The sequence below is a fragment of the Anopheles arabiensis genome, chromosome 3 (assembly GCF_016920715.1).
Source record: "Anopheles arabiensis isolate DONGOLA chromosome 3, AaraD3, whole genome shotgun sequence".
Taxonomy (NCBI): Eukaryota; Metazoa; Arthropoda; class Insecta; order Diptera; family Culicidae; genus Anopheles; species Anopheles arabiensis.
The window spans coordinates 9,802,571-10,062,500 of record NC_053518.1 but is presented as its reverse complement, the minus strand read 5'-3'; the positions used below and the strand labels follow the sequence as shown (position 1 = coordinate 10,062,500).

The following is a 259,930-nucleotide window of genomic DNA, read 5'->3' as shown; positions in this document are numbered from 1 at the left end:
GCAGCTTTGCTCCCTGGCAAACAAAGGGAAACACAAGTACGTGAGCACGTAAACAGACACACGCAGGATGATGAAATATGGACTCGGTTACATCAACATCAAAACACTCGATTGGTGATGGGAGAAACTACGTCGTGGACCAGGGGCCAGGTTTCAGGTGATTTATGAGCAAACACACATCGTTCCTGCTTACCTGAGGTGTCGCTGAAGCCATTCAATAGCAAATTTCGGCAATGTTTGGTAGAAAATATCAACAAAAGAATGTATTTGTTGGCGAATCTTTTCCGCTCTGTTATGTTGTGCGCAGCCGATGGTTGCGATTTGTTTCTTATCGCATGCACGATTTGACGTTTGCGAACAGCAGTGCACAGTGGGCTTGGATTGTGGTGTTTATTTTGCAGAAAATAGTGTTTTATTGTAGCTAAAAATTATGAAAATTACAGGAGATTTAAAGAACATCAAATTTTAACTGATTTTCAGCCGAAAATTAAACCAAAAGCCATACTAGATCTCGTGAAACAAAATCATCGCCAACCCGCAATGGGGAAAAAACATCGCAACACATCGCACACTGCAGTGTTTGACATTTAACGCTGTCACTGTCGGTGCCGTGTTGTCCTTTTTTTCTGTGCCGTCTGTGCGTGAGCCCCGTCGGTAATTTAGTGTTTTTCTCCCTCGGAGTTTGGTGCTTTTGGTGTTGCTGTTTTGCATAAACCCTCCTTGGTATTTCCCGTTTTATCGCCAAAAGTGTGGCATAGTCCTAGCGGCCTTCGAAAATGGTGGACTACGGCAAGCAGTTCATGCTGTACCTGATGGACGAGAAGTGCTACGATAATTACTTCGTAGAGTTCGACCTGCTCGATGGTACGTAATATCGTGTGTGTGTGCCCTTGCAATCTTTCGCGCTAACCTTTGAACCCTCCCATCCTTTGCAGGTGACTGTTTCCGGGCGCTGCTCAGCAAGGGCCTAGGGCTCGGCATCATCGCCGGCTCGGTGCTGGTAAAGGTGCCCCAGATTACGAAGATTCTCGCCAACAAGTCGGCCCGCGGCATCAGCCTGTTCAGCGTGCTGCTGGACCTGTTCGCCATCACGATCCACATGGCGTACAGCTTCGTGAACGGGTTTCCGTTCAGTGCCTGGGGCGATACGGCCTTCCTCGCCCTGCAGACGGCCATCATTGCCATGATGGTGCTGTTCTACGGTGGTTCTACCGTGCTTGCCGGTGCCTTTACCGTCACCTATTCGGCGCTAGTGTACGTACTGATGGGTGGGCTGACCCCACTGAACTATCTGCTCATTGCGCAAGGGTTCAACGTGCCGATACTGCTGCTCGGGAAGCTGTCGCAGGCATTCACCAACTATCGCAACGGTAGCACCGGGCAGCTATCGGCGGTAACGTGCTTTATGCTGCTGGCCGGTTCGCTCGCCCGCATCTTCACCTCGATCCAGGAGACGGGCGATCAGATGATGATCATCACGTACGGTTCGTCCTCGTTCGCCAACCTGGTCATTGCGCTGCAGATGCTGTACTACTGGAACGCGTCGGACAAGCAGCAGAAGAAGAAGAAGGCGGCTGCTCCCGCCACCGCCGCCGCCGCTGCCCCCGCAGCGACCAAAAAACCAAAAGCGAAGAGCAAGAAGACCGACTAAGGGCGTGCGGCTCGTCACAGCGGCTTCGTTTCGGGGGCGCCTGTCCTCGGACTAGTCACAACGAGAGAGGGGAGGGTAACTTTCCTCCTTTCGTCACATTTTCTATTTCAAAAGTTCAATTTGTTCTTCTCCGTCAATTATGCCGGTTTCCACATTTCTTACTCGACCAGCGTGTGTGTGTGTGTGTGCGTTTAATTTAAGTCAGGAAAGTTTAGAGCGAGAGAGAAAGCGAAAAACGTTAACATTTCCAAGCTCTGCAAAAGACTATTTTAAAATGACAAGTACGAGTACGGCGGAGAGAGAGAGAGGCTGCTAAGTAATGCAAAAAGTAAAAAAAACCGAGCGTTTGTAGTAAAATAAATTACCAATAATACTCCAAAAGCTCTTGCGTTTGTAAAATGCTAACACTTTTACTGATAAAAACCTTCAACTCATTTGCTTTCATCGGCAAAATGTTCCGCCAACTTCGCTAACGCACGGTACCGGTGTGAGATTTCGTTCTTCTTTGGCTTCGGCAGCTCGGCGTACGTTTGGTCGTACCCGGTCGGCTGGAAGACGGGATCCCAGCCGAAATCGCGCGGCCCCCTTGGTGCCACAATGTTTCCCTCGGTACGGCCCTGGAACAGTATCACCTCACCGTCCGGCCGGTCCGTGTAGGCGAAGGTACACACGGCCTGGGCGGACTTGTCCTCCCAACCGTCGAGCAGCTTATGCAATCCTTCCGGGCCGAGCTTGTCGAGGAACCACTTGATGTAGGGACCTGCCGGGAAGTTTAAATTGGCCGTTAAAGTCTAACAAACATGTTATGAGGGAATCGTTTTCCTTACCCGGCAGTCCTTTCAGTGCGTTAAAGCACAAGCAGGTATCTTCCACCATTACTGGCCCCTTAACCTGGCGGGCCGCTTCCAAGCACTTTAGCTTGCAGATGTCATCGATTTCACCCTGCAGCTCCGGGAGGTCCAGCTTTACGGCGACAATTTCCCGCGGGAAGCGTGCCCCTAGGATGGCACGCACCTCTTCCAGCTTCTTGGCATTTCCGGTAACGAACGAGATCGGTCTTGCCATCGTGTTGCGGTGGTGCTGAAAAGCCGGCTGCACGAAGAAAAGGGAAGGCGTTCTATGAAAGTAACGAGTATTCATAGGATTTTGGGTAAGGAATGTGATGAGAACACCGAAGGCAATTGATTTTGTTAATGATTGTACTCGTAAAAGCAGTAATTACACGAAGAAATGAATAAAGTGTGGAAATTGATAACCTACCGTCTTTTGAATGTAAACAAACAACAGTGCGGCCAGAAAGGCTCCCTCGCCAAATTCAACGCTGGTCTGACAGCAAGTCGAGCAGTAACGGATTCGAGCAGCTTCCGGATCGAACAATTTGGCGCAATTTTGCATTGCAAACATGGCACGTGTTTTTACATTTTTTCCAAAAATGCTTCTAAAAAATTATTTCACATGCGATTCAATAAATTTAATGTCACCGTTCAATGTTTATGTCACTTTGCCACACAGTGTATCTCGTCCAGTGTGTTTGGCCGCACGGGAGGGAAATTACTTATCACCTTTCATTGGAAAGATAACACCCTCAATAATTGATAACGCGGCGAGGAGGGGGGGCGAGGGTGGGGGCACAGCCTAGTGGTGAGATATCGTGCGAATCTCAGCCCAGTCTCTGGTACAGTCACAGGCGATTGATTGAATCGAAGCCAGTGCATTAGGTACCGGCGGTAGAAGGTGATAGGCAGTTGCTCGTTACCTTTTCTTCCCTCTGTGCAAACGCGTTGATTCGTTGGCAGCGTAGTGAATTTGTGAAGAATTTCGTAAAAAATCGTTAAAAAGTGTCCGGATCCGGATGTAGATTGACGTACTTACAATTTTATTACACCGTGCAATTAGTGCTGATACGAATAGATCGCGTAAGAAGCAGTAGGAAGAAGCACAACACGCATACTGGTGACGTTGCAACTTTCTCGTCATTTTGTTTTACGATTCGATGACGAATTCAGGAAGTGTGTGTTGAGAAGTAGAGTTGAGAAGGAATAGCAACAGCACCACAAAACGACTTTGTCACGATGGATACTAAAGAGGAGCTTGTAAGTATTGAGTTCCATTTCCCCACACACACACACCCACATACCCACCTTCCCCACTCTTGTGTGTGATGCCAGCTGTGTAAGGTGTTACATTCCACCGGAGCTTAGTCATTGATAACGCGTGCACGAGCGGGCCGACAAATCAAGGATAAGACGAACGGTCTGTGCGCCATCGCGGCGCAACGTGTCGAGCCTGTCGAGCGCACTTCCGTCTAGCTGGCGGTTGCGGGTGGATGCGGGTCCGTCAGTATCGCTGATGACTAGCCGCGATACAGGTGCCCCCTCGGCGTTACCTCGTCCCTTGTGATAGTGTGTTACCTCGTTGATCGTTGATAAGTGAACCGTTGGGTTGATTGTGCGTGGAGACAGTGGTGCGTCCCAACTTTGCAGGGAGAGCATGCGGCGCGATATGGTACTTGAAGTGCATCGCCTTTGATAGGAAGAGAAACATGGGTCTATTATGAGTTGATTGGCATGGGCGAACGTGTCCTTCTCTAATTATGTTATGAAATGGAACGTGGAAGAATCGATTTCACTCCACGGGTGTTGACTTTGTGGTGTGGGCATGTGGTGTGGCTATCGTGCCGTGGTGGTCTTATCGAACCGTTTTTCGAGGGGAGGTGACAATGGAGTTGAAAAAAAACGACTGTAATTTGAGTGAAATTTAAGTCCAGTTTTAGCTGGTAAACCACCGATCCCATCGGTTAATCTTGTCTGTTTCGATAAGGATTAAGGCGGAGTGGAGCAAGGGAGTGTGTTGGTAGCATAAAACAAAAGCTCCAGAAGTATCTGTTCCGTAATCAGCCTACCCCGCGGTGTTTGTATGGAATAACATCAGACCTTGAATTAACTAAAGAAAGCTAATTTATTTTACTCTAAACTAGCACACGCAGCTGATCGAACTTGATCGAGTGAACCCGGATCTTCCGACCCCCATCGGAAGCCGATTAGATAAATCCTTCCTTGGGAGTTTATTGTCTTACCCCTAAAATAAAGAGTCTGTTATTGTTTACCAATTACCAATCTAACGTTTAATCGTCTCTTTATCTTGCAGGGCGAATGGGTCTGGATTCAGCCCAAGCAGAAGCATGAGTTCGAGCTGCCGTACGCGGGCCGCGTGCTTCGTACGCACGAGGGCCGCACGCTGGTGGCGAACGACGATGGGGAAGAGTTCTGGGTGAAGGACGCCGAGGTAAGCAAAGCTATCCTGTTTTGAGCACAACCAATTCTCACACAACAACCCATCCATCGCCCCAGATAATCAAACCGATGCACGTGACGTCACAGAAGACCGTGCACGACATGATAACGCTCGGCGACCTCCAGGAGTACGCCATACTGCGTAATCTCATCGTGCGCTACCGGCAGAAGCAGATTTATGTAGGTCAATCAGTGTTTTTGGTGTGTCCGTTTGGTCCGCTTTATTGTTTGTTTGTTTGTTTTGCTCCTCCACCCCGGTAGACGTACACGGGCAGCATGCTGGTTGCGATAAACCCGTACGAGATACTGCCGATCTACACCTACGCCGAGATCAATCTGTATCGCGACCGGAAGCTGGGTGAGTTGCCACCGCACATCTTCGCGATTGGTGACAGTGCGTACCAGGAGATGAGGCGCGAGCAGCGCGATCAGTGCATCGTGATCAGCGGTGAGTCGGGCGCTGGGAAGACGGAAAGCACCAAGCTGATCCTGCAGTATCTGGCCGCCACGAGCGGGAAGCATTCGTGGATCGAGCAGCAGATCATCGAGTCGAACCCGATCCTGGAAGCGTTTGGGAATGCGAAAACGATGCGCAACGATAATTCGTCCCGGTTCGGCAAGTACATCGATGTGCACTTTACGGCGGAGGGCGTGATTGGGGGGGCTCGGATTGAGCAGTACCTGTTGGAGAAGTCACGCATTGTGCGGCAGAATAGGGGCGAGCGGAACTATCACATCTTTTACTCGATGCTGGCGGGGCTGTCGAAGGATGAACGGAAGGCGCTCGATTTGGAGGATGCGCCGAAGGCGTACGCTTATCTTACCAGTGGGCAGACGTTGCTTTGTGAGGGCCGGAACGATGCGAAAGAGTTTGCGGATGTACGGTCGGCGATGAAGGTGCTGGCGTTCGATGATGAGGAGATTCGGTCGATACTGCGCCTGCTGGCGGCCATCCTGCACATGGGCAACGTGAAGTATAAGGCGACGGTGGTGCAAAACATTGATGCGGTGGAGATTAGTGATACGGTGAATGTGGGCCGAGTGGCGGTGCTGCTCGGTGTGTCCAAGGCGCAGCTGCTGAGTGCGCTGACGCGCCGGACGATCCTGGCACATGGCGAGCGGGTCGTGTCGCAGCTTTCGAAGGATCAGGCACTGGAGGCGAGGGATGCGTTTGTGAAGGCGATCTACGGGAAGCTGTTCATCACGATCGTGGACAAGATCAACCGGGCGATCTACAAGCCGTCGGGCAGGGGTAAGCTGTCGATCGGTGTGCTGGACATCTTCGGGTTCGAGCAGTTCGAGGTGAACAGCTTCGAGCAGCTGTGCATCAACTATGCGAACGAGAACTTGCAGCAGTTCTTCGTGAAGCACATCTTCAAGGTGAGAATAGGGCGGGAGGTCTTTTAAGAGGACTCTAGCGCACTCTTGAACTTCCTCTTGCAGATGGAGCAAGCGGAGTACGCACGGGAAGGCATCAACTGGACCACGATCGACTTTATCGACAATCAGGAAATTCTGGACATGATCGGCATGAAGTCGCTCAACCTTATGTCGCTGATCGACGAAGAGACGCGCTTCCCGAAGGGCACCGATCTGACCATGCTCTCGAAGCTACACTCAACGCACGGCACGAAATCGGTCTACGTGAAACCGAAGTATGATAAGGACGCAGCGTTCGGCATACAGCACTTTGCGGGCGTCGTGTTCTACCGGGTGGATGGCTTTCTGGAGAAAAATCGCGACTCGTTCAGTGCCGACCTGAAGGAGCTAGTGACGAAGAGCACCAACGACTATCTGGTGGCACTGTTCGGGACGGATGACTCGCTGGACACGACCAAGCGGTCGATTACGCTGTCGCTGCAGTTCAGGAATTCGCTTGACTCGCTGATGCGTACGCTTTCCTCCTGCCATCCGTACTTCATCCGCTGCATCAAGCCGAACGATATAAAGAGGCCAAAGGTAAGGGGTTTAGGAGGCAGCTTCAGATTTTCCAGGAACTTGTGCCCCGATATCTTCTACTAATGTGTGATTATGTTTCGTTTTTTTGTTGTGTGTTTAGATCATCGATAAGGCTCTGTGTGTACGGCAGCTCCGTTACTCGGGCATGATGGAAACGGCAAAGATAAGAAAGGCTGGATACGCCGTCCGACACACGTACCGTGAGTTTGTGCAGCGGTATCGTCACCTCGTGGCTGGCATTGGTCCCGCCCACAAGGTGGACTGTGTGCAGGCGGCGAAGGATATCTGCGCCAAGGTGCTCGTCCCTATACCGGACGACTATCAGTTCGGCATGACGAAGGTGTTCCTGAAGGAAAGCCACGACTATCTGCTCGAATCGGAACGATCGCGTGTGTATCTACACTACGTGGTGCTGATTCAGCGCGCCCTGCGTAAGGTACTGTTCTGGAGGTATTTGCGCCGCTACCGCCAGGCAGCGATCACGATCCAGAAGCACTGGCGAGCCCGTGGCTACCGTGCGGAGTACTTGATCATGCGCAACGGCTACCGGCGACTACAATCGGTCATCAAATCGCGCACCCAAACGTACGCTTTCGGACGGCTGCGGGAAGCGATGGTACAACTGCAAGCCCAGTGCCGTGGGTATCTAACGCGCCGCAATCTACGCGATCGTATCACCTACCGAGCGCGGCGCATGAACGAAATCATTGCGCTGCAGCGCACCGAGGAGCTACAGTTCCGCAAGTCGGGCAATGCGCGCTGGCAGGAGGACGCCGAACACAACTACTGGCTGCGGGTGGATGAGCTTAACAAGGAGATGGCGGAGCCGCCACCACCACCACCAGCACCGCCAATTATGGTGGTGGTGCAGCCGCAGCCGAGCATTAACGTGGAGGAGGACAACAAGATCGTGGACGATGTGTTCGGGTTTCTGGAAGGTACTACGAGCCCCGAGCCGGTACCGAAGCGGAAACCATCGCTAGCCGTAAGCAAAATGCGCCAGTATTTCGAAGAGAAGAGTCGCAACAAAAAGATCATCCCCACGAAGCTTCTGTCCCGTCCGGTTAACTATTACGAATCATCTAGGCTATGAAACGGGGGCTCCACATCGAATAATCGGTCATAATCGGCATTCAAACAAGCTCTCCTAAGCACACACGCACACACTCACACACATTGTTGTAGATCCCTTCACTCGAAATAGGCTAACAGTTAGTGGTCATACAACCTCGCACAGCCCGGCACAATCACGCCCACAGCTCAAACACACAGTCAGCAATGCACCAACGACAATTAGATGTTATTTTGTAAATAAATCAGTCACACTTAATCTCCCATCGCATTACAAACACCTTCGTCTCGAACAACACAAACAATGTATTAAATCCGTCTAGTACAGCAAGTATTATTAGCAGCTAAAAGCAATACACCTTGTTCCTGTTTTCGAATGTACATACATAAAAAAGAGCTCAGCTGTTTCCAGTTTCAAGATTCAAGAGATTCATTATGAGTAAGACGTGTCGTGCAGGTTGTAATGTATGTGAGACGACGCCAATCTGAAGCGCGTCAGTCACAAGCGCCGATTGATCGTCGACTGCCCCGGCGGAGAGCTGCCCAGACGGTTTGACGGATAGCCTATCCGTCCAGGGTCTGCAACGATATCGCGCCTCTTATCGCGCGTAAGCCCTGCCGTTAGCTTACATGACAACTCCTACACGCACTCGTCAAGATAGTCAGTTTAGCGTGGTGGCCAAGTCCACAATTACTATGATTGATCAGATTGACGTGTTAGCCCCTTGCTTTGCAACCACGGACGACCATTTATGGTGGCGAAATTCCGCACACGCGACGCACGTTTCCGCGTTCCGTGGAAGTATTGAGCGGCACGCTCAAAATTGAAGACATGTTGTAAATTCTGTAGATTAAAGATAGCATAAGATCATAAACAAACAAACACACGCAACACATACATACATTTATATAGGCATAGAGTCAAAGAGTTGTACATATATACACACACCAAAAATTCGAATAGAAGTACACAATCGCGTTGAGTTTGCTCACTAACATCGATGACACAATGCACACTTGTAACACACATCATCATCAGATAACACAACCATTTCCATTTCATTTCTTACTCCACGTGTATATAGCACATAACATAGTTTCTTTTCTTCGATCTACTGGTAAAGCCGCAACCTCGGGCAGGCTTGAGCTACAAACACTAATACGCTTGTTGTGTCCGTCCTATGCGTCCATGTGCTAGGGTGCTGACCAGCCAGAAGGAACGGATCAGCAGCAGCAACAACAAACGGTTTCTTATCGGGAGGATTTATCCGACTACAACTTTTCCAAATTTGCGGCCACCTACTTTGCGAACAATGCGTCTTATCAGTTCAGCAAGCGCAAGCTTAAATCCTCCCTGCTCGATCTGTACAGCACGGCCGATGTGATATCCGCCCAGGTGAGACACGCGTTGTGGATTGGTCTAGACTAGGGAAGAAGAAAGTGGAGTCATTAATTAACTTTGATTTGGTTTTGTATTCTCCCTGCCCCCTAAAAGGCTCTTTGGATCACGATTCTACGCTTCATGGGTGATATGGCGGACGCAAAGTACGAAGATGAAAGTGACGACTCCAAGCTGAAGCCTGTGATGCAGCGTGTTACCGTCACGTTGGGGCGCAATTTTGCCAAGACGAAGGACTTCCAGGCATTCCAGGAAACGCTGTCCGAGCATGATCGTAAGATGATCCACCGGACGTTGAAGAAGAAGTCGAAAATCCCCGCTGAGCTGAAGTCGATCGTGGAGAACACGGAGGAAATTACGGACTATCAGGAGTTTCTGAACAGTCGCAGCAACAATCTGGACAAGCTGCACTTTATCATTGGGCATGGCATTTTGAACAAGAACTTGCGTGATGAGATTTACTGCCAGATCTGTAAGCAGCTTACCAACAACCCAACGGCCACTTCGCATGCAAAGGGATGGATCTTGCTCTCCCTGTGTGTGGGTTGTTTCCCACCGTCGGAACGGTTTGAGAAGTATCTACGATCGTTCATAAGGGACGGTCCCGAGTTGTATGCCCCATACTGTGAGCTACGGCTTGATCGTACCCTGAAGAATGGAACACGCCGACAACCTCCATCGCTGCTGGAGCTACAAGCAACTAAAACGAAACGACCGATCAATGTCGGTGTGATCCTGATGGATGGTAGCAACCGTACGCTGGAGACCGACTCCGCCACAACGGCCGGTGAGCTGTGCGAGAAGGTGAGCGAGCTGGTGGGATTGAAAGATTGCTTCGGCTTTTCGATCTTCATCACAATGCAGGACAAGGTACTGTCGCTGCAGAGTGGTCGTGAGTTCTTGATGGACGCGATCTCCAACTGTGAGCAGTACGCGAAAGAGCAGGGGCAGAGTGAGCGAGCGGCCGATTGGAAGATCTTCTTCCGCAAGGAACTATTCGCCCCGTGGCACGATCCTGCCCTTGATCCCATTGCAACGGAGCTGATATATGCGCAGATTGTGCGTGGCTTGAATTTGGGAGAGCTTGTCAGCAATTCGGACAAGGATTTGGCGATGCTTGCCGCGCTGCAGTACTACGCAGAGTATGGAAGTGAGATGAGCACGAAAACACTGCAGGAGAGACTGAAGGATTTTCTGCCGAAAAGTGTACTGAGAGCGGAGACAACTCCACGCTGGATGCAGATGATTGAGAGTGCGTTCAAGAAGAGTCGGTGTGTGAAGGAGTTCCTGCAGCGCGGTGTTGCCAAGGAGGACATTGTGCTGTTTGCGAAGATCACATGGGGTATGATGTTTTCGCGCTTCTTCGAGGCGGTTCAGTGCAGTGGTCCATCACTAGCAGCGGCAAACGTGATCATTGCGGTGAACTGGTCCGGGGTATTCTTTGTGGATGAACAGGAGCAAGTGCTTGTGGAGCTGTCCTATCCGGAGGTGGTGCACATTAGCTGTGAGGAAGATGGGGAGACGGAAGTAGGCACATTGTATATTGGGACGATTCAGGGCGAGGAGTTTAGCTTCAAAACGTTCGACGCGAAGGTAGTGGCGGAGTTGGTGAACTTCCTGCTGGACGGGTTGAAGAAGCGCAGCATCTATGCGATCGTGGTGCAGTCGTACAAATCGGACACAACAGACGATACGGTGCTGACGCTGCTGAAGGGTGATCTGATAACGCTCGGGCAAGGGTTCACCGGTGAGTCGTTGATGGCTGAGGAGGCTACTTGGGGGTATGGGGAGAGCAATGGCAAGTCGGGCTACTTCCCAACGGAATCGATCTACATTCTACCAACGATTTTGCCTCCTTCGGGTGTTGTGCTGAACTTCTACAAGGTAACGTTTGATTGTGGGCTATTGTAGTCGGGTTTTTGTTAACATATGCTACTCCTTACAGAAAGAGAATGCGATAAAGAGCAAGAAACATGCTGGTCCTATTTACAACACCATTCAGCGGAAGAAGATGCACACTTTGCAGCAGTTCGCGTCGAATCACTTCCGAGCTCCGATTGCGTGAGTTTAGAAGATTTATATTTATTTTGAAGAATTTTTCATCTATTTGCTCTCCTTTTCCTAGGATTGTGTCCTCTTCAACAAGCATCACTAGTGTGCGCAGGACGACAGTTGAAGAGCTCTGGAAGCACACGAGGGATCCAATGAAGGCGCCACTGATTGAACGTCTTCAAAACGATCGTGCCAAGTGCGATACTGCTGTTATGATTTTCACCCTGATTTTGAAGGTAAGTGCGTTAAGATGTCTTTACTTTAAGACACTTATTGATTTGTCCTTCCAACTTCTTCCTCTAGTACATGGGCGACTTGCCAAAAAGCCGCGAACCGATCGATGTCGCCAAAATATTCAACCCGGCAATGTCTGACGACTTGCTTCGCGATGAAGTTTACTGTCAAATGATGCGCCAGCTGACCGAAAACAAGATCCAAATCAGTGAAGAACGTGGCTGGGATCTGCTGTGGCTTGCGACGGGTGTAATGCTCCCGAGCCAACCGCTCCAGAAGGAACTGTTTCTGTTCCTGCGCACCCGCAAGCATCCGATCGCGATCGATTGTTTGCAGCGGTTGCAGAAAACGATCAAGCTGGGCGCCCGGAAGTATCCGCCGTACATCGTCGAGGTGGAAGCGATACGCTACCGTACGGTGGAGATCTACCACAAGGTTTACTTCCCGGACGATACGGACGAAGCGTTCCAGATCGAGTCGTGCACCAAGACGAAGGATTTGATACAGACTATTACCCGCCGGTTAGAGCTAAAGTCCTGCGAAGGGTTCAGTCTGTTCATCAAGGTGATGGACAAGGTACTGTCCGTGCCGGAGGATTACTTTGTGTTTGATTTCATCTACGAACTGTTGGAGTGGTTGCGCGAGACCCATCCATCGCGCACCAACGACAACCGCATCCAGTGTGAGTATCAGCTGTTCTTCATGAAGAAACTGTGGCTCGCCGTAGTGCCGGGGCGTGATCGCAATGCGGACGAGATATTCCACTTCCACCAGGAGGTGCCGAAGGTGCTGCAAGGCTACTATCAACTCACCAAGGAGCAGGTGGTGGATCTGGCAGCGTACATCTTCTGGGCACAGTATGAAGTGTCCGATCTGGCATTGCTAAGCAAGAGCTTCCACGACTTCCTGCCCATACTGATAGCGAAGGATGCGGAACGGCTGCAGAAGGTAGATCACTGGAAGCGTGATATCGGTGCGAAGATTGACTCCGTCAAGGGAATCACCGTGAGCGAGGCGAAGCTAGCCTTCTTGAAGATCATGCAGCAATTCCCAATGTTCGGCTCAACGTTCTTCGTGGTAAACCAAGCGACTGATCAGAACCTACCAGCGATGCTGCTGATAGCGATCAATCGCACCGGTTTTCATCTGATCGATCCACACACAAAGGAGGTGCTGCAGAGCTACAGCTACACCGAGCTAAACTTCTGGAGCTCGGGCAATACGTACTTCCACGTGAAGTTTGGCAGCTTGATGGGATCGACCAAGCTGCTGCTAGAAACGAAGCAAGGGTACAAGATGGATGAACTACTGGCGTCCTACATACGCCACTTTAAAGCGCAAGCTCAACGAAACTAGCGCACCGCAAGCGAACCAGTCGCAAAGCATGGAGAGGGAAAGAGGGAAAGATATGTAAACCGTTTTAAGTTTAGTTGTATTGCTTTATTGGAATAGGGAAATAAAAACAGGCAGTGCCGTTTAGACGTATCCAAGGGTCTTGGCTTCGGCCACGAAGGCAATGATGCCGTTGAGCGTTTCTTCCGCGTTCGGGATGATCTGGTTAGCGGGAAGAACGAATCCGGTTGCTCCGGTGTCGCGGAACTCGAAGGTGAATCCGAGCTTGGTACCGTGCACTCCGACAAAGTAGTCGACCGTGCTTCCAGAGGTGGTATCTGTGAACAGAAGAGGTAAGAAGTGCATCATTAAACTCCATTTCCATTTTAAAATGAAAGTAAAATACTTACACAGCACACTGGCACTGTTGCCATAGGTATAGCGCGTTCCATAGGTAGCCTCGATCGCGGCAGCCGTAACAGCGGCAATACGCTGCAGATCGGCATTGTTCGAAGGGAGAGGAGCACCACTGAATCCGAACGGAGTCAGCAGGTACTGGCCGTAAGAGTGGAACGAGAACTGGATGTTGATTTTGTCCGCAATCGTCGCGTAGTAGTCAGCCATGGCTTTCGTTTCCGGCTCGGAGAAGGCGGTCAATCCGGCAAACGTGTCCGAGCAGGGGACGGATGAAGCTCCACCGGCTTGAGAAAGGGAAAGAGATATAACTTGAGATGTCTCCGCAAATGAGTCATATGAGTTGCTATGCACTTACTCATCCACATGTAGTCAAAGTTGCGGTTAGGATCAGCACCAACGCAGAGTGCATTGACTGGCTGACGAGTCTTGCGCCATTGACGGTTCTGTTGAGAAGAACAGTAGGTTACAATCAACATCTTCCATACGTTATCACAACCCTAACACTACTCACCGTGGTCTTGCTGTAGGTCAAACCATCAGGATTAGCGACCATGATGAAGTACCAATCGTAGTTCTGGGCCAAGTTCTGCACGGCAGCGTTGCTCGACGTAACCAGCTCGTTCAGCAGCCACGTAGCAGTAGCGGACGAGATCCACTCGCGAGCGTGAATGTTAGCCTCAATGAAGATACCCGGATTGCCGGCCTTGTGCGACAGCTTGATCGCCTTCAGATCACGTCCCTCGAACGATTTGCCGTACACCGAACCGGACAGAATGGTAGGATTCTGCGCGACCATCTGATCCATCCAGGCGTAGATCTCATCCACGGTGTAGTAGTCGGTCCAGCCGAAGGTGGCGCGCGTACTGCGCATCGGACGTTCGTTGTCGATCACTCTATGAAATGAGGTCAGTCAAAGATTAACATATAGTTGTCACAACAAATATATTCAATTCTTACTTCTGGAAGTCTTCAATCTGCAGGCGTGTCTTCAGTGCAAGCGCCACCGAGAGCTCCTCGAAGTGGGCAAACTTGTGCGGCGGCACCACGATGCTCAGGCGCATGTTGGTCTGCACCGGGGATTCCCAGAAGCTGTACCCATCGGGATTCAGCTCCAGATGCTGGAGCGTCTTCAGCTGCCGTTCCGTCTCGATCGACACCTCATACACGCGGTAGTTGTCGAACCGTGCCTGTTCGGCCGAACCGCCCCAGGCAATGGCGGCCACCAGCAGCAACGTTAGCTTGAACCACATCCTTTCCGTCTTTGCGTATTGAACGAAACGATAGCGGTGCGTACACAATCAGGCCGCTTTTATAGGCAATCGACTATCAGCGGCGTTGGAGTATGTTCCATTGGGGGCTCGGATACGATAATGATTAAAGATCATCGGGACGGGGGAAAAACAAAGCATTAGCCTATCATCCCCAAGAGATAGGATTAAGTGACGCAGAACGCCCATTGGCTGGGGAATGATTTGGCAACAAAATTTTCGTACGAAAAGAGATAGTACTTGAGGCAGGTGATTGGGCAGGCTATTGGAAAGTCCCTGTGCTGATAAGACGCTGGTTGTGGATTGAGAGTAGTATCATTGAATCAAGATAATTTCTATTCAATTCGGTCCCATTCAAGCTTCCGTGACGTGCGAATAGTGAAACGAAAAAAGTGGTCCGCCGTAACAAACAATTCTTATCAAATCGGTATGGCTATTGCTTTGTCAGTAGTCCCCAAATCAGCAGGTATATCGAACATAACAAAGACTCGTTAGTAAACATAAATGAAAGTCATTATCAGCGTCCATGACATAATGAATGCAAATCGGCCACCGTGATAAGATGAAGCAGTTACAAAACTTAGATAATGTGGTAAACTTTTCAATTTATTGTTTCCTAAGCGAACAGGACCTCGGTCACTGTATCAATATTGCACATCCATTTCACATGTAGCCCAGAATCTTCGCCTCATCGATCATGCTGGCAATGCCTTCGAGCAGCTCCTCAGCGTTCGGCACGATTTGATCTGCAGGCAGAATGAAGCCAAACTCTACCTGATCGCGCAGCTCGTACGTGTAGCTCAGCGGGATACCAGCGATGGCAAACGCCCAATCCACGGAAATACCCGATGCAACATCTGTGAAATTGGATTTTGTTTTTCAAAAAGACATATAAGTGATTTCATGTCAGTTGGAGTTGGAATGCGTCAACCTACACAGCACATCGGCGGTCGTTCCGACGCGGTAGGGTTTGTTGTACAGCTTGTACATATCAACCGAGGCACGCTGTCCGATCTGCATCAGATCTTGATAGTTGTAGGCGCGTGGTGCATTGTTGTACCCGAAAGGAAGTAGTATATACTGACCGCGCGAGTGAATTGACAGCGCAAGTTTCACGTTTGCGGCAATCGATCGTACGAAAGTGGTGAGATTGCTCACTTCAACTTCTGACTCCGGCGCCGGGCCGGAGTAAGTGTCGGAGCAGGGCGTCGTAGAAGTTCCGCCATCTGTAAGGTGGAGAGTGTCGAAAGGTCAGAGGTTATCTAGTATTTTCGTTTTTCATATATAGCACATACTGTTCCATTGGAAGTTGAAGTTGCGATTAGGATCAGTTCCGTAGCACAGCAGATTGTGTTGGGTTCGGGTTTTGCGCCACAGGCGTTCCTGGAAATGATCTTCATATAGCACGTGTAAGCCTCATTTTCCTACAACCTCTCTTACCGTGGTATGCGTGTACACAAACCCATCCGGATTCGCCACAGGCACAATGAACCAGTCATAATTTTCCGCAATATAACGCACACGAGCATCCTCGGACGTGAGCAGCTCGTTCAGTAGCCACGTAACGGTAGCCGAAGTGATCCATTCGCGGGCGTGAATGTTCGCATCGATAAAGATGCCCTGATTGCCCGCCTTGTACGACAGCTTGATCACCTTCATGTCACGCTTCTCGTACGTTTGCCCAATGGTTTCCACCGACAGGACGGTACTGTACTGTGCCACCATCTCGTCCAGCCAGGCGTAGATCTCTTCGAGGGTGTGATAGTCGGTCCAGCCGAAACCTTCCGCCTTTCTGCGAGCGGGACGCTCCTGATCAAGGATTCTAAAGAGAAAGAGAGTATTTTGAAGATGCAGAATTCCATTTGCAAAGTAAATTGACATCGACATTACTGTTTCAGGTTGCCAGTGATGAGGCTATTCGTGATGCCATGCTGTCGGAAGAGTCTTTGCGCATTCACTACCTCACTGGGTGGAATGACAACTTCAACACTCTTGTTCACACTCGATGGAAAGTCCAGAAAGGTGTACTGAAATCGCAACGGAAAGAAATGTGCCCATTTTACTTCTTGTATACAAAACGAACTCTGAATAGTACACACCCCATTGGGAAGGGACTCCAGGTGTTGCAGCACCGCCAGCTGTTTCTCCGAAGCAATGTCAACCCTATACACTGCATAGTTTTCGTAGCTAAGCTTGCCGTGAGCGCAAGCTACCAACGTCACTGCGCAAACTAGCGCTAGACCCACGAACCGTTCCGTTACCATCGTTACCTGTTGCGGCAATAAATGAACACTACCGTACGTACCGTTCAAGCAATCGGCAAGAAGCTTTGCATTTTTATTGCATCTTATCAAAAATAGGGGGAGGGCACTGACAATTGCAAATAAAACCTCTTAGCCCTGTTTATCTATGCTGACAGGCAGTCAGAAGTCATAAAAACGCAAACCCACTCATGTGTTTGATTGATGGAGCAGTCATTTGTCTAGTGTGCACTTCAGGATCGCTGGAAGTAGCCCATTGTTTTGGCTTTGGCCAGCATCGCTATCAGAGCATCGAGCGTTTCCTCGGCGTTCGGAATTATCTGGTCCGCGGGCAGCACAAACCCGTACGCACCATTATCGCGGAACTCGAAGCACATCGACAGCGGGGTTTTGTGATAACCGTGCGCCCAATCGGTGGTCGATCCGGAGTCGACATCTGAAATGAAGCGGTCGGATGGAGCTGTGAAAGGTCCTGCAAGCTAAAGCTGTTGTTAATAAAACTTACACAGCACATCCGCAATGGTACCGTAGGTGTACGGTGTGTTGTAACGCTTGGAAAATCCGATCGCAGCCGCTTCCGCTATTTCAAGCTGATCGGAATAGTTGTCCGGATAGTCGGCATCTTGGTAACCGTAAGGCAGCAGGATGTACTGCCCGTACGAGTGGAACTGCAGATGCAGCTCAATCCGATCGACGATCGTTTCGTAGTACTCCATCATGTTACGTGTTTCCACTTCCGAGGCGGGAGACGGTCCCGCGTAGATATCATTGCACGCTACCTGCGAGGCACCACCTTCCATCCAGTGGTACGGGAAGTTACGATTCAGATCAACCCCCGGGCAGAGGATGTTGTGGGGGTAGCGATTCTTGCGCCACAATCGATTCGTCGTCTTGGTGTAGTGGAATCCGTCCGGATTGGCGACGGGCAGAATGTACCAATCGTAGGACGTGAGGAGCTCCTGTACTGCCGGGTCGGAGGACGTGAGCAGCTCATTCAACAGCCACGTGGTCGTAGCGGAGGTGATCCACTCACGAGCGTGAATGTTCGACTCGATAAAGATGCCAGGATTTCCGGCCTGATGGGACAGCTTCACCACCTTCATCTCACGACCTTCGTACGATTGCCCAATGCTCTGGACGGTAAGAATGGAAGAGTACTTAACTGCCAATTCATCGATCCAGTTGTAAATGGCATCGAGCGTTTGATACTCTTCCCAACCGAACTCATCGCTGCGTTTGTTCTTTGCGGGAGGGTTTTCCGCATCCAGAATCGCTTGGAAGTTGGTTGTGGCCAAGTGTGAGGAAAGGTGCGCATTCTTCGCAAGTTGAAGGTAGTCCAGCAGCTTTCGTGGAGAAACGAGCACACTCACATTCATACCCACTTGTGTGGGAGAGTCTAGAAATATGAGCTGTATAGAGTTTAACATTAAATATGCGATCGTTTCCTTTTATGATCGCACCCTTACCTGATCATTCTGAAGCTCCACATTCTGCAGAACCTTCAACTGCTCTTGATCTGTGATCGCAACCCGAAACAGGTGGAAGTTGTCGTACCGTACTAGCTCACCGGATGCAACACCCAGCACGAGCAGCACGAGAAAACTGCTACACTGTGATCGCATACTGGAACGAATTGTTTGAAAATCATCCCACCCAACTGCTTCTTATATACATATCCACACACCTGCCCAATTATCTGACAGCGAAAGCGTTTCCCCGAGTTAACAAAGTCTTCCCACGCCTTCGTTATCATCTTTCCATTATTCAACAAGATACTGTTTATATACTTAGACGACAATTTACGACCCTGCTGACGATGCGTAAAGTCGTTTATGTTGAGTCTGGTGGCAGAAATCACGCCCCGACACATGTTCAGAGCGATCGTAACCTTCTCCTACCTTCCCTGATTATCAGTGACAAGAAATCGCCTACTGAACGCCGCTTATCAATAGTGCATTATTGACATACATTGAATAAAACATTGCGTACGGCTCCTGAAAGCGGAAAGAGTGATTCAGTGAGCCCGAAACATTGTGTAATCAATGAGCAAACGTGAGTATGTGTTTTTTATTGTTATTATTATATATCACGCTAATCTAATCTGTTACTATAGATCGTTCACAATGTACCGCAAATCACCGATTACACCGTTAAGTGTCCGAGCTCCTTTCCCTTGCGGCAGAAGGCTACCAGCCCGTCCAGCACCTCCATCGCGTTCGGGATGATCTGGTCCGGGGGCAGGATGAATCCGTGGTAGCCATTATCGCGGAACTCGAAAGTGGCAGCGACCGGCGTGCCGTGCGTACCGTGCGCCCAGTCCGGCGAAGAGCCCGATGCAATATCTGTGAAGGAAGAAGGATGGGGTGAGCTTAGGGCTTAAGACTTTGAACAGGATCTCCCCGAGATATGCTATCACACTTACACAACACATCAGCCGTAGTGCCGAACTCGTACGGCGTGCCGTAACGATTGTAAATAGCAACAGCGGCCGCCTCACCCATCTCCATCATGTCGTAGTAGTTTTCGGAGTACTCCGCATTCTGATGACCGTACGGGAACAGGATGTACTGACCGTACGAATGGAACGACAGGTAAGCCTTCACCTTATCCTTCACGCTCACGAAGTAGTTCATGATGTGTTGCGTTTCGATTTCCGAACCAGCTTCCGGTCCAGCGTACGTGTCCGTGCAAGGGACGGCCGAGGCACCACCCTCTGTGGAGAAGGAAAACAATCCACCGTTAAGTATTCACTCTTCTTTTCACCAGCTTCACCCATCACTTACCCATCCAATGTCCGGGGAAGTTACGGTTCATGTCTACACCGTAGCACAGCACATTGTGCGGGTAACGGTTCTTGCGCCACAGCCGGTTGGTGGTCTTGGTGTAGTTGAAACCATCCGGATTAACCACCGGCAGTATGTACCAGTCATAGTTCTCTGCCAACTCACGCACCTCCGGTGCAGTGGACGTAAGGAACTCATTGATCAACCACGTCACAGTGGCAGATGTGATCCACTCACGGGCATGAATGTTTGACTCAATAAAGATACCTGGATTACCTTCCTTGTACGAAATCTTTACCGCCTTAATATCACGATCCTCGTACGACTTGCCGACCGTTTGCACCGACACGATCGCAGGGAACTCGGCCACCTTCTCATCGAGCCAGCTGTAGATTTCGTCCAGCGTTTGATACTCCTTCCAATCGAAAGCACGTCGCGATCGTTTCGGGCTTTCTTGATCGATGACCCTAATGAAGGTGTATTTCAAAATAAGGATACCACGTAAGAGAATATCACCAAAAATGAACGTTCGAAACATACTCTTGGAGATTCGATATACGCAAACGGTTCTTGAGCGCAAGCTGGTTGCTCATCTCTTCAAACTCGGCGTACTTGTGCGGTGGCACCACAATGTTCAACTTCATGTTCGTCTGCACAGGGGACTCCCAAAAGAGGTACTGAAAAATAACAGGAAATGCAACCCGAAATGTAACTACACAGACCTCTCTTTGTAACTCTGCTTTAGACACTCACTCCATCGGGATAGCGTTCCAGATACTGGAGCGCTTCGAGCTGCGTTCGATCAGCGATCGACACTTCGTACACGCGGTAGTTATCGTACCGGACTTGCTCCCCCTGAAGCAATCCGGTAGCACAGCAAAGCAGCAGCAAAACGGTTTTAACGATCATTTCGAAAGAAACGCACGACAGAATAGAAACCGATTGGAAGGCGTGAAACCTTCCTTTTATAGGTGAAACGGAATGGAGCCACCGTAAGTGTTTTACGGCTGAGGGAAGCGATAACGCGTGGTTATCGTAAGAAGCTGCCTACGCAGTGGGGGGTCTTATCGGAGGTGATAGAGTGATCAGCATGATTGGGGGATTTAGCAATAGAATACGACTGTCAATCAACGGCGAGCTGGGTGTATAGATGTGTCGAAAGGTTGTATTCTACAAGGTTTGAACACCGAAGGCAATTACATTGAAAAGTTCATTTATTTCGAGACACTTGAAATTGAATTACAATGGCAGTTTACATTATTTTCCCTACTGCAGCTTACACGTAGCACTGGCCATAGAAGGCAACGTTTTCCGTTTTGGGGGTTTCGATCTTCACCTGGTATCCGTCGTACGTCACGTAGAGGGACACGTTCGGTACGGCAAAGACGATCGTATCGTAAACGTAGTAGTACTTGAACGGATACACATCCGTGCTGCCGTGCTCGAGGGCGTACATCAGCTCGCTGTCGACGGTGAAGGTGTACTTCTTGGTACCTTCTTCGTACTGCTTGCCGAACAGGGGCTGAACCACAACGCTGTGACCGTTTAGGACGAGTTTGAAGGCCTTCGAGAAGGAGAAGAATTTCATGATCGCTGAAGCTCAATTTCATGCATCTTTCATCAGGTTTGCTGTACTTACAACATGCTTCTTCTCCATTTTCTGCACATAAACGGCCCAGGTGTAGGTCGTGGGATGATCGGAAGCGTACAGAACCCACTCGTTGTACACCGGTTCCTTGGCGGCGGTGTAGTGATAGGGAGCATACTCGTACACCGGGTTAACGACGCAGCTGTCCACGTATCCGAACGACTTCATCACTTCGAAGTACCTTCAGCAAACACATAAAAAACGTAAGAACAAAAGCTGTTTCAATCAAACCACTCCATACTTACTTGGTGAACACGGTGCTGTCGGGCTGGAACACCCAAACCCAATCGTAGTACGGTACATGCTCGAATGCGACCGTTTCGTAAGCCGACTTTACCACAACATCCACGATCGGATACGTATAGTACATTGGGTACTCAACCTCCACCACGAATCGGTTCTCCGGCACAAAGTGGAACTGCTCCACCTCGGGGTAGTACGACGGCACGACATGCTTCACCCAGAACCAGAACGGCTTAACAAACTCTACGTACGCCGGGTACACGTGCTTGTAGTCGACGGTGTACAGATACTTGCGGACGGTGTTGTACAGCTCGGCACACTCGTACGTAACCGGTGCGGAGTAGTCCTCGAACATGGGCAGCACGCGCGGCACACACTGTTGGTAGTAGTAGGTCGGCACGGTATGGTACGATGGCAGAATGTACGAGGTGAAGTTCTTCTGCACCTCCGACGGCACACCGGTCCATTCGATCGACACCACCATATCGTCCTTCACGCACTTGTGATCGTACGAGTAGCCGTGGAAGTACGACAGCTTACCAGTGACCGACTCCGGCACGACATCCTTCACCCAGTCGAGGCAGATGTTCATGTTCTTCTCGCCCGGCGTTTGGCGCGTTACCTGCATGTTGATCGTCTTGAAGTACGTACCATGCTCGTGCGTGTAGTACACGTTCACGTCCCAGTGGTTCACGACCACATCGGTCTTCTTGAACACGGCCGTGAACTTGACGTACTGGCGGTAGTCCGGGGTGGTCCACAGCTTGTGCGGCAGTACCTCACTGTCAACCTTGAACGTGAACTCGACCTTATCGAACGCGTACACCTTGCACGGGTTAACGTACCCAACGACACCGTGGCTGATCGGGGTCGGTGGCAGCACGGTCGTGTAGAACCAGGTGAGATACTTCGTCACAAAGTCAAACACGGTAACGTGCTCCAGGTCGTGGAACAGCTCCGAGGTGAAGACGTCGGTAAGCGATTTGTAGTACTTGACGGTCGGTGGCACCTCCACGTCAAAGACGGACAGGTAGAAGTGGAGACCGGTGTACTTGGAGTGTGCCTCGTACAGGACGACATCCTTCTTCTTGGGTGCCGGGACGGCCGTCACCGTTTCGTAGTGGAAGCAGGTGGGGCAGGTCGACTTCAGGTAGTCCACCTCCGTGTCGGGGCGGGCGTACACTTGCGTCTTGACGTGCGACTTGAAGCCGACCACGTTGAACGCTTCGTTGGCGTGCTTGCTCCACACGAGCTTGAACGAGTTCTGCTGGAAGTTGAAGATGACATCGAACACAAGCGGAACGTTGAAATCAAACGCCTGAACACGGCGCGCTCCCTGCCAGGTAAGGGCGAATGGATTGTACACCGACACACCGTAGTAACCGTGAGCCCACATGCGGAAGAAGCTGCTCACGGTAAGCGTCACCTCGTTAGCGTTGGTCGTCGAGGGCACCACCACGTTGTACTTGAACTGCGAGACGACTGGCAGCTTCAGGTTAATCTTCGCCGGCACACCATCGTACGTGGGCGTGTACAGCTCAACCTCGGCCACATTCAGCACCGTCGTGAACTGGTACTGCAGCGTCTTCAGGATAGTCAGATAGGTGTACGTGTAGAACTGCTTGATCGTTTCCTCGTTGAAGTACTTCGTGTACACCACCTTGCCGTTCGCCATGAACGTAAACTCCACATGCACCGGGACGTTTTCGTGGTTCTTCGTGATCGGTTCGTTGATCGTTTTCGGATCGACGTTGAACAGCTTGGGCCACACCAGCGACAGCGGATTGTGCACACCCTCGAACTTGACGTACACCGAGTACAGATCGTACACGCGATCCATCACGTACGGGGCGAAGCTAACGTAGAACTGGTTCACCTTGTTGTACTTCACATCCGCGATCATGTTACCGCGAATGATGCTGCCAACCTTCTGCTCCGGATCGACGTAGTCGTAGAAGAACGACTTCGTCTCGACGGCCGCATCGTAGTGCACAAACTCCGTGACAACGTGCTGCAGGTAGTGGTAGAAGTCCGTACCGAAGTAAACGTCCGAGTTGACCAAGCTACGCACGGTCGTGACAAAGTACGAGTACAGATGCACATTCTTTTCCATCTTCATGAACGCAACCAGCTTCGTAAAGTAGTGCACATCCTCCATGGAAACAATCACCTTGACGGCGGCCACACGCAGCTCCACCGGCAGCGTATCATCAACGACGATCGGGAACACAACCTCAAACAGTGCGTCATGCTCGTGTTCCATGATTTCCATCAGCGCGTAGATCACGTGCACCTGCAGGTGGCGATCGTATGCCAGCTCCAGCACCTGTTCGCCCTTGACCAGCGGCACCAGCAGCTCACCGACCGTACCGAGCTGAATGTTCTTCAAACCGTGCAGCCACACCAGCTGCTCCTCGAACGTTTTCGCTTCCTTCAGATGTTTGTAGTACACCTTGATGTACTTCTCGATCTCCGTTGAGTAGTGATCGTGCTGGAACGTTTTGTACACCATCGTACCGAACGAAAGGATGGCAGCGTGCGCAACATCGGGCTTGACGTAGTTCGGGAAGTTCATGAACTCCTCGACACTGTGCAGCAACTCGACGGAGGGAGCGCGCACATTGACACCGAGCGAGAACAGCATGCCGGAAGCGACCGAATCCTTCACCTTGTGGTTCTTCACCATATCCATCACGAACTGGACGGCGTACTTGGTGCCAACGGACGGCAACACCTTGTAGAAGATGTCGACGGCCATCAGATCCTTCGGGGTGGTTGATTTCGTGAGCACCGTCCAGAACTGAGCGTAGTTTTCGACGGTGAACGGTTTCAGCGACTCGATGATGCGCGTGATCACGATGCCGTGCTTCGTGTCCGTTTGCTGGTGCGTGATCGGGGTTTCCTGTTGGTGATGAGATGGTGTTTTTGGAGGTGTTGTGGAACATATTCAGCCTCAAAAGGTAACTGAAACTCTTACCTGCAGATACTGGACAGCTTCGTACAGCATGGCCTGGACCTTGGGACCAACGGTGGAGATGTCAACCACGGGCGTGAAGGTGGCGAGCGTAGGATAAGTCTCCTCAAACACAGACTCCGACGTCTCGTAGTGGACATAGTGGTACATCTGAGAAGAAGCAGACAATGTTCTTAATACTGGACACTTCACGATCACTTTCTGTATAGTTTGCTACATACAGGGAAGCTCGAGAACTCGTACTGCTTGGTCGGGGCAACCGCCTGCACGTACTTCACCTTCTGCTCCGTCTTGACGTACTGCTTCTGTCCCTCAACGGTGAACGGTTGCACATACTTGATGCTTTCGGAGTGTGCCTTCAGCACGTACACGCCGTGCTTGCCGTACTGCACCTCGTACTCCACCACCGGCAGTACCGAGTTCCAGGTGGTCCAGTTGTGGAACGCTTGGTGCGATTCCACGTTCGAGTACATGACGTGCGGCAGATGGGTGAACGTTTCATAGTCTGGAGTCTTAACAATCTTGACCGTCTCGTAGTGCAGCGGGTTCACTGCGTACGTTACATTCACCTTACCATAGACCGATTCCTCCGTCTCGGTAAAGACGAACGGTTTGGCGAGCGTTTTCGCTGGGATCTTGTTCACCGGCAGCTGCAGCATACCGGCTACACCCTTCTTGAGGTTAACGCTCCACAGCACGTCCGTCTTGGTGGTGAACACTTCCTGCACCATGCCGAACTTGTCGTACGTCACGTAGAACGGCTGCACAAAGGGTTCAGCCTGCTTGGCGTACTGGGTGTAGTTAGCGTCCGTTGGCTCAACCGGCAGCGGAAGGTGACCGGTGTACAGGAACACCTTCGGTTGGTCAAAGTACACGAACGTACCATTGCCGGAGGGATCTGTGAAGTTTTAGAGCGTCAGCCTGTGTCAGTCTTTTCTAGGGAATTAAAATGGTGAAAGGACAGCTAAGCTCAACTAACCTGGGCGGACATGCATGAAAGCCTTAACACGGTACATGGAACCGTACTCCGGCTCAACCACACCGGTCGTCACATCCAGCTCATACTCGTACACGTACTCCTGTGCGTCGGTACCGACGAAGACACTTTTCACGGTACTTCCCTGTGCCCAGCTGGTAGCCGCCACAAGGGCAAAGGCTGCAAACAAACGATACCAATATTAACATCAAGAACACACCCATTTCTTGTTCACCTCAAAACTCACCTAACACTAACCACTTCATCACACACTGTTTCTCACACACTGCTCGCTTGAGTTTGCGGGTCGGTTCGGGTTTCCTTACGAACGTCCACCAAAGGACGCTAGCCAGCCAACTGCTACCGGGAACGGTGCGAAGTGCGTCTTTTAAGGCGTTCGCTTATCACGGATTCCACTGTTTACCTTACCGGAGTCGCTCGCTCGATGCTTAATATGCACCGGGTCATCTCGGGGTGCAGGATGCATTCGATTGTTGAAACATAACACCAACAAAACGCCCTCCAGATAATAAGTCGGGCAAGGGAAGTGCATCCATCGCGCTAGCCAGTACCAGGTAATGATAACTTTGGATGCAAACAGTGCTCCGATTGTGCGTTGTTATGCGGAATCGGGGAAGTAAAATGATCTAGAAACATTAAAACGAATCTGGTTGAATGACCTCGCGTAACATTGTTGCTAGATTCGTTTTAAGGGCAATCTTATTACTGGATTCTGTATTTTTTTTGGAACGGCAGTTGTTAAGGTACCAGGAACGTCGATTTAAAATTATACGCAATGGAAAAATACATTGTATGTAGAATAAATAATGAACACGATCGTTCTACAAAGTCGTTGGGTGAATGTTGATCGTGCGGGTGATAATAACGGCTGGCTTGTATGCAAGCTGGTCAATTCAAAGTGTGAGTTGTACAGTGACGATCCTAAGTATAGAATTTTGCATCTAAATGTACAGCTCAGTTGAATGAAATTATCTCCTACAGCACACTCGCTAGCCAACCGTCCTTGGGCGAACAATCTTGCACGATTGCATAACGCGATCGCGAAGGCAAGACCCCTTCGCGCTATGACTCTTTCGCGCGCTGAGATCAGTTTCCGTTCTTAACCCGTAGCGTGCGGATCGTGCGCAATGGCTTCGAATGCGGTTTTTGCGATGCTGCTTCTCGTCGTCTTAGTCGTGTGGGGGATTCCCCGAGATTGTGCCGGTCAAAGGTGAGTCAGCCGGGGTGGGCCGATAGTGAAATAAACTTGAACACGAGTGTGTGGGGGTTTTTATTATTTAGGTACGCAATGCTTGCCCCTCGCACGGTGCGGCCTCACACCGCCTATGAACTGATGGTGAGCAATTTAGGATCTGGAACGGAGCAATTTATGTACGAAATTGTCACTGCAAATGATACGGTTGTTGGAGCAACATCTGTGGAGGTGAAGCCGAAGGAGCTGCGGAAGGTTGAAGTATCTGTAAGTGTATTAAATGAAGAGTTAAATTCATCTCTAAGGAGTGTTATTCATGATTACCTCTTACCTGTAATAGCTTAATAGTTTGAAGGAAGGGCATTACCAGCTCAAGGTTTGGGAAAAGCAAAAGCAAACCTTACTAAACACAACTTCACTGGAACGCATCGACCGGAGCTATTTGGTGCTGTTTCAGACTGATAAGCCTGCATACAAACCGGGCGATAGGGTGCAGTTTCGCGTGCTGTTCCTGCTGCCGGACACCAAACCGGTGGGGCAAAGTGTTAGGCCAACGATCTTCATCGCCGATCCAGACCGGGTTCGCATGAAACAGTGGAACGGTGTGTCGCTTTCGAGCGGCGTTTTCGAGGGAAGCTTTCAGCTGGCTGAGGACACATCGTTTGGCCGGTGGATAATCACTGCCTCCGTGAATGAGCAGATTTACAAAGATACGTTCAGTGTAGAGGAGTACACACTGCCACTGTACAGGGTGCAGGTGCAAAGCATACCGAAGGCATACTTTCAATGTGACGAACCTAAAATGTCTCTCAAGTTGAGCGCGTCTTTCGTGCACGGAGGATCAGTGCGGGGCAATGCGACGGTTGTCGTGCGGGCCAATTACAACAATTATCCGTCCCAGACAAAGGAAGTGGCACGCAAAGAACTCTTCATCAACGGAACAGCTATTGTGGACTTTCCAACGGACGTCGTTGCCAAATCCTGTGACGAAGAGCGTAACGTTTGGTTCGATGTGATCGTTACCGAGAGTTCGACGGGCGTTAGCTACAATACGACCTGCTCCTACACGGTACACAATGCTGGAGGTGTCACAATGGAGGTGCTCGATGGCAACGAAGTATTCTATCCGGGGCTGGCGATGCGATTAATGGTGAAGCTTGCAACGATTGATGAGAAACCGCTTGTGAATCAACCTGTTACAGTTCGCTACAAAGTGCTCGACGAAGATCGGAATGACATTGACGAAGTGGCGCCAAGTATATTGTCGCTGCAGACAAACGCAAACGGAGTCTTCAGGGTTGCAATCAATACGACTACGAGCACGGCAGAAGTTACTGTGGAGGGTGTGTATAGGAATCATATTTTCCCTCTCGTCTTCGCGTATCCTATGTACGAGGAAAGGAGTCTTGAATATCTTGCAATAACTACACGCCAGGCATAGTACGTAAACGAGTGGACGTTAACTGTGTCGAGCACGATAAACCAACTAAGATCTGTTTATTTTCAGCTGTATCGTCCGTCGAAACATCACGGTGGATGTGCATTCAAACGTTAAGGTTGATCGTATCTACTACGTTGGCTACTGCCATGGTAAAGTATGTGCAAGTGGTGTTCAGAAATCGGCCACTCGGGTCAATACTCATCATCTGACGCTAACATCAAGCCCGCAGATGGCACCACAGATGAAGTTGTTAGCGTTCGCCGTCAAGGAGGATGGAAAGATATTGAGTTCTTCGATCATTATAAGATTTTTGTCCTCCAGTAGCAGTGCGGTAAGTTGATGCATGCCTTAAGTCGTTACTTTAATATTGCAGTGAGCATTACAGAAGATCTTCTTTAGCTTAACGTTACAGAACATTTGATGGAACCAAACTCGGATAGGTACTCCTTCAATATACTCGCGGAAAAGAACGCCTTTGTTGGTTTGTTGGGCGTTGATGAGCGTATAAAGCAAAGAACTAGCTCAAACAATGATATAACTCAACAAAAGTGGGAAAAAATGTTGCAATCTCTAGAAGGGACATTGGGCACATGGTCATCGTATGATAGTTTTGGGGTAAGTTATGTTTTCTGAACATGCAAAAGTACATTTCTATTGGAATTCATTGCTTTCTTCGAATCAAAAATAGAGTGTTGGAGTTACGCTGCTGACGGATGGGTATCTTCCAGATGGTAATATTGTGGAAAAGCGGTTTAAGCATGGTTGTAATGTAGCTATCTTCTTCCAGTTGGATTCATTCCACACTCTTTTGGTGAGCTGGCACGAACTACTTCAACCCTGGACGAGGATGACAGTGTTAGAGAAGACTTTCCTGAAACGTGGCTGTGGGAATCGATAAAAGCGAAGAAGTAGGATCCTTACACAGTGATATCCATTGAAACACTGTCCGTTTAATTTTTTTTTTCATCCAACAGTGGCCAAACATCCATCGAAAAATCACTTCCCGACACCATAACGACCTGGGTGGTGAGCGGTTTTTCCGTTGGTCCCGCTAATGGATTGCAGATCTTGAAGAAGCCGCTTCAAATCAAATCACAAAAGCGAATCTTCGTACAGCTTCACATGCCACCATCGATCAAACGGTTCGAAGAGGTCAGCGTTCACTGTCTCGTTCACAATTATGGGAAAGCGATCAACGTGTCGTTGGAGGTGCGTCCTACGATGAAAGTAACGCCTCTTTACCTTGCACAAGGAGCAACGGAAAATGTACGAGTTAGTGTCAGTTCAAGCAGTGTTGGTGTACTCACGTTAGAGGTATTTCTTCGCGATTCGAAGGGAAAAGTGCTAGATTCGGTGCGACAATCGATTCCAGTTCGTCCTGAAGGATTAATACGTACCGTGGAAGATGTCCGGGTGCTAGACTTTCCTCAACAGAGCAAGTTAACGTTCAATCTAGCGTTACCTGCGATTGAACAGAATCTTGATGTAAATTACAGAGAGGTTACTCTTTCGGTCGTAGGTAAGAAGGCTTTACATCAAAAAAATTTGAATGCAGGATAAACATAATTGTCTGTCTCTTCAGGAACATTCCTTAATCTGAACATGTTTGATTTGGAGCACATGGTTCGATCGTCACATGGCAACGGGGAAGAGACCTTACTCTTCCTCCAGACAACGATGGCTGTTTACGATTATTTGAAAAGGGCTAACCTGTTATCACCCGATACGAAGAAAAAGCTTTTTTCGTACATGGATGTTGGCTACCAGCAGCTTTCTAGATATCGGTTGGATGATGGATCATTTAGTATGTTTGGAAATTTGCACGAGTGCGGTGGTGTCTGGTTTACGGCGAGCACCGTTCAAGCTCTCGGAAAGCTAATCATGTACGAAGCTATTCCAGTAGAAATTGATTTCCTAAATGATGGAATAAACTGGCTCATCCTGCAAAGCGGCGAGGATGGTAGTTTCAATGAAAGCTGCCCGATCGCACACCCCCACATACAGCGTACCGGAGGAAAGGAGCTATCACTTGCGAGTAGCGTTATGTTTGCATTTGTTGGAAAGGAGTTTTCAAGGGAATATAAACAATTCATCAACAAAACGATCTCCCTACTACTAGCCGCTCCTATTAATGATGTCTACTTATTGGCAAAAACGACCTATCTACTTACACTTATAAACCACCCAGACAGTGCAAGAATGCTTGCGAAGCTTAACTCGCTGGCTATTGTGGATGGAAAGTATCGCTACTGGAGTGTCTCGGGAGGCGATCCTCGATCGTCTCCGGAAAAGCGCGACCAAGAAGCAACTGCTTATGCGCTTCTTGCTAACATCAAACGAAACGCTATCAATCACGAAGAAATGATACGCATTGCCCAATGGCTTCAAAAGCACACATTCGCCGGTGATCGTTCTGTAGCTTCATTGGAGAGGATCGTCGCATTAGAAGCACTCGCAGCGTTGGCACATAAAATCCCCACCACCATGCCCAACATGTACATCGAGGCAGGAGGGCACAAGTTTGAAATTAATGCAACCAACAGAGAATTGTTACAAACTGTACAGCTTCCCCAGGGCACAACCGGTGTGCGTGTATCAGCGAGAGGTACGGGTTTGGTGTTGATGAAGCTGTCCGTTCGGTATAGTTTGGCGAGTAAAAATGCAACAAGAACCGAACCGAGTAACGTATCAAATAGTGAGAAGATTGGGGTGAACATTAAGAAGAGACAGGTTGAAAATCATAAGCTAGCGTTATACCTTTGCTTTACCCTGCTTAAGCCACTCCTGTTTTACGAGCCAGAACTTTGGAAGGTTGAAGTAGATTTCCCCACTGGGTACGAGATAGAAGGACAGGAGGAGCATTACCATAATGGTACTGAAGTGAGTTTCTTCTGATTGAAGGGGACAAAAACCACGTAAATTCATATAATTTTATTTTTCTTTCTTACTAGAGTGCTATTGTGCTGGAAAATAAATCTCACCTAGAGCTCGTCTGGAACGTTAGGCAGGTGTCGCAAGTTTGCTATCCAATTGTAGCAATAGCTCGTTGGAGCTTCGTCGATATTGTAACAGGGTTGCTTTATTTGACCTCGTTTGATACAAAAGGTAAGTAAAGTTGATGGATAATTTAAGCAAAGATGATAATCATTTATTTTAATAATTTATTTCAGATACTGTAGCTGTCTACGCCTTCTAATCGAGTAACTTTTTACTATTCTCTGTAAAAAAACACAGCAAAAAATGTAAAATTAATAAAAATCGATATTCCTAATGTTTTTTTTTTTTTTTGAGAAATGCAATCCAGAGCAAGATGTAACATTTCCACCCAAACTTAACTGCGCGTAATTTCAAGGTCATGTTTTGTTTACATCGCCACCGCACCGGCAACAATGAGAGCATCCGTGAGTTCCACGTCTCACTCGCGAGAGTGAGTTCGCGAGGGAGAACGTTTCGCGCGATTGCGCACACGATTGCGCGTATAAACACGGCACGCTTACAACAAACCAGCGGCCCTTAGTATGCGAGAGGTTGTATGTTTTGATTCTGTCGATGCTAACGTGATGGCACCAACATTTTTATGCACCCGGTTTCGGTTCGCTTACACAAACATACACACATCACCCGAGTATGCCCGATGGAGCTCGAAAGAGTGATGATAAATAAAAGCATACCGCAGCTCTCGCGGCTCATTCGTGCGCTAGGCTGTGTGGCGTGAAACAGTAAAGTGACCTTCATCTTTTGTATCACAATTTGTTGAGGATTTTTTTTTGGCATTTATTGTGCGTTGTATTTATTCGAAGCAAAGTTTAGAATGTTTTCTAAGGGCGGTGGAATGCGTTTCGGTGGTGAAGTGAAGCGTACAGTGCCTGATCCGAAAGATCACAAAGATGGGTAAGAAGAGCGGGTGATCCACAATCGTGAAAATTCCTGTCGCTTTAATTTTTTTTTGGGGGAGCGTTTTGGTGATGTCAGCACATCTGGCAGTTATATGGCGGGTGGGGTGTATTTTTGCGGATGAGTCACTCACATCGCGCTAGAAAGGCGTTAGAGTGTGCTTATTGTTTATTTAGGAAATGGTTTACATTTAGCTCCGATATTGGAGATAATGATTTAACGATGTCTGTTTCTGAAACGGTGCTATAATATTTTCACTCTTTTCGCACAGCCATTACTCAATCATTGGGGCTAGAATTCTACGTCCAAACTCCGTGTACCGGTGTGTGGTGTCAACTTTCGATACAAAGGTAGCGATTGTGTTTCGCATCTCGATCGCTGCGAAAGACAAACCAATTGCAACGGAAGAGATCACACTGAACAGCAATGAGTCACGCTTGATTAGCTTTACGGTGAGTGATTAGGGGTAGAATGTTAATTATTGGCCTATGATCCAACAATTATTTCTCTTCCCATCCCGATCCAGATTGACAGTATTCCCGAGGAAGAGTATGAGCTGGTTGCGGAAGGTCTTTCCGGTTTGGAATTTAAAACAAAGAGCCGTTTGGACTTTGATAACAAATTTTGTTCGGTGTTGATTCAGACTGATAAGTCGGTGTACAAACCGGGCGATACGGTTCGATACCGGGTGCTGGTGCTGGACCGGTGCATGAAGCCGCTACCGGCGGGAGACAGCGGGATGATGGTTTACATACGCGACGGCAAGGGCAACCGGATCAAGCAGTGGAGCAACGCGTCGCTCGGTGAGTGCGGAGTGTTCCAAGCGGAACTCACACTTTCGACCGAGCCGGTGCTGGGCGAGTGGACCATCAATGTGGAGGTGGTTGGATTGGTAAGCAACGAGCACAATGAGACCAGTTCGTAGTTTAGCTAATTGTTGATTCTTTTACAGAAAGAGTCCAAAACGTTCGATGTGGATGAGTACGTACTTCCCACGTACGAGGTGACGGTGGAATCCCCAGGCTACACGTTCCTCGACGATGAGCTGCTAAAGGTAGTCGTCAACTCGAAGTACACCTACGGAAAGCCGGTGGCTGGAGAATTGACCGTTTCCGTAAAGCTCGCCTCCTCAATGTGCTTCAGACGCGAGCCAACTGAAACCAGCATCTGCCAGAAGGTGTTACCGATCGATGGCAAGACGGATGTCGAATTCAACCTGAAAGAGATCCTTTCTAGCAAAACGTACATTCGGGAGCTTACGATCGAGGCGGAGGTTTGCGAAACACTGACCGGGCGCACTCAAAAAGGTTCTACCACGGTACAGTTGCACGACGAACGCTATCAAGTGCGTATGATTGAAGAGTCGAGCTATTTCCCAGGACTACCGTACAATGCCTGGATACAGGTGACGAACCTTGACGGTAGTCCAGTGCAGGACGGGGCAAAGGAGGTTGAGATAGTGTTGAGGAATTATAACATCGATTTGCATAAGCAGTCCTCTACGCTTGATGATAAAGGAATGGCACAGCTGAATGTAAAGCTGGACGAGCTAGACTTTGATTATGTCAGCGTGGAGGTGAAATACCGTGGGAAGGATTATTATGTGCAAGGCATCACGAAACCTCGAGATTACGAGGAAGCATTGATGAGAGTGCGGCTTTCGGAGAAAGAGTAAGTGATAGTGAATAAGCATAAGGATATACACATAATTTACTTTCTTATTCATTGTTTCAGACCAACAGCTGGGAAGGACCTAACCTTTGATGTCGCATGCACAAAACCACTACAATGTGTGTCCTATTCTTTGCTGGCACGGGGAGAGCTGCTGGCAGGTGGAGCAGTAAAGGGCAGCGAGGCGAGCACAACAATCAGTATTACTATACCTTCTACATTTGCCATGGTGCCTCGGGCAAAGCTGCTGGTACATTACATCTCCAGTGCAGGCTACATCGTGAGCAGCTATGACACCGTTGAGTTTAAGCGGGTGTTTGAAAATCAGGTATGAGTTGGTATGAAAGATCATGAGCAGACTTTCTTCACTAAATGGACAATATCTTTTTGTTTTAGATACAATTGACTCTTTCAAAGGATGAGTTGAAACCGGTAGAAACGCTAGACATCGATATACGGACGGAGAAAGACTCTTTCGTTGGTCTGCTTGCGGTCGATCAGAGCGTGCTGCTTCTAAAGTCTGGCAATGACATCAGCCGCGATGAGGTGGTGCAGCAGTTGGAAATGTATGAGTCGGCACAGAATTATCACTGGGATGCTTATAGTACATCAGACTGTCAGGTACTGGTTTATATAAAAAAAAACATTAATGATAAGAGAATAATTATGATCGTGTTCATCCCATTTATAGTCCGTTGGAGCTGTTCTTCTTTCCAATAGGTTCATTCCACGAGGTAAGGTTGAAGAGGAATGTTTTGAGTAGAATGTATCTTTAAAAGAATCTATTTTACAGATATATTTCCACAAGCTCGACTTTTTGCCTGCAGCACAAGTGCCGGGGGATTTGGAGCTGCTCCAATGATGGCAGCATGCAAGATGAAAGGAGTGATAATGGAAAGTGAAATGGCTACGGCGCCTGTTAATGAACCCACTGTTCGCTCCAAGTTTCCCGAAACGTGGATATGGGAGAGTATTTCGAAATGGTAGGTGATAAATTTCCACTTTTGCAATAGTTCAACTTATTCATGTAATGTCCTTTTGTCCTTTAAAACAGCAAAGAAATGGAGAGCATTAGAAAAATCGTCCCAGACACGATAACGTCCTGGATCATTACCGGATTTTCACTGAGCAAGAGCCACGGTCTGGGGCTGGTGGACAACCCATCGAAAGTGAACGTATTTATGCCCTTTTTCCTATCGATCGATCTGCCGTATTCGGTAAAGCTGGGAGAAACTATCCGTATACCTGTGGTAGTATTCAATTACATGGATGAAGATCAACTGGCGGATGTGATCTTCTATAATAATGATGACGAGTTCGAATTTGTTTCTGATACTAAGGATCAAAAAGGTAATTAATAGACTTTTTTTAAAGGCGATTAAGTACTCTTATCTCTTTGATGTCTCGTTTTTGGAACAGAAAAACATCGCCAAGAACAAATAACAGTACCACGCGGTACAGGCAAAACGCTTACCTTCGTACTAAAACCAACCAAGGTGGGACATGTCACGCTGAAGATTACTGCCAAGTGTGCCCTGGCCGGGGATGGCATCGAGCGCCAACTGCTCGTTGAACCGGAAGGTCTACCGCAGTACATCAACAAGGCGCTTCTCGTCGATCTACGCTTAGTGAAAGAGATCAAACAACCGTTTGAAGTGGAAATTCCAGTCGATGCCGTTCCCGACTCGACCAACGTAGAAGTGTCCGTAATTGGCGATGTGCTGGGATCATCGATCGAGAATCTTGACTCGCTGATACGCATGCCGTTCGGGTGTGGTGAGCAGAATATGCTCAACTTTGTCCCGTGTATCGTAGTGTTGGATTATCTGAAAGCTTGCAAGCGTCTGACGGTGGAAATTGAGAGCAAAGCGAAGCGGTGCATGGAGATAGGCTATCAGCGAGAGCTGACCTACAAGCACCAGGACGGTTCATTCAGCGCGTTCGGCGAGAGTGATAAGAGCGGCAGCACCTGGCTGACAGCGTTTGTGGCGAAATCGTTCCAACAGGCAGCGAAGCATATGACCATTGAGGAGGATGTGATTGATAGTGCGCTCGGGTGGCTCAGTAAGGTTCAGACAGCCGATGGAGCTTTCCCGGAAGTTGGAACGATTTGCCACAAGGATATGCAAGGAGGTGCAGGGTCAGGGATCGCTTTGACCGCATACACCGTTATTGCCTTCTTGGAGAATCCGAAGCTGGGGGAGAAGTACAAAGCATCGGTTGATAAGGCTCTGACGTACGTGAAGGAACACATCAGCGAGCTAGATGATGTGTATGCACACGCCTTAGCTGCATACGCACTGCAAATTGCTGATCATCCACTTAAAAACGAAGTGTACGCTAGTCTGCTATCAAAATCGAATAAGCAAGGCGACATCCAATGGTGGAGCAAAGAGATTCCAGAGAAGAACGATTCCAACTGTTGTTGGTGGTACCGGCCATGTTCGGTCAACGTGGAGATGAGTGCATACGGGCTATTGGCAACACTGGAAGCATCCAGCGCTGGACTGGAAGGTTTACCGATCATGAAGTGGTTGGTTTCCCAGCGCAACGATAAGGGTGGGTTCGAGTCAACGCAGGACACAGTCGTTGGCTTGCAGGCTCTTTCGAAGATGGCTGCTCAACTCTCCTCCTCCGAGGCGGACATGTCCCTCAAGGTGATCATCACGGGCGAACAGGAGAAGTGTCTACAGGTTAATGGGGGGAATATTTTGGTGCTGCAAAAGCATGAGCTTGCTGCAAACACGCGAAAGCTTGAGATGATCGCTACCGGTACGGGTTGTGCATTGTTCCAGCTGTCGTACAAGTATAACATAAAGGATGTGGATAACAGTCCTCGTTTTACGCTTAAGCCCGAAGCGAAGCAAGGATCGATCAAGAGCTGCATCGATCTGTCCATTACTACGAGCTTTATTCCGAAGGAGGATCAAGCCGTTTCTAACATGGCCGTTATGGAGGTGGACATGCCGAGTGGGTTCATCGTTGAGAGTGACACACTGAAGCAGCTCAAGCAACATGAGATGGTTAAGGTAAGAAGAAAATAATTTAAACAAAAACAGATTTTTAACTTTCATCATCTCAATACAGAAAGTGGAAACAAAACGCAGCGACACAACGGTGGTACTGTACTTTGACAACATTGGAGAGGAAGCTGTGCATCTTCAAATGTCCGCGTTCCAGAAGCATGAGGTGGAGAACGCTAAACCGGCAAATGTGATCATATACGATTACTACGACAATAGTAAGTGTTTTGACGAAAGCTGTACCATAATCGCTGGCTGCTCAAATAAATATTACTCATATTCCAGCTCGCTGTGCTCGATCGTTCTACGAGATCGCTGTTTAATCAGCTGGAAGTGCCTACCGAACAGGAAACCCGCCATCTCGGGAAGATGTATTAATGTCGTGTTATTGGAAAATAAATTGTTACACCAATTTAAATACAAACGCACAATAAAAAAGCGCTTCTAACAACAATGCAAAAATGTCGTATTTCATACGCTTATCTTTCGATGACTTCAGAACAGTAATCAAACAAAGCTTCTCGGAAAGCGACCCCAACTTCCTGGTGGTCTCACACTTAAAAACAGTTCGATCGCGTACAAACATTCGCTCTGTTTACCGACCCAAAGCTACGTACGTACGTGAGCGTCATTCGTGGGTTGGGGAGATGGGGGGAAAAATTCTCATTCCACCCTTGGATTGGGATTTCCCGTCCACTTTCGTGAGTGTACTCTCCGTTGATAGATTGCATTTGAACGCTTCATAAATCCCCGAACTCTCGCGAGCAAGCAGATGGCTGATAATTGGGATGAATTAGAGATGCTTCAAGCTGGTGGATGCTGTTGAAGCATTTGGAGAGTGCGATCATGACCGGCGCCCCTCGCTCCTCCACCCCACTCCGGGGTTAGAATGAGATGCGAAGTTATCAAGCCGTGACGGGTTTGTTTTTGAAGCGGAGCTGGCGAGTTTTTCTTCGGATTTTGTTGGTTGTCGTGTTGTTTTGTTTTGAGTTTTTTTTGGTAAATAAAAACAAGTTTCTGGAGGAGCTGGTTGAGCCGGTTTTGATGATCGAGCCGGTGTTTTTTGTCCGTGTCCATGTATTGGTGCGTTCTTGGGGGATGAATTAACCCTTGGAAGCGTTGACTGAAGATGATCGAGTGTGGAAAGCAGAAAACATTCGTTATAGGTAATAAAAATTCAAGAAAGGATAAAGCGAAATTGGCAGCTCCAAAGACACTGTTGTGTAAGAGGTGTTTATTAAACATTGCCCTTAAGGTACTGAGGATCTACCGTACCTACCGCGATGCAACAGGAGACCGGTTCCGATGCAAGCCCGGACGTACACACATACACACGCATAGACGGATGAAAGTGCGTGATCACACAACATCGTTCAGCCGAAGATCGCGATCTCGCGTTCGGCCAAGTCGGGTCCCGTGGAGTGAGAGCAGCGGTTTGGAGCTTTGCGTATAAAGCCTAACGACCGAACAGGTTGCAGGTTTAGTTCGTGCTCCACTACCGAACCGATCGGTGCCAGGGGTGACGCTGTGCATCAGTGATTTTTTCTATTGTAGGTGTGTTTGTTTGTGGCTCTTATGTGAATGTGTGTGTGTCTATTTGTACTTGATCACACCCCCGCGACATTGTGATCTTGTGCCGCGCAACCCCCCAAACCGACCCCTTTCCAGCTAATCTGTTCCCATCTCGCTCTACCTGTTTCCGTACCGTGTGCTGCGACGCAGCGCACTACAACTTCCTATTGTGATGGCCCTGCTCGTAGTGAACTCATTAGCGGGACAGTTAAAGAGTGCACCGTTTTTTTTTTTTAGTTCATTGTTGTTCAATTTTCGCAAATTGTGCGGGGAATTACCGTGCGTTATTTGTTGCGGTTTCTCACTAATCGTATTTTTATTCCCTAACAGCGCTTGTGATTGTTGTGTGTTAACAGTAGTAGCTTCGTAGAACTGATTTCGTTTGCCCAATACCGTTGGCACAGTGCACAAAGGAAAGCCTGATTTGTGTCGCGAGAAGCTAAGGCTTAAGGTCGCATAGCGTTATGCGACGTTCAACGATGTTCGCATCGAAGAAGGACCCGGCGATCCGGATCCTGTCGACATCGTCTTCGTCGCTGCTGGCAGTGTGCCTGGTGCTGAGTGTAGTGCTTGTACCAGCGGTGCAGTGTGAGGGGTTAGTATGCAAATTGGTGATTTATTTGTTTAGCATTTCAGTCAACAGAAGATTTAGAATTTAAGACGCGAATGAAGATCGGTCAACGTTTCGGTCGAGAAGATTCGTTCGAAACACTGCACTCCGCAGATGGTTGCGTGTGTCGTCGGCATAAAAAGCCATGGGGACGGTGACGAAATCGTTGCAGAAAGTGGTCGAACCGCTTTTTGTCTCCACCATACGATCGTCGAGACACGACGCGAGGCGACACAGTGGAGGACGTGTGTCTTCCGTTTTTGGTCAGGAAGCACAAACAACCTCTGCTGATTCAAGCGACTTGGAGCTGTTGTCGTTCGTATAGTGACCATTCTGCTGTTAGGTTAGAGTTTGAAGAGTGACTGACACACACTCATACAGACACACATACCGTGCGTCGGTGTACAACTGGAAGCGATCGCGGGCAGTTTATGCGTAGGACACGATCTTGGGGTTGTTGGGCTCATTGTTTACCTTCCTCGTTGGTGACGCATTCTTGTGAGTGTGTGTGTGTGTGTGCGTGTCAGTGTGTTCGGTACTGGAGCATGCAAACACCAACCTACACGAATCGCCGTGAGGTCATTACTTATTCCAGTCAGCGTTCCGATCGTGTGTATCGACGAATATGTCTCTTTTTTATTCAGGTGACGACTCATAGCAAAAAGCGCAGAATAGTTCGTTCCCTACAAAAACGAGCAATGCCACTAAAAAGTAAAACCTTTCCAGCAACACAATACATCATCTTCAAAATTCTGGAAATCCCAAAACATAAAGCATTGCAGAAGAATGAAACGGCAAAAGAAGACCACCGCACGAACCCATCCCAGGCTCCAATCGGACACGTTGCGTGACCTTGACTCATCCGCAGCTGCGATCGCCATGGCGAGCGAATCTTCGCAAGCGAGCTCACTCGGAAATAACCTCACCCGTTTTGGTGAAGGTCATTCTTTCCGTAACGCCCTGCTGTAGCTGAGATTACATAAGCGTGAAGCGTCCCGAGCATTGGCGAACAGCGTATAGCGCATGAAAGCCTGCGATCTGACTGACCATCGTACTCCAAACAGCTGCAAAGAAGCGTTGAACCACCGTGAGGTACGATCCGCGTTACCTCCACCAAAGCAGAGGCCCCGATAATGGAAGCTGATTAGCAAACGGGGGAGCAACAGAACACAAAAAAGAGGAGAAGGAATAAATAAAGTTTCCACTCGATGTTGCTCGTTCGCATCAAAACACAGCCATTAGGCTGCTGATCAGCTTTGGAGGTATTTTGGAGGCCTTCAAATATACACGAATCAAATAATACATCGTACCCGGGTACGAGTACACTGATTCTAGGGTGTGATGCATCGACAATTGCAGTTGGCATGTTTTGGCTCCTTTTATGGAGCTGTTATTTCTCTTCTAATGACCCTACTGGATGCGTTTAATGTACGCTCAGGTAGGGGAACCGAACAATAAGCTGCAGATGATGTCACTATTTTTAACAATCGAACGTTAACTAGAGTGTTTGTTGGGAAATGATGCGTTCTTCGTGCATCGGCGCTGATTTGCTTTACGTGTTTAGAATTTTAGCACCAGGAAGTGCAACAACAAACACATTAATGCATTAGAAGATGAGGTCGGTTTTATTGCGTCAGATTAGCTCACCCAGTGAAGCGTGTGGGAAAACGTGCTCCACCCTGGGTACGCTAACTGAAAAGGTATCACAAACGATTTGGTGGGATTTTTGCTGTTGTTATCACTAACGTTAAATCTAGAATGGGCGTGATACTTTCTACCACATTCGACCGGATATTAGACTTCGTATCCTGCCTAATGGGTATAATTTACGATTTACACGTGATTGGTAGATTGCCTGACACATTTGTTTAATTGCACCTTGTACAGCGAGTGCCACTCGAGCTAATCGAATTGTTTTATGTTTATTTTGTTCCTTTTCCCATCTCATCAGCCACTACTCGATCGTGGGTGCGAAACTGCTCCGGCCTAACTCCGAGTACCATGTAGCGGTAACGAACCAGGATGTGAGCGAACCGATCCGTTTCAGCCTTGCCATTACGGATGCAAGCAGCGTGATCGCCAAACAGGAGATTACGCTGAACACCGGTGAAACGCGGCTCGTACCGTTCGCTGTAAGTATATGCCCCCCTCGGGTTTCCATCCACTCGGGCAGGGTGCAGGTTGCTCGTTGCAGCTGTAGAATTGTTTTTAATTTCCCTTTATTGTGACACGCTTAGATTGGTGATATTTCCGAGTCGTCGTACAAGCTGGTCGCCGAAGGGTTATCGGGCCTAACCTTTAAGAACGAAACCGATTTGGAGTATCAGCAGAAGAGCTTCTCGGTATTTGTGCAAACGGACAAATCCATCTACAAGCCGGGCGATACGGTGCGGTTCCGTGTGCTGGTACTCGACCCGAACACCAAACCCCTCCAGAAGGCGGACAACATTAGCGTGCACATTAACGACGCTAAAGCGAACCGCATCAAGCAGTGGAAGGAGGGCAAGCTGGTGAAGGGTGTGTTCGAGTCGGAGCTGACCCTCTCGACCGCCCCGGTGCTGGGCGCGTGGACCATCAACGTGGAAGTGCTGGGATCGGTACGTATAGCGCCCCAATTTCTGAAAGTCAGGCAGTGTTGTGACCTGGTATTGTATTTTTTTTACTTTACCAGAAACACAACAAAGTTTTTGAGGTGGATGAGTATGTGTTGCCGAAGTTTGAGGTTACGGTTGAGTCGCCCGGCATCACCACGTTCAAGGATGGTAAGGTGAAGGCGATCATTCGCTCGAAGTACACGTACGGCAAGCCGGTGAAGGGTGAGGCAACCGTGTCGGTCAGTCCCGAGTTCCAGTTCCATTACGTGCAGCCGTTCGCTAAGGATGTGATCACGCGCAAGGTGATCCCGATCGATGGCAAGGGTTCGGTTGAGTTCGATCTGCGCGAGGATATCCATCTGGAGGGTGATTACTCGCGTAACATCGTCATTGAGGCGGTGGTGGAGGAAGAGCTAACTGGACGGAAACAGAACGCCTCCGCCAAGGTGATGATCTACGATCGTCGCTACAAGATGGAGCTGGTAAAGTCGGACGATAACTTCAAGCCTGGGCTGCCGTACACGGCGTGGCTGAAGGTGTCCTACCAGGATGGTGCGCCAGTGCAGGACCAAACGAATCCGGTCGAAGTAAAGCAGTCTTCGTTCGAAAGCACCACATCGGTGCAGAACTACACGCTCGATCAGAACGGTATGGCAAAGCTAGAGATCAACACCGAGGTGAACAGCTCGTACATCAACGTGGTCGGTGTGTATCTGGGCCAGGAGTTTTATCTGCACGGCATTTCGAAGGCCGAATCGGACGTGGATTCGTACATTCGCGCTCAGGTGCTGACGGAGATGCCGCTGGTCGGTAAGGATGTGCTGGTGGAGGTGACCTCGACCAGCCCGATGAAGTACTTCACCTACCAGCTGCTCGGACGAGGAGATGTGCTGCTGAGTAATACGATCGCTGTGCCGGAAAGCAAAACGCAGTCGTTCAAATTCCCCGCCACCTTTGCGATGGTACCGAGGGCCAAGCTGGTTGTATACTATATTGCCCCGAACGGGGATATGGTCAGCGACAGCAAGGTGATCACCTTTGACAGTGAGCTGCAAAACTTTGTAAGTGATCGCGAGAGTCCCCTTCGTAGTTCAAGGTCAAGGCGTAGCGTTGTAATGGTAGGTTTACATTTTGATTTCTAGATGAAAGTAAGCCTCTCGAAGGAGCAGTCGAAACCGGGTCAGGATGTGGAGATCAGCATCAGCACCAATCCGGACTCGTACGTCGGACTGCTCGGTGTCGATCAGAGCGTGCTGCTGCTCAAGAGCGGTAACGATATTACCAAGCAGCAGGTGTTTAGCGAGCTGGAGAAGTACGAGGAGCGCTCGTACGGGTTCTATCGCAGGAAGAAGCGTTTCGCATGGAATCCGCATGCTGAACATCGGGATTTTAGTGTGAGTAGTGGAGCAGGGAGTTTGAGAATCGATTTTAGTTGTAACCAAAACTGAATTAATTACAGACCGTCGGTGCATTTGTGATGTCGAACGCGAATGACCCTCCCCGTAAGTATGAACAAATATACTAGAAATCGTTATTCCATCTTTCGAACAGGTAAAATCTCAGAGCGGCTACAGGCGTTAAACAATTTGATTGCTTAACGATCATAGAATAGCACTCATTAGAGTTGATTGAGTGTTTTTAGGCACTGAGCAGTCAAGGTGATAGGATCCACTTACTACGAATGATCACAAATGACTGCTTCCCCTTCGCAGAAATCCATCCAGTGTTCTTTAGCTTACCTGCACTTGCTGCCCCGCCAGGAGTCATAATCACTTCTGCAAGACCTTTTGTCGCCGCCACGGCACTATCAGCTAGCTCGCCTGTGGCGAGTGATCCAATCGTTGTTAGGCGAACATTCCCAGAGTCATGGATATGGGAAAGTGATGAAGGGTTTGTACTGCTGCTGCTGTTACTGCTGCCGTCGCTTTACCTTCAATGTGGCAATCCGTCTTTCATGCGTAGAATTTGCGTTCAATATAACCTTCCTCCTTCTTCTACGTCTTCTGTTCATGCTTGGTAGGCAGTATCGTAACTATGGGTAATCGATCTATGTTCCATCAATTTCATACGCCAGTAAGACCCATCGTTTTCTCCTCTCGCGGTTCCATTTGATTGGAACGTGTTCAAAAGGGACATGATCGTGCGCACTTGACGGCTAAATTCTCGGCTTGCTTATCACAGGGTCGGCCGTTTTGCGCTGCTGTGACGACACAGACGATTTGCTCGATATACGCGTGGCCGAGGAGGACAGAATTGGTAGTGCACTGGAGTACGCACCGAGCACGTTAAGCTCTGCCCCAATCAGTGAGGGGCCAGTGGTTCGGAAAAGCTTTCCCGAATCATGGATATGGCACACGATCGCCAGGTTTGTCCTCGTACTCGTACTTTTGCGACTTACTGTACTGTGCAAAGAAAGCAACTAACATAACCACTTTCGGAGAATGGAATGGTTTTTAAACCAAGCCTTTTGGATTCAGGAATTCAACAGGTTGAGCGAATCGGAAATGGTGGATTTACACAGGCTTAGAGACTGACCCATCTTTCCCCTTCATCTTCATACACAACGGTACCATTGTATTCCATTTTGCAGGTTAAAAGGAAAACAAAAACACACACACATTTTGCAGGAGCTAAAATCAAAACTTGTAGTTGAAGGTTCGGGACTTGTCGCGTTGTTTGTTCGTTGGTTTAATGTTCAAGTAATGTTGTCGTACGTTTTTATTATTTTATCATTCAACTAAGCATTGATCTTCCCAGAGCTCGCGTTTCCGGAAGCCATTGCGTTTGCCTCTCCTTCCCTGGGCGCCAGCGCGGGCATACCGAGTGCTGATGGTCCCACCGTAAGGAAAGATTTTCCGGAATCGTGGATTTGGTATAGCGCGGCCGAGGAAGGGTGCGTACTTTCTTTTTGTTGGTGGTGTTTTTTGTTTGTATTGTTATTATTTTGATTTCGATTTGTTTTCCTTCCATTGCTAGTACCTTCTCTATCCTCTATCTCTTTTTTGTATGGTGGAAGATTTAGTAAAACGATTGTGCTATTAATGTGTTTAATATTGTGTAATTATTTGTGAGTAGCGCAAGTGGACCAAAAGGTATAGGAATAGAGTGGACATAGTTTCTTAATAGCAACCACACTTACCATCGATTTGTACAGTATAGTATGTTAACGTAGATTTGTCATTAATTTGTAAAATTTTCGTGAAAAAGCTTCAGCATTTTAGCGACCTAAGTACGTTTTACAAAAGGCTGATCCCTTGATAATGAAGTAAAATGCACTACTAGGCAACATACTCTTCTTGGGTTCGAGTCTTGGTGGTTCATGGCCTCCTCATAAATAAGATTTCTCACAGATAATCATTGCCGAACGTTATGAGGGTCTGTTGTATTATGAGATGAACCAACGATCACTGAAAGCTCGATTCCATCCACAGGAACAATAAAGCTGATTAGAACTCAGTTTCATCGTAGGCGTCTAATGTCCCGTGTAAATGTGCACCATAGACAGTATTTTCGTAGAGGTCCAGTGCCCCGTACAAAGCTGCACCATGAGGGCGTTCTTGCGCACGCTTCGTTGCAAAAGTATGAACCAACTGTCCTTCCCAGAAAATCCTTCCCAGAATGTTGGCTTTGGAGTAGCATTGCAGCTATAAAGTTTGTAAATTTTTTTTCTCCAACTTTTTGATAATTCGGAACAATCATACCGTTACACCATAGTATCATACTGGGAAAATGTTTCGTTCTACAAAATATCTACTAATAATCAAATACATTCCAATGGAGATATGTGTTCTGTATAAGTTGTCTACGCTCAGCCTAAATTTCCGAGAAGACGTTAGCTCATACATCTGTATCTGGAAATACTAATTCCCATGAGAAATGAAAAGTTGTTGTGTATTACAGAGTCCACACAACAAGAGTAAAAGGGAAGTCGAAGCCTCGCACAGGTCTTCTTCCCGCACATATAGCGCTGAGACTAAAACCGGGATTAGGCGCCGCTTCCCAAATGAACGAACCTGTCGTCCGGAAATCTTTCCCAGAGACCTGGATCTGGAGTAGCTTTCCAGCTCTCGGGTTTGTGCAGTTGTGTTTCTCTATCTTATCTACTCTTTGTCCGTATTGAATATGATCATGCAACCCTTCAGGCAACGGAATGTCCACTAACACTCAAACTTATTCAAATGCAGACGATTCTTTACTGTGCGAGATGCCAGCATGTCCTTTTTCCATGTTATGTGCTAGTGATGTTTCCAAGCTTTATCTTAACCCCATCTCTCGATCGCCGTCTACTCTTCGCGCAGAGTATTACATGCCATTCCATAGGGCGGGAATGGAAGGAGTACCGATGGTGCAAATGGCTGCCATTCCAGTCGCAGATGTATATTTTGCGGAATCGGAGGTTGATTCTGGCCCTCCAGCATCACCGGCACTGGTGACTCGCAAAGAGTTTCCCGAAACGTGGCTGTGGCAAACGATCGCTTCGGCAAGGTGGGCTATGCGTTACATTTCATTAAAGTTTTGTTTTCCTTTACTGTTTGCTTGACACTTCACTCGTGATGTAGGGAGGGGTATGGGTAGTTCAGCGCATGGTTTTGTAAGATAAACGCAACTCTTTGATCGTAAGACGGGAGAATGATCCTCTCTGGGCACTGGTTCTTATCATCTGCACGCGATTATTCTTCTCTGCACTCGACACTATTCTACTTCCAGGCTTTGTAGATTTCAAATTCGGTAGTCCTGACTCTCTCCATACCTTCTAGAAGTGGAAACCAGTTGTTCGCTTAATCAACTTATTCTTAGCTCTATTTCTTGATCATCGTGTCCTCTTCGCACAGGTCCTTTCGTATTGTACTTCCATCGGGCGGGCCTTCCTGGTATGATGATGCCGCTGGCAGCTAGTGCAAGCGTTGTGACACGAGTTGCTCCAGTAGCAAAATTTGGTGCAGGCGCCTTTGCTCCTGTACAATCGGCACCGGTTCGCAAAGAGTTCCCCGAAACGTGGCTGTGGCAAACGATCGCTCCAGCAAGGTGGGCTATGCGCTGTTCTTTTCTTTGTCTGCCGATTTCCCTTTCCTCACCAATTGCTTAACATTCCACTCGTTCAAGGCAAGGCCGTGCATGACTACGTGGGTCAGCTAACATGTTGTGTTCGTAAATCAGGAGAGCTGTTCCTGTTTGTTTTGTGCATCATTTGTTGTACTAAACTAAATTATATACAAATCATTCGCTACTGTGACTCTGATACAGTCTCTCAAAACAAGTGTCCAGCGTTTTTGTCCTCAAATTCTCTGGACTTGTATATTAGCATATGCCCTAAAAAGGGAGCTTTTTTATAGCGCAATCGTTTCCACACTATGTGAATGTTGCGTAGTCGCTACGATTAATCACAACTACGTTTCTCGATCACCATGGTCGTCACTCTTTGCACAGAGCGTTTCAGATATGTCTCGCTAATGATGCCCATGGCAGCTTTTGGGACCAGTATCAGTCTACGATCCGGTCCAGTTACAAGGCCTTTTAGCGGGCTCGCGGCACCGGGAAGGGCACCGGTCCGTGCTTCCGCACCTGCTCCAGTTCGTAAAGAGTTCCCCGAAACGTGGCTATGGCAAACGATCGCTCCAGCAAGGTGCGTTACCTTTCTTTGCATATCGGTTTACCTTTTCCTCGTCGTTTGCTTGACATTACACTCGTGCTGTAAGGGATCAAGCCGTGCATGATGATGTGAGACAGCTAATACTTTGTGTTCGTAAATCAGGGGAATGTTTGTGGTTATGTTTTGGATCATTATTTGTACTAAACCTGTTACCACAGCCAGTAGTTATAAACACATCATTCGTGAACGATTCTCATGCAGTCCCCCCAATCGTGCTGATGCCGATGGCAGCTATGGGATATACTGTAACATCTGCCGTTGTAAAAAGGCCTTTCAGTAGGCCTCGCGTTTTAGCACCTGCTCCAGTTCGTAAAGAGTTCCCCGAAACCTGGCTGTGGCAAACGATCTCAAGGTGGGCTATGCGCGTTTCCTTTCTCTGCACTCCAGTATATCTACCTTCACTTTTTATTGGTAAAAAAGAATAGTTTTTATGTGTCCTATCATTGCCCCACGCTATCAACACCTTGCACTTCCAGTTGTATTTCTTTGGATTGGGCCACCATGTAGGATTTTATGTTGTTGTATCTAACTATTTGCAGAAAAGCATTATTATCTTGAAAACATGTTCTTCCTGGGGTCGGCAGTGAGTGCAGGAATCGATGTAGCCAGGCCAGAAATGATCTCGTTTGATCGCGCGTCTGATGCGATTCCTGCAATGCCAGCTGAGGCTCCGGTAACCATCCGGAGAGACTTTGTCGAAACGTGGCTCTGGCTGTCGAGTGTCAGGTTCGTTTCCAAGCTTTCACTGTAGATTCTTTGTTGTAGAGTTTGTTAGCTGTTGTCCCACGATTTAGTACGGTTCGTACGGGGTCCTCGTTTTCTATCATGGATGTGCATGTACTCGTACTCCGTAATCGATCGAAATCATACCGTATACTCGTCCATTAAAACATACCACTTGTGTCGTCAATGTAAATGTGTCTATATATGTGTGTGTGTTTGTCTTCAAAACCAGTGCCGTTAGCTCCCATCCAAGAGAATCCTTTCTTGTATAACACCATGAACAATAAGCCAAATGCAGTGGGAGTGGCACCCGCCTTCCGACAGGCCCAACGATTTGGTGGGTCACACTTTCCCGCTATTCTGCCTATCTGCCTGCGCACATCTGTAAGAAAAACATTTCCCGACCGTTGGCTCTGGGAAGGTGAAGACTCTGGGTATGTACTTTAGAGCTATTGGCGCGTGATCGCTTTCGTTTGGACGAGTTTTGGGGGGGGTGGGCTGTTTGCAGTGTGATCTTGATGGGGCGGAAACAATCGAAACAAAACTAAAATCCGGTTCCATGATTCTATTCCAGGTTGTTCGCTCATTCTTCGCAAAGCATTATCAATAATCAAACTTCTTTCATATCGGTTTTTGTTAAAGATTTTATTGTGGACAACATTTCGAATCGTTTTTATGCGGCTAGACCCATAGCGCTTAGTGCGTTTGCTAAAGGCACTGCCCCAGTGGTGAAGTTGAGCTATGATTCGGGCAGCCCTGCTCCTGCTACGGTTGTGCCGGTGCGCAAAGAGTTCCCCGAGACATGGCTCTGGCAGACCATAGCTGCTGAAAGGTTCGAGAAGTCCTTTTTGCTTTTCTTTTCTTCTTTCTGTAGCCAACACTTTCGAGTTGGGGAGGAAGTAGTAGTCCTTGTAGCTTGACGAGTAGTTGAGGCCCCGGTTTTGTAGAGTAATCCTGTGTGTTTCGTCTGTGTTGGGTTGTTTGTTTAGTCTGTACTGCAGCAGATACGATATAAGATGTCATCTTAAAGGTGTATGGAATATTGCAAAACACTAAGAAGGATGTAATGATGGCGCACCGAGTATTTCTCATACATGCATTCACAACATCCGGCACAACGTATTCCTCTTTCGACGATCTACTCTATCCCTCTCACTTTCTCTCTCCTTCTGAGCAAAGAACTGTCTGCGATGTGTTGCCAATTGGGGACCTGCCCAGCGCTTTTCACTCCGCCCCAAACGTTATTGAAGTTTACCATTTCCATCAATCCTCACCCCATTTCACCATCTTTCCTATTCCCATTGGATTCAAACATACTTCCAGCCAACAATACGTTGCCCGAGGTACCGATCTATAAGTTTCACCGCGCACCGAACGGTACCGTGCTGTACACGACGATCGAAAAGCCACGTGCGCAGAAGCAACACCACGTGCTGGTAACGAACACGCGGCCCCCGTTGGCCGGTCCGTTCGCGTTCAGTCGCATTCCGCGACCGCACCGTGACATTCCGCGCCTCTTCCTGTCGCAGGAAATTCAAAACACTTGGCTTTTTGACAATACCTACTCCGGGTAAATATTCTGATTCACGGTGGCAGCCGCTCCCAACCACAACAATGTTTTTGTTTTGTAACCAATCTAAAAAAAAAGCAACAACCTCCCACTGCTAAACAGCTGCAGTTGTGCTAGTGAGCTGTGCTTGCGAACAGTTGTACTACTCATTAACAATGCTACTATTACCATGGTTACGAGCTAACTGGACGCCGGCCGTGTGTGTGGACGCCTTCTCTCGGTTTGCTCGCAACGAAGATGTTTGTGTGGAGATTTGGGTACGATCAGGTCGTCAAGATTTTCTGCTGACACCCTTAACTCACCACAGCGAGACGTCAGGATCGTCTTCACCCCAAAAAGCACAAACTTTAATGTTTCACCAACGTTTTGAAGTTTTGTTGAAATTTGTCACAGGTTTTTCTGGCTGGAGTTTATTAAAAAACACACACACGTTCATCATGCTTCTTGGAAATGCGTTACGAAATTCATTACATAAATGCGGTGAGGCCTAACTCGGTGGGGAGATATTCATCCTTCTCATAATACCATTGGGTTTCTTCATGTAATACTAACCTCACGATTGGGGCCATTGAGAGTGTGCTTGGTAATGCGGTGGAATGGGCTTTGCTTGTATTGTGCTTCCCCGGATAACCCGTTTTAAACTCCTAACTCTTGCCATATATTTCCCTGCTACCACTGCTAAATGTCGCTACTTTCCCCCTCAAAAAAACAGCTTCAGTGGAGAGAAGACGCTGCAGAAGAAGGTCCCCGATACGATCACGTCCTGGATCATTACTGGCTTTTCGGTGAATCCAATCTACGGGCTGGGCCTTACGCAGCAGCCTCGCAAGCTGAACGTGTTCCTGCCATTCTTCGTCTCAACGAACCTGCCGTACTCGGTCAAGCGGGGCGAGGTGGTCGCCATTCCGATCGTTGTGTTTAACTACATGGAGGATGATCAGACGGCCGAAGTGGTGCTGCACAACGATGAGCAGGAGTTTGATTTTGCTGACGTGGAGAATGAAGTTGTTGAGTCGAACAGTAAGTTCAAATCCTTATTGAATCCTCATCTCTCATGTGTCTTACGTTGTTGCTCTTCTTTATTTTCGTAGAAGTTGAACTGTTCCGTCAGAAGCGACTGGACATTGCCTCAAACACCGGCAAATCGGTCTCGTTCATGGTGAAACCGAAGAAGCTTGGCCACATCACGATCAAGGTAACGGCGAAAACGAAGATCGCCGGTGATGCGGTTGAGCGTCAGCTGCTGGTCGAACCGGAAGGTCTGCCCCAGTTCATCAACAAGGCCGCCTTTATTGATCTGCGCGCAGCACCAGAACTGACCAAGACGTTCGAGGTGGAAATCCCCAAGAACGCTGTCCCAGACTCGACCCGCATTGAGGTGGCCGTGATTGGCGATGTGATGGGCTCGACCATACAGAACCTGGACTCGCTGATCCGCATGCCGTACGGTTGCGGCGAGCAGAACATGCTCAACTTTGTGCCGAACATTGTCGTGCTGGACTACCTGAAGGCAACCAACAAGCTGACGGCCAACATCGAGGCCAAGGCGAAGAAGTTCATGGAGGCGGGCTATCAGCGGGAGCTGAGCTACAAGCACCGTGACGGTTCGTTCAGTGCGTTCGGTGAGAACGATAAGAGCGGCAGCACCTGGCTGACGGCGTTCGTTGCGCGATCGTTCAAGCAGGCGGCCAATCACATCACGATCGATGAGGGCGTGATCGACAAATCGCTGGAATGGTTGAGCGATCATCAGGCACCGAACGGTAGCTTCCCGGAGGTGGGTGTCGTATCGCACAAGGACATGCAGGGCGGATCCGGCTCGGGTGTCGCCCTTACCGCGTACACACTGATCGCTTTCCTGGAGAACATTAACCTGGTGGATAAGTACAAGAACACGATCAACAAGGCGATCGACTACGTGTACCGCAACACGGAATCGCTGGACGATACGTACGCGCTGGCACTGGCAGCGTACGCACTCCAGCTTGCCGATCACTCGTCGAAGGGGCTCATCCTGAGCAAGCTGGACACGAAGGCAACGACCGACAGTGATTCGAAGTGGTGGCACAAACCGATCCCCGAGACGGAACAGAAGAACCCGTGGTACAGCCGACCCAACTCGGTGAACGTCGAGATGAGTGCGTACGGTATGTTGGCCTTCCTGGAGGCTGGTCTCGACACGGACGCCCTGCCGATCATGAAGTGGCTGATTGGGCAGCGTAACGACAAGGGTGGCTTCCAGTCGACGCAGGACACGGTCGTGGGGCTGCAGGCACTCGCCAAGCTGGCCGCCAAGATCACATCGCCCAACAATGACGTCACGCTGACGGCAAAGATCAATGAAAATCAGGAAAAGCGCATGACGGTAAACGCGGAGAATGGTATGATCCTGCAGAAGTTTGAGCTACCGTCGGCTGCCCGCAACATCGAGATTCAGGCCACGGGCAGCGGCTTTGCCGTGGTGCAGCTGTCCTACAAGTACAACATGAACGTGACCGGCGAGTGGCCACGGTTTGTGCTCGATCCGCAGGTGAACGCGAACACCAATCCGGACTATCTGCATCTGTCGGTGTGTGCGAGCTTTGTACCGTCGGCCGGACAGAACGTGTCGAACATGGCTGTGATGGAGGTGGGCTTCCCGAGCGGGTTTACCGCGGACTCGGATACGCTGCCGTCGTTGGAAAATATGCCATTCATTAAGGTAAGGATTTATTGCCGAGTGATCGCTGATTGAGTTTGAAGCTTTGAAATACGTTTTTTGTATACAATTTCCTCCCCAACAGAAAGTGGAAACTAAGGACGGTGACACGACGGTAGTGCTGTACTTCGACAGCTTGGATCAGCGCGAGCTCTGTCCAACGATCTCCGCCTTCCGGACGCACAAGGTAGCCAAGCAGAAGCCGGCACCGGTTGTAATCTACGATTATTATGACAATTGTAAGTCTTTTTAATTACAAAAACTTCCATTAGACTTTCATTATCGTTAATCAATCATCTGGAATGTCTTTTACCCACACACACACACACACAAAACCAGCTCGTATCGCCCGTCAGTTCTACGACGGACCGAAGGCCTCCCTGTGCGACATCTGCGAAAACGAGGACTGCGGCGAGGCGTGCAGCATCCGATCGCAGAAGCAACGCTCGTCGGACAGTCCCAGCCGCCAGCCGACGGTGGAAGGCACCATGCAGAGCGGCAGTCAAACGGTGCGCGTCAGCTTTTTCACATTCCTCCTGGCAACGCTGCTAGTGCGGATGTTCCACTAGCGGTCGTGGCAGTGCTACGAGATAAGAATAACTTAGAAACCGCACCGACGAGCTCGCCGATTTCGGATTCGCGATTGGGGTGGTTGTTACCAACGGTAATGATGGGAAGCAGGGATGGTACAGTTGCTTTTTTTTTACTAGCAAAAAGACTGTCGAACGAGTGACGTGACTACAACAAAAAACACTACAAAAAAGAAGGCGAGAAATAAAAGGAAATGAAATAATCTTACTAAACATATTAACAGTATCCTCTTTTATTCATTATCAACAGACGTCCGACGTTGGTTTTGTTGGTTTGATAGATTAAAATTAATGTCATTGGCAACGTTGCGCAATTTGATGGAATGTGGCACAATTATTGATTTATTCTGCAGTGTGCGTCCGTAATTGGGCTACCCTCGTTAATCAATGCTCCAAACGTCACTAATTAATTCTTGGCTAGGGCAGGCTATAATAAGAACACAACCGCCAACGGTATTCAATTGTTTCGCCTGACCTACTCAATCTTACGGCCGACCCGGAACCCGAGCTTGTGCGGAGTGGTACGTCGTAGAGCAGGCGATAAACGATGCCGTTCGTACGGGCAGGAAGAAACTACTCAAACAGGCTCCTATCACCAACCATTTTGGGGATTGTTTCAGGTTCCAGGGAGAGTGTACTATGAACCGTGGCTTGGGAGGCTGCAAGATCTTCCTGCTCGCTGTACCTTGGCTTGCCTTGTAGTGTGCTTAAGCTAATCCGTTTCCCTTCAACATTACTCAAATACTGTCGCATCGGAGGTTTTTTTAATTTAAAGCTCTACTACCATGCTTCAGGAGACGCGGGTGCGCTCCCGCACGCTTGTTAATGAGAAACAGAGATGGGACAGATAGAGAAGGGACGAAATAATGCAAATAAATAATCAGTAGAGCATGAAACCGAGCGTTTCAGTTTCGGGCTTGCGATCATGGAAATGGGAGGGAAGGTAAAGAGATAGAGAGAAACATAAGGGAGGAAATGCAAGGGGAAAATGTCCTAATCGGGAAGGTTTGTAAGGGTAAGCTTTCCCACACATCGGTAGATGCACTCGTTCGGGGGCAGTTCTCCAATTTCGTACAGCTTCAGCGACTTGATCGCCATTGCAGAGTGGCCCGCGTTGAGGAAAGCGATCGTAGCATCACGTCCAGCATTCTCCACCAGCACATCATGTCCACCGGGGTGCTGTAGATAAGGAGTAGAAAAGATTAAGTCAGTAAGATAGAACCTGAGGGGACTCGGCTCCGTATTGATCAGTTCGTTGACGCGAGAGAGATTATGTCACTATGTTAGGTAGCGGCTACCCCCCCTGCGGTGCAGATTGGCATCATCTTCTGATAACGTGCCACACGCACCGACTCCCTTTATCAAGTCCATCGCATACTTGCTATGACGTGCCATGGTTCAGGTGCAGGGGGGTTTATTCGCTCTCTCTTTCTGAACAAAAAAAAAAAACACGCTGCACCAAAATCACGATACCTCCAGCACAGTGGCAGACACGATAAAAGATTATCTACAACGTTCGTAAATCAAGTCCTGTCCCTGTTGGTACGTGGCTAGCATCTGTTACTCTCCATCAAGTACCAACTTAGCTACCGAGACAAGTTCTCCAGTAGGTCTCGTAAGACATCTTTTGGTCCCAGATATCAGAAAGACGAGTTGGTACGAAAGCTCTGTCATGCTTGACCTTTTTTTGCTGTGTTGCTCCTTTTTTGGGGATATCAACGAACCATTTGCTTTGAAGATTATCTGAGCACATAAAACACACGCGCTGTAAATATTTGCCGTCTCCTGCAAACACACCCCGCGTGCAGCGTTGTGTGAAAGTCTCCGCATTCGCAATGAACTTGAGAAGCTTGAAGCCAGAGTCTACGTTAGAGCGCGCAAACATGCTGAGCTAGATGTCCGTTGAGAAATTGAATTCCGGAACTGAGTCACGCACTTCCAGTTATGGACACCACACTCTCTTATACATTTCAATGTCTAATCTTCACATCATTCACCCCCGATCTCCTTATCTAACACACGTTCTAGTATAGTGTCAACGAACTAGTTCAAGGTACGCATATCCAAGATCTAAGTGTAACATCAACACATGGACATAGCGTTTGCTGCTTACCAATCGGAGGAAATTCGTAATATCGTACACTCGATCGTACAGCACGATCCAGCAATCGTCGTAGCAATCGTGATAAGCCACCTCGCTGAGCGAAATCACGGGCCGCAGTCGCTGCTGGAGGTTGTTGTTACTATCGGTCCCCGGGACTTTCGTCAGCCGAAGGGCAGCCATTGCTAGCTGCAGTATGGTGGCTGATTGATTGGCGCCCTCGATCGGGCTCTGCACCTGGGCGTCCACGGTGGACATTTTGGCTGCGTAAAGTTTGTTCTTCTTTTTCTAATAAAATCTCACAACTAAGTAGGCACTTCTTGCAGAAGCACACACACACATACACACGCACACGAACAAGTCACAGAGTAGGCAGTGTATAGTAGTAGTTTTGTGCACTCGCTACCAAGGGAGCGAACCGTTTCGAAGCAAACACAGTACGAGACTAAACGCTGTCAAGCGTTTGCGGGGCAGTTTATACAGCGCACGGCAGTGGTACCGCACGGCACTCACACACAGCGTCACAGTTTTTCGTTGGCGTTTGCGTTTCACTACGTCATCGGTGTGGTGGTTTCGGTACCGCACGGTACGTCAGTGTTTTGGCCTCCTGGGGCCCTCCGTGACAGGGGCAGAGACGTCGCAATAGGCGATCGTGCAATCGCTGCTGCTATCTGCTACTGCTGCGCCCTATGCAGCATCTAGGATCGATCTTGTAAGCAAAAACATTGGTAATCAGTAGCAAAATGGAAGGGAAAGATGAAGCAGGGAGGGATTTGTTTGTTTAGGTCTTTTCTGGTGGGCCCGTTTCTGGACCGCCAGATAGGTTTGATGTTGTTGCAGTGATGCGATCGTTTGTGTTTTCTAAGCAGGACAAACACATAGGCCGCAGTTTGTGTGTTATCATTTGCACAGATAAGGATCAAATGAGCTTGACATGATTCATGGGTCCCAAGCCGGCCAGACGATTTTTTGGGAGCTGCGAAAACACATGTAATCTAATTCGCAGGTTTTAGCAAGAAGGCAGAGGCATTTCAAACGAGATAACGAGCTACTGAACCGTGGATCTAGAAGGAGCACTGGGACAGGTTTTTCTCATGCTTCCAGACATTACTATCAGAGCAGTTAGCTGTTGAGATTAAGAATATTGGACTTCCGAATTTGGCGAGCGAAAAACGGTCGAGGTCAGTCCCGCGGAACGGTCCATCTCAATCGCTTATCACCGTCCAATGGCCAAGCGGCAGACTACACTCACTGCAGTTGATTGGATGGCACTTGTACCAAATTCATTATGCAATTCATGATTAATAATCCTGGCAAGTAGGAAACCGCTGCCAAAAACCGGTATACGGTTACTGTCCCATCCAGCGCGATTATCATCGAGTTTTGAGTTCGCCATGGGGTGTGGTTAAAGACTAATTAGCATGGTCCTTGCCGCTGCCTCTGCCTAGTCCTAGGCCCCCAGTTTTAACAGCAAATTCCGAGGAATGTGTTCCACTTTCCATTACGATGGTACGATGGTGGCGGAGAGTGTCTGGAGGTCAATACACCCCGGCACAGTTAGGCCATGTAATGAGGGTTTGTGGAGAGAGCGACCTAAGGGAGAGGGGGAATGCTGCCCAGATCGATGGGACAGTTGTAGGTATTCCGATACCTCGTGCCACGACTCAACTCTCACTAAGCCGCAGCTCAACCTGGATATGGCGCGACTGAGGGGAAGACGCCCATGCTGCTGATGTAAGCCTGTTGGACTTCCTCTACGTTGGAGCTGTGTGTAGGCTGTGCATTTTGGTAACACGAGAACAATTTGTCTGGCGACGGAGTGTGACGTCGACCGCAATTCTGAAGTGACGTTTCACGGCCGACGGCTTCACTGCACGCGATTCATTTTCTCGCTCTCACTTGCCCCTCCCTGTTCAGGTGCTCTGCCTGGTTGCTTTCTATTTCAGCCTGTTCTACCCCGGCAACATGCGTAAGGATTCGTTCGGCAAATAATAAAACCACAGTGTCTCTTTATTCGCATAAATTAAAGTTACTTCGAGAGTATTCCCGAGCATTCCATATCAGGCGATTGCATGTTGAATTATTTGGTCTGATTTGAGGATTTTTGCTGGCAGTTGAGTTCAAAAGTAGAACTCACAGCAACAACAAAAAACAGAATCAGGACAAACCTCTCCTCTTCTAACTCCCTGTGAATCACGACCGACATTTTCTCCGCATGGTTGCGAATTAAATATATGCTAGCAGAGGCGGCACGCGCTTTTTTTGTGCGCCTCCCCAGTTGGCTTATGTTGGCCGCCGGTAAAGTAGTCCGCAACGCAATCACCGCACTGGCGTAGGGCCGCGTTGATAATAATAAAAATAACTCGCCACACGCGTTCGGATTAGCGTGGCGTTGCGCCAATAAAAGAATTTGAGTATTGAGTATGCACACAAAAAATGCCGTTACGGATTGTGCCAGATTAGTGTAATTGTTCTGGAATAAATTGAAATTAAGCTTGTGTGTGTGTGTGGTTGTGTGTGGGCCAAGGCTGGAATTTCATCATTTTGTGTAAAACTTGAAGGCTGGCTTCCTCCTTGTGAAACATGCCGCCACGGCGGGGCAAATGCAAAACTAAAACGCACATCACACGTGATCGATTCCGTCAGTAAAAATGTGTTGCGTTGCGCATCCAGAACGGTGAATAACAACGTGCTTTTATGGATGTTTTTAATAAGACGTTATTTTTCGGTAACTATGAACGATGGCGATGATAATGATTACCTTGAACGCTGTTTTCCACGTGACAATTCACATCACAGAGTTGCTCGGTTTTATTCGTTTTGCGCAAAACAACCGCGCGATCGATTTGAAATTGATCAACGGGAATATATACACATCCTGACATTCGTAACCGCGCGATGATTCCGTGTCGCGTGTGCTCCCGCGGGAAAAGCTAATCTCTCGCGCCGATCGCTCAGAGCCCTTTGCCTTTTCGGCTATTAATAATGGTTCGTTGCTAGTGTATTTACTGCAAATAGGTTTATGGGTTGTTGCTGGTGTTTTGTGCCGGTGCATGCAACTCGAAACGATCGGTGCTGCTTGATAGTGCTGGAAACAAGCTTCCTATTATTTAGCAACGGACAATTATTTCATCAGATTTTTCAGATCCCCGTTAAACCCAGGCAGGCACGTGGTGCGATGATGATTGTAACGGTCGGGGGTGTGAAAAAAATGTGCTCTGAAGATGAAAACAGATGACTACAATGTGGAATTCAGAGCAGAGCATGCTGTGCTTTGGCAGCAAATAGGTTTTTTTTTTGCAGAATGACGTTGGGAAACTTGGAATATAGGGAATAGAGACCCTAGGAAGGTTGAGAAGGGAGGAAATTGCTATAGGGTACCAAACTGAGATTTAATTTCAATTTAACCACGATACTTTCTAACAATATCGTTGATAGCCTTGTTATAAATAGTTTGTTTTAGTATTTGAACAAATCACACCTTAAAGGGATGCAAGGGAAGTTTGAGACAGCATTTTGTTCGTGCGAAAAATTGCGACCAAGAAGTTTGCGACCAAGAAGTTTGCGACCAAGAAGTTTGCGACCAAGAAGTTTGCGACCAAGAAGTTTGCGACCAAGAAGTTTGCGACCAAGAAGTTTGCGACCAAGAAGTTTGCGACCAAGAAGTTTGCGACCAAGAAGTTTGCGACCAAGAAGTTTGTTACCAAGAAATTTGCGACCAAGAAATTTGCGACCAAGACATCTACACTAAGTTTTTGAAGTACTTGGGAACTGAGGAACTGTGTACGGGGAGCTTGTTCCATTAGAGGTTTGAACCCATGACGGGCATGTTGTTACGACGTGCTTCACGAATGTACAATAGTCCCCGAGATACATGGCACCTCTTATACGCGGATTCGTAGATACGCGGTCTTCTAAATTTGACAGTTCTTTGAGTAAATTGTACTGATTTGACACATCAATTGTAAAACGCCAAATAATTCTCTTTTGATCGAATGTTAAAAACCATTTCAAAAGGTTTAAAACAATTATATACAGCCATAATCATATCAAATAATTAATTAATGTTAAATTACTGGGGGCGGTTCCGTGGTACAGTCGTCAACTCGAACGACTTAACGTCATGGGTTCAAACCTAGAATGGACCGTACCCCCGTTATTGGTGGGAGCTCCGAATCGGATCTACCCGATTCCGTGTTCGGAATTAATTCCTGAGCCGATTCCGATGCTGGAATCGATTCCGATTCCGGAGTCGATTCCGGAGCCGATTCCGATTCCGGAGTCGATTCCGGAGCCGATTCCGGAGCCGTTTCCAGAGCTGATTCCGGAGCCGATTCCGGAGACGATTCCGGAACCGATTTTGATTCCGTAGTCGATTACGGAACCGATTCCGAATCCGAAGTCGATTACGGAACCGATTCCGAATCCTGAGTCGATTCCGGAATCAAGTATAGAGCCGATTCCGGAACCAATTCCGGAGTCGGTTTCGATTCTGGAGTCGATTCCAGAATAGATTCCGTAAACTGATTCCAAACCTATTATCCGGAATCGATTCCAGAAAACTGCGGAGCTAGCCGGAATCGATTCCGATAAAAACTTCATTTTTCCCATAACTACCCCCCGTAGCAAAGATTGACTATCTGGTTGCGTGGTCATGAATCAAGTCTCGAAAGCCTGTACAGGTCGGCATGTCCGTGTACGACGTTACGCTAAATAGAAGAAGAAGAATTAATTAATGTGAAAAATGTGTGAGTAAAATAAAAGAAAAATAAAAGAAATAGTAAAAACTGCCCTATAATTATATCCGGTTTTAGTCTAATTCAACATAAAACCACAATTAGCTCACGCAGACACATTTGCTCCCATTCCCATAATCAACGCTTCAACATACGCTCGCTGTGTGTGGACTGCGCTTAACCATCATCACACTGCAGATCCGTCACCTGTATGAGTGTGTGTGTACGTGCTCGTGTTTGCAAAGAACCAAACGCACGGAAACTGCGTCTGCACTGGAAAAGTCGGAAAAAATCGAATTTCCCGCGACAAACAAAGCAAAGTGCGGTGTGGTATGCATTGTGCCTGACCAGGGAAATTACCGTGACCGGATGAGCTGTGTAGAATAATCGCCAACGCTGCACAATTGGGCACGTTTCTGTCCAGCTGCTACTGCACACCGATGTTGGTTCAGTTTGTGTGTTTGTGGGGTGTAGTTGCTGTGTAGTGCGTCGAGCGAACTTCCGGACACTGATATTCTAGCACCGCATTTCTTTGTCGGGAATCGTACCGCAAGTGCAGCTCATAATGCAGCTCCGTGCGTTGTAGAATCGGAAACAGCGAGAAAAGGAAACAAGCAGAGAAGCCAGCAGGAGCACACAAGACACTCTCGGTTCCCCTCTCCAGTGTATGCTATCATTCATACAGTACACACTAGGAATCATGAGCAGCCTGGGCAACGGCAACAATCAGCACAACATCAACAGCAACACCGGAAGCAGCCAAAACTCGGCCGCAGAAGGCACGATGGAGCGTGGAAGGTAGGATGGAAATCAAAGCAATCCGCGTTTTCCTTCTCAAACCATCGGCCTGGAGACGAAAGTTGATGTTATCGATTTTCTGCCCTCTGTGTTTGCATGCGTGTGTGTGTGTGGTGCGAGAAAGTATGAGAGTGTGTTAGTGAGATGCGAGGCAATGTTTTGTTTACATTTTTCCGTTCTTCGTGTATCCAGAATAGAGGAGATTCGAGAAGAAAAAAACACTAGCTCAAGGATAGCGAACCAATTATGAAATGATTATTTAACACCATTGCGCTTCTCCCTCCTTCCAGCTGCATCCTGGTGCGTTATGCAAGCCAAAACTCGCTGGACGAAAGCTCCCAGAAGCAGCTGCCACGGTCGAACGGGAAGGAGAAAACGACCGGAGCGTACCGTAACAACATCCACACGCAGCGCTCGTTCGAGGCCATGAACATGATGCGAGAGTACGTAACCCAATTCCCACGCGACATCTGCCACCTTGTTCAGACCTCAGCCTGCTGCCCTGGCATAACGCGTTTTTCCCATTCATTTTGCATTTATTTGCACCTTTCCAGACAAAACCTGCTGTGCGATGTGGTGCTGGTGGCGGAAGGGATCGAAATCCCGGCGCACAAAATGGTGCTGGCCTCGTGCAGTCCCTACTTCTACGCCATGTTTACCGGGTTCGAGGAGAGCCGGCAGGATCGGATCACGCTGCAGGGGGTGGATCCGCGCGCCTTGCAGCTGCTGATCGAGTACGTGTACCGGGCGGTGGTGGAGGTCACGGAGGACAATGTGCAGATACTGCTGACGGCGGCCAACCTGCTGCAGCTGACCGATGTGCGCGATGCGTGCTGCGACTATCTGCAGACGCAGCTCGATCCGAGCAACTGCCTGGGGATACGCGATTTTGCCGACATCCACGGCTGTATCGATCTGCTCAACTATGCGGAAACGTACATCGAGCAGCATTTCTCGTGAGTTTCAGAGTTGGAGTTGCAGTAGGGCGGGAAGGAATGTAATTAAAATGACCATATTGATGCTTAATTCGCAGGGAAGTGGTACAGTTTGATGAGTTTCTCAATCTCACCAGTGACCAAGTGGCACATCTGATCAAGAGCGACCGTTTGTCAGTTCCTACGGAGGAGAAGGTACGGGCAGGCGTTTTGCTTTCTCTTTTAAAACCCCCTTTTCTAATACCATGCTTCTAATCATCCTCTCCAAAAGGTGTATGAATGTGTCATCACTTGGATACAGTACGATGTGAGCGGGCGCCAGCACCATCTGGCCGACCTGATGGAGCACGTCCGGCTGCCCCTGCTCTCCCAGGACTATCTCGTGCAGTACGTCGAGAAGGAGCAGCTCATGAAGGGCGACCTCCAGTGCAAGGACTACATCATCGAGGCGCTCAAGTATCATCTGCTGAAAGGCGAGCAGAAAACGTGCTTCAAAACACCCCGCACCATACCCCGGCAGCCGGTCGGTCTGCCAAAAGTGCTGCTCGTGATCGGTGGCCAAGCGCCGAAAGCCATCCGCTCGGTTGAGTGTTACGATCTGCGGGAGGAAAAGTGGTACCAGGTGGCGGAAATGCCCACGCGCCGTTGCCGGGCGGGACTGGCCGTACTGGGCGACAAGGTGTACGCGGTCGGCGGGTTTAACGGTTCGCTGCGCGTCAAAACGGTCGACGTGTACGATCCGGTGCTGGACCAGTGGACCACCAGCCACAACATGGAGGCGCGCCGCTCGACGCTGGGCGTCGCAGTGCTCAACCACTGCATCTACGCGGTCGGCGGGTTCGACGGCTCGACCGGGCTCAGCTCGGCGGAAATGTTCGACCCGAAGCGGCAGGAGTGGCGCCTGATCGCTTCCATGTCGACGCGCCGCAGCTCGGTCGGGGTCGGGGTGGTGAACGGGCTGCTGTACGCCGTTGGGGGGTACGATGGTGCCTCCCGGCAATGTCTCGCGTCGGTCGAACGGTACAACCCGTCCACCGACACCTGGACGCAGATTGCGGAAATGTCGGCCCGACGCAGCGGGGCGGGCGTGGGCGTGCTGGACAACATTCTGTACGCGGTGGGCGGTCACGATGGGCCGCTGGTGCGCAAATCGGTCGAAGCGTACGATCCGGCGACGAACACGTGGCGCCCGGTCGGTGATATGGCGTTCTGCCGGCGCAATGCTGGCGTGGTGGCGCACAACGGAATGCTTTACGTGGTCGGCGGGGACGACGGGCTGTCGAATCTGGCGTCGGTCGAGGTGTACAGCCCGGAAACGGACAGCTGGCGCATCCTGCCGTCGTCGATGAGCATCGGCCGCAGCTACGCCGGTGTGGCAATGATAGATAAGCCCTTGTGAAGCGAGCAGCAGGGCGCACGGGCCGCCACCAAACAATCCTTCTCCTCCCATCACCACACCACCACCACCACCTACACCCGGTACGCGAACTGTGCAGCCCTGCAGAATGAAGCGGCGAGTTTACCGGCCGCCGGGGCCAACGACGACGAGAACAGCCAGGCGGAAGGGCTCAACCCGGAACCGGCCATGAACAATGCGCCAAACGGCAACAGTGTGCACTACGAGAACATTTACGAATCGATAGAACAGTTTGCTCCCTTGAACGGTGGTGGAGGTGGGGCGGGAGTCGGTGGTAACGGTGCCCCTGCGGGTATCCCTGCTGTCTCGAATCCGGCGCCGCAACACGTGGCAGCCAATCAACCACAGCCCGGTCCGTCGGGGCGTTCGCTGAACGGCGGTGCTGCTGCATGCATTCCGCCCCCACCACCCAGCATGCTGCACAGCATGCAGCAGCTTTACCACCCGATGGCGTACCGGAACGAGCTGTACGATCGAACTGCCGGCTATGATGTGCCACGGGGCCGACCGGCTCCAAGCTACTACCAGAATCAACCGCCCGTGGCCGGCTCCTCCAATGGCCGGTATGCTAACCTTCACCTGGATCTGAACCGTGTCCGCTATCCGGTCGGCTCGGCCGCGCCGCAGCAACCGCGACCGCCCCGGCAGCGTAGCTTCGACGACACCGAATCGTACCATTACTATCGCTGCCACAGCCAATCGAACGGCGTCGCCAAGTGCGACAATTTGTACGAGCGCGTAAGAGAGGAACCGGCCTACCAGAATACGGGCTCGTTTGCACCGGCGGCGAACCGGGCGGCGGGTCTTTTCGGGCGGTTCGATGTGATCGGGCACGGCGTTGGGCGCATCGAGCGCCATCTGAGCTCGTCCTGTGGTAACATCGATCACTACAGCCTGGGCGGACACTATGCGGTGCTTGGCCACAGTCATCTCGGTACGGTGGGCCACATACGGCTAAACCAACCGGGAGCCAATGGACCAGGGAGTGTGGTAGGAGGTCCAGCAGGCACTAATGCCCCCTACTGTGCGAACGGCACCGCGAATGCGCAGCCAAACGCAACCAAGGACTCGTCGTCGGTGAACGTGAAGAGCTTTTTCAGCTGTCTCGGGGGCGAAAACTCCCAATCGATGAACAATCTCAACAAACCGTCCACCGCGAATGGAGCGGCGGGTGGCAGTGTGAACGCGGCGAACGGGAACGACAGTACGCTGGCAGGTGCAGCTGGAGGCGCAGGAGGAGCATCGTCGGGAGGAGCTTCGGGAGGAACCGGTGGACAGGGTGGAAGCATTATGGGTGGATTGGCGAGTGCCGCAGCTGTTGGTGTGAGTGGTGTGGGCACGGGCGGCACGTTGGGAGGCAAATCAACCGGTGCCATCCCGAAGATAAGCCGAAAGTCGAAACAATCGCAACAATCCGCTGTCCAGGAGCCGACTGCCAACGTTCCCGCGCCACCGTCACTCGCTTCCGTGGGTGGCTTACCACCCCCCGACCTTCCCGCGGCCGATCCAATGTACGCGAACGGAGTGGGCGGGCGTGTAACCAAACCGTCCCTGCAGTGGCTGCTGGTGAACAAGTGGCTCCCGCTGTGGGTCGGTCAAACGCCGCCGGATTACAAGTTTATCGATTTTAACTTTATGTTCTCGCGCAACTGTGACGGCTGCTCGACCGCCGGTGGATCCCACGGGCAGCAGCAGCAGCAAGAAATTGTACGTTATGGAGCGATTGATCAGGCCGATTATATTCCCCCGGCACGCGAGTACCCCACAATGACGGGCAGCTACCCGCGAGTGCTGCGCAATACGCCCCAGCTAGCGCGATTGCGCGAGCACGAGTATGAGAACGTGCCACTGAACGATGGTCCGGGTGCAAGGGGGTCGGCACCACGTGCCGGCCCTGCGCTGCAACCGGTGCGAGCCCGCTCGGAAAGTCCTAGCCGCGTCGGAACGGATCCACTGCGCAGCTGGGCGTTTAACTTCGAGAACAACACCTTCCGTCCAGCACGCAGCCCGGCGCTATCGGTGGGCCCCTCTGGAAGTGGCACAAATGGGACGCCTAAACCGCGCGAAGTACGCCGCATTACCGATGGAACGTTCGGTGTGCGCGATCTTCAACGGCAACCGGACGGCGAGAAACCGGGCCCGAGTGGATTGGCCGGCAAGTTTGCTGCTGCTGCTGCTGGTGTGAAGCGTGCAACCGAACCGGACCGTGAAGATGGCCGGCTATCGTCAGCATCTTCCTCGTCCGATTCAGACAACTTTGCGATCGAATCGCTTGCTGCAGAATCCGGCGGACAGCCGGACGAGGAGGAAGAAGAGGATGGTAGCACCCGGTCGGCAGAGCTGCTGCGCGTGGAGAACGGTGCCCGTGGCGGCGGAGGAAGCAACTCTACGGAGAAGGAGAACGCTGGCAGCTCATCGAACGAAACGTCCGACTCGCTGAACTATGACGGGCCGGAACCGGAAGCAGCAGATCGGTCCCTTTCCGAGGATGAGGACGAGCAGGCAGCCTGCTGCGGTGCGGTGGTGATCGTGGAGGAAGAAGCGCCCGAAAATACCGTATCAGAATAAGGGGGGGGGGGGGAAGGGACACAATTTACACATGACAATTTACAACAAAAAAGTGTGGTCATAAGAGAGAAAGAGAGAGAGAGAGAGAGAGGGAGAAGGAGAAGGATAGTGCAGTTATTTCTCCAGTTTAGCATTTTAAGTGTAGGCCTAATTTTACATTGTTTACTACTCTTCCTGTGATTACTAATATGCGCGCCCCTGCGTGCGTGCGTGCGTGCGTGCGTGTCTCGGAGAGGCTCTAGAAGAAATTTTTACAAAAGGAACACTCCTTCACCCCCTTTGATATCTCCTGCAATTCAAGCAACTACTGTGTTACACTTACTTGCTCAATATTTATTAACTTTCTTGTTCGCTGTTTCGCCTTGTGCACGGCAGCATGTTCTTTACCTTCGAATCTTAATTTATTGGCGCTCAGAAAGGTTCCTCCTGGTTTTTTTTCTCTCGCAATAGTGATATTTCCCAATTCCTTTGAAAAACGAAACAAACGCGTGTCGGAAAGGGCAGAACGCAATACAATAATGCAAAATTACACTGTTACCTACTTGAGGGGAAAAAACACACACTAAATGTCGATTTTAACCGTTGTAGCATATAGTAAGTAAATTCCAACCTATACACATACATCTAAAACGTACAGCAGTGAGTGAGAACCGATTCGAAAAGGAAATCTGGACCCCTTAGCACGGTGAGTTTTAGGCAGTTAGTGAGTGTTTACAAGATTACACGCATCCGAGGAGTGGCCGTTTAGATAGTTTGGTAATTTGGTGTTTGCAAATGGATACGAGAAGACTGGATGAAACTAAAGAGAGTTGGCAAAAGTCATTCCAGCAAGCGGTACGGTGTGGTAGGCGTTTACGATTCATTCCCGAATTTAACTGTAATGTGGCAACGAAAAAGGCAACGCAAAGGAAAGCAAAAAACAAAGAAGAAGAAGAAGAAGAAGAAGAAGAAAACACAAAATTCAGTAACAATTGTGGCAGGTACAAAATGAAAATAGACAAAGACAAATAACGTTCAAACGAAAGCAAAAAAACCAATACATATTATGGCTACCTAGCGTTACATGTAACGCCCCAGTGTAACGCATTTGCACATCAGAACAATTTGAAGCAACAAAATTAACAAAAAAGGATTAATTATATGAGATACGCAAAACAGGAAGCATGTAATGTGTAGGAACAATGTTACATGTTCGTTATTTTAGGAAGCGCACACAACATTACGCGCACAGTAGCGTCTATTCTTGATAACACTCCTATATTTACACGATCAACAACACACACACGTGTCCCCAACTAATCCCATTTTTTCATGTTGATGGACATAGCGCCAGCGAAAATGGCCAATGTGTCCAAGTCACACACACACACACACACACTGTACTTGTGGGTGCGTGCGTGTGTGTGCCTGTTCGTTCGCATGTATGCATTTCGATATATTATCTCTTGTAGGAAGTGTTGAGATTAAATTATAATAAAAAACAACTGTGAAATGTGATTTAACGGTAAAGTGCGGTGCGGTTCGATCGTTCATTTGAAATGTAGCTCTTGTAGCGAGAAATGGGTTGAAATTTATTTATGCTTGTTTGCCGTTTGCGATCGATCGAGACTTGCAGGGGTTTTCAGGGGGTTTTCTCATACTTGTGGGGTACCTTGATGATTCTTTCTTACATCAAATGAACTTTATCTTGAAAGGAATTGGACTTTATGGCACCCTTTTTGGACAAATGCAATAGGAATTTTGCAAAGAGTTTGTCCAATAGGGTGCCATAGAGTTCATATCCCATTGGAAAGAGTCAAACAAGTATCCCACAGTTATGAGAGCCCCCTGAAAACCCCTGTATTACCTATGACGATGGTTTAGTGAATAGTGACGCCGACGGTGCAATAAATTTACATCGATAATTGATTGCGCCACCGCACGGAGTGTAGTAATACGTTGTGCCGACACGACCGTCACAAGAATACGATTAAACTCTCCCACGTCTCTTACGTGCAGCGCAATGGTCGTCGATCGTTGTGCGCGATCGCCTGGAAAATGGATCAGCGCGAACAGCAAACGGATCCAAATTCCAGCAGGATATATCTGGCCAGTGTTTCGTCCGAAATTAATCACATCCCGGACGTACGTAAGAAGTGCTGTGGCCGCTGTGTAGTACCTTGTCGTATGCTATTGCCTGTTTTATTTGCATTCCATAAAGGGGGGAGGGAGGGGGCATAATAAAATAATGGACTCATTGCTGTGTGACAAGTTAATTTAGAAAAACGGATTTTGATTGATAGCACAAAAGCTAACACCAATTTTGGCGCCATGCCAGCCGTTTCCCGCGGCGTTTGTGGTGTTGCGTTACTCGCATTTTGTGGATTTCTGTTCTGTGTACACTACCAGGATGTGGAGTGCCGCTTCCGTGTCTGGTCGGCTGGTCAGAGAATTTGTGCGTTACTTTTTAATCGATTTTTATTCCTTTCGTTCTCATTTATTTCGTTCGCTTTTCGTTTCAGCACAATGGACGACAAAGTCGGTTCGATGTGGACAAAAAAAACGGAAGCGATATCCTTCCGCCATCTAAATCGGTTCACGGTTACAACAGCAAAGGCAATGAAGGTAAAAGGGGTAAACAGCAGGGAAGTAAATGTTTAGAGCAAATCAGTTTAAAATCGTTAATCTAATTTAAGCTCGTTGCACAGGTGCGATTGTTTTAATGCCCGCCTCGATGTTGGAATGAAGCCCATAACGCCGTTTAATGCCCATAAAACTTCACCCAAAACAGGGCGGATAATCGCCCTCCCCCCGGGTGCAGGTTTTTACGAGCGCAACGCGAGTTCTGCCATCAAGCGTTAGGCTGGTTTGTTCCATAATTTGCCCACAATAACCATCAAACGGAACGACTGTACGTTCGGTAAATACAAATTAGCTCGCGAGCGAGGTGTGGCACCGCGCCGTGGTGGCCGTCTGATCGTATGGCACTTTTTTTTTACTTTTAATCCGGCAGCCACCAGACAATCTAGTAGACGCAGTGTTGCAGCCAAGCGGCGGCTCATAATCGTTATGATTAATCAAATCTAGAACCTGATCGTGGTGGTCACTCGAGCGGATCATGTATGATCGATAGATTGCGGCCGGATTGGAGCGCCGAATCCGTATCAATCCCAGCGGGTGGTCCGTTCGTTTCTGTTCGGTTTACCCGACAAGTGATCGGTGTAGATTAGATGGCGGCGTTGGCCTGTCCCCGTCTAGGGTCCTTCACAGCCTTGGAGGGAATAGAACGGGGACGACAATCTTTAAACACCCGTTTCCCGGTATTATTTTGTGACATTTAGACAGCCGTTACAGTGTTGCACAGGGGCCAAACAGTTAAGAGCGTTGAGCGGGTTCACCTCAACATAACGCTTCAAGGAGGTCGCCCCACAGCGAAGGTCTCGCGTACACACTTGCCGCAAGGTGGTAGTCAGTGTGTGTGTGTGTGTGTGTGTGTGTGTGTGTGTGTGTGTGTGTGTGTGTGTGTGGCGATTCTAGGGCTCATTTGCCTTACCCCCGCCCGTCTGAAAAGGCCCAAAGAATAAGTCCACCCCGTTAACCCCCCTCTGGGAAGGGTACAAAGAAACAGAAACAGAAAGGCATTGCTCTCAATTGCCTCGTTTTGTATACTTTGCATTGCGCACCGCTTGTAGTAATGGTTTTGCAAACATTGCAAGGGCCTTCGAAAAATGTTCGAACGGTTGCGTTTTTTTTTTGTTTTGCGTCGAGTTTTGAAAGTACTTCGAACTCTCGGCTCGGCTCATTAAAAACAAATCAACCGTCACCATAAATCACACGGCCCGAGCGTCGCGTGAAGAAATGTCAACAGTTTTAGGGTACTGGCTGTAGGTGCCCAGCGCTTGCCAAGGGAGCAGAAGGGCTTGATGCATCTGTAGAAGTTGTGACGGACAATTCCAGCTACATTGTTGCTAGCCCCGATGCTGCTAACGCTCTGGAACGGTGAACGATTGCTAGAGAGTAAATCAAACCAAAAAAAAAAAAGCTCGTTTGCAAAACATCAATGAAACCAACTAGCAGCCGTTTCCAGCGTTGACCTTGAACTCTGGAATGCGTGGAATGCCGATATCAGGCATGTGTTTGATCCCTGTCCCCCACTCGTCCTCGTCTGCCCAGTTTGATCGATGAATTTGCGCGGGCGCGATCGCTTGGAAGAAGCGACAACCAAATAAAAACCGGATCGAAACGAAAGCGGCGATGGATGCAAGCTGTCTAAGCTCTAAGCAGCTTCTTCGCGCGAAGGTAAGCAAACTCGACTTGGAAATCGATTCACCGATTCAACGGTCCAGGGGGTTGTAGATCCTTGTTGTTGAGAGAGTTTTCGCGCGCAAAAGAAAAAAAACCCACCGAAAAAGTTCGTTGGTGCTTGAGTGAAGCCCTTTAACCCAACAACCCTTGTGATGTTTGTATTAATCATCAGCTTTACATCATCACCTTTAATGCCGTCACGGTTATGACGTATTGGTTCGTCACAATAGACGTGTCAGTTGTTCGATGATGCGCGGTACAAATCAATTATTCCCAGATCCCCTCCCATCCGGCAGAGCGCGCTTTTGGGATCTTCCCGCGATACGGATCTGATTAGTTCTATTTATAATGTTGCTTCCTTGCCGCCGATCGATGTCCGCTTCCGGTTCTGATCGCTTGCCCTGCCCAGCGTCTGACTCGCGCAATTGGTTTCGCGTCACATTCCGCCGTTTCGCCGATCCGTCATGCAAATGAGGGGCCGTTTTGAAAACAGTTTAAGCTCGCGCAAAGCTCTCTTTTCACCGATCGCGATCGCTCTCCGTTGCTCTTCGCTTCATTGAGATTGAAATGGTTTCGATAGGGGGGTTGGTGATTTTAGTTTTTTTTTTATTTAATTCGATTATGGCGGCTAAATTTTGGCATGGCATTGCATTCGATTATAAAATATTGATTTTGTCCCAAACCATTACATTGGAATAAATTGATCGATTTTTCAACCTAATTTCCTAGTAGTGCATTCTAATGTGAATTTTCGTCTAAAAATGTTCCATGCCATAGGTTCGTCGCTTGCTCAAGTCTTTTGTTATGGATAATGATATTTTAGTATAAATTGTTTAGTTTTAGTCTATTTAAGGGCTTTATACAAATTGTTTATTATTTTATGTGTGTATTACTTGAAAAGAGACACATTTTGTTGATATTTTTGTTTAAACACAATACTTATTGTTTATTTTAAATTAAGAAAATAAGCGATCTTTCGTACAATATTATAAAAAATGATTATAAAATGGCCATTCTTCTTAATCAAAAACCAACATAGAAACATAAATAAAAAACGAGAATAAATCCACCGCCCTTTCAATTTGTTCCGTGATCTCCGCTTAATTCTAGAGAGTTTCTCTCTCTCAAAGCAAAACCCTCTCCCGCTCAGTTTTAGTTTCCGCGATCGCTCTCTCACCAGATCGGGCAACTTTTACATAATCGAACGCGGAGATTCGTTTCATTGCGCATCGTCAGCTGGTAGTGGCAGGACGCGCGCTCGCTGGCTGTCCGCAAACTGAACTGTACTAAGCGAACTGAAAAAACAGTCGCGAAACGCGTGTGTTCTGTGCGTGCCCAGTGTTCGTTCCAGTGTCATTGTGACAAATTCCCATTTGTTCCAAAGTTCTACCCGTAGGGTGGTGGTGTTGAGTGGTGTGAGTGCTACGAGTGGTTTGGAGATACGCGAGCGCTGCGCCTTAGTGCGGCTTAGTGTGTGGCCGGTTGACCTCCTTTGTTTTAGTGCGCCAATTACACTACACCCCGCTCGTTGAAGTTCATTGTCGATTGAGGGGGGTTGAAGCGGGAAAGTTTAAACAAAAGAGGGTAGGCGGGCACCACTACCCTTAGAGGCGGTTGAAACAGCATCAGCAGCAACAGTAGCCGCAATAGCAGCAACATCAACAGCATCAACTGACCCCCAAATCCCGAGCTAATGTAATTATTGCTTCATTTCGTTTCCTTTAGACCGAGCGAATCGCCCTTACTCGGCCGCCCAAGGGAAGGGGGAGAGGTCGGTAACAGTCTCCCAGAACCGGGGTGTGGACAAGGTCGAAGATGTGTGTTTTTCTTCTGTTTTATTTTGCTCCTCCCCTACCTTAACCCTACCACCGCTCTTCCCTCGCATTTGGGTTGGAAGTGCAAATCATCGCTAAAGGTTACCGATCTTGATGGCAAAAACACAGAAATTCATAAAGCGGTTGTAATTGTTCATTTGCGGCCCAGCAGTGTGTTTGTGTGTGCGGTAATGTGTGTGTGTGTTTGTGCACTATTGTTTGTGTGTGTGTGTTTGGACGCGTTCAAATAATGCGATTGTGAAATAGTGGCCAACCGTTTTTAGATTCGATATGATGAGCGAAATCGGGCGCTCGATTCGGGCAGTGAGATGAGACGACGAACCCGACCGACCCGACTGACTGTCGTCTTCAGGCTGCTATAGCGAATCTGGTTCGTGGACGGCCGATGCGTGACATTGAAAAATTGAATGAATATCAACCGCCGTCGCTTTCTGGTCCGGGGCCAGGATTATGCTAGCTCCGTGTTTGTTGGGGGAACAGGCAGTGGCAGTGGTGATGCCGATGGTGGTTAACCTTATAACCGGTCGATCAGGGAGCGGTGGTGTGTATATGGTTTTCGAGTTTGTCGAGAGCCCGGCCAGCTAGCCAGCTAGCCAGCCTGCCTGCTTTCGAGTGACATTCACAGTGAAAGGAGTGTGCGGACAAACGGGGCGGCGGGGGGAGGCCACTTCTGTGATGCTGCTGCTGCTGCTGCCGTTGCTTCCTTTGCGGGCTGTTTTGTTTTCCGATTTGTGCGGCCGGTGTGGCATTTTTTTCTTCCACGATCTTTCACGATGGTCGTTTGATCTTGCGTCGAGCGATCATATGCGTGCGCGAGAGCGCGCGCGCGCCAACGTGGAATGAGATGTGGAGCTTTTTTTTCGTTGTTGTCCGGTTTCACAACACCTGTGGTCGGACGGTCCGATATTAGGGTCGGCACCGGGTTGTGTGGCAATGGCACCGGTGGATTTAGTGGTGTGACCGATTGCGTCAGGGCTTTAGAGGGGGAGCTTTGCATGCTGATCGCTGCTGATCGCTGCCCTGCATTACTAAAGAACCATTGATTTCACTTTCGTCGCAGTGCCGCTGTGGTACGGGGACGAGACAATTTGCCGTTTAATTTTGGTGCAGCTTTGTCTGGCGAAACAGTGCAAGCAACTCAGTGAGAAAAGGGGTTGAAAAATAACGCTTAAGTCTAATTAATTGCGCGACTGTTTCTCATCACGAGGTTCGTCGCTTGTTGTTTGCCACAAGTCTTTTGTTCGTAAAATGCTTAAACAAATCGGCGCGCGCGCGCGCTCTCTCGGGCGGCTGATGATATTTGCCGACTTGCCGCGGATGTAGCATTCGGATGTCGCAGTTTTTTTTTATGTAACTCACCATCACAACCCGAAGACGATGGCCACACGGTGGGCCTTCCGTGACAATCGCTAATATTCATCAATGGACCTCACACCATCATCATTCGACACATAATGATCATCATCGACACCAACACACGGGTGACAGTTGGGGGTTGGCTTTTTTGTGTCGGACAGCGGCGGTGTAGTGATGATGGTGCATTGGTATGGGTGTTGGTGTTGAATTCGCGTCATTTTGAGGAGGGATGGCTGTTTCTGTTTGCCGTCCGGTTCGCCGGATCGCCGTTTGGGTTGATAATGATAAATAACACTTTCACACAGCTGAGCGCGCTGTCTGGCTGGTTTTTTAAGGCTGAAAAAGACTTGCTTAGAAGGTTTATCTTTCTTTTATTATTTTGCCTTTTTTTCCCTCTCCATTAAGAGGTTCTTTTGCGTCAAGATCTTCCACCTGTTCCAAGAAATCTGTCTGGAATTTACATCAGAAGACGTTGCTTTGAGTGAGAACTGATCATTCACCTCTTTGTTTTTTTAAAGCAATTCAAACGTTTGATACGGTTTCTATGCAGGAAGTTGGACGATATCCTACCGGATTAGCATATTCATACCCACAAGACTATAACACAGAGCACGATACCAAACAGCATCAACCAGCTGTGCAATCAATTGCTGTTTTAAAGTTGGATGTCTTACGATCGCGACCGAGTTACGTGGGCTCCGTTTGGTTTTAGTTTTGTTTTTCCAAAGGACAGCCATAAATCATGCAAAGCTAAAAGGCGGTAGCAAAGCGAAAAGGTCACCCTCTCTAATGGGCTTAGCCCCCCCCCCCGCTTTGTGCTCTATTTAAACGCGTTACCGTTATTGCGTTTGTTTTATTATATTTGAAGCCTAACGCTCACCCGATCCTTTTGTGTCCGTGGCTATATGCACCCACTAATGACTGCCCATTTGTTGGACAAATCCAAAGCAAACACTGGCCTGGCGCTCGATCGATTATCACGCTTATGATCAATAACAATCTTGTCAACGGGCTTTAATTGGTATGCTCTCGGGGAGAGGGATCGTGTGATCTCTCCTGCACACCGAACGGTTGCGGTTTCGCGCATTGCATGTCGCGCCTGTCCTTGGAGCGGTAGCAGCAGTATCCGACCACTGTCACAACGATTGACAGTCATTTGCATACATAATATGTGCACGACCGTTCGCGCTGGCATATATGGAGCATGCGCCGAGAGCTGGGCTTGTAGCAGGTCCCGAGATGTACTAACCTCTGTTTGCCAGTGCTCCTAGCACTCCTCCTTAGGCCTTGAGTGTCAACGGCGGTACGGCTTTCCCTACTGAATCTTTATCGCCCGCTCTCTAAGGTTTAGTAGTATTTCTAGCAGGAAATTCCTTGTTGATTCCCTACCCAAGCTATCCATTGGCACCGCGTGTAGTTTGTAGACGGGCTCCAGCGTGCGAACGGGCCCCGTGTCCTCCGGTCTGTTTCTTTTTTTTATGGAAACCAATTAGGGATGTATATTTTATTAGTAATCTCAAGCTATTGCTATTCATCCTCCCTGCTGCCACCAAGCCCGTACCATGCGAGCATGGAACACAAAGAACCGCCGCTTGCTTGCCTGGTGGGACCGGCTAGAATGCTTGTGACACGAAACAGGGGTCAGATCTTTTGTCTCTACAACCGCCGCGCCGCGTCGCACTGTGTGCACTCTGGGCAACAATGTTGGGCCTGGGATAAATCTTGCGCAGTGCTAACAGTGCGCGTCGCTGGGCGAGACGCCAAACGTTGACATTGGCGCTGAGCTCTTTTGTGGTCCCGTTCCGTTGTTTTGTGTGGTTTTTATTGGTGACTGTGGCAGGGTTTTTTTTTAAAGAGAAATATTAGATCAATAAGGTCATGATTTGTGTGAGTGTGTCTGTGTGTGAGAGGTTTAAGATTTAGATGCGTGTGAGTCACTTGCTTTGTAACGGTACCAATCGTTCAATAATAAAGGGAGATATCAATCGCGGAGGAAATAAAACCCCCCCACAATGCCAATTAATAACGAGGAAACACAAGAACACTCGCCATTTGCCGTCTACGCAAAACCGCATGTTTCCTCTGTACCAGCGAGGTACCAAATGAGTCACAACAATACTGCCGGGAGTGACGGGACGTAAAAAAAACAGCAAAGAACACGTTCCAATCCACCGTTGTCCAATTTAGACCCGAGCAACGCCCAAACGCCCTCCTTGAGATAATGATCTGTAGGTACAAATCACTTCCTGCGTGGGGTTCGTGTTGATTCATGACCGACATGGGGAGGGCGTTTGTTAGAAGTGAAGAAGGCAAAAAAACACCCAGGAGGTGTTATAATTCGCTAACTGACATGCGTTTTCTTCTGCTAAGAGAGGTGTACTTCAACCGCCGCAATCGCGCGCTTGCTTCCGAAATGGTACAGCAGCGGCTCTTGCGTTAAATATGCTTTAATATGAGCCAGGAAGTTAGTCACACAAAGCTAGTCAGGAAATGTCAACATCGGAATTGACGCACATACACATTCTCACTTAAGCCGCAAACAGGTTACAGGGGAAGATATCACGCACCACACGCGGACGCTCGCGCACGCATCTCCCTTTTGCGCGAGGCGAAAAAGTTCAGCCACAAAGTTCATTGTATCACCACATGTGCGCTGTGTGTGTGTGTAAGTCCGCTCACCACGGGGTGGTGGTTAATAAACATAAATTTATTCATTTTCGCTTTTCAGCGTCGATCGACCACTGTGTTTGTACGGTAGACTAGCTGTGAATGGCAATTCGACACACACACTACGCTTTCGGGTGCGTTTGCGGATGAAGAGGATCGCAGAGATGAAGCCGTTCGTCGTCTGGGGTCGTCGCAGTGTCACCGTTATGTCACAGGGTGGCTTTGTCAGCCGGGGAAGAAGGGGCGGATTTCACATGTGACGCTGGTAATGTTTTGCTAGCCTGGAGGTCTTGGTGTGCGTGTGTGTTTTGGACGCAGGCTGCAGGAAGGAGAAAGTTACCGATTATGCAAGCATTATGCGCCATTCTGAGCAGAAGTGATAACGAGTTGGTTTAATGGTTGATTAATGGGCGTCAGTTATGGTGACGCCTTTTGGGCGGTGCGTTGCGAAAGGAATATAAGACTGCTTTTGAGGATGATGAGGCTTTCTTCAACAAAATATTAATGATATTGTTTTGTTTTGATTCTTCCGTTACAGAAAGCTGCAACGAACGAGAGGTTGAGAGTGTTTCTGAGGATCTAATCTTGTGTTTTGTCCTAGTAATGTGACAATTGTGAGTTCAGTTTAATGTACTGCCAATAGAATGGCCTTATGTAGTCACAAAGTGTCCCTAAGCATAGCAAGTAGATTGAAGCGTTTGTGTCCGTGTTTGAGCAAGTGTTTGAGCAAGTGAATAATAACGGTGCTCCCCGAAGTGTGAGTGGAAACCAAAACCATGGCGCTAGTGAACTATACCCTGCCCTTTGGCAACATTCAGGCCCCGACGTGGGCCACCGCAAGTCCGCTGCAAAACCAGCACGCCTCGGCTGTGAACAATCTGCTGTACGGTCCCGCCGGTCATCAGGGCGACGATCAGGACTACTACAAAAATGCACCCTATGCACCACCGCAGCGGCAAGCAAAGCAATCTCCTCAGCAGCAGCAGCAGCAGCAGCAACATTCTATTCAGTACCGACAGACGCCCCGCAACAACTACTTGCCTCCTCCATCGTTCGTACCGCCCGGCGCCAACTATTCGCCCGGACCGACGCCACCTCCGCAAACACAGCAATCCCCGCCGGCGCCGGGTCGAACGTACGGTGAAGGTTCGTACGCGGACGGCAGCCCAACGAACGGGGGCAGCCCAGCTCAGCAGCAGCAACCCGCACAGCAACCACCACCGGCACAGCAGCCCGCCTACTACGAGTACTCGTCCGGCAGCTACGCCACGCAACCGGGACGCCCGTTTGCGGAGCAGCACGCCAACCCGCAGACCGGGACGAACTATCGCAGCAGTACGCCGCAGCAGGCGGCGGCACCGGCCCCGCCGGCGGTACCGCGAGCGCCCGCGAACGTTCAGGGCGGCACCGGCAGCTACGTCCAGCGGCCGGCCGTGTTTGCGAGCGTGGGACCGGCCGGGACGCGCACCTCCATCCATCCGGTGCTGGACTACGACGAGGAGGACGATGACGATTACTACGACGAGGCGGTGGAGGTGACTCCGATTGTTGGGATCTCAGGTGAGTTCCAGATGTTGGAAGCAGAGTGTTCTTAAATGTGCCATGAAAAAGGAGTAGAAAAGGCTCAAGGTTTATAGATACGAGATGTGTTTTTGTAGTCTATGCCTTATGTTCTTGGGCTTCTGATCAGTGTCTGTGTTCTTTTATGTCAAGATCATCCAGTTTCATTCAAAGTTTGCCACTTATTAATCAATTTTTGTCTCCAGAGCACCAAGTATTGCTATGTTATTATCAGGTTTTACTCTAACACACTTTTTTTCCTTCATACCACTATCTTTGATCGTGATATTGATTGTGTGGATATATAGATTGTGTTGTGGATATTGAATGCTCCAATGGAGTCGTCTAAGTTGGCAAGCTTTGTAATATCATTCAAAACATATCGATTTTAAAAAAATAATATTCTATATGTATAGATACAGATTGTTTTGTGGATATTGAATGCTCCAATGGAGTCGTCTAAGTTGACATGTTTTGTAATATCATACAAAAGATAGATTTTTTAAATATCCTTGTAATGAAAAATTATAATTGTTATGTGAAAATTATTCTAAACCAGTTCATATTTCAGGTTTAATTGAAGAACACTATAAAAAAAATAGAGACTTTAAGGCAAAACAGTGTCATAACGGCAATAACTGTAACATTTGACCTTCAAAACATCAATTCTGTCATGTCTGTATCATCACAAGCTGAACAAATCCATTCCAAGTGCTCATAAATACACTTTAGGGCAACTTGCCAGAGCTGTACAAGACGTGCAACCAATGTTCGATCGCTGATAAACATGAGCATCAACAGTCTGCTCCGCTCACCGTCTCCCAGCTGTCATCAGCGCATCTCCTCAATGCTTAAGATGTCACAGTGCGGAATGAATAATTTGTCGTACTATTGAGAAAGCCGCACGGTACTTACGGGGTAACCCTGACACGCGCACGCGGGGCCAGCCGCATCTGCGCAAACATGTGCGCGAAACGAAGCGCTTCTTGCTAATGCGCGCGCGCGCTCCCGCTCTCTCGCGTCCTATTAGTCCTCGTCTAGTTGCAGGACAGTGTGTGTAGACCTTTAGCATTGCGCTACTGCTGCTGCTGCTGCTTGATTGTGGCCACCCCGAGAGTGACCCACGATGTTCCCCAAGTACCCATCGTAAACAGAAAATCAATAACGGTCGAAACCTTCAGCAGCGTGCAGGCGAAAGGGGTCTGATTGTCTGTGGCTGTGGTTGAGAAAATATCACGCGCTTTGAACCATCATTCGTCGTCATTCGTCATTGCGGACGAATGTTTGCTGACGTTCCCACGCATACGTGTGCATGCAGGTTGTCCCTTTGCAAAGCGTCCTTACGGGCCGACCAGTGCCGGCTAATTGATTTATTGGGTGCGAGAAGCTTTCAACAGTGTGCCCTTAAGTGCTTTGCGTTTGCATGAGTCCGTTTGGTAGTGATTTATTGCAGTGGATGGGATTTTGTTTTTTGCTGCTGCATTTATGGTGGTACTGGTACGAAATTGGCAAACCTACCGAGATCCAGATGTACTTTTAGTGTGCATCTCCATAACCTTCGCTGCGATTGCACTGAAGATGGCAAGCTTTGAGAAAGGAACAGACTAAAACAAACGACCCTAAGCTAACGATCGCTCAAGAAGATTTGAAGCATTGAATATGCAACGAGTGACTTTTTCTCAGACCATAACACTCAAGAACGATCGCCATTGTTCCGACACGCTCCCTTTCGTGGCGTGTGGCGTAGGACGACAGCCATCCATCATCCAGCAATAGGAGAGCGCTTTCAAGCTTCTATTGCAGCAACCAGCAAACGACCAGACACTAGCTCACCGATCAAAAGTGTGCCATGAGCCGAGCGTGCGTCAGCCAGGGCAGTAAAAAATGTGCCAAGTTTAATTAACAGAAACACAAAATCTACATCCTGTGAGAATTCCCGCCGTGTTGCGTCAACGCAAAAACGGGGTGGGAGGTTGGCAACATCCGGCCACTTCCGACCGGCGGATGTCGGCGTTGTTGCTATTGCCACGTGCGAACGATCGATGTGGGGGGTTTCACTTCCAGATGAGCTGGTTGTAGTGGGAGAATCACACACAGATATGAAGATGACACCCCGAAAAGTGGTGCAATCTGATGCCCTTGCCGGTGTTTATGACTCTCCAGTTCTGTTTGAAACATTGTACTTGAATAGTGCAGCTGTTAGCGTTGATCGTACGGCTCACAGGAAACGATCTTCAACGCCTCCGTACGCGCAACGTTCCACTACCGTTAGCATTTTTGTTACGAAATCCACACCATACAGGCGGTAGAAGATCCGACCTGGAGGTCGGTGTTTGATCGGTAGAAGTTCACAAACAAATCGCACTCTACCCCTTGGGCCGCCGTCAATGGGGCGGTAATTTCACGTCAATGCCAGTCAGCCAGTAAGTCAGTGTGCTAGTAGTGCCACGCACACAACCTTTGAAGCTTTCGTCGTACTTTGGCTTTGCCTGTGTGTTGGAGAGTGCCTCCATCCAGCAGCGCCCAGACACGTGTTAGGGGTCGCATGGGAACGCATCGCTAATTGCTGCGTCGTACGCACGCAGCAGAGCGGGCAAGCTAGCTAGCTAGCTAGCTGATGGAAATATCTCACCAACGCTTCGCGGCGAGGCCTGGTATGCGCTGCTGATTAACGTGTGCTCTTTGATTAGCTGAGATGATCGACTCAGACGGTGATGGTTGGAACGTTTTGGGATGAAATTATTGTCGTGCCTTCTCCGGTGTGCGCTAATGTGCTGCGGGGAGAGGAGATTTTGAGGGGGTCTGAAGGACGTATTGCTGTGGTGGTATACACCCAGCGCAAGGGGAAGGTTTCGTAATGCACAAGCAAACAGATAGAAGTATCTTCCGAGTAATTAGATGCAAAGCAATCACTTGGATGGCACTCTCGTGCCAGCGCTTGGGTTTTGTTTGGCGACTGAGCGGGCCACCGTGGAGTGAGAAAGGGACATTAGGTAGTGGACGAAAATGTTGGGAGTTGATGGAAGTAGTTGAGAGGATCCAAAGTATCTGTTGCTCATTTTAGTAAAATGAATTAGTTTAGTAGCTAATTCTGCACTTTTGATTTCATGAAGGATATTAACAATATGAATATTAAGGAAATATGATTAGTATACAGCCCAAAATCAGCAGAATCTTAGCTATTCACACTATTGCTTTCGATTTCAATAACCCGTAACTGTACAGTAGGAAATTCCCGTTTTCCTTCTATGTGATGTACTCATTTTCGGGTCTCAAATTCGATCGCCACCGCTAACAGCTTTACCCTTCGACGCACTTTGTTTGTCATCCGTCCGTCTCCCCAAAATTCCGCAACACCACAACCCGCACACGTAAACACAAACAAACACTAGTAGCCTTTGCTTTTGACGTCCAAGACACTCTGGTCACTGCGTACACTTGGGCCAGCATGACGTGTAGGTGTACAGTGCGGGCTAATCGACGCAAATTAGCATGCACGGTGCACTAGATTAGTGATCCGGTTAGGTCGCGTAGTGGCGCGAAATCTTTGCACACCTATTTGTCAGCCAATTAACACCTGCGATGGTGGAAGTGGTGGTAGTGGTGTGATGTGCGAAAGCTCCCCTAGAGAGTGGAACTCAGTGCGTTGGTCGAGAGGATCCTGTAGTGTTATACGGAATTTCGTAGAAGCAATGCATTCTTGCCGGACATTCTTTGGCGGTGTGTAATGGATACTAGATAGATGACAAATCAGCCGGAAAATAAGTGAAAGGAAACATCTGCCAAGGACAGTATCATACCATACATCAAGCGTTACTCATGCGCTGCTGCTAACACACCCAACACAACACAGCCAACTAACGGCCGGAAGAATGTGCAGTGTTCGATCCGTTTTAAAGCGCTTCCCATTCGGTTTTGGTTTTGCTCGATCGATTCTCACAACACAACGCACACACCGGAAAGCGCGTAGGAGGTGCGACTGGTGCCGAGACTGCGAAAACGGGGTGCGCTTTAGGAAACGCAACGTGACGGGTCACCCCGCTAACCTTGACTTTCGCTGCTTGAGCGGCACGCACACACTGCACATCGGTCATTGAAACCCCGCGTAAAGGTCGATCGTCATCGGCCCCCACACAGTACTGGGGCCGAGTTTTAATGTGCGATCATGTTCTTTATTGGCGTTCGATCGGTCGCTGTCGTTTGCGTGTTGCGTGTTGTCGCGAATTTTGACAGCATAAATCAGTCGACCGGCGGCGCCACCGCGGTGGACGGGTGGATGGCATTTTGCACCCGTCGGGTTGGCTCGTGGTTTATTGCCGCTGTGTGTCACGGTGGGCTTGGCGTCGGTTTGTTTGTTAGCTCCTTTTTTGGATGAAGCGAGAAGGCAAGCCAAAGTTCATAACGGTATGATCTAACGCACCTAGACAGAGCTTCCGCGTGCATTTGTTTTTTTTTTACGAATGCTCGCAAAAGGCACGCAAAGAATGATCCTCCTTTCACAGTGCGCCGATCGCTTGCATGATAAAAACGGTTTTTTGTTGCTTGCGGCATTACACTGACAAACGTTTTATTCAATTAACACGCGGACTTGAAATGGATACCTTTTACACCCCCAACACTCACCCTCAATTGCAAGATTTCATTCTGCTCAATTAAACTACAACTAGCTCTACAGTAGGGTTTGGTGAGAGTTTCGTCTTCCAGGAAAGCGCACAATGAGCTCCATGTTACTCCATGTTCACATGTTCCCCATGATGCTCCGATATCGGCGAATGGCGTGCATGGGCAAGATTAGGGTGCGCCTTGCCTCTAACACCAACACCCCTCATTTCATTTCGGGCATTATCGAGGGGGGCGGGTGACTTTATGCAACGTACGGCTCGCGCATCTCCGTCGCATGTCTCTGGCGCGTGTCTACGTGGTTTCGCGTGAACTCGCTGGTGCGATTGTAGATCTAATCGCGCGCGGGTTTGCGCGAAACTTATGCACACACACACGTCGGATGTTTATGTAGTTTAGTGAGGTTGAATTAAATGGTGGAATGCGAATCCGAAGTCACTCGGCGGTTCTTTCACGCTTCAACCGAGGTAGGAAGTGAACGTGCCTTTGCCTGTGCACGAGAGTGAATGTGTAGGTTGTGCTGTACTGCCGAAACTGAAACTGAAAGCTCTGTTTTGTGTCTTTTTTCTGCTCATTCCAGATAATCGTAAAAACTCTCGCATGCCAACAGTCACACCGATCCAGGGGCCCATATTTATAAAGAATGGGACCGTTCCTGTCGTGCCATTATTCGCCTATCCTCAAGTCAGCAACGGAACGTTCATCCAAATACCGGTAAGTGTAACGATCGTGCGTGTGTAATGCAACACACACCTCGCGTTAAAGATTAGATAAAACTCGAGCGCCATTATGAGCGTGTTTCTGTACCTTTAAGTCTTTTAGTAAAACCGATTTCAGATTACTTGTAAGTACACTTGCCGATAGTGTGTAGCCTTAAGCTCTAATTTATCTGCAAGCATTCCCACCTGACAGCGCGCGCGTTTTGACATTGCGCAATGTATCTCCTAAGCTGAACGTATTGGTGACGGAGGGGTTCGTCGCCACCAACACCAAATCACTGGCTGGAAATGCTTTTTACAGGCCCGCTCGGCTCGGTGTCATTGACGCGGGTGATGCGATAGATTAAAAGATGGCTATTTTTTATGCAAATCAACTCAAGCGCACCAAGCAGACTTGAAGGAGGGCGGGGATTGGTATTGGGTTCTCCTCTCCAAAAAACCGGAGGAAGATCAATCAAATAACGCTACCAGTGTTTTGCCTGTGTTTTTTGTTTTGCGGAGGGAGGTTCCTCTTTGATCGCTAAAAATTACCAACACACATACACCCTTCCGGGGCCCGAAGATCGTTCTGACTTTCGGCACAGAGGGGAGCGACTAGCTGGGCTTAGGCAGCAGCACCAGAAAACCGGCTTAACCAGCCGCCCACGTGACAAATTTTTGAAAGTATGAACCACCAAGCAATGCTTACGAGCTCGTAACCATAGGAACGGTTTTTACGCGTGGTTCGGGCGACTGTCAGCTTCTTACTGCCTATGTCGGGGTACAGTACTGTGTAGAAGAAACACCCAACAACGATATTTAGGCTCTGTTTTTTATGCTTGCTCCAAGTCCAAGTAATGTCAGGCAAGTCAATGGACGAAAATGAGTTTTGTTGTTTGCTTGGTTGGGTGCCTTCTCAGGGGCGGGGTTAGGTACATGATTTCTTCCCGCTTTTTGCTGTGGCTACCAAACGCTTTTGATTGATTCGATTTGGGTTGATATTTTACCGGACACTGGACAATAAAATCCGTTACTCGCCGCGTCTAATAACCTCGCCTCACACACCATTAGGCACTGTGTAGTGCAACCGTGGTGTGGTGTAATAAAATTGGCGTCTTATGTCTCGGTACCGACGACTCGACCCGAGCTACTTGCTACTTGGACACCCTAGCTAGGTTTTTGTGGAACGAATCGGAATCTCCCATAGGCCCCCGGGTCACTCTGACCTTCACATTCACTTCCCTTTAACGGGCCGCCCTGTTGTCGGTGCTGCTACCGTGCGCAAGAACAGTTTTGCCCGTCCTGAGCAACGATCGGCAAAAGGTTGGTTTCTGCTTATGAAATGATAATTAATTTCGTTTCCTTAACGTTAGACACGCCAAGGCCGGTGGCCGTGATAATGCCACCTGGTAGGCGCTGCTCCAATTGTTTTGTGCAGTGCAGTTTGCAGTGAACGCATTTCCCGCATTCGCCCGCCGCCCAGACGTGTCCCGATCGGGTCTCGATCGTGATCGCTGCCGCTAGTCGGCTGGTAGGTGCTGTCCACAATACTCCATTTCGAGAATCACGCCATAAAAGCAGAAATAAATCAATTTGCTACCGTGCTACATGGGGTCCTCTTTCTCGGGCAGGCAGGCAGACCCGGGACCGCCATCAACCGGGACGCCATGTACCAATATTTCCGGACGAGCGTCGCATGCTAAATTGGACACTTTTGTGTGTGTGTGTTGGCAAAAGCGAAGCGTTGTTTATACTTCCACCGGCAGCAATCGTGACAGTTGGTGCTGAACGTGAGCAGACTCCAGTATCTGGGGCCGCTGCGGCAGGCTGCAAAAACGAGTCGATGAATCACACACTCACAAACCTCGTCCGACGATCGTCCGAATGGAAATTGACCACGATCACGCCACGGTCCGTTCTGCACGTACGCCACCAGGGTTGGGAAGGGTTTCGCGTCAACCAGAAACAACAAGAGCCAGCACCTCAACAGGTCATTCACTAGAACCTAGAGCACTGAGGCTGTTGGAATCGGGTGCTACGTGCGCACTCCACGCGCTACTCCATTATGTTTCGTCACCGTTTCGGATGCACACATAACCACAACCCACAACCTTTTCCCCGTTTTTCGCAGATCTGGTGGACAGCTTTATCCGTCGCGCTCGGGCTCAGCATTCACGGAGATGTCATCAGAGGTGTTCCCTGCATAAAGAAGTACCATCAACTGTTCTGCCCGACGGCGGGCAATACCTATCCTAGGTGAGTGTGGGGGGGCTTTGGAAGAAGAGGGGCAGGGTCGCGGAAAACGTCGCAAACGTGACGCAGGGACGCATAAACGCTGCGCACGGTGTGGACGTTTGCGGTAAAGTGGCTCATAAATTCTGCTCTACGCGATTGCGCTCTTTCCTTACGTCTGACCGAACCTCATCAACCTGAACGATCGCCGGAACATGACACGTAGAATTCATTAGAGTGTGTGTGTGTTCCGCTGCTGCGGCGTACATATTTTACGACGGACGTCTCACTTAAGGGTAAACAAATTTTTCGGATCATTCAAGATCGCTCGATCGCTTTTTAAGCGCCAAAGCCAATTTCATAGATGATGAAAGATTCCTTCTTTTTTTGTTTGTTTTGGGTCGGTCTGTGTCTATGCACCTTCTCTTCTTGAGTTCACAATGCCTCCGGAATTCAAATGTGGTCCAATCGCCGGCGGTCTTAGGCCGTCTCGGATGCGCTAAAATATGAGAAAGATAAATAAGTGACATTTCGAAATGAGGTCACTGGCGTCGCTCGCCAAGATGCGTCCACCACTCTGCGGTTTGAAAGTGAGAGCAAGAGAGACGGAGTCGGTGAAGACATTTTCAAAGACTTCGATTCCACCGGACAGTGAAGAGATTTTCCACTCAATTTGTTTCCCGGCGAGCGCCGCCGTGGGGAGGAGAAGTTCAGCAGGTTGATTAGAATGGCAAGGCCAGCTGTGTCATCCCCCGGGGGCGCGATGTACGCGAACAGGGGCGATGTACGCGCGCCACCACCACCACCACCAGGCTGAAAACGTCGTCAGGTGTCTTCACCGTGACATTCACGGAACAACAGCTTTGGTGGGGCCAATACACTAGTGATGGGTAATCGGGAGTGGAGTTGTAGATCAACTCTGATTCTGATGCTCAAAATATGAATCCGACTCCGGATCCTAACTGCCTTCAACTCCGCAATTCTGGAAAGATCAGTCTGGATCGGTCCCGATCCGAGTGAATCCTAACAAGTCCGGTAGAGTTCGGGCTAGTAGTTTAGGTTGGCAATGCAATTCCTAATTCCCAAAATGGCTGTCCGTTATCGTTCATCCTTTTCAAATACAGGGTTTTCCACGATTTATTGAACAGTTCTCATGATTTTTTGGTGCGTTCCCACAATTTTTTGATCGTATCCCATAGATGTTTGGTTCGTTCCCATAATTTATTGGTATTTTCCGATTGGATATCAATACAATTGGACCAAAAAATTCTGGGAAACGGTCAAAAAATTGTGGAAACGCACCAAAAATTGATGGGAACCAACCAATAAATCTTGGGAAACCCTGTAAGGTATCGAATATATAAGATTCTTAGGCCGAAAATACCCGTCTAAACTACTAGCCCGAACTCAACCGAACTGGACCGTCATCCGGACTCATCCAGATCCATCCGGAACCATTCCGGAACAATCCGGACTCATTTGGACTCATTTGGACTCATTTAGACTCATCCGGACTCATCCAGACAAATACGGACTGATCTGGATTCGAAGTTGATGAGTCTGGAGTCCCTCCCCCACGAAAACAGACTGAAGTAACTCCGATATGTACTCATTTGGATCGATTCGGACCTATCCGGACTCATCCAGATTTGAAATTGATGAGTCCAGAGTTTGTTCATGTACAACTCATGTTGGATCGATCCGACTCCGAATATAACAGGCACTTGCCCATCACTACAACACACACGCTGACAGCCGCATTTCAGCGTGCTTCTCAGCCAGAAGAACCCAGCAGCAGATAGTTATCAAACGGTGTTGTTACTGTAAGATATTTTGCATTTTGCTCGTTTCCCAGCGACAAGATTGAGATGTTCATCGACGAGAACAAAGCACTAATGAAGCGAATGTACGGTGACTTCGAGATGGCATCACGGTTACCGTCAGCCGGGCCGGGACGGAAGCGAAAGCGGAGCACGCCCGGCGACCCGTACGACGACGGCGACGACTTTACGCTGCTGCCCGAGCTGATGGACCTGTACGGGGAGCCGGGCGGCGAGGTGCGGATCGGGGGCGACTCGTACTTCAGCAAGCTGCGCAAGAAGCGCCAGAACACCAGCTCCCGGGGCAGCAATAGCGGAGGGCGCGGGGGAAGCTCCAGCAGCGGTGGATCGGGCACGAACGCACGCCAGACGGCCACACCGGCGAATGGGAACGGTGGCGGCACGGGCGAATCCAACACGGGCAGGTAGGGACGGTTGATCTCAAGTAGCGCGCCGATTACGATCGTTTACCCTATTCTTTTTTTGTTTTGGGTTTTTGTTTTATTTTGTTGATGCGCTCCAGGGTTGATGCGTGCGAATCGAAGATCGAGATAGTGACGCCATACTGGGCGACGAATTCGGCCGGCAAGGTGCGCGCCATCGTCAACACGCAACACTTTGAGCAGGCGATCCACCAGGAAGTGTGTTCGTAAGTAGAATGGCCCCCGTGTGGCTTCGAGATGCTGTGATGTGTGATCATCAACGTGTGTTTTTTTTATCCGTTCTATTCCGCTCCAAGCAGTAAAACCCAAACGAACCGTTGCTCCGGCGACTGTGGCTGTGAGCAGAAGTACAAATGGCACCGACTGCTAGCGTACGATCCGGACAACGACTGTAAGGGCATCTTTATGGACTGGTTCCTGTTTCCGTCCTGCTGCGTCTGCCGGTGTAATCCTTAGCTGCTGCGCGCCTGTCACACCTGTGGTCCGAGGAGACACCAAATTGAATTGAGATTTTTGTTTATTCGTCTGTTAGAGAGAGAGAGAGAGAGAGAGAGAGAGAGAGAGGATGAGCCCAAACCAACCAAGTCCAAGGGTGTGTAAGACACCATCGCTCTGCGTTCCGACGAACTTTTAGTTTGTATCGCTTTCTTTTCCAATTTCTTTCCATTTTTACGCTGTATGTGTTATTTTGTAAAGCATCATCTATCCGTTTTTATTCTGCTCTCAAGCATAACAATAAATGTGGAAACTACTTACTATGAGTGAATTGCTGTTGCGTGCTGTTTGTGTTCAGTATTATATCACAAATAATTCTAACGATTGAAATCCTTTTTACGTTTACGTAATGCTTTGTACGATTCTTGTATGACGAGCCCTGTAAATAGAACGCCTGAAGGTATGCAATAAGGTGCATGAATTCACACTGTATTTTGAAAACGCCTAAAAGTATGCAATACAAAAACGTTTCGAATCTTTAAATTGTAATACAATATTTACATTCAAATAAAACGCATACCTTAAAGCCATTTCGTCCAACACAATGAAACGGTGTTGCGTCTAAATTCCCCAACCAATACACCCTCCCTCCCTTTTGCACCCACATTAGCATAGAAACATCATTTGTCAATGCAGAGTACACGAATATAGAGCTGCTCGCCCCCAGGAAAAATGGAACGCACTTTTGCAGCCAAAGCTGGAATGTCTGCGTGGCAGAAGAAGAGCTGGCAACCATTTTTGGCGACCATTGAATGGTTTCCGGCCGTTGTCTGTTTCACTGCATAAATATTATTTTTGTTCGGTTTGGCTGTTGCGTGTCTGAATGTTTGTTTCCTGTAGTGTGTTTGGGGACGGTGTGTGGGTGGATGCCTCTTTTTTCGCTTTCTCTCTCTCTCTCCGCTCCGGAGGAGGAAGTCAGTGCGCACGGTCGCGTCGGATGCACGCATCGTTGCGTTTTGCGAGGGCAGGAAAATCCATCGATCCTCGTCAGTTGGAAAATTGCTGAGCGCTGAGTGAAAGGGGCTGGAGTTAGAGAACGGTTCGTTCTCGACGAAAATGAATGATGTTTGATGATGAGCGTGTTTGAATTCGAAATAAGTCCTGCTGAAAGCAGGCACGGCAGAAAGCTGTTACTGTAGCAGAATGGTTACGGAAAAATCTTAAAACCTTAAGATGTTTATGGGTGAGAGTCTTAAGAAAGACGGAGAGGGCTAGAGAGAGGCAAAAAGTAACGAAGGAAAGCGGCTAGAATGTGACCATTTCTCAACTTCAAGTTCATCATCGATTTTGTCGTGGTTAGCAGGAAAAAAGGGACGAACGAGACGGCATTTCACTTTTCTTCGATCGAAGCAAGAATTTTCTGGCATTAGGAGTGGCATTGGGTGTAGAAATAGTTTGTATGTTAGGGGTAGAACGATAAGGAAATTGAAGCAGCTTAAAGGAAGTAAGTATAGCGTTTAAAATATCAAATAATGTTGCATTAAAACGATTTTGGACTTGAAGTTGTACTCTTCAATAAAAATGAAAAATAAAACAAAACAAAAATACCTTTTTTAGCGTAAAAAAACACCACCAGATACTTTTCATTCCGTTTCAGACAAAAATAACTCAAAACATCCCCCTGCTAGGCTACGCGACAGCATCGAATGGGTTGAAAGTTTACTTGCGCTTACGCGTCCGTGATGGCTTTCGAGTTTGCGAACTGCACCACGTATTGTTCGTACCGGCGCGCTTTATACATCCCCCCTCCCCCTTTTCCACATCCACGCTCCACGGAGGAAAAACAGGCAGGAATGCGAAAAACGAAACGCAATGAACACAAAAAAATGCCAAAATGACTTATGTGCTGTGAATGTACAATTTTACGAACGTGAGCAACGTGAGCCCGGGAAAGTCCCCCCGACCGTTTGGAAGCTTTGCTGGGAGGCGCACCAGCCCCGGCCAAAAGGGAAAATGGACACCGTAAGCATGCTGGTGGGGGGAGGGCCGAAGAAAAGGACGTTTGTGAAACCGTGGGCGAATAACAAGACAAGATGCTCACAGAGAATAATAAGTAGCTCGACGTCGTCGGCGTACGGAACTCGTCACCGGGAAAGTTTGAGCGAACATCGACACCGATGGGGAAGGAAAATTCGAATAAAATATGAGCTAAGAGATGAGACCGAAGCGGGTAAAGTTTTGAAATAAAAATATGAACGACAAGCAATGAGTAAATTATTTACATTTAGTGATGAGATGAAAAAAGAAAAACTTTTACGGAAAAAACGGAATAAATAATGCAAAAGTCTGACAGGAAATGAATTACAATGAACTAACGTACCATTTTGCTAGCTTTATTTACTTTAACATTACTGCAAACTTGACCCCATATCTAGCATCTATTTCTTTTCCATATCCGACGGTTTCTGTAGCTCCTTTAGCGCCATATCGATCTCCTCGTACTTGATGTTGTGCTTCAACAGCGTCATTTCCTTCTCGAGCTTTTCCGGGCTGCGCCGGAACGGTGCCAATAACCGCTCGTCACTGATGTCACCGCCACCGGTCAGTTCACTGACCACGAACGCGACCACGAAGAAGGTAATCAACCCCAAAAGCGAGTAGTGCATAAAGCTTAGCTTAAAGATGAGTGGAATAGTGTCACCTTCGACCGTCTCCGGGACCGTGCTGCTCAAAATGGAGGTTACATTAGCGATAACACCAGCGTCACATCCATCCGTGCGTAGCGGAAGCATCGGAGGTTTAGGATTAAGCTGAGCTCCGGTCATAATCGTCCCGGTGAGCACCATCGACACAACGGCCGCACTGATGATACCCTTCGTGTTCATACGCCGCGATATCATACCGGCCGTGAACATGCCCAACATCGTACCGGAAGTGACACCGGAAGACGAGATGGCAATGTGCATCACCTGTCCCATCCGTTCGGCCACGAACACCAGCCCGAGCACCAGAAAACCCAACACCACAACCAACATCTTCATGATGTTGCTGGCCTTCTTCTCGCTTGCATTCGGCATCCGGTGGTGGATGAAGTCTTCGTAGATCGTACCGGCTAACGTGTTCAGCACGGAGGACATCGTAGACAGGGCAGCGGAGAAGATACCGGACACGAACAGCCCGGGTAGGCCGGGAATCTTGCTACCAACGTCCATGATGTAGTACGGCAGGATTTGATCGATCTTGGTGATCTTGTGCGTGGAGTAGGGATCACACGACTCGTACTTGGCGTAGATTAGCAGGCCGATGAAGCATGAGCAGCTCTTGACGAAAATCAGTCCGGCGGTGAAGATGATGAGTGAGTTTTTGGCCACCCGGAGGTCGGGCACGGCTAGGAAGCGCTGTACGCAGCCCTGGTTCACTGCAAGGTTGGAGACCCAGAGGGTCGTCAGACCGAAGCAGACCGTCCAGAACGATGTTCGAACGAATGGATTTGGGTCCATACTGTTTCAGAGATGAAAGAAAAAGCATGTGTTGTATCTTTATAATAAATTTCCAGTGTCCAGGATATTCTTACTTGAAGAAGATGAGGCGCTTTCCACGGTCAGCTGCTTCCCACACCTCCATGAAACCTCCGACCGAGCTAATGCCCAGCACAATCACGGCAATGCACGCTCCAATCATCAGCACAAACTGTAGCGTATCGGTCCACACGACAGCCCGCAGTCCACCGACCGTGGTGTAGAAGATGCAGATCACACAGATGATCGGTGTGATGACGTGAAGATTAACGCCCGTCACCTGGCTGAAGGCAAGCGCAGGCACGTAGATCACGATCGGGATGTAGATGATGCACTGGAGCGCGTACACCAGACTTGCCGCCGAACGGACGAACTTGTCGAAGCGCAGCTCGAGATAGGTGAAGGCGGACGTTACCTGCAGATCGTAGAACACTGGCAGATAGATCGTTTTCATCAGGAGTGCAACCTGTCCAAAGGGAAACGGAAGGTTAGTTCGCTTTTAGGATCTTTCCAAGTATCCGAGATGCCGTACCGTAAAGGCAGGAATGATGAACATCCAGTACTGCGTTCCGTGGCTGTACATCTCCGAAGGAACTCCCAACATTGTAATCCCGGATACGTGACTGTGAGGAGAAGTAGACAGCTTAAGATTCACAGGATCCTATGCATGCTGGGACAATTCTACTAACCTTGCAATAAGGGAAGCTGACACTGGGAATTTGTTCATCGTTTTACCCCCGAGCAGATATTCCTTCTTGTTGTTCTGCTTGATCTTGGACAGAAAGCCAAAGTACACACCGATGAAGGTGGAAAGAAGTAGTAGCAGAGCGAAGATCGTGTAGTCAAACCAGGAGAATAGCAATGCCTCAGTTATGGTAGACATTGTGCTGGTCGCTAAGATACTTTCGGTTGCGGTGACGGTGGACGTATCCGTTACGGTTGTTTCGGGCGTGATCGTCGAAGTTTCCATGGCTGCTGTGCTTGGTGGGCCGGTTGTAGAAGAAACGATCGTAGACGTACTCTGGGTCGTCGAATCGATCAATAGCTTGGTAGTTTCGGTAATAATCTGTGTAACGAACGTTACTGGGCTGAAGGTGGAAGGTGCAGCTGTACTCTCAATGTTGGAGACGCTAGCCAGCTCTACGCTAGAGTCCTCCAGCAAGATTGTCTCGTCGTCCATTGTAAACTACTTCCTTTAGATCACTACATACAATAAAACCAAAATGAGAAAATCAAGACCAAGCATTACTCCCGGAAGCAGTGACTGTTTTCCGCCCTCGGTGGCGTGATGGTAAATGTTTACAGAGAAACGTGACGTAGTCGACATGTGCTACCGTGTTGTTCTGATCAAAAACAAATGCCCGCTAAGCAGATATCACAAGTGCGAGAGTGCGCGCGCGCGCTCATGTCTACCTAGCAACGATTTGCGTTGTCACTGCCATAAATCAGAACGGACCAAGTGCCCCGGATCAGTGCGGATCATCATCCGTGGTGGTTGTTGGTTTATTTTTAGCACACAATTGATAGTGCTGGCGCAGAATAACGGACGGCACGTTACCGGAATTAGTCGCACGGGACTACCGGACGGTGGCACGGTACCTTAATGCGTGTTGTGGTAATTGAGCTTAATTTGTGCGCGTGCATGCTTGTACTTGATATCGCAATAGAAGACTCAAGCCCATTTTATAAGGTTGCAATTTAGGTCAAGGACAGAGGCAAACGAGAACTTAAACATACAACTTTTTCACTGTGACACTTACAATTTGTTCCAAAAATCACTATCCAAAGATCACTTCAACGGATCACGGTTCTACACACTGACTGCACTAACCATCCAGCGACTTCGTGGAAGGTTACTTGCGAGCAGAGCACTACAATGGAACTGAACACCTCGTCGGTAGCGCACCACAATTGTTGCAGCTTTCGGGAAGGGAGCACATAAATTGCATCTAAATCTTCTGACAGCAAGATAAACGCCGGACAGCCGGTACAAACACAGATAAGCCTGGTCTTTGAGATAAAACCAAAATCATTTCACATCCACGCGGCGATGCTCGACGTGAGCTCTTTCGTTTGTCATCCGATACTTTTTAGGATTCGGTTGGTTAAGTCTGGTTTGGTTCAGGAATTGAACGTTTACTCGCGATCGCAATATTACACTAGCATCAGCTGACTAGAACTTGAGTGCGGCCTGCGTCCAGCAAGCGACTGAGTGATCCGTTTCGGCGTACCGATAAATCTTCTAAAAGGGGATTTCTCTACTTACCGCATTGTGGAACGCATACAAACAAATGTGATGCATCTTATCAACCGGTCCGGCAAGTGAAGAAGATCATGCTGTGCGTGCGATGGCCACATTCTTCCCAGAGCATTATGATCGCTCGTTGAGTGGCGTTCTGTGTAGTGTTGGTTCATTGTGTGAGGAACAAGATAGTGATGATGAAACCTCTCTGAAAGTGCTTGTTTAGGATTTCGGTGCATTTTTGAGGATGGGTAGTTTCCACTGTGAGATATTCCGTTGGGAAATTTTATCTTGATTAGGATTGCATGAGAATTTCAGTAGTATGCTGACCCAAATAAGTAAAAAGGGAGAAAGTATAACGACGAACAAAATTTAAAATAATGTACATTAATACATAGTTGGCTTATCATGACTCATTTGACAGGTGGATTGCATACCTTTAGGCTGATTGTTTTACGAATTGTTTGAAACTTCAAGTACACATTTTTACCGCATTTGACAAAAGCTTGACCTGACGTTGAAAATTGTTTCATAAATGTATCGTTCATTATTGAAACTTCAAAAACACAGTTACAATTTACCAACAGAGGGAAACGGAGAAAACATGAAAAACATTTTAAACCGATTACCCGCGTGCGTGAAATATGTCCGAACCAATTGTACAAAATTAGCCTTTGCCGAACATTCCGTCGAACTCGAAGCGCAGCCCAGTCAGGGACGTGACGTTTTCAATATTGCACGTTTAAATAACGATTCAATTTTGACACCATTATTCCGGCACCGACCACCATCATCCACCACCCGGGCGGGGCGGCTCGACCGCAACACGGCGCACACTTTTTGCCAGCGACGATTGGCATCATTTGCATTTTGAAGTGCACTTTTGCACTTTGATGGAACGAACATGACACGTTTGGAGGAAACACCGCAGCAAAAACACCCACGAACATTGCATCATGGCGGACAGGGGCAAATACGCATAATTGAAAATCAACTCGTTGCATTCGAATCGAACAGTCCCCGCCCCAAAGCGCCAGGAAGAATCAATATTTAACGCTTAATTTTTACCCTCATCGCTCATTATGAAACCAAATATGTTTTCATTATTGCTCCCAGCACCCGCCCTTTTTCTAGATGGTGTTTGGTGAAAGGGATTTGATCTGACTTTGATAGGAAATATCAAACAAATGGTCGGTATTATGTGTGCCCTGGTTAATACCCGGCTAATGTGTTGCCCATATGGGGTGTGCTTGTCAAACAGCAGTAATTAGGCGACCGTATTTAAACAGCAGCAACAGTCGCGCAAATCAAAGTATTATCGGAAAATCAACATTCTATTTCGGATCGATGTCATCGATAATGCAACAACAAAAAAAGCGACAAAATTATTCGTTGCTTTTTTAAGCTTCACTTCCTCTTGCACTATGAAAACAGTGCCACGCAGCGTGTTGTTGGAGCTTGTTAAGAGCTCAGTAAACATCAAATGTTTATACATGTATTTATACATTTCAGACGTTGGGCATGATCAAACGAATGCAGCCGGTACCCCCATTCTGTTGCTGGATTTGCTGTGCGTCATTTATTAATTAATTATTGCAAATTAAATATCGCCCACTAGCCTAGCGCTTTCGCACCGAGTTAACATCATTAGTGGGTGTGTGTATGCTAGGGGAGTGGATTTTTAAAACCCCAGAAGTTGAAACATTTCCATTTCATTCGGGGAGTTTTCCGAATAAAAGGTGGCCAGCATTAATCACTGCACCCGTTATGAATGATTTATGCCCACTTGCTTGTGTGAAGTTTTATGGAAGCTTTCTGCAATTCTTTATGAATATCCTTTGCGTTGTTGCTTTAAGTACCAACTGGTCCAAACATGTGCGTTTCTTTTTTAATACACCAAACCATGTTTCGTAAAAGAAGAATATTAAGAATGATTATCTTATGCTGTGTGTGTGTCATTCACACACCCGAGCATACGTTAAAATCCCGAGAGCTTTTCATTTTTGATGTCTTTATAAATTACTGTCTCGCTGTGGGTTGTGTGCGGGACACACAAAACACACACACCGACACTAGAGACAAAACCCCAACAGTTTCCTAGCAACTGCTTTATGAAGATATATCACGCTTGTTGAGGCACTTCGCACAAACACACCTCGCATGCTGAAATAATGAACAGCGAAATGGCATTAAGCTTGTAAAGCACCCTTTTGCTAGGAAAAGTAAGCAGTGGAAAATTGCTTTTCCTACCCAACGCTGGCAGCCAGCAGGAATGGGAGAGTTTTTTGCTAAGAAAAGCACAGCCCCGCCATTATTAGCCTACGACGCTTGTTGCATGGTGACGGGTACACGCTGCGCTTGCGGATGGTAAATTTTAATTTATTTTAAACCCATTCGCGTTAACTATTCATGTGTTGGCAAGGGAGTGGTTGCATTAGCTGGCAGTCGGAATTTGTGTCGGAAGAGCGGATTAATCTGGCAGAGTGCCCGAATTAAAGTCGAGACAGTCTTGAAAAACGGGTGGGGCGGAAAGATTCCTTAAAAGAAGCAGACTGCTTTAAAAGAAAACGCTTCCCCGCTTAAAGCATTGTGGTAAATTGTCTTTTCATCAATATTGTATCGCTTCCCTCCGAAAACGGCTGCCAACTTCCAAATCCCGCTCGGGCGGGGGCTTCGAGGCGAGTCGAAATTAACTGCAAATGAGCGTAATGAAGTGATGAGATTCCACAGCTCAGTCTCCTTCCCTTTTGCATCGCGGTTTTGACGGAAGTAAACCGTCCAAAGCAAACCGTCCACCAAACGACGGTAAACCGAGAAAGCACCGATACTGCAAGCTTGCTTTCTTTCTTCTTTTTTTTTTGGTTTTGCTCTGTTACGGCAGGCTTTATCCTTTTTTATTTATTTTCCGTTCAGTCACTTAAACCCCTCGGCAAGTGGCAAGTGGCAGCAGGGGGCTTAGCTTTATTGCCCAGCTCACTTACGGCGAACGAGGCCGGAAAAGCCTGCAAGCGTCTGACAGTGATCCCGAGCTGACGAAGCCGATGCCGGGGCACTTAGTGGGCGCACAAAAGTGAACTGACAATCCCTGGGCAGACCGAAGCCATACACCGCGTTTGAGTGCGCGCTATTAGCACACTGTGTGGTGGCAGGGAGGGAAGGAAAGCGGCGGAAAAAGTAAATCCCGGGCATACTTAGTGAAGCAGCAGCAGGAGGGTTGGGAAAATCGCACGAAAAGTGGAAAAATTTAAATGAGTGCAATTGTTTTCCCCATTTTTTTGTCTCTCTCTCTCTCTCCGCTTGCTTCATTGTTTCGAGCGCGCTTGCTTCCTTGTCTTTGTTCGCTGTCATACGGGCATCGCATCCGTCGGCTGTGTTGCTGCACGACGTGTCAGATTTCAACGGCGCTCGATGCTTGACATACCAGACGTAGCCAAATGCCACCCCGGAAAGCGCTGAAAACGTCGGTGGAAGAGAGAAGATGAAGCCCTCATCCCGTTGAAGTAAGGAGCAAATCTAGGTCAGGAGGGAAAAATTCAACAGGATTTCCAAACAGGGAAGTCCCGTGCTGAATTTTTCGGCCCGCACAGTGGAGTGTGAGTCAATCAAAAAGGAACACTGTAATGCGGCAGATTATCATCATCACACGGTTTCGGTAAAATGTGAGTTTCTGCCTCGCTCGCCCTCGGATAAACTGCTACAGGGAAGGAAAAGGCCCCTCGTAAGTGGGGCAGAGCCCTACAGGATGTAACAAAATTATCGAATTGATGCGGCTGTCTCTCGGCAAGCGGGATTGACTTGCTACGTGAGGCAAGTTAAATAAATGGCGGAACATGGGCCCAACGGGTCGTTGTTTTGGAGACTTGTAAGGGGAAGAGATTTATCATTTTTAACATATTCTAAGCATCAGATTTTGGGCTGTTGATTTATTGAGGCGTTATTACTGCGGAAAAGAATACGGAAGGAAAGTGAAAGATGCAAGTCAAATTTTCTTACATGATGTATTGATGTTGAAACTTTATGAAAAATTGTCGCAAAAGAAGGAATTGCAATGAATAAAGTTTGAAAAGAAGCTTATGAGGCGATTATAAGGGCATACTGTTGACCGGTATGCATAACTTTAGGCTGAAAGGAATTTTTTATTGTCCTCAGCGAATCATTCTTAAGGAACGCACTAATCGAGAAGGATTGGAACGTTTGAAACAGTCCAATTAACTCAAAATGTAGTGCAAAATGTAGAAAACAGAGGCTGATAGCTATGCCATTAAGTACTCAAATATTCAGCGCCTAAAGTTAGGCAATTGTTTGTAATGTGATCCCAATTTTATTATTTCTTGCTAGCAGGCTTTTATTTTATTTTACCCTGCAATACCAAACACTAAAAGCATCAGCTGCAACCCGCTCTGAAGCTGCCAACAACGCTTACGCAAGAGAAAAAAAAAACAAATTGAACGTTCCATAAAATAGGAACTGCGCTTCGGGGCCAGCAAAAGTTCCACTTCCCCAATCACACAATCTTATTATACATGCATGCATGCATGCCGCCTCCGCAAACGACCGACCGTTGAGCGTCTTTATTTCTTGCCCCGTTCAGCAAAAATCCCCAAAACAAATCCCCCGCCCTGCCCTCAAACACAGCGAGGACAATATAAATGCGCCACAAAACAAGAAAAACGTCATCAGGTGCATCGAACCAGTTCCGAACCATTTGCATACGGTAATACACACGCGAGCAGCTGCATGCTGTTGCTGTTGCTGGATGTCAGGAGGGAGTATGGGTTGGTGCGGAGTGGAGGAGAAACAATTTTCTCATTTTATTGTCCATTTGCTCGGCACACACTCGGCTGCACAGTTGCGAAAAGCAGTTTATTTCTTGCTCGTCTTTTGCTTGTGCCAAAACGTGATTGTTTCTATTTTTGCATTCAGCAAAGAAGTTTACCCAAAACTCATCAGCTTTGCGGGCAAGTGTGTGTTTTTTAAGGAAGTGACGTTAGCGATTTTTCGTTCCAGCAACCAGCAAACAGAAAATTCCAGGTTTGACTCGCCAAAAGCTCTGCTTCTCCCCCCCGGAATGGCTTAAAATGGCGTGAGTATCGGAAAAAACCCCCGTCCGCCCTGGTACGGCAGCGCAACGAACGGGGACGCTTGTTCACATTTATTTTATATCACCACTGGGCGTACGCAGCAGTGTCGTAAATTCAAACTTAAACGCTTCTGCACTGATTTCGATGGGATTTCGAATCACTTCCACCTGCCAACCTGCCAACGGTTCCCGTTCAGTGTGTTGTACCGGGCGGGCAGCTTCCGGGAAGAAAGCCAACCCAAGTGGATCCTTGTTTTTCTCCCCCATGAGTCGTATTTTCACTTGTATATTTTCACCCTCCTGCACCAGCAGTAAGCGCGCGAGAGGAAGCGGTGTTACTAGTAGTAGTTTCTGTTCAAAATGGGTAGCCTGTGAGGTTGAGATTTTTCCTCCCGGTTCAGCACGCGCGTGTGTATCCCGATACGCGCGCACCACACACCAGGCGTACGCTTCATCACGCAGCATGAGTTTTTATGACTCGACTACCATGGCGTATTTTTTTTTCGTGTTCCTTGTTGTGGCTCTTTTAGGTAGATCCCGGTTTCCCGGTGACTGTACAGTTTGAAGGTGTGTTTGATACCGTCGTCGTCGTGGTTGTTGTTGTTTTTTTTCGGCCCCTCTTCCGCTCCGTCAAACACTTGCCGGAGTATCTTTTTCCCATCACCACGAAATCGGTCCCTTGACGCATGGTTCCACGCATGATGCTGCTGCTGGAATGCTGAACGAATAAAATAAAGGGCGTATATCCATGGAGCGACCACGTTACCACATTGCCAATGATCATCATCGTCACCATAAGCGCCCTGTTCGCATCGGAGCATTCGAAACGCCGGGCACACGTCGGTAAAGCGAGCATAAAAGTGATGTGTTTTCTTGAGTTTTTATTTCTGCCTCCAACTCCGGAGACCGTAAAAACGGTGGCGGAATATAAATTCCTTGATTTGCTTTCACTCCTCTCTCCTGGCGGACAAAGGGATTCAACTCGGCGTTGCTGTTTTTTATGGCCATCGGCAAGGCGCTAGGGTTGGAGCTTGGAGAAAGGGGTTTCGGTGCTCTGTTGTTTATGTCTGTTGGGAAGAAATCAAAGCTAATCCGGCACGGTCGAAATAAAAAAACAGGAAACACAATCGAGCGTTTGGGGGAGCGGAAAAGGACGCACGAAAATGACACTTCTTCAAAATCATCCGGGAAGCTGTGCGGGCTTGAATGCGTAGCACACACACACAAGTAGCAAAAGGGAGCATTTTTATAGTCGATTTCTTTTTTCTGGCCCCCTTTTTTGCCTTTCTTTCGAAACTGTTCGAATGTCCAGCAGGAGTGACCGGTTCCTTCAACCCTCGCGGCCGGACCAGCATCTCGAGGTTCGATACATGCAGCCCGGAGGGCTAGGGGTTGGTAATGAATCGTTTAGGAAGATTAATAATGGGAAATCGACGGGTTCGATTGTAGGGCGAAGGCACGTAAGCTAAAAGTTTCGTTTCTCTTTCTCGGGCCAGTCTTTAACCCCGGCCAATCAGGACCGAATCCTTCCCGGGGAAGGTTTAGGGCTATTTTTTTGTTATTTTATTTGGTGGGATGATTCCGGCCTCAAGCGTTCCGATGGGACTCATAAAGTGTTTGCTTCTAATTGATTTCTTTCGCCCACACATCCGGGGTAGAAGAAAGGAAGCGAAATTGAAATCAACAACATTCGATTATAGATGGAACGATTGTTTTGGGGATGGTTTGAATGTGACGAGGGAACGTTAAAGTGTCTATTTAACGCCTAAAATGGTGTATTAGTGTTTGTATAAGATCATTTTTGGGTAATAATCTTATAAAGTTTGTTGGAAGCAATTATTGAACTCGTATTTAGGATTATTTCATGTGAATTGATCTATAATATAGCTTAAAATAAGCGATCAATGAAGAATTGTTGTAGTGGTTGCATACATTTAGGCGCTTTTAATCGAATTACGTCATCAAGATGCTTTAAAATTTAAAACTCTCGTAGTCTCGTCGTTTTGTGTATCTTCTTATGTTTTATGTTCTCCACTTCCATTTATTGTGACATAATTAATGAACATATTACTATTCACCATGCAGCGGTATGCATCGACAAACATTGTCTCAACCTTCCCAGAAAACATCTCCGCTACCGGGAAGCTCATACCCAGGGCTGGGTTTCCTGAAGGATAAGCCTATTACACGCTCGCCGTCTTTTAAAGCCACGTATGGAGCAGCTTTCGTCGCACTGGGACCTCGTCACCGGTCTCCCGAGACGTGTCCTTCTTAAAGAAAACAAATTATCATCATCCGTAAACATAATACGTCAAGGCTATTTGTTATGTTGTGTGCTTCTTTCCCTTTGTCCCCACTCTTCACCGACCGAGAGGCGCCCCGGTCTTCGAGCAACAGTGAAACAATAACAGACAGACAAGGGAGAAAAATACCATTTTCCCCAGAATGCTCATCCCACACGCTCCCGTTTGCTTCCCCTCCCACAGGACCCCACTACCTTCCCCACCTACTCTACCCATTCGTTCGAGTCTCGTGCCTAATTTTGACCATTTTCGTGCTCTTTTAACGACTTTTTTCCGCTTGCCTTATCAGAGATGAGATGATGTACGATGGAAGCTGGAATCGGTCGGTGTTTGCCGTGGCAACAGTTGATCTCTTTCCCGCTTTTTGCCGCCACAAAGGCCTACCCAGCGCCCGGAAAACACGCAGTGTTGCGCTACATACCTCCCCGGAGGTGGATGGGGCGGGGGCAGATGAAACGCGCATGATAATAGCAGAATGGGCCGCATGGCAGCAAACGGACCGAATTCGTGGCCACATCGTACATCATGTTTCCACTATCGCAACACCATTTGTCCTGCTTGCTGGCCATTGTGGGTTCCCTTTTTTTGGCACAGGAGGAGCAGGGAGCGTGGGTAAATTTGCCTCCATTTCCGACAAACTGAGCACAAGGCGAGTCGAAGAATAGAGGGGAGCGCGCGCGCGTGTGATGATAAATGCCATTAGAGTTATCTTCGGAATGTTGTTTTCGTTCGCTTTCACCCTGCACATTTGAAGCTGCGAGCTACATAATAAACAGGGAAGCTTGTTAAATCATTAGCCTTGCCGCAGCAGTGCGGGTTGAGGGAATAGGGCAGGGAATGTCGACATTTGATGTTGGCCACTGGCGGGATGGTGTGGTGTTGTGCAAATGCTTGTGCACGTTTGGGTACGACTGATGGGTGGTCATTATTGGCGTAAGTTTATCAATGCATTGCACAAGTTGAGATGGTGTATTTTTCTTCCCCGTTTATGGGCCGGATTAGCTTTGGTTATGTTTATGACACCTCATAATGTGACCAAAGTCAATCGTCGTTGATGGAGAGCTGCATCTGAAATGTATGAACAAGGCGAGTTTAATAAAGCAGAAATGTACACAACGAAAGAAAATAAAACGCCTAAAAGTATGCTATTTTCGCAAAGCAATACAACATAACATGCATGAAATGATATTGCCCACTTTTAGGCGTTATTTTGTCAGCATGAAGCTGCCAAGGTGTAACAATAACCTTCAGCTAAGGTTGCCAATTAAATAAAGTTGTGCTTCTTATTAATTGTTCAAGGTTCTCGTGCTCACCACACAACACAATCCAATCAAACGCTCATATAAATTCCTCCCACGTTTAATCCGGAGGAAAAAAACAATTAACTTCCTACGCACGAGGATAATGATATATTGCAACGTTTTTATGGGCAGCTTTGATGCAACGGCATCCCACATCCCCCTTATAACCTGTCATGGGCTTCCACAGGTCCACTTCACAAAGCTCTGTCTCCAAAAGCTGAGAAAGAAAAGAAACTAAAAACAATCAACCCAAGACAGAGCTCGCTTTCCAGCTTCCAGCGTCTGCAGTGAATCGCTTCCTAGTTGCTTTCCTTAATTAAGAACACTCCCTTCCTTTCGGGTGTATCTGGGCGACGAGATCAGATCCTTCTTCCAGCTATCGTCTATTTATTAAATATCATAAACTATGTGTCCGATAAATGGACGGCGAATGGGTCGGAAGCGATAAAACATTTCACCTTCCGTCTGCACCATAAAGCTTTCCCCTCGACGTTCTGCCCCTGTCTCTCTCGCTCTGTGTTGCCGTTTTCGCACGATGCACTTCCGCATGGTACGGTGCCCAGCAATGATAATAAATAATGCATGATATTAACCTTTTATCATCTTAATATGGGAGGCGACATGCGGCGACTGCGAATGGAGGCGAAAACCCCTCGTGGTCGTGGCCTCGGTGAGTAACGCTTTAATAAAGCAAACATCATCACCACCACCATCGTCAGTATCAGCAGCAATGGGTGAGGTAGCAGAGGAACGGAGAGTGGAAAGGGAAACAACGCTGGTTTGGGATTATTTTTCTTCTCCTTGTCTAGCTGTTAACTAGATTTCCTGGCTGGTACGGTACGCGCCACGCTATCCATTCGCGAGAGGACGACCGCGTCGTTTGGTAGCGTTCGTTGGTGCCGTCGGTTGACTTTTTGCTGTGCTGTGAGCTGGAATTAAAATCCTTTCCCAACCGGATGTACACATGCATCGAGTTTATTGTGTTGCTGCAAGGAGAATAAAGAACAAAATAAAAAAAATCCACCAACTAACGAATCCACGATCCTTCCGGCATTACGCTGTAATGATTTTTGTTGCCCCTCCATTGCTCCCACGGTTCCCAGATGCACCCGGCGGCACTCGAGTCTAATAGAATAGAAACATTTTGTAACGGTTGCAGGTGCAGAGGTTTGCTTTTTTTGTATTATTATTGTGAGCATCTATGTTTATTTCTTTTTGCCTTTTATCAACCTTCTTCGCCAAACCTGCTCGTGTGGGTTTTGTGATAACCGGAAGTTGGTGTGCAAAATAGCCACGAGCTGGTTAACCGCAGCGACCCGCCGCTGCCTGGCTCAAACCGTGCATTGTTGGCGTAGCGGCTGATGGTGATGACGCAGCCATGAACTTCCAGTTTCGGTGCCTTTCGGGCACAGGAAGGAAAAATCATTTTCCTATCCCTTTCTTTCCATTGTTCCGGATCGTACCGGAAAGCGGGCCTTCTGGTGTGGCTTCACGGGCGGATCGATTTCTCGCAGTCGCCGAACGTTAATGGTACGTTCCGGTTTTCCGATCGTGTGTGTGTGTGTGTGTGTGTGTGTGTGTGTGTGTGTGGTACGTGAACCGTGGCATCGAGTGGCTTTTGTGAGTAGATTGTAACCTCGTCCTTGAGTTGGTTAGTTGTGTGCAGTTTTATTTTGGTTCCCGCGGTTGCGGTTGAACGGGAGCGAATGTAGCCAAATCCGAGCTGCTGGCAAGATATTCGAGTCGCTTCCGATGTTAGATTGTCGTATACGGAGCCGCGGTATGTGTCGAATGCGGTAAAGCTTGAGTGACTTGTGAGCTGCAGCCGGAGGAACACATTTGCTGCTGCATATCCGCTGAAAACGTTATTCAAATTGACGTTAATGGCGAGCTGAAGTGACAGCAGGTGTACAGCTTGCACTGAGGGATGCAAACTATACCTGGAAGTGGTAAAGCGGGCTGTAATAGACGGAAACTTTCCCGTAATCCTCAGCTTCAGCAACAATACACACAGCTCGTGCCGTTAGGTTGGCTGATTGATTCGCAGTAAATTGTGTCAGTTAACACTGACGTTCGTTCGTTTGCCGGATAAGCTTACCGAGCGAGAGAGAGCATTTTCAAGGAATTTTACATGCATCTAGTTTGCTTTCTGCAGCTGCTCGGAAGTGTTTCTTGGAAGGCTTAAGAGCATTCAGTTGAACTGAAAATGTTGTTCGATAGAAAAACGTGCCAGGAGATTTTAATGAGCACATGTAACGTAGAGCCTCTGCATTATCTGTGAATTGTAGTATATACATAGTATCACGTTTCACGGTAATGAGGCATAAGATAAGCTGGAATTATATTTTCTATTATTACGTATTGAATAAGGTGGTTAAACGGGAATTGAATATTAGGCACGAGTTTTGCTGCCTTAAAACAAACGTAATCCGTTCTGAAGATAATGAGCCTAAAGGTATGCAATCTGCTTTGCAATAATTACTTACTTTAATAAGCAATGACATTGATATGCGAGTTACATACATTCAGGGGACTTTGCGCCCAGAGTTATGCAATAGCTATATTAAAGGAGTGATGATCAGCAAATCAGCACATGTTCCGTCGCATTAAAGGATGCAGACAATCGAGTGTCTTTTGTGCGCTAAACCTTATCTCCTTTGCCTTCTTCGCTATCTTACAGCACCGATCAACCCCTTTGCTGTGTGTGGTTCCCTCGAGACGTGGCGATAAATACCGCCACAGAACCATGGGCACCCGTCCGCTGCCAGGCGTTTACACAAAAAGCTAATAAATGTAAATCATATTCATCACGACAGTTTCACCCTCAAAAGTGCCTCCCGTTTCGGTATCGATGTATGCCCGGTACCGACACTAACCACCACCCTGCTGTTGTAGCAGTGCCGATGCAGACAGGCTTAGATGGGAAGCAGACAAGGATAAACCGTCCAGCGGTAGCGACCTTTCATCAGAACCCAACCGCTGGTAGTAATAGTTGTTCGCCGGTGCCCCACAAACCCGGGACAAAACCCCGATGGCCGGGGGTGGGTAAATTTACATTTGATAATAGCGAAATGCTTATGCTAACGTCACCGGCATCGAAAGGACTAATAAATTCTCTATTTTTCAGTCTGGTGGGCACCGTAGGTTTTGATGTATGAAGGGCAGCTGCGGTGAAAACATTCCGCTACGTCCGTATCACGTAAATCACCATCACGCGGGGACTCCATTAGGGTATTGTGCAAAAGGTGAGCTGAGGGAGTTCGTCGTCTACCCCCTTGAAGCTTGGAGCTTTTTTTGTGCTGTTCCCTCTTTCTCCCTCTCTTGGTGCGTGTCTGCGTCTTTTATGGCCACTGTCGCCACAGTGCGAGGTGTGGTTTATGAGGTGGCTATGAGTGACGACATATTTCTTACGTGTGTAGCATTGCGTGGTTTTTAAGTACCCTAGGGAAGCAGGATAACTCCGGTCTCTGGCAAGGCCAAGAAATGAGTTCACTTCGAGAAGTAGCTGCGAGGGCAGGTTGTAATCTTATCCCAATGGGTAGCGGGTTATGGGCCCTGGGACCTGTTACGGCAATGGGAGAAATAGGTTCTCCACTAGGGTTTCCGAACATTCCACCTTCAGCTTGATGCTCGATTTAATTGAATGCAATAAATCAGTTGTAAGCAGTTTTTTGGTGGTGCAAGGCGTCGGCAGGAACGACATGCCCTCTCATCAGGATTATGAGTGGCGTAAGGGTCAAAGTGTAGTCGCACAGGTGAGGGTAACACACGCTTCCGAATGGTTGATGGTTGCGGGTCGGGAAAAATGTGTTCTCATTTATCACAATGGCGTGCATAAATTGTCACCTCGGCAAGGGGTAGAACGACGCAGTGGAAAAGGATTGCCTTTGGGACGGGGAGTAGAAATCTTAAAGCAGAAATTTGATTTCACAAAAGTGAGAAATTTTCCGTTTAATATGTACGTCATGTTGCTAAAAAATAACATAAAACACGATTGTCATCCATCAACCGTAAATAATCAATCAGTAAGCGAAAGCAACATAGAAACAAATGGATAATAAAGCAATCACCATTCAATCTCTTCCTTCTCAAACCTTTATTGGAAATGACCATTTTACTGCATTTCCATCTTACAAAGGGCATTAAGCAAAGGAACGTGAACAAAACCGACTTGGTGGTGCGCCCTCAAACTCTTAAACATCTTCGTTTCTTCTTCAACGCAAAGCTCACCGTGCACAGTCATCTGTCAGCGTCAGTAGCTATGAAACTTTAAACTGCTGCCAGTACGCGCATCGCGTGTTCCCTTGTTCGACTGGGAAAACGCAACTCGTCTGACGGTTGGCAGGAGTCCCGTAGCACCATCGCGTCAATCAGCCCTCAACCCGAGCCAACGCAGAAAACGACTGCACTTTTGCCACTGTAATGTTTTGCAAATTCAGTTCGAAACGTTGGAACGTCTCAAATCCGCCATTTGCTACCGGACCGGCATGCCGTAATGCGAATGAAAGCGAACGGATTAAGTAACGGATTCGTAGCCGCAAAAGCGCTCCCGGGGAAACATGCGAAAACGCGCTCAAATAACCAGCGAGCAAGTTGGCGAAACTGGCGAGTGCGTCTGTTGCTGCGAATGCTGCCTGTGTGTCTTTGGCAGGAAGGAAGGAAAATTAAATTATTTCACTTTTCCACCAAGCTATCATTCCACCCGAGCGAGTGAGGTAGCATTGTCGGCACTGGTTGTTGTGTTCCTTTTTTCCACTCTTCAGGAAGTAGTGTAAAAGAAGTGCAGCCAGTGCATGCGGCTGGAGGACTGCCGGAGACTGGTTAGAGTAATTTGAATATTTTATACTTCACCTGGGATGCGTCTTGGAGCGGGTAGACGATGGTTTGAAGCAGAGCGAACGGTTGTCATGTTTGTCTGCACGATAAACTGAACCCTGATGCAATTACAGTGAAAACGAGCTTTTGCATATTTTCTCATTGTTTGATTAGCAGTTAGGTGCTTGTACGTTCCATTTGCGGAATCAAGTTATGTGGGGTTGGCAAAGAGAACTGTTTGTCTTGGCATTTCTTTCATTTGTACTATCAATTTGAATCTTTCAAAAACCGTTTGCAGTTTAATGACAAGCTTAGCGTGTTCTTTTGATGCAAAATGGCTCTTTTGTAGTGCATGTTGCATACATTTAGGCGGAATCATACTATTTAAACACATTCTTCTTTTGATTGCATTACACAAAGTATTTTTATTGCATTGCATCAATTTCAACCAATTTAAATCGCATAACTGACTTCAGACTCATAACGCTAAAAGCTAAGTCAAACTTAAAATCACAACTCGCTTCCACTCCAAACATCATTCCTCAAAGCCGCCACAACCGACAACGACGAATCATTCCCATTGGCAATATGTGTACATGTCTGTTGTTGGTACCGTATGTCAAGTTGTTTGTTGCCCGTTCCGTAATTACCAACTTTTCACCGCCAACTAACGTACCAAGTCGTTCGAGTCATCCATGTCCGTAGAGGGAGCGCACAGGAGCGAAGAAATGAAAACTTCATCTAACATGGAGTAGCGGAAGAAACGAAACAAGTACGCTAACTTCACTGCCAACCAAAAGACGGCAAATAAATGTGTGTGTTGGTGGTTTACCCCACATAGGGTGTGCTGGCGAATTTCCCCGAAGGTTTGGAAAATTTGTCAAGAAAAGTGTAACACAGCCGTTTGAGAGAGGGCGAGAGAGAGAGAGAGAGAGAGTAAGAAAACTTTCATTTCAGCAAACGAAAGAAGAAACACAACCCCGGATGCAAAAAAAAAACCCGTAAACCGACGAGCTTCTTGAAGGTTATTGTGAAATCATTTGATTAATGGAGCTTCATTTTTCTGTCTGCACAGTCAAGAGCGTCGGACTCGTTGCTGGAAGCAGGGCGTTGAAGGGTTCTTACTTAAAATGATACGATACCGGATGAAGAGTTGTTCCGTTCTGGTGGTCGCCATACCATTTCGACCGGGAATAAAATTGTTACACACAGGAACACACAGGGAACGCCCAAAAAGAGTTTGCTCCCCAAATTAGCCATCGATAATTATCTTTCGCCTGGTTTTTTTTTTGTTGTTTACTCCTCCCGGTAATAGCACAGATTTTCCTCACCCTCAAATAGCACTCAAAACACCCGGAACAGTATCGTCCCGAGGAAAGTCAAGACACAGAGGCAGAGCTTAGTTGCGATTTTCGGTTGCGGGCGGGATGGAAACCAATAAAATCATTATAAAGTTGAGACAGGCTCTTAACAGCCGACACCCGGTGGGGTTTACAAGGCAGCAGTACAGCACTGAGCAACGAGAGGGCTCGATCGAGTGGGTGTCCCACTGGTTTTCTCCGGGTGTCGACGGGAACCAATTAAAACAATTTAATTAAAAACTCCGTGGCGCCGTTATCCGGCGATGACACGCTTTCCCGGGAGGTTGCGAGGGCAAGGATTTCGTTCGAGCAGTAACGCTACCAAAGAAAAGGAAGGGTTAGGGTCGGTTGAGTAAACCGTTTTGTGGTGATTTTTGTGGCGGCTGGGCAGGGGTTTCGAAAAGGTTCCGCGGAAAGGAGCAGCTCGGAAAGCTGTGGTTTGACTGTGCTGTCGCAAATTGTCGGCTTTGAGGATTTCGGGATGGTGAGTTGAGGTTTGCCTACACGCAGCGCTCCAATGCGGTTCGATTGCAGCGCGAAGAGAGGGCAAATTAATTGCAGAACAGTGTCGAAAGGAGGAAAAACAAACAAACATTTCCTCATAAGCTATTAAACTTTAACCCTTATTTTGCAAGTTTTTCACAAAATTACTTTACTCTGCTCCAATTCCTGTTAAAGCGCCAGTTTCAAGTGTACTGCATTCATGCTGATATCGAAGTGCACATTCAACTCTCCCCATTTTTGCACTGATCTCCATTTTGAAGGGCTATCAGTGGGGCAGCCACAATATACGGCTAGTCGGGCACTTGCACGGCAAAGGATTAGGGATTACCAATGTTGTCCCAGCTTTCCCTCGGCCCAGTTGTAATGAATATGAATGTGAGTCAGGGCTGGGTTATGCATCCGGACCAGGGGTTAAGTGACCAGGGTAAAAATAATCGATCGAAACGGATTTGTTCGAGATGGGAATTACGCTTTCCCGGTAAATGGTGCCCTACATCAATCGATTATGATCAAACTCGTGCGAGCGGGAGGACAGTCATCCGGTTGATGGGCTTATTTGGCCGTCCGGTGTCCAGTGTTCGGAGTGCAGTGGCGAAGAGTGTGTGTCCATAATTTCGTTTGATAAGAGATACGGATTAATCGATGTAAAGCTGATGCTATACCAATACGATATTGGTTGCGGGAGACTGGGCTTTCATTCGCCGTAATCCGACACTGTGCTTGAAATGTAAATGCATGTTTAATTCCAGCTGCTGTCGATTGTCGTCTGAAATCCAGGGAAAAAGCTAGTGAATTATGGCTACCGGAAGAGTGAACCTGCAAATAAACCCTGCGAAATTAGTTCTGGCCCTTCGAGGGTGAGCATTTTTATTTTTAATTTACTAGAAGCCTTTTTAGAATTCATGAGAAATTATGTCGTTATCCTTTGCCTTTCCAGCTCAAGCTCAAGAGACGGAAACAGCAAAAAAAAAACCCTCAAGCAAACCCGTTCATCAGACTATCCTCAAGTGTCCAGTTCACCATCCAATCAATCGTACCGACGCTGTACACACGGCGTACCGCGAGCTAGCAGGCTCATTGCTGCCACGGCTCCACACAATGCTCCCGGAAGCTGCTGTAACCATCGGAAAGAGAAAACAGCGCTTGGTGGTGGAAAAAGCCATTATGAAAACCACAATAAATTCCCCGATGTCATTTCGGAGGAAAATTCAAATTACATTCGCTGCCGGGGCTGCAAGTTGGGCATGAAATTCGAATCGTTTTGCGTTGGCCTCTTCCATTGGCCTTTCGGTACTGGCCCTTCCCTTCCCCCCGCCCCCCTTGGCCACTTCCGCAGTGAGCAAAAGCCAACCGGGAGAAAAGCCATCGCACTCGCGCATAACACTAATGCCTCGAAGACGTTTTGTCATTTGCCGATGTGCTGGTGGTTGGTGTTTTTATTTTATTTTTCGCTTTTGTGTGTGCGCTTTATCTCTAACTTTTCTTCCAATTTCGGGGAAAATCGGGATGCGCTGCGACAACCCCGGAAACAGTCCCGCATTGAAGTGGGGTTTCGAAGGAAGCCGGATCGGTGGTGGGCTTCGAACTCATTAGCATTGGACAGCAATGCTTTTTCTTCTCTCTTACCAGTTTCTTCTTCTGATGCTTCGAAGGCCATTCGGGACGGGAAGAGGAGACAGGGAATTAAAAAGCGAGAGAGCGTGAGGCATTAAAATTTATCGCAAATTTAAAAAGGAAATGCCAACCGGAAACGACAACCGGGAACAAAAGCGAACCAGTGTGCCCGGGGAAAACCGACGTTTTCCATCCATTATGGAATGGATAGCGAGCGAGGATTGGGGAGGCTTGTTCTGCACGGTGGAGATGCAAGTGAGTAGAGGAATAGAGCAACGACGTAATGTTGAAGTAAACTTTAAGCTATAAATTAAATAAAGAAACTAATATTGCACATTGCAGATTCAGGGTAAGACGTTTGGGGCAAAGGATTGAGTGTGGGGAAGTAGGGGAGTGTTGGGGAATGAAAGTCGTTTAACGCAGACTCTTTTTATTGTGAGCTATTTGAGTCTAGAATTTTGAATACATTACTGAATAGTCCAATAATTTTGAATAAAATTGATTCTTTTCAAAATATAATAATTTTTTTACGAAGATTTTGGAAATTTGAATAGACAAACAAGACAGATGAAAACACGAATGAAACTCAATCTCGTTTGGAAAGAAATACTCTAAATTTTATGTCTCTTCAAGAAGATTGATGAGTTGACAAGATCCTCGATTGCGTCAATATCCTTCGTCTGCTATTTATAAAACAGAATAAATGGTCGCATCTTCTGTGATACATTCTTCTTCTAAAGTAATCTGTCGCCAATAAACGACCACCACCAAAAAAAGACAGAGAAACAGACACCGAACACAATTGCTAGAAAGTGCATGGAATTCGGTCGCAAGATCCATTCCCATTCCCGATCGCCATATTGTTTCTGACCAACAAATCTGACCAACAGCTGAGGCACAGCAAAGCGGGGCAAGTGCGGGAGCATTCTTCGCTTTTCACACTGAATAATTTATCAGCTCGAAAAATGTCAACCCAAGTGCATGTTTCTAGTTTGCACTATGCTTTTTCCCCCAATTCCAACCATTGCCATTGCCTGTACTCGATCGAGTGAATGGTTAAAGTGTGAAGGGATTGGAATTATGTGCTGTAGCGACTGGCGTGTGGGATGGGAGTGAACAATTTAGTGTCGTATTAAATTTTCACCACTCGGTTTTCGCCACGGATAAGCGGAGAAATGGGTTGGGCAAAGCGGTCAGCGGAAGTTGAAGTTGTTCAGTTTCTGCTGCTGGCCGCTGGATGCATTAAAGCAGGTGGTCCAGCAAAGTTGAGCACGGTGTACGGATTCTTGGGGAAATTTGTTGAATTTTTAATGTAGAAAGATGTTGGGGAACGAGTTGAAAGAGAGAATTGCATTGTGAGAATTGTACGTCAGAGCCTTTTTAATAATGTGCGAAAAAAAAAAAACAGAAAAAATGTTTTATTTTAATCACATTATGTTACCAAATCAATATAATTTCAAATTGTTTGGCAGTAAAGATGTAACAGTTTTGAACCTTCATTTGACTCCAAGACATAATAATTTAGATCCAAAATTTGTCTTAAATTCAAGGCCAGTTCCTACACGCTCAGTAAAAAATGAACATACCATGAAAATAAAGAAAATAATGAAATTCGCCAAAGAAAAGAAACTCGGCAAGCTACACCATCCGACGACAACACGAACCCTGCTGCTTACCGGAACTAAAAACTGCGAGGAAAAACTACCAAAGAAAAAGGCGTTGTCGAGAGCAGTAAAAGTGGCACCGTTCCAGCAGTGTCGTTGGCGATGGAAAACATGAAATCGGATCACGTAAAATATGCTCTTCAGCTGCGCTCTGCAGGTGATGGTGCAAAGAGAATTCGTAATTAGTGCTCCTCATCCTCGGGCAAATCAACCCTGCGCCCGTTGGTTGTCCTCATGCTGCTCCAAGTTCCTCCCCTCAAAAAGGGGTACATTAAAGACATCCGCATCATCGTCCGATGTCAGTTGCATCTGGTTTTTGGTGTGTTCCTCCTCCAACCGGTAAGTGAAGTAAGCTTTGAAAAGTGATAGTGTTTCGCGTGCTGGAGGAAGACGACGCGTTCGTAATGAATAAAACAGCTCCGTTTCGCTGATGCTGATCGAAATGGAGCTGCCTTGGCGTGTTCGTCATTTGGAAACCTTTCCCCGAGCACTGAGGTGAATATTAAATCATCAATCTGTGATAGGGATCACGCAAAGTCGCTCACTGGTTCATGACAACGACGACGACGAAGGCGACAGGACTGATCTCATTTTGTTTCGGCGATAAGATCCTGCATTATGTGTTCGCGCGGCAAAAGAAGTGCAACTCCCAGCGCACCGGGCGTAGGCTGACTCCTGTGCGTTGACTCCTGATGTAACGACACGATGAAGGGAAGCATAAAGTTAAATTAGTCACTTTGCATAATGTATTATTCAAGTAAGCGGCTATAAGTTGGAATCGAAAGGTAGCGAAAAGGTGGCTCTTTTGCTGAAGCTTTCAAAGGATAATGCATCGAAAAATGGATGTAAAATGTTGAGTTTCAAGAAGCGCAGTACAACCCTTCAGGAAAGATTAAAAACAATCACAGTAAAACAATGGTACTAGCCGAGCGTAAGGCTTATGTGAGGCTTATGAAGGGCCTCTTTTCTTTTTTGGGGAGGAATGATCCCTCTTTTGGGGATTTCAAACGTAACACAAGATCCGGGCCAATCATCAAGACTGACCATCACAACAGCGAGGCTCACAGTCGTGCTGCAGGATCAATCAATACTCCGTTGAACCATGGTATGGGTCATGAAACTTATGATTTCCGAACAAACGGACCACTAACACACACATACACTGGTGGTAGCACTATAACGAACCTGAGACTTTTCAATCCCCAAACCGTACATCTACTTCCTTGCGTATTGTATTGTTAGGCAAGCATCACTTCGATCGGTGCATAGCTTCTCTCTACGGAACGGAAAAGTACACTTTGCTTCCAATGCAAGAGTGGATTGTTTTCTGTTTTTCAATTTCACAATGAGCATGAGAGAGAGAGAGAGAAAAAAAAACATCACCACCACTCCAATGAGCGTCCAATGTAGGCGAACGATCCAAAAAAATGATCGCAAAAACCCTTCCAGCGGAAACAGCAAACGGAAACGCAAATGAAAATTTCGAATCCGAAACCGAAGCGGCACACAACGAAAATAAAAGAAGCGGCAAAGGAAAACATGTGCCAGATGAAACGCGTGCACATTGGAGCACGGATTCGGTACGCAACACTTGCTCACACACAGAAGTCGGATTGAAGTTCAGACAGGCAGAGTTTTAGCAGACGGCCCAATGCCAAGTGGAACACAGTATCGCGTAGCTTCCTGTTCCTGTATTGCTCGTTTTTGTGTTGCATCATTTGGACGGTCGTTGCACGGTCAGTCGTACAGGATTGGTTATGATTTTATGCGTGTGGGTGTGTGCTGGTATACGATTTGTACGTGTGCCGTTGGGAGCTATTTTTTAGATCGATACGACCCGGTTGCTTTGGGCACTGTGTGCGAGTATCATCATGCTACCGGGTCAGTGGACAAATGATCGCATCATTGCAGGTGTTTGCTGGACAGCTTGTTGTTTGGTATGAGTAAGGGACAGGGAGGGAAAATGTATCATGAGAATAATTTTCCAACTCCATGCAAAAGCTCCACGGCCGATGGTGATGAGTGTTGGGGGAAAAAATGAGCAAAAAGATACATTTAACTGATAGCAGAAGACATGAAACGACATAAAAACGGTGGTTACGTGTTGTGTGTACAGAAACAAATGCATAACCAGTAACACAGTTACGATGAACGATGAAGCTATAGTGCGTTCGGTTCGGACCCTCCGATGGGAAAGGATTGTGGCTTGCACCGCGTTTCAGCAAAGCGCCATGTGTAACTGAATACATAGAAAGATGCGCCTTTGGGCAAGCTTAGTAAAGAGTAAACGGCGATGGTTTGGAGGTAGTGGGTTTATGGGCTCGTTTATGAATCTGTTTACGAGCACAATGATTTGATACGGGATGAAAAATGAACGATGCGATGTGGTTTGTTTGTAGTTTTTGGTACTTTGTGACACAAAGTATCAAACGGCTGTGGTTGAATATGATTTTTTATGACACGTTTTATACCCGAACCGCAAGCAGTTACGTCATTGGTTATGAAAAGATGGTTTTAATCGCAAAATGTAACACAAGTTGCATACTTTTAGGCGTTTTTTCTCGAGCTTGACGACATTCGCCTAAAAGTATGCAATTGTTTTGTCTTATGTTTTAATTTTGAATTTTTGATATTTGCTTGCTAGATTTTCCACGTAAACATGGTAACTTTCAACATTACGAAATCCTCCAGCATCCATTACACGTGCAAGCAATTGAGGTGCGGCTTAGCAGATTTGCCGCAGGTTAAACGATTCGCGGCACTCATCCTGAGGGTGCCCACCCGCCCTGAATCTTATCCACCGAACAAAAAAAAAGCCTCCCGGAAACTCGATAACAGGAATAATTTAGCACGGAGGCACGGATTATGCGTAACGCCGCGAGGCTCCCTCCGCCGTGAGATAATGATGTTTTGATACCGGTCGGTTTATCGTGCCGCATTTATCTTGCCTACGCATCGCCGGTCCTGCCCGGTGCAATGGAAGCCGGAAAGATTGCTGCTTTTTTTCTTTTTTCCAAGGGAAGGAAACACAAATTTCAGCAGTCAAGAGGGGAAGAAAAAAGCAGCCGGTAGTGGTGTTTCTAAATAAATTGCCTCCAGGAGGGCATGGTTGGTGTGCTAGTGGTATTCATGAGTGAAGGCGCGCGGGAATTGAGGTGAATTGAGTCAACACTCACGGTGTTTAGGTCCTCACCGAAAGCCCTACTACTACTGAGGGATGTTCCAACGAAACACGCCGAGCATATCGTTTATCCACCGGGGGAGGTAGGCGGAGATGATGCCAGTGAGTTGGTGTTAAAATTAAGATTTGACTTTTACCCGCATCAAGCGCACGTTTGTTCCGGATTTGCTCGAACAAGTTCAATATTTGCACGCTGGTCTGACGAAGTTGTCGTCGCAGTGGCACAGTTTTGACGCAAAGTTGTATCGTTCAGCACTTTACAAGCTAAGCGATGTGTTGTTTGTCATGATTTCAAGGCTTTAACGCCTTAACCAACAACACCTACCAACGAAACATAAGACCACGCGCCCCATATCCGTCAAACCGTGTTGACATACTGCAAAGGATTTTTAACCACAAAACTTAAACGACTCTTGGGGCGGAATTATGTCCCCTGCCGGAAGCGATGACTTTAAGGTAAGGGGGGCACACATTTTAATTACATTCCCGTTGCCAACGCGTATAGGATAATATTGCGAATTGGCGTGGAGCGTTTATGAGGCGAGATGAGTTTTTACCCAGTGACACCCTCGGCAGATGACATTAAAAATTATGGCTCATCAAATGCGTCATTTTTTTTTTTGGAGTAGATGCCCGTTTCTAGGGAAATGAGTGATGGTTTGGCGTTGACAAAATAGAAGCAAAAAAACGCATCCTGACGAATTCCGTAGCAATTTACGAGTGTGTAAGTGTGGGAGGGAAATTAGGTTAGGCGTTGAACCGCATCTAAATTATGATTGCACGGTGGTGGCCGGGGCCTTAATTCGGCCTTGCCCTGCGGGGACTAAATCTCACCACGCGCGATCGATGCGCCGCAGGAATGCATGCACGTGTTTTAATGTTTTGGGGTTTATGTTCGTAGGGCGGCGAGGGTTCAATTCAATCGTAAAGTGTATGCTTTTTGAAGGTTGGTGCAAACGAGCATCGTTCATTGCTTTATTATGAATATGTTAGGAGTTAGGGCAGTTTGTTAGGAGCAAAGGTGCATAGGGGATTTGCAGTGATATCAAGTGATGTAAATTAATATTAATTATTAAGAGGTTTGCATATGGAAATTGTTGCTCATAAAGTGTATGTTTGGTAGAGATACAAAGTTTCCATCGTCACAGAACCTGTTCCTGTGCGTTAACCATAGAATTGACATGAACAGTGTTGCAAAATGTCCCTGTCAATGTCACAAAAAAATCTGACTGAAACAAAATCCATGTCAGCGTTACGTACTCAATTGTGATAACCAGAGGGGATACTCAGAACGGTTGGTGTGACCAATACATGCTCATGACATGTTTGTTACCATCGCTTGGTCAGTCACTATGACACGACTTTTTTTGCTGTGATCAGTTTTGACATAGTCATGACAAATACTGACTGAAACAAAATTATGTGAGATTCACGGGCTCTACTGTGATGATCAGTGGAGAGACTCAAACAGTTGGTGCGACCATTGCATGCTTGGTGACATTGTGTGCAACCAACTCGTGTTCAATCACTTGGTCGAGACACTTTCAGTCGGTGATCATCGCGATGGTCATGGGAGATATGCGGTGCGTGCGAGTGGTTCCAAGAAACAAAATGAGCATGTTTTCTCGCTCTGTTTGACCCGACAGATAATCAAAACAGATAGAGGGAGAAAACATGCTCATTTTGTTGCTAGAGCCCACGCGCCAAGTATATTCCAAGAATGTCGTGATTATCGCCGACAAAAATGTCGTGACCAAGTGAGTGACCAAGAGTTGAGTGCTAATCAAAATGTCACTAAGCATGTGATTGATTCTCCAACTGTTTGAGTATCGTCGCTGATCATCTCAGTTGTGTACGTGATCTGATTTGAGCTTCGTTTCAGCCATGAGTGTTGGTGACTGAAACAGTGGCATTTGGCAGCACTGTTCACAGCCAGAAAAAATCATAATTATACGTGCGCCGGCATTAAGCTAAGCTTGTCAGTCAGAGTATCGCGTTGGAGTCAAAAATTCACATGTCGTGTTCAGCATGTCATGACGCACTTTTATTGACTATCAGCAATGAGCATCAAGCTACCTCGGATATGTTCATTGTTTTCGTTGGTGAAAGTCTCGTGATACTCATGACCAGTGTTGTAAACTGTTGACATTTTTTTTGACGTTCGCAGTAGGCTACTGGTCAAAATCATTTTTCGTACATCACATTCACTGTTGCCATGACACGACTGTTCAAGAACGACATTCATTTCTGTAGTTACCGTCAGTGTCTTTGCGATGACATGACTGTAAACAAATGTAGTTTGAATGTCAATTGACATTCATCTTGTGAATCCAGAACTGCTTGGTGCCTTTACTTTTTTCGTAAGTGACTGAACAATTAAATATTTTAACTTGGCCCGTGCGAAAATCAGTGTCTTCTTGCTGGTGTACACGAATTTAAAGAAAATATGTTACAAAGGAGAAGGCGATGTAGTGCACTTGAAAATGAAAGTCAAATGAATGTCGCCAAAAAATGTCGTCGAATCAATCGACATTTTTTGACATGACTGTAGAATGAAAGAGTGAAAACTGAATGCGAAGCTTCAAATCGTGTCAAAGTAGGCAATTTCATGTCAAAAAACGTCACCGCTAACAACACTGCTCATGACATTTTGCAGCACTGGCCATGACTAAATCACTAATATTGTCTGTTTAGTACTCGTTTCAGTGACAAAATACAACAAATTATGTTTTTTTACCTAAAATGATGAAAAGAACATATAAGATTCTAATAAGAGTTGCCAAAGTGTTTTCCTCTACAATGCTTAACAATCATATAACACAAAAAATAAAAGACAATAAAGCACCTGAAATGGGCAATAAAAAATAGCAATAAAATTGAAAAGCTTTTTTCCCCCTAAATTACATCGTACTCGGCAACAAGATAGCCGCTAGACAAAAGTCAACATTTTTTCTCATTTTCTTAATACTAATAACGCATAAATTGGCCCGCAACTGTACAGGCCACAATTGTGGGACGGAATAAAGCATAAAATGGTGAAAAGAAAGATACTAAACGTACGTACGCTCGTTTTAGTTGAATTGAAATCATCTCTACCACGCTCGCCGAAAACCCATCATGCAAAAGAATGGTGAATAGTTTCTGTACGTTAAATTTAACCTTTTGCAAAAACCATAATCTTTCTCATCAGCCGGAAAGGCGGGGAGGGAGAGACAAACAAAAAACACACAGCGAAAGCTTTCGAAACCCTCCCTGTCCCTTGGTGCCAAGAACCAAGAATTGCGTTGAAAAACGAAATGTAAAACCATTTCACCATTGAGCGCTCGCCATTGACGCGCTCGAGCTAGAAACTGGCACTGGTACCGAAATAAAAGAAAAAGGAAAGCGAAAACAAAAACTCCACAAGAACAAAACACAAACCCCGGGAGCAAGTAGCAGCACCAGCAGTTGCAGCAGGATATTTAGTTACTCTAAAAGCTTCCTAAAAGACCAGCTTTAGCCCGGGAGCGGGATTGCGTTCGCCCCACAAGGGAAATGGCTACTCTTCGGGTTGTTTGTTCATTGTTAAGTCGTTACCGAGTTTCTTTTTTTGTGCCCTGGCGCCCTTTTCTTCTTCGCCTCCCGGTACCATTGTTTTTCCATTTCCGTGCCTCATCCGCTGTAGTAGTGTGTTATGGTGGAAAGGCTCCCCCCGTTTTGGAAGAGTAGTGGGCGATACAGACCGCATTGCAGTACTGCGCTACAGTTTTGTTTGCATTGTCCCATACACGTTGCTCGTACGCTTACGTGTGGGCCGACCTTACGAGGATGTTCCCCTACACCACCACCACGCGGGAGAGGCTTTTCCAACCAGCCAAACCCGAAACAACGATAGCAAAACGTCCGGAAATAGCTTCCTTCCTCGTGGGTAGTGGAGGATTTGGGGCAAGAGACAATACTATCCACATGTGGGAAATGCGTCCTGGGCGTCCCTTTTGGGATGCTCGCGGCCAAATCCTGAAGGACTTACGCCGGTACGTCGTCTCGCTTTGGAGCTACTTTTGTCTACCGGAGCAGTCGCGTCTCGTTGAAATGAGTTTTCCCATGAGTGAGTGTGTGTGTCTGTACTGTGGGCAGGAAAGCATTGCACTAAACCCCGGTAGGAAAGACCACGCCGTGCCCAAAGCACCAGATAACGGTAACGCTCGTTTCCATTCCCCGAACAGCGGCGGTAGCAGTTCCTGGGGTTTGGGAAAACCTCGCACGCGCACTTCCGCTTACGTGTTCGATGTTTTTCACGAAAAAGAAAAAAGAAACCCCCACCACAACCTGTAATGACAGCGTTTAGTGCAGTGTAAGGCTCGCAGGCATTAGCATATTGTCGGACAGTTGAACTAACCATTTGGGCGAGTGCGAGTGCAGTCCACCCAATCGCAGTCCACATTGCAAATGGACGATGCTGCTGCTGCTGCTATCGTGGCTGCCCATTTAGCGATGACAAAATGTGTTAATTACCGACTGGCGATCACGCGCCATCTTGACCGGTCGTTTTTACAACAGACCCTCGAGGACGAGTCGTTATGGGGGAAAAAGGTAGAGTGTGCGCCGCGCGAGGTAATTAAAGAAAACTCATTACGAATGCACTCACGGTATCGATGCGAGATAGTGCTGATAATGGCGTCCATTTCGTATTGCCGGAGGGAGTACGGAGGGGTGTCGATGAGTCCATTGGGACATTGACAAGGTACTTTAAAATGGGGCAATTACCATGTGCTGTTAAGGAATGTTTTTATGGCGTGCGAGTATTGCACGTTTAAAGACTCCAGGGAGGAAGTGGTCGTGATGTCTTGTTGAATGCAAATTCCAGCAATGATGAGATCTTTAATCAAAAATGACAACCTCCTCAAATAATATGTCAATTACGGAGAATCCTCAACGGAGCATCTCTGGAAATCAATGAGAACACATCTTCAAGCTAAACCACCAAAATGCCCCATGAGCTATCCAGAATCCAAAGTTCATCTTCCTGCCAAACTGGGGCAGTAAATCACGCACGTAGCAAAACCTCGAAAGCTTATAATTAATAAACTGACAAGCTGCGTCGCAAAAGACCTCATTTAGCAAAACCCAACCACCAACCACTGCAAGACGCACGTCCACAGGCGTCTTTGTGAGGCGGCTAGACCACTAGCCACAGCGCTGCAGCAAGTAATTGATTTAGCCGACAGGACCACACAAGCACACACACCAACTCCAGCCGAAACCGCAACACTTCATCAATCTTAATCTGTTTTCATTTGCGCTAATCCATCGAGCGCCCATCGACTGCCGGGGCTGAGAAACTGAGCCCGGCGATATTATCTGCCCACTGGCCGCGCTGCTGATGGACAGATGGATCAGTTTGGACGTTGCAAGTCGCCGGTCATGGAGTGCTGGGAAGTGTGTGCGTGTGTATGTGTGTCAGTGTAAGATCGCCTGATATCGCCCGTGCCACAGTGACCACAATCACGTTCGCAACACATTCTCGCGAGCTTCGCTGTGCTAAAACACGTGCGAAAACGAACGGGGAATCAAGCAAGCGCCCATAACTTCGCCCAGCCCGTGGCGTTGAGATTTATGTCTAAGATAACTAATTTATAGTTTAATTGTGAAACCACCGGCACACGCTGAGTGGTGTGATTGTGTCTCTGCGTGTGTTCCGCTTTACAAAGCATGGCGAGGAATTTTAACCAGACGCAGCGGTAATCCACTAAACTGGACGCAACACGCTGCCTTTTGTCGATATCATTTCGCAGCGAAATACATGTCACACAATATCGTTTCGCACGATTGTTTATCTGCCTGTCGGAGAAATGTATCTGGATTTCATTTCGAGTAATAGTGCTCGCCTTAATGCAACCTCTTACTAATTGCATGCTTTATTTGGCGCCAGCCCTTGATTGCTCTGGAAAGCTTCATCAGGCGCAACATCAGGCCACTGAAGTTGTTGTGCGCGTTCCAGATGAAGTGCAAATTCCCGACAGCAAGATGAGAACAGCAGCACCAACAAATGGTAAAAAGCAATCCACTTTCACCTTGCTGAAGGATTTGCCACGTCCGTCGTCGTGGTCTCTTCGCTGATTCGCCTTTTACGCGCATCCACTTTCCCGTGCATCAGTTTCTGGACACAATCAACCGGAACCCGTCCAAAGCGCTGGCACTAAAACGAACAAACAAACGTAGATGGAAAGGGGTTAGTGATGGTGGTTTGCTGCTTCCAGGCGTAACATCTGTTTCTTTCAGAAGCGAAATTTATTATATTCCCCTGAAAATCTATGGTACCGCTTTTCTGTGCCGTCCGGTGCATCTTGTCCGCTGCCCGAGCCAACTGTTTCAATGGTTTGCTAAGGGGTGGTGTGTAACAGATAGCGGAGGGGTGGGTGAAAGCATTTCAAGCATGATGCATACGTAATGCAACGAGCTTGGCAAGAGAACAACGCCCGTCGAGAATCATCCTTATAAAAGCTCTGTTTCTTCTCATTGACGATATAACTTTTCTCGTTTCTTTTAAATTTGACGAACAAGACCATGATTTGTTGGAAAAATAACCAGCGAATGTGCTGCAAAGGATTTATTGAATCGATTTGTACCCGCATTGTGCTGATATGGAGAAAGTGTTGATTAGCGTTGCTATAAATTCGTTATGGTAACGCCTAAAGGTAGGCAAACGTCGCATCATTACTGATTTAATAAGAATGCTAAGAGTTTGTGTGCGCAATACGAGCTTCGATGGAAGACAGAAAGATGAAATTTAATCTTTGAAACTGAAACTATTGAACGATACCAAAAAGCACTCAAACTAGAACAATTTCTTAAAACCTTTTCCCCGCACTAATACCATTGATCATTGCCCAACAAAGCCGAACAGTTCGGTTTGTTTCCGTGTTTGTCGGAAGCGGCTTAAAGGACGACTTCAATTCAAACACACACACCGCACTGGAAGGATTTTTCTTTGCTTCAGCCCATAAGACGATCATCTGCTAGATTTAATAATAATACACCAGCAACGAGACCATAAAGGCAAACATCGCCGTCACAAAACATCAAACAACTCCCCCGGAGCGCGCCAGCCGAACCGAAACTTCCAGCCAGATGGCTTTGTGGGACTTGGCAGATCGTTCGTATGGCTCCAAACGAACAGAGAACCGCTTGGCAAGAGACGGTGTCTGATCAAAAGGGCGGTTTGTTTTTCTGGAACAGAAACTATCAGCTACCGAAAGGAAGTAACGCAAACGGCAAGCTATCGGCTTAAGGACCATTCAATAGATTCGCCCCGTAACGGGATGGAAGTAGCAGCGGGGTAACGCTCTTTTGTCGCGTCCTTTAACTTCGGGTGCAGGGTGGTTTGCAATGTTTTTTGGTTTTTCCAAAACGAACAGCATGTAAAAGGACGAGTCGTTTTTAGGCGAGGGGTACACTCTCGGCACTTTAAAGTGTGCTCCAATGGAATGTGCTGAGAAGCGGCATGTGCTGGAGGTTACTGTTGATTCCCCCCGGAACTGTAAGGCTTATGTGAAGTCGGTCCTTTAGTTCCGCCCTTACCATAGGAACGGCAGCTTCTCAATGGATAGGTTTCACAACGACACGCTGATCAGTTTATAGATACTCTTGTTGCCTTTTCCAAACCAACCCTATACCATACGCACCGGTGCCATCGTTAGTTCGCCAGTTCTTTTGTGTGAATGAAGCACAGCACGGAACGTCCTTTGAAAGCTTTAAATTTAATGCAAATTTTATGTATCCTCCCCAACGAACCCACTGCCTCCCCCAAAACGACACGGAATTGAAAAGTCATCCCTGCTGCGCTCAGCATTGGAAGAAAAATCACACTTTCGTAAGAAGCGGTCGCAGTCAAAAGTGAATTTCCGTTAAAATATTGCATTTTGGGCTAAAATTTATGTGACACAATCGACTTGCTTGCTTTTATTTCCACGAAATTCCTTCAACCGGGAGGACTTTCTTTCTTCACCAGTCGAAACAGAAACCGTAGCCGTGTGAGTGAGTTAGTGGCCGCTCACGTACGCTCTTCATTGAGCGGGGGCCCACAACGTGCCCAACCCGATCGTGTGGCAATCGTGCGTTTTATGTGCGAAATGTGGTACGAGCAGCTAGTTCCAGCTAGAATGTGTTTTCGGGCGGCGGGCTAGGACACGCACGAGTTGGAATTTAGTGCCGAAAAGAATTTGAAACTAGGCCACGTTTTGACGCTGGGCTCATTATTATTGGCCAACTCGAATGAGGTTGGAGCGTTTCGGGGGAAAGAGCCTTGCAAGGAGAAATGGTTTCTCCTCAAACCAACATTCGGAGAAAACGTTTCGGTGGCCTGTGAGTTGCTCAAATTTCCTTTCGGGTTCGATTGCCACGTCACCACAGATGCCACAGATGGGCCACGCTTAAAGACAATTGAATCCACCGAAGCAAGATCCGACCAGAACGGCAGCAGGACGAAGCAAATTTAGTTCGATCATTCACTAGTCCTGGCACGTTCACCGAGCAGTCTCGAGGCACGACCACGAAGGCCGTTCGGGGTGGGGGGGAGGCTTTCCCGGTAACGAACCGTCCCCGGGCAGTCGAAATTGCTTAGCGTGCGTCTAGGACATTCTGGGCAAGCCCGCCCCGCCCAAGGAAATGCCCCGGAAGTTTGGCTGGAAGTGATGGGGCAAAATCGATTCGACCACCGTTGTCATCCATCTCCATCGCCGGTGGAGAGTTGGAGGGAAGATGGGTCCCGCAAAACGAAATGGAAAGTCAGCACACAGATGGTGAGCGTAGTAAGATGATGAAGGTGCACCGATCGGGAAGACGGCGTTTCTTGGGTATAGTTGATAGAAAGGTGAGTCGCTTGGTTTTACTTTTCCGGCATCTCTCACGTGTTTTTTTGTTCGGTGTTTTTGCTGGGCAACTGACGTGGCATCAGGCTGTGAACAGAAGCCTCACGTGCCTTATTAGGGGGGCCACGGTGAATGTCTAATGAATGTGCTCTAATTTCGTACGCTGACAACGTCAGACGCACGGAACATGTATTAAAGCAACTTCCAGCTAGTGAACGATGGCTCCATGTGTATGTGGAAGTTAATGGTTTGGAATGGCCCACAGCTAGAGATGAGGTAAAGAACGCATTAAAGCAGAGCATCCATTAGAAATGGTTTGGCTTTTCTCCAAAGAGCATTTCTTCCAGGCTTTTTTCGGAAAATGACAAACACTAATTGTTTAATTATCTATCCGTTGTGATACAGTTGCCTGTTTCAACTGTTCAGCAAATTATTGTCTACTCCAATTAAACCTCCTCTTAAACACACGGCTTTGCACAGCAGCCTTCAACAACCGTCCATTGTAACAGCTCGTAACTCAATCAGAAACCACAAATAATGTTTCGCGACAAAACCATCAACCAGCAACCACCAAGCCACTAACTGTCACGCTTACTTCCCTTCGCGACAAACCTAGCTTTAGTGCGGACTGCCGTTTTAGCGCTAGATTGCACTTCCATTCATGCGATACAGTCAAAACCACACACACACACACAAAGTGAGGCTTTGTCGGGACGTGCGGCTTCGAATGCCGCCTGCTCGGCCAAATCAATTTGGAAGTGTGTGAATTTTTCAAACCGGAATTAACCTCAACCGACGGGGGAAAAGGATACATTTGCATTTGTTTTGTAATTTCAATCCCGTTCGCTGCTTCGGTTTCAGGTTCCGCTCTTGTTGTCATTGCTGATTGTAAACGTACAGCAGAGCTTGGATTGGATTTCAAATTGTTGGGGAAGCCGCCATGCATCAACCTCACCCTAATCGGAAACACCAGTTACCCGTTATTAGCAAACAAATCAATAAAACATAACCGGGCGTTGATGGATGTACGTTAGCGAAAGACAGGGGACTACTACTCCCAATTCCCATTGCAATCACGTGACAGGGGCTGACGGTTGACTGATCCACCTTCTGACGCGGCCACTAAGCACCAGCGCTCACTGTCGTGGCGTTGCGGGAAAAAGGGGTTTGCAAAATTTTTCTTATTTTATCACGGGCATGCAACGCGTGAAGGTAGCACGTAGAACGTGGAGCAATGAGGGTGGCGTAAATGGAGGATGTTTGCCATCATGATGGTTCTGTCTAGTGTCGATTTGCATTTTTTCAACCCCTCATCCTTCTGTGCAGTGTGCTCGTTTGCTTGCTAACGTTTCGCTTGGTAGGCAGTCGTCCAGCATTCTATTAGCAGTGCCGTCCAGTTGAGAAGGCGTTGATTCAAATGACGATTTGTGTGCCTGGTCCGCTGTGGTTCCCCGTGAATGGTTGATGAAATTATTTTTTAATCACCTGTATAACAGTGCGTACGAAGTTGGACAAACCTGTACGTTTTGTGTTGTGTCGGGGTGAGTGGTTAAACAAAGACAAAGTGTTTCATATCCAATTAGAAGTTTTGTTTGATTTTTCAAGCGAACTGTTTTCACACACCAATTGCATTCATTTAGGCGAAGCGGGAAAGTACGCCTAGAAGTATGCAATACACGTCACAGAAGCGATGTATTGCCGTTTCGCTTACTACGTAGGGGTTTTCAGTTGAACAGTTTGATATTTATAGAGCGTGAACTATAAATGAAGCATGCACTTTTCACTAATTACCAATCTCTTCTGTCCAACGATTCCAATAAGATTCAATCAATGCTAATAGACTGCCTCCGAGTGTTCCCAGTATGCATTAGTGGCTTAAAATGTGTCACTCTGCAAGTGTAATATTGCAACATGCATCTATTTCGACGAAATGAAACCATTCCGCAGGCTCGAAGTTCGAAAATAGAACGCGAATTACATTATTTTCCCATCCATCCATTGACAGTGGCTGTAACACTGCAACCACTTATTCGGGACCAAGGATGTTCCCTCCCCAAAGTGACACGACCCAATCGACCATTTCGGTACAGTTGTGTGCTCTTGGAAGCCTGCAGGACTAAAGGACAACTACCGATCGGCCGGTGTTAAAAGTCCCGCCCGGTCGTGCTCCCCACATGTCCTCATTGCACACCACCAGGTAACCATCGCTGTTCGGGAAAATCGGACTCGCTGACAGCCAGTGTCATGTCAATGGAAATCAATATTTAAGTGGAAATATATGTTTTCATTGGCCTCGGACTGATGGGGATGGGGGAAGATATTTGCTCGGAGCAACACTGGCATCCTTTGCCCTTTCCAAAATAATAAAAAAGCGTTTCAGTGACACGGTTCCACGGTTTTCTGTTCGTTGCCGGTGGCGAAGTAAATGTTACCTTTTGAGCATCCATCTCACACACACACACACACACTCTTGCCGCCCCCCGTTGCCCACCAGTTCGGAAAGGATGAATTATTCAAAAACCAAATTGCAACACACTGCTGCTTTCGGTGGAAAGTTTCCTGACTGAAGCGAAGCGTAAAGAGCCAACCGATGGTGTGAGGAAGTCATCGGCACATATACACACACACACAGGTGAGCTGCAATGGTACACACAGACACAGAAGCATCCTTTCCATTTCCGTGCTGCGCTGCGAGTGGGAAAATGGAAAACTAATGTTTCCAATACCCAAGCGCTGGTTAATGTTTAATGGTTGATTCGTTCCTGCTCCACCACCGTTTCCCCGAACGAATGGAAATCGGGGCCTTTGAGCTGAATCCTAAGACAAACAACGAACTGCACCGGAGTACGCTGGTCAAAATATGAATTCCCCATTCGGGAGTTTGAGGAATGGGCTCCATTTTATTGTGAGCTGTTTTGTTTTATTCTTTACAGCAGCAACAGTGTCTGCTACTGCTGCTGCTGCTGCAAAACAAAGGTGCAGCTAGTAAATCAAAATGATGGAAAACAATGCAGGGACTGCAATCAGTGCACTATCTGAAAGCTGAAGCTGATATGATTATTATTTCATGCCGTCATGGGTTTCAATCAGCGCAGCGACACAGTAACCACACAAAGAGGGGAAAAGTACGGGTCCTTAAAAATAGAAGCAAACTGCAATACATTGTGACGGGTTTGTGTAAATCACTAAAAGCTCTCTCGCTCTGTCGCTCTTCATCTAAAAAACGAAAGCGTGTAAATAATTGATGGCCTCTATGCAAGAGCATCGATGAAACTATATTTTCTCCTCCGTTGACATCATCAAAAAAGCGAGGAAAATAAAAAAGTGCTCAAACACTGTATCCATGAAAAACAGTCGATCAAACTCTGTCATAAAGTTTCTGCGTCCTTATATGCCTCGCACTCACACAGACCGATTTTTATCATGCAAAACTTTCACCAAACCTCCTTAGGTTGTACAATTTTTGCACGTTTCTCATCACCAAAACTAAATCACATCGCTGCAAGAAAACTATAATTCACGCAGCGAGCTCGTGGCTCGTAGTTGAGGATAGCTTTTGATTTGATTTATGCTAAAATTATTCATACTCCTTGATATGGAGCGCCATCCATCCTTTCCCGGGCGTGATTTGCTCGAGTCGCGCACCGATACACTTATTTGCACAATAGTAAGTGAAAATGTATGACTGCTCGGTAGTTCTAGTGGGTTAAGAGACTAGAAAGGAAAGAGAGAAAAAGTATATATCAGCATGTTTGAATATTTTCACGGCGGGTTTTTTATTCCTAGAAAACGAAGGTTTTCGTTGGGTAGTAAAATTATTCATGACTTCAGTGCAGTGCAACAGACAAACCCGTGCCGTGCTGCAAATCGGGATGATATAGCGTGGGATTCAATCTTGAATATTTATTGATTTCTTAAATTGAGTTTGAAATGATGAGCTTCCTGTGACGCCGAACAGAAGCCGGAAAGGACTTGATATATGTGATGAAAAGATTATTTGAGGGCTGGATTGAACATTTTGGTAATTTTGTGAGTGAAATCAGGAACTTGTAAACTCTTGTTTTAATAAATAATTGTATCGTTTAATATGTTAAATGAATTTTAAACTATTTTATTGCACCGAGAGGAAGAAGAACGCCTGAATGTATGCAATCCTTTGTCAAATTTAACTTATGCACTCTTTACCTCAACTGAACAACTTTTCGCCTGTTGTTGTGACAAAACGTGCTTGTATTTCAAGACACAACTACTCACAAGTCCCCCATTCATTGAGTTATTGATCTTTTAAGTATTCATCATGCACAAATCAATAAAATACATATCCCACCCATTATTCAATAGAACTATTCATACGTATTAAATACATCAATGCTCAATACTGTTGAACAGTTCAGGGTACCCCGTACAAAGACTTTCACTTTGACCCCTTTGCCCCCCTCCTTTTCGAAACGACGCAACGAGCGATCGACTCAAGTGCATCGCATAAATAGTCGTTCTCCCGCTGAATAAATGCGCTTTGATCGCTTTCGGAAAGAACACACACGTGGGAGAAAAATGTGAGCTATCAGTGTGCGCAGCATTCCTGCATCGGCACCTTTAAAAAAGAAGCAACTCCGGGCAAGAACCCTAACAGAGAACATAGCGAACCGCCCGCCCCGCCCAAACGCGTGGCAGCAAATGTAGGTAAGCATAATATTTACATGAACTAAATGCGCTGTCTAAACATAACTACCGAGATCGGGTCGAGTTAGGTTCTTTTTTTTTTCTTCTTTTTCGTTCGTTTCTCTCCTGCTTTCCTGTATGCACTTCTTGCATGCGTCGGGGAGGGGAATTTCTTGCGGGAAATCGGAAGTGAACTTCACTCCTTCGGTCTTGTTATTTTTAGCATTTTCATTACTTCCAGAACACACTCACACACGGTTGAAGCCATCCCAGCTTAGTGAACTTAGTGAACTGCTTTGCCAAAGAGGATAGCATTTTTTTAAATATATTTTCCTTTCTTTCTCTCCTTTGCCACACTGAATCAACAAACCAACTTAGACACACACATACACGTGTGCATGAAGAAATCAATTACCAACTGCGTGCGTGCCTGCCCGGCCGTTCTCGTTTCAAATGCTTTTAATTTCTGTGTACCGATGCAGCTCGTCCGTGCCCGAAAACGCGCATCACGACCATGCGCAATTGCACGTGAAGGGCGATGCGCCATCCGTCTCGCAGGAACCGGAGAAGGGACAGAGGGAACTTAGGTTCATAAAAAGAAAATGAAGCGCGAAGGTAAATTTACTCACCCCTTTCGACCGCGGCCTGGCCTCGCTCTCAAGCACATGGTCAAACAAAGCACGTCCGAAGCGGTCGAAAGAAGGTGTATTCGTGGTGCATCTTCCGTGGCTTTCTTCTGCTTTCTAGGGTTGATTCGCGCTGTTTGAGGGCTGAAAATGAAAAATCCACACATCAAAATTGTAAAGGGGACACTCTGACGCGTGTTGTGACAGAACGCCCTTTTAAACCAGTGTCGCACTGCTATGATGGACTCCCCGCCGGACAGGCACACTTGATTAATCGCTTTCAATTAAGCGAAATCGGATCACCTTCCAGTCGAATTGACGCTCGCTGTGTGCAGTGTTTGAGCTAGATTTAGCAATCGAACACTGCGGACTAATATATTTCATTCTTGCTCTCACTCTCTCCTTGTCTCGCTTTGTAACAAACATTTATAGAGCCAAAACATCCTCTCTCACTCATGCACCAAAACTGCCAAAAACCCGCGAAGGGGAACGAAACAAAATCCGCGTGATGGCAAATGCGCTCACGTGATTAGTGATGATTACTTTACGCCCTTTTTTCAGCCCGTTGTTACGTACTGGGCGATCGCGATACCACATTTCGAAGGGGTGGGAGGACTTATTTTCACCTCGCCTTCCGATAATACCCCCTTGCGATAGCTGTGATTATTTTTCACTGCCAGGGACTCTTTTTTCGGTCATTTCAAAACCAATCCCCCTCTCTAAAATCACTGATACGCAGGAACTGGCAACCGGATACTAACATTATTTTGAGCTGGCGGGTGCCTTTCGACGCTTATTATCGAATTGCTGTGTGCTTGCTTTAAATGTGTGCGTAAGTACGGGAAGGTCCTCACTGCAGGATACCGGATAGAGCGCTCCTGGATAGCAGTTGCGAGGGAGTGTCGCTCTTGTTCACTTGCTCTACAACCCCTTCTTTACACAAACGGGTCCACGGTCAAGGGTGTGCATGATGGTTTTTTTTTTTGCAAAGCCCGAATAACGAAAAAAAAACGAAAATGAAAGGAAAAGGTGAAAAATACACACAGACGACAGGATTAATAGCGGACCGGAGCGCATGTTGACTTGTTTGACTGTTTGTCTACATGTAGTGGTGGTGCTGCTACAATTTGTTTATGTTGGCTTTATTTTATTGTTGATGGTGTTGTTCGCCATCGTTTTACCTTACCACTACCTTTGGGGAGGATGCTAGACAGGATGCAGAATTGAATAATTTTGTGAATACGAGGGGAAATGGAAAATGAAAAATTTGCACATATTTCAAATTAGTATTATTTATTGCGTTGCAGTGTTTCTCTGCAATAATTATTATTGGATTTTTATATCGGTCTATTGGGCTTGTGAAATGCAAAGGAAGCGACTAGATGAATAGCACAAAAGAGCTGTAAAGAGGTCTATTGTTGTCATTTCTGTATGATAAATTACTGAAAATATGTTAAAGTATTCAGTAAAATGGGGAAGAAAATCATAGTAGTACAGGGAATACTGTTTACTTTTCCTCTATACTTTTCTACCTCTTCAAATCCTTTCCTTCACTCATTCGGAATGTCTTCGTTATAAGATAAAAATGGGATAATTCGACCACACATGCCTTCGATTATGACTCACAGCACAGAGATTCATCTTCATTTCAACTCCCTTCATTGTCAGGGGCAAATTGATCGATCACGGGCACTATTAGCACCGACCGTGATTTCAGCCTTCAACTAGCCGGTGATAAAGATGATGCATCCGAAGGCCCCATAATTGATGCAACATTAAATGCTTGCCATTCCGTACCATTTCTTCCAATGCCATCAAAACCTTATACAACCTTCCCTAAGTATGGCGCAAGGGTAAGGATGATATGATAGTGTAAGGGGTTGGTTGGTATGGATCACTTTCTACGGGATTTGTTTACCCCCGCAGGTCGCCGGATGTTTCATTTTGGGTGGTAAGAAAAATGGCCAACATTATTTGTACATTTTTGGCCCGATTGTGGCCGTAAAGTGTGTGTTCCCCAGCCTCCCCAGCTCCGAAGAAGATGTTCCTCCCTGATGGAACTCCAGCCTCCAGCATCTTAAGGTTCCGTTTTTGGCACAACGGATGGTGGTGGTGCTGGTGGGTAGAATGAGCGGACTCAATAAGTTAAAGTGCACGACACTGCACGGTCACACTGTTTGTTTATCTGCCTGCCCCTGCCCCGGATAACTCCGCCGGCAGCCGGTGCTTGAGCAATTTGTTGGTTTTCCCGCCTGCCGCGCAAACACACACAATCACACAGTCACACTGGGCTGAAAAATGGTCCCTCAAATTTCGGGGCAAACGCGGGAATGGACAACGGACAAGTGCACGAGCAAGGGAAGGCTGCAGACAAATTTAATAGATAAATGCTTCGCTGCACCGCTGTTGTCTGTTTGTCTACGCCCTACGACAGCGGCGTTTGCGAACATGATGTCAAGCCGATCGGCCATTCCATTCTCCCTGCTCGGCCCCTCCCTGCGCTGAGCAGGTTGTTTACCTCCTGAGCAAATGATGCAGCCGCAACAACACACAGCACAACATAACCCATCCGCAAACACTGGGACGACGGTCCAAACACGTGACTTTCGATGATGCGGCGTCACGCCAAGGGCCCATCGCCCGTCGTTTCGCGTGCTCGGTGAAGATTAAATAGAAAAGCGAACAGGCACTTTTATGTCGTCATGTCTCACCCTGCCCTACCCTCCCCAAACACCCTCGGGTTGTTGGAATGCATCTTCCTATCTTTATGGCGAATTACAGATGATTTCAATTACAGTGAATGTGGTTCGGCTGTTTTCCCCAAACCATTGCCACTATTGGTGAAGGTGTTTGGACAAAAGTCTTTCGTCACGGGCCGGAGTGTGCAAGGGATTAGTGCGTGTGTGTTTGTGTGCGTGGGCGTCCTAGAAAAAACCTAGAAAAAAGGGCTTTAGAATAATATCACAACCATCCACTTCCGATATTGGATTATAGATCAAATGCAAATAGTGACTGGCGAGATCAAATGAAAGCGCAAAGAAAAGGGATTGCCTTTCCTTTATTTGTTGTGTTGAAAGCCCTCGAGGGGGAAGCTGAACAAAGGAGAGTGTGAAACTGGAGCTGATTCCTTTACGTAAATTGATTTTAAAATTAATTTCAAAACGATACGGGGAGTGTTTGATATATTCAGAACAATCTTTAACGTTTAAAGAGCGTTTGGTAGACATTTTAAAGAGATATGGACCGAATTGAGACAAATTTCAGAATGTACAAAGAATGATTTGTTATTTGAGCACCTAAATAAATGGCGTTTCATTATCCTGTCAGCTCAACTCGCACTTCCACAAAACCATCCAACATTGGCTAATGAAGTGCAATTCAATTATCACCTCCATCCGGCACCTTCGAACGCTTCGGTCGAACGCCACTTTATGGTTGGAAATTAATATTCATCCCAAACACACTATCCCAACTATCTCCTCGGTCGATATCTTCTAATGGGAGCCCTTTTTCGGGCAGGCAGAGTTGGCGGAGAAAGTTTTTAATTAATTCTATTAAACCTCAACCTTTTCTGCGCGTTCCATCACATCGCAACGGCGTCCTCCATCCACCAGCTGCACAGGTTCATACGTCATACGCTCAAAATTTGACCCATATGCGGGGCTGCAATAAAGCATGCCGTGCCCACTGGGTGCCCAGTCTGTATATCATTCGTTCGCAATCTGTTTTTACGGTTTGTTTTGATGGTTTTGGCTTCGAGTGTGCTCACAGCAACCGTCACGATCGATGCGAGTGAGCAGAGCTATCAACATTTTTCGGATGGTGCAAATTAAATGCCACCTTTCTGGCTCTGGCTCTGGCTGGTGTCTAATAGCCGGCGACGGCTTGTGCTATCGCTCCATCAGCCAACGATGCCGTGTCTTTACGGAACTGAATGCGTCACGGTTTGGCGATCGCGAAGATCGGTTCGGTTTGGCCGCGCAGTGAGTGCCTCGAACACTTGTGTCTTGTGGCGCACATGTGTTGATGTTGCCATGGGTTACCATGGGCGGGTTCAGTGGCTGCTGCTGGCGAGAAGGGTTACCCCAGAGGGACAGTGTTTATGTTGCGATGTTCGAGCACAGTGAGTAAAATGAGGTGAAAATGGACAAATATTTGAAGAATTAACAGATTATTTCATTTTAGGATTTTTTTAAAATCTTATTAGCAAATCCACAGTTTTTACTCATACTTTTGACCACTTGTTATTTTATTTTACTTTTCCACATTACTTTATTCTTCCACAAACTGCTTAAACTTTAAGCAAACATGGTTGCAAATTTTAACCTCATTAATTTGCCATTTCGATATTTAGTCCTTCGAACCGGATAAAACACGTTTTAAATGCCATTTTGACGAATAAATAAAACGTGTGATGTTTTACAATTTCACAGGCTTGTTTCTCCCGTCATGGAGTCAATTTCACCCCTCGTAAATGTACTTATTCTACAAACTTAAACTTCCACCACTTCAGACTTTCCGGATGCCATTCCACAAAACGTAATCCAGCCACCCTCCGGAACCTCAGAATACAGAATACGGAGCGACAGGATTTATTTACTTTCTCACTTCCACTTCCTTCCAAAGTAATCCAGCAAACGGCCGTCCAACGCCGTCCGTAAAAATCGAGCCGATCTCCCTCCAACGAGTCGCTCACTGCAGCTTCGAGCACACAGACTCATTCCCCTTTATTTTGTGAAACGGCTTGAAACCCCACCCCCTCTTACTTGCTGAACCAACCGAAACCCTGCAGACCAGCGTGGTGAGTGCGTTTCGATGTGTTAGTGGTGCGTCCGTCCACCCGATGCCATGGGTGGTGTGGAAGGGAGCATTTACGCCGGCATTTCTATGCTGCACCCCACCCCAGCGTGCCGAGCATAAAGCCACGGTTCTGCCCTTCTTGCCGCGCCTTTAAAATCTTTCGGGAAGAAGCGAAAAAAACACGTCTGGCGAATGCATTTTAAATTAATCGCTCCGGCACTCAGCATCGACAGTCGCTGGTTGACGGGCTGCCGGGTCGGTTGAGAGTGTTTTCTTTTGCGCTGATCGTGTGCTGTTGTGGTGTTTTGCGTTTGCTTTCCGCGTTGCTGTTGTTGCGTTGCGTATCGCGTGCGTGCGTTTCGCGTTACGTTCGCCAGTGTTGTTGGCGGCGCGCGCCAAAAAGGCTCACGTGCGTATGCGCATACCGGAGATTGCGGAGAATGTTTGGAAAATGTCATCCGTGTCAGTGTTTGGCGCGGGCCTAGGAATTGATTGATCACTGAAGTGAATGCGTTACGCAAAGCGCTAGGATTATCATTCCCTGCTGTTGGTGTTGCAAAACGAAGAAAATGGCGAAATATTAAACGTTACCAAGATGCTCGGCGAGGATGATGATGATTGCCAAATTGATTTTCGTCAAAAGTGTCGCGCGGCTCGTTAAATTGGCACATTATTTGCATTCGCCTTTCACACCAATTTGTTGTGGTTATTATTATGTTTTTTTCTTCTTCTTTACCCTTCGGTTGTTCGGTGAAGTGAGTGGGCTTGGTGAAATTGCTTGTTGGCATTTAATTTTGTGATTGTGATTATAGTTATGGTCTGCGTGTTGGAGTGATTTTTATCGTTGATTCATTGTTAAGCGCGCCAACCAGCGCCGCCGCTCGATCGATGGGTTCGCCTTGTTGTTGACCTCGAGCTGACGGGCTGGCCGAGCAGCTAGTCCTGGTCCAGTTTGTGCGTGTGTGTGTGTCTCTTTATGTTGTGTGATTTTTTTAAAAGTGATAGTGTAAAGAAGAGGTAGAAAATTGGTAGCATTTGCGCTTCGCGCTTTTGCTTTCGAGCTGCCAAAACCGGGAGCGCAGTAATTAGTGCAAACTATTTTATGCGCGCGCTCTTGTGATTCTTATCTTGATTGTCCAATGCTTTTGCTCGTCCAAGTTGTGCCTTGACCGTCCTTTTTCGGCACACTCAAACAGTTTCGCGCAACGTTAGTTTGGTCGTTGGTTTTATTTCTTTCGGTGACAAACTTAAAAGAAGTTGAAGGGGAAAAAACCCAGTCCAACCATCAGTTTATGGTAGCCACTTCGTGCGAAGATAATACACCCGAGATAAAGCTCTTTGCTAAGAAAAAAACAGAAAAGAAAGAAAAACCAGCAAATCCACTTGCCCCGACGAGAGTGCATAGGACGCACTTTTATGTGTTCGCCTGCAACCGAGCTGCTGCTTTGCATCCTGCGAATTTGCTGGCTTTAGCTGGGCTCTGCAGCTTCCCCCGCCCAGACGAGCATCCACATCGCAACCTGCAAGCCCACAAAACAGAAAGGACAACAGAATCGACACAACAGCGCACCGGACACAGGACGCTTGCGGTGGAGCACCATCACGGCCACGGGTACGTTTGTTAAAATTAATTAATTTTACTTCTGCGCGACGGACGCGTTTCGCGAAATCTGAGCCACGGGGTAAGGGCGACAACATAAAACGAACCAAAAAAACAACAGAACAACAACAACGGTCATAATACACACACTCACACACCAATGCCACTTTCTTAGAAGCGCAGCCACAGTAAGGAATTATTAATTTTTGCACCAGCAGCTTTTGTCTTAACGTCCTCTCTGCTCGCTGTCCCTTCTAGGCCCACCGACACCTTCTTCACGGCTGAGAAGCGATCCGGGAGGACACTTTTGCATAAAATTATTCCCCATAAGCTGCCCCCCGGTAGCCATGGGCACTCGGTGGTCTGCATTAGGGGGCAGGGGGGAACAATTCCGTATGCATAGTGATGAAGTTTTGCATCGATGCGCACACGAGGGATGAAAAGACACGCGCGTCTCATCGTTGGTGGCGCTGTTGGGTTTTAGATTTTCCTGGAAGATATTCACAAGAATTTCGCCTACTGGAGTGATGGGTGGAAGTAATGGTAGAGGCGCTAAGCTTTGAGGCAAAATAGGATGATTCACAGTGCATTACGTGACTCTATTTTGAAGCTATTTTGAAGAGACTATATTTTTAATACTCTCGGCTTGTGGCGTCGTTCATGTCACGTGCTCCTAATGGTTGAATATTAATCATTTGCTTTGTTGTACTTCAAAAATCATTTATTTTGTTTTATATTTTTCAATTTTTTTTATTTAAAATTATTACAATAAATGTCAAAATTGCACTTAGTGCCTTTAGCGCCCTCTGTGAGATTTAAGATGTACTAATTGGCCTAGTAAATCCTGTTTTACTCCTCAAACGTGTCCTACTTGAAACCTAATACATCTCAGACTAATTTTTCTCTCTTAATAAAGTCTCAGGACTTGTGCCCGATGAGCGCTCTCTTCTTGTTGAAACCTTACCCTGACTTATCGATACAGCGCATGAAGAACGTTATGTTACATCCACTCATTTCCCACCTTCGCTCCTAACGCTCACACACTCTGTCAGCACGCTCAGCGTTTCTTGCAAATTTACTACCCAAAGGCCGCAGTAAGTAAACGATATGAATGTGAAAATATGTCTCACTGTACACGAGATTCATTATCAGCCTGTTGTTAGTCAAAAAAAACACAAACAGCAAACCCCTTCATGCCACCAGCTTGGGCAGTAAGTGATACTTTCCTGCTTTCGCAAACGGGGCGTTCGTTAGCGGAATTTCTCTTTGGCAACAAAAAAAAAAACCCTCACTGAGGGAAGCTAGGTCGGCTGGTCAAAACGATAGATGGGTTGACCAACATAAACCCTGCCAAACAGAGCCGACCGCCTCCGCAGTGGTTGCAGGCGCGCTAGGCGCATACTCGCAAACTAGGGCACTAGCCGTGTCATATCCTATTCTGCGCGCAAACGATGTTTATTTCTTGGCATGACAGCAGCAGCAGCAGCACACTCTTATGCTATCACGATCGAATCTAAGTCTCGGCACCTTGCACACACATGTCTCTAGTGTGTGGTGCCCACCGGCCACCGTTGACCGCTCGCTGAGGTACCCACAACTCATGCGCCGATTCTTGTGCCAAGTTCTGACACATGCACCGGCCCTGAAGTTGTACCTGACGCTGGCAGCTTTCTTTGGCCACGTGTGCACGCGTGTGTGTGTGTGTGCACACTGAAGGAATGCAAATGCATCTCCGTTGGCAATGCAGCGTGTTGCAGAAGACAGAATGGGCAGACGCACCGCCGCATTCTGGCGTTGTTGTAGTCGAGTCGGTAGTTAAATTGAATAAAATATGCACTCGCTCCGCTTTGCCGGGGGAATGGTAAAGTATAAATTTCATTCACAGCCCCGACGTCGACAACGACAACCACGACGACGACGACGACGACGAGGTCACAGGGCTTGGAAAATTAATTTTTGCAGCATAAAGCGTTTGCCAGCATCGGGTATGGTCATCGGGGTTGGGAATGTTTGGACAGTGTCCGTATGCGGCATTTGATTTAGCTTTAATGGCTTTAAATGCTCGCCATCGCATTTCGGTGTAGCGTGCATGTGTGCATGTGAAGCGTGCCATTTTTCCGTGGAATGTTGGATGTGATGGTGTGAGTGTGTGTGTGTCCCGGGACTGGGGAGTGTTTAAAATATTCAAACGTTATTAACTTTCTGCCGCCGCCGCCGCCGTAGCTGCTGGTGCAATGCACTATTTCAATCGATTATTTACGAGCTCTCCGGTGGTGCTGAACCGGTAAGAATGGGTCTGTGAAGCGTGCTAACGTGCGATGTTGGAACTGAAATTAAATTAAATTGGCAATTATCAGGGCAAAGCATTAGCAAATGTGTCAATTGTTTGAATTTTCTCAATGAATTTAAAATGCTTTAAATCGACCTATACAGGTTCCTATCATCTTCCTATTAGACAAACGTTTCTAATTCTTGTTGGGACATTTGCAACTCCACTCCAACAGTCCCAACAGTCTACATTCATTTCCAACAGGAACATTGATTCAACATACATATCTGTTTGACTTCCATTCGATGGGCATACACACGTCGTCTACAGCGAGCAATAATAGAATAATGCTGGCCAGATATGTTTCACTGGAACTGGCCCATCAGTTCGGTACCATTTCGCACTGCCAAATTACCCCTCGGGCGACTTGCTCAGTCTGCTGTCTGTCCAACAGTTTGCTCCATCTGTTACCGATCTGGCCACCGCAATGGGAAGATGACGTTTGTAACAGTGGCACTAATGCTGGCGGTACTTAACGGGAGAGCACACCCGGGGATGCTCGGTATCACATCAACAGCCGCACTGGGAGTGGTTGCGGAAAGAGCCACACAAAAAAGCAAAGCACATGATGTCAATAGCCCGAAGCACACAGATAGATGCTGTCGCATTTGTGTTGGAGTTTGTTGAATGAGCTACAAAATAGATGTCACTAAAAGTTGGAGAGCGTTTCTTATCGCGATGCTTCTATGCTCTCCGTCCAACGCAATACACCTGTCAAAAGAATTTTCCTTTTTTTCCTTTTGCTTCCTTAAATCATCGGTTCTTGATGCTCAATGGTAGCGCATGAATTGGGTTCAGGTAAGTCTGAAACACACGTTTGCATAACACACACAGCGGCCCATCGGTAGCTCATTTCAGATGTCAATCTTTTATCAGATGGCAGCGGGAACAATTTTCCGATGCTGCCGGCTATTTTGCTTCCATTCCCGGTGCTCGCTGGGATATAAAAGGACATCTCGCATCATGATGCCCGCTGTGACACGGCCCGGCAGCAGCATACAGAGTGGCTGCGTGAAACCGTGCGCATTCAGATGGAAATTAATCCTTACTCCTGTCCCGATGCTGCCCCCGGAGGGTTCTGTCCCTTTCTTCTTCTTTTTTTTTGCAATCTCATGCCCCAGCTCAACCGTTTTGAATTCTGCAGCGGAAGAGATAAGCGGTACCGTGACCGTAGTTTCCATTTCACGGATGATTCTTATCGCGATGATGCTAGGGATACTATCACATTCGGTTCCGTCATCGTACCGGGCAGAAGCGTGTGGCCCGGCCAGTTGGTTGGTGGTTGGTGCAGTCTGGTGACCGGTTGGGAACCGTTTAGATGAGGTCTGCAATTGACACGACCTTTGACACGGTTGCAGTACGAAATGTGACTAATGTTTGCCGATAAAGTAGCAATTTTGCATCGAGTAAATGATAATGATGCCTACGACTGATAGAATGTATGCTTTTCCCTTTCGGAGAAGTGTAATTGGAAGAATATTCCATTGAAATAAGGTGGTATTTAAAGTCATTTCTATATTTTTGAATATTTTGAAAATAAAAATAAGTACAATATGCTTGATACTTTAATTTTAAATCAAGACCTTCCTCACATCAAACGAACTACCCCATTAGAATTATTTATCAGTGGATCTGAAACATCAAAAGGCCCCAGAGCTCCGAGCTTGAGCAGGGTTTATTAAAACCATCATTTGCGCTCCGTTGCACATGGGTCGTTCCAGAACAGCAGACGGCGGCTTCTGAAGGAGAAGTTCAGGAATCGTGTGAAAATCCGAATCATCCGGGACGCTTCAACCAACAATAAACGATACGTAAAAAAAGGGTTTCATTTGGCGATGAAAATTCATTCACTCGAAACGACTGTTGTGACTTCTTGTGTGATTTAGAACAGATCAACACAGCACAGCGCGCGGCATAATTTGCAATGAGCGAAACGAGCAATAGCAGAACAGGTTAGAACAATACGGTGGTGCTAATGCTGGTGAAGTTTAATTGCAGGTGTAATTATAAATCAAGGCTTAATGTTTGTGTATCACATCACGCGCCCATAAAGTCAATTAACATTGAGGGAGATAATGTTTAATTAAAACTATTCCTTTTATATCGCCCTTATTGTATGCTTATTCTTGCACACTGTTTGTTTGGCACACATTGCTGCAATTATTGTCCAAAAGGAGGAAAACGACACCAACGCATCATTTCATAATTTTTCTCACGCCTTCCCTTTCCAGCTTAGAGTCGTTTAAACTGTCTCGCGACTTAATTCTTTGTCCCGAGCTGCGATCTTCTTTTGCTCTCTTCTGCACAACCCAACTGCCTGTCTGTGCAGTGTTAACAGATTTACGGGTTGCATGATGAAATGTGCGATTGCAGCTCCGTCCGAAGCTGTTGATATAACACGTTCGATAACACGCACCGCATCCAAACACCAACCACCGCTTCATCGCCATCATTCTGGGGGCTGCGGTTTTTTTGGGGGTAATTTATTTCCACTCGCGCGATCTCTCGGTTTTACCATACAAAGCGTCTTGGGTCATTAGAAACAAGCAGCACTGAAAACAAAAACAAAACACCCACCCATGGGTCATTAAGGAAAACAACCGTTCCGAACGAAGGTTTTATGAGCTTCCGAAAATAACAAGATGAAGATAAAGGTTTTAAGCGTGTGCAAAACAGACCGACAGAGGTTTGGGACGTAAAACTGTTGTGACCCCTGGATGGAGGAGGGAGATTTGTAAATAAAGCATATTAAAAAAAAAAAAACCTGGAGAAACAACAGCTCGTAAACTGATCCCGTCGCAAACGCGCAACCTGTTCGCTGTTTGTCCATTATTGTTTGTAAAACATTGCGTTTACATGCTGCTGCTGATGCTGTTCATGTATATTTAATCCGATGCGGTGACATATTTTATAAGTTTATTACATTACTGCGCTTTTACTGCACCCTCCACGCCTCAGTCAGTCCATTGATTTGCATCTGTTTCGCCGTCCGTCGCGACCCGAAATCCTACAATAACATACCCAACACAATAGTGCCCAGCACAGTTTTAATGTGGGTGAAACCGAAAATTGACACCCATCGGGAGGGGGGCTTGTACGTGTGCAACACGTGGGCGCTGCAGGTGCAAACCATTTTATCACCTTTTCGCCCACGTAATTGATGACGTTTTTTCTTTGGCGTGCGATTTTTCTCACTTCCTCTCTTTCGCTCGCTCGTTCTCATCGGAAAGGAAGGGGTGAAGGCGTTGGGATAGCCTGAATTTTCCCCCCTACCCGAAATGCATTCTGTCACCGGAGCTCATTAGTGTTGATGGGGTAGTACATTGGAGGAAAAAAAAGAAAAGCCACCACTGTAAAGCAACACTAATTAAGAAAGTTGGTCCAGTGGTTGGTTCGTCTGTTGTGAGCTTTTTTGAAATAAAGAAGGATGAAAAAGTGTAGAAAATTTGTAAGTAATTTATGCATTAATTCAATTTCAAGAACAATCGTCATGATGGCGAAGGTGGTGGCTGGGCAGTCGGATGTCGGGAGTTCTTTGGTGCATTCGTTTGCGATGTTCTTTTTTTTCCTTTTTCATCAGACCGTAAACATGCTTTTAATTGACTTATGCTGATAAACCATTTCTATTCATAATGGGGAACTCTGGGTTGGGGTAACTCTTTTTCCTATCTTTTGAATTTCAAGAACGGGTTAGGGCTTTAATACCTTTTTCTACATTTTGCCCCTTTCTAGCAGGACTGGCTCCAAGTGTTCATTAATGCTTGACAGCTTATTTACGAGTGCTCGACACCCTCCAAGTGATATGCGCTGCCCGAAGGGGCGACTAGAAAAGCAGACTTGTAAAATTATTAGTTCAAGCGAAGGGGAAAAAACGAATCATTTCCTTTCGTTTTTAATCTTCCAACCCGATGTAAAGTCCATCCTTTTGCTTTCGATTAACTTCACGTCGCCATATCAATACACACCTTAAACCACTCCACCCCATTCAGCTATAAGCGCTCTAAAAAGCACACATATTTCTCCCGGCTCATGGCAGTCACATCGTCGTTTGGTCGCGTTTCTGCTCCTACTACTACTGCACTACCGTCCGATCAGAACCATTTATGGCCTTGCCACTGACCTAGACCACTCTCGGGGTGCCGTCGAAGTTGCGTAGTAAATTTAACTGTCAGCGGTTAGGGCTCACCGACACTTTGGGGCGCCCGAAGGCGCCGCAGCCGTTTGTGCGAAAGATTGTGTCTCACGCGCATCGATTCCGTTTTGCGACCTTTTTTTCTCCCATTCTCCAATCGACGGCTCGCGTAAATCAGTCCGGTTAAAGGGTTTTCTCCCTTTTTTCTTACAGGTAAAGTTTATGGCGAGTATTATGTCCAATTGCAACGTGTCGGTGGTGGTGCGTACGCGTACGGATTGCAAGTTTGTCCCACGAGCGGGCTTTGCTGGGCGGTGAATTGTTTACGATATGGACAAGTTTATCAAGAAAGGGCGCACATTAATCCTGCCAATGGCCCCGGGGCCGCTCACCGTAATGGGGAGGAAGATTAAGACGAATTATTTTATAATAACTTGCTAAAGGGGGGTTCCAGTTGTTGGTCGGTGATGGAGCGAGCGAAGAACGAAATGCATTAAAGTGTGATTTAATAAGAAATAAATCAGTGCTTTTTATGCGATGTGAAGGTAATCGCATGTACTATACTTTCAACTTTTAAGGTTAATTCTTTCTCAAATTAGAAGGTATTATATTAGAATTAATTTTAACCCCTCATCGGCAGAGGGTTAGAAACACGCTGCACGTACCATCATGCAAGGGTCGCGAACATGGGCAGAATAATCTTGTTAGGTTTCCCCGATGCTCTTATGCGATTATGGTGGTTGAGATTATTGTTTATCGTACTTAGGGTCTCGTTTTCGGCCGATTCTTCTAACCGAAAGGGCCCTGATTGGGTGAGACAAGCTCACGCTGATGGAACGATTAATTGGATCGTTATCGATAATTGTATGATTGCAGTCGAGCGTTATGGGTTTGATTTTAAGGAGTGTTTTTGAGAGTGGGCTGAGAATAGGGGTTATGATTTGTACAACAATGCCTTCAAAAAATGCAATCAAATTCATTCTAATGCAACGAGATGAAGGAATTGAGTTGTATAATGGAAGAAAAATCAAAAAGCATTTGAAAGTTAGAAGAAAACTGTGCTTGATTCTTGCCATAGACCTTTGATCCTTCGCTAAAATAAGCCCTAATGGAAGCAAACTAATTCACACGAAATTGAGCATACGTTCTGGGGCCTAATATTTTCCACCAAACCAGTATGAAAGGCACTGGAGAAGCCTTTTGTGCGAATAATTCACTCTCATGCCGCACACAATAAATCCGTCAACAGCCACTTAGGCCTCTCAAGAGCTACCCGCGATGAACAAACAAGCAAATACCAACAGTAGAGAGCCAGCAGCATTAAAAACGCTCTTTGTTCTTCTGGGGGCACACAAATAAAAAGAATCACCCTTTGAACTAACCTTCTTTTGAGCGGGGTTTTTTTTTAAGTTCTAACCATTTTTCCTTACGTTTCGCAATACTTCGAAAGGGCAATGCTAATGCAAACCGGTACGCACCGAACTCCCCATTTTGACACTCTCGAGTGACAACTTCCGCACTATTAATTGGCGCACAACGTTGGTCAACAACCGTTGGCCATAAAGCGGCTCTCTCTCTCTTAAGCATCCTCTTTGAGCGTTGCGTCAACTCACTCTTCCTCGTTCCCGTTGGCAAACGTTGTTCTAATAAATTCGCACGGCGCATGGTGGAACCATTTTGCTATCAATGAACGAGCCCGACAGCCCACTTTTCCGGGGACGTTGGTGAGCTAGAGCATGCCTGCGTACACAAAGATCACGTCTTTGCGAAGCACACCGACACAGATGCAGCGAGACAACACATGGTTGCAATCGTGTCTGATCGTCTCGTTGCAGGATTCTTCAACCGTTCTTGTGCGCCACTTGAACTAGCACCTTTAGCGCGGCACAACGAAAGAAGTACTGTTTCCTTCTCCAAGCTCTCTCTCTGTCTCCATATGTTATATGTTACAAGTGACTTTGACGGCGGCATCGATAGAAATATTGCGCTGTCGCAACCACCACCTCTCGGTAGGTCCAGCGACCCGACGTAGAACGGATATCTCGGCAGCGAGGGCGCTGTGCGCGTTCTTTGTTTCCTTTCTGGTTGCCGTGCTGCGGTGTAACCGCACCGCCAATTAGTCAACTGCATAATTGGTGATAAATTAACCATGCAAATGCAAATGCATGTCTTGGCATCGGTGGGTGAGTATGTGTGTGTGTGTGTGTGTGAGTCTATCTATATGCCTATACGCAGTGGAAGTTTGACTCAGCCGATTGCAATGTTCGACGGAAGTGGTCGTGATTTCTTGTGCGCGCTTATAGCCCCACACGGAAGGTACTCATTTGTGGCGCGCGATGGTGGATAAACATATGGATGGATGGATGGAAACATATTTGCCGTGGCAGGATGCTGACTGCACATTTACGAGCGGTACAGTGGGTGCACCCTTTCATCAGTGGGTGCATATCCGTTTAGTTTTGATTGCTGGGAGAAGCTTTCAATAAAGCGGATCATAGACTACCTGTTTCTTGGGATTTCATGGGATTTCAGGTTAGTTACAAATAGATTTTAAACTAGAGGGTCTTGTTGCCGCAGATATTCTCAATCTTCCTGTCATAAGAGATACGAAGAGATAATCAGCAAAGAGATATGAAGAAAATTGTTATAAAAAGGGGAAGTTTTGTTTGACATCTGATTCCAAATGAATTATCCAAAAGACTACCAAATGTACTCATACTGATACAAAATATTCCTCCAATAAAAAAGCACAATGTTGCAAAGACTTTCTCTCTCTCTCGCTCCCCGCTCAGCAAGGTTTCAGTTACATTGCCCCTCTACACTAACCCACCAAACTCGCTGACCATCTTTCTACAGCTTCGCCACACCGCGAGGCGAATGCGAATCTCCCGTTTTATTGCCTCCCGGTTGTCGGTCGTTTGTTCGGATTGAAGAACACTTAAGTACGCTGACAAAATTAAGAGCCGTTGCGCGTGAACGTCGCTCAAACTGGCGCCGTAACGATCAGGGAGATTCAATTAAACTGCAATAATGGCCTTCAAACGAGAGGAAAAATTCAACAGGGCGCTGGCTCCGAAGCCACACATCCACATATCCGTCCATTAGTCGCAACGTGGAGAGTCGTAAGGATTCTCCAACCCGGCTCATAAGCGGCTGTGATCGATGAAGATTTTATGACTCGACTGAATTACTGATATCGGAGTTATACAACGATCGGAGGTTCTGTTTTAGGTCAACTGTACTTACTTTACCGGTCACGCAGTTGCTAATAAGATTTACCCTTATTTGTGCATCATTTCACGGTATGGAAGGTACGTTTTTTTCGGTTTCTCTCTCAAGTTTTAATAAGTCGCGTACCTTTCTGGGTGCCAATAACTATAAAACCCGGAATTGACGTCCATTACGCATTCTGACTGATTATCCGTAAAATTTACTTCCAAATCGTCCAGCACTAAAAGTCGATTACATTTTGGAGTTTCTTTCTCTTCGCTTGAGTTCGACTGGTGGACGGACGGCCCCCTCTTTCGATGGTGCGTGACGGTTGAAGTGCATCCTCCTTGAAGGGTTGGGTGGCCGCATTGAAATTGCATTGCGATCGTTGCCCGAGCGACCGAATCGGCGGGTTGAATGGGAAAGGTTAATCCGTGGTGAGATTGACGGGACAGGCGTCTTTTTTTTTTGTGGGAGAGTTCACGACCGCACCCACCTTTCCTCTTGCTTGCAGGGTTGCGATGAAAGGTGGCTAACAAGCTGGGTAGCGAACGGAGCAGCGGATTGAGGTTACGTAATGTCACATGATAAAATTGGACTGCTGGTGACAGTGGTCGTTAGTGGGAAGAGTTAACGAGAATGAGAAGTACTTCTGGAAGAGTAAGTTTGGATGGAGGAATATTAATTTTAAAACGGATAAAGAAGTTAAGCAGTTGAATGGGTTCAGTTATGCTCTCAGGACATCATTGCAAAGCCATTCAATCGAGGAAAATTATCAAAATTTACAATTAAATAGGTTTGAAACGAAGCTCAAACAAATCAACGCTTCAATTGCAAAAGAATGCTTCAACATCCATTTCCTACAACCATTACAGCTTGATTGATGCATCGATAGAGTGATCACTGATTGCTCTGCCGTAGCCAGTTACAAAGCAGCAAACTGTCAAACAGTTTCATTCTAGACGAATCTATTCTCCACTCAACAAGATCCAATTATGTTTACACCCAGTCTGGGTAGAGAGAGAGAGAGCAAAAAATTCCAATCGTTCCCATCACGCACCGTTCTATCTGAATCGGAAAACCATTCGATCGATGCTGCGTCGTTTACTCACTCGGTACATTAATTTCCAACTGCTGTATTCCCTATACCATTCAATCTCGAAACCGATCCTACTGGAAAACGAGAGAGAGAAAAAAACACACACACCAATTGCATCAGGATTAAGGTTTGCAGTCTTCCTTCCCTCGAGGTGCGTGCGCTTCAGTCGGTGACACTCCGATTGGCAGTCGTGTCGTGTCGAGTACTTGACCTCACGCTGACAGTTACGTCCTGATCCATCCACCGACTGTGGACTGGAAGAAAGTGACAGCATCATGTGCGTGTATAACGTCCGCACGTCACGAAACGACACGCCTGGGGCATAATTAGAATAATGATAAATGATCGAAAGCGAATGCAGCGCGAAATGGTGCCGAGATCCAGCGCTGTCTGCGCAGTGCATCGAAGTCTTTTACCCATTTGGTGGTGCCGTTTGATTGATCCCTCGACGAATACCATCCGGGATAAGATGGAGATCCGGATGATTGGCCATCGGTACGTACGAAAACGGAGCTCCGTGCCGATTAATCAATCCACTACAGACGAACCACGAGACGCACGAGGCACGGCGACTGATAAATTATCGCTTCGACCACGCTCCAGCGAAGCTGAGATTCAAACGAAACAGAACGAGAACGGATACCGGTGGGCAGTGGTGAAAAGTAATGGAGCCTGCAAAAGGCAGACCACCAGCAAAACAAAGCAAAACACAGAAGTACAAAGCACTTCCAATGGGGATGAGACGGCAGCAGCAGCAGCACCAGCATCAGCACAGAATCTGTTACTAATTGTTTAGCAGAGCAGGGAAGAATGCGTTTTCCCTTGCCCTTCAGCATTGCCAGCGAGTCGATGAATTGCCAAAGTGATTAAAACAGCATCGAGCAGATAATTTGAGTCAGATGGAGATCATTAGGCAAATCATTAGCTCCAGCGTGTACGTGATGTATTTATCTCTTACGCCCCTCTGCTTCTTGCCGATTTTGCGCGAACAAATCGGTAGCAACTTCTGGGTTGAGCGTGAGCGGTGAGCGCCTGCTTGCCCGCTTTGCAACACACATGACACCGGCAGCTGCCAGCAGGGGCGCTTTCTCATTTTAATTTCCTATTAAATGGCTGTCAATGGGAAAAGGAAAAAGCGCTACCCCATTGCAACTAATATTCATGTTAATCCTCGCGCACACGCACACGCACATTATCATGCTGCTCGTGGTGGTGCTGACGGGTCCGGTGGGGCAGCGAACCGATTGCACCGATAACAATCCAATCATGCCAGTGTGACTTTTCGCTATCATTAGCATCCACTCGGAAGGGGGTTTGTGCTGAAATGAGCAGCTGAAAATGAGCGTTTTACATCCATCGACAGCAACCCAACAGCAAAGGAATGACAGGTGGTGGTGGTGGTGTTGGGAGCTTTTCCACAGGGCAACCAGACCCACGGTTTGTCAGCGAAAAGTTGATAATACGCGATTTAATGAGACCGCAGCGGCATTAAAACTAGTTTGCAAACCGCGCAAACTGTGGACTTCATTTTCCTGTCACCGATTAGACGATGATTGTGCCTGTATGGTGCGTTTTGAGCATAGACGAGGGGATTGTGGCGTTTTGAAGCGTTTGTTGCGTGCGCTCGGATGATTAACTTTCCCCGAATTAAAGTGCCTCCGGGAGGGGCCACAGTGGCTTTTGTCGCAAAATGGAAAAGCTGTAGTTTTGAATTAAGAGCCATTTAACGGGATGGTAAGATTTTCAGCCGTACCGGCGAACTCGTTCGTTCCTGGGAACGTTCGCAGCGACGCTCATTTTCACTCATTTCATAGCCCTCTAGATCAAAAATTAGAAAACCGTATAGATTTTGTACTGGCCAACCTAGCGGTACAACCCTGTCCACTCATGAGCGACGAATGTTTCTCGTCGAACGAGTTCGCCGGTATGGCTGATTAATTGAACGATGGAGAAGCTTTGTTGTACCGCTAGGTTGGCCAGTACAAAATCTATACGGTTTTCTAATTTTTGATCTAGAGGGCTATGAAATGAGTGAAAATGAGCGTCGCGGCGAACGTTCCCAGGAACGAACGAGTTCGCCGGTATGGCTGACTGTGAGACTTCTCATTATGTTTAGCATGTGACACATAAAATCTCAACTGGTTACAGCTTTCTACAGGTCAATTCCTTTTGCCATAAGCGATTTCTTTTACATCGATCGCAACCAGAAGAAATTGAAATTAAGTTAGAGATCGTCCATAAACTACGTAATGCAAATCATGAACACATAGACATGAGTTTATGTTACAAGGAAGAGATATTAGTTGCATGATATAGCTGGACAATTTTGACACAAATGAGTTGAACATTCTCCATAAACTACGTAACGCCAAATATGATAGTTGCGAAATCAATTATATTACAAGGAATAGATATTAAAATATGTTTTAATTGCGTATTATAGTTGGACAATTTCACGCCTTATTAAATAAATTAAATTGATCGTTTTTAGTTGAATGCAGTTACAAATTCAGAAATAATGCCTCATGACGTTGAACTGGCTTCAACGACAAATTTTCAACACCTCATTATTACCCTTTAACGTCTATCAACACACACACATGCACATGTGTTCGAACGCCACAAAGCCTCAATTAATTACAAAACCCCGAAAAAAGAACCACCAAAACAAGTGCATAATGTATTGCATCAGTCTCATTTCGTTTTTTGTTTGTCGCTTTCCCGCCAATTCTCGCGCGCTCTCGCTTCAACGACTCTCGCTCGCTCGCCACGTGACACTTATTAATGTGTAAATCATGCAGCAAACTGTGTTTTAACCTCGAATACTGGCAGAACCCATAAATCTCGCCCGTTCGTAACGATCGCTCCGGCGGTGCCACGGGGCAACAAATTGAGTCATTTGGGTACAGTAGCTACGGGGTCCGGGTAGCACATACTGGCGCACACTGGAACCATTGTGCGTTATCTTCTACATGCCAGATGGACAAGACACGCTGGATCGATCGTTATTCTTGTGGGCAAATGTGGGTAACAACAACAAAAAAAAGCTGTAAAAGCATCAGTTTTCCCTTTACGCATATACATATACACACACACACAGGCCCTAAAATCTGTCTCTGTCAAATTGAACAAATGAGCCAAAGTTGTTCGTGGTTTGGGATTGGAGTTGGGGGAAAAAAGAATACAAAAATACCCCCTTCTTGCGCTTACTGGTCCACATAATCATAATGCGGTGTCATCTCTACCCAGGGAGCCAGCCGGAGCCGGGGCAGCATCAACCATGGGCCACATCATAAATTTGCAAATAATTTTAATAACGATCCTGCACTCGCACGCCGTCTCCGTCCTCAACCTGTTTGCGGCCCTACAATGAACGGTATTATTTCGTTTCGTTTTGCGCCAGTGATAAATGCGCGTACGATAAGATGCAGCGCAGACTTTGTTTTTGTCTTCTTTTTGTTGTTGCTTGTTGTTTTGCAATAAATTAAGATCTTTACTGATCTCCCGGTTTGGTGCCGAAATAATAGGGTGCAGTTCTTGCCTTGTCCTCCATGGGAGAGAAAGAAGGTGTGCATACGCACTGGACGGGATTTAATTTCCCTTCCAATCGTTTACCATCGCGTTTTCGCATTAATGCTGTCCTGCTTGCTGCTTGGTGATTTATCTCCACTTCAGATCACGGTGTGGATGTTTTGAGAGCTTGTACCTATCTGTCAAAAACGGAAATTGATACGGTTGCTCCGCTCCAGGCCACTCCACTGAATATTTGCATCGATTCACACTGATTGGTCGCGTTTTTTTTTTTGGTGGGCTACGATACGTTTAATCCATTAGCGCCTTTGTATCCCCGATTTTCGGGTCCAAAACATCAAATCAACTAAAGCCAAACCCGTCGCAACCCAGTTTCTTGCCGTACGTTTTGAAACGGGAACGTGTGTTTTCGTTGCTTGTGATGGCGATGTTGCTGGGGGAACGAAACAACTGCCAAACTGCCATTCCTTTGCGGTTGAAGTTTTCGTGTTAAATATTCATTTAATTCGTCATTTCGGTCCTCCCCCTCGGTGCAAATTCCGCTCCTTCGCCGGCCGATCCAGTGACACAGTTTCTGCAGGAGTTCCTTTTTTTGGTTGGGATGGCAATTAAAGAGTAATAAATACACATTAATCATGATAATGGCTTGCGTCCAGCATCGTTCTGTATTTTTGTTTTTGGTTTTTTTTGGGTTGGCGGTGAAGGAATGAGCTGCAGGAGCAAAGGGCAGTAGAGAGTTTTCCACGAAATGAGTGCCTAGATGGGGGGATGGTTTCCGGTTTTGCGAAACGTGATCGGTGTTGTTTTTAATGGTCGGTTTGGTTGATGAACAAACATTGGCAGTATCAACATGGGAACGATAACTCTTACTTAAATCCACATCGTTGTGGATGGTTTTTATTTATTCACAATTTTTCAGGAGCTACTTAAGCACGATTGAGGAGCCTCATGAGTGGAAAATAGTTAAAATAATAATCTATAATTAGCCATTGCCATGCAGCCTTCTCCGTAATGACCCACTTTTGTGATGCAAAGCAATCACGAAACGCTTGCCAAGGACGCCTACAGTTCGTTTTTTTGCCAGCTCGTGCACATTCCACATGCAATTGACCGTGCAATCAAACGCCCCGCGCCTCAATTAAAGACCGTCCGCTTTAGTGAGTGAGGACCAACGTTTGAAGCATGCCGCCCCAATGAACAACGGATTCAATTTATTAACTCATCGACCGGATTGAACGATCGATTGATCACTTTTCACTTTCGAGCGGCCCGCGGAGCCTTTTGTCCACTTCGACTACGTCCTCAATACTCCTAAACAGCACTTGCTGCTTCTCACTTGAGAAAACTCGGTCAGCTGAAGTGTACGTACTGCGGACATTTCTCACGATGCCCCGCGATCGTGATCTTCGCTCCAAAACGCTGGGCGGCTCCAAAACATTCCGCACCAGTTTATCGTCCGAATATCTCCCCAGTGTTGTAATCGGCTTACGAGGCAAACATTTTAATTGACTCATAAACGTTCCTAAACGGGCCTTAAGGTGGAGATTTTCCCGGTGGATTAGCACACCAGCTGCCAGAGCCTTATGCGCCCTGAAGGGGCGCTCGCTACCCGTTGGAGGAAACATAGATTCGTTCGATTAGACATTAGACAGCCCGGGACAGGGGACAGGACTGCGATAAGATCAGCACATTAAATCACCCGCAAAACAAAGCAGTGGGAAGAAGGAATAAGGGGAGGCACAAAAACAAAACGTCTCCCAAAAAGCAAAGTGTTGTTTGCTTTGCTTAACGGACAGGTTCGGAAACGGTGTTTGTCTGCCTGGTGTCGGTGGGGCATTATGCGGTGGCCTTCTCGGTGCATTCGCCCGGCGCTTGATCGCTTGCAATGCGAACGAATTCAAAAACGGGGAACTAGGGATCAGAGGGAAAGGGAGTTATGTTTTCCTAACAACCATTCGACGACGATCTGCGCCGCTTTGTGGCGTTCGGTATGTTGCAAGAGCAAATAATGAGATGACCAAATGTTCGGTTCTACGGCTCGAAAACGTCATCGGGAGCTATGCTGGGTGGGCTGCGTATTTTTTTCCCTCTTCCCTCTTTAGGGGTGGTGTGATCGATCACCAGTAGCTGGCTACTGGCAGAGACACACATACATAAACATACGGAACGATATCCGTTTGCAGGCGGTGGGAAAAGAAAGCATTCCAAGGCGAGTGACGAACGTTTCTCTTTTTTTTTATTATGTTTTCGTGCACTTTTGTGTGCGCTTTGCATTGCTCGGGCGATTCTCATGCATTTCTTCTGGGTGAACTTTTGGCCCAGCACAGTGATCCGTTTGGCGAAGGAAGAGATGGACAAAATTATTATAAGAGTATTCAGAAATGTTACGACTTTGCCACGGAACTCAATGTTTTAAATCACATTCAAGAACAATTTAATGTTCACAAAATTATTATAATTCACATAGTCACATTACAGGGTTTCCCACGATGTATTGGTCAGTTCCCATGATTTTTTGGTAGGTTCCCATCAATTTTTGGTGGGTTCGCATAGATTTTTGGTTCGTTCCCATAATTTATTGGTATTTTCCAATTCGATATCAATTTTATTGGACCAAAAAATTCTGGGAAACGGCCAAAAAATCGTGGGAACGTACCAAAAAAATATGGGGACTCACCAAAAATTGATGAGATCCAACCAATAAATCGTGGGAAACCCTGTATAGTCACAAAGAAACATGATTCTTAACCTCCTGCTCGCCCATTGTGCGCTGTGGTCTGTGCATTTTTATGGAAACCAAAAAATGAACACTCAAATGCTTGCTCCCAACGTTCCGATCCTGCCCATCCAACCCAATGCGCCCTTTACCCCGCGAACAGACGCGAAAACGCCCGAATCCGCATCACCGAAGTGAGATGTAAATCACTGTCTGCCTAAATTGGGCCACCATCCGTAAACAGCCAAACACGCGGCTCGGTCGTAGCCACAACGGCACAACACGAAAGAAGTGTTGCACTTCGTACCTTTTCCCTTCACCCCTTTTTGAGGCCCTTTTCGGCTTCAGTCCGCAGTCGACCCAGGTCCAGGTGAACAAAATTCCCAAACCCGGCACGGAATCGAAATGCGTCATTCCACGCCTCGAACCGGCTGGCACCGCTAGTTCGTCATTTGCATGCATGCACTCGGTGTTGCATTCGCGCCTGAATAGCATTGCTGCTTTCCACCTTCCAACTCCAAATCGGCCGCTCAAAAACAGTTTGGGAATCGATCGCGCGACCACTTTGACCCCGCGCAGGCCGCAAGCCAGGAATGGACACTAATGCCCCTGAGTCAACCCGCGTGTTCATAATTTATATTGCCCTAGTGAGTTGCCCTTCTCCCATTCTGTCCCATGCTTGGTAGATTCGTCCTTCGCCGGATCGCAACCGAAAGGGTGCCCTGGCGATGCCAAACGCATCGAAGCGCTTCTTTTGGGACAGATACCCCGTGGGGATGTTTCTCTATTTGCGAACGGTTGTGAACGGTGATGTAACCTGTGCCGATGTTGCCGCGCCGTAAAAGGACACCGGTGGTCATTAAAATCGTTCTCGATGCGAGCTACATTGTAGTGATTAGGCGGGATTCGTTTCTGGGGTAGATTGGATGTGAAATGAGGCTGACCAATGGTTCGATCGTCGTTGCCCTCTAATAGGTGAACAAACGTTGACAAGCTGGTTTTCAGCGGTAGCGATTGGAGTCGACTGGTGGGTCAGTGATAACGAGGCTACGTTTGTCAAATCAATAGTGAGATATTAATGGCTTTTTGTAGATGTTATATGTAATATCTAACATTGATTGACCTAAGATTAAGGGAGAAGGGGCGTTTCTTCATTATTTTTTGCTTCTAATCAATTATATTTGTTGTTTCTTTAAATCTGTTTTGCTTCATACCTTTCAGTGAGTTGTTTTAATTAAATTTAAAGTTTTAACTTTAAGAAGAATAATATCACGAACAAGAAGAAAAATAAGATGAATAAGAAGAAAAAGAAGTTTACGAAGAAGAAGAAGCTTATGAAGAAGAATAAGAAGAAGAATAATAAGAATAAGAATAATAATAATAATAATAAGAATAATAATAATAATAAGCAGGAGAAGAAGAAGAAGAAGAAGAAGAAGAAGCAAAATAAAGAAGAAGAAGAAGAAGGAGAAGAAAAAGAAGAAAGGAAAAACAGAGAAAGACTTATTTCAGACAAAGTAGAAGAAGAATAAAAAGAAGAAGACGAAGAATATAAATTTCAAACATAACACAAAATCATTTTAAGATGTCCCAACACCACCCAAAGATAAATAAATGGAAATTTATATCTCAGGATCAATCGTTTTTTATGCCTTAATTATAGATACTGAAATCCCCAAAGCCTTTAAGTTCTTACTTTTAGTATCTTTTGTCTAAAGTAAAACCAATTCTGAATTTTCATGTATTACATTCCAACTATATTTACGCGAGTTAACACCAATACTATTTAGCAATACTATTTTGCTTATATGCATGCACATAGGATTGATAGGTTAAATCTAAGCGAGCGTTTCGAATAAAAATCAATCTGTAAGTAGAATCCAACGAGAACAGACGTTCTTATTTGTGAATCCGAAACACATACACTTAACTGGCGCCCGAATCAGGAGAGCCCTAGACGGGAAGAGATAAGCTCAGAGCAGGAAAAAAAAGTCTTCACAAATCTCAGAGAGCAATATTCTCTGAAACAGTGGTCCAAAGAGCCACTACTGCAAAAGAGCGAAGCGAAGCTTGGGACACTGTGGTTATCACCCGATCGCTGTACGAGACCCCTAGTAACCGGACCGGTAAAAAGGATTCCCCTCCACCAGCTGCCTAACCTTCCCCCGAACGGAGTATCACCAACGAGTTACAACGGAGCATCACCGACGGAGCACGACGAAAATCAGCGTTGGTAAGCAATAATAGTGTCTGTGTGAGTATTATTTTGTAAGTATTCATAGTGTGTGGTGCAAAGTGACAGTGTCGAAGTGAAAAAATGTTCAACGGCAGCCAGAGTTTTGTTCAACCGGCTCCAAATATTCTGGAGCTCGGTAAGGTGCCCGATTTTGTGAGAGATCTTCGCAATTTCGATGGACAACCAAACGAGTTGAATAACTGGATAGATGATGTAGAAAGCATCATGAATCTTTGCGAACGGTGTCGAGTAGGAGAAACTTCTTTGATGTATGAGTTGATCCAAAAGACAATCCGACGTAAAATTTGCGGCCAAGCTGCCGACGTCTTAAATTCTAACAATATTACTTCTAAATGGTCAGATATTAAAGAAACGTTGTTATTATATTATTGCGATAAACGAGACTTAAAAACATTAGATTTTGAGCTGACAACCGTTAAAAGAGGAAAAAGTGAACCATTAAATTCATACTATGGCAGGGTTAACGAACTATTAGCATCTTTGGTAACACAAGTGCAGACACAAGATAGTTATAAAAATAACGCAAGTGTTCATATTGATTTTTTTAGAGAAAAAGCATTGGATGCTTTCATTCGAGGCTTGGACAAGCCTTTGTCAATTTTGCTTAAAACTGCTAGCCCTACGTCATTAGCAAAAGCTTATCAGTTTTGCTTAGAGTATGAAAATATGGATTGTAGATCATACATTAGTGGTAATAGAATGAACAATACTTCTATTCCGATTCCCAAACCAAAAGAGCTATCGGTACCATTTTTGCCGGTTACCACTCCACGTGGTAATTTTCAAGTTCAAAAACCCCCGGTACCGTTACCTCGCCGGCAACCATTTAACAATCACTATAATCCAAACCAGATCGGTAACACAAATACTAACAGAAGCCATCAAATGCGACAAGATCTACCCGTACCCATGGAGGTAGATGAAAGTATTAGAAGCCGATATACTTCAGCTAACCCTATTGCATACAATAATCATTCCACACATACTTATTCAAATGCAATACATAACCCAAATACAAGCAATAATTTTGTACAATACAGCGATTCGAATTCTACTAACGAATTCTACCAACCAACTAACACGATCCCACACCAGTACGTCCCTAATCCTACACAGCACACTAATGCTCATTATAACCAGTTTACTAACACATATCCGAATACATTATATAATCAATACACTAATAGCTCATTATCACCATCACCATCAAATTTTAATCAGCAAATTCATCCGTTAGAAAGAGAAGCTCGCATCACTCATACCAACGAGATGACATATTTACCTAATTACCAAGCACCTGGTAAAGATATTAATACACAAGAGCAACCGAACCATTTTTTAGGAATGAACAATGTATGGTAGAACCTGTTCTCCCATACATTGTTATTAAAAATAGAAAAGGAGAATTTCCATTCCTTATCGATACAGGTGCAAACGTTAGTTTTATTAATCCTGAAATTGCAGAATCTTGCGAAACAGCTAAACCATTTGAAATACCTTTAAAAAATATAGCCAGTGCTAGTGGTAAATTTCAATTGAAATCAGCTATCGATTTAAATTTTTTCTATCCTAAAATTAATTGCATTTGTAGATTTATGTTACATTATTTTCATCATTTTTTTGTAGGGATAATTGGAACAGATATTTTGTATAACTTAAATGCAAGTATCGATTTAGAAAAACGGGTACTTAAATTACATAATTTTTCTCAAACATTACAAATACCATTAAATTTTTATACCTCTTCATCACAGTCATCAAATTCTTCATTTAGATTAAATCACCTAAATAATTTTGAACAAACTAAACTTAAAAAAGTGTTAGATTCAAATATGTCTGTTTTCTATGAGCCCAAATTAAAACTTACATGCACTACTAGAGTTGAGTGTTGTATAAATACCACTGACGATATACCAATACACCAAAAGGTATATCCTTATCCAGCAGCGTATACCGAAGAGGTCAATAAACAGATAACAGAATTGCTGGATAATGGTATTATCAGACCTTCGCACTCTGCCTGGACGGCACCTGTATGGGTCGTTCCAAAAAAATCAGACGCCTCTGGAGAAAAAAAATTTCGCATGGTGATCGACTATCGCAAGCTAAATCAAAAAACAATAGCTGATCGATATCCCATGCCTGAAATCAATTATGTTATTGATCAACTGAAAGGACACACTCTTTTTACGACGCTAGATTTAGCCTCTGGCTTTTATCAAATAAAAATGAGACCGAGTGATATAGAAAAAACGGCATTTGCTATCAACAACGGCAAATATGAATTTGTTAGAATGCCATTTGGGCTTAAAAACGGTCCTTCCATATTTCAAAGGGTAATTGATGACGTCCTTCGAGAAGAAATTGGTAAAACTTGTTATGTTTATATGGATGACGTTATTATCTTTGGAAAAAACTTAACTGATCATTTAATTAATTTAGATAAAATTTTGAAACTATTAAATGAAGCAAACTTAAAAGTTCAACTCGACAAATCAGAGTTTTTGCACTCTGAAATTGAATTTTTAGGCTACGTAATTGGATGTAATGGTATAAAACCAAACATTAAAAAAATAGAAGTAGTAAGCAATTACCCTATTCCAAAAACCTTAAAAGAACTAAGAGGATTTTTGGGGATGATGGGTTATTACAGGCGATTTGTAAAAGATTTTGCAAAAATTGCAAAACCTCTTACAAACCTCTTAAGGGGAGAGGAGAGTCCATCATCCAACAAAAAAATAGAATTGAAAAAAAATGAAATAGAATGTTTCCATAAGATGAAAAAAATACTTTCATCAGAGGATATACTTATTTATCCTGATTATAAAAAACCTTTTGTTTTGGCCACAGACGCATCCGACTTTGCTATTGGCGCTGTGTTATCACAGGATGAAGATGGAAAAGATCTACCAATTCATTTTGCCTCACGTACCTTATCAAAGGCAGAAGAAAAATACTCTGTACCAGAAAAAGAAATGTTGGCGATTTTCTGGGCACTTAAAACTTTCAGAAACTATTTGTATGGAGCCACCTTTAAAATCATTACCGATCACCAACCTTTAACTTTTGCACTGTCATCGAAAAATTCTAATGCAAAGCTAAAACGATGGAAAAGTTATTTGGAAGAGCACGACTATGAACTAATTTATAGGCCCGGTAAAAATAATGTAGTTGCGGACGCTCTAAGTAGAATTGCATTTTCGATGACAGGTACGCAACACTCAGCAGATACTTCTGACGATTTTTTTATTATTGCTACAGAAGCTCCAATTAACGTATTTAAACAACAAATTATTTTAAAAATGGGCCCTGATAATATTGAAACTAAAATTTTGTTTAATAGTTATAAAAGAATTACTATTTCCATCAGTAATATTAACGAAGCTTCTATTCTTAAAATTTTGCAAGAAAACTTCGATCACTCCAAAATAAATGGCCTATTTACTACTGAAGCTATTATGGGTCAAATTCAAGAAGTCTATAGGACCCATTTTGGGAATCAAAGACTTTTAAAAATTCGTTTTTCTCAAAAAATATTAGAAGATATAGAAGATGAGGAGGAGCAGTACAATTTAATAAAAAAAGAGCATTTTAGAGCTCATAGATGTGCCGAAGAAAATAAAAGCCAGATTCTTCGAAGATTCTATTTTCCTCAAATAAGAAAAAAAATTATTGAATTTATAAAAGAATGTGAAATTTGTCACATAAATAAATACGATAGAAAGCCTGTATCTTACCCTTTACAAAAAACTCCTATTCCTCATAAACCATTTGAAATTACACATATAGATATCTTCTTTATAGAAAATCATCATTTCATAACTTACATAGATAAGTTTTCTAAGTTTGCTCAAATTAAATTGACTCCAACACGGGCTGCTATAGTGAAGATTATCATTTTAGAGATTTATCGAATCTCAAAGATGGAAAACCCGACGTTATCACCACCTGATATCATACAGATATCAGTTCAAAAATACAATAATACCATTCACTCCTCCACAAAATACACACCTCAAGAGATTATCTTACCTTCCATAGACTCATCTAAAATAATAGAAACAGTTTATCAAAATCTTATTCAAAAACAATCACAGGACTTAAAGTATCACAATAAATCACGAAAGGTGATACAAATAGCAGAAAACAAACCTATTTATGAAAAAACTAAAGCGAGATTAAAGCACAAACCCAGATTTAAAAAGAAAACAGTTGTTAAGGTAAATAATAGTACAGTAAACCTTGAAGAAAATAGAAAAATTCACAAAAATGATTTGAAAATTGTGAGATAGTTTAGAGTTGAGTTGATCAATGAAATGATGCATGTGAAATCTTATTTTTGTCTCTTTTGAAGAAAAGAGTTCTGAAATTAGCAATTTTGAAATTTAAATAATTATGCACCATTGTTCATATACATTTTCATGTATTGCACAGGCTACTAGCAGTTAGATAGAATATCTAACTAATAATTAGTAATGTGGAAGAATTTGTTATAAAAAAAAAGAAATTAAATAACTCAAACCAGCTGAATATGTGAAACAGAAATTTAAAACTATCTTACAGTTTCACGTTAAACTCCCATGCTCTCGTCCCATATAAGGCTTTATATTTTGAGTGAGCATTGCTGACATATAACACTTGTGAATTCAGATTTGAGTGAGAATTGAAAATTATGAAAAAGGCCACTATCGTTCGAACACAAAATATCCGTGAAACTGTAATGTTTCTATGGTGGATAATACAATATGGTTATAATGCCAATCACCTGAAAATTTTGCAACGTATGTACAAAAAGCATTATTTCGTGCTTGATATCGGATGCAGGTAGAACATCTAAGAAAGATTGCAAAAAAGGGATGGTAAACCATAAGAACCCAACTCCAAACAGGAGTTTTTCATCGAGATTATGGACGAACACCCTGGCATTTCATACATCGGCTCTATGCATAAAATGTTTCTCCCATCTCTGTTTTTGTTTGGTTATATGCCTGTAATGTTATAGTTTCATCATATGATTCCTTACGATGTGGGCATCGTTCTTTTAAGCTGGGAGGAGTTAACACCAATACTATTTAGCAATACTATTTTGCTTATATGCATGCACATAGGATTGATAGGTTAAATCTAAGCGAGCGTTTCGAATAAAAATCAATCTGTAAGTAGAATCCAACGAGAACAGACGTTCTTATTTGTGAATCCGAAACACATACACTTAACTCGCGTATTGGGTCACCAGTTTCAACCTCTTTTACCAGTGCCAATCGAAAGCACACGTCCATCAGCATCAGTTCAGCCTTTCTTTTTGGTATTTCTACAGTCTCCCTTTCCATCACAGACAAGACAGCGTAACTGTGGCAGACAAAATTAAACAAATGCTTGCTCCCCGTTTTCAAACGATCTGCTACCATTGCTTCTGCATGAGAAAACTGAATATATACACACACAGCAACAGAAGGGGAAAAAACCTTCCAGTCGAACTGTTCCATCATCGACACGACCCGACCGGCCGGCTCCTCCCTGTATGTCCAGCCAAAGGGGGATGATGTTCACGCCCGACCGGGACCCCCGAGCGCATGATTAAATAAATGCAATAATTCTCCGAATATGGGCAGAAGATGATACCGCCGGTAGAAGATGAAGCTCCGCTCGCAAGAGCTCCCGGAAGAGTCGAGCTTCGGTGTGAGCTGTGAGTGATTGATTTGTTTACTCGCATCACACAGGAACACAGGAAACCCCGGTGGCCGGTAGGCTCTGTCGGTCGTGCTGGAACACCTCCCAGCCAGTCCTGGATTGATGCGTTTGATGTTCGGAAGGTTCTGTGCTGCCATTTTTCTGGAATGTTTATTTACCAGCCGTGGGTGCGGTTCCGTCATTCGGGGTTCGAGGGGTTCTTGTTATACACACACACACGCACACACGAGAAGTTCCAAAGAGCAGTAGCACCTCAAAACATAAGAAAAAACATCCCCATTTCCATCCAATCGATGTTATGAACGGTTAACATCACGATACCGCTCATTAATGTCAGTCCAATGTGCGAATCGTTTACTCATGCTCGTTTGTCAACCGCTGCGTTAACGATGCCTTCAAGCATTATTTACCCAACCCTCCCGATCGTTCGGATCATTCAAATGTTTAATAAGACATCATGAGCCCCGGAGCACGCGTGGTGAGAGGACCTCTCTCGAAAATTAATTCATCCACAATCATTCGGGCGTTTTTTTTCACAATATTTTGGACTGTAGCCAACAAGTTGAGGGCTACATCTTTTGCAATAATATCGAGCACAGGCAACCTTACGACACCGGCCAGCAAGCGGAATGGAGGTCAAGTCGAGGTTTTCGGAGCCGAGGGCTGCGGTCAGGCAGCTAGGCATCGTAGGACAGGCAACACTCGGGGTTTTCGAGGAACGCCTCCCAGACTGTCAATACAGCGTGTCTGGCGTGTCTGCCACGGAGGAGATCGACTGCGAAATGAGATTTTGTTTCAATTTGTTTTAGTTTTTTTGGAGGTCATCCCAAGCGTTGAAAATGTGAAATGTGCTACCCATATTTGTGGTGGTTGTCCACTTTATTCTTGGGCAATCGATTGTGGTGGTTGAGGTTGAGGTGCTTTTCTTTCCCAAAACGAGTGGAATAACAGGTTGCATGTGTGCACGCTTGTGATAATGAAGAACACTCCTAATGCGGCATAAACTCACCAACAGTCCTTTCTCAACGGGAAGGAAGTTGTGGTGAGACAGTGTCGACAGTGTTATCGTCAGCCATCTGAAGGTCCCTGTCACTTGCCGTATCCGTCACGACGCTAGACGCCAGCGTCTCTGTCAACGCCTGAGTCCGCGTCGTCGTGCGTTGCGGACTCGCAACAACAGGCCCGCCAACATTAAGGGTGAAACATATGGCACCTTCTGTCACCGTCTGTGTCAGTCCCGCAGATGCATTAGGCAGTGCATTAGACACGCTAGGCGTTTCAATCTTTAACACTTGTCAAGATCGTTGTCGTCGCTTGAGGAAAACCCACCCCACAGACGGGTCGGCGGTGCCGTTATACGATCGCTACGCGCCCAAAGCAAAGACGCTTGTAATGAAAGTGAATACACAGATCCGATCGCAAATGGTGTGATGATATTTTCAAAGCGAACCCAGCCTTTTCAATTGACCGTAGCTGGGGTGGAGCTGGGGAAAAGTTCTTTTGAATTCGTTCCGTGTCCAACGCTGGCAGGGCGGGATTGATGATTGATTTCTTGGGCCCAGAGGTCAGCGTTGGGGTGCCTGTTTTCCAGTTTTTTTCTTCTTCTTTTCATTTGCTTCATCTCATGCACTGCCTCACTGAGAATGGGGTCAAAAGGTTTCTCCGCCGAGGCCGCAGCCGCTGCGGTCACGGTTCGTGACGAGTTTCCGGGAGCATCCGCGGGTGGATGAAATTTGAGTAGCTCACGATCGTTCACACCACTGCACGAAGGAAAACCATTTCCCTCTCTTACTCGCTCTTCTTTTTCTTCGGCACATTGTTAGTGCTGTGATTCATGAGTTTTCCAACGTTTGCCTAATGCACGCTGCAGCGCGTTTTCGTTACACCATAAATCAGAAAAAGATGCGCGGTTGTTTCGTCCGGAGGGGTTTTTCGTTCTTTTCGTTCAAGTGGCGATCATATTGAACTATTAAATAGGTCGTTGGCTGTGGTGTCTTTGTTGTGTGCTGCAGTCGTTGGTGTCTGGTGCTATCTGGGGTATGAGAATGATTTGGTAAGGGTAAGCAGTCTAATTGTAAAACCACTCGAATGGGTCGGGTGATCGAGCGATCCTGGTTTATCGTTGGCGTTGGTGTTTTGGGGGTAGCAAAACGGTGAAATATTTCATTGCTATTTATCTCACAATGGCGTGACAATGAGAAGGGTTTCGATATGATGCAATTCCAAGCTGGCGATTGACGCGTATGATAGGTCATGTTCTGGATAACATCAGATGTATAAGATGTCTGAGAAATTCATTACAAATTCGTGGCTAAAATTTATCTTTATTATTCATGAAAGAAAGTACAATGAAATTTCGAAATAAAATTAATAAATCATTTTAATCTTTCAGATTCTCTCAAAAACTGTTATTCTCAATGAAATGGATCGCAAGAATGTCTCTAAACTGTCAACAACTGGAAGCACCAGACGCAAATCGTCCTTCAAAGCAACTACCACTACCGATTATAAAGAGTGAGTATTTGTTCTTTCTGACAAACGGATTTAATGAACGAATATAAAAATAATAATAAATAAAATGTACTAACGAATGATAATAGTTAAATTTTCTAAGACTCGTTTTGATGTTTTTCCTTTCATTAGACAGAAATCAATCATTTTAAAAAAATGGGTTAACAATTCTATAAATTACAAGCTATCTTTCCTTAACGTTACACTTTCCCTTTCCTTAAATTACACCAATAAACAGTTCCCAACAACGAATTCTCCTAACCTTTCAACTAACCCTGTCCCTTCAAACCCATCGCCCCTTAAAGGCGGCAATCCGCATGCGACCCGCATCACACTGCCATCAAGGGGCGTATCGCGTAGCAACGCTTCAGCAGCGCGCAACCGTTTCGATTCACCAAACAACATGCACCGTTCTTTTGATTGCAGCCCATCGCAACCGGATCGAGCAGGGGGCGGGCGGGCAGACCGTACCAGCAGCATACCCGTTCAGCAGGGCGTCCCACACTACGCGGCCAGCTTTGTGAGTATATGCATATTTGTCAGGCTTTATTGTTCGACGCATCAAATAATGTCACTCGACGAGCACAAAGAAAGCCGGTGGCGCGTTCTTTCATCGGCTTTCACGATGCGGATTCAGATTCTTGCAGGGACGGTTGGATGGCGTCATTTGACACTGGAAAGCATAGAACGACACACACACTTGCACACAGACAAACTAGTTTTTAATTAAACAAAATTCTTTCCCAGGCCTCGGTGCATCGTCCCCGGCAGATAAGCAACGTAGCGGCGATCAAACGGACGGCCGGTGCAGCCCAGGTCGGTACGGACGCTTCGTCGACGGTGGTTGTCTTTGGTTGTCTGCAGTCGGGTGCAGACAGTCAGCAGCCGGGCCAGGCCGCTTACCCACACCCGAAGCGACACGCCAAGTATGGCCCGAGCAAGGCCGTGCCGATGCCACAGCGACCGGAAGCGCCCGGCTCGAGCGGTCCGGTAGGCCGATCGAATGCGAAAGTAGCTCTGCCGTACTCGGACCCCGCTATCGGGTGCTCGGTGTCATCCGGGCGTAATCCGCCCGCACCAACGACGGGCTCCTGTGTCAGCGGCGGTGAAAACAATGGCAGAATATTTAATCAACCGACGCTCCCGCTGCCGGTGCAGATTCCGAATCCGTACGCTTATACGTCGTCACCTGCGGTGGCATCGGTTGCCGGGGCAAATTATGGAGCGCAGCAGATGCACCAGCACCGGCCGGTATCACAAAAGACTGATTATCTACAGCCGCCGTCGTCGTCGTCGTCGTCGGGTGGCATTAGACAGGGCGTAAATCAAAAGTCCTCAAGCTCGGCGGGCATGGCGTCAGCAGGAACAGGAGATGGCTGTCGACGCGTCGGCGCCCAGTCATCAGTCGGAACTCGAGCCTTCACAACCACGGTGCAAGTACCGGCTGCTCCTGCCGGAAAGCTAACACCGAAGCAGCTGAATGACATCTACGAAAAACACTTGTTGAGCCAGACTACCTTTGAGGTGGCAGGCACGAACCAAGGGCTGCCGTCCGTCACAATGCTAACAAGCTCGTCCGCGAAGGGAACCACCAGCAGCAGCAACACAACGCCCATCAAACACAACTCCACCCCGGAAGGGAGTCGAACGCTAACGAAGAGTGACACTCGGTTGCGTGCCACATCGAAAGCCTTCCTGGGAAAGGAAGGCTCACCGGCCCAACCGTACGATACGAACGCCCAGCGCAGCGCCGAACAGGAGGAGCATAATTTGTACGAGTCCGTACGTAGCAATTATCATATCTACGAAAAGATTGACTCGCGAAGATCTTCCCTGAGCGGGACGACTCCACCGGTAACGTCCGCCGCATCGTCGGTAGCGTCCTCGTTGGAGCAGTACGTACGCCCGGTCGCTCCACAGCTCGGACCACCGCCGCTTCATCCACGGCCAAAGTCGCATCCCTCGGGCGGGATCGAACCAACCGATGGCAGTTCATCCACGGCAGCCGCGTCCGCAGTCCATCAGGTTAATCTGCAGCAGCTGCAAAAATCGATACAGTTTAAGCTGGCGTCGAATGGTACGGCCGGGTGGCCGGGTGTACTTTCGCCCATCCAGGAACGTCCTCCATTGCCGGCTGGTAGTCGGCTGCAGGCACCGACACGGAGCGCATCGTCAAGGACTGAGCGCGTCAATATAGCACTGGAAACAGCCAAAGCAATCGCAACGGCAGCGTACATCGAAAGGTAAGTGGTAAACGCTACTCAAGTATTGGATCTATCATTGTAACAAAATGTCACTTTTTGAAGATCGTATTCGGAGCTGTTTTTGACAGGGTTTAGTCGCTATAGAGCGCGTGTTTGATGATATGATTCATGTTTTTGGATGTTATAACTTCCAGAAAAAAAGAACACAACATGCACATTCAAAGAAAATGTTTTAAAAAGTGGGACTTACTACCACCTTCAACACTACAAACAATCTCCAATCCTTCGAAATCCACCTTGACGAAGAGAGATTCGTTCCTGTGGTCGTAAATCAGCTCAGGCATCTTCGCCTTCTGCGCGTTGGCGGGCAAATCTGACAGCACAGAAGGCGTTAATGTGCCACCGTGTGCCGACTACCGTCAACTTCAACAACTCCACCGATCTCTGATTTTGGGTAAAATCACCCAAAAACATCTCCACATCTCTCCTGCAAGACCAAGGGGAAAGAGACATAATTCAATCCGATTAGTTTCGGGGGGGGGAAAACCGCAGCACCCATCTCCTTACAAGACTGCCATGTTTGGTTTGCCGGAGAAAGTCACCCAACCGAATTTGTTTGAACATTCTTGCGTGTACGACAGCGAGCGAAAACAAAGCGTCACCACCGCTACTTAAGCCGTCCAAATAAAGAACGCTAATGTTTGCTCATAATGCGGTGACACTACAACCTTTCGATCGTTCCGATCTTTTGGTGCACCGCAGGAGGGAAGGGCGCTGACGATGACGTTTTCCGGCCATTTCGGAGTGTGTGTTGTACCAAGCACCATCTCGCACTATTTTCTGTTTCGTGCTGCTGGAAGTCGGATTCTAACGAGGTTCTAATTTCGGAAAAAGGTTACATTAGTGTCAGCCGCAAGACTCCAGCCCCCTTCTTCCCCAGTAAATACCCACAAATAGCACAATAAATTTACGAACTGTTCAATTCAATTAGTTACTCCGTTGGGTGTGTGTTTGCTACGGCGGCTGGATATCAACTCAGTTTAAAGTTTCGTTACACGCTCGGAAGCAGGTGAAAGGCTGGTAGGAGTCCGTCAGTCGGTGCTCGGTGCCCGCGTGTCATAAATTTACCGTCCTATCACATATTTCACGGAGACGTCGCACCGGTGGGTGATGTTTTGTCATCGACCGTCAACACTTACAGATCACCAACGAGGTGCTTAGAGGTTGGCAGTGATTGTACAAACATGTCATTGCGCTAGACAATGGGTGGTTTTTGATGAGAAGTAGGAACAGTTGCAAGCATTGATGGGGCCATTGGGAGTGGGCGAAAGACTGATAAATGTGGATGTTGCAGTACAAACAACAAGGGATAAGGAATTATGACTTCAACATGCATCCAAAATGACAATTCTTGCGGCAAGATTTACGTGATAAAGAAAGTTAGATAAGTTTTTAAGGGATAATAATGGAGAACTTGAGGTCTGAAACAGGTCTGCACTGTTATTTGTGAGAATTTTCATAGAACCCATACGCATATTTGTTCAAGAGACTTTTCCAGAACGCGTCGCCTGCGATGGTCACGGAATCCGTTTGACAAATGGCGTCAGCGACGGTTACGATCATTTTCGCGGTCACCCATTGCATTTTATCTCCAACTCTCTATCTCTCTCTCATCCCTTCGCCGAAGCCGACGATGTTTGGTCATAAAAATTGTTTCACGAACGTCAAAACAAACTGCTTGCCGGCTAAATTTATGTGCGAGCACTTTTCTTCTGCGCTGTTTTGCGCTGTTGGCCAGTATAATGAACACGCACCGAGGCTGGGGACCGAGAAATGGAAAAGCAGCGCCACGCAAGCATCCCACCGCACGCTGATCTGATAAAGCATCGCAATTTTCACATTCTCCAGTGGAAAGAAGGATATTTTTGGGCATTTTTTTACCATCGTTTTGTCGGTTTCGGTTTATGGCCGCGGGTTGGGAAATCCTTTTTCAAAAATTTCCTCCCGGCATTCCGGTGCGCCGTTCATGAGTTATGTCACTGCGGCAGCATTCTTTATTGTGATGTGACACATTACCCAATTTATGAACGCTTTTTTGTGGTGTACATCTCACCATGTGTACTACCTTTTTATTGAGATGTAACAGAACAGCGTTTGTTGCGATGTAAAGTAAGTGCAGATTGCATCGTTATAAAAATATGAATATACATTTTAAAAACACACAGCACAAACCGTGGCGTGAAACTGTGGCTGTCCCGGGTCGATGCTGTCTGCCGCATCCTGTCAGTTAATACATTTTCCATGTTCAACGTTCCGCGAAATTGAAGAAACTGTGGGCGCTCGAATGCTTCACACCCGGGCAAATATGATGAATGCTGTTAATTGTATACTTTATGAGCCCTTCAAGATGAATTTGTTTTTCCGAAACCCGGGTCCCCCTTACACGGACGGATGGACGGAGGGGTCGAATAGGTTTCGGTCAAAAGGTCGGTGACAAAGTTCTGCAAGAATGATTTACGATATCGTGCAACGCACGCATGCATACGCAAACACACAAAGAGTGAGACATCTCGGCTTATTTGTATCTGTTCTCGGGTAGTTTTTCTCTTGTTGATCCTCATCCTCTGCTTGAACCCTGTTTGCCGGTATGTTGATTGACTTTAGTGAATGCTGTCTGGGCTTGGCCCCGCCGCGCAAACACCATATGGTTCGTATCCGCGTTCGTGGCGTCGTGTGCGACGAATTGCTTTCAAAAATTAATTATGTCTCGTGGCGCGAATTAAGCCATCCAGAAATGTGTGCTGTGACGCTGGATCTTCGCGCCATTTGTGTGTGTGCCCGATCAGTGGCGCCTTTGCAATTCGAAACGGGTTTTGTAAGAATTGCGGGTCGTTGGGGTTGATCAGTTGAGGATAATGAGAGACATAAATTATGTTCAGATAGAGTTTGTGGAATTTTATCTTTGTTTGCAGCATGGATAATATTTATGGAATCATCATTTGTTGGATTTAGAGTTTTAAAATTTTATGAAATGTTTTAACTATAATATGTCAATTCAATGAAATTTGCCTAAACTTTTGCTTGATAATATACAGGGTTTTCCAGGAGTTCTCATGGTTGTGAGACACTTTATTGACTCGTTCTTACGTGAAATGAACTGTATGTAATGGGAATTGGACTCTATAGCACCCTTGTTGGACAAATCCAATAGGTGTTTACATGGAGCACATCCATCAAGGGTGACATAGATTCCAATTTCCATCATATGAAGTTCACTTCCCATAGGAAAGAGTCAAGGAAGTGTCTCACAACTATGAGAACCCCTGGAAAATCCTGTAAAAACACAATATGATATGAGAATTGCATACATTTAGGAGCTCTTCACGAAAAAAATAAACAAAACAAGACTAAAACGGATTTAGCGGTCAAATATTTTGATTTAAAATATTAGTTTAAATGTTAAGCAATACGGCCTTTTTGGACCGTTACTCCTGAATAAAAAAAAATATTAGTTTAAATGTTAGCTATAAAACTCTTATTTTATGTACAAGAAATGGCCAAGCTGTACTACCTATACCAAAGAAAGAAAAAAAACTTGAAGTAGTCTCACATTACAAATGCTCATGTCTTGGTCTTGTCACGTTTTGTAAAGCAAATAAATCCCAATTCTTTTGTAAGAGTTCCCTGCTCCCATTCTAATCATCCTTGCCTTACTCTAAGCCTGCATCGCACATTTGAGTATCGTATCATTAACCTTTACCCAGGGCAACAAACTCTCCTCGCACATCTCCCGAGAGGTGTCAGTTACCAATTAACTCTAAATACAAGCCCCCCAAAAACATGACACTTTTCACCTTCGCTTTCCGAAATTTGTAACGCATCCGAAATTAACCGGTAATCAATATCGCGCGATGGAAACATTTGTTTTACAACTTTTGTCCAAAAACACACACACTCGGGTCCCCGGTGCAAGGGCAATAAATGTTTTCAAAGTCCAGGAAGGGGTTCCACAGCACAGCAGCCGCAGCGATCGATTGGTGCTGCCATAAAAGGGGGAAGTTTTCCACCAGACGGACGCACACCGGAACAGAAACCCGATAGTGTTGCCTGTGTGTGCCGCCTGTGTGTGTGAAACACGGAAAAAGGGGGGCAACCATTTTTCGGAAGGCAATGCATTTTCCATTGCACCGCAAGTACTTAGGCTGTTTGCTGTTGTTGTTTTTGTTGTTCAACACAATAAGTTCGTCTGGGTGCGGGTGTTTCCCATCCGATCGCCTCGAAGAGCACGAGACAGAAGCAGCGGCAGTAAAAAAAGGAACACACAGTAAAACGGAACCCATAAATCCGAATTATCGCTGTGGTGAAAATTTATGGTACACTTCGAAGCGAAAAACTATGGAAAATTCGAAAGGATTGCTATTGCTGGGGTGGGACAAAAAGTGAGAGGCTTTTTTTTTAAAGGAGCGTGTGCGAGAGAGAGCGCGAGCGAGCAAGAAACAGTCCCAAAAACGTCGAAACGAAATAGTAAACAAATTTACGGCAAACAGTTGTTTTTGTCAAACTGATTTGAAATATTTTGTGTGCCCTGTCCCATCCCCTTGGTGCGGCTTAGGTGAACTCTCTCTCTCTCTCCATCTCCTTTTCACCGACTTTGCAGCAGCATACTTGGATGGTTTTATCTATTTGACAGGTGCATTTGTGGAACTTCACGTTCGCGTACACGGGAGCGGGAAAAGCAGCTCGCGTTTATCCGCTTTTCATCTGCGGTCGGACCGTCCCACCGTCAAATCTCGTCCACGCTCTTCTCAAGTGGTCCTTGTTTGTCGTGCCGTTGCCCGAAAGTGGCCGTACGTGTCTGAATGCGAATGGTTCCGTGGGAGAAATTTGGTGGTTTTGATAATGGTTATGGACAAGTTTGATGTTCGGCAATTGGACACACACACCGTTCGATTGGTTTCGTTTACTCCAAGACCAACTCCAAGAGTGTCGAAAAATGACCAACAAAACTAAGAATTTCACGTGTAATGTGGTGATTTTTGAACGAATAAAATAAACGAGTGCTCGTTCGCGCACCCATCTACATCACTATTTACTCCCTCATCATCGCAATTTGATGTTGCGCATTTGGAAGTGTTTACGCGCCTTCGTTCGAACCGAATTCGTGCCACCGATATCGACGCAAACCGTTCGCTGACAGTAAAAACTGTGAAGAGATAATTTAATACCACGCATCTGGCAGCGATGCCAAGTAAAAAAAAGGAAAAACGGTTGGGCCATAAAAACACCTCCCGAAACGTGCCCGAGCGTGCGTTTTCACGCCCATCCGGCTTGAGGACAAATCTCCGCACGACGCACGTGCGTGCGTATGAGTCACGAGTTATCTTAAGACGAGCAGGGGGGGTTAGAGTGGTACGATTCCTTTTTACTTTACTTTAAAATTGACACGTTTCCTTTTATGGGATCGTTTTTTTGTTGTTTGTGATTTTCCTTCTTAGTTGCCAACACAACCTGGAGGAAGTAAGCGCCATGGACACGACGCTACAGGCACTTCGCTCGCAAGCCGCTCGATCGTAAATCATGTCACGGAAGGTGCAAAAGTCCTTTACTTTCGGGACTAACCGGGGGGGACTGAGCCGAGTGGTGACACAAAAACGCCAAACAAGTTTTGTTGAGCTTCCAATTGAACAGGAGGTGTTTTTACGTGATCCTTCGATAGGGTGAGCATTGTGGGGTTATACTGCTCTAACTCAAAATTGTAGCATTTTTCTGTTTGGAGGGTTTGGATGATTTTGAACGATGGATAAATCTATTCTCACATTAACAGCAACGAGCTGCAGTCGTGTGCACGTGTTGCTGCTGTTGTCACCGTTCATTTATCGTTGGCATCGTTGGTACGAGTTGAATTTTGCGATTGATGGTTTTTGGCTATATGTATTGGTTTTTTTTTATATTGTTGAGAAGTTATAAATATTACATCAAATAAGAATACTTTAGTCAAGACCTCTACTTAATGACATTTCAAATACGATTTTTTTTTGCAGATAATAAGTTTCAATGAAATATAACTAATAAAAAACATTATATTCCCATGAAAAACATTCAAACCAATTTACAGGGTTTTTCAGGAGTTCTCATAGCTGTGGGACACTTTATTAACTGCTTCTTACGTGAAATGAACTTAATGTAATAGGAATTGGACTCTATAGCACCCTTGTTGAACAAATCTGATAGGAATTTCCAACTAGCCTGTCTAAAAAGGGTTGCATAGTGTCCAATTTCCATCATATGAAGTTCACTTCCCATACGAAAGAGACAAGGAAATGTCCCAGAACTATGAAAACCACTGGAAAACCCTGTAAGCTAGTGGTTTTAGTCTAATAATACCCCATTTCAATAGATAGCCTTCCTTGCCCTTACCAAATCATGCAATAGTCACTGTATTTACCAACTCAACAACCCATAAAGCGATACCACCATCTATCATGAGATCGCCCCACAAGTAATTCAATCGAAATCCGCAAACGTTAGCGTCTTTTTCCCGCTCCATACACGGCCAGAGACGCCGTTTTCTGCGGCAAACAATAAACAAGCAACTCCCATCGCTCTTGGCTTTCTCCGCACAGAGCACACGGTACACACGGTTTTAATTTAGCAACAATTAAACCCAGATTTATGACTTCCCAATCTGGTCCGTTCAAATGAACAACCCCGCTGGTCGACGGCCGAAGGTGACCGTTTGTCGACCTCTCCTGTGTGTGATGGTTTGTTTTTAATCCCACCGCCTCCAGTTTTTCCGTCGTTGTCTTATTTTGGAAATACTAGCAGAGCAAAAGTGTGATTCATTCATCCCGATGTAGCTCTAATCTGCTCCAATCGTGTTTTTTTTTGTCTGCCCCCCCCCCCCCCATAGCGGAAGAGGCTTAAGCAATGGCTTAAGTGGAAAGTGTAAATATTTACGCCCGTTGCAAATGCACGCCAAGCACGAGTCAAGCTGCAACAGATCCCGATTCGGCTCTGAAAGAGCCACTGCAGCGAAATTGTGCAGCTTGTGTGCTTGTGCAGTGGGTTTCTTGTTTTAAAAACACTCAATCCATAATGAATATTTGTGTGTTTCGAGAGGTGTGTGTGTTAATTCTAAGCGCTTCTTTCCCGGCGTGCTAGATACACAGTTATGAAAGTAGGCCACTCCGTGTGTATGGCACTCGGTTTTGGATGCTATGCGTTCTTTTCACGCTGTTCATTGTGAAGATTCTCCAGCAAAAGGTTTTCCACGATACAAAAAAAGAGTGAAGTAATTATGATGCGATCATCTGCTTTCACGCCCTTTTTGCGTGCCGGTTTTATCTCTTTTCGCAATTCTCGTATGGGAGTCACACTCATCCCAGCATATGGCAACGCAGAAAAACACACACACACACTCGTTGGTATCATTTTTCTTCGTTAATTAGTGATATAATTAATAGTGGCTCCTCTCACACGGTGAAACACGTACTCCATGTGCCTTATGTGGTGTTTTGTTTTCGAAGCAGAGCGCAAAAAGTAGCAGCCTTTCACAGTGAAAAACCACGCGTGAAGATTAACAGGAGGACCACCAACAAATGGCCCGTTAAAAAAGCAGGGCGAAAGCCAAACATCTCTGGGGACAAGTGCACTAGTATAGTGTGATCCAAAACTGATCTTCAGCCTCCAGTGGATAGCTCGAAAGCCATTTCCCGGAGTGTCTAATAGGTGGTAAAAATGAATAATGAGTGCTCTTTGGTAAATGCTTTCTGTGAACTGTGGGTTGAAACGTGGTTGCAAACGAATGCAGCGTGTCTGTGAAGCCATATGCACCCCATATTAGTGAGCAGCAAAGAAGGTGGAATAAAGTTAAATTGTATGATTTATGTGACAGCACACCCTTTTCTCCGGTTTTTACTTTCTCCGCGTAAAGGATTTTCCAGCGATTGATAATACCTCAAAGTAGGAATGCTTCCTGAAACCTTTTCCACCAACTGCTCAATTGCTCATTTCCGCGTCCTCTCGAGATCACAACAAACAATAATCCTTCCCGCGGAAACTCTTTCCTTTGCAGCGGCATCAAGTTTAGTTCCAAGAAAACAACCAATTTCCCTGTAAGACTCTTCTTGTGCTGTGTGTTTGTGTGCTGTTCATGGAAAAAAAGGAACGCGGGTAAAACAATGCGGGTCTTCTAGAGACTGTCCGTCCTCCCGGTCGGTGGATTTGCTCTTAAACCCTGCCGAAGCACAGGCAAACAACGGAGCAGATTCTGTGGAATTTGTGTCCTTTACCTTCCACCCGGTTTCCGGTTTGGTGCACATTTTTATCTGACCAATTACGGGCGGCCAATTTGTAGTCAGGGGCAGTATCGCACTGGCGCGTTCCGTCTTCATTTATCCGCCTTCAGTTACAGCCACATTCCGGGGAGCATTCTTTGCGTGGGGATTGGTATTTTCCAGATAGTTTTGGGGCTAGTTTTTACCAAGAGAAGGGCATGATTTTGGATGATTTATTTTTGCTGTACCTTGAGTTGAGCTCATTATTTGGCATTTATTTTGAAATTGTTAATCATTTTTAAAAGAAAACCATTTATTTTGAAATGGAAAATCATCTTCTTCATCAACCGGAAAAGCATCGCTTTCCAAAGCGGTATTCGTTTGCTTCCCGTGAGTTCCAATTTCAAGATACTCCAGCCCATTCAGGAGTCGACTTGGTCACTCAATTCCACCGCCCTGGAAGCACTGTTTACAACCAGCATTTGCTGCCCGTATCGCTGCGCATCACGTGGCTTTGTTTTGCTTTGCGAACCAAACGCCAGCTCCCGCAGAACCGTTTTCCACATTCCATCGCTCTCTAGTCGGCTTTGGAAAAGCGAAACTCTCAATTTTCTCTCTCTCTCTCTCTCTTCCAAGCACTCCAAGCACTCTCAGCAGCATAAACACAGACGCACATCCTCTCTTACGCTCACGCGCTCTCGTGTTCAGTGCCACAAAGCCGTTGTGTGATAAATTTTTCCCGAGCAGCCGGCACAAGCATCATGGGGGAATGTCGACCCTATGTCGACTCCATGCACGGGCGGGTCGTGCCACCGCACAGGAGAGAGCGACAGGGAAAAACCGGAACCGGTTCGTTGCGTTGCCTCAGTTGCATTCGAGACGCGCTCGTCGTAGCAGCACTCGTCCTTGTGCGCGGTCGAGATTTTTCCCCCGAGTGTCGATGTTTGAAAAGCGTGCGTTGTTTTCCGGTGGGGTTCGTTCGGCGTTTCGCGGGCTGCGCTGTGCAAGAGTGGGTGAACGGCGTTAGTAGCCGTTCGCTAGGGCGGCGTTTGGCTTCTCAGCATTTGGGTGTGAAACGTGACAAACGTACGTTCCGGAAGTCGTAAATTCGCTTCCAAACAAGGTTGAGCAGCTCGGGTTGCCTTTACCGAAAGACGACAGACTGTGAGCTCGCCTCGGTTCATCAGCAATCGTAGGACAGTCAAAAGACGAACGAAAGGATGGAAAATTGGCAAAAATTTCCACACACCGATGTCGAAAGTTGAATGATAGTTAAATCTAGCCGACTTTTCCTTTTTCCCTCTTTCCGTGCTGAAGAAACGTAACGTAGCGGCCACTGGCTGTTTGTACAAGGTGTGATGCGACTCAACTGTGACTGTATGTGTGTATAAGTATTTGTATAAAGTGAGCAAAGAGGAAACGGTAAAAATTTTCGAGTCAAATCGATCACATAATTCCGACCGGCACAGCAGTAGCTCCCGGGAAAAAAACGTGACTCCCGGCATCCAGCAGAAAAGTTCGGAAACATTTTCCAACTCACAAATGATTTCCCTTCCACCGGGTGCCGAAACCTCTTCCCCCTGGTACGCGTAGGGTTTATCATCCGGATTGAGCTTCTCTCCGTTGTGTGCTTGTTTTGGTGAGTGTGATGATCCTGCCAGCAGCCGGAAGGATGTGAAACAACGCAGCCAGCTCGGCCCGGTTCGGCTCCCGTCCCGGTATGGAGTGACGTCGCTTTGGTGGACGAGAGCGAGGATGAGGTTGATGATGTTGATGTTTCGGTGCCACTACTACTCCTCGGCCTCATCGCCGCTACGTGAACGCGGCGAAGCTTTACCACCCCGGCCTAGTGCGCCCGGGCGGATAAGGCAAGGATAACACGACACGACAACGGCATGCGGGAAGGATGATGTCGATGATAATGCCACCGTACCGTCGTACCGTGAAGCGAGCGAAAAATCACAAGCACCCGGGACCTGATTACACGCCCCGCCACTACTACAGTGCGGCAAATTTACATCCAAGCAGCACGTGCTTTTTCCTTCCAGCACAGTGCAAATGCTAGTCTAGTGTCGATTGAGCGTTATGTGTGTGTTTGTGTTTTCCCCCGTACTGTGTGGAAATGTGAAGGAATATAACTCGATCGAAATCGGAGTAGCGCGAAAAAGTGAAATTTGAAACACGGGTTTTTTGCTGTTCGTTCCACGTTCCCAAGTGATTGAAGGCGAGTGAAAAAAGCCTCCTAAAAACCCCAACCGGTTGAGGGCAAAAAAGGGGGCTCCAGCCACACAGTGTACGAAGCGTTCTAAACCGAAGCCAAATTGCATCAACCTGCTGGAGGGCTTCTGGTCTGATGATTTTTTTCTGTTCCGCCTCCCTAGAGCCTCGCAGCGTGTTTGAATGAGTTTCTGCTTTTGAGGCACAGTATGTGTGTGTGTGTATGTGGTTTTGAGTGTATTTGTTTGTGTTTGATCGTCCAGTGTACGGTGTAGTCGGCGGTTGGTGGGCCGGTTATTACATGCATGCCGTGCAGACTCAATTAAAAATATTAAATTGAAGATAAACGCAAAACGCGAAGGTGTAACAGATTCCCCGCTTTTCGGCCTCAGTTTTGTGATGGAATGTTTGTTAGAAGATAGAGGAGTGAATAAAGCTATATTTTCTATTTTAAAATCAGCAAGCCTCGTAGAAAACAGGCTCCGAAAAGTAAAGTAAAAAAACAGCGTGTTCAACCCAGTGTGTGTGTTTGCGTATTTTTTCAACGTCAGCTCAACCGTACCAGTAAGTAAGATTATTTTTATGCAATCTGTCCGTGTGGAGCTTTATTTTTGGGCTATGCCTGATTTTTTTTATTCTCAACCTTTCTCTCACAAATCTGAGCTTTAATCGGGTTGAAGGTTAGCAAATATTCCCGTCACGGTAGGTTCGGATTTGAAGCGGCCATTCATGGGATCTCATCTCTCTCTCTTTGGGGAGGTTTGATGTAGTGATTTATTTATATTTTTTGCACGCTACTTGTCTTGCCCAATCTGTACGCCCTTTCCATCCATCATGAAGAAGTGGCCAGTAAAAAAACGCACACTTTCCATATTCCATTTGCATGTTTTCTCGGATTGTTGCGGAACTTCTTCTCTCCTTCCTTCCTTCACTTGCCAGCCGGTCCCAACTGTTTCGCATATTTTGACTCAACAGTTTTTGTCGGTACAGCTCCGTGTACCGTGTGCATGGACAATCGGATGTAACACTTGGGACACCGGAAGCTGTCTGCCCTTGGTAGCCCTTGGTTTTTCAACGGCTGCCCTGGGTGAGATTGAGGCCAGATTGAGCGTTCGGGGCACCGTGCAGAACGAGCAGATGAAATCAGTTTTCCATCTCAGCTCGCACAGCCGGTCATTCTCAGGGTGCTTTTTCCGGGTGGAAAGTTGTTCGAGGACTGGGAGCGCTACAAGTAGAGTTGGCAGTGCCAAGAGAGTGGAGAGTGAAAAACATCTCAAACAATGCATTAAAAATAGTATTATTGATTTTGCGTTTCACTGACTCCAGGGAGAAAAACGTGATTGCGGCGCAGACAGTGGGCGCTTTTCTGTGGGCAAGCTGTAGAAGGATTTGTAAAGGAAGAAAGATAACGCTAAGTGGTTACTATTTTTATTGCAAAGAATTGTTTTGTTGAACCCATTTCAATGGAATCAAGGACTCTCAGTTTGTAAAAGTAGTTTGTATTACTTCAACTCTGCATGAAGAAGCATCGATTCAGTATTTGTTGTCTCCATTATTGCAGATGAAGCCACATCGAGGCATCGAGACTGATCACTGAGAGTCATTAGATGCAGTTAATTAGTAAGGTTTAATTCAAGGCTTAGTACCTGATCAACAGTTTGCGCTACAGAACCTCTTGCAGGACGTCCAAAGCCATCATTCCGATGATCCTTTGAGCTTAATAATAAGCCCTGCTGCACAAAGCCCACAACAACGTTCACACCTACTAGAAACCCCTCGCAAACGTTGCAATTCAATCAACGCGAGAGCCTTCACACGTTGGTACACCTTCAGCAGGAAAGAAGCTTCGCGGTGTCTGTTGGCTTTTCCACACACCCATCGCGGCCAAACAAAAGGGATAAAAAGCAAACAGAATGAATATCGCAGAAGCAACATTTATTCAGCAGCAGGTTCATCTGTCGAGCGAGGGGGCAAAATAGCTCTACGCCCAACCCCAGTGCATGGGCGATGGCGTCTCCATCCGTCATGTGAGGTCGTGTGAGGCCCTAAGGGGGAAAGGCCTGGGGGGGAAACTATGCATGTGAGAGCACTGCGAGCACATATATTTTCCGCACCGTTAAAACCGAACCAGGCAGGACAGGAAGCGGACGCGATAATCCTCCCCATGCTGCTATGGGCAGCAAACCGTACCCGGACAGGCGCGTACCAGACACTACTCTACGGCCAGGCTCATAAAACTGTCCTCGCACACGCTGTGTCGTCGTGACGTAAATGAGCGCCGGCTAATGAAAGGACACACTATCCAGATGGTTTTTGCTTGTGGTTCAGGGTTTCATCTCGCTGCCACCCATCCCACGCTAAAGTACGCAAAACTACGCTTGCTGACACTACCAAACGGGGACGGTGGAGACGCGGCCGAACGGCGAAGGCAATAATAAGGCGTCTCGGAAAATATCGATTTTAATTTTACATTCACTTCTTTGTCGATGCAAATGTGCGCGCACTGAGCGAGACCGTCCGCGCTTTTATGATGACTGGCTGGCTGGCGGACACGAATGCGGACATTATGCACGCGCGCCATCGACCACGCCACAGCGGGTGTGCGAGCGAGCGGCCTACGCAGCACGCCCGCTGCAACCGATAATGGTGTAACGATAATGGAGGTAGTTTTTGCCTGTTCCAAGTAGCTGCAACTGTCCATGCACGTACACCGTGCACGGCTCGAACGGCTCGAAGCTGCTTCTGGTCGTCCGCTGGCAGTGGTCAGTGTTGCAGTTTCCCATGACGGGTTCCCGGGCACAGTGCCGCTGGAACCGACACAATTGATTATGTGCGTGATTTGGGCTGCCAGAGGAAGAGAAGAGAAGAAGGGGGGGAGGGGGGAGGAAAAATGGCAACGAGGCGGAAAGGCATTATGCACGTTATTAGCATGTTCGCTTTCACGCAGTGCAAATTTTCTCTTGTGACAGGCGTATTGGCTAAATATTTGGATGTGGTGCATGCGGTTGGTGGTCCTTTGGCTTGCTCGCTTTGCGTGAGCACTTCATAAGCTGGGGTGAAATATTCTTTGCGGGGATTAAATTTTAGCAAAAGCTGCATTTTAAAGTAAAATACATCGAATTTTAACGTTAAATGAGCTCTATCAAGAGTCAGAAAATGTTAAAAATGAGTAGCAAAATTCGCAAGTTCACAAATGGTGCATCATGGTAAAGATATGTTACACTCACTTCTCAACCCACTTTCGATGATTATCAATTTTCTCCCTATTACCATCAAACTCAATCAAAACCATCGTTCAAAGATGCTGTTTTATTAAGATACACACACAAACACTACGCTATAACTTATGCACGATTTCAAGCATAAAAACGACTATCAAAAGGATCGTTCCCGCTCTTCCCTTCCAAGTGCAAACGACGCAAAGGATAAACGGTGCTAGAGCCATCGAACGTTGTCAGTTATTATATTAAGCTCTAGAAGCCGGAGCAAAAGCACCGAAAAAAACCCCTTTTCACATTTTGCATGATAAGAAAAACATCCCGAGCTCATCTTACTCTCCAGAGCGCCAAGCACAGGGCAGTATGTATATTTCCAGTCGAATTCCACCACCGGTATAACATATCATCCGAAGCTCTAAACCTCCTCTCCTCAGCAATGGTGGGCTACTCCTGAAGCAGGGTGGAATCAGAAAACATTTCCCATTTTGAGAAATGTATTCCCGTTTGCTGCTGCTGCTGCTGCATGTACCGCTCCCAGGACGCAGCACGACCAAGCCAAAAACCCATATTCCTCACGGAACATATGTTGCATGAAATTATTATTGCTGACTTTAGACTTTTGACTGCTGATTCCGGGCATTCCCGACTCTTCCGCTCCCCCGCAGAAAGCATCATTTCGTTCGTTTTTGCTGTCGAATGAACGTGCTATGGACTGCTTACCGCTCCGGTACGTTTTTCCCCAATGGGAGGAGTGTGCTGCTGTTTGTGTGTCAAGGTGTTTTGCTTGTGTAAGGACTTGAACGCGTGTAGGTGTGTGCCTGTGTGTGAAGGGATCTTAGAGCAGCAAAACGGAAGAAATACACCCCACCCAAGGAGCTGTAGCATTCGGCTGTTCCCCGTGCACGGAGCATATCAGGCAGGAATTTAAAAGGATAATAGGATTTTATTATTTCCAAGGTTGGCGGTATATTAACATTTTTCCAGTGCCAAAGGGAACTGTATGGAAGGTATGGATCGAGGGTTCTCGACCCTCTGCAACATCTTTAGTGAAGGTTTGGGGCTTTCCTTTTGCTGTTACTGCTTATACGCAGCACGTAGGACAATGGTTGGATTTGGAGATGCTGATGATTTCAGTTCCTGGGACTATTTTTTGTTTCTCCATTGGATCCCAACCATCATTTCTCACCGCGTCATGTGTGCTTTATGACTTCCGGACGGTATATTTGGGGTTGGTTTGATGGAGAAGCTGTTTTATTAGGAAATAATTTGGCCCCAGTCAATTGTGTAGGACCATATAACCATTCCAATATATTGCTGAGGTGTTATTCCAAACACTGTTACAAGATAGACTACTCTCAATATAGCTTTGATTTTAACACAGTTTAGGCTCAAAATATTTGAATAAACATTGCACCAGGTATCAAACAAAACATATCTTAAAAGTATTGTGAAAAACACATAAAGCATATCGATCGATTAATCTCTTCACACTACAAATGGTACACTGCAGAGCGCATCGGCACGGTATAAATTGATTCTCCCATTGCGAAAGTGGCTTCTTTCAGCTGTTGCTCTTAGCTCTTAACGCAAGATTTGCTCGACATTGGCACCAGGAAGCAGTCCAGACCGTTCCGTGAACCGCTCCTCATCGTCCGGGTCAGTCTAAAGATGATGCGCTGACTCAGCTAAGCGTATTGGAATGCAAGAAAAATATGAAGCATCAAGGAAAAACAAGCCTCCCCCCTCCCCTCACTCACAACAAGTCCTCTGGGTGCGGGACAGGGAAAAATGTGCGCTGCAGGCATAAATAATACGTTTGTTTATCGATTTCGTTCCACCACACGGCTGCCTACTGGCTTCCGTAAAGAGGTGGAAGATGATTTTGAGTGGCGTTTCGAGAATGGAACACCTGCTCCATCTTGGAAAGTCCGGCGCCAGCATGATCTTCTCCGGGCACGTTCGAGTGTGTATTTTGAAATGAGTAATTCAAATCTTTAGGGTTGATTCATTTCATGCCAAGAGTATTTCTGACTGATATTTTTATGCTGTTGATGCATTTAATGACATGACAATATGAGAACTATACAAAAAAGAATGATTTATTCCTGCATAAACTTACGCATAATTAATTTTGCTCTTTAAATACGCCTAAAGGTATGCACCAATCAAAGCATTTTGTCGCTCTTAATCTGCTATAAATCTTTATTTTCAATCTAATTTGTAGTTTGTCCCGTTTTCCTCAACAAAAGTGTAATCCTCTTTGCTAATATTCACACTCCAAACACTTCAGTAGATGTCGTTTTGACGTTTTGTATCAATCTCAATTATCGTAAATGAAATCACGTTGTCGCCAAATATCCATCAATTTGTGTTAAAAACCGACTGGCGCTGCGCTCACCCCACAACCCCCCAACACAGTAGTCGACTTTTTCTGTTACATTTTTATGTCTGCCACCCGCGAGAAACAGCAGCAAAACCCCCCAAAAGTGACACATACGCACGCACATTTCAATCGGGTTCATTGCCACCGCTCAATCGTAATTTAACCGATAAATCCCATGTCGTCAATCTTTTGCCGTCCATTTTTCCAGCTGATCTCGTGCGGTAATAAATTCCAACCGATAATTGATAGGTAATCAATTCGATGCGTACGGTGCATTAATTTTCCCCTTTTCCCACCGCGAAGGGAGTTGTTGGGAGGGACCCACAAAAACCACCGATCGATGACGACCACCACGCGCTGCTTTTGCTGCTGTTCGACGAAGCTGCAGCTTGATGAAGCCCGTCAAAGGCACAGTATAAAAAGGGAATTGTTTATGAAAAAATGCTTTAAATAGAATGTCCTTTCTACAGTGGAAAAAGAGCCAAACAGTGTGTGCTACTGTAAATGCATATTTTCACACACAAAAACAAACTTGTGCTTGGGAAAGAGTTTTTCCCCGCCGCTTCGAAACGTACGAAGCAAACGCACGGCGACCGAAAATAGATTATCACATCAAACGATTTTCACCATAAATTGAACAAACAAAACTTCTCTTTGGGGCTTGATTTTTTTTCTGTTGTAGGTTGGTTGGTTGGTTCGCCCTGAGCGATGGGTGTTTGCATTTATTTGCACGTAAAGTTTGATTTTTCCTTGGCGCACGAAATTTATTTATGCAAATGTGCGGTTAGCCGGTTCAAACGGTTTAGCCCGTTGGGGGAACTGTTGCGTCAATGGTGGTTGAATCGAGTTTGAAATGTATGTGTGGTCGATTTTTGCATACCAAATCTGTTTGCTCGCGCGTAACCTCACGGGCAACTTGCGGCTTTTTTGTTATTTTATTCGCTATAATGCTATTTTTATTTCGTTTGCCATCGAACGCGCAATCAATCGCGCAAAGGTTCGGGATGAGCAGAAATTTTCTAGTTTTTTTTTTCTTGGAACTCTTCACACCCAAAAACTGTGACCATGACACTGACGATGATGACGCTTTCGACGCACACACGGCGTTACACGAACGGACACCTATGGGCAGAGTAACATGCGACCACAAGCCCGGTCGCTCCTGGAACCAATGGACCGGAAATGTGTTTGCGTGCCACCGTGGTACGTGATGTGGTCAGTGGTTCTGTCATTCGGATCAGTGGTTATCCATCGGCCTGCAGGGGCAAGCCTTCAGGAGCTACATACACACGCGCTCGGTACGGATGGTTGTGTATCAATAAAGGAAAATTAAATGGGGAACGATTCGGCAAAGCCTTGCGCAGCGCTTTGTACTCGCAACGCGCTGTACAAATGTGTCCAAAAGTCACCCGCAAGCGATTGGGGGGGCGCAATGTGCTTTCCGCGAGAAATGGTTTGGAAAGGTGATTTCGCCACCTGGAATTGTTATTGATTGTTGTGAAGAAGTGTAACAGATAGGTTCGTGGGATAGGCCGACAAAGTATTTTTTAATTTTATGGTTCAGTCTTTTCTATTTGAATGTTTTAATAAGATTTAAAAATCAAATAAGAGTTTTGGTATCCAACAAGATTGATTTATTTCTAATCATATTGCAAATTGGACGCAGTATTATAATCTTTAAAATCAAACGTCGATAAAAAAAGACTTTTCCAATGAATCATCCCAATTTAAGCGATCCAATTTCCACCCGCTCCATAAACAACCCAAATCCACTTGGCAAACTATCATTTTCCGCTACGAAGCAGCTACAACCGCGTAACTCAATAACAGTCAGCCACCACCAACCAGTGATTTGCCGCCAATCGATTCAACTTTTCGCAACTTTAAACGGTGAAGCTTCGGTGCAAAATTAACTTAAGTGAAGTTGTCACCATAAATTACCCTCTAACCTGCTCGCTGGCCCCCGGTTCACCTTTGTGGGTGGTGGTAAAGTGCGATCCTTCCCGGTACGCGGGGCAACAGAGCCTTGGTGTAGGTGTGTGTGTGTGCGGTTCGTTGGAACCGGTACTAATTTCAATTAGCAGGATTCAATTAACACTAATGAGATCACTCTAGCCATCGTGCGCCATAAATACTTTCACTATGCGAGACACACTCAGTGGCGAGCGAAAGAGAGAGGGAGCATGCTGTTCCTGCTGCGAAGGCGGATCTTGCCGACACTTTTTCGCTATCCCACCGCTGTCTCTGCCTGTGTGCGCGCGGTGCGAAGATGGCCACCGTTGGGAGCGTCGGGAATAAATCAAATTTACTGACTGTAAAAACAGACTCTCCCTCACATCCTTGGTTCGGTCGTGCTGGAAATGGACTGAAAACTGATCGCTGGAAGCCGAAGAGCAGCAAATCGGGGGAAGGGAACGAACGAGTGGCACTACATCTTAAATATCATCCATCAGATGCTGCGTGCGTCCGTATCGCTGACGCCTGACGGTTTGCAAATCTGACCTCCCCGTGCAAGTGGACGGGGAAACAGTCATGAAGGAGTCGTGAAAAATGACTCCCGCTTTCGCGCGCTCGTTTGTGCAAGCGCCACCGGGGCGCTGGCTCCGGACGCCCCCGAGATCGAAGCAACAATGTCCGGCGAGTGATGTGTACAAGTGTTTTCATTACTTTTAACAACCGTTAATACAGTCCGGGGGCTTTGCCCACATCAAGTGTAGCAGATGATGAAAATGGTGGCAAAGTTGAGCACGACGTCACCGTACGCTTTGTGTTGCGCCACGCAATTCCGTTCTGAAGCCGTTGTTTATTTGATGCGCTGCGATGCGGCACAGGAGGGGACGATAAATGAAAATTGGACAGTGGTGGTGTTGTGGATGGTGAAAAACGATCAAGTACGCTGTGGAAAAACAGCACAAAAAAGGCTCCGAAACACAACACAGCACAGGGGAGGGATAATGGAAGAGTGTGGAAACTCTTTTCTAAATATAATTAATTTTATAGCCAATCATAAAATTGATTAAATCCATCCCATCTATCCATCCGTCCAGGCGGCTGAGGTTCTGGTACCACTTCAAACACGCTCGCTCTTTCGCTCTGGTTGTGATTTTTCATCAGCGCCAGAACGCCAACGGAGGAACCAAGGTACCGATGGGGACGCCTAGCCGAGTGTGAAAAATGGCATCTTGCTTTTCCATTTTTCTCTCAAATTCTCGAGAGTGTTTCTTTCGACGCTTCGCGTTAATGTTGGTGTTAAAAGTTCGAAACCCTCCCTGCTAATGGTTCCTTAATGAGTTCGTTTTTGTCACACGTACTTACTTCCGCACACTTGAGAGCGTGTGTGTTCGATTGATCGATCGATGATATGATGCGAACCTGTTTTTGCGTACAAAACAGCGCAGCTCTTCCAATGGATGAGTTTAAATAAAAAATCACTCCTTTTCCAAGCCGTGAAGAGAAGGATACCACCCGTCATGAGATGGATTGCAGCCGATCCTTTGAAGGCAGCACCAGTATGGTGGCGATGCCAGCTTGCTTCGCTTGTGTTTATATTTCAAACCAAAGGGGAGGCAAGCAAGGCAAGGATTCATTCACAGCCGTGACAGAAGATGAGCGCAGTTGGCAAGCAAAATGTTTTGATTCTTGTACTTTTTGTGTGTCTTCTACGCAAGCAGCAAGCCCGGTCACATATGGTTCATCGTTCGTTCCGATGACGATGTGTCAACGATGGGGTGGTTTTTACTTCTCCTGCACGAAAAAAAACATCGCCTGTCAATATTTTATTTTATGTCACATGCCTTTTTGTGTGCTTTTTTTGGTTACGATTTGCACCACAGCTCGATGCTCATCCCTTCGGTTTCGGGCGGTTTCGATTATGTTGGATAAAATGATAATAATATGCTGTCACATCATCGTGCCACCGACATGGCTCTGACATGGTTGAAGAATTATATCAATTGCTACCGAACGCACAGTTGGCACATTGGACAAAGAGATGCCGAGTACGGGCTTTTTTCTTATTTGATTTTGTGGTTGTAAATCAAGACCACGATGAAAGGAGCAGCCATAAATTGGATGTTTTTGTAGCAGATGTGTTTACTTGAATTCGTTATGGATTGAAATATGGACAAACAAAATAAATGTACTGACATTTCGATACATTTAAGCTCAATTTTGCGAAAAGTACATTAAAGGACTGCTAAAAAAGCTTTAACAGAAACAATTGTTAGGAGCATTGCATACGTTTAGGCTGATAAATGAGCAACATGAATTTTTATTGCTACCTGTACTTTTCAAAGCAAAGAGAGGTAACTTTCTTTACAAACTGTCTCAATTACACTTTAAATTTCTAAAGTATCATTCAGCATAATAACCCACCAACAGTATGAAAACACGTGATTCACCGTGAACCGTTTTCTGCGGTAAATCAAATATTAATCAAGAGAACTCATTTGTCGCCCAGTGCAAATATTTGCTGTCCTCTAGCACCTAGAATCCACTCCAGGGGATAGCAAATCAAACCAAAATTCAATCTCACTGCCTTTCTCTCTCGCTGGTGTTTGAAAATTGGGCCTACCCAGCAAACATACACACCTGACCACATACACACACATCGTTGTGCTTAATTAGTTTGCCGTTTAATTTCGATGCCACCGTATCCCGTTTCAGCGGCACAGTGATTCACGACTCACCACACAAGCAGCGCGAACTTGCCCGCGATCCGCGCGATCAGGTGTAACAGTTTCCCACCAAAACTAGTGGTCGAAATACGAAACACACCTACACACCTTCACACTCTCTCTCTCTCCCATCCATAGCTTCCCCTTTGATGGCTTCCAAAGTGGAAACCCTTTGCCGAGGGCGCACCGGTGGTTGCCGGTGTCGATCCCACGCTCTGTGCGGAAGCCGTGGCGTGTCGTGGTCTAAAAATAGGTTTTTGGCAAATTATTTATGTTTAATTTGCGACCTTCGTGGCCCCCACCTCCTCCACCAAAAACACTCATTATGCTTTCCGGTACAAAATTGCTCCCCTGATGGAGCCCCTGTAGTAGTGGCGAGTGGCGCAGAAAGGAGGTCGTTTTTGGAGACACATTTCTCCTCTCCTCCTTTTTTCCACTAGCACGAACAGCGGGTGGAAACTGTACGGGGAGTAACATCAAACAGCTTCCCTTTGCCGGCATGTCCGGAAAAAGCTTGCCAGCACAGGCAAAGGCATAAGGATGAGAAAACGTGTGAAGACCTTCCGGGAAAGAAGGAACACGTTCAAATCAAAAGCAACATTTAATTTCCATCCAAACGTACTGAACCGAAGCTGGAAGTTTTCCTGCACCTACGTGTCCTTAAGGATGGGGTCGCATTAATAAAAAGGGTGGAGGAAACATATACACCTTTTCCGGGGCTCTTGTGCTTGCCTGCTTCGGATGTCGCGGATTAGCTCTACCTTCAGGTAGGTGAATCCTCTTCCTCCTGGCGTGTATCGGATTTCCTTCCGAGCGGCGAAAGCGCACAACCACCGCGCTTCGAGCATGTCGTAGCGTAATAGTTGTATCCAAAATCCCTGACGTGTACTTCCGCTTCCGTGGGCGCTTCTCTTCCTGCGACTCCCCTTCCCTGTTCTGCATAAACAGTCCGCCCCAAAATAAACAACGTTGCTTCATACTTTCCCCCCTCAAAACAGTGAGTTGACACAAAATACGGCCAACTAAAACCGGGTCGACTGTTTAGTGATGTCCCCACGGGAGAAAACACGCACTCGCTAAACCCCCGCAGAAGAGAAGCCGAGCGTACGCCAGCTCTCTGTATGTGTCGTTGGCTCACTCACTCTCTCTCTATTATTCCCTCCACGAGGACACCCCGAGCGTGCTTTAAAGATAGGAGCGTTGCGTTAAAATTATCATTTATATTCAAAACATATTTCCAACTCCCGAGATTCGCATAAAATAAATATTGTTCTGTACACCTTTCCCACTGCGTACACACTGCGGTGATGCCAGAAGGCTGGGGCAAAGATTTAGCTTTTAGAGCGAAGGGAACGGATGCCCCGTCGAGACGTTTCTTGCTTCCTATTCCTTGCCCTCTTCCTCCTCCCCCCCATAAAAAAGTAGCAAAATCCTACACCGAAACAGAGTGGAAAGGGTGCACACGATAGGGCGCTGTCGTTGTGATGTCGTGATTTTCTATGCAAATATAATTTTCACCACGCTGTAACCTCCAGCCTTCAGGTGACACCTTAACCGCTGGGGCGCCAACAGAAGAAAAAAATACACCGGCACACCCCCAATCCCGCTTTGGATTTGGTCTGGCGATTTTCCCGAACGCCAAATCGGAACATCGGAACCATGATGAGGAAAATAATTTCGCTCATTTATTATGCGCTCCAGTTCGCGTTCGTTCCCGTTCGTTTGCGCTTCCGGTTCGGTTTGCGCGCAGTTCACTGTGGCGGACGGGGATTTTCGATGTTTTTTTCTCCCCTCCCCCCACGTTTGTGTTGTTGCTCTTGTACTTTCGCTTCTGTTGTGACAAGGTGTCGAAGGGTGGCTCCGATTCTAAGCAATCGATTGTCTGCCAGACGCCGACCCTCCGCGCGGAAATCGCTCTTCAAACTCTACAAAACGGCTTGTTCCCCTTAACGGCTTTACTTCCAAGCAGAGGGGGGGAAATAAATGGTGGTGAACACCACAAATGAAGATACGTGAAGGAAGCACAAGATGAACACAGGCCCCGCAAAACAAAACGAATTACGAAAACGATGCTTCTCGATGCTTCACCGGTGTGAGCCAGCCCAGTGACAAACTGCCAACCAAACTGTACCTCGAAGTGTGGAAAATCGGATGTGATTTTTCCCTCCCCCTCCCTCTTGGAAACCAGTAAACGAACCCTCACCGCACTTCTTTTATCCGGACACTCTCGGGGCGGTAATCTGATTTTATCGTGGAAATTGAGATTTAACCGAGAATTATCGCATTTTTATTCAAATAAACGCGGCCTCCCCCAGATTAGATAAATTTATTGGGGCGCCCCGGAAGTGGGACGAGCTAGGACACCCGTACCCGGAAGTGTCACATTAAGCGCTTCTGCTTGTGCGGCTGAACAGCAATGGACAGTAGCAGGAAAAGCAAGCATTTGTTTACTGTTTTTTTTTCTTCCCCCTGCGTGAAAGCTTTTTACTTTCCACAGTGGCTTTACTGTGGAAGAGTGTGTGAAAATGCGTTACGGGGGGGCTATCATGTTCAAGGGATCCTTTTTCTATCAAAGGGAGGATTTTCGCGCTTCATTCAACCACACAATCACACACACACACGACTTGTGGTGGTAGCTTTGCAGCTTTTCACAAAACAACTTCCCCGGTACCTCTCAGGCATTAGCGAGTGTGACAGCTTTTTCCGTGAATTTTCCGGGATAACTTCTGCCCTCGCTGTTGCTGCTGCGGCTGACATGGAGGCTGCAGAAGTTTCAATAAGAAGTGGGCGCTTTTTGCCTTCCATTCCACCACTTCAGCCATTATCACTTGCTGCTCAGACGTGGGGCTGCTGTTGTACGCATATGCCGCACTTTCTCCTCAGCAATTTTCTTTTCTAAACCCACACACACACTTACTACACGCTCTGTATCGTCGGTATAAAAGGTGGTAGGAAAAATTTGAATATTTTTGCCATTACTTTTAGCATAAAACGATTATGTCTCCGGTGGAAATATGCTACTTTTCGGGTGCTTACATTTCGAGGGGTTTAGGCGGTGCTGCTGCACTGCTGCAAAGGATGGCTTCCGGGGCCATCTCTATGCCTTTTTTTTGTTGTCCTTGCTTGTACGACCCCCGTTGGAGGGGAGGATAAAAGGGGTGTTATTGTTGCTTTTGAAGGTGTGGTGTTTGGAGTGGAGATTGCTACGAGCTGCTCCTACGGGAGAGGGTTTCTGTTATCTGATAGATTGAAAGCCATTTCCCGCTGAAATGGAAGGATCATGCTAGCCTTTCACGTGCTTGAAATGACAATAAAAAAAACATATTTCCCTTTTTTATTGTCATTTCAAGCACGTGAAAGGCTAGCGGCGAACGTTCCCAGGAACGAACGAGTTCGCCGGTATGGCTGTTTATTTAGAATTTATGTCGCTGAAAAGGTGAAGAGATTTTGAGAATTACTTTTGCACAATTTTTGTTATGCTTGCGGAAGGCTTTCCTGTTGCAGGCACTAATCTTGTGCCCAACACATTTTTGTGAATATTTTAACTTCATCGCAAAACCCAATTTCCAACACTTTCCAACTTCCCCAAGCTTGTATCCATTGATGCTTGAAACATGATTAAACTCACCGTCATAAAACCCTAAATCAATCAAAATGTGTTTTAGTTTCGTTAGCTTCTCTCCCACGGAAAAGCACACTTTGCTCTATTATTATCACACCCTACTATCCGAGCCCTCTCTCTCTCTTTCTATCATACTCAAAACTCCACACCGGCTGCCAAGCAGACCGTTCATAATCCATAATACATGCATAACCACAAAAAAGAACACGAGTGATGGTGAAACTTTTTATCAGCCGGCAGCCATCGCCGAGCCCGTCCGAACCGTCCGTCTGCCGGGCGCTGCCGAAAGTTTTCCCATAAAACGCTCATTTTCCGACTATTATATCATAATTGATCCAACCTCGAAATAATCAATTCGCAAATGAAAGATGTCTTTTTAATGGGGAGGTCACAACGGCCACGGTGCAGGTCGCTCGCTTCACTGAAACCGTGTGCAGTCCCTTTTCGACGACGGCGACGGCGACGAGCTGACATTTTAATGAAGGTTAATAACAGGCGTCGGTGGCAGATAAACTTCCTAAGCCTTGCCGTCCCCTCCTGCCCAGTTTTCACCGGAAAATCCCTGGCATAAGCAACAGAATGGACAGCAGATAAGTGAGATATAACACAGAACCCTGGAAGCCTTCAGCACAGGTCCCGGAAACATTGGGCTAATCGAGCCCGGGGAAGGTCGCAACACACACTCATACACACATTATCCGACCTCTTTGCCGTTTTGTTTGTGGACGTGCCCGTGTCGGGTTGTATTTGCCTACACGACTGAGCTGAAAAAGATGTAAATGTTAAGAATCCCTTCCATGCCGTTCTTGGAGAGGGGTTTGGGGCGAACGCGAACCATTCCATTCGACACACATTCCAGCTGAAGGGGCGGCGAGTTCCGGCGATATACTATACCCTTCTCGGTATGTCTTGCCTGTTGTGGAATTTAATTACTTCCAGCATCTTTCCGAGCCGGGTCGAAGAAATGTGCCGAGTCGCATGCGTTTGCACCACAAAGATGCTGTCCCCTCTCTGTGTGTGTAAAATGGGAATCTCGAGGTGGACTTTTGGAGGACATTAAAATCAGTTTCCGCAAATATTTTCCCGTCCCCTACGATGACGATGGTTTCTTCTGTCCGTCGACAACTGCTTTGCCGAGTTTGACACAACCTTCACACTTGATCACGTACACCAGCCATCCTTCTCACACTCTCGAAATTCCCCTTAGAAAGCAATAAGAACCCGAAACCCCCGGATCGTTCCACTTATTGTTTCTACCTGCTCTACCAGCGGACGAAAGAGCAGATGCACGAAGAGCATTTGAATTTTCCTCTCCCCATGCCCACGGACAGTTCGGGTGTGGAGTCCGGAACAGTTTAGATTTTCAACAAGCACTTCCGAAACAGTTCGACCCGACCGATGTTACGGTCCCCGTAACATGATAACCTTTACCTGAACGACCAGCCAGTGAGTTGGGGTTGTCGACTCTCGCTCTCGACTTCGCAATTACAAAGCTTTTAATTTTTCTTTTATTAAATAAATGAATGGGGAACCTCGAGTGCTTTCCCGAGAGTTTCCTTCTGTGTTCTCTTTTTTTTTATTCCTCTACAGCAACAGCTCCTTTGGGGAGTTTGTTGCCCCCCGCTGCAATGCCAAACGAAGAGGTGAAAGTGAATGAAACATCTCAGAAACGTGTGTTGGTAGGTTTTAATGCTGGTAGGATGCAAACGTGCCCAGATGTAGTAAGCCGGGCGTCTCGAAACAACATCATCAGTGTGTTTAGAAGGAGGGAAAAGATCATTTTTAAACTCATGTACAACACAGCATGCAGTTGCTTCTTGTCGACTCCTGCTAGCAAACAGATGGAATTTTAAGCAACTCGTGTATGCTCCAAGAAGGCGTAAGAATTCGCATGTAAAACGCACACAGGGCAGGCCGTAAAATAATTGTAATGAAAACAGCTTTTGCGGTGTCACAGTGTCTTTATCAAGGGTTCTAGTTATTATCGTCAATTTTTATGACGGCTTCGTGTGTGTGTCTGTGGAGAGGTTGTGCATGAGCGTTTGCAGACGCTTTGCTTAGCTTGGGAAAGGGATGTTGCTTCATTTGCTCGTTAAACTCTTCGTGCCGGAGTCGTGTAGGTACAGGCAACTCTAGCTGTTGCACGACGAGCAATTTAAACCGTACTCCTGCTGTTTGGTGCGCTGTTGTTTTGTGTTCACTTATGAGTCATATTGTTATTATGATGCCTGTTACTTGGAACTGGAAAAGGGATGTTTCAAGCGAAATTTAACTCGTTGGGATGTAATGTACCTCGTCGACAGTGGCACTAATACTGTATACGACAATACCTGAATGTGGAAAAGCGTAATTTATGTGAAAATTAACAACCAAATCAAGTTCCGAATATTCTCCTATAAGTCCTATCTAAAACTAATATTAAATTAAAATAAAAAAATGACTAGAAAATATAGTTTGATCTCTCAAATGTCTTGTTGAAAATGCCATGGAACAGTGATTGACTTTTGCAAAATTACTAACCAAAGTCTTTAGTAAAATAGACTCATTCTCTTCGCTTTCCACTTTCTCTATCTTTATCCCAAAACTTTCGTGCAATGATCCAAATGACAGTTTAATTAAAAAGTCGTCTAACCACACTCTCAACCAGACTCTCGGCTGGCAGAAACATCCTTTCGTTTGGGTGTGTTTTTTATCACTCTCTTTTTCTTTCTCTCTGTTATCTATTCCCTCTCTTGATTCGTATCATCCCAGCTGCATAAATTCCACCTAAGACCAAACATGATAAAAAATCATCATCACCGTCCACCCTCCCTGGCTGATGCATCCGCACTTGTAGGAGATGCCACCCGTAAAAAAAACTCCATCCGTCACATGTATTTTTCATCATTTTGCACCTTCTCCAAATAAGTGGAAACACGGCCGTGAATGGATGAACGCCCATCCATTTTCGGAAAGTTTGCCAAACGTCCCGCCATCGTCCCGAGAGGATGTTCCCGCTTCACCCCGTACACGGCCCAGCCCGCTTAGGCCCCTTTCGCGAAAGCTTCCACATTGCGCAACGAAGCAAAAGTCGCGCGAGTAAGTAGCAAAACCACACACACACACATACACACCGGCTCGGCTCATACATTCGACCTCGCCTGGTCGGATTTTCACGCTTGTCCGTTGGGTTGGGCGGAGGCGAGCGTGGTCGTACATCTTCTGTGAAATATTTGGCCCACCCACTCACTCCACGCAAGACGGATTGACTAGAGCGGATTGTGCCAGAGACCGCCGGTTGTACCGCGCGTTTGTACAGCAGCTTATTTTTCGCCCCGCTTCGCACAGTAAGCAAGCATTATTTGTTATGTTTCATGCTTCTTAACATTATCCTCATCGGCTTAGTGGCCAGCTTGGAATGAAGAAAATGGCAGTACATGTGAAGGCTGTGTGGCGATGGGAAGGGCTGCATCCCCGCGGTTGTACACAAACCAAGATTGCGAACAAAAGCTTCAACCGCTCAGAGGAAAGTTGACCAAGTTCAGGCGTAATGCCAAGCGCGTTCAAGGCGGTCACGCCAAAGAATGAGAAAAGTTCTGACAAAAACATTCACCGTTCACGAGCTACCATTTCGTGGGTACAAGAGTTGCTTACGCTGCTTCTTTTTTCGTCATCTTTTGGTAGCTTTTTTCTTCTTGGCACGGAAGCGAAGAAAAAGTTTAAGATCCTTGACGGCTTGTTCTCTTGTGTGCATCCGTTTCTTGTACACTCGCAACATGTGCAAAGAAAGCACGAGGGGGAGGGAGCAGGAAATCTTAACAGAACCGAACCAAGAAACCTCAAGTGACAACAGCTAACAATTGGGACATTTTCTAAAGACGCTGTGTGGTAGCTTGCCAGGGAAAAAAGGGAGGAAAATTGTTAAAAGAAAAACTCCACCTCTTGAGGACAAAAAACTTTGCGACACCAACAGTGTGCGGACGACCTTCCGGACGGATAAAACTGGGCACCAGCAAACCGAAAAGATTATTTGTGTGTGTTCCGCCTGTGTATAAGCTTTTTCTTACTAGCTGCGGTAGAAATCACGACCGAAAAGATTAAACGTCTTTGTTTATACATAAGAGTTAGGATCGGCGGAGGAGATTGCATGAAAGAGAGTTCAGCAATAATACAAGCAATGCCATAATTAGAGTGCCATAATTTGGCGGCCATCAACGCGTTGGTTGGTGTGCGTGAGAGGGCAACGGATGAAAGGTGATCGCCCGAACAGCGGGAACCTTCTTCTTCCACGAACGGCAACGGCAGCGATCGGACGCGCGCAATCCGTCTAGGTTTAAGTTAGTCGTTAAAATAAATTTATGTGAAGAAAAATACCGCAACGTCCAGCCCTAGATTGATCATATGGTGCCGTGACCAGGATTGAAAACCTTTTTCGAAAAGCGCTAAGTGAAAAGATTTATTCGTTGAGCATTTTTTTTTGTTTCGTTTTGTGATTTAGTGCGTACCGTGCAAAGGAACTATCGTTAATACGTGTTTGAGTGTACGAACTTTGGCGGCCAGTAAATGTGAAATTTCAACCTGCAAAGGGACAATCGTGCCGTTTATTACTCGTCATTGATTGCGTGTCCGCGTCTCCGTCGTATTCAGTCCGTTGCCAACAAGACAGACTAACTACCGCCTTCTTCGGCGTCTTGCCACGGCCATCGTAAAAGCTATAAGAAGCGTTCTACCGCAGCCATCGCGTTTTTGGATACAATTCAGCGATTCACCGCAGTCGCGTAAAAAAAGCTGTGAGGCGTCTTGCCTTTATTATAATATAAGATTTCGTTCGTCTTTGAATCGTGTAACGTCTTGTTACAAAGAACACTAAAGTTAAGTTACTGTCCAATCCGTTGAACATTAGTGTGAGAAAACGTCAGCTTATCTTCCGTGTCGCAACCGGTTGTTTTCGCGCGTGTGATATCCGTCTTCGTAATCGTGTGTTTCCCGCCAGTCGCAGTTTGGAACAGCCATCCGTCATCATCTGTGTGTGTTTCCCTGCCATCGTCATTGCAACTGTTTTCCCGAATCCTGCCATCTCAACAGGTCAAGTATAAAGATGACCGAAATTGCGAGCCTAAGACAACGGTTGAATTCTTTATTCACGAAGCTGAAACGAAATGAGGTTTTCATAGCGAACTTCCAGCCTGAACAACACAAGCATCTCGTGCCTGTCAGGCTCCAAACGATTGAAGGTATGGAAAAGGAGTTTGAAACGGCTCATACGCAATTGTGTTTGTTAGCGCCCAGTGAAGCTGAGAAGCTAGAAGAAGAGGAGTTGATGGATAATTTTGAGGAAAGGTTCATAGCTATGAAAAGCGCCATGCTATCGCACATGCCTACTCAAACAGCTCAAGCCGTTAGCTCTGAGCTTGGCTCAAGCCACGCTCAAAACCCAAGCCACTCTCCCATTCAAAACCACGTTAAATTACCAGCCATCTCTTTGCCCGAATTTAACGGTGATATAATGCACTGGATGGCATTTCATGATACCTTTGAAGCATTAGTTCATAACAATGCAAGCGTTTTGGATATTCAAAAATTCCATTATTTGAGAGCTTCATTAACTGGTGAGGCCGCTAGATTGATAGAGTCGATCCCATTGTGCGCATCGAATTACTCCATCGCATGGCAGGAGCTCAAGGAGCGATTCTCAAATGAATACCTTCTGCAAAAGATGCACTTTAAGCAAATGTTCGGCATCCCACAATTACGAAAAGAATCGTCAGCTGACTTGCATAGATTGGTAGATGAATTTAATCGGCATGTAAAAATGATTCAAAAGCTAGGAGAGCCAACCGACCAATGGAGCTCAATGTTAGAATATGTTTTGTGCTCCAAACTACCAGCGGAAACTCTTACACATTGGGAAGACAAGGCAGCTAGCATGAAAAAGCCAACATATGAGGCGTTAATAGAATTTCTGCAGAGAAGAATGAAAACATTAGACTCTGTTTATATGAGTAAATCTGCGGATGTAAGCTCTACATCGGTGCCTGCCGTAAGGCCTTCTTCGCATCTTTCGTACTATTCGTACACCGCAAATAATACCAAACGATGTCCTTGCTGTCGACTAGATCACTTATTATGGTACTGTAACCAATTTATGCGACTTCCGCAATCTGAGCGCCTTCAGATAGTGCGAGCGAAGAGTCTCTGCATTAATTGTTTAAGAGTCGACCACAGCATGAAAGATTGTCCTTCGACCAATCGGTGCAAACATTGCAACCAGCAACATCATTCTTTATTGCACTCCTTTGATTTTTGTACGCCGGCAGCACACCCACGACCGAACACTACATACTAGCCCTCAGGTAGCTCCTAGCGCTTCATTTAACAGCACAGCAGCATTGGAAAACGAAAACCGAGCAGCGGACCAACGAGAGGTATTCTTACTCACTACTATTGTCATTGTTGTGGATGCGTTTGGCAATCACCATCCAGCAAGAGCATTATTAGATAGTGCATCACAACCTAACCTAATAAGCAAAAGATTGGCAAAATTAATAGGTCTACCTACTTCCAGATTGGACATTGACGTTAAAGGTGCTGGTTGTGCTACGACGAGGGTGCGGGAGTCCGTGTATGCTGAAATTCGATCTCGCACCAGCCAATTTTCTTGTGGAGTAAATTTCCTGCTAATGGATGAAGTAGCTGCAAAACTTCCTTCCCACCACATTAATATAAGCCGCTGGAACATTCCGCCTGGACTATCCCTGGCGGACCCTCATTTTAATCAGGCCGAATCAATAGATATGATAATCGGAGCAGAGCATTTTTACACCTTTTTTCCAACTGCAGAGCGTATTTATCTGGCAGATAAATTACCAATACTGATCAACAGCGTGTTTGGGTGGCTTGTAGTCGGTCCAGCCAGCGAGGAGGTCGTTAATCCTCACTCAAACCCAACACGAGTATCAATGGTTTCTTTAGAAGAAAAAATAGAGCAGTTTTGGAAGGCAGAGGAGCTACATGCATGCGAACCATATTCAGTAGAAGAAAAGCATTGCGAAGAGCTGTATAGATCGAAGACTGGAAGAAATAGTGACGGACGATACGTGGTGCAGATGCCTAAACATCCAGAGTTCTCGGTACGCTTGGGCGAGTCAAAAGGCCAGGCGTTGCGCCGATTCTACTCATTAGAAAAGCGCCTATCCCGAAATTCGCAATTGAAGAAGGAGTATCATGCCTTCATGCAAGAATATATAGATCTCGGACACATGCAGCCTGTTAATGAAAATGCGTCAAGCCCAACGAAAACCTTTTATCTGCCTCATCACCCAGTCATAAAGGAGAGCAGTTCCACTACTAAGGTGAGAGTAGTCTTTGACGGCTCCGCGAAAACATCTACAGGCTACTCCCTCAACGAAGCACTATGTGTGGGACCTATAGTGCAAGATGAGCTGTTGGACATTATTTTGCGTTTTCGCACCTATTTTGTGGCCTTAGTCGGAGATATCGAAAAAATGTACCGTCAAATCCTCTTGCATGAAGATGACCGCGCATTAGTGAGAATATTGTTTCGATTCTCATCAACATCACCAGTAAAAGAGTATGAACTGAATACTGTCACATACGGTTTGGCTCCTTCCTCTTTCCTAGCTACGCGCACCTTGCTTCAATTAGTGCAGGACGAAGGAAGCAATTACCCTCTTGCTAGTCGTGCGATTCGCAATTTCTACGTAGATGACTTCATTGGCGGGGCATCATCTGTTGAGGAAGCTATACAGCTCCGATCGGAGCTAACTGGAATGATGCTAAAGGGCGGCTTTCCATTACGAAAGTGGACCTCAAATCGTTTGGAGGTTTTGCAAGAGCTCGATGCTTCTCAAATCGGAACCAAATCATCACTGCAGTTTGATACCGACGAAACTATAAAAGCCCTAGGTGTCTGCTGGGAACCTGAGCGCGATAATTTATGCTTTGCATCAAGCATCAAGCCACTGCAGTTACCCTCTACTAAACGGAGCATTTGTTCGGAGATAGCTCGATTATTTGACCCGTTGGGTCTTATCGCTCCTGTCGTAGTGCGAGCAAAAATAATGATGCAGCAGCTTTGGGCGCTATCGATTGGCTGGGATGAGACTGTACCAGAGTCATTTGGGCTGAAATGGAAAGATTTTTATGAGAAGTTGGAGATTCTGACTTGCTATAGAATCGAACGATACTGTTTCGCCTTACGATCGAATGTGCAACTGCACATATTTACTGATGCTTCAGAGTCGGCATATGGCTCATGCGTTTATGCAAGGTGCGAGGATGCCGAGGGGAATATTAAAATATCTTTGATTGCATCGAAATCTAGAGTAGCTCCATTGAAGCGTATAAGCCTGCCTCGTTTAGAACTCTGCGGTGCCGTATTAGGGGCTCATCTGTACGAGCACATTGCCAAAGCCATTCAGCTTCCTGTGCAGTCGGTACATTTCTGGTCCGATTCCAGTATTACACTACATTGGATCAAAGCAGCTCCAAATACCTGGAAAACATATGTGGCAAATAGAGTAGCAGACATTCAACAATGTACGAAGGGCCACACATGGAGGCATGTACCTGGACAGCAGAACCCGGCTGATCTCGTTTCGCGGGGCATGACGGCACCCGATTTTATAAAAAGCAGCATTTGGATCTCTGGGCCAGCTTGGCTGGCGCTACCTTTTAATGAATGGCCTACATCTGAACCTCTACTACCGACCGGTATCGAAAAGGAAACGCGTTTGCTAGTTGCTGTTGCCAGCGCATCGCCTGCAGTTAACCCTTGGTTCAAAAGGTGGTCATCATACTCCCAATTACTGCACATTATTGCATACTGCAAGCGATTTATAAAGAATCTAAGGCTTAAGGCTAGAACGAAGCCTGCTGGTGACCCGGTATCCATCGTATTGACACCAGAGCAGAATGAGGAGGCAAAGGCATTTCTGGTCAAGACTGCTCAAGACGATGCCTTCCGAAACGAAATTTCAGCCCTTCGGAACGGCCAACCTATAAAGAAAAAACTCGCCGATTAGGAATCTCAACCCGTTTTTGGACAACCAAGGTGTGCTTAGAGTCGGAGGAAGGTTAAACTTAGCTGATTTGCCGTTCCAGTCAAAGCATCCTGCTCTCCTTCCAAAGGGGCATCCGTTTACACGCAACATAGTGGTTCACTATCACTGGAAACTACTTCATGCTGGAGGGCGAAATCTCATCAGCAACATAAGAGAGGAGTTTTGGCCTTTGGATGCTCGACGATTAGTTAGAAGCATAACGCGGGAATGTTTCCGGTGTTTTCGGTCGGATCCCTTTATCGCATGCCAGCGAATTGGACAACTACCCGCATCCAGAGTGACACCTAGCCGACCTTTCAGCAACGTAGGAATCGACTACGCCGGCCCATTTTATTTAAAACCGGTACACAGAAGGGCAGCCGCCTGCAAGGCTTATCTCTGCCTTTTTGTGTGTTTCGCTACAAAGGCGGTACATCTCGAGCTGGTATGTGACTTGTCTACATCAGCCTTTTTAGCAGCGCTACGAAGATTCATTGCTCGCCGTGGTAAGCCGTGTCACATTCACTCGGATAACGGAAAAAACTTCGAAGGAGCTAGTAACGAAATAACAGAATTGGCATCGCTCATCGCTAGAAAGGAAGAAGAACAGCAAGTAAATGAGTTCTGCACGTCCCAAGGCATATCATGGCACTTTAATCCCCCAAGGGCTCCTCATTTCGGCGGACTGTGGGAATCTGCGGTGAAGGTAGCAAAAAGACATCTGTATCGTATCCTCGGTGCATCTCGTTTGTCATTTGAAGATCTTTATACGATACTAACACAAATCGAAGCGGTCATGAATTCGCGACCGTTGCTTCCTCTTTCAGAAAATCCTGATGAACTGGCGGCGCTAACTCCGGGCCACTTTCTGATCGGCACCTCCATGCAAGCACTTCCCGAACCCAACTTGTGTGACGTTCCCTTAAACCGGTTGGAGCACTATTGGAAGCTACAAGCCTACGTGCAGCGTTTCTGGGTCCACTGGAAAGGCGAATATTTGCAGGAGCTGCAAAAGGACACGGTGGGACATGAACAGAATCCTCAGTTCACGATAGGCAGGATGGTCATTCTCATCGATGAGCTGTTACCCGCAACCCGATGGCCTTTGGCACGTATTGTTGAGACGCATGCTGGAAGGGACGGAATAACGAGAGTAGTATCTGTGCGCACCAGTAAGGGTATATACAAACGTCCCATAACAAAAATATGCCTGTTACCGATACCATCGTCAATAGACAACGCAGCTTCAGAGGAGGTTGATTTGAGCAAAGAGAAATTGATAGGAGAATAGTTTGATAGCGCTGAATGCACGTGCAGCAGTCTGTATTTTTGGTTGCACCGTTCTGACGGGAGTTTGTTGTGTTGTGCTTGTTCCGGTAGCAATCGATTTGTTGATATGCCATATCAAGGGGGGGGAGGATGTTTATACATAAGAGTTAGGATCGGCGGAGGAGATTGCATGAAAGAGAGTTCAGCAATAATACAAGCAATGCCATAATTAGAGTGCCATAATTTGGCGGCCATCAACGCGTTGGTTGGTGTGCGTGAGAGGGCAACGGATGAAAGGTGATCGCCCGAACAGCGGGAACCTTCTTCTTCCACGAACGGCAACGGCAGCGATCGGACGCGCGCAATCCGTCTAGGTTTAAGTTAGTCGTTAAAATAAATTTATGTGAAGAAAAATACCGCAACGTCCAGCCCTAGATTGATCAGTCTTAGCTCCTCGGTTAATAAATTCATTTCACACAAAGCGTGGTAGAATAACTTATGAGCTTAAAAGAACTGAAACTTTCAAAGATATGTACATTTATCAAGCTGACAATGCTTTATTAACGGAATTAAGATATACAACAGTTTTTACACAAAATCCAGACTAGATACGACCCACCTAAACTAGAACTTTAATATATACACCACACCTTAACGTCTCTTCACAAGCTTCACCGGAATTCCACCAGTCGGACGAAGCACCAGATCGGTCTTGTAGCGCACTTGATCGATGGACTCGCCGGGCAGGATCCGATAACTAGCCAGCAGCTTCACGAGCGTAACCTTCATCTCCAGCAGCGCGTACTTCTGTCCTATACAGTTCCTAAACCCGGCACTAAACGGGATGTAGTCGTATGGGCCGCGCTTAATTTCGTTCGCGTCCGAGAACCGCTCGGGGATAAACTTTTCCGGCTCGGGGAACACCTTCGGGTTGCGATGGACATTAAAGATGTTGAGCGAGATCGTGGTGCCTGCTGGAATGGTAGTGCCATCTGCAAGTAGTTCATAGCTTTAGTTAGTAGATTGTTACCGAGGAAGTAAAAACAAACAAACTCACTCATTTCCATGTCCTCGAGAAGTTTACGCCCGATAAACGGAACGGGTGGTACAAGCCGGAGTGACTCCTTCACCACCAGATCCAAGTACTTCATGTCCTGCAGCAAGGTACTGGTCAGTACGGTGGTCTTAGCTTCCGCTCCCAACATTCCATCGATCTCTTCGTACAGCTTCTGCTGAATTTCTTGATGCTTGGCAAGCTGCAGAATGGTGAACGAAATGCCCGAAGTCGTTGTGTCGTGGCCTTCGAACATGAACGTGTCCACCTCCTCACGAATATCGGCCGTGCTGAGGGGCTTTCCATCGATCGTTACCTTCAGCAGCTGATCGAGGAACGTGTCCCTACGCTTCGAATAAAGCTCATCCTCATCCGCATTAAACTCGACCTTACCGACGGCCTGTTCTGCCTGCAGCTGACTTCTTCTCGTGTTTATCACCGAGTTGGTAAAATCGTGCAGCTTCTTAATCACACGCCCTTGCTCCCGCGCGAATGGATACAGGAAGAACAGGGCCGGGAACTGGCGCAGTACGCTAAACACACGGCGGAAGATAAATTCCGACATTTGCTTTACGCCCCGTGCGTACTCATTGTTTGGGTCCTCTTGCGCATTGATCTGCACTCCCATGGAGGTCGCTAGGGTTTTGGGGAGAAATGGCGATAAGAGAGTGTGATTCAGATAAGGCACCAGCTAAGTCAGCTAATCGTGTGAAATAACCAAACCTACCACAAATACTATCAAGCGCATAGAGCGTGATATAATCGTAGATATCAAACTCGCCCTGGTTGACGCGCTTCTCGAGCTTCGATACCAGCACGTCCGCCTCGTGATTGAACACGTCCATGAATTGATCGAGTATTTTGAAGTGGAACGCTGGTGTGATGATTCTTCGCCGCTGGAACCACTTCTCGCCGAACGAAAGCAGCAGGCCGGTACCGAGCCATGGCTCGAGGAACTCGTACGGGAAGGACTTTTTCGTCGTCTTGGCGAGCAGCACTTTCTCTACGTTCTGGGTGCTGGAGATGTCTAGCACAAGATCGTTGAACGCTCCGATCATAGTAACATCGTGGCCATACTTTCGGTGCAGGTCATTGAGCAAGTCAAATATTTCTGTAACATTTTCGGGCGTAAAAGGTACATGGGAATGACAAATCACTTTCATTGAGCACTGTTCATTACATACCTGCAACGGACTTGTTTCGGAACAGATAGAAACATCCCAGGAAGTAGTCCGCTCGGGGACCCTTGAAATATTTTGCTATTTCTAGCAATTGTTGTCGCTTTTGGTGATACTTGAACAGTACGTAGCTCAAGTACACTACCACAATAGCCACGAGGAGCATCATTTTGCCACAGTAACACTGCTCCAAACCGCTGTACGACACTGACTGAACCGTTTGGCTCGGAACCGTTTGCTACCACCTCAATGATGATTGTTTTAAAACCCTCCTAATCACGCCCGATAGAAAATGTTCGATAGAGATTTGATATCTCTGCAGTGGGAAAGCACTAATCTCTGATAAAGCTTGGTGACAGTATGAGTGTTTAGTGCACCTACTGACGCTCCAATAAACATTGATGCATGTACGGTATGAAATATTTCAGCAAGTCATGCTGACACAGCACAAAAACGATTTCACACTAGGCGGGGTTAATTGTAACCTTTGGAATTGACACAGCCCAAAACTGCATCTCATACAGTGTAAGCATTAATTAGTGCAGATTGGGATGACTCTTCATGTTTGTGCTGCAGAGAATAAGAGCTCCAATGTGTACTGTAAGCATTACAACTGAAAAAGACCTTCTATTTGATGACAAACATCATTTGTTTTATCTTGCCTTTGTGCTAAAAAAAACTTGCAAAAATCCACAGACTGTATTGCAAAATTGGTCTATAAATCAAGAGAGTAAACGAAATGAAAAAAAATGAAACAAAAACCTCAAACCGAAACCCACACCCTCCATGGCGGCCAATATTGCAGACACATAATGGAAACGGCGTGTTAAATATTTTAATTGATTTTGATGCCCGCAAATCGTCTTTTCCGTTCGATGCATTGCTTGTATTCGCTTCCTCCTCAATCCTCATCCACTTCATCAGTGAGAGTAATGTTTTCTTAGCATGAAAAATGTTCCCCAAATGTGCCAAAATTAACATTTGATTAAAAAACATTATTTTTCATTTTCACCACTCTCCCTGTTTGACACAATGGTTCGTTTTTTGTGACGTTTTTTGTTGCTGTTTGAGGTGCAATTTTTGCGGGTTCGTCTGTTTGTGCCATTGCGCTGCGTCGCGTTATGCCATGTTATGCCTTTTGTCTCGCGATATGTGAACGCACACATTCCTTTTTTTTCATTTAGCATGTTGTATTAATATTTTCCATTGCTTTTCTCCTTCTCCTTGCAGAGCTGCACAACGATTGGCTTCCGGCGGTAGCGAAATTGCACCGGCCACAGCGAACAACGGCACCACGGAAATGAGTGCGCACGGTGGTTTCTGTGGAGCGATCCAGCGGGCACCGCCCCCGGTACCGGCCGGGTTGGCCCGCCGGATGGCAAACCGGGAAAATATCGGCCTCGGCAAGGTAAGTCGCAAAACGGGGAGCTTGGGCAGCGGCAAGAGGACATTGCAATATGTTATTTTAATGGATGGAAAATTGTTGATTCGAACGCTTGCTGGTGCTGGTGCTGCTGCTGCTGCAACGCTGAAACAACATTCATTTTCCGGATTGTTTATCGTGTTTCCTGAGATTGGGCTGGTTATTGGGGGACTGGGGCCATTTTTCTCCTCAACTGAGTGGAAAATTGTGTGCGTATGATATAACAATTGACTGAAACTGCTGTTTGAGCAGTGTCGTGGTTATATAAACAACGTGTATGTGTATGTGATGCAGTATTGCAATTCTTACTACAATTCTTTGTGAGACTGCGAAATAAAAAGGCCTCCAATAATGACAAATCGAGCGCCCGGTCACTGCAGTGTGGTGAATTGAATACTAAAACAGTGCAACTAGCAAACTTCAGCTCGTTCGAACGACCTCAGACTTGAATTTGGCTTGAATTTGCGAACCCCAAAAACCATTCCCTATCACTGCAGTTTGGCTCTAACCAATCTGGCAGCTCCGTAAGTCACGTCATTTCGCATTTCCTTTCCCTGGCCACTTGGAGGCTAAATATATTCTCTTCACTTGTTCCTTCTTCATTCCAAAAAGCCCTTATCCTTTGGTTGGCTCTCGGTGCAGGAGAAGTTTTTCAGTTTGACTTACGAAAGCAGTTTACAATGGGTGGGTTTTCCAGCAAACCGTCCCAATCGAGTGGTGCTTCGGAGTTGCTTCAGTGCACGATGGGTAAGCTCGCGAAAGACATTATTTTTAGCCAACGATCCGAACCGATGGAAGCGTAGGACGTGATTTGTTTCAACAAAGCCATGAGCATTGGGTTTTCTTGCGTCGGAAAAGGCCAGCAAGGAAAAGATTGGAAATAAGGATTTAATCGATAGCAGCAGCTAACTTGCTCAGAGAGATGTAGATAAAGAATAATTATGATTATGAATTCACGATTGAATTATTCGATCTTGATGCCGATGCTGTTTACCTACAATTTATTGTTCCAAATCGATTTCTAATGGACATTATCGAACATCTTGCCCATTTTGCTTGAAACATGACGGAGGGAGCAAACATACTCACTCCTTCTTTCAGGCTTCATTGCACATGCCATAAATATTCGAAACCCCGCAAAGGAGCGAGAGAAAAATGTGCAATTTCCTGCTCCACAATTGCTGGTGCTCCTGCCGGCTGGCTGGAGGTTCGGTCGAACCCAACCGAACATATCCAAACCGCAGACAAAACGCAAATAAAAGGTCCCACAAAACAACCCACTCCCCCCGTGTAGCACACAACACGCTCCTCCTGATCGCCCCTTACACACACACAGTATCAATTGCTCCATTACCGACCGTTTCAGCACACCGATTGTTGTGCTGACCACCAACCGCTACTATTCTTAGCTGCAAGAAAGAAAAAAAAAGCGATTCCCAGGAATGATTTTCCCGCCAGTAGCAGCAGCATTCAATTTCCGGACTGCATTCGATACAGTGTATTGGCCACTCTAACCCTCTTTAACCGGAGATGGTGGATAAAGCTGGCTTCATTGGGGAAGTTGTGTCGATGTTGCGAAAAGAGTTAGATCCATTTAGATACTCGAGACAGCCACTTGTCGCATGATCGTGAGACGTTGTGGGCTTTAGCTGGTTGAGAGGAAATGCAATATAATGTTTTGCTGCAAACTTGAACGGGAATTGTGCTCTCCCCCGCTGCTAAGTAAGGTTGGCAAATTGCTGTTTAAAGCATCTGTACGGTTTCTCCGTTCTATAATTTAATGTGTACCATGAAGTTATCTGTAAAACGATTCTCCAATAAGTTAGCTTCAACTAATCACCAGCTCCATCTTTCGCTACCATTAATTCTACCCCAATAAAGATGACGTCTGTCACAGTGTCCGTGTATCTTGCGCCTGTAACCTGTCCGTATCAATAACAGTAACGTATGCCCATTTCCTAATCGGAAGTCCCATCTCGGCGATTCGTACCCCCTGGGGGTGAAAGGTGTGTCCGTTGCTTACCGAACACACACACATACACTTTTGGCAGATCACATTCGTGTCCCGGATATCCTTTCGCTCGATCTAATCGTGTTATTAATTTGACAAATTCCTTCTGCTTCTGCGAGCTACCTACCGAGCCAACCACATCGTCAGACAGGTTGGCATATCGATCCGAGCTCCCGGAGCAAGCGTTTGCCCTTGGGGCAGTTAGTTTTTCACCTTAATTTACGTCTCCGTAGGAGCGTGTACGGGAATGTGTTGCTGTGGATATGGTTGCACGCAAAAACTTTTCCCAACCCAAGGAAATACCCACACAATTCGGGTGGTGTCAATAAAGGAAGTTTTCGGTAGCCCTGTGGCTGTTTTTTGGTTGGAAGAGCACAGAGTTCACGGGCCCACAGGAGGAGCCCATACATTACCAAAGTTGGAATCTGAAATGGGCCTTTTCTAGCCAAATAAGGCACCAAAAAAGGTGGGTAAAATGGAGAAGCAAAAAATCAATGACCCAGATCTAGGGCAGAGATTTCCTAGGGCGAGCCTTGCGAGACGGGACGGGAAGGTTTTCAACAGCCACCTTGGGTCGCTTGAAATTTAATGTCCTAAAGTAGGTGGTCCTTTCTTTTTTTCTGCTATTCAACTTCTTTCCCCGGGACAGTAACCATCGCAACGGTGTGACTTTGGGAAAGTGTTGTGTGTGTGTATCGGTGTCCATGGCTTGATTGAGCGATTCCATTCTGGACGTGATCTGAAAGCTTTCCAAGGGTAATAACAACAAGGACTGGTTTTTTTTTTCTTCTTCTGCTCCTTCTATTCCCACTTTACGATACAACTTCGCAGTTGGTTGGGACTGTTTACTCTGTTTAAGAACGGTGCACCCGTTTTATACTTTAGCTTACCGTATTGATTGGGCCAGCTGGGTCCGTAATCAATAAGCCCGGTCGCGTCCCTCCAATATAAACGTTTTGTAAGCGAAACTGTGAGCATAAGAGTGAGAGACAGGATTAAAATTTACGCGACCGATACAAGCGTCATCGCTCCGTGGATTTGCGCGACTGTCGAACAACTGCGTTGCGGTAGAAATGTCCTGTCCCCCCCCCCCCTCGCGCACACTCGCAACTTAAAGTACACTCCAGAGTCTGATGAATGCTTAATCCTGGAATTGATGCGAAACGCCATTTCGAATTGCCTGGAGCAATTTATCCGTGAGTCAGGGAACGGTTGTGCTGCTGTGTTGAAATTGATCCCCCTACTGGATGGTTGAATTCTTTTGAAATGGGTGTACTCCGAAAAAAAAGCAGCATAAATTGATCCCTCCTGTCTTCCTGTCTCCTGTCGATTGCCATTTTGATGAGGATCAAGGTGTCGATGTTCATTTTATTTCCGTCCCTGTCGGAGCGTTGCGGATGTTCGTTTTTTTGCGCTATAGGCTTTGTTTAAGAGGATCAATGCCTTGTGGGGACTGATTTTTTAATTTCCGATCCGATTTTAGCAATCGATGGGGAAATGCTCCTGGAGTGGAGTGGGCAACTTCAGTAGTCATCGTAATTGGCCCTGGCAGGTTGACCATTTGCAGCCTTGCGGCGGAACAATAACGGACTGCGGAAACCAAGGAGTGGTGGGTCACGGAACGACCGTCACATCAATGCGTGATTCAATATAATTGAAATAAATATTAAATTATTGTGAAATTATGCTGCAAACAATGGGCAGCAATGGGGGGAGAGCAGAGCTCGCAATGCGCCCGGAATTAAGCCCTATTTTCTGTTGTTTTTTATTTCCCTTGCACTCGTTTGTTGTAAGCGCTCTGGCCTGTGCTCTTCGCATTTCCATAATGTGTTCGCAGGAAGTAAGCTTTCGCCCTTTTCCATCCCCTGTCGACCGTCTCAAAGGACGCAATGTGTCGAACCGAAAATATATGCATACCAAGCTTCCCCCTGGTTTGTTCGAAGCTTTTGTTTCATATTTATGTTTATTCCTACACAATCATTAGCGCGCTATGATTATTGCTGTCGTTTTGGGCTATAGTGGGCCGATAAGTGTTACGATGCCAATCGGGAAGTGGAAATTGTTTGTTCAAGACGTGCCACGCCCCGGTCCGGGGCCACGCGCCACGTCTTTTGATGGTCACTAATAATAGACGCTTTCGGCAACGCAAACCAACAATCAAATACAATCAACCTGAAGCGGGAAGGAAATTATGAACCTAATCACCAAATCAAATGGCACCAGTGGATGATTAAGCAGCCTAACTTGTACCAAACACTGCTTTAGGCAGTGTGTAAAGGGAGAGAGTTTGTACTGTATGTTTTAGCTGCTCCCCCTTCGTCCTTTCTGCTGTATCCACCTTCAATTATCTCGTTTCTACGAATGATGTAAAATTAATTGGCCAAACAAATGTATTCCAAATTAATTCCTTGCCGGTGTCATGTTTCGCAAGTGCTCCACCGTCATCGAGTATCCTTTCACTGCACTGCATGGCTGCATCGGTGCCCAAGTGCTGTAGTGGAAGCTCTTGCCAAGACTCCAAAGTAACATTTCCTATACCTTGCTTGTCCCATGCTCACTCCCACAGCAAAGGCTCCGCTCCGTTTCTGGAGCTGGAACTAATGATTTGTTTCCGCCGACGATTCAGCTCGCTTTGTTTTATTCGCTTGCCCATACCGCACGACGCGTTAGCCACTTTTCTCCGTCTGCACGTCTCGTCGAGTCGTGTAAAACGGTCAGTCCCTTTTCCGGCTGAGGCTACTACTAACGACTTCCGGGCGGTACGTCTCTCTCTCTCTCTCTCTCTGGCCGAGCCTGTACGTGCATCCTCGAATCGGAAGCTCCGAACTGGCACTCGGCACACGTTTGGAACGCACTCAGGCACTGCCATAGTCCCCGGTAAGAATGCAATCGAAGAAAGAGCACCAGGATGTTTGCACCCCAAACAGCAACTTCAGGGATCCGGCGGCGTCCGGAACGGGGTCAGTCGTATAAAATATTCCAGCAGTTTAAACACCGTACTGGAGAATAAATTAGGAGCAAACATAGGTTTTCCATAAATTGCTAAACTTTGGGTTCGTTCTGCTAGTGAAGAGAGAAGGTGTTCATGCAACGATGCAGCAGCAGCAGCACACCCATTGTGCGCCATTATTTAGTTTAGAGGGGAGAGAGCTCTTGTTTTACTGCAAGGATCATTTCAATGGCAAAGCATACCATGCTAAGGTTTACACCATCTCAGCCCCAGGCAAAAGCTCGGGCGCTTGAGAATGGATGAAGAAATAAATTTACCTACCAAGCCCCTCTGTTTGCGTACGTACGTGAAGGCGGGCGAGGGGTTAGTTCGGCTTATTTGATTTCTTGAGCAATTGAAATCTATCAGCGCCCGGAAGGATAAACATAAGCTCCCGTTTTAAATGGCTTATTCGAACAAGATGCTGAACAAGGAACATTAATCGAGCCATGTTGGTTCGTGCACTAGGAATAGTTGAGATTTGCCTTACAGATTGCATACCTTTAGGCGGTTTAGAGGAATCAATGCTAAATGATTATTTTATTACTCTTTTAAAGATTGATCATAAATGGAATGTTCAAATACATATATTTTATGATTCAAACATCGACATTAACACAAAGCGGTAAAAATTCATACTTTTCCTATCCAACATTTGTTAACGCTCCAAAAAACAATGAACTCCTAACACACTTTTCCAGCAAATTGCGCTAGTTAAACCACAAATGGCACCATTTACTGCTAATGCACCTCTACCTTTCCCACGGTAGATGACGGTTTTGTGCGGTTAAGTGTGAAGTTTTTCTTTTTTGCCACATTTCACATCCTTACACGAGGTAATTTTCATTAATGTCCGCCATCACACGGTGCAGTTGGGAATAACCGGGTACACGCCGGGTGAAAATGAGGACCGAAAAGAAAAAGGAATTGAGCGTTGCAAAAAAAAAAGGAAACCCCAAACGAGAGCAAAGGCAGGAAGTCTTCAAAATAATTACATCCTTAATCCGCTTCCATGTGCGCCAGCATGGTGCAACCAGGTGCAGCCACAGTTTCAGTGGTTGCCGGTTCAGTGCAGGATAATTATCACGACGATGGCAGACGCTTGCTGGCTTCGCACACCTGCTTGAACTCGAAATGGACTGTGAACTACTGAACTGCGGGAGGAGCCCAGCGCATGACCTGGTCAGGTGTCCACTCGAACCACGGATGATGTCAGTTTATTTACCGGTCGTTTGCTTTCTCCCACGCTCCATGTTGCCCCATCTAACAAGAGTGGTGCAACAAAGTCGACTTAAAAACTGTCAAGCTTTAGGTTCGTGTTTCGAAGCGTTGGCACGAAGCGAGGTAATATTTGTAAGATTTCTGTGTTCTCGTGTTCTCATACCAACTGCCGGTGCATTACATTCCTTGCCCGGTGCTACCTGTGACAGTGTGGCACATTCTTGCCATTCCTAGCGGTAACAACTAAGTTATAAAGCTAATTTCATGCTGCGGAAAGTTGTCCACTGCACAGCATAGTTCGTTCGTAACCAACTTCAACCTGAAGCCATTGGGACCGTGCGTGGTTTGGCAGTGCGGTACACACACACACACGTCGAGTTTGACAGTGTGGACGTCTTTATTGGGGAAAACGAACACTCAAGCTTAGGGACCCAAAGGTTTTTGATAACTATAAATGTGAGTAAGCAACATGCGAGGAATTGCCTCCGAGCGAAAGGCTGATAGCAACAAAACGTAACATGTTCGCAATACGACAGCGCTAAGACTGTGGCAAAGTAAAGTTTGATGCCCATTCCCACGTGTATGAGTGGCTCCTTCCACAACAACACAAGTAAAAGCTACCGGAATGGGGTTTTTGCTAACTGTTTCCATTTTTATTTCGCAAACGTCTCACTGCAAAGAAAAGCATAGCGAAAAGAAGCAAAAGTTCCATTCGCTCGACACACACTCTCTCTCTCTCGAGGGAAAAGGTGATGGACTAGAAATCCGGCCCAAAACTGTTCCGGCCACTTCCGATACTTGAACGTCCTTTTTTCCTTCCATCTTTCTTTCTTGCCGCACACTAACTGGGTACTTGTTTGAAGCTCTTGGCTTGGAGAAGCTGTCGGCGAACTGTTTCCATCCCTCCCTCTCTCTCTCTCAGCACATCTCCCGTTTCTACCCATAGTGATGTAACTTCCCGGGGCTGTGCCTTGCAATGGGATTCTGTTAGCTTGCTTGTGTTCCGGAGAAAGAGCAAAAAAAAAGGCGAAAGACAGCCACTTCGACCATAGTTTGCTAGCCCGTCCCCGTCTGTCTGTCTACTTATTTATTTACAGAGTAAGTAACAAGAAGAAGAAGAAAAAAATGCAGTAACATAACAGCCCGCCGACCCAACATGACACTGGCAGCAACTGCCATTATGCTTTTGCAGCCACCTTCGTCGTCGACCTGCCTTGCCTGTGCGGCTTCTTACTGTGACCGCCCGACCGAACGCGCCACAAACGAATGTCATAAATAATTTATGTGATTTTCAATTTGCTATCTGCCACATTTTGTTAATACCTTCTTCTTTTTTTTTGCACGGCCACGACCCACTTCTGTGCCGAAGGAGCGGAGAGGGAACAGGTGGGAGAGGGAACCTGCCAAGGCAAAATAGGAAAAGGATGACTTCCCGCTTCAGGTGACAGTTGTAAAGCAGCAGCTCGGTTGGGAATGGGATGGGAGGGGGTTGCTTTTTAGCTTTTTCCCCTTGCGCAGAAGCTTTTCTTGCACCACCCAGCCCAACCCTGAATCGTAGGGCTGGAGAGAGGTGAATCGTAAACGGAGAAACCATTACGGTTTGGTTTTATTTCCAATTACCTTTTTGAAATTGAGAAAACACCAACAAAAAACCGTTTTCCAATTCGAATTTGGAAGGTTTGTGTTTTTCTTATTCCCAACTTTACAATGGAAATCTCGTTGCAGACACACACACTCAGCGCAGTTAATGCGCCCTGTGAGAGAGAGAGGGTGTGTTGTTTTCATTACGGTTAATCAAAACACCCGCCGTTTTCCTCCCATTTTCCACTCCAAAACAACACACTTCAAAGTGGAATTTAACGAATAAAAAGCAGAAATACAATTTCAACACTTTCGGGCAGCTTTCAACGAAGCAACATGTAACATTTAGTGTGCACAAACAGACACACACACACACCGAAATACCCCGCATCATTCCGGTTTGGGTCAACATTCCAGACACACACATACACACTCTCACACTCATTTGGTAGTGAAATAAATTGGTCTAGACTGGAGCATTTTCCGGCCGTACTTTGTTCCGGTTTCCGGGGGGCTTCCGTTGCCCGCCGTCGTACTGCTGATGTTGACCCACATTGGCACACAAAAACACAATCAAACACCACCACCACCAAAGCCTATCGGTGTGTTTTATTTTTGTGATTTTGCCGTGCGGCTAAAGGCTGAGGTTAAAGTTTCACTTCCTGAATGTACAATTCTTGAGGCTTCGGGGTAACTTGAGCTTAAAGTTTGTCGTACATGGGCGTCTGTGTGTGAGTGAGTGTTTGTGTGAAAGAATGTGAAGGAATTTAGCTTCACACCAGTACAGAAACAACGGTACACACACACAGACACAAAACGACACCCGGCAAGGACTTTTTTTGCAGTGAAACCCGGCCCGGAAAGCCCGTAACATTCCAACCATACTTCGACCGATAATTGCCCAGCGCGCCCGGTAAATACTCACTCAATTAAAGTTATTGTTATGCTCCGTTCGTATGCTGGAAAGTCGTTAGCAATCGAATTTATGAGCGACACTGCGCCCGTGCGACCGCCGAAACGCCGGAACCAGAAACAGAGGGAAAGAAAATCCACGTGACGTACGCACGCAAGAAAGGAAATGTGAAACACGCCGAAACCACCAGCGCGAGCATAAAAATAGATTCCGCGAGGCATGGGGAAAGAAAAAAAAGCCTCTGTAGAACCACAGCGACCTACGGGACACTTTTCCTGGAACAATACCCAGCAGGATGCTACGATTCGAAGGCGTCCCCAACCTTCCCACCACCTGGTTTGCCTGCTGCACTCGACAGCGGCACCGTGCGCAATCAATACGGATGGACGTCCCGCTGGGCTGCGGGCGGAGAGGGATAGAAATAAAATCAGAACCAAAACAACTGAAAACCAAAACCAGTTTCCCGGGGAAATGGTTTCAGTCGCTCGTTTCTTATCGAAACTACCCCAAGCGCGGTTGGTTGTCTTCTCGTTAGTTTAGTCTTTCCGGCTCGCTGGGGGTAAGGCGCATTTGCTGCTAATCTACCTTTACGGTGGGTGTCCTGCTGAGCGCTTCTAGTGATGGTAGTAAGTCACCGGCTGATAGTGTTAGTATCGATCGCTTTTTATTATGTTGGGCAGGCAGGGATGGTAGTAGACGGCAAAAAGGGACACATCGTTCAGACTCATAATCATCATCGGTACGATCATTACCACTATTTGCGGGGGTTAAGAATTGCCCCACGATGGGGTATTCCAGGGAATTAAGGATATCCTGCTTTTTTGCCTTCCAAAAAGGGGAACACGAGAGGTGAGTGGTAAGAACTGAAATGAACATCAAACAATCAGGAAGCCAAACCCGGCCCAACGGAACGACCTATATATATATACACCGCCCAGCACCAATTCGCACGTACTTCAACAATGACCAGGTCGGCAACAGCAGCAAGAGCAGCAGCACGTCGGTTAGCATAAATTGCACCACCCGAAAAAACAGCCGGACCCTCAGTGGCCCAGTGACATCCAACCGAACACTACCTTTTTACCCCCAGTTTTCGGGTATTCTTTCCCTTACTCGGTCACGAACGGGTCCGCCCTGCGCGTGTGGTTACGCAACAATGGGCAATAAAGGGCACATTATTACTCCTTCACAATATTTATGCCCAGGTCCGGGGCAACCAGCAAAAACGGGGAGTCCCTTGTGCGTCTTCCTACATACAGGAACGAAGCATGGAAAGGGAAGTTGTTGGCTGCTCCTCGGAAACGCCCCAAAAGACTCTAGTGAAGCATTTCCCCTGGAACGATATTTTTCCTCTATTTATTTATATTAGCCTGCTCATAATCATGTCTGAAATGTCGATGTTCGCACTTTCCGGTGGGAACGCGTCCTGGAGCTCCCCGATGTTTTGCTATGCTGGACGCATATTCCTGGATTATCCGCATATTCCTTCCTTCGTTCTGTACCTTTAACCCAGACTACCTTTAGCGAAAGCGATGCTTTAGTAGTCGGTAAATAATAGCCTTTGAAATAGCATAACGTGTCAGATATCGGAAAAAAGAAAAGGTAGAATGAAACCCCGAAATTGGCCATCCCCCATCCATTCGGGTAGACGCGCTGTGACCGATGGTGTGACAGACTATCCACACAAAGCGCGGCATTGGAAACGAAGGTGAGGTTTGTCATAAATAAGTGGTGGCTGTAATAAGTTTCCCAAGGTAATGTGAGTTAAATTGTATGGCCACGCGGGAAACGGATGCGTGACGAATTTTGACAGGGCACACGATAGTACTGTAGCCGCCCAGACCCGGTTCACCGGTAGACATGGGCGCTGGTAGAGTGTGAGGAAGTTTATTTTGTCTGTTAGAAAGGTATATTTTACCTTCAACCTTTATTCCGTCGTGCACCAAAACTGAATAAGTCAAATACACAATCCATTATTATTCTTTGCATGCAAAAAGAGCGCCAAGGTGAGGGGTTCGGTCGAAGCAGAATTACACATTTAAAGCCGAAAAACGTATGCACGTCGTATAACCCGTGGTCGTGGACACGTTTGTTCCGGCTCGTAAGCAATGGAGTTGGGTGAACATGATAAATCAAACAAAGCTTATTTATCTTTGGATTCGGCTCAATGTACACATATTTGCACAGAGAGAAAACGCAAGCAAGCGAATGTAAAGTTTACGGATTAACCACTGTTGGCGAATGTAACACAGAGGAAATGCATGGAGCAGGAGCACAAATAAAGAGATCAATTGTGTTACTTTTGGAAATGGATTTTGTAATGTTTGAGGTACGTTTTAATAATCTTAAAATCAAACATGAACGAACCCAGCTTTAAGAGCAAAATATTCCGTTTTGCCCCTAAATGTATGCTAATTTTGTATAAAAGTTCGTAATGAAAAGAAAATTGCATACGTTTGGGCTGTTGCTCAAGTCAATCCTGTTGAAATGCTTTTTTTTATATCGAAAGAGCTTTTAAGTACCCTGACACACACCTACACGTTTATCGCTTTCCTATTTTTCCAGAAAAATCAACCACCCAAATGCTTTTCCTAAGTATATGTCTGCGTTTCAATCTCACGGCCCCACTCCATCAACCACTACTACACGTCAATCACGCCGTCCGTTTCAGCAGCTTCACCGGTATGCCCTCGGTCGGTCGAATCACCAGGTCCGTCTTGTACCGTATCCGCCCTGCCGACTCCCCGGGCAGGATCCGGTAGCTGGCCAGCAGCTTCACGATCGTTACCTTCATCTCCAGCAGCGCGTACCGCTGTCCGATGCAGTTCCTCGAGCCGGCACTGAACGGGATGTAGTCGTACGGGCCGCGCTTGATTTCGTTCGCCTCCGAGAACCGCTCCGGATCGAACCGCTCGGGCTCGGGGAACACGGTCCGGTTGCGGTGAATGTTGAAGATTTTGATTGAAATCGATGTGCCCGCCGGGATAATGGCGCCGTCTACGGGAACACCGTCGTCCGTGCAGGGATGCCGAAAAAAGAAAGCAAATGAACGCAAATGAAGATTGATCTGAAGGACGGAGGAGCCCTAAAAAACGGCCCTCACAAGCAACAGCATTGAAGGACCGGTCGAAGAATAGAATTGGAAAAAAAAACTACTCACTGATCTCCATGTCCTCCAGCAGCTTCCGCCCAATGATTGGCACGGGCGGTACAAGCCGAAGCGATTCCTTTATCACCATATCGAGGTACTTGAAGTCTTGCAGCAGCGCGTTCGTGAGCGGAACTTTCGTTTTTTCCTCTCCCAACATTCGGTCGATTTCCTCGTACAATCTTTGCTGCACATCTTGATGCTTGGCCAGATGAAGGATGGTGAAGGCGATGCCCGACGTGGTCGTGTCGTGCCCTTCGAACATGAACGTGTCCACCTCCTCCCGAATGTCGGCCGTGCTGAGAGGCTTTCCATCGATCGACACCTTGAGCAGTTGATCGAGGAACGTGTTGCGTCGCTTGGAATAAAGATCCTCTTCGTTCACGTCAAACTCCTGCTTGCCGAGCCGTTGCTCTTGCTCGAGCTGTGCCCGCCGGCTCTCGATGACGGTGTTGGTGAAGTGGTGCAGCTTCTTGATTACGCGCCCTTGCTCCCGGGCGAACGGATACAGGAAAAACAGTGATGGGAACTGACGCAGCAGACTGAACACGCGTCGTAGGAAGAACACGCTCATCTGCTTGACGGCTTGTGCGTACTCGTTGTTGGGATCGTCCTGCGCATGGATGCGAACACCCATTGAAGTTGCTAAGTTAGGAATGCGTTGAATTTGTATTAAAATTCTTCCAAAAATTCTGCTCATCCTTCAGAGACTCTCACTCACCACAGATACTATCCAACGCGTACAGCGTCACATAGTCGTAGATATCAAACTCTCCCTTTCCAACATGCTTCTCCAGCTTGGAGATCAATACATCCGCTTCCTCATTGAACACGTCAATAAACTGGTCCAATATCTTGAAGTGAAACGCTGGCGTTATTATCTTGCGCCGCTGGAACCACTTCTCGCCGAACGAGATCAGCAGCCCTGTGCCCAACCATGGCTCAAGATAATCGTACACGAACGATTTCTTCGTGGTTTTCGCAAGCAGTATCTTTTCCACATTCTTGGAGCTGGACAGATCTAGCACCAAATCGTTGAAAGCACCAATAATGGCCACATCCTGACCGTAGCGTTTGTGAAGCCCAACAACGAGGTCAAATATATCTAAAAGACAACCATAAATGATGTATATTCGCATACAAATACTGTACTTGTACCATCGTTCTTACCTGGAATACTTTTGTCTTTGAACAAATAAAACGTCCCAAGAAAGTAGCTCGACTCTGGGCCACCAAATTTAGCCCGAATAGCCAGCAGCTTCTGCCGTTGCTGATGGTACCTAAGCAGCAGATAAGCCACGTACACGGCCAGCAGCGTGACTAGCCAAAACATTCTCTAGCTTGCAAAACAGCTGCGCGTAACACTTTCTCGTACGGTGGACACTTATCAACTGAGCTTGGGGAGCATCCAAAACATTGGCTTTGGATTTTCGATGCCTGTTATCGCACGCTAGGTGTGGTGGAAGATTGATAAGGATTATCTCATCACAACCTTGTAACAGTTGATATGTGTTATCATTGTAGTTGAATGAAAAAAACATCATTCATACAGTAATTTCATTAAACCAACAACAAGATGACGATTAATTGCTGTTACTATCGAATTATTATCGCTTAGATAACAGATTAAAGTTACAGTATCAAATTCTGAAGGTGCAATATTGCTTATCGGCCATTCGCAGAGGCAATTGAATCGAGTAGTACTTTGCACTCAAGCTGTCTGCTCCGCGTAATGCGTTTAATTGTCCCCCCGCTAACTGGTGGTCATTATTTTTGTCTTTTATCTTTCGTCGCTTGATATTTGAAGCATTATCCAACCCACCGTAGATGACAGCAGTAAGCGTGACGCATGAAAGACAGCGTTCATTTATGTTTGCTTCGCCCGCTTTATCCGGTGCAACGGAAATGAGTGATCTTTTCCCATTAATTTAGCAACTGTTCAAGCACTCTTCAGGGACAGCGCTTTAATCTTTTTCCCCACTTCATTACTACGGCTACGGTATGCTTCCGTACATCATGCTCTTCATTATTGTATCATTGTACCGTTTTTGCATGCAGAAGTGTGCAAAATGCAAAACAACGTGAAATAAAATAAGACTTCAAAATAACTGCCAGCTTAAAATTACTCTGCTTGGGGAGGAACGGCATTACTTTTCATTGCACTGCAAGGATGCGCAAAGCAGTACCCCTAGACGTGGAGTTGGTTTAATTTGGCTTACCGACGCATTAAGAGGTGTGGTGAGAAGAATTCGTCCGTAAAGGGGGAAATTAAAGCATACTAAATAGTAAAGCATGTACAATTTTTACGGCCTTTTCTCCAACTTTCCCACTTGTATCGTTTAAAAATTGGTAAAACATCACATGTATCTTCGTATCTCTTTCTCTATCGTGTGCTTCGAATTCGCCTTTTATCTTGACTATTGGATTGAGACGCATTAAACGCACACCAAACACCAGATGCGGTTACTCTTTTGATGATAAATGCAGCCCGAAAGAAGACACACATACACATAAAAAAAGAAATAATCACTCCCTCTTCATCCCTGCCGGCATCAATTTGTAGCGAATACGATAGGCCTTCAACGACAACCGCATCCATAGGCAAACAGACTGAAAGAAATCAAACAACCACCGGCAGGAGATACTCCAAAGCATTGTGCTGATATCAGAAACACCAAGTAGACTGAAAAAAAACGACAAGCAAAAAAAAGTGGTGCAACATTTCCATTCCCCCTCTCGGGTGCATATGTTTGTGTTTTTCATTATCCATTATCCTGACCGTGTTTGACAAGCGGAAGCGGTTTTGGAAGGAGCTGAGAAAGGGACAGAAGGAAGAAAGTCGAGAAAAATGGCAAAAAATCATCAACACCATCAAAGTAGATTTGGCGCTTGTTTTTTCTTGTGTGGTACCGAAAAAAACATAAAGGCTGTTTTTATGCCATTGCAGACGATAGTCTGACACAGTAGAGTGCGGCATCGAACAAATGGACAGAATATCAATATTATTTTACGATATTCCATTGATTTTAGTGTTGACAAACCATTTCAACTAAGTAATCGAATATGTTCATCTTCATGCCCCATTATAATTGACAAAAGTTTAGTTTTGCAATGCAAATTGCCTGACTTCAGGCGATGTATCGATACTAGTAAGTGTAGAATATAAGTACTTGACCGCCTAAAAGTATGCAATTGATTTATTCGTTTTCTTTCATATGTTAACTCATACACTTTGGAAAATATGCGCTTGGGATGTATATTTATTGCTTCTTCCTTCATAATACAATTGCATACCTTCAGGCGCTTAACAAGATAATTTTAAATACAGGTTCCGTTTAACCTTTGAATTGAAAACTCTACAACTCATCTTATGACCACTAAACGAACACTGTGCGACAAATCCTTTCCTATCGGGTTAGTGTAGGCCGATTTTCACCGATCTTTCCCTTTACTTTTTTTTGCAACTTTTCCACAAAACCTTTTGTTGCGTATCTGCACATGCGATGCACTTGCCGCAGCTGTGTGCATTTGTGGTTGCTTTTTTTTCGTGATTACTCGAATCGATGTTTCCCTTTGTTTTGTGCCTCTGTGTTTGATGCCTGTTCGGGTGTGCCTTTTTGGTGTAAAACAGATTGTCAGAGGGAACAAAACCCCCCACAAAGACACTCATGCCCTTCGCGCTTAAAGGCAAAGCCTGTTCGCAGTACAGGTTCAGTAACTTTTGGATCGGTTTTTTTGTTGTTGTAGTGCCATGTATTTACATCCTCTCCGCCTCGGAACAAAGGATGCATGTATCAACGGGATGATTTGTGGTGTGGATATTATTCACGTTTGATTTACGGCGCTTCCGATTGTGACTCCCGCTGGGTAGGAAATGGGGATAGAATGACGTTCGATATTAATCCCAAATCTAGCAATGCACATACACACACACACACACACACACACACACACACACACACACACACACACACACACACACACACACACACACACACACACACACACACACACACACACACACACACACACACAAGTACACTCACCACATGCAGTCCGAGCGTACTGGATTCGTTTGATAATTTCCGGTACGTGTTGTACGGCGCCTGCGGGGAATAATTTGGCCCTTTTGCACGGTGCATCCATTCTCCTGACGTTCTGCTTTGTCTTACAAGATTCTGCTACTGTTGCTCTATCGCTCATTAAAGCCACAAACGGTAATTCGTAAGCTGTAACGCTTGAGTGAGGTTGCTTCCTTTAAATATTAATGAGCGCTTCCAGTTGTGATACATATTTAACGCAAGTGCAATACTCCTTGCTTGCAGTAGAAGTATTTTGTGGCTATTATTTTCAAATGGATTTTCCCTGTTTACTCAATCGCGCACTATTGAACGAGCAAACCCATTATCGATGCGGGGCCCCAAGTCAATCGGCCAAACGAGTGTTTGTTTAGTCTTGGTGACTAAACCCGACCATCTTATTTACACCGAATTTGTGCAAACGATTTGTGCTTTCTTTTCACCGATAATGTCACTCCGTCACAGCATGAAAAGGAATCGGTTGGACATATCTTGAAATGGAGCGTAAAGCGCCTGGATCGATAAGCAGCTGAAATTTGTCTCCCAAGTTGCTGCTATTCCGAACACACACAAAAGACCAATGGAATAAAGGACCCGGTTTTGGAAGCTCATCTCCGTGTCCGGAATGTATCCCGGCACCCGGGACAGTTGATAAAGCAGTACGCAGATGGCAGATGCTGCATCAGCATCATGTTTGTTCTTGGGTTGCAAGCAAGCAACCGGTCGATGCTGAATCGAGAGCATCGGAGTTTACTTTTTCATCATTGTCCAGAGGACTTTGAAGCAGACAAGATGGCAAAACCCAAGATCCAACGCTCCCCAACAAGCCAAGAAGACCGGCACACACAAAGAGGCGTACCATGAATCGGGACAAAGCGCACCGGCCAAAGGGTCAGCTGGCAATGCGGCATGCCAGCTGGTGTCCAGTTGCATCCAGCTCTATTTATTACTCTTGTCACAGGCCATGGTACCGGATAGGGAAAGAACCTTTTAACCTGCAGCACAAACACTGGTGACGCAACTGGGAGCCAACTCGATTTTCTTTGCCGCTGAAGTGGACGGTTTCTTGGCACTGTGGCACGAAGAGTGCGCACTCGTTATTGAAATTATCAAACCCATAAAACAATCTTCGCCCTTCTTTGTGGGGCCGAGCGTATTGAATGAAATCGATCAGATAATAGAAGATGCGGCTAGTGACTGCAGTGCACTATTTGCAACATATTGCTTGTGGTGGCATTCTGTTCCGGCGCAGAAGATGATGCTGCTGAACTAATTTATAGAAAACACATTTGTTCTGTACGGGGGAGCTTGGGAAATAATTTCGGTTTAAGATAAAGGGATTTGAACTTTTAATTAACAGATGTTTTTTTCTTCTCTTTTTCAGGTAACATATTATTCCACAATCCAAAACATCAGTTTTCTTTGTATTCTGAACATCAGATTGTAAGTACATGCCACTTGCAGTCTTTTAAACGCTTCCAAACTTTTAGTAACAGCAATCAACATCCTCGAGACTTTTTCCTCGGTTGTGACACATTTTGGAACTTCAAACTTCCCAAGAACCACCAAGAAGCGCAATTATTCCCTTATCCACATCTTGTCCTTCTTAACTTGTATGGGCTCCCGTTTCCACACAACTTCATTAAAATGGAAAACCTGGATCGGAAATTCAAGACGGCCAGCGCGCACACGGCCGTCTGATTCTTCAATTTTCCAACTGTCACCTTGCCGGGAATTGTTCGTAACTTTCAGCCCCAGCCCAATCAACCCGGGCTGCCCGGGGAAGGAATGTACAGGTACTTTGGATAATACCGACACCGGGGGCGCCTCATTTTAATTGGATTGTGTTTAATTATCCATTAGCCAAAGTTTTGACGGTAATTTCCTGCCCGGCTACAGCCTGCACCGGTTTGACCGATCCTGGGTGACCTGGCGCCCACAAAAACCACCAACCTACCGGGCACATAGCCGTAGTACCGTAGTAGTTCAAGCGGTCATGGCAACGCATTAACCCCTCAGGGGAAAGGCCGCAAATGTTTCTCTCTCTCTGTGTGTCTTTATCGTGCTCTGATCTGCTGAAGATGTCTTCTCTTTGAGCAGTCAGTAATGGGACATCCGAGGGCCCCCAGTGGTCACAGAGAACTGGTCCAAAGCAAGGCACCATTATCATTTAGGCTTGCACATGCTCTCCGGCCGGCTCCTTTTGAGCCGGTGATTGTGACAATTTATATCTTCCAGCTCAACAGAACCCCCCGCTTCAGGATAACCATTCTTCACCAGGAACGACGCTCCGGGTGGGATGAGCTCGAAAATCGATTTAGATTAAATCGATAGAAATTGATATATTAGCTAAATAAAGTTGTCCTCTGGCATGGTGGCGCCAGACGAGCGTACGATGAGATGCTTCACCATGGTGAGCGTGCACTTCACACGTAGTGCCGTTGTCCGCAAACCGCAACCGGAATATCAATGAGCTGCAGCTGTAGTGGGCATGTACATCTACCCAGGAACAGCCGGGGACGGGAATCTGCACTGCAGCATAATTTGTGTCCGGCGCTGGTAAGATGGATGATTCTTCAAACGCCAGCTTTTCAAAGACCAGCAAGACTAACGTTTTTTTGCGGGGATTGAGAAGACTTTCCAACAGCACGATGATCGATTCAGTGCCGAACTTTGTCATTATTACTATTATGTTGATTCCAATTTGAGACACAGCTTCTTGCAGCTCAACTCTGAAGAAGTCAAAAAGTTGATACGAGTTGAGTTCGTTATGCACCGACCTGCCATTAGTGAAGCTCATCCATGCATGCATACCATCAACCATGGACGGTCATCTACTACCATCTTGCCCTTCACTGTAATGGGGGTCATCCCACCGGTGCTGCAAAATCGAACACCACCATCCACGAACATGACCTCATAAAAGCCGGGGTTTTGCTTCGGTCAGTTCTATCCGTCGTCATCGTCGTCTAAGGTCGGCTCCTAATGATGGCAAATAAATTTTGACATGCATAAAGCGCCCCATGCTGCTGATGCACTCGATCTGAGTTAGAGACAAACGGGACAGGAGAAAAAAAAGGGACGACATTCATCCATCTTCCCCCTGACACGGAGCGAACGGCTGTGACAGAGGAAAGCAAACATCGTCCAACAATTATGGGGCCAAAGTTGTCACTGCCGAGGCGTATAGGATTGCACGGGAGAACAGTGTGGCCGGGTAAGATGCAAAAGAACGTGATCAAATGAAGTTGGCTCATTTATCTCCGCCGGGCCCCGGGACGAACTTTCTGCACTTTCTGTGTGGTGGAACCATTCTCCCTTAGTGCATACACCCACAAAGAACCGATGTTCGGGGATGTGTTTGGAGGTTTGTTTGTCTGCTAACGAGCTCTGGCAAATGGAAACAGCACGAGCATTGTGTGCCGGTTGTGCGTGCATGGATAGTATGCACCAGCAGCCCTGCACTACTCCTGGTAGCTCGAGAAGCTTTGATGATGTGGTTTTGGAGTCGTTTGGAGTCGAAGTCATAATAGGATTGAAGCTTTAAGGGCGTGTGCTTTTTTTTCTTGCTCCGCCTCTCGTTTGATTCCTGCCTGGTCCTTGTCTAGTCCCTTTTTCTTCCCACAGCCCCGTTTCGGGATGGACAATTAGGAGTTTGATAACATGCTTTGTTGTACGGTTACGATTCCGTGTCTTGATAGTTTTATGCTTTTACTCCGCTGCTCCGACCATCGTACCGTGTGAGCTTTCGGGCCAGCGGGAAAGTGCAGCGATGTAAGCAAACTAACGAGCTTGATGGGTTTTGTGCCGCACTCGACGATGCAGTTGTGTTTGCTAATTGCCATGAGAAGTTTTGCTAATTGAATGAAATAATCAGCTAAAGCGACGATTCAAATGCAAGTGCTCTGGGGGGAAAAGTTGTTGTATCGTTTTATGTGACAAATATTTGCATTAGAAGTTAGACCTGATGAGCTGAGCTGGATTAGCTGCAACTGTAATTAGTGTGAAAGTTTCTTTTAAATTGATTTTAATGACTCAATTCTTATCAGATATGAATTTAACAAATGTAAGTAATCATTTTTTTTTATTATCATTTCTTAATAAAAGAGATTTAATTCACATTGAATAAACCACGTGAAAATCATATTCTCTTGACCGTTAAAACAATTTTCACCCAAAACTACCATGACTGACAACGTGCTGTGCTTTATAATTCATTTACTAGCTTTAAGATAAGCCTTTCGCATCCTTCTTCAGCTTTACTTTACCTCCACAAACCATACACAACAACATTGACACAAACATCTTTGCACTGCTCAAAATGGACTACCGGCCTCCCCCGGCTCAATTAGCCATTCCGTGTATCGTGATAATGTCCCCGAGACATAGAACAGTGGTGGGATGTGTTGGCGCAACCGAAATCCCCGGGACAACCATTATACACCATTGTCTTTTCCGTGTCCCAAACCATCCCGTGCGAATGCCATAATCCTATCACTTACAGCTGAGCACATTTTAATCCACGGCTGAGAAGCGCATTCCCCATACTCACATTCACACAACGAAACCCACCCAACAAGCTCCCAAAGAACCAGTGGAACAGGACACAGGAACGCCGGGAACACGAAAGACACCGTACGAGGCCGGCGGTCGTGCAAGCTTTAATCGCCAACAATCTTTTAATCTGCTTCGATGGTGCGCGCTACTTCCCGGGCGCTTCTCCCGGCTGCTCATTGCCACTAATGTTCTAATCCCGCATTGTTTTAAATTAATAATCTCATTTCATATTCCCGTTATGATTTCATTAACTGGCATCCTTTATCCCGCCTTTGCCGGCGTTGTGTAAGATTGCTTGTGTACGTTCCTTGGCAGTTAGTAATCTGCTCGCCGAGAAGTTACCAACAACGGCTATAATAACCGTGCCCACCAGTTCGAGAGGTCCTCCTTGTTGGAGGTCCTTCCGAGTGAACATTATCAATATCATTAGCCAGGAACCGGGACGATACGGACACGGTACGTATACGTACTGCGGGGCCTTAAGGTGCTGGCGTGGCTACTGCAGAGAGAGAGCCCACACCAAACGACCCACCGACTGCCGCAGTATGTTCACCGGTGGTGGAGTGCGAGAAGAGCCTAACGAAGTCATTAGCATAAAACCGTAATGTGTCCCAATTAATCATAATGTGAAAAGTCTGCTTGTCGGTGAATAAATTAGACTCCTCCTTCCGGTGGCGCTGTTGGCCAGCAGAACCCGGCGAAGACTCTCGCGCACCGTGGGCTCGGTGGGCCACACGCAAATACGCCAAAGCGTGAAATGTTTAATTCATACCCGAAAGTCCAAAGAAAGCGCGTGCTGGTCTCGCGGGACCAGCTGGCGTGTTGGTCGTAGCAGTGTTTTGGGCAGTCAGTAAACCACCGAACCGCTGGCGAACGCTAGCCTAAGCAAAACAAAAGGATTCGCAAACACTGTGGTGAGCGATTTTTTGTGCCTTGTGGACTCTTTGCTTTTTGGCACGACGTGTAAATATAATTGCGCTTATTTGTGCGCTTATGTCAACATATTTGGGGGGGAAAATTAGCCATTATTAATAGGATTTTGGGTTTCGCAACACGAACGCTGGGCGGGTTTGTAAACAGTCGATGATAATTATCTGAAATGGTTAGATTACACGAGCTTAATGTTTATTGACTAAACCACGTTTATTGCTGAATTGGCTAACAGAAGTGTAAATGGATTATGTGATTACCGTTTTGCTCAGTCACACATGCTTTTTTGTGGAAAACTTGCATGTTCCCCATTTGTTGAGTTAAACGCCTAAAGCTATGCAATACGCAAGACATAATCACCTTTTTTCGATTTATTCATTGAATTGCTTAACTATTCTGCTACCGTTTTCAAACAATGCTTTTGTTATGCTTTGTTTTAAAGTGATGCATTCTACCTGTCACAAACATTTGCTAACTTGAGTTTAGCTTCTTTTTTCTTCTTCTCAAAACACTTGTGAGCCACTTTATACCTAACACGATAATACGCATCCACTTTCCGCGAATCGCTCTCCATGCCGCTGAGAAGGTGGAAGAAGAAGAGGTAGCTGGGGAGAGGAAAAACTTTTGCTTTCTCCCGATAACAAAACAACGCACTCACCCAAACCCGATACGCTTTTTAGTCCCCATCAAAATGACAGCCACCGAAATTGAGCACCGAGAGACACACACACACACGTGTGACATTTTCCGAACAATTTTCCTGCTCCACTCCGCTCCCCGCACGGAACCACTTACTCCGTTTGCGCTACTGTTGTTGCCTTGCCAGCTAGCGGTTTCACCACGGTTGAGTATCCGAGCTGATTGACGACGTACATTATTCCAATTGTCACACTTAATCCGACCGGTTGGAAATCGATGGAAAGAAGCAGAACCTTCCCGGCGCGTTCGTTCGGTACCGTGTCCCATCGCGCGACGGGGTGAAGCGAAAGATGGCGAAACCCGTTGAGCATAAACTCCCGAGCACAAACGGAATGCGAAAGTGCGGATTTAGTGTGTTCCCGTGTGTGTGTGTCAGCGACGACGGTAAGCTTTTCCTGCGCGAATGTACCGTGTCGTTGCAATGGGAGGACATTTTCGCTGTTTTCCTTCCGCTGGTGGCAAGCCAAAGCCAAAGCCGCATGGTCGGTGTACCCGCTCTGGTTGCTCACTCGCTCCCGTCAACATTTATACGCCACCGAGGACAAATGTGTTTTTGTGTACGATACGCTGCACGGGGGACGGTGTGTTGTCAAGCGACTGCGAAAGTCGGGAATTAAATGGAGGCGAAAAGTCTCTCGACTTTGCACTTCTCTTACCGTTCCGCGTGCGCTCGTCCCGCGAGCGAGATAACGATGACACTTTGGGAAAGTAGCATTTGCACCGCCGCTGCTGGAAGCGAATTGGTTCGCCGAATGGTGGTGTGCATGAATGGATTCGTATATCACTTTCTTCGTGCGCAATGTATGTGTGTGTATGTGTTTTGTGTGGCAAAGTGTGGCCGGCGGGCTGAAAACGGTGCCGTGTTGCCCACAAGTGAGTGCAAATATGTGCTGTGTGAAATGTTGTCTGGCGTAGCGGTACGTACAGTTAAGGTATCACTGTCTTCGGTCTGAGTGCGGTTAGTCTCTTTGCAAAACTATTCAAAAAGTTTTCAAGAGCGCAAATTGTGCTCAATCGCTACAATTGCGCTGTTAACGTTTGCTATTAACGAAAAATACCTCTGCAAGAGAGAGGGGTTTCAAACCATTGTATTGAAATAATAGCACTATTGCCATTTTTTAACGCTTAAAGCTATGCAATATCGTGTTCTTTTAAGGCTTATTAGACTAGATTCAATACCTTAATAGTTATCTTAATCAAAGCCACTTACTTTTCTTGTTAAACATATTTGCTTACTGTTCTAATCATCATAAGATTTTTTGCAATACTTCTCTCAACAACGTTGACGCTCCTTCAACAACTATCGTATTCTGTAGCAACCACTCGGAAAAATGACGCACGCTTAGGCACATTGTTAGTGTTAGTCACCCTCCACAAAACGTATGCAAATCCACCACCAAAGCTGCCATAAGATTCGTTCCACAAACTCAGGCGCAGGATTATTCAAATGTCTCACACCACGCCTTGTTGTTCTTCATGTCAGCCAGTGGCAAGACAGAAGCAGCAGCGTCTTAAGCAGTCAAAAACTTCACTCCCAATCTCACGCCACCGCGGGGTTGAGTGCGACATATGAACGTCAGCTTCCCAGCTCTCAGACAATTAGATATGACACTGTTTACATTCTCAAGCACTATTTATTCCCGTAATTGAGTGCAAACAGATCGACGATAAGACACCGTGCCGGGGCATTCTTCGCAGTCGTTGGGGTGGTGAAACGACGAAATCTTTGGACAGATTTCATGCGTTTTTGACTGTACGCGTACGCGTCATTCCTTTTGCCGGGCTGGGTATTATTTCACCGGTTGAGAGTTTGCGTTTTCACAAGACAGAAGACAGAGTGCAAAACAATTCAAGACGAACTTGTCTCCTCGCAGGTGAAGGTGTCTTGAGCGTAATTCCTTACTTAACAGCAATAATTCCCTATTCGCCCCACCGGATGCTTTCTGTGATTATCATCCGCCACCGCCATCACCACCAGCAGGAGCGAAAAGTTTTCCAATTCAATTTCGGGGTTTTTGAATTTGCTGCTACATTCCAACCGTCGGAGGAGTGTGGGCACAGTGTACAATCCTGTCAACCGCGTGACACAGTACGCAGTGCGAGCAACGCAGTGCTCTTTTGCCCACCGCAAAGGTTCGCTGCCGCGTCCCGAAAAATTGCCCCCACCGGAAAAGGGAAATTAATTAGAAATAATTTATGGCCATATTTGTGTGTGCTAGGGGCGGCTCCTTCCACCGGCTAACAGGCTGCCCACTCTTTTACACTGTTGTATCTAGTCCTGCAGGAGCTCTGGACACAAAACAACAACACCACTCCAGGATGGGATGGACGCGTCGTGTGCGGGGAGAAATATAAAATTTTACGACTATTCACGTCATGCATCATGAACACAATAAATCCTGGCCAGTGTATTTGCTTAATTAAACTTGAGCACTTACTAATTCCGTCGCATTTTCCATCGAACCAGCGTTACCAGGGGTTGGGTACGACACCGCACAAGTCATCGGAGGGCGATGATGACGCACACAGCGAGGGCCCACCACCGAACGACGGGAAAGCAAAAGTTTGAAGCTGAAAACTCACCCGACGATAGCTCCAACTTCCACTAACTGGGAGGAAAATTCAACGTTTCAAGACTCAAACGCTTTCCTGGGATTACTGCACGTCAAATGTGACGTTTTGCGTTTTGCGGCACTGGGGCTCGGTACGGTTTGGAAACAATCTCGCACCACTCCCCCTTGAACACGGTGCGGGTCAGAATTTAAAAATTCATTATCTTGGATGACGGACTTTTCCTGCAAATCATCATCATCGTCCGTCCAGCACCAGTTCGTGTACTTGTTTACGAAACATTAAGCAACTGGGTCGGTGGTGGTCGGTCCTTTTAGCACATTTGATTGGCTAGCTCAGTCCAGCCGAGTGGGTTTGTTTCTTCTTAATGTTTATACAGGTTTATCATTAGGAACGTTTTGAGTAGGAAAGTTTCCGCAGACCGTTCCCGGACGAAAAACCCTTTCATCAAAATCTAATCCAGCTGCTATAAAAGAAAAAAGGTACCTTTATCAGGCCTAGAATGATTTACTTTTGAAATGCTGTTGTAGGGATTTAACAAGTTTAAAACGTTCCTTAAGAAATATATTTTGTATAAATATTGCATACTTTTAGGAGTTTTCACTGAAATTTAGTCAACATTATTTTAAACCGCCTAAATTTATGCAATAATACGTTTTAAACAGTTCATACGGCTCTTTCTACAATATACTCACCTGAGTTATTCCGCCCAAGCTCAAAACTACGCTCTATTGCTATCCCTTTTCCAGTTGTACAAATTCAACTCTGATCCTAACAAAATATTCAACCATCAACTCGAAACTACGGTTGCATCCTTTTTCCATTTCCCAGCCCGTGCGAGGTACGGTTTTACCTTGCTCATCTCATCAAGGACGCACCCGAAAGCAGTGAATACCTTTTCTTTATCCTTCCATGCGCTTCCCTTTTGGTTCAGCATCCCCGGAAGAGTATACCCGACTTACTAGAACGTGCCTCAAGTAGCGACCTACCCGGCACGGCCAAATGATAAACTTTCAAGACAAAAATCCTTCAAAGTTTTCAAGTTCTATGGAAGATTTTTCCGATTCAAGAATATAAATACAAAATGCTTCAAAACTATGCTCGAATCTTAAGGGCGGGGCGGCATTCTTCATTAAATCAGCCTCGACTGTGGAAAGGTAAAGTTTTGCGACTTAAGGTGCCCCCCCCTTTCTGCAAGAATGCTCATCTCAGCTGCCGCTAACCCCTAACCGGACGAGTTTCATGCACGATTATCTTCTTTAGTGAAGTTGGTGAACAAATGGTTCAATTCTCCTTTTCATTTATTCATCGATTTGGATCATTAGCATTCTTTATTCCCCGCTCACCACAAACAAGTGCGGTGCTGAGTGTATACGGAACCCAGCGTCACCGGAGGAATTGCTCCACGGTACGCATAAAACTCATCAAAATTTCGACGATTATGCAAAATTCATGCGAATGATGCTGATGTTCCCATACGGCTTGGTTCAACGATCTGATTTCATCACATTTTTCAAGTCGACTCTCATTCCCCCCCCCACCAGTCGATTACTGCCACGAGACTTACCTAACTCAACCTTGCTCAAGATGAAGGTAGTTCGGTACTGTTTCACCAAACCGAAAGGCGCACCCATTGATTATTTTTAGGATTTTCCCAGAGCTTCCGACCATACCCACCCGTCAACAGTGCAACGGATACGATGGCGCTCCCACATGCATGCAGCAGTAGGCAGATTCTTATCCTGTGTTTTTCTGAACGGGTGCCGAGCGAAGCGCCCGAAAAACAGATGATTCAGCCTGCCGCAGCATGGGAAATAGCAGCCATCTAACAGATCTCGATTGTGCCTGGTTCCATTATCCTGTTACACACGCATCAGGGCACACGTGAGTCTTCCGATGGGCAGGGTGCGGACGCAGAGTCAGAGGAGACGTTCTGCGGCATTTAGGTTCTCTTTTAGCTGGGGCGGTCCTTTTCAAACACTTCCCAGCAGCTCAGCCGAACCCTGCAAGAAGACATTCTCAACGGTAAGCTGAAAGGTATTTCTCGCTTCCTATTACTTACCCGAAGGCATCCCGTTGTCTGGTCGCATATATTTTATCGGGTGAATGTGTGCGTGTGTAGGAGAATTTATCTTACCCCAAAATCGATTCCAGCCCGCCGGTGCTTCCTTTTGCATATATTTTCAATGCACCAACCATGCTTTTCCGCTTTTTTTAGGAAGCACACCCGTTTCACCCTGACCTATTGCATGGGAAGGCATGGGAATAAAATGGCTTTTCGGGCAAAAATAGAACGCGAGTGAGGCGTGCTCTACCTCCACTGAGGGCTGGGAGTAAATTCACCGTGAAATTTCGATCCCAGCCTTGCCCTCTCGCGCCAGAGTGCATAACGTTACGCGAACGGTGTGTGTTCAGGGGTGCTGTTTCCGCGGTTTGCTAGCATCCAGTAAGAAGGATTGTAAATTTACCTATTCACTTCTTGTTTCCGCTCTTTATTCAACCGGGCAAGCATAGTCAATAAGCCCTGCTGTCTAGCCTGTATTGCATACATTTAGGCGTCTATTGGATCCTGGTCACGGCATCGAAAACACAGCACACAGCAGGTAAATCCGATTGTTTACACATCTTTAGGCAGCGACAAGCGCCGGGTGGGACGAAATGTTCACACTAGCCACACAACAACGTGTGCCGATCGTGTGCTTCCCGTCACCGTTAGAGTCTTTACTGCCACGCCTCCCTCCGGTCCGGTGCAAAATGAGCAGCAAAAGGGAAGATGCTCGCCCTGCAAGACCTGCAGCGTTTGACATCGTTTAGATAAGCTGAAAATTTATATTTAAATTTCAAATTAAAGGATCCAAGCCCTCGGGCGGCTTCGAAAAAGTGACTCCATCTCACTCTCTCCCTCTCTCTCTCACTGTTGTTGGTACAACGAAACCACGAATGGTATGCCGAGCCTACGCTGCTTTTGAATTTGCAGCGTACGAAATACTCTTGATAAGATCGCTACGGGCTAATTTATACAAAAGCTACCTCGTCTCTTACTTACCTGGCAAACCGTCGCCGTCTAGGGGGGTTTCCACTGGTTGTCGTGCGTTTTCAAGGAAAATCTTTATTGTGGCTGTCACTGTTCGGTCGGTCGGGGAGCTCTGTTTGGTTGGGCTTTCTTCTCTTTTCCAAAGTTGACAATTTTGGAGCCCCCGTTTCTTTGCTTTCCCCACCGTACAAATAAACTCCACGCGCAACTTTTTGCTCTCCATCAACTTGTGTGTGTGTGTGGGGGGAGTCCAACCCAGTGTGGCGTATCGCTGCGAACGAATCGATACCGGGAGGTTGCCCAAGGCAAACATTTTGCGGTGGCGGCTCGTCTACCGGCAAGCGTGAGCGTTTTACGGCGGCACGAAATTTGATTACAACTAGCTTCAAGAGAAATGGAAAATTTTACTTTAAAAACAACATGTTTTGATTGTATTTTCTGCAGCAAATATCGCACGATTTGAAATAAGTTTTCTTTGAACGTTTTTGTCTCTAATGGCTCTAATACAAACCGGAAGATTGTTTCCAATTAGAAAACAAATATTTGTTCACTTTTTCTTTCTTTTGCCAGCAATTATTCACATATTTTCCTAATACTGTTTGCCACTAAGCGAATGTTGTTAACCTTTTCACAGGACTACACTCAAGCGGTGTCCGAGCGATAGAGCTCGTTTTCACCCTCACCGTCCGAAAACAAGCCATAAATTATGAAACTACAGTGCATAAAGTGAAAAACCAATGTGTTAAACAACTTTATCATGCCAAAACTCGAGCGGCAAACGTCCATAAGAACCACACAACATACATCATCATCCCGTCCGATCCCGTGCCGAAACTCTCTCTCTCTCTAGGGGAGCGGGTTGAAGAACTGAACTAAACAGCACGAGCTTTCAGCACGTGAACTTTGGCCATGTGTTTTAATTATTATTTATGATTTCACTTTAGCAATAATAGACGAAACTTACTCATTCACCAGGCAAGCAAGTGAGCGTGCACGCAGGATGCCGTCGATTCGTGCACCCGATGCACCCAACTCGAGCTGCTCCTTTGGGATGCTGGGCCCTTTTGTTCCATTTGAGTGTGTATTTCAAAGACAAAGTTATCCTTTCTAAAAAAAAAGGGGAAGACTATATCTCCTTGATGCGGTGCACCGTTCGCTTCATAAAGATCGGAAAATATTGCATCATTCGTTCGTTTCGTATCTGCTGCTGCTGCGGCAAAGCTAAGCAAAGTAACTCGCCGCAAAACTTTTACAACATCTGGCTGCTTTTCCGACCAAGGCGATGGTGCAGCACGCCTAGCAGCATGCTCTAAGAAAGCGAATCGTGTCGCTTTTGTCGGAGGTTTTTACATTATGTTTAAATATTCAAAAGCGGGGTTTTTCTGCGCTCGGTCGTAGCAGTGTTCCGTTTTCAAATTATGTTCGTTGTTTATTCAAAGTAAAATGAGACCTTCCTTTTTTTTTTGCTTGAGTTACTTCACAACCACAGGCATAACTTTTGTGAGCTTAAAAAGCTCACTTTCCGCTCTGAACAAGGTCGCTTAGTATCTGCAAGAAAGGAATATTATGAATGGTAAAGTTTTTCGTGAACGTTTTCTGGTCCTAAATGCACCGAACATTTTTAAATGAAGAAAAAAAGCTTGCACTTTGTAAAAGCTTTTCTAGACGAAAAGGATGTTCAAGAGAGAGAGTCGCCTCTCTGTGCAACGTCAGTCAGTTAAAATAGCTTATTCAACTCATACAAGATATGTCGTTGAATCCCAATGCTCAATCACTGCTACATACACACACCTGAAGCCAACGCACACAGCAGCGCAATGTTCCAATCACTCTCTCCCGAACCATGTATCGAAACTGCGAAACGGGCAACATTCCCCCGTGGCGGCAAGCGGGATACCGTCACACCAAGCAGCCAAAGGTGTGACGGTAAAGTTCGAGCCACTCATTTCAAATTAAATAAACATCAAATTAAATCTGCAACCGAGGAACGTTTTCGGGGTTGCGAAGCAGTCCTTCTTCCTTTGGCCCGGAGGACTCGTCGAGATTGTGGCAGTTTCGATTTTCTGCAAATCATGTTTCCGTTCTTCTTCGGAGAGGGGGGCGACAACCACGACACGCAACTGCCACGGTGACGCTAACGGAAAGAATCCATTACTTTAAATTTCTTTTGCTCCCATCAAAATGTGTTCAGAACGTGGCACGGTGGCACGTGCAGAGACGTGCACACACACATGTCCTGGCAAAGCGAAAGGACACCTTGTCTGCTGCCTGCTCCGCCCAAAATCCGCTCTCCCCTCCCATTTTCCTATTCCTTTTTGTAGTACACAGCCGGCCATTTCCTTTCCGAAGCTGTCACAGTGTTTCGCTTCTCTTTTTTCCTGCCCCGATCGTTGTTGTTAAGGCTTGCCCAAATGTCACTGCACTTCCAATTTGTGGTGGTTGGTTGGCCTTTTCCGGTGATAACTTTGCTTTCCCTGCCGGTGCTCACATTTGAGTGTTCCTATTCAACGACTCACGCGACAGCGCTCGAAACCACGTGTTGGAAGACAAAGTCCAGCCAGCAGCGAAACAGGCCGTCTGTGGCTGGGAAGAAATCAAATAAAGACACAGTTAAACTTTTACCAGCAACAACTGAGCAGTAAGTTTGCCCCCTTAGTAGGAAAGCGAAACAATGTGGGGAAGTTTTGTTTTTTTTTTGCTTTATCTTTGCTTTAGCGCTCTAACACTTTTCCCCTTTACAGTGAAGAAGGACACTCTATGGTGTGTTGGGAAACTTTTGTTAAAGAAAATAGAGAGGAAAGGACAAGGAAAAAGGTGTAAACGGGAATGTCTTACCACAAACACAATCGGGACGCAAACAGACCAACAAAAAAAAAGAAGAAATCTTTGAACTTTCACCAAACGTATTGTTGAACTTTAAAAACACTTCCTTTCCTTGGCGCAAGCCGTTGTGCTGGAAAGTGCTTCAATTTGGTTAACTGGAAACTTTCTAAACGAATCAGAAAAGAAATACTTAAAAGAAACCCCGCAAACAGGAGTTTCACTAGAGTTAGTATGAAGTGGTAAGGGTGGAAATGAACATAAAAAATCTCAGACACTCACTGAATTTACTGACGGCTCAAAGGCGCATTCCAGCGAAGCCGAACCACCCCCGGGAGCTGACTCAATTTGACGCATTAAATTTCATTACATGAAACCGAATTCCTTCCATCCTTCCCATCGGTTAAGGCTCCCTAGCACTGTACTGGGGTCAAATCTCGATTAATTAATCGATCACCAACCACGTCCAGTATTGATTTTCACCCAACGGCATCTCGGCAGGCAGCGAGCAGAAAGAGAAGAGGAAAAAACACCCCACACATTGATGACCTCATTGAAAAATGCATTCCAGCAATTCCGACGGAATGGGGCAAAACACGAAGGGCGATGTGTTTGCTTCCTTCTATCCCAGCTCCAGGAATCATCCATGAACTCAAACGCTTCCAAGAGCAACAAGGCAGCAGCATAGTCTTAATAGTCGTGGGGAAAAATAATACTTACGGCGCTGTTCGCGTGCCTCGACGCGAGGGGTTCGGAACATTAGGCTTTTAGGGGCCTCTTCGAGGCATGAATGAAGGGTCGGTTTTGGGTGGAATTTCCTTTCGAGAGTGCATTTATTAGGCGAATAACTATCCCTTTTCGAACGGAGGGTGTCTTTGAACGTTCGGCAAGATTGATCGGAATTAGGGCTTTAGGGAAGTTCCGTATCCTTCGCCCCGGCTGTAGTAAAGGGAAACCCACAAAGTTAATTGAATTTAGTTAATTATGTGTGGACAAATCAATCTATTTCGGGAGCCAGGATCGCCGCGGTGGCTGCGTGTCCTTTCCCCTGTAATGGAATGTGTGCCTGTGTCTGTTGGGAAATATGTCTAGTGTTGTTCATATAACAGATAGTAACGTGTTCGATGTGAGCAATATTTTCCACCCGGGACTGTTTCAACTCGACCTGGAAGTTATCTTTCCAGCTTGTTACACCCAACGCAAGACAGGCTTCGGTTTAGTCTAGCCTTTTTTCTCTCTCTCTCTCTCTCTCTCTCTCTCTCTCTCTCTCTCTCTCTCTCTCTCTCTCTCTCTCAGCAAGACTTGTCCGCAAAACAAATGACATGAAAAATATCACCCGATCATGCAATGACAACGGTAGCACAGCCTTTTTGCTAAACGCTTGGTGGTGATAGATTTTTACGGTTCGGTAAATCAATTGCCAGTTACATCCCCTTGAATCCGACGACAATGCCAACGGCAGTGGAAAACAGCAACAAAGGGCTCGTTTTATCTTATTAAGACACGACTCATTTTTTTCTAGTTAGCTTCCACGGAGCCGATTCTTTGTGGGGCCGTTCTAGTAGGATCGATTGAGACGTGTTGCTTTCAATGGGGAAATTGAGTAAAAACAATTCCACCAGAAGTTTGGACAGTCGCCAAACCACCGCTGCCACATTGGAAAGCAAAAGCATGGTGAAAATATCGATCCAGACTGGCTGAGACTGTTTTTAATACGGGTCAGGATTCGCTCCCGTCTCGCCGCAAATCACCTGTATCACACGCAAACACTCAGCCCGCCCCACAATCACGAGCGAGAGAGAGAGAGTGACATTAAATTATAGCCATTCATATGTAAACACTCTCTCGTAAACGTAACGACCATAAACACGGCCGTAAACAAAGACCCATAAAATGGTTTGTGGAACGATTTTTCTTTCACTAACATTAACGATGGCGCCAGTTGATCAGCGAAGTAGTGTTTTTTTATGCGTGTAATCCTACCATCGCAAGCACATTAAGTGAAATAAAATCCACCATTTCATGCTTCCAGCTTTCCAGCTAATAAACGGGACCAAAGGTTGGGAAGATTTAATAGGACTTTCGCGCGCATATTAAACACCTTGCACCGTGGAGAGAAGAAATGAACGAAACCAAAAAAAAAGGAACAGTCTTACACATCCTTTTGTTGGTGCGGGTAATGACAACGCCACTTGCTGGCTGGCTGACTGGCAGGCACAATCAGTCAGGTGGTATTTATAAAATCATAATCATAAAGCATATGCATAATTACACCCAACACGCCATGTTGCGGCTGTCGGGGTTCTGTGGGGGTTCCGAACTCTGGTGGCACATTTTATTGCAACTACACAGACAGCTGATTTGCTTTGCGATAATGAAAGTTGAGGAGATTTTGAATCAACAGTGATGGAAGCGTGTTTGGCGTGATTCGTGCTGTTGTGTAATTGTTGTGTGGTTAGGTTACATCAGCTGGTAGCAATCTGTAGCACAAATGTACACATAATCTTGTAGGATTTAATCTAAATTGGAATATAGTTGTTGTTCGCCTAAATGTATGCACAATTTTTAATCTTTATTTTATTTCATTATATTTTATTTTTACTTTTTAGATTTTAACCAAAAATAAATTAAAGATTTCACGAAATCGAAATCAAAAACTAACGATAGTTATAATATCTATTTACGCAGTTTGTTAAATAAAAACAACTCCCTGTGCAAGAATTATACGGTAAATTGCATAGCTGCAGGCGCTTAATATTTATTATTTCTTTTTTCTCTAGTTCTTCCCAATAGTATTCTCATTCTCGACGAGACCCGAAAAACTGTCGCACCACTTACAACCACTCTAACACTTTTGCTGCGTCGACAAATACATTATCTCTTTAGCGGGTGTAAAACCGGTTACCCAGTCACGGCCATAAATATCGACTAAAGTGGTTATTTTTCATTACCAAACCACACTCACTTTGCACTCCCTGTGTGTATTTGTGTGATGGCCGTGTCCGTATAAACGCCCCCTTTTTAACGTTAGTCTCGCCTATCGCCCTTTGTCCCCTTTTGTGCCTTTTGTGTGCAAACCAAAAAAGGGAAAATATGGCAGTAAAATCATTTCCCAGAAAGCAATCGGGCAAAGGCAATGCTCGCACCGAGCTGACCAGTAGTCCCCGACCGGGCTAGGTCTCCTGCTGATGGTTCTAAATAAATAAACTGTCACCGATTGGACCCTTCCCTAGGGGTGGCGGTCGAACTTTCCTTGCCCACTTGCTCGTAGGTGACATTAATCGTATAACATTTTAATTCGTTAGCTCACATGCAGGGCTGGGAAGGGCTGGGCTAGGCGTCGCCAGCGCTGGTACGGTTTCCCAAGCTACTTGATACAGAAAGTAGCACACCCACTCCACTCCATCAACCCGACCCGATCCCTTTTGCCTTAAGCAACGTTTCACTCTCGAATTTTCCTACTCATTGTCCCTCTTATTATGCGCCAGTGTAAGGGCTAATCCCGCTCCTCCGAAATCCAAAAGAACACGCACACCCTTCACATACACACACCCGCACAGCATAAGTGCTTTTGCTCTTCCCTTGTGCAACATTCTCACTTCCATTTGTGTCTGTTTTTTCTGTGCCTTTCCCGTTCTCTCCCGCAGGTCAAAGTCATGCTCCGAGTGTCCGATGACCCACCGAGGCAGCAAGCCGGCGAACAGCAGGACCAGTCGTCGGTGCCAGCCGCCACCACATCGAGCAACACTCCGCCCACCTACCTGACCGTGGACAAGAAGAAGCGTCAGGTGACGCTGACCGAGACGCACAGCAGCGCAACGATGGCCCCGTCCGAGCGCGGCCCGATGGTGTCCGCACCGAAAATGTTTGCATTCGATGCATTATTTACGACCGAGGATTCGCAGGTATGTAGCATGGGTTGATTCAGAACAGTTGTCGTGTGCATCGGTGCAGTCTATCAGAACCCGGACAGAAGGAATCTAATCAACTAATCAAGCAGTGCTCGCTGGTTGTCGTGTACAAAGGAGTGGTACGGTTGATGTACACTCCTTTGCAAGATTGAAGCAACACAGGCGCAACAAAGCAGTGACATTGAGCAATTGGAATGCTAAGATTGCATTGAACCACTCTGTGGATTATTGTCTGTTTGAAATGTTTGGAATTCAATTTTAGTCTCTAACAATGCGCCTAAAGGTATGCCATCATGATTTCAAAATTACTTCGACACACTATTAAACTCCTTAAGTTATGCTAACTTCATTTCAATGTCGTTACAACAAAATAAGAAGTCCTTAAATTTGGAAATTGATCGCATCAACAAGCTGTAAGTTTTTTTTAATATCCAAACGCCTAAAAAACCCTCGTACTCCTGCCAACTTTGTGCACACAACTGTGCCAATGTTTGCGCCGTAACAACCAAACACAGCTTGTTCTCTTCCAGCTCATTTGAGCAGCGCTACAAACCCACACGGCCCATCGCTCTAATGTTCTTACCAATGCTTAACGATATTCAATCAAGTCAACCCCCGTCCTGACCGGGCCACAGGACTGGGTACCGGACGGTTGGATGTGCCAGGCGAATGTCCATGACCACATCACCGGTTTACTTATGGTGCATAATTGATGTGCCCACTGATCACACCTCGGCAAAGTTAATGGGCTGTAAACTGCACGGGCCCTGAAACGCTGGTTCGGTTTCACCCTCGCTCAGGCTGGAAAGGCGAAAGCACTCCTCCCCCAGAATTTCTGGCAAAACGAAGGTAAACCTTTTTTCGGGAAAACTGCGAATCCCCTCTCTCGAGGACGCGTTTATCAAACACACACACACTGTCGCAGCTAGTTGACCGACCAGATTGTTCCCAGTGAGGGTGATGGCGATGCGTACGATTTGAGATATTATTTAAAGCGTAATCGAGTGCGGGTCATAAAATATTCGCTCCATGTTTGAATTCGGCACACTTTGCCGCCGTTACCGTCCATTAACGCTGTCAAAACAGTTCAACTTGTGCATCGATTCGGCCTCGGGGCGAAAAATGGTTTCTGGGGTTGCTTCCCGTGCCTGAGATTGGGATGATTCTGAGGGGCGAATGGCGTACGGTGATGTAATCGATAAGTCATGTTTTTCAAGCAGAAATTTTATGACCTTCTTGATGCAACCATCAATAGCAAGGAGTTGTTTTTTAGGGTTTCAATGTAGACTAAAAAAGGGCGTTGTACTATACTATCGGCAATGATCGGCGTGATTCTGCCATGTGTGTTGCATACATCTGGGCGTTGATATCAACGCATCGTAAAATTTACTTTAATCTGCAGAAAATTACCTAAAGTATCAGTCTTAAAGGAGAAAATTGCCACCATATGGTCTTTTCTTCAGCATGTTCGTCACCCCGTAACAAGACTGGCAACGGAAAAATCCCTCCTACTTCAGAAGACGACCGGCCGAACTCCTCACAAGCTTTCAAGCGCCATATCGCGCTTACAATCTGCTGCACATCGACGGAACGACCCAACCACCGTTTGCCCTTTATCATCGTCTTCCGCCCGCAGCCCGCAGCCCGAAATATGATAATAACGAGCGAAGGTGACAAAAAGTTGGCTAATGAAAAACGTGATCTTAATACAAAATGCCATCGACAGGCTTTAGCGGGTATATTCCGTCCGGCTGGAGTGAAACCGAACACCTTCGAACCATCGCAGCAAGGTGCTCGGGAGCTCGATCTAACGGTGTTAATTTAGGGGTTGAAGAAGGAAGCAAGGGGTGTGTTGGTTGACAAACTTTCCAACGGCGATTGCATCGACCGAATGGGTGTGAGAATATTGAACACGGCGGTTTCAGGCGACGGCCAGGAGCATTCGTAATATTTCAGGGATTAAACTGAAAGCCATAATCCGACCGATTTCTGATAGTGATGCACTAAACTAAAGCACACAAATCTATTTCATTGCTTTTAACAATCATTTTCATACTCTCTCACTCTCGCTCTCTCTCTCTGTTCGTCTACTTGCAGCAAGATATTTGCGGAACGGCCCTTTCCGAGGTGATACCAGCCGTGCTGGAAGGATCGGATGGATGTCTTCTGTCCCTCGGCTACCCAGGAGCAGGTGTGTTTGCGGGGCTGCATTTCAGTAGTGCTGCTGTTTATGTTCTGTACTTTTCTCTGGAAGATATAAAATTTTACCACTCAAAACAACACCTGACAGTGGACATAAGACTAGTAGCTGCACGATCAATCAAGACCCCATGCCCAACCAGGCCGGTGTAAACTTACGCCCCGATAATCCCGCTTACGACCGTTTACCTTCCAGCCAAAACTACTTACAACTTGTCTGTGAACTGTGGACGTGTAAACGGCTTAACAATTTCATTACAAAGTAATACAACATCTGCTACTGCTGCACCAATCTGTACCGAGCACACGACGGCACAGTGCTGCCTGTCTGTGGCAAGATCGGTCCGTGCATCCCCACAGGTGCATCTGTTTCCCAGTGCACCGCTCAAATCTTCACCACGCACAGACCGTTCTGTAGACTGTGGAGATTTGGGCAAGCGAGATGGCAAAAAAAAAAGTGAACCAAACTTACCCTTTACAACCGGGGGAGGCTTCTGTGTCGTCTCCTGTTCACTGCATCACTGTTGACACTTTGCGCAATGGTGTCTCCGTGTGCTGTTATGATTGTACCCTTGCCGTTTCCCGCCACCGTGTCAAACGAGATTGTTCCAAAGTGGACAAAGTTTAATCGCAAAGTTTCGTCAAACGTCCGCCCGCAACGCCCTGCACCGGCATGCGGGTCCCCTTTGGCTCGCCACGGCCTTTCGTTCGAACCGGACCACAAACGAGCCCTTTATTCGCCCTAAAGGCAAATGGGGAAAAAACGGCACAGTCCGTGCGCGTATGCAACATGCAAAAACCTTCCGCACAAAGTTTCACTCGCGGGATGGTTTTATTTTATTTTTTTTATTCGTGCTTCTTCTAGCATTCTTTTGTACAACATTTTTGCCCGTTTCTCCCTGCCCAGTCTTGGAGCTTATTTCTCTTTTTAATTCGAAAGTTTTGTCACAGCTGCCGTTACACTTGTACTTGCTAGCGCGACAGCGTCCCAAAAATGCCTTTTTTCTTTCATGTTTTTTTTTGTTTGATTCTGCTCCTGCGTCTCTACAGAAGAAAGCAACAAAGCGCAATGGTGTGCGGAACAAAATTTATTCCACTTTCACTGCACAAGATAAATCGCTTGCAGCATCTCACTCCAGGAAAAAAGAAAAGCGACACAAACCCGAATGAAACAAAACCCCCCCTCGTTTGCCTGCATCATAACGGTGTGGCCTCGGCCTCACGCAGGAGTAGGCTAAATTTAAAAGGGATGTCAATATATCGCTTCTGGAAAAAAGAGGAAACAAAAGCACATGGCCCAATAGATCGAACGAACAGCCGTCTAACCCAGCGAACTGGATTGGGGAGGAATGGTTGTTTGTTCGCTTTTATTGCATTTGCAAGTTTTCGTTTTTGGGAATGCGAGTTTGAGGTGAAAGCGACATCCCTTCGCTGGCGGGCGTACATTTTGTGCGTCGTGCTTGTTTTCGGTATGTTTTTTACTCTTTTTTTCGTTCTCACGTGTCCTTAGATGTCGCCTCTAAGCCTAAGGGCGGCTGATAACGTCGGCTGGACGAGAATTATGTGACCGACGTGGTGTCACGTTGCTATGGATGTATCTTCCTTTCCGTATGGTTTTTGTTTGTATTTTGATTTGAATTGTAAATACCAAATGTTTCTCCTATACAGTTGCATATTGGTTCAGAATTCAGAATTTTTAGAGATATTTAACTTAAAACGACGACTTTAACAGACTTTCAACAATAATGAGCCTAACTGACGCCTATTTGACATCAACACAGCAGCGCCATCTGCGGGCAAATTCACTCCATTTCAACGCTCAATAAACATGTCCTGAAGCAAATGTAACCTGCACAAAGTGCACATCGCTCGTACAAAGGTAATCACAATAATCCATTTCCCGTCTGTATGTTCCCCAGGTCAATCACGCACCATGTTCGGCACGGTGACGTCTCCCCCGGGAGATCTCGGCGCGATACCGTGCGCCATCTCGTGGCTGTACAAGGGCATTAATGAGAAACGTCAAAAATCGGGCGCCCGCTTTTCCGTGCGCGTCAGTGCGCTCGGCGTGAACGCGACCAAGCCGGGCTCATCCTCGAGGGATCTGCTAGCCGGACATGCGACAGGTAATTAATCACTTATTCCCCCATCCAGTCACTTCCTGCTTCGTCACATCATCCATATGTTACTGGCGGGGGAGTTGATGGACCAACCGGCACAAAAACAAAGCAAATGGCTCGAAAGCTTACAAGCCGGGCTTAATATGCCTTCACTCACGCCTACAGAAACGCATAGGCTTCGACATAGCTCGGGTATTGCATCCAGGCAAGTCCAGCAGGCTCGTTTTTTTCACACCATCCATTGGAGTACTATTTTTCATTCTGGTCGACACGTGCTTCATCAAACAGAGTGTGAACCTTTCTACATATTAGCAGAAAAAATTACACTCCCCACCTAGCACCTACACCATATCATACTCCATCATACACAGTGCAAACAGTGTATGATACTTGTTTTACATTTATTATCACCCCCACCATACAAACTGCTGGACATAATCGTCCTTTGATGGGTAATTTATTCATCGACGACCACTGGTGGTGGTGGAGCGGATCAGCATGGAGTTTACAGTGTCGCTGACAGGCTTGTCATAATAAAATTCACTGCTGGGAGTATATCAATAGTGTACCAACGTAGCGTGGTGTAATCCTCTTATGGCACATGAGCCTTAATGTCATCAAAAGCCAATCAAGATAATAAATGTCCGATAAAGCTTTGTGACCCGACGATACGTTGCTTGTTCCAGAGAGGCCTTTGATATAGATCTGGAAAAAGAGATCTGACAAGAGATCTGGCCTAGGGCAGGTCATGTCAAGTGTACTCCAGAGGGTAATATTCTAACTATCAAAGATACTCTTTATGAAATCAATAAAAAAGGAGGAATAAAAGCAACAAAACACTACACCCGGTACTTCAACTCCAAATCCGCAAGCATTGTGAAGAACCCTTTGGTCGAAAACTACAACCCTTCCCAAACAACCCTAGAATGCTGCCAATAACGTATTACATGTCTGTGGCATGTAGACAATTTTGCATTTGTCCGAAATGTGACACCGGGAATGCACGACAGCTCGGGCTAAACCGTTGACAAATTGTTAGCCCTTCTGTGTCTTTCCATTGCTCCCTCCCCCTCACAGACGCTCAGAGAGAAAGAGAGGGCTCTTCTGCAGTTACACTACACAAAACGAGCTACAATGTACCCTTGTAACCGGAAACATCCAGCTCCAAAAAGCGCCCCAAAACCTGGTGCTTGTTTTTGTTTTCTATGTATGTAGTTAAATTTTATATTTCACTTGCTGCCCTTTCCCGTGAAAGAAAAACACCGCCGTGCTGTGTAAACCGATGCAGCTGATGAGTTTTGGGTGACTTGTGCGTCCTCCCCCAACCATATCACGCCACATGCTAGCACCCAGCAGTAGTACCCAGTGTTGTCAATTTTTGACACAAACACACCGAAAATGAACGGTCGAAAAATATGACGACCCAGCACAACACCCAAATGAACTGGATCGCTTCATGTGCTGTTGGGCCATCGACTGACATGCTCAGCTGTTGGGTTCATGTTGCTATGACGAGAAAAAAAAACTGTGACACACACACCGGCCGGACAACCTTCTCGTACTGTCTGGGCTATCCGTCCCCTTGTCCCGGGGTTTTTATCTGTGTCGTCACAGTCATGCGAGGATAACATGAAACACACCCCTTTGCAGCTGACTTCCGAACAGCCGAACAGCCATCGCAGCACAGACTACGCACTCCCAGTGTTTCCACACCCGCGATGGGATGGGATTTGGGGAAGTAATTGAAGGAAAGTGTATGGCATTCACACGACATTCATCCCGCATCGATAGAACAACGAGCGGTGGTGTACGTTAAAACCGCCCGACACTGAGAGGAGTCAACCACTCATTGGATTAGTGACAACTCTCCGGCTCGGCTCGGGGAAGCAAAAACACATGCCAATAGGAGTGACCGAATGCACACACACCAACGGTGGCCAGATAAAAGTGAATTTTCATGTATCCTGTTAATCATAGCCGAGGAGGATGGGAAGACTTTCATTCAGAATTGTCCCCACTGTTCGTTAGGGTTGTGCTTAATGTGCAGAGAAGCACGTAGAGGTATGGGATTTACTGTTGCAAACACATGGCATTCCAAAACAAGGAGAACTTTAAGTAAAATGACCTAGAAACAGGGAATTAGTATATTTCTTTAATTTTCATGAACCTCCAGGTAAGGTCCTCATGACATATGATTTCATAAATACTTTATCAAGCCGCGGTTTGCTCCCTTTCGCAGAGAGTAAAGCTCTAGCTAAATTGCTCCTCCTTTATTCTGTCCTTCAATTCACCAAAAATTGCTCCGAAAGGAAAATGTAATTCCGTTTTCCGGCAAGATAAAGCGCAACCTTTGCGCACCCAACTTTGCGCCATCTGTGCCCTGTGGGAGGTGGAGAAAAACGGAGAAATATCTTTACCTGCGCTCCGTGAGATGAAAAACTGCATTCAGAAAACTAATGCATACGAGAGTGTGCTTGTGTGTGTGGTTGTAGCACAAAGTAAGGCCAAAGCGAATAACACAACCCCCGGCTGGCTTGCAATATGCCCCCGGGCTGGAAGATTAAAAGTTTTTAATTCCAAAGCCAAGGGATTTTTTTTCTCTCTCGTTGCTCCTTTGCTTCTCCCGGGGCATCCCGCAAAACCCGGGACGGAGGAAGTTAAATCGAATCCTGCACCGGTCTGCACGGTCTGTGCATTGGACACACGAGCTTTTCTTTCCTCTCCCTCTCCTTTTATCTCTCTCTCTCTCTCTTTTTCCCGCTGCCCTTGCATGGAGGAAAAAGTTTCGTTATTTTCAATTAGTTCGCTTTTCTCTCAAGACTAAATACTTTAAGCTGACCGGGGCTGGGCTGCTCTGTAGACGGGGCTGGAACAGTTGCTGCTGCTGCTGCTGCCGGTGCTGCGGTAAACAGCAGTTTCCGTTGTACGTGGTGCCACACTAAGCTTGGTTCGCCAGGGTGGGTTTTACCCGAGCGCCCAACCCCGTCCCTAGCACACCGGGTGCAGCTCATTAGTGGTAGCACGATTGAGGCACATGATTTAGTTTGCTGTTTGCTGCGGGGAAATTAAATTTTCCGCTCGCTTTGTACAGCGCGCGCCCCGGCGGGCGCGTGGTTTAAAAACGCCAACAGCAGGCCAGAGGGGAGTGGTATTGGCTACTACTACTGCTTTAATTGGAAGCAGGCAGTTAAAGTGATAACTGCTTTAAAATGTTTTATCCAATAGTGGCAATAATACTTGATTCTGGAAATGGTTATACATTGAGACGTTAGGTTTCATGTTGCTTATTGATACTGTTCCTGCGGGTGTGTAAATATCTGTTTATTTTGAGTAGCTCTATTCAGACTACTCTACAACTGCCTATTTTGTACATCAGTGGTTTCTCCGATCAATTGTACTACTTGACCCCGTTTGATCCGCTCCCTAATTGGCCCTGATTTCGGAGAACTAGTTGTCGCAGTTGTTCGGAGATCTAGTTTAATCCCAAACTGATAAGGCTAGTTAGAATGAATATGACCAACGTCACTTGCCAGGTGAGGGTGGATGGAAAACTCTCAGGACCTTTTGCTACCACCAAAGGTCTGCGCCAGGGGGACGGGCTTGCTTGTCTCCTATTCAACCTGGCGCTAGAAAGGGCCATCTGTGAGTCGAGGGTGGAGATCACGGGAACCATCTTCTATAAGTCAACCCAGATCCTGGCATACGCTGATGATATAGACATCATTGGTCTGCGGCTCTCCTATGTAGCAGAAGCCTACCAAAGGGATCGAGCAGGCGGCAGAGAACCTCGGATTGCAGATAAACGAGGCAAAGACCAAACTGATGGTGGCAACATCAGCTAGCCTACCAATAAATAATCACAATCTACGTAGGCGTGACCTGCAGATAGGTGAACGCACTTTTGAAGTTGTCCCACAATTAACCTATCTTGGGTCAAAGGTCAGCAACGATAATAGCATGGAAGCTGAGTTGCGCGCAAGAATGCTGGCTGCCAACCGGTCTTTCTACAGCCTGAAAAATCAGTTCACCTCAAAGAACCTGTCGCGACGGACAAAGCTAGGACTACATAGTACCTATATAGTTCCGGTACTCATATACGCCTCTGAGACATGGACACAGTCCAAATCTGACAAAACCCTCTTAGTCGCGTTCGAGAGGAAGATGCTCAGAAGGATACTTGGCCCCGTATGTGTGGAAGGACAATGGAGGAGCCGCTATAATGACGAGCTATACGAGACGTACGGCGACCTCACTGTCGTGCAGCGTATCAAGCTCGCCAGGCTCCGGTGGACTGGCCATGTTGTACGCATGGAAACGGACGACCCAGCCCGTAAAGTCTTTTTAGGCCGCCCGCAAGGACAGAGGAGGCGTGGTAGGTCCAAATTGAGGTGGCAAGATGGCGTGCCAACAGATACTCTCTCCAAATATTCAAAGTAGTATCAATAGTTTCATTCTTTGTTAACAGATAGAGCTGCTTCTTTCTATCGTCCTTACATACAGCTCATCAGCTACCATTATTCAACCCAAGTAAACCTTGTAAAAACCAAAATCCCACCACACCAAATTAGGTAGCAAAAATGAATAAAAGCCAACATTTTATTTCATTACCACACCGCCACATCAACCCACCAACAATTTCTCATATTTTCCTTTCGGTTTCGGTACTTAGTCCCGAACAATGGCACATTACGCCACCGAATGGTAATCCCTTTCCTGTCTCCATTTTCTGCATCCTACGGCAGTGAACTGTTATCCTTGGTCCCCGCTCACCCCGCTGCTTCTTTCTCCTTCCATTTCCGTATGTTCCAGTATTTTGTCTTCTCCATTCCCAATGCTTGGAGCGCCATCAGTCGATTAGCTTTTACTGCTACTACTAGTACTGCTGCTCTTCAATTTGCTTACGGGGGTTTCTTTACTCGGTGTGTGTGTGTTCCTTTCTTTTGTTTAACACAAAAAACCAAACCGCCTATAGAAGATCCACGAGTCCATGACTCGCGTCCCTCGGGCGGGTTGGTTTGGCACGAGAAGCAGAACAAACTTTTTCCAAGCGTCGTTGGATTATTATTATTACCTTTTGCAAGGTGCCCCAAGCCAAGCTCACACCCGGGTTTTGGCCTCCTGTTTTAATTGCGTCTATGCGGCCTGTTCGTACGCAAAAAGTGCGTTTCCTTTTGCTTTCTGCATTCGATTGCTCCGGGCCGGCCGGAAAGAAGTTGCCATTTTCTGCTTTTACTGCTAAAATTTTTACTACCATTCTGGTCTATTCATACCATTCCTTTTGGCAAACAGTCCCGCTTTGCTGCCATTTTTTTTCTTCTAGCCACCCACGTGACAATGTTGGCAAATTGTGAGGAAGTAAAACGAAGCGTCCTCTTCTCTCATTCCGGAAGCCGCCAGTCAATCATCGAGTGGCGCGGGTTCCGTTCCCATAAAGAACTTGATTCTTTTTTGTTTTGCACATTTCACAACCACACAAACGGGGTTGGCTTAGCTAATAGAACTGTTGCCCGAAAGGCATTCCGTGGCACTAAAAATAAGGGAAAAAAGGACACCATCGCCTCCTTCCCGATCGCCCGCAAAAACAGATTAAAACTCTATAAAACATCATCCTGCTAATGATGAACGTTTGCCACGGGGTTTTGTCGGCTTCGAGCATTGGCATAAAGTTTATGAATATCAGCTTTACGATTGCCATTTTTACGACCAGTTCCATTTGAATGGGTGCTGGGCTTTTGTGGGGCTCACGATTTTCAGCCTTCCTTCCACGTGCACCACAACCACAGTCAGATCAAACTAATGAACCCAATCGTGTGGCCTTTTTTATTGTAACGAAAATTACGGTCGCTGGTTTAAGAAAATGTTCGAGTGCGCTCAAAAGGTACTGCAAACCGTTTTACTGCACAGTTGGGAAAGAGGTGCAGTAAACTTTCTTCGTTTTTAAAGCTCTGTTTATTGTGGCACAATCATTGTGTCCGAAAGTTCTCCAACGGCAGTACGCCTGGTGACGGTGGTGGCGCCCCCCTTTTCTATTGTTTATTTTAAATAATTACCATCTGACAGGAGGAGCTCGCTTGGATGGATTTATGATTCTTTGATGAAGTTCCGTTGATGCAGGTAAAGCTAAAGGTAGCTTCTACCTTTCATGGAAATCCTGTCCGACTGACCGCTAATTATTTAAACAGACACAACACAGTTCAAGCGCCTACAAACCGCTTGCCTATTAAAAATGTACGGATTTGCTCCGTTCTTGATCGGTGCTTCAAATTTTACAACCAAAACTTGCTCTACAGTACTGCCAACAATAAACGTTGCAGTACGCATCCGGTTGCCAATTTGGTTAGGTACAGCCGGAACCAGCTACCGAATGATTAAACGCTAACTTCACTCCCTTCCCCGGAATAGCAAAAACCAAAAACTCCAAACTCACTTCAAAAACTCCGAAGAGCCTCCGTGAAACCGCCGTAGCCAGCCAGGTGACTTCCGTTCGTTGAGCTCGAGCAGCATATCGGGTGATAGGAAAGTACGAAGAACGCTTTCCGCTTTCAACAAAAGGTACGCAAACGATGCCTTTCCCCCCATTGCGTGGCGGCGTGCCGCTCGTTTTGCGTAAATGCTAGAAACGGTGAAATGATAATAATAATGAATTCATGAGATAATAAAATATTATTGCAGTTCGCTTTACTTCCTTTGGTTAAGGGTGGAGTATGGGGTGGAGAGGTTTCTTTGGTCGTAAAGTGAATTGGTTGATGGCGGTTTTTTTTGTTTCGCTCCAAAAGAATGTGATTTTAATTCGTGTTACACGAAATTTCGTGCACCGATTATCGTGCCGTTTGAGTGTTTTTGCAAAACTGTAGCTCCAGTTCGTGTAACACGCGTGCTGCGTGACGTTTCGTCGCTTGGAGTGCAGTATGATTTGATGTACAGTTAATTTAATTTAATTCAAATCTACAACATTACCGTGTACCTTCAATCCTATATATGCTTTTGAATGCAACACTCAAATCACAACTAAATCTTTGTCCACCATCTCTAACAACTGTTCCTAACCCCTTCAACAATAACGACCACTACCGCCAATAAAGCAACCAAATCGCAGCAAAAATTCCACTCCACAACATTCATTCCGGATGCACGACGTTCACAGAAATCTCATCAGTATTTCGGCGTGTTCATCAGCTACCCGCTAGAGGGAGAGAGCGCACGGAGAGCGTAAAAGTGTAGAGTCGAGGATAAATATTTGACAATTATTCGCACCGGACAGCGGTATCTAGATAATTGACATTCCTGCATTCGTGGGCGAAACGATCAAATGAGTGTACGATGATGGCAAAATTCCAATTAAAATCCACGTTCCATTCCACGAGTCGGTGAGCGTTCTTTGTCGGGGTAGTCACCTGAAGGGATTAGGTTGCAGCAGGAGTGTTTTATGGACATATTCTAGCTATTCGCGGGGTAATTTTTGGATAATTGCAGTAAGGAATTTTATAAGGATTTCAATCTTATAAGATTGTAAAAATTAACTAATATAGCTTTTGAAGTTATAAGTATAGAAAATCTAATTTGAATCCAATATGGGACAAAAGACACTAATGTATTCCACATTGCCTACTTTTAGGCGCCACAGCGTGATAAACACAACTGAAACGTTCAAGCCCTTTTGCCCACCGATAGCATTGCATTATGCCCATTGTGATACAGCATTCTTTACATGCATTTTAAGCACAAAATTACCAGACTCAACCATCCATTTGACTCTGCTGTCCCAAGTGCAGTCCACTCCATCCCTCTTCTCGACCTGTCACGAACGGCTCAAATAGGCTTAAACATCCAACCACTCCACTGCAGCATCCTGCACCAGGGATTAGCCCGCATATAACCACACACACACACACACAAACATACACACATTAGCTGGAATCCGATAAGCCTTCCGTATGCTGTATGTACACGGGTCAACCCGGCCTCATCATCCCAGATTAGGGAGTATAAATTAATTGTTTAATAATTCACTAATAGCATCAACATTTATCATTTTGCATGTCGGTTTGGCTTGCCACAGTCCCCTCCTACATCCCCCCTCCCCCCCCCCCCCCCCCCTTCCTAAAAGTGCATCGTTCGATTGCAAACTCGCAAACTGTCCCCAAGCGTCCGCTTTTCGTTCCCTTCGACAATAATCATGTCAGGACGCCTCACAAAGCCACCGTCTCCCGATGGTATGCTGCCCAACAGTGCCAGCAGGGCAACATAATTTCACAAACACCGTCCAAATGACCAGCGTCGCGTGCATGTCGGTATCGGGCCTGCCGGTAACATCCTGCCACTACACTGAAACGGTGAACCGTAAATAAAGCACTTGACGTGCACAGTCGCTTGCAACCGCGACCAACGCACCAGCCGAACGGTGCGCGGCCCCCTAATGGCGGCAATCAGGACGCTCGAGCAATTATTGTATTTATTTGATTTCATTACTGTTGACATCGGTTTTTTGGGCCGTGCCAGCCAGCCAGGCCTTTTTGCTGTCCACCGGGATGAGCGCGGAAATCAACCGCGAAAAGCTGGTTGAACATGATCCCTGGGCCTGGTGGATGGAGGGGCGCGCTTGTTCAACTGTGATACGCGGGCCGACCAATCGATACTGACGCTTGATGCGGAAAAACATGAACACGATCGAACCATCCTCCCTCCTTGAATCCTCCAAATGGTTGGTCGTTTTGTACCGATTATCAAGTAGCATCTTTTTCCGCGCGAATTGCTCTCCGCAGTAAATATCAATCACTTAACTCTTATTATGCAAACAGCTTTATCGGCCGATCGGCCATCGCTGCTCACCTCAGGAGGCAATTGGCTGCACTTGGCTCATTACCGTAATGATTTGCCCATTATCATTTGTTCACCCCTTTTCCTTGGCAGCCCCACGTTTCGCTTGCGCTCAAGAAGCGGGAGGAGACCATAATGGCCGTTTCTGATAGCATTTAAATTGGCCAAACAAACTTCCAGCCCTTGCCTTGATTCTCAGCGAGCTATTTCTATCGAGCGAAAAAGGTAAAAATTCGCGTCACCTCTCTATTCTTGACGGCTCAAAAAGGAAACCCTCTTCTCTCACAAGCGACAGCGGAGAAAAACGATGGAAAAAGTCAACCTCAAATCAAGTTGAATGAAGCGCGTCGTGTTTTTATAGCAAATTGGAACTTGGAAGGGACCGAGTGCAAAGAGGCAGAAGAAAGAATCAAAAACTGGCAAATTGAAGCGCAACGACGAATCGGTCGACGAGCAAAAAAGAAGTATAAAGATTTATATCTTTTTGATTTGCTAATGGGCTGATCGATGCCACACAAACCGATAGCACTGGTTAATGGACGACGCTATTTGATGGTCGATCGATTGAGTCGTACAATATCGTACTGCACACGTTCCGCGGTGAGAATTCCGCCCGGCAAAAAAGGCATCATTGCAATTTTCATTCTACATTGCCATTATTACCTCTTTTTTGTATCCAGTTTTCGTCTTTCGTTTTTCCATTGACGGACACACTTGATTGGATTTTAACAACCCCCGCACACAATGTAGCGCACGGTGGAAGTAACAGCACTAGCAAGAGGACCGTTTTAACAACTTAATTTTCCATTATCTGATCAAATCGCTGCAATGCAACAAACTGTCAATGGTTTATGATTTTCTGCAATTTCGTTTCTCTACGGCCAGTGTCACATATGGACAGCAGTCCCATTTTGTTGCCATCCCATTAAATTGACTCACCGTTTGTAGCAAAAGAAATTGATCACTGCTGATGTCTGTATTCCATCGCTTGCTCACTTTCACCATCATCATCATCATCATCGGCGTCGTTGCGAGCATCATCATCAATCAAACAAACAAACAGCTCAATCTGCCCCCAATAGCACGCCCAACCACGGGACGGGACATCTTCGAGTTCTTGAAAAAGGATACAGATGCAGGCAGAAAAGGAAAAAAAGGACACACAATCATACGAAATAGAAAACCCAAACCGCCGGAGCCAGGAAAATGTCTGGCAAAAACTGAAACGTGCTCTAACCTACAATCCACTGCTGTGTGCCTTTCAATCAAATCATTTATAAATGTCCAGTTGTGTTGTTGCGAGAGAGATGGGGGGGGGGGGAAGCAGTTCCCTTTTTTCGTAAATTGCTCCTTCCGAAACCTGTCATCCCGAGTAGAAATGCTGCAAAGTCCCTTTTCCAGTGAGCGTATCGCCGGGGCGGGAAGAAGCTGAACCGGGCAGCACACGGTGACCCTCGTTAGAACCCTCATAATCGTCAAACGATTTACTCTTTCTTTTTCAACATTTTTTACAATCCTACTTCGCTTTTACTCCAACAAGAGATGAGTTTTTCTTTACTTTCTATTTCCATTCTTGGGTGTATGAACAATGACTGAAAAGATTGCAGCACAACTTCTACGAACTCCAATGACTGAGGAGTAACTCACTAGCCTCAGCCTGGTTTGTTTTGGGTGTTTGTGTGTAATTTTGGCTGCATTTCGGGAAGGTTTACCCCTTCTCTGTTTGGTCCACTGTAACTCATCCACCTCCAATCAAATTCGCCCTGGTTCGCCCTATGGAATTTCTGGATGTGTTATTTAACGTATCAGAATGCCTCTCCGACGCTATCAATCGATTTTCGAAACATTTTACTCACCTGCTACCTTCAAAAAACGAGGGACTCGCTTTTTTTCTTTTCATCGCGCACGAAAGGAAAACTTTCCTCTCATCATTTCTCTTTCCACTGTCGGGGGAAAAAACGAATTGCCACAGACACAGCTGGGATAGGCTTGTTTTGTCACCGAAAAAGGATACAGTTGTCCTGGAAGAATAACTCTTGGAGTGAGATCGGGACGAATATGACCGTGTGTGTGTGTGTGTTTGGAATTTTGATAAGGTTCATTTTATTTACGGTAGCAAGATGTGTTACCGAGCAGTGAAAGGGAAGAGATTGTGCACAGGTTTTCCAGACGCGCCACCCCTTTGAGACAAATGTCCTGCACGTGATGATGATGTGTGTGTGTGAGGGTTTAGGGAAGAAAAAGGCACCAGAAAAAAAGGTTTTTCCCCCCAATCACACATGTGCTATAATCGATCGTTTTTTATGGGCAAGGAGAAGGTGGTACAACCAAATCCAGGGACACACTGTGCAGTTTTAGGATATTTTAGGAGGCAGCAACGAACGAACTCGGGGTTTCAATTTCGTCATAAATCGATTACGATAAAGTTGGATCCGTTTATCAAAATGGGTTAAGAGGGGTTGGCAGCCGAAGAGTGGGAGAGCTGATTGGCTTCCCTTATTTATCCGAACAACAATTTATTAAGCAAATCCTTTCTTTTCGATTATTCTTTTCCCATTTCATAATCATAATCTCTCTCAGAATCGGATGACTCGCCCGGGATGTACCTACGGGGAGACTTTCTCGGCCGGCCAACGGAGCTTCGGGCGCCCACAGCGGAACGGGCTGCACTCTTTCTCGATCTGGCGCTATCGGGACGATCGCAGTGCAACTTCGAGCCGGCCTTAATCTATACCCTGCACGTCTATCAGTACAGCTTGTCGGGCAAGCGTGGAGGTAAGTTTTGGAGAGAGAGAGAGAGAGAGAGATGGACTAGAGATTCGGAAGATTTAATTCCGAACCGTACTTTCACCGTACAACCGTAGTTGAAGGAGGAAGAAGTCGTCTGCATCTAATCGATCTCGGTGGCTGTGCGAATCGTAACGGAGGTCTTCCACTGTCGGGCATTGGAAATGTGCTGCTGGCGATACTGAGCGGACAGAAGCATCCACCTAACCGGGATCATCCACTGACGCCACTGCTGCGGGACTGCCTTGCACCGATCACCTGTCACGTAGCGGTAGTGGCGCATGTAGCTCACACACAGGTAAGAACACCAAAGTTCTTACTAATGAGAGACGTCTTTATCACTATTTACAACCTTATTTTCCCCTATGACATGACTCTTGTACATAGACCCACACGGACACGCTCACGACCATCCAGCTTGCCTCACGCATCCATCGGATGCGGCGAAGACTGCGGCCCCGAAACCATCTGCTAGGCGACAAGGGACTGAACAATGGGTCGTCCGGCCACCAGTCGGGCGGTTCGTCCGAGGGTCCGGATCCATCCAGCTCCGACTTTTCGCAGGACACCGTCATCTACATGGGCCCTTGCGATGATCCAACTGACGGGGAACATCCACCCGTCTATCTTCCAAGTCTGAACTCGGGCGACAATCGGTGCGCCATGAACAAGGCGCTCAAGGGTTCGGTGGCAGAGAAAGGACCCTGCACCGCGACTCCTTCACCCAAGAAGAAAGCATCCGCGGCAAGTGCTTCCAAAGGTAAGTGACTACAATGTTTGTAATAACTGGGGGAAATTCCAAGCTTATTGGAAATGTGTGTTCTTTTCTCCTAAAAAAAACCCTGCAGCTCAACCCACAAACGCTCCCGGTACGAGTAGTGCCACCACTGTTCCTGGCCGCACCGATAGTCTTAAGCGCAACCAGCATTCAGCGTACGCGCACCAGCAGGGCCAGGGTCCGGAGCTGGTCTCGAGCGCCATTCAGATAGCGGCCCAGCACGCCTCGCCCAAAGTGATAGCGGGAGCCTTTAAGCATGTGTCTGGCGTCAGTAAAGGCTCCAACATCCCTACGCCAAAGGGTTCGCCCATGCGACGCCCAACGGCAGGGACGGCCGTCGCGAACGTCGGCGGCCCCTCCGCAAACCGAGAAAGTCCCTCGCGACAAATCAGCGAAGAGAAGTGGATCGATGGTCCGCGAGTTTCCAAATCCAAGGTGCACGAAGCGCGTCATCTAATGCGCGAAATCAATCACGTGAAGAAGTGTGAAACTTGGGTCGATGGTCCTCGAACACACAGCGCACAAGCTCATCCGAGTCAGTCACAGCCGCTGTCAGCAAGTGCGGCAGCAGCGGCAGCCGCCGCTGCTAACATTGCCGGCGGGTACGGATTTATGGATACGCACAAGAAGAACATGATCCGACAGTGGGTCGAAAACCAGTCCATCCAGCTCCTCCAACAGTCCATGTCGGCCAACAACTCACCGATGCACACGAAGCACCACACCACTTACAGTTTGCCAAAGTTTAAGCCGAGCCGATCGGATGAGGATGGTTTCTTGACGCTCGAGCTCGATCGTGCGAACGGTGATGAGTTGGTCAATCCGATCGCAATGCGAGGCTTCACTGCGGCGACTACTATTGCCGCGAACAGCTCGGAGAGTCACGTGCGAACGGGACTGAAACAGGGTTACAGTTTCGACGCAGAACAGACATACAATGTTACCACACAGCAGCAGCAGCAGCAGCAGCAGCATCATCAACATCCCCAGCAGAGTCAACCACTTTACGCATCGGTGTCTCATGCCGCTAAAATGTCCACCGCGGCACCCGCTGCTACGATGACCTCGGCAAGCTCTCTGCATGACAATCACTCGGAACGATCGCGCACTACATCACAAGCTAGTGATAGGGCGTCCCACACGCAACAGCAGCAAACGGATGCGACCACCCAGGAGGAGGAGGATCAGGACAGTGGACCTTCGGAAGTACCGCCGGCGTTGCCGCTCATGGATCCGCTTGGTTCGCGGGAAATCTCACACGAAAGCATCCACATGCTCTGCTCGCGTCATGCGTCCCGGGATGACGCGATGAGCGTGCATAGCCATAACAGTCACAACATCGGCATGATGGACTGTGGACTACAGGTGACGGAGGATGAAATTGCTAAGACTATGAAGGGGTAGGTAATAGGTGTGTATAATTCTGAGCTGATATTTACAAAAAGGTTATGTTTTGTGCTGGATCTTCCACAGAGAGCATCCACTGAGCGCCTTGAGTCATGGAGAGTTGTCAATCGTATCGAGCTTCAATGTTGGTGGAGATGTCTTTAGTGATTGTGTTATCGGCGATAACATGAGGTAAGGGCAATTGGGATACTATAAAATGATTTTGATATTACTGCATAAAACCTGGAAGTCTCTCTAAGGTGATCCTCGAAGAGATCTACAGCTTAGAGATCAAGATATTCAAACTCGAGGATCTATTTATCTTGGAGAGACTTCCAAATTAAATAACCTGCACAACCTCTTCGTCCCTTACAAATTTCTTCCATGGACTCCTCTTTACTCCAGGAGCCAATTTGACCAACTCGCACGACTACGCGAGATCTTCACCTCCCAGCTAGCGATGGCCGAGGTGACACCTTCCTTCCGGCTCGGCGATACCAACAGCGTGTACAGTGAGCCCGCCTATCGCTTCAATGCCGGCCCGAGCAGTGTCTGCAGCGAACCGGCCTACCGTCCACCGAGTCCACGCTGCCGGGACTGTCGCCAGTCCATGACAATGTCTCGCACACCCAGCCAAAGCTCGTTGCCAAGCCTCACGGGGATAGTGGCGATCGCGGGCATGGAACAGTACGCCTCCCTTCGCCATCCGGACGGTGCGTCCGACCCAAACCTGCCGAAGCTGGAGAAAACAACGGACGACATGCTGGACCCGGACGACGGACCTCACACGCACATCCGCGAGAACCCGCTGGCCGAGCTGCTCCACTGCCAGAGCGAAGACGACGATGGGCAGCTGAAAGGACCGTCGTCCACTCTGCTACCACCCCAGAACCTTCCCACCCTGCCGCTGCTACCTCTGTCCACACCGGAAGCGTACGATAGTGGGCACGATTCGACGCCCCGCACCTCGAAACATTCGGGCATCTCACGGCGCGCCGAGAGTGGATACCATAGCGTCGGGACGGTGCGCGATAGCGATGAGTCGAGCTTCGGGTCGGCGGCGTCCAGGGCGCACCAGAAGTCGGCCGGTGCCGGTGGCAAGAAGCGCAACCGTGCCGACAACAAATCGCTCTGCCACTGGCTGCGGAACCCGTTCAACTGCACCTATCCCGACACGGAGGGTGAAATCAGTGACTTCTAGAAGGCCGTTCGATGTGCTTTAGCTAATCTGTTCATCGTGCTGTACTGCGCGTCGTCGTGACGTCTTTGCCATGGCAAGCTACATCAGTGTTGTATGTTTAGTTTTTTGGTTTACTGCAAAAGCCTGCTACATCGCCAGAATATCGCCTATATATTGCTGACAATAAGATCGCTTGATCCAAACGCTCACACGGACGAACTGTAATGGGTGGAGGCTGTAAGACGCGGAACAGAAACTAACCCTAATTGGTGCTTCACATTAGTAGGGTGCTTCATCGCAGGTTGACAGTGAAAAGTAATCAATTCTTCTCAAATTTAACTTCTATTTTTATGCTCCTACATCTGTACCACTCTCTTGATCTCCTTTCCTCTATCTCTCTCTCTCTCTCTGAACTCTTCACATCATTGCTGAGTAAAAATCATAATCATAATCGTTATGTCATGCTTTTCTGTCGTTGTTGGATAATTGTACTGTTTACCCTGCTGTTATCGAACTATCATTCGAACATCGTTCAACAAATGTTGCAGTGTGTTTCGCTGCCTCTGGGCTAAATGCTTCCTAATCGCTCTAATCGCACAGATAAATTATGGCACAAACCGATTGTACAGACTAGTTTAATGCGATTATTATTGCTTGGACTTTTAATTCAAGCCAACCTGTCCCATTGCCCGGTTCCCGTTGTATCGAATAATGTTTTAAAATTAAATTTCACCTCCATTTAGAAAGGCTCGCATCGAACTAATGACACTACTACCACTACTCGGTTGCCAAAAATGTGCCCACCCCATTAAAATGTCGCTGCGCTGCGCGCTAAATGCCATGCCATGTCGCCCCGTAACTAATTGCGTTAGCGAAATTAAGCCCTATCCCCCCCCCCCCCTCCGCATTGCACGATCCGTACTAAGTGGGCAATTTAACTGATTTGTGCGATAATTATCTCCCAATCGGAGGGGGGGGGGGGGTGAGGGGCTCTTACGGTACTATATTGAGGGCACTTTGAATGGTCGCTTGTTACAGAGTGCATGTGTAAAAAAAAATAAAAAAAAATAAACAAACATCGAAATGCAAATCCTACCAGTAGAGCATCAGCGCAACGCAACGCAAAAAAGCGCTAAACGAAACAATCGTTTATGTATAATCTGTTATTAAATCTCTATCGGGTTGGGTTTGGGTGGCGGAACCAGTGGGTGGCCGCCCTCCCCCATGCTGCTTTTTTGTTGCTCTTTGTTCACAAACCGATCGAACAATTGTGGCAATTACGATGCGATAATCACCATGGTAATGTAAATGATTTGCAATCCGATTTATGTGTTCGCGCGGTCTTAAGTAGCGAAATAAAATAAACAAAAGAAAATAAGATTAAACGAATAGCGAACACGTTTATGGAAGGGAGTGAGAAAGGGAGAGAAAGTGTGCGAGTGAAATAGAGAGAGAGAAAGAGAGAGAGAGCGGGAGAATGGTTAAAAGGGGGACAGACAGAGTAGAAAATAGTAAATCGAAGTATGAAAAGATATCAATTTTACTTGTCAACAATCATAGTAGCAGAAAAGCATGACGTTATCCCTCTTAGTAACAACCACAACAACGCGGCCGTTTGTTTACAATCGTTGAGTTCGATTCTTCAACACTTTAATGCTGATTTAATTTATATTTAAACCCGCTCTTTGTACAGCTGTTTTTTTATTACATTTGTTTAAACAATCTCTTTTGTAAGAAGCATTTCAGCTGTTGCAAGAATTGAGCACAACAGATTACAAACCAACCGTTTACTAAGCCATCTACAAACAGCAGCAAAGCACTGAAACCACTCACAAATGAGAGGGGAACACAGATTTTAATTGGCACTAGGATACTACTAATGATCATCACTAATCATATGCAGGAGACGCACGGTGGTTTCCGGTTCCGAAAATACAGGTACACAGTTTTATAGAATGAAATTTTACAACAATCCCGAAAGACGGACGTTGCCCCATGCCCCCTTGTTGTCGTTCATCGAGCAAGCGTCGGCTGCTTTGATCCCGAAAGATAGAGAAAGAGAGAGAAAAACACACACTGCTAGCTATCCAAAATCCGCGATCCTTCCTATATAGCGCGCGTGCGTTGGTGCGTGCGTGAGAACTGAGAAGCATCACCAGCCTCTTAATGGACCGATTATACTATTGTAATTATTATGACCATTATTGCGACGGCTATTGTACGAAAGGTGTATTGTATAATCTTTTTATCTACCGCTTTTATCGATGCTCGACACAAATGTGACGAACGTATTGAAGGGCGAGGGAGAGCGAGAAATAATCAACTGAAAAGAGAAAATAATTTTATAAAAAGACTGCGATTAGATTGGTTTTTTGTTTAGTAAAAATTTATGTAAAAATAGAAAGAAAAATCACTAAACTGTTAAGCTGAGGTAAGTACTTCGCTTAAAGTAAGTGCTGCGATGCAACAATCAAGCGTTCGGGGTTGCATTCTTCGCATGCATGCTTCAGATAAGCACTCAATCCCTGATTAAGCTTTTATGCTGCGTTCTACGGTCGAAAGGGGAAAAAAAGAGAAACGAGCACATCTCGCCGGAGCTTCCACCTGCTTCATTTCAAGCCCCATTAACGTCATTAACGATGCACGTGATTTCACTGTCCCTTCACTATCTCTTCATCGTTAAACGGAAAAAAAAGTTCATCAGCATCTCAACCCCAGCGATAGTGT

At 46.6% G+C, this 259,930-nt stretch overlaps 19 protein-coding genes and 2 long non-coding RNA genes across 45 annotated transcripts in view; 9 read left to right on the top strand and 12 right to left on the bottom strand.

Annotated features, from left to right (window-relative positions):
• LOC120903182 (39S ribosomal protein L28, mitochondrial) overlaps positions 1–414 on the bottom strand; it is a 1,479-nt gene extending 1,065 nt beyond the window's left edge. Inside the window, exons 1-2 of the mRNA XM_040312444.1 lie at positions 194–414; positions 1–13 (exon numbers count right to left, since the gene is read on the bottom strand). The exon at positions 1–13 is cut by the window's left edge and continues 129 nt beyond it. Of these exons, the coding sequence (XP_040168378.1) occupies positions 1–13; positions 194–214 (34 nt within the window). The 5' untranslated portion in view covers positions 215–414. The remainder of the gene's footprint in view (positions 14–193) is intronic.
• Positions 415–594: 180 nt separating this feature from the next.
• On the top strand, positions 595–2,027 carry LOC120903315 (mannose-P-dolichol utilization defect 1 protein homolog). Its single transcript, XM_040312674.1, has 2 exons — positions 595–864; positions 936–2,027. Exons 1-2 carry the CDS (start codon positions 777–779, stop codon positions 1,649–1,651), a joined length of 804 nt encoding a protein of 267 aa, XP_040168608.1. The 5' UTR covers positions 595–776; the 3' UTR covers positions 1,652–2,027.
• Positions 2,028–2,034: 7 nt separating this feature from the next.
• LOC120903316 (inosine triphosphate pyrophosphatase) lies at positions 2,035–3,018 on the bottom strand. 4 transcript variants are annotated; one of them, XM_040312677.1, is made up of 3 exons: positions 2,912–3,018; positions 2,479–2,743; positions 2,035–2,411 (listed from the first exon to the last, which is right to left on the bottom strand). In XM_040312677.1, the coding sequence occupies exons 2-3, from the start codon at positions 2,714–2,716 to the stop codon at positions 2,083–2,085; spliced, it is 567 nt and encodes a 188-aa protein (XP_040168611.1). In that variant the 5' UTR covers positions 2,717–2,743; positions 2,912–3,018; the 3' UTR covers positions 2,035–2,082. The 4 variants fall into 4 exon arrangements, with proteins under 4 accessions (XP_040168611.1, XP_040168610.1, XP_040168613.1 ...); XM_040312676.1 differs by having other exon boundaries at positions 2,479–2,768; positions 2,912–2,967; XM_040312679.1 differs by lacking the exon at positions 2,912–3,018 and adding an exon at positions 2,874–2,892.
• Positions 3,019–3,311: 293 nt separating this feature from the next.
• Positions 3,312–13,144, top strand: LOC120900572 (unconventional myosin-VIIa-like). 3 transcript variants are annotated; one of them, XM_040307721.1, is made up of 11 exons: positions 3,315–3,744; positions 4,799–4,936; positions 5,002–5,124; positions 5,206–6,324; positions 6,388–6,903; positions 7,004–7,888; positions 9,173–9,370; positions 9,470–11,257; positions 11,319–11,434; positions 11,499–11,661; positions 11,729–13,144. In XM_040307721.1, exons 1-11 carry the CDS (start codon positions 3,724–3,726, stop codon positions 13,013–13,015), a joined length of 6,354 nt encoding a protein of 2,117 aa, XP_040163655.1. In that variant the 5' UTR covers positions 3,315–3,723; the 3' UTR covers positions 13,016–13,144. The 3 variants fall into 3 exon arrangements, with proteins under 3 accessions (XP_040163657.1, XP_040163655.1, XP_040163656.1); XM_040307722.1 differs by lacking the exon at positions 3,315–3,744 and adding an exon at positions 3,968–4,156; XM_040307723.1 differs by lacking the exons at positions 9,173–9,370; positions 9,470–11,257; positions 11,319–11,434; positions 11,499–11,661; positions 11,729–13,144 and having other exon boundaries at positions 3,312–3,744; positions 7,004–9,151.
• Positions 13,078–14,702, bottom strand: LOC120900576 (zinc carboxypeptidase-like). The gene is made up of 5 exons (XM_040307728.1): positions 14,366–14,702; positions 13,920–14,301; positions 13,764–13,851; positions 13,402–13,692; positions 13,078–13,329 (listed from the first exon to the last, which is right to left on the bottom strand). The coding sequence occupies exons 1-5, from the start codon at positions 14,656–14,658 to the stop codon at positions 13,136–13,138; spliced, it is 1,248 nt and encodes a 415-aa protein (XP_040163662.1). The 5' UTR covers positions 14,659–14,702; the 3' UTR covers positions 13,078–13,135.
• Positions 14,703–15,261: 559 nt separating this feature from the next.
• On the bottom strand, positions 15,262–16,972 carry LOC120900574 (zinc carboxypeptidase-like). Its single transcript, XM_040307726.1, has 6 exons — positions 16,776–16,972; positions 16,567–16,703; positions 16,117–16,498; positions 15,972–16,059; positions 15,612–15,902; positions 15,262–15,533 (listed from the first exon to the last, which is right to left on the bottom strand). The coding sequence occupies exons 1-6, from the start codon at positions 16,938–16,940 to the stop codon at positions 15,340–15,342; spliced, it is 1,257 nt and encodes a 418-aa protein (XP_040163660.1). The 5' UTR covers positions 16,941–16,972; the 3' UTR covers positions 15,262–15,339.
• A 6-nt stretch (positions 16,973–16,978) lies between these two features.
• LOC120900573 (zinc carboxypeptidase-like) lies at positions 16,979–18,776 on the bottom strand. Its single transcript, XM_040307725.1, has 3 exons — positions 18,404–18,776; positions 17,443–18,346; positions 16,979–17,373 (listed from the first exon to the last, which is right to left on the bottom strand). The coding sequence occupies exons 1-3, from the start codon at positions 18,557–18,559 to the stop codon at positions 17,171–17,173; spliced, it is 1,263 nt and encodes a 420-aa protein (XP_040163659.1). The 5' UTR covers positions 18,560–18,776; the 3' UTR covers positions 16,979–17,170.
• A 197-nt stretch (positions 18,777–18,973) lies between these two features.
• Positions 18,974–20,629, bottom strand: LOC120900575 (zinc carboxypeptidase-like). The gene is made up of 5 exons (XM_040307727.1): positions 20,474–20,629; positions 20,261–20,397; positions 19,721–20,187; positions 19,360–19,650; positions 18,974–19,279 (listed from the first exon to the last, which is right to left on the bottom strand). Exons 1-5 carry the CDS (start codon positions 20,627–20,629, stop codon positions 19,080–19,082), a joined length of 1,251 nt encoding a protein of 416 aa, XP_040163661.1. The 3' UTR covers positions 18,974–19,079.
• A 287-nt stretch (positions 20,630–20,916) lies between these two features.
• Positions 20,917–25,939, bottom strand: LOC120901733. Its single transcript, XM_040309891.1, has 7 exons — positions 25,809–25,939; positions 25,565–25,741; positions 24,807–25,483; positions 24,589–24,735; positions 21,614–24,513; positions 21,360–21,549; positions 20,917–21,284 (listed from the first exon to the last, which is right to left on the bottom strand). Exons 1-7 carry the CDS (start codon positions 25,825–25,827, stop codon positions 20,997–20,999), a joined length of 4,398 nt encoding a protein of 1,465 aa, XP_040165825.1. The 5' UTR covers positions 25,828–25,939; the 3' UTR covers positions 20,917–20,996.
• Positions 25,940–26,661: 722 nt separating this feature from the next.
• LOC120900493 (CD109 antigen-like) lies at positions 26,662–31,939 on the top strand. Of its 2 annotated transcripts, XM_040307557.1 has the most exons (12): positions 26,662–26,792; positions 26,864–27,041; positions 27,115–28,214; positions 28,282–28,546; positions 28,615–28,830; positions 28,904–28,946; positions 29,003–29,123; positions 29,190–29,734; positions 29,798–31,095; positions 31,167–31,320; positions 31,386–31,415; positions 31,507–31,939. In XM_040307557.1, exons 1-11 carry the CDS (start codon positions 26,710–26,712, stop codon positions 31,409–31,411), a joined length of 4,029 nt encoding a protein of 1,342 aa, XP_040163491.1. In that variant the 5' UTR covers positions 26,662–26,709; the 3' UTR covers positions 31,412–31,415; positions 31,507–31,939. The 2 variants fall into 2 exon arrangements, with proteins under 2 accessions (XP_040163491.1, XP_040163490.1); XM_040307556.1 differs by lacking the exon at positions 31,507–31,939 and having other exon boundaries at positions 31,386–31,486.
• A 57-nt stretch (positions 31,940–31,996) lies between these two features.
• LOC120900492 (CD109 antigen-like) lies at positions 31,997–37,265 on the top strand. The gene is made up of 12 exons (XM_040307555.1): positions 31,997–32,106; positions 32,381–32,561; positions 32,636–33,001; positions 33,062–33,780; positions 33,844–34,108; positions 34,177–34,401; positions 34,472–34,514; positions 34,574–34,763; positions 34,835–35,130; positions 35,200–36,809; positions 36,868–37,021; positions 37,089–37,265. Exons 1-12 carry the CDS (start codon positions 32,027–32,029, stop codon positions 37,124–37,126), a joined length of 4,167 nt encoding a protein of 1,388 aa, XP_040163489.1. The 5' UTR covers positions 31,997–32,026; the 3' UTR covers positions 37,127–37,265.
• A 961-nt stretch (positions 37,266–38,226) lies between these two features.
• Positions 38,227–53,027, top strand: LOC120904963 (CD109 antigen-like). 14 transcript variants are annotated; one of them, XM_040315519.1, is made up of 12 exons: positions 38,227–38,353; positions 38,706–38,970; positions 40,937–41,117; positions 41,223–41,582; positions 41,657–42,640; positions 42,722–42,973; positions 43,039–43,081; positions 49,276–49,522; positions 50,235–50,542; positions 50,614–52,223; positions 52,306–52,459; positions 52,560–53,027. In XM_040315519.1, exons 2-12 carry the CDS (start codon positions 38,840–38,842, stop codon positions 52,787–52,789), a joined length of 4,500 nt encoding a protein of 1,499 aa, XP_040171453.1. In that variant the 5' UTR covers positions 38,227–38,353; positions 38,706–38,839; the 3' UTR covers positions 52,790–53,027. The 14 variants fall into 14 exon arrangements, with proteins under 14 accessions (XP_040171453.1, XP_040171452.1, XP_040171458.1 ...); XM_040315518.1 differs by having other exon boundaries at positions 38,249–38,357; XM_040315524.1 differs by lacking the exon at positions 49,276–49,522 and adding an exon at positions 48,595–48,784 and having other exon boundaries at positions 38,249–38,357.
• On the bottom strand, positions 53,016–55,364 carry LOC120904964 (cytochrome b5-like). The gene is made up of 2 exons (XM_040315534.1): positions 54,924–55,364; positions 53,016–53,989 (listed from the first exon to the last, which is right to left on the bottom strand). Exons 1-2 carry the CDS (start codon positions 55,167–55,169, stop codon positions 53,804–53,806), a joined length of 432 nt encoding a protein of 143 aa, XP_040171468.1. The 5' UTR covers positions 55,170–55,364; the 3' UTR covers positions 53,016–53,803.
• A 4,497-nt stretch (positions 55,365–59,861) lies between these two features.
• Positions 59,862–66,874, top strand: LOC120900299 (ring canal kelch homolog). 2 transcript variants are annotated; one of them, XM_040307101.1, is made up of 5 exons: positions 59,862–60,445; positions 60,736–60,888; positions 61,000–61,401; positions 61,479–61,575; positions 61,652–66,874. In XM_040307101.1, exons 1-5 carry the CDS (start codon positions 60,315–60,317, stop codon positions 65,363–65,365), a joined length of 4,497 nt encoding a protein of 1,498 aa, XP_040163035.1. In that variant the 5' UTR covers positions 59,862–60,314; the 3' UTR covers positions 65,366–66,874. The 2 variants fall into 2 exon arrangements, with proteins under 2 accessions (XP_040163035.1, XP_040163036.1); XM_040307102.1 differs by having other exon boundaries at positions 61,652–62,779.
• A 978-nt stretch (positions 66,875–67,852) lies between these two features.
• Positions 67,853–87,646, top strand: LOC120900300 (protein spaetzle 3). 4 transcript variants are annotated; one of them, XM_040307105.1, is made up of 7 exons: positions 67,853–67,969; positions 76,046–77,067; positions 82,268–82,401; positions 84,517–84,641; positions 86,473–86,862; positions 86,961–87,086; positions 87,177–87,646. In XM_040307105.1, exons 2-7 carry the CDS (start codon positions 76,284–76,286, stop codon positions 87,334–87,336), a joined length of 1,719 nt encoding a protein of 572 aa, XP_040163039.1. In that variant the 5' UTR covers positions 67,853–67,969; positions 76,046–76,283; the 3' UTR covers positions 87,337–87,646. The 4 variants fall into 4 exon arrangements, with proteins under 4 accessions (XP_040163039.1, XP_040163038.1, XP_040163040.1 ...); XM_040307104.1 differs by lacking the exon at positions 67,853–67,969 and adding an exon at positions 70,884–71,064; XM_040307106.1 differs by lacking the exon at positions 67,853–67,969 and adding an exon at positions 70,884–71,344 and having other exon boundaries at positions 87,180–87,646.
• Positions 87,647–89,676: 2,030 nt separating this feature from the next.
• On the bottom strand, positions 89,677–93,099 carry LOC120902994 (sodium-coupled monocarboxylate transporter 1-like). 2 transcript variants are annotated; one of them, XM_040312145.1, is made up of 5 exons: positions 92,594–93,099; positions 91,523–92,036; positions 91,366–91,456; positions 90,890–91,299; positions 89,754–90,816 (listed from the first exon to the last, which is right to left on the bottom strand). In XM_040312145.1, the coding sequence occupies exons 2-5, from the start codon at positions 92,011–92,013 to the stop codon at positions 89,754–89,756; spliced, it is 2,055 nt and encodes a 684-aa protein (XP_040168079.1). In that variant the 5' UTR covers positions 92,014–92,036; positions 92,594–93,099. The 2 variants fall into 2 exon arrangements, with proteins under 2 accessions (XP_040168080.1, XP_040168079.1); XM_040312146.1 differs by lacking the exon at positions 92,594–93,099 and having other exon boundaries at positions 89,677–90,816; positions 91,523–92,013.
• An 11,274-nt stretch (positions 93,100–104,373) lies between these two features.
• Positions 104,374–110,443, top strand: LOC120904477. Its single transcript, XR_005739768.1, has 4 exons — positions 104,374–104,804; positions 104,887–105,004; positions 109,189–109,296; positions 109,377–110,443. It is a non-coding gene; the product is annotated as an uncharacterized LOC120904477 (long non-coding RNA).
• Positions 110,444–134,129: 23,686 nt separating this feature from the next.
• On the top strand, positions 134,130–259,562 carry LOC120900346 (kinesin-like protein CG14535). Its single transcript, XM_040307209.1, has 15 exons — positions 134,130–134,244; positions 134,592–135,447; positions 162,793–162,914; positions 163,338–163,431; positions 163,659–165,154; positions 203,280–203,457; positions 237,673–237,930; positions 240,034–240,127; positions 242,055–242,261; positions 253,653–253,847; positions 253,937–254,157; positions 254,247–254,619; positions 254,708–256,037; positions 256,111–256,215; positions 256,429–259,562. The coding sequence occupies exons 3-15, from the start codon at positions 162,823–162,825 to the stop codon at positions 257,222–257,224; spliced, it is 5,439 nt and encodes a 1,812-aa protein (XP_040163143.1). The 5' UTR covers positions 134,130–134,244; positions 134,592–135,447; positions 162,793–162,822; the 3' UTR covers positions 257,225–259,562.
• Positions 194,238–198,179, bottom strand: LOC120900351. Its single transcript, XR_005739188.1, has 3 exons — positions 198,076–198,179; positions 197,377–198,001; positions 194,238–194,635 (listed from the first exon to the last, which is right to left on the bottom strand). It is a non-coding gene; the product is annotated as an uncharacterized LOC120900351 (long non-coding RNA).
• On the bottom strand, positions 200,377–202,269 carry LOC120900348 (cytochrome P450 4C1-like). Its single transcript, XM_040307211.1, has 4 exons — positions 202,056–202,269; positions 201,599–201,982; positions 200,875–201,507; positions 200,377–200,809 (listed from the first exon to the last, which is right to left on the bottom strand). The coding sequence occupies exons 1-4, from the start codon at positions 202,216–202,218 to the stop codon at positions 200,469–200,471; spliced, it is 1,521 nt and encodes a 506-aa protein (XP_040163145.1). The 5' UTR covers positions 202,219–202,269; the 3' UTR covers positions 200,377–200,468.
• LOC120900347 (cytochrome P450 4d1-like) lies at positions 214,484–216,712 on the bottom strand. The gene is made up of 4 exons (XM_040307210.1): positions 216,506–216,712; positions 216,057–216,440; positions 215,348–215,980; positions 214,484–215,184 (listed from the first exon to the last, which is right to left on the bottom strand). Exons 1-4 carry the CDS (start codon positions 216,666–216,668, stop codon positions 214,841–214,843), a joined length of 1,524 nt encoding a protein of 507 aa, XP_040163144.1. The 5' UTR covers positions 216,669–216,712; the 3' UTR covers positions 214,484–214,840.
• Positions 259,563–259,930: the final 368 nt, after the last annotated feature.

Coding starts and splice junctions, on each gene's coding strand:
- LOC120903315 (XM_040312674.1), top strand. CDS start 777: ATGGTGGACTACGGCAAGCAGTTCATGCTGTACCTGATGGACGAGAAG. Junction 865..935: donor AGAGTTCGACCTGCTCGATG/GTACGTAATATC, acceptor CATCCTTTGCAG/GTGACTGTTTCCGGGCGCTG.
- LOC120903316 (XM_040312675.1), bottom strand. CDS start 2,791: ATGAATACTCGTTACTTTCATAGAACGCCTTCCCTTTTCTTCGTGCAG. Junction 2,412..2,478: donor CGCACTGAAAGGACTGCCGG/GTAAGGAAAACG, acceptor ACTTCCCGGCAG/GTCCCTACATCAAGTGGTTC.
- LOC120900572 (XM_040307721.1), top strand. CDS start 3,724: ATGGATACTAAAGAGGAGCTT. Junction 3,745..4,798: donor TGGATACTAAAGAGGAGCTT/GTAAGTATTGAG, acceptor TTTATCTTGCAG/GGCGAATGGGTCTGGATTCA. Junction 7,889..9,172: donor AGCGGAAACCATCGCTAGCC/GTAAGCAAAATG, acceptor TCCATGTGCTAG/GGTGCTGACCAGCCAGAAGG.
- LOC120900576 (XM_040307728.1), bottom strand. CDS start 14,658: ATGTGGTTCAAGCTAACGTTGCTGCTGGTGGCCGCCATTGCCTGGGGC. Junction 14,302..14,365: donor CAGATTGAAGACTTCCAGAA/GTAAGAATTGAA, acceptor CTCATTTCATAG/AGTGATCGACAACGAACGTC. Junction 13,852..13,919: donor TGACCTACAGCAAGACCACG/GTGAGTAGTGTT, acceptor TCTTCTCAACAG/AACCGTCAATGGCGCAAGAC.
- LOC120900574 (XM_040307726.1), bottom strand. CDS start 16,940: ATGGTAACGGAACGGTTCGTGGGTCTAGCGCTAGTTTGCGCAGTGACG. Junction 15,903..15,971: donor CTTCAACTTCCAATGGAACA/GTATGTGCTATA, acceptor TCCACCTTACAG/ATGGCGGAACTTCTACGACG. Junction 15,534..15,611: donor AACGACCGCCGATGTGCTGT/GTAGGTTGACGC, acceptor CCAATTTCACAG/ATGTTGCATCGGGTATTTCC.
- LOC120900573 (XM_040307725.1), bottom strand. CDS start 18,559: ATGCGATCACAGTGTAGCAGTTTTCTCGTGCTGCTCGTGCTGGGTGTT. Junction 18,347..18,403: donor TGGAGCTTCAGAATGATCAG/GTAAGGGTGCGA, acceptor AACTCTATACAG/CTCATATTTCTAGACTCTCC. Junction 17,374..17,442: donor TACCATTGCGGATGTGCTGT/GTAAGTTTTATT, acceptor GCTTCATTTCAG/ATGTCGACTCCGGATCGACC.
- LOC120900575 (XM_040307727.1), bottom strand. CDS start 20,629: ATGATCGTTAAAACCGTTTTGCTGCTGCTTTGCTGTGCTACCGGATTG. Junction 20,398..20,473: donor TGGAACGCTATCCCGATGGA/GTGAGTGTCTAA, acceptor GTTATTTTTCAG/TACCTCTTTTGGGAGTCCCC. Junction 19,651..19,720: donor CTTCCCCGGACATTGGATGG/GTAAGTGATGGG, acceptor CCTTCTCCACAG/AGGGTGGTGCCTCGGCCGTC.
- LOC120901733 (XM_040309891.1), bottom strand. Junction 24,736..24,806: donor ACGAGTTCTCGAGCTTCCCT/GTATGTAGCAAA, acceptor GCTTCTTCTCAG/ATGTACCACTATGTCCACTA. Junction 24,514..24,588: donor AAGCTGTCCAGTATCTGCAG/GTAAGAGTTTCA, acceptor CATCACCAACAG/GAAACCCCGATCACGCACCA.
- LOC120900493 (XM_040307557.1), top strand. CDS start 26,710: ATGGCTTCGAATGCGGTTTTTGCGATGCTGCTTCTCGTCGTCTTAGTC. Junction 29,735..29,797: donor GGTTACTCTTTCGGTCGTAG/GTAAGAAGGCTT, acceptor CTGTCTCTTCAG/GAACATTCCTTAATCTGAAC. Junction 31,096..31,166: donor ATTACCATAATGGTACTGAA/GTGAGTTTCTTC, acceptor CTTTCTTACTAG/AGTGCTATTGTGCTGGAAAA.
- LOC120900492 (XM_040307555.1), top strand. CDS start 32,027: ATGTTTTCTAAGGGCGGTGGAATGCGTTTCGGTGGTGAAGTGAAGCGT. Junction 33,002..33,061: donor ATGTGGAGGTGGTTGGATTG/GTAAGCAACGAG, acceptor ATTCTTTTACAG/AAAGAGTCCAAAACGTTCGA. Junction 34,515..34,573: donor CAATAGGTTCATTCCACGAG/GTAAGGTTGAAG, acceptor TCTATTTTACAG/ATATATTTCCACAAGCTCGA.
- LOC120904963 (XM_040315519.1), top strand. CDS start 38,840: ATGCGACGTTCAACGATGTTCGCATCGAAGAAGGACCCGGCGATCCGG. Junction 42,641..42,721: donor ACAGTGAGCTGCAAAACTTT/GTAAGTGATCGC, acceptor TTTGATTTCTAG/ATGAAAGTAAGCCTCTCGAA. Junction 49,523..50,234: donor TTTGACAATACCTACTCCGG/GTAAATATTCTG, acceptor TCAAAAAAACAG/CTTCAGTGGAGAGAAGACGC.
- LOC120904964 (XM_040315534.1), bottom strand. CDS start 55,169: ATGTCCACCGTGGACGCCCAGGTGCAGAGCCCGATCGAGGGCGCCAAT. Junction 53,990..54,923: donor TTACGAATTTCCTCCGATTG/GTAAGCAGCAAA, acceptor CCTTATCTACAG/CACCCCGGTGGACATGATGT.
- LOC120900299 (XM_040307102.1), top strand. CDS start 60,315: ATGCTATCATTCATACAGTACACACTAGGAATCATGAGCAGCCTGGGC. Junction 60,889..60,999: donor GCCATGAACATGATGCGAGA/GTACGTAACCCA, acceptor GCACCTTTCCAG/ACAAAACCTGCTGTGCGATG. Junction 61,402..61,478: donor TACATCGAGCAGCATTTCTC/GTGAGTTTCAGA, acceptor CTTAATTCGCAG/GGAAGTGGTACAGTTTGATG.
- LOC120900300 (XM_040307105.1), top strand. CDS start 76,284: ATGGCGCTAGTGAACTATACCCTGCCCTTTGGCAACATTCAGGCCCCG. Junction 82,402..84,516: donor GAACGTTCATCCAAATACCG/GTAAGTGTAACG, acceptor CGTTTTTCGCAG/ATCTGGTGGACAGCTTTATC. Junction 87,087..87,176: donor ATCCACCAGGAAGTGTGTTC/GTAAGTAGAATG, acceptor TTCCGCTCCAAG/CAGTAAAACCCAAACGAACC.
- LOC120902994 (XM_040312145.1), bottom strand. CDS start 92,013: ATGGACGACGAGACAATCTTGCTGGAGGACTCTAGCGTAGAGCTGGCT. Junction 91,457..91,522: donor TCAGCTTCCCTTATTGCAAG/GTTAGTAGAATT, acceptor TTCTCCTCACAG/TCACGTATCCGGGATTACAA. Junction 90,817..90,889: donor AAGCGCCTCATCTTCTTCAA/GTAAGAATATCC, acceptor TCTCTGAAACAG/TATGGACCCAAATCCATTCG.
- LOC120900346 (XM_040307209.1), top strand. CDS start 162,823: ATGGATCGCAAGAATGTCTCTAAACTGTCAACAACTGGAAGCACCAGA. Junction 253,848..253,936: donor CTTGTCGGGCAAGCGTGGAG/GTAAGTTTTGGA, acceptor GTACAACCGTAG/TTGAAGGAGGAAGAAGTCGT. Junction 256,216..256,428: donor GTTATCGGCGATAACATGAG/GTAAGGGCAATT, acceptor TCTTTACTCCAG/GAGCCAATTTGACCAACTCG.
- LOC120900348 (XM_040307211.1), bottom strand. CDS start 202,218: ATGATGCTCCTCGTGGCTATTGTGGTAGTGTACTTGAGCTACGTACTG. Junction 201,983..202,055: donor CCGAAACAAGTCCGTTGCAG/GTATGTAATGAA, acceptor AAAATGTTACAG/AAATATTTGACTTGCTCAAT. Junction 200,810..200,874: donor TCTCGAGGACATGGAAATGA/GTGAGTTTGTTT, acceptor AACTACTTGCAG/ATGGCACTACCATTCCAGCA.
- LOC120900347 (XM_040307210.1), bottom strand. CDS start 216,668: ATGTTTTGGCTAGTCACGCTGCTGGCCGTGTACGTGGCTTATCTGCTG. Junction 216,441..216,505: donor CAAAGACAAAAGTATTCCAG/GTAAGAACGATG, acceptor GTTGTCTTTTAG/ATATATTTGACCTCGTTGTT. Junction 215,185..215,347: donor GCTGGAGGACATGGAGATCA/GTGAGTAGTTTT, acceptor GTGTTCCCGTAG/ACGGCGCCATTATCCCGGCG.